At 37.7% G+C, this 288,358-nt stretch overlaps 1 protein-coding gene across 1 annotated transcript; it reads left to right on the top strand.

Annotated features, from left to right (window-relative positions):
- The first annotated feature begins 48,671 nt into the window (after window positions 1–48,671).
- Window positions 48,672–280,181, top strand: FBN2 (fibrillin 2). The gene is made up of 65 exons (XM_065873429.1): window positions 48,672–48,925; window positions 49,732–49,814; window positions 55,314–55,412; window positions 58,336–58,431; window positions 66,568–66,663; window positions 111,990–112,187; window positions 133,242–133,367; window positions 160,313–160,438; window positions 171,105–171,257; window positions 172,739–172,972; window positions 173,895–174,032; window positions 177,873–177,992; window positions 179,639–179,764; window positions 180,595–180,717; window positions 182,378–182,500; window positions 187,762–187,914; window positions 190,352–190,405; window positions 191,986–192,111; window positions 194,034–194,159; window positions 198,881–199,000; window positions 204,851–204,988; window positions 205,581–205,631; window positions 206,413–206,538; window positions 209,169–209,396; window positions 210,227–210,352; window positions 214,715–214,843; window positions 215,619–215,744; window positions 218,021–218,146; window positions 218,599–218,721; window positions 218,881–219,006; window positions 219,333–219,458; window positions 220,551–220,673; window positions 222,972–223,094; window positions 224,674–224,799; window positions 230,249–230,371; window positions 231,232–231,354; window positions 233,721–233,882; window positions 234,611–234,679; window positions 235,132–235,257; window positions 236,462–236,587; window positions 237,196–237,348; window positions 241,923–241,991; window positions 242,877–243,002; window positions 243,184–243,309; window positions 245,128–245,253; window positions 247,062–247,178; window positions 248,697–248,825; window positions 249,238–249,357; window positions 252,172–252,297; window positions 252,955–253,107; window positions 253,903–253,968; window positions 254,283–254,408; window positions 254,990–255,109; window positions 256,011–256,133; window positions 256,567–256,698; window positions 261,620–261,745; window positions 263,059–263,265; window positions 264,215–264,340; window positions 265,936–266,058; window positions 267,409–267,525; window positions 268,147–268,275; window positions 269,990–270,109; window positions 274,584–274,815; window positions 276,271–276,442; window positions 278,289–280,181. Exons 1-65 carry the CDS (start codon window positions 48,672–48,674, stop codon window positions 278,661–278,663), a joined length of 8,739 nt encoding a protein of 2,912 aa, XP_065729501.1. The 3' UTR covers window positions 278,664–280,181.
- Window positions 280,182–288,358: the final 8,177 nt, after the last annotated feature.

Here is a 288,358-nt window from a genome sequence, read left to right as displayed (position 1 = left end):
AATACCAGATTGGTATCAAATGTGAGAGTGCAGTTGCATTTGATGTTTATGCATTTTGATACCATTAGTGCATTAAAAGACACTGTGGTTTGCCCCATCTGAGGGAAGTTAACAATTCGCACAGAAGTTTCATATTACACATCTTCAGCTGATCACTCTTAGGGGACTCAGTAAGTGCTGGAGTTTTTATAGAAGATCTGAGCTGCCTGGAGTTGAACATAAAGAGACTTTTCAAAGACTACTACCATATTTGGTCCTTTTTAAAAGAAAAGACAATGATAATCACTCAGATTTCATTGTTCTGTCCAGCCTAACTGGAAAAAAAATAATAGTTGATTCTCTATTTCAGGCATTGTCTCGACAAAGGAGTGAGGGTTGTTAATCTTGTGTGAAGTAATATTGTATGACAGTTTCACATTCCCACACAGAGTGACAAAACTGTCATGCCAATGATAAGATACAGAGTCTTCACAGTGTTTGTTCTACAACATTGTAAAACTGGTGTTTTAACCATAGAAAAATTTCAATACCAGAAAAACAAATCCTTTTACCTTTCCTTTGAGTATCTGATAAGTTATGCCATTTCTTTCACTCTTGGGTAGCACTAAAGAAAAACACACAGGATCTATGATTTTTCATGTTGTATTGGTACATGCTACTCACTCTGAGATCTAAGGAAGGCTTCTACTACATTTTACTTTCAGTACTGCAGCCCCTGGGCATTAGCCACAATCTCACCATTTTCCCTGATTACTCAGAACTGGGATATCAATGAAAAAGAATATTTATTCAAAGTCCACTATTGTAAATCCATCGTAATATCTGGAGCAAACATCATTTTATTGACTACATAAGTCCAGACTGATGTAATGAGCTGTGAAACCCATGGCAGGCAACATGGCACAGCAGAAGGAGCAAAACCTCATGGTACTTTGGCTTCAATTCTATTCAAGATCATTCTTTCTTTTTTTTTTTTAAGATTTTTTTATGTGGACCATTTTTAAAGTTTTTATTGAGTTTGTTACAATATTGCTTCTGTTTTACGTTTTGTTTTTTTAGCCATGAGGCATGTGGGATCTTAGCTCCCTGACCAGGGATGGAACCCGCACCTCCTGCATTGGAAGGTGAAGTCTTAACCACTGGACCGCCAAGGAAGTCCCCAAGATCATTATTTCTTAGCTGTGTGAAAAAGGAGGTTTATTGCCGATTAGTAGTCATTTTACCCATCCATTGTATTTCCAATTTCCCAAAGCTAAGGGTAAAGTTTCAACCATTTATCACTATCCTCAAGCTCATCATTCTTCCCCCACTTTTTGACTCTCAACACATTACAAAGCCCTTAATAACTGAAAAAGATAAAATAGATGCACTAGGAATGACCTTAAAACATTTTTAGTGAGCCTCCAATTGTGCCTGCATCTTTTCCATATGCATCTCATAGTAGAGTATATGTGTACATGGAGGTAAGTGGCAGAGTACTGGGTTCAGAGCTCCCTGGAATATTAGTTTTTACTGAAATGTTTAGAGAAATAAAAGATCTAAATTACTAAACTTGTAAAAGTTGCACAAACACATGCAAGTAATATCAGCAAAGTGTGGCTTTTCCATGGTGGCCAATCTTATGTTTCTTTCTGAGAACCTGAAGAGTAGAAAGTTTTCATTAGTAGCATTTAATTAAATAATCTGGTTTATAATACTTAATAAAATTTAAATTATTGTAATTGATACAATTTTTTACATTTAAAACCATGTGAGAAATGTAACTTAATTTTTCTATAATATATATCCTCTGAGATAAACATATAATCCCAACTAGTCTTCAACCATCATAATTGGGTTTTTGATAAAAATAGGAATGGGAAGATCTCTGGGCTGCCAAGTTCAGATAGTGGCTGAAGTACAGTATACATCTTTATCATCAGGGGTAAACTCAAAATAGTTAATGAGCAATAGAGCACAGGCACCAAGAATCAAAATGGATACTGGCCACTACAAAGTTCCGGTGTGTACTGGTCAAATGTCATCCCTGGTTTTCATATCAAAAACAGAGTCAACATGATCATGCTAGTTCCAAGAATGCCTGACCCACAGAGACCTCTAGCTGAAGTGTGTTAATCATGGAACCATAGAAGTAATAAGTAGTAAGATTTTACTAGATCTGTATAATCAAAAATATTCTAGAGACCAAATTAAGCTACCCACACTACAGAGTCATGGCCTCTGAGCCCATTTTCCAAACTTAGAGGCCCTTGAATAAAGTCAAAATCACACATGTTAAGGAAGGATTTACTGTAACACCATACATAGGTTCTCTGGTCCTTCCTCCCAGTCTTCCCCAAAGAAATTTAAGATACTCTGCTCTGTGAAAAAGCAAGGAAGGGAATCACCAAAACCTTTTAGGTAGTATTGGATACTGAGCTAATCTTAGTTCCAGAAACCCATTAAATCATCATGGTCTGACAGAGTAAGGCTAATAGGATAAGTACCAAAATGGAGTACTTGCCCAAGGCCAGTGGAACAACAAACCCATCCAATGATTATTTTCTTAGCTTATTGGTGTATATTTGAATGGACATCTTTGGCCACTGACAGAATCCCTACACTAGCTCACTGACCCACAGGGTAAAGATTTATAGTAGGAAGGGCCAAATGCAAGACATCAGTGTTCCTCCATCCAGGGTCTAATATACTAATTTCCATAATACATGCACATTTCAGGCATTTAACCCAATAGCAGTGGATTTCTTGCTCATTTGACAGTCAAGTATGGGTGTTCCTGGATGGTGGCATTCATTCACATAGTGACTCAGAGATTCAGCACTTTTGCCTCTTAAATCTCTGCCATTCCCTAGAACATTGTTATCCTCTGCATCTACATGACAGCAGGGAAGATGTAAGACTGCAAAAGAAGCACAAGATTTCTTAAATACCTTCCCCTGAAAATGGTATTGATAGCTTACATTTCATTAGGTAGATCACAGTCACATGATCACACCTAACTAACTACAAAGGAAGCTGCTAGACATAACCTGGAAATAATTCCAGGAAGAATAAAAGAATAATTATTTCGGTGAATAGCAAGTAGTCTGCCACGTGGGAGAATTTCAGAGATTTCATGTCAAACATTTCAAAGATGAACTTCTTCTTAAACCCATATCAATAGATTTATTGGCAATTCCTTTTGATTGGATGACCAAGAATGAAATCTGGTTTCGTTTTCAGATGGTTCTCCAAGCTTTTCTCCAACAGCTAATATAATCTTCTATTGAATTATGGTCCTACTTACTTGTGGCCCTGGAAGACAGTGGAGAAAGACAATCCTTCCAATGGGCAGTCTTTTGAATTGCACCTCTTCTTATAACATAAGAAGAGTTTCTTATAATATAAGAAGAGTTTCTTATAACATAACAAAAGAAGAGTTTCTACACTGATGCATAGACACTGGCCAATAGTTTGCCTGAATGGAGCTCTCAGAATAGACCAGGGCTAATAATATTTATGTCCCATGTGACTGTTCACCAGAAGGTCACCACTGTTTAAAAGGTGTTTAGAAAAATAACAACCACCACAACAACGCATACAAAGGATTGCGAAGGGAAGACATAAAGAGCTGGAAAAGCCTTATGGCTAGCTGCAGAAACAAGGATGATCGATAATCCAGAGATTCCAGACTTGAACCTGAATGCACTAAATGGTTATCATTTGGTTAGTCTGCTCTACAGCGCTGAGAGCATCTTCTGTCGGAGATAGATCCATTATGTCAGCTGAAGGGATTTTTAAATATTTACATGCGGAGGAAAATATGTCCGTGTGTGTGGGTGTGTGTGTGTCTGTGTACACGTACTGGTAGGGTATTGATAAAATCTGGTGGGCATCTGTTGTTTTTCCTATATCAAGCACTTTCCTCATTTTTATAGTTAAAAAACCTACTTTGGGAAACTGTCTCCCATTCAAAGTAGTCACTGAAGTATAGGAATAAACCAGTCCATGGCTATTAGATATCTCTCCTTGGAATTTGAATCTGATGCAGAGATAGACAAGAATTAAGCAGACAGGAACAGTCGGACAAATAAAAAGATGGTCCTGGATTGCTGGCTACTGGGATGCCCAGCAGCGCTCACCGTTACCGTCTCAGACTGGTTGTTTAGAACATTCTTTGATGAAATAACTGAAACAATTTTTTTCCAATAAATTATGTTTTTGCTTCAGTGTTTAGAATTGAATTATTTTCTTGCAATCAGATATAACAGGTATAATCTTGTCAACCTATAGAAGTAAACTGCAATTTTTTTATTGTGCTCTCACAAACAAGGTCTTATGTGAAATCTAAATACACCTATTCTTCCTGTAATGGCCTTAACTTATTCCTAAAAATAATACCACTAAGTGAAAAGTTGTTAAATATAAAAACATGCAATGTGTCCATACCAATCTAATATATCCAACATTTTTCTCAGATAATATATCAACTGAATAATAAAAACATGTTTATAAAAATAATCAATTTACCGTGTCCCCAGTCGGCGCCGGCTTCCTGCGATGTGCCTTGAAATGAAATTGGGTCCTGGTGCCAGTCCAGTCAGCCTTGAGAATCCTGTGCCGGCTGTTCCTGCTTCTGGAGAGGACGAAGCCACGGAGTCTGCTGAGATACACCAGAAATACATCTACACGTGGAACAACTCCTACAGAACACCTACTGAACGCTGGCAAAAGACCTCAGACCTCCCAAAAGGCAAGAAACCCCCCCACGTACCTGGGTAGGGCAAAAGAAAAAAGAATATACAGAGACAAAAGAATAGGGACGGGCCCTGCATCTCTGGGAGGGAGCTGTGAAGGAGGAAATGTTTCCACACCCTATGAAGCCCCTTCACGGGCGGAGACTGCGGGTGGCAGAGGAGGGAGCTTTGAGGCCGCGGAGGAGAGCATAGCTACAGGGGTGCAGAGGCCAAAGCGGAGGGATTCCCGCACAGAGGTTCAGGGCCGACCAGCACTCACCAGCCTGAGAGGCTTGTCTGCTCACCCGCCGGGGCGGGCGGGGCTGGGAGTTGAAGCTCAGGCTTCAACTTTGGTCGGAGCTCCGGGAGAGGACTGGGATTGGCGGTGTGAACACAGCCTGCAGGGGGTTAGTGCGCCACGGCTGGCCGGGAGGGAGTCCGGGGAAAAGTCTGGAGCTGCCGAAGAGGCAAGAGACTTTTTCTTCCCTCTTTGTTTCCTGGTGCGCGAGAAGATGGGATTAAGAGCGCTGCTTAAAGGAGCTCCAGAGACGGGCGCGAGCCGCAGCTAAAAGCGCGGACCCCAGAGACGGGCATGAGACGCTAAGGCGGCTGCTGCCGCCACCAAGAAGCTTGTGTGCGAGCACAGGTCACTATCCACACCCCCTTTCCGGGGAACTTGTCCAGCCCGCCACTGCCAGTGTCCCAGGATCCAGGAACTACTTTGCCGGAGAACGCACGCACGGCGCCCTCAGGCTGGTGCAACGTCACGCCGGCCTCTGCAGCCGCAGGCCCGCCCCACATTCCGTGCCCCTCCCACCCCCGGCCTGAGTGAGCCAGAGGCCCCGAATCAGCGGCTCCTTTAACACCATCCTGTCTGAGCAAAGAACAGATGCCCTCCGGTGACCTACACACAGAGGAGGGGCCAACTCCAAAGCTGAGCCTCTGGGAGCTGTGACAACAAAAAAGAGAAAGGGAAATCTCTCCCAGCAGCCTCAGAAGCAGTAGAATAAAGCTCCACAATCAACTTGATGTCTGTGGAATACATGAATAGACAAGGAATCATCCCAAATTGAGGAGGTGGACTTTGAGAGCAAGATTTATGCTGTATAGCTTTGCTTCCACAATTTGTCCTAGGGTTCTTTCCGTCCGTTTTTTTTGTTTGTTTTGTTATTTCCTTTTTTTCTTAATAATTATTACTTTATTTTAATAACTTTATTATATTTTATCTTATTTTATTTTACTTTATCTTCTTTCTTTCTTTTTTCCTTCCTTCCCTCCTTCCTCCCTCCCTCCTTTCTTTCTTCCTTTCTTTCTGTCTTTCTTTCTTTCTTTCTACTTCTACTAATTCTTTCTTTCTACTTTTTCTCCCTTTTTTTCTGAGCCGTGTGGATGAAAGGCTCTTGGTACTGCAGCCAGGAATCAGTGCTGTGCCTCTGAGGTGGGAGGGCCAACTTCAGAACACTGGTCAACAAGAGACCTCCCAGCTCCACATAATACCAAACGGTGAATATCTCCCAGAGATCTCCATCTCAACACCAGCACCCAGCTTCACTCAACGACCAGCAAGCTACAGTGCTGGACATCCTATGCCGAACAACTAGTAAGACAGGAACACTACCCCACCCATTAGCAGAGATGCTGACTAAAATCATAAGTCCACAGACACCCCAAAACACACAACCAGACGGGGACCTGCCCACCAGAAAGACAACATCCAGCCTCATCCACCAGAACACAGGCACTAGTCCCCTCCAACAGGAAGCCTACACAACCCACTGAAACAACCTTAGCCACTGGGGACAGACACCAAAAAAAACGGGAACTACGAACCTGCAGACTGCAAAAAGGAGACCCCAAACACAGTAAGATAAGCAAAATGAGAAGACAGAAAAACACACAGCAGATGAAGGAGCAAGATAAAAACCCACCAGACCTAACAAATGAAGAGGAAATAGGCAGTCTATCTGAAAAAGAATTCAGAATAATGATAGTAAAGATGATCCAAAATCTTGGAAATAGAATGGACAAAATGCAAGAAACATTTAACAAGGACCTAGAAGAACTAAAGATGAAACAAACAATGATGAACAACAAAATAAATGAAATTAAAAATACTCTAGATGGGATCAATAGCAGAATAACTGAGGCAGAAGAACAGATAAGTGACCTGGAAGATAAAATAGTGGAAATAACTACTGCAGAGCAGAATAAAGAAAAAAGAATGAAAAGAACTGAGGACAGTCTCAGAGACCTCTGGGACAACATGAAACGCACCAACATTTGAATTATAGGGGTTGCCGAAGAAGAGAAAAAGAAAGGGACTGAGAAGATATTTGAAGAGATTATAGTTGAAAACTTCCTTAATATGGGAAAGGAAATAGTTAATCAAGTCCAGGAAGCACAGAGAGTCCCATACAGGATAAATCCAAGGAGAAATATGCCAAGACACATATTAATCAAACTGCCAAAAATTAAATACAAAGAAAACATATTAAAAGCAGCAAGGGAAAAACAACAAATAACACACAAGGGAATCCCCATAAGGTTAACAGCTGATCTTTCAGCAGAAACTCTGCAAACCAGAAGGGAGTGGGAGGACATATTTAAAGTGATGAAGGAGAAAAACCTGCAACCAAGATTACTCTACCCAGCAAGGATCTCATTCAGATTTGATGAAGAAATTAAAACCTTTACAGACAAGCAAAAGCTGAGAGAGTTCAGCACCTCCAAACCAGCTTTAAAACAACTGCTAAAGGAACTTCTCTAGGCAAGAAACACAAGAGAAGGAAAAGACCTACAATAACGAACCCACACAATTTTGAAAATGGGAATAGGAACATACATATCGATAATTACCTTAAATGTAAATGGATTTAATGCTCCCACCAAAAGACACAGATTGGCTGAATGGATACAGAAACAAGACCCATATATTTGCTGTCTACAAGAGATCCACTTCAGACCTAGATACACATACAGACTGAAAGTAAGGGGATGGAAAAAGATATTTCATGCAAATGGAAACCAAAACAAAGCTGGAGTAGCAATTCTCATATCAGACAAAATAGACTTTAAAATAAAGACTATTAGAAGACACAAATAAGGACACTACATAATGATCAAGGGATCGATCCAAGAAGAAGATATAACAATTGTAAATATTTATGCACCCAACATAGGAGCACCTCAATACATAAGGCAAATACTAACAGCCATAAAAGGGGAAATCGACAGTAACACATTCATAGTAGGGGACTTTAACACCCCAGTTTCACCAATGGACAGATCATCCAAATAAATAAGGAAACACAAGCTTTAAATGATACATTAGACAAAATGCATTTAATTGATATTTATAGGACATCCATCCAAAACAACAGAACACACATTTTTCTCAAGTGCTCATGGAACATTCTCCAGGATAGATCATATCTTGGGTCATAAGTCAAGCCTTGGTAAATTTAAGAAAATTGAAATCGTATCAATTATCTTTTCTGACCAGAATGATATGAGACTAGATATCAATCACAGGAAGAGATCTGTAAAAAATACAAACACATGGAGGCTAAACAATACACGACTTAATAACGAAGTGATCACTGAAGAAATCAAAGAGGAAATTTAAAAATACCTAGAAAGAAATGACAATGGAGACACGATGACCCAAAATCTATGGGATGCAGCAAAAGCAGTTCTAAGAGGGAAGTTTATAGCAATACAATCCTACCTTAAGAAACAGGAAACATTTTGAATAAAGAACCTAACCTTGCACCTAAAGCAATTAGAGAAAGAAGAACAAAAAACCCCCAAAGTTAGCAGAAGGAAAGAAATCATAATAATCAGATCAGAAATAAATGAAAAAGAAATGAAGGAAACAATAGCAAAGATCAATAAAACTAAAAGCTGGTTCTGTGAGAAGATAAACAAAATAGATAAACCATTAGCCAGACTCATCAAGAAAAACAGGGAGAAGACTCAAATCAATAGAATTAGAAATGAAAAAGGAGAAGTAACAACTGACACTGCAGAAATACAAAGTATCATGAGAGATTACTACAAGCAACTCTATGCCAATAACATGGACAACCTGGAAGAAATGGACAAATTCTTAGAAAGGCACAACGTGCAAAGACTGAATCAGGAAGAAATAGAAAATATGAACAGACCAATCACAAGCACTGAAATTGAAACTGTGATTAAAAATCTATCAACAAACAAAAGCCCAGGACCAGATGGCTTCACAGGCAAATTCTATCAAACATTTAGAGAAGAGCTAACACCTATCCTTCTCAAACTCTTCCAAAATATAGCAGAGGGAGGAACACTCCCAAATTCCTTCTACGAGGCCACCATCACCTTGATACCAAAACCAGACAAGGATGTCACAAAGAAAGAAAACTACAAGCCAATATCACTGATGAACATAGATACAAAAATCCTCAACAAAATACTCGCAAACAGAATCGAACAGCACGTTAAAAGATTCATACACCATGATCAAGTGGGGTTTATTCCAGGAATGCAAGGATTCTTCAATATACACAAAACAATCAATGTGATAAGCCATGTTAAAAGATTGAAGGAGAAAAACCATATGATCATCTCAATAGATGCAGAGAAAGCTTTTGACAAAATTCAACACCCATTTATGATAAAAACCCTGCAGAAAGTAGGCATAGAGGGAACTTTCCTCAACATAATAAAGGCCATATATGACAAACCCACAGCCAACAGCGTCCTCAATGGTGAAAAACTGAAAGCATTTCCACTAAGATCAGGAACAAGACAAGGCTGCCCACTCTCACCACTCTTATTCAACATAGTTTTGGAAGTTTTAGCCACAGCAATCAGAGAAGAAAAGGAAATAAAAGGAATCCAAGTCAGAAAAGAAGAAGTAAAGCTGTCACTGTTTGCAGATGACATGGTACTACACATAGAGAATCCTAAAGATGCTACCAGAAAACTACTAGACCTAATCAATGAATTTGGTAAAGTAGCAAGATACACAATTAACGCACAGAAATCTCTGGCATTCCTATACACTAATGATGAAAAATCTGAAAGTGAAATCAAGAAAACACTCCCATTTACCATTGTAGCAAAAAGAATAAAATATCTAGGAATAAACCTACCTAAGGAGACAAAAGATCTGTATGCAGAAAATTATAAGACCCTGATGAAAGAAATTAAAGATGATACATATAGGTGGAGAGATATACCATGTTCTTGGATTGGAAGAATCAGCATTGTGAAAATGACTCTACTACCCAAAGCAATCTACAGAGTCAATGCAATCCCTATCAAACTACCACTGGCATTTTTCACAGAACTAGAACAAAAAATTCCACAATTTGTATGGAAACACAAAAGACCCCGAATAGCCAAAGCAATCCTGAAAGGGAAAAACGAAGCTGGAGGAATCAGGCTCCCTGACTTCAGACTATACTACAAAGCTACAGTAATCAAGACAGTATGGTACTGGCACAAAACCAGAAAGATAGATCAATGGAACAGGATAGAAAGTCCAGAGATAAACCCACACACATATGGTCACCTTATCTTTGATAAAGGAGGCAGGATGTACAGTGGAGAAAGGACAGCCTCTTCAATAAATGGTGCTGGGAAAACTGGACAGCTACATGTAAAAGTATGAGATTAGATCACTCCCTAACACCATACACAAAAATAAGCTCAAAATGGATTAAAGACCTAAATGTAAGGCCAGAAACTATCAAACTCTTAGAGGAAAACATAGGCAGAACACTCTATGACATAAATCACAGCAAGATCCTTTTTGACCCACCTCCTAGAGAAATGGAAATAAAAACAAAAATAAACAAATGGGACCTAATGAAACTTCAAAGCTTTTGCACAGCAAAGGAAACCATAAACAAGACCAAAAGACAACCCTCAGAATGGGAGAAAATATTTGCAAATGAAGCAACTGACAAAGGATTAATCTCCAAAATTTACAAGCAGCTCATGCAACTCAATAAAAAAAAAAACAACCCAATCCAGAAATGGGCAGAAGACCTAAATAGACATTTCTCCAAAGAAGATATACAGACTGCCAACAAACACATGAAAGGATGCTCAACTTCATTAATCATTAGAGAAGTGCAAATCAAAACTACAATGAGATATCATCTCACACCAGTCAGAATGGCCATCATCAAAAAATCTAGAAACAATAAATGCTGGAGAGGGTGTGGACAAAAGGGAACCCTCTTGCACTGGTGGTGGGAAAGTAAATTGATACAGCCACTGTGGAGAAAAGTATGGAGGTTCCTTAAAAAACTACCAATAGAAGTACCATATGACCCAGCAATCCCACTACTGGGCATATACCCTGAGAAAACCAAAATTCAAAAAGAGTCATGTACCAAAATGTTCATTGCAGCTCTATTTACAATAGCCCAGAGATGGAAACAACCTAAGTGTCCAGCATCAGATGAATGGATAAAGAAGATGTGGCACATATATACAATGGAATATTACTCAGCCATAAAAAGAAACGAAATTGAGCTATTTGTAATGAGGTGTATAGACCTAGAGTCTGTCATACAGAGTGAAGTAAGTCAGAAAGAGAAAGACAAATACCGTATGCTAACACATATATATGGAATTTAAGGGAAAAAAATGTCATGAAGAACCTAAGGGTAAGACAGGAATAAAGACACAGACCTACTAGAGAATGGACTTGAGGACATGGGGAGGTGGAAGGGTAAGCTGTGACAAAGCGAGAGAGAGGCATGGACATATATACACTACCAAACGTAAGGTTGATAGCTAGTGGGAAGCAGCTGCATAGCACAGGGAGATCAGCTAGGTGTTTTGTGACTGCCTGGAGGGGTGGGATAGGGAGGGTTGGAGGGAGGGAGATGCAAGAGGGAAGAGATATGGGAACATATGTATATGTATAACTGATTCACTGTGTTATAAAACAGAAACTAACACACCATTGTAAAGCAATTATACTCCAATAAAGATGTAAAAAAAATAATAATCAATTTAACAGTGAATAAATACTGTTTGTACATATAAAGTAATGTAATGTGTTTTATTATATTCTCCAAGAAGGAAGATTGATGATGGCTGAGGAAGAGGGGTGAAATATCATCCTTCAAAAGGTAAAGTCACGGGCTTCCCTGGTGGCGCAGTGGTTGGGAGTCCGCCTGCCGATGCAGGGGACACGGGTTCGTGCCCCGGTCCGGGAAGGTCCCACATGCCGTGGAGCGGCTGGGCCCGTGAGCCATGGCCGCTGAGCCTGCGCGTCCGGAGCCTGTGCTCCGCAAGGCCGCAGCAGTGAGAGGCCCGCATACCGCAAAAAAAAAAAAAAAAAAAAAAAAAAAAAAAGGTAAAGTCACTTGTTTGAATATTGGGCAAGCATTTAATGTTAGCATCATATGACTTGACAATTCTCTTTCCTGTGAGGCTTTAATCCTAAAACAACTATCTGATATGAAAGGCTTTGACGTAAATGGAAAAGACTGGAATCTTTGGGTAGAAAAATATGTGCTTCCAAACATGAGATAATTGTATACATGCACAAGAATGAAGAGTAGCAGAAGAGGACACATCTGAATTCCTCTTACTTGGCATCCATAGGCAAAGCACAACATTAAGGTTCATCCAAATGTAGCATGCATTTCAAATTCGTTTCAAGTAATATTCTTTAACTAGAAACTGTTGTATAAAATAAATGTGTAAGTGTGCCATTGTTTGAAATAATAATGCTGAAATATAACTTTGCATAGTATGTTTATTTAGTGGATTTTAGGAGAAAAAGTCATTATACTGGAAAAAAAGGAGTCATTATCTAAAAAGTGGTATAAGTTTTCAAGAGCTGTTAAGGGAAAAAGTGATTTGTGAAGTTAAACTGCATACAGAACCAATAAAAGCTGAATTGGGATGGTGGTAGTGAGTTATGACCCTTTCTCTCCTCTCAGTTGCCACCTCCAGACAACCACTTCCAAAGTTTTGACCAACTTACCTTCTCAGTCATATAATCTGTAAATTCTTTCCCAGTTCCCGTCATCCACCATCTGAACTACACTATTTGCTGATTCATGAATATGCTATGAATGTTCAGGCCTTCAAGCAATTGTTTATGTTCCTCCCTTTCAGTAAACACCTTCACTTTCTCCTCAAAGTTTAAAAAAATCCTACTTCTTTTTCAATTCCCAGCATATATGTCACTGTCCCTAAGCCCCACCTAAAGCAAAAAGAAATGCTTTATTATGTATATTCTCATAGCATATGATTATACTTCCATTCCAGTATTTATCAAATTTCATTATAATTAGTTGTTTATGTGGCTAATTCCTTTCTAAGTTCTCCAGAGCAAGGAATTCTGCCTAATTTGTTTTTGTTTGCCCTGTATCTAGCACAGTGTGTTGTTCATCAGAAGATGATCAATAAAGACATGTTGAATCCTTGGTAAGTAGAACAAAGGGAGAGAGTTTTAAGAAATATTTGGTGGTTATACCCATTCAAAAAATAGGCAGAAGAACTAAATAGATATTTCTTCAAAGAAGATATACAGATGTCCAAAAAGCACATGAAAAGATTCTTAACATTACTAATTATTAGAGAAATGCAAATCAAAACTACCATGAGGTACAGACTCACACCAGTCAGAATGCCATCATGAAAAAGTCTACAAATAACAAATTTTGGAGAGGATGTGGAGAAAAGGGAACTCTCCCATACTGTTAGTGGGAATGTAAATTGGTGTGGCCACTATGGAAAACAGTATGGAGGTTCTTCAAAAAACTCTAAATAGAATTGCCATAGGATCCAACAGTACCACTCCTGGGCATGTATCCAGAGAAAACTCTAACTTGAAAAGATACATGCACCCCAATGTTCATAGCGGCACCATTTACAAGAGTCTAGACATGGAACAACCTAAATGTCCATCTAGGACATGTCTAGATGAATGGATAAAAAAGATGTGGTACAGATATAAAATGGAATACTACTCAGCCATAAAAAAGAATGAAATAATGCCATTTGCAGCAACATGGATGGACCTAGAGATTATCATACTAAGTGAAGTAAGTCAGAAAGAGAAAGACAAATACTATATGATATCACTTATATGTGGAATCTAAAATATGCCACAAATGAACTTATCTGTGAAACAGAAACAGACTCACAGACATAGAGAACAGACTTATGGTTGGCAAGGGGTGTGTGTGGGAGGAATGGACTGGGAGTTTGGGGTTAGCACATGCAAACTAGTACATATAGAATCCATCAACAACATGGTCCTACTGTATAGCAAAGGGAACTATATTCAATATCCTAAACCATAATGGAAAAGAATATAAAAAATAATGTGTATATATATGTATAACTAAATCACTTTGCTGTACAGCAGAAATTAACACAACATTATAAATTATCTCTACTTCAATAAAATAAATTTTTTCTAAGAAAAGAAATATTGGTGGTTGTAGTGAAAGATGAATAGAATTGAAGGTCCGAGTAGTGGTAAAGTTCATGGTTTGAGGATGCTCTCTACTCAAAGTTGTAACAGTTAAGATTACCTATAAAAGAGAAAAATTTGAAAGATAGCCATGTTCAAAAAAGTATAATAGAACCAAAATAAAATAAAGCAAAACAAAACTTGAAGTGGTAAGTGTAGCTGAAGGCATAGACCTCCTGGGCTTTGAGTGATCAACAAGTACAGACGACCAGTTCAGATCATGCAGAGTAGTTCCCCTTCTCACGAGGACAGGACCGGGGCCTAAAACATGCATTTAGTGATGGTGTAAATATAAATTGGTACAGTAACTCTAAAAATAGTAAAATGCTCATACCTTGTAACCCAGCAGTTTCATTTCTGTGTTTGTAACCTAGAAAACCTTGCATACATGCAGAGACTTTTCCAAGGCAGTGAAATGTACATGTTCAGGATCAAGACTTTTGGGCTCAAATTCTGCCTCTGTTGCCTTTAGCTATGTACCATGGACAATTACTTAACCTTTCTGTACCGGGATTTTCTCAACTCAGAAATAGAAATAATAAAAATACCCACCTCTTGGGGATTGTTGTGAGGATAAAAATGTTTTAAACACTTGTGTAACTCTTAGAATAATGCCTAGCACATAGTAAGGACACAAATCTTAGCCGTAATCTTAAGTATGGCAGTTTTGGTTCTGTTTAAAAAAAAGACAACATGTCCCAAATGCAGTCACTTATGCTAAGCCCCACATCACCAAACCAAGACTTAGTTATAGTTTCAGCTCTCTGAGAAACAGAATCTTAAACCAGTCCATCAGGAACACCTGATCAGCCCTAGGTAGGTAATCTGCCTGATAGGCCCCTGCCATCCCCTAAGGAAAGTAACTATGCAATTAACCAGCCTGCTTTTTTTTGCCTCATATAACTTCCAAGTTCCTGCTCCCTTCTGCCTATAAAAGTCTTTCAGTTTGTACATCTCTTCACAGTGCCTTTTATATCTGTTAGATTGGATGCTGCTAGACTCAAACTGATTTTTGCTCAAATAAACTCTTAAAAAGTTTTGGGTACCTCAGTTTCTCTTTTAACTGTTTGGGTGTCAGAAGAGGGAACTGAAAGAGATCCCAAAGGGCCCTCAGGAGCACCGAGCAAACAGAGGTACCTGTTGAGCCCCTTGAACTCGCTGCTTTCTTGCAGACTCCGGAGGTCGTGTGGAAGTCCTTCTCGGATTCTAGCTTCGCAGCTTTGTGTTATTTTATGAGCTTTCAGACTTTGAGTATTTCTTTTTCCAGACTAGGTCCAGAAACCAGCTTGAGTCCGACTGGGTCTGACTTAGAAACCAGACTGGGTCTGAGGACGGACCGGGTCTTGCTTGGAAATCGGACCAGGTGTGGGAACAGATTGGGCCTGACTTAAGCTGAACTGGGTCCAGCTGTTAGGCCTCAGGTGAATAAACTTTTGTTTTTAAGCTGAATAAGCAGGTTAACCTTACCAAAGATAATCTTGAATTATAGTGGCCACAGTGGAGAACTTTTTCTCTAAGGTACCACATAAATGAATAAGGTTATCTAAGTTAAAAGTTCTCCACTGTGGCCACTATAATTCGACACTCACCATAAAGTGTGGAGGGAAAATTATTTTTCCTCCTCTTCAGTTTCTGGTGACCAGGATGAGGCCCACTGCGACACTCTGCTCACTCTAGAGCCGGCAGATGGGATCCTGGGAAAACTGGTGGAGGCTGGAAAAAGGTGAGAATTCTTATCAAAGGCAGCTCTCCCAGATCTGTGTCTGTGGTGCCTGGTCAAAAGAGGAAGGTAAAATTTCACATTGTCCCTTCCTTTCAAATTTGCAGGCAAAAAAAAAAATTTTTTTTTAAGAATTAGATCTTTGAATTGTGACTTGTGAATTTGCTATTGGGTACCTATTTATTGTCGATCTCCGTGTTGTCTAATCTCCAAATATTTGGGGGTCTTCCAGCTAATTTTTTCTTACTGAATTTAATATAATTCTATTGCAATCTGAAAAAAATCTCGGAATAATTTCTATTCTTTTAAATTTGTTAAGGTATGTTTTCTGACCCAGAATATGGTCTATCTTGATGAGTGTTCTATGCAAGATTGAGAAAAGTGTGTATTTTGTTGTTGGGTGATGTGTTCTATAAATGTCAATCAGATCCAGGCAATAAATGATGCTTTTTAGTTCAACTGCATCCTTCCTGATTCTTTAGCTGCTGGAAAGAAAAAGTGTGTGGAAATCTCCAACTATAATGTGGATTTGTCTGTATCTCCTTGCAGTTCTGTCAGTTTTGCCTGTTTTGATTCTCTGGGGCCCTTGTCACATGACAGTAAGATGAGGGAAATTGAAGTGTTCTGTAATCTTATGATAATATCTCATTCCTTGAATGGGTGTAGGTCCTTGGGTTGTAATCTTCAAAAATTTTTCGTAGCCTTTTTTTTTTTTCCCATGAGATTAGACAGGAGAACTAGAGAGAGCTGGTTTGGCTAACTGCCCTTCCCCAGGTCAGATAAGATCTGATAAAGTCCTTTCCTGTGGATAGTAGGCCTTTGCTACAGAGGACACTGTGGGCATATTTCCAAATGGCTACTTTTCTCCTCCTCCTGCCAGAAACATGAGAGGATTTTTCTTAGATCTTCACCTTGAGAACAGGGTAGGGTCCCTGGAGGTAATAAACACAAAAGTATTGGGTCCCCCCCAAGACTGGGTCCTCCTGAGTTTCTCTCTCTCAAGCTAGTTCATACTTGGCCTCCACCAATTCATCAAAATGTTCCATGCAAGTTTGAGAAAAATGTGAATTGTGCTGTTCTTGGGCAATGTATCTATAAAGGTCAGTTAGATTAAGATGCATTACCACTTAAGTGTTCTTACCAGTTTATGGCTCCAGTGGCGTCTGTTCCAGATAGTAAGCTGATTGTGACTGTGAATTTCTGTATTCACCTTGACTTTCCAGATTTCCCAGTGGCAGTGTGTCCTGTGACCCCAATTTTCCAATGGATCCAAGTCATTGGTTTTCACTTTGTTCAGCATTTTTCTTCTTTGAGAATAGGAGTACCAGCTCCCAAGCTCTTTATATGGTCAGAGCTGAAATGCATTGCCTCTATGTATTTTTTAAAGCCGAGTCAGTTACTTTGAGGTGAACTCACCTGTGACTCAGTCAGATTATTGAGGATTGTCTTCTATTTCCTCTGGGTACAATGGACTTGTGCAAATGATGGGGTAGACCTGAGGCCTTGAGTCCCTCAGTCAGAAGGACCTGGTGGAGCTGTTGGATTTTTAAGCTGGGTGGTTAAGAAAAATTGGTGAAGATGAAAATATGGGATGATGTTTTAGGGATGAGAGCCCTCACAGGTGGGTCCAAGGACATACTTCACATACTTCACAGGTCTGATGAGATCTGAAGAAAATTCGTACATTAGTGAACGCATGATTGTTATCGCCCAGAGGCTATCATCTCCCAAGAAATATACTTTGTTGCCCTTGAGGAGATGAACAAGTGATCAAAACTACCCAGTTGCAGCTGCCTCTTCCTGTTTTCAGGACTTCCCTAAAGGAAACCTACACTTTGTGAAACAGATTAATGGGCTTCCTAGTCTCCTGAGTAGCTCTCCTTAATGTCCTGTCCTATCCTGCTTCTCCTTGACCCTCATAATGAGAAAATGGGAAGTAAGGGACCCCCGGGCACACTAAGAAGATTTCCCTGTGAACTTTCTGGTTTGGAAAATGAACCACCTGGAAAGACACATAAAGAGGAGCTAGACTAGGTTGGGAACTTATCCTGCATCTTTCCCACACTTTCAATCAGCACCCAAAGTATGCTGTTTATGCCTCTCCACCCCTCACAATTCCTCCCCCAAATTCTGAGTTTATAGATATCAGAGATGGTGGCTTTTTAAAACTCACACCTGCTCATAGAAGGAGAGACTAAATAAGGGAAGGTGTCAGAAAGAAACACTCTCCCAGGACTCATGTGAGGCATCTGCAAAACAAGTACCAGATGCGTGAGTGTCAGTTATTGTCATGACAAAATAGCAAATAATACCATACTGGATCTCCTGAACCTCAACAATTGTTGATTATACTGACAGGAGGAAAGACAAGGGAAGAAAAGCACTGCAAACTTTTACACCATCACTCAAAAATTAGAATACCCAGGTACATATTACAGTATGTTTTATGCAATAAAAAAATGTACAGAATAACACATTTTCTTGAGTCTAAGATGTAACACCCAATTTAAAAATGACTTTTATGGGAAAAAACCAAACCCTAGAGCCCCTACCCTATTAACCACACATATCTATTGTGGAATGCCTCCTGGCATTAAACATGTTAAAATGTTTAAATGTGAGCATCTTATGTTTGTGGAAACACAGTATTTTATGGACTCTACTAAGTTACATCATTCTGAAATAAAACATAACAATGAGGGTCTCAGCTTCCTTTGATGTAAATGGGTCAGCTTAATGAAACTGAAAAATATTTATACAAACGAAATTTTGACTTATCCATTACCCTAACATTAATAATTCATTAAAAAGTTCTCTGAAAGTAAGTTACAACATTGCACATGAAAAGAGTATAGATGCTTCTAGAGGTGAACTTACGAACACTAACAGGTATTAAGGCAGTAAGTATAGGAGATACCAAAAAAACACAATTAATAACACCATCTGGTAAATCAGTCTCAGGAATAATGCACTCCGGACATACTTGAAAAATTAGTCCTTAGACAAAGACATACAAAATCTTCACGGTTCATGGGGAAAAGGGTAAGGACGTTTATAAATTGAACATGTTCGCCTAGATTGATTTATTGTTTCATAAAGCATTTGACACATATACAACAGGAGAATGAATTCTTAAGTATTTAGATTAGTTTTTCACACACAATCAAATAAATTGGCAAAAATATAGAGACATCTGTACTGATGATGAAAAAGCAATGGCAGGAAGGAACACAGGAGCAGTGGAAAAGCTGTTGCCATAGCATGTGCAGACTCACTGTGTTTCATCAACAAGCACTGGGTTGTTAAGAAAATGTAACATCATTGGAAATAGTTGTAAATAATAAAGATAGACTGTCAATATACTCAGATACAGTATCTATGTAACAGAATTTTCAGAGTGTAGTATCATGATGACATAGGCAGTAAAATCAGACTCAATGACAGAGTCTTTACGAAGCGTCCTCCTTTGCTGTCTACCCCAGTATATGGTGAAATGGCTCCCTCCTTTAAAGCACATCTTGGGTTTGCAAGGGTGCCGTTTTTCTGCAGTAGGGTGGTAGGTGGCTAGGTTCTTAGTGCAGCTAGGAAGGAAAGCCACACAGCCTTCCTAGCAATGAGACACCTTTCCTCGGACTTTAGTCCATGTAGTTTCAGCAGGGCTACCCCTCCCCTGTCTGTTTCTGGCTGGCATTGTGGCATCTGAGCACCACAGGCCTTCATGCCTGCTCAGCTCTCCTGTCTCCACATGGTGAACAGGAAAGTCAAGAAGGAAAAATCAAAAGAAAGGAAGTAGTTTGCTTCTGGAAAGGGGCATGTTATCAATACTTCCCCTGGTTTCTCCTGTCAGAAGCAGGCACTAGTGGGAATCAAGAACCTCTCAATCGATTTATTCATTCATGCATTTGTTTATTTCAGGCCACAAAATTGGGCACCTAGTCAGTGCAATGCACTATTTTAGGTACTGAGAGGCATCTGTGAAAGCACCCTAATCACAAGCCCAAGAACCTCTACAGCTCATGAGCCCCAACTTAATGCGTTGACTTAATTTTACCAGTAATAGGAAAAGAGTTCCAGAATTTATTATTATATTTTCTTTAAGTCAAAATGGAGAACAATTCACTGTTATTTCTTAAGCAAAACACTGCTGGCTAAATATCTCTCAAATATGAGTAACCAAATTCAACTGAATTTTGTTAGCTAAACCTCATGTGGAACCTGACTTAAACTCATAAAACCCTTCATCAAACACACACACCTAATTCCATGAAGCACTGGTAAGTAAGGTTGATTTTTACTGACATTTTCATGGGGAGATAGGGTAGTGGTTTAAATCCCACACCATATAGCAAGGCTTTCTAATCATCCTCTTCAAAGATCGGTTCTGAATGCCTTCCATTTCCCCTTCAGATTCTATCTCCCTGTTCTGTGCCTTAGAAAGTGGACCTCTGTTGACTATATCATTGGGCTTCCTTGCTGTGTGGCCAATGGGGAGTTTCAGCAAGAAGTAAGAACAGAGTAAGAGACTGAGATCCCCCAGTCTGGGTGTTGCCTTTATCCCACATCCTAAGATGGAAGGTTTTACCCCTTGATAGGCAGACATTTTATCATGGGGCTCACAGACTCCAGGTTCTGATAATTGGTACTTCCCTTCGGATCTGGGAATGATAATAATGTTTTTTTTTTTTAATTAATGCAGGGATTCTGCACTGGCCCTTATGGTTTTCCTACATACTGCATACATCTCAATCAATAGTCCCTTAATTAAACTCGCTTCAAATTACCCTAATTTGAATGTGCCATCTGTTTTCTGCCAGTACCACCAGCCAATCCAATATCCCCATTTCCCCCAAAGCTCTACTGTCTAAGGTACATGTCGCGTGTCTGTATCTTTCTCAGCCTCTCTCATTCCTCCCTGATATATCTTCCTCCAGACAGTGCTGCATGTGCTGATCCCATTCTGCACACACACACAAAATGCTCATCTAGAAGTTTTAGCAAAATGAAACCTGGTTATTAGCTTAAAGAACAACCATTTTCTCTACCTCAAAACCTGTTCTGGGAAGATCCACTGTATTTTACTACAGTTTCCTGCTGGTTAGAAAGACTGCCATATTTCCTTGTGGCACCTAGAGTCACCCATTCATGGTCCATTCACCCACCAATCCACCCGGTTCTTTTAGAGTGTAGGACTGTTTCTGAATCTCTCTTTACTCTGCTGGGTTCACCAAAGCATTTAGAAATATAAAACTGGGGCAAGTTCTACACCTGCAACGCAGATACATTCAATAGCATCCACATTCAAGGAGGAGGAGAAAAGCAGAGTTTTGAGTCAGGTTCCCTTCTCCATTTCTCCTACATGAAGCCTCCCCTATGTTTCCAACTCACATCTATAAGCAGCATCAAGGGAACCCCTTCCAATTCCTGTAAATGTAGAAGATTTGTGCACTCTGCCATAAAATGTATTGCACCCTCACTCTAACTTTTTGAAATGTGAGAACCTTTCAAACTCCCAAAGTCCAGAGAAGACTTCAGTTTGATTGTGAACATGTCCTATTCATATGAGGCTCTTCTAGATAGATCAGTTTATGCTTCAAGGGCTCGACAATAGCAAATCAGGGGTGTGATCTCTGGCAGGGGCCATGGACTGGCTGTGAGGAAGCAGCCAGGCCAAGTTTTGGGCCAGCATCTTGCTCTGCGTGAGGTTCAGATGCTGAGTCGTACACCCAGGAACTCCGGCTTCCCTGAGTCAGCCAAGTAGCTACTGACAAAACTGTGTTGGCTGGCAAGGTCTATCTGGGGTTTATAAGCAGTGCTTAGACACCAGTGACCCCCGCACTAACCTGCTCTAGCTGATGAGTTTTGAAACTGTGTTGCCCACCATGTTTTTACAAGGCTTGTTGTCAGTGTCTCTCAAATTTAAACGTAAGTGCCAAGCAACTTTGTTTCCTGTTGACAAGCTCTCACAGACTGAGCAACAGAATCAAGTCTCTCTCCCAGGCCTTGCTGAATTATCTTTAGACATTATGGTACAAGCACAGTCCCTAATGTGGGTCCTAAAACTGGATCAGTTCTCCTCTTACAAGACTTGCTATCTACATGTCCCTGAAATGTTTTAACCTTGACTCAGAGTCATCTGCCCTCCTTGGCTCTACACTCCTTGAAAACTCTTCTAGTAACTAATTGCAAGAGGCTTCTATTCATGGTTCCATAGCTAGCCTGATGGTTTTCCCCATAGCAGAGTATTTTAACAGAGGATGCCTGGTCTCAGTTGCCTCTAGATATTGGTTGATTAATGAATGATTATTAGGAAATCGCCATATCTTTTCACCAGAGAACTATTGGAATGTAAGTCTTCAAGATTAAATTCAGAGACTCAGGTGCTATTCCTGCCACTTACTAGCCAAGTGATTTCTAACCAGTCTTTCTGAGCCTCGGTTTACTCTTCAGAAAATTAGAGCACTGGACTAAATCACGGAAGATAAACAGTTTTCCTCCCGTGTGCCAATTTCTGTTTGAATAGTAATGGCTAACCATAGTGCTGTATTGAAAAAGATTCAATAGTCAAGTTCAGGCTCTGTGGGAAAGAAGGTTATGAGAGGTGAAGGGTCAGGACTCATACTATGTATTTGCCTCTCCCGGACTAGCTGATTTCGAATTCCCCTATTCAAAGCAAAATCATGACAGACATTAAAGATTTCTTCAGTGCCTGACCAGGAGCCGCTGGTCCATCTGTAGATGGGCCTATTAGCTAATAAGCCATTTTGGATGCATTGGCCTGGAGAATATAGAAATGCCAGTCAAGGATTCCAGGTAGTGCAGTGAGTGCCGTCTTAGTCACTGTGTAATTCCTTCTGGGAGGTCTATATCCCTGTTAATATCGTGAAGTATAATCACATCAATTCTCCAAAGGTAAACATGTCCACATGACAACTATATTATTTGTCATGTTAGAAATGGATGTGAATTTTCTCAATAAACTGTTTCCCTCAATCACTCTTTAAAAATACAAATTACACTTTTATATGCTGAAATATGGGGGCTGATATCTGCAAAAGAATTCTGTGTAGGTTTCAAATAAAATTAATTTCCAAAATACACAAACAGCTTATACAGCTCAATATCAAAAAAACAAAACATGGGCAGAAGACCTAAATAGATATTTCTCCAAAGAAGATATACAGGTAACCAGCAGGCACATGAAAAGATGCTCAACATTGCTAATTATTAGAGAAATGCAAATCAAAACCACAATGAGGTATCATCGCACACCAGTCAGAATGGCTATCATCAAAAGGTCTATAAATAATAAATTCTGGAGAGGATGTGGAGAAAAGGAAACCCTCCTACACTGTTGGTGGGAATGTAAATTGATGCTGCCACTATGGAGAACAGTATGGAGGTTTCTTAAAAAGACTAAAAATAGAGCTACCATATGATCCTGCAATCCCACTCCTGGGCATATATCCAGAGAAAACTCTAACTCGAAAAGATACATGCCCCCCAGTGTTCATAGCAGCACTATTTACAATAGCCAAGACATGGAAGCAACCTAAATGTCCATTGACAGATGAATGGATAAAGAAGATATACATGTAGAGGAATATTACTCAGCCATAAAAAAGAATGAAATAATGCCATTTGCAGCAACATGAATGGACCTAGAGATTATCATACTAAGTGAAGTCAAAGACAAATATCATATGATGTCACTTAAATATAGAATCTAGAAACAATGATACAAATGAACTTATTTAGAAAACAGAAATAAACTCACAGACATAGAAAACCAACTTATGGTTACCAAAGGGGAAAGGGGGTGAAGGAGGGGTAAATTAGGAGTTTGGGATTAATAGATACACACTACAGTATATAAAATAAGAAAACAACAAGGACCTACTGTATAGCACAGGGAACTATTTTCAATATCTTGTAATAACCATTAATGGAAAAGAATCTGAAAAAGAATATATATATATATATGTATAACTGAATCACTAAAAAAATACAAATTCCACTTTTATACTTTGAAATATGGGGACTGATATCCACAAAAGAATTGTAAGTAAGTTTTAAACACACTTGTTCTTTTATGTTTACAGTAAAATGTTAAGCCCAAAGTGACTACTTCTTAATTTTGGTCTTTTTATTTTTTCTGTTAGTAAAGCATATGTACAATATGCGAAATATTTTACCCTAGGCTGTAAAGGGGAAGGGTGTAACTAACATTTCCTTTCCAGTCTGAAAATTTACAGGAATGCGCTAGCACATCTGTATGGAATTAGCAGAGCTGATTCTATAGATTCATGTGACCCACCAGTTCTAGTTTCTGTGCTTCTGAGATCAGCCTTTTTTTTTTCCCCCTTTTAATAAAAATATGACTTGTCTACATTATGGGTAACATAATTAAACTAGGATAATACAAAGTTGCTTAAATATAAACTCCAAACCATCAAGTTGCATCATATGTTTGCATTCACTTGTAAAATATGGTCTCCTGAGATATCTTTCATTGGGCTAAACACCAAAACAAGCAAATGGAAAAACTGAAAAATAAAAAGACAGCATTATGGGATTTCAAGGTTGACAAATTAAGCGTTCCTATGTAATAAAATGATTTCATCTTGGAATCTTCTTTTGCTATTTAATTTATGGACTCTGTGTGATCCAAGATTACATTTCACAAAAGTGTAAATACATTTAAGACAGAGTACACGTGCTTCATTAATCATGCTATCAGACATTCAGTCCTAAACCGTAGGCATTTTTTACGTGGCTCCACTGGGAAATCACTCATGGTGTTAATATTTTTGACTCCTAAGGGCTTGTTTACTTCAATTTTTTACTTTTTTTTAAAATTAGAGTTCCAATTTATTAGAGAAGCTTATTTGTCTATATAAGCCATTGAAAAGACATACAACTTAGAAACAGTGACAGAATATAGTGCATAATATCAGAAGCCTGGAGAAAGATGCTCGATTGTTTTTTAATACCAAGCCATAGGTCCAAAATGACAGGAGAGCTCTCTTTCATCGATTAAAAAAATACGATTACATAAGCACACATATAAGAAGCAAACTACAAGCCAGTACAAACTAATTACAGTTCTGTGGAAGAGTTTTATGTCTAAGTCTTTAGAGTAGTCAAAATATTTTCTAGAGGAATTAGTAAAGGTAGTGTAGAGTGGATACATTTTAAAATGCAGTTTGTTAGAGATGAAAGAAAAGTTATATTCTATGTAAAGTGACACATGCAGAAGTTTGGAGACAATAACATAAGTGTAAAGATCCATGTTAGTAATCAATGATGATGATAATAACTATGATTGGACAATAACATGTAGGACTAGAGAGAAATCTCACTTTTTTCACAGAAGTAGAAAATCCAGGCCAAGGGTATTACCAAATATGAGATAGGGTAGTTGATATCTTGGAATACACTCTAAGAAGTTTGGATTTTATTTTAGAAGCTGTAAAGAGGGGGGATATTGTGTCTGAGTTGGGTGTGAGAAAGGTGATTTGTGCAGTCTGGTTCTATATAAAAATGTGTCTATATAAAGAGGGATTTACTATGGCATGATGGTTGCTAAGAAGGCTAAGTAGTATCTAGTTTGGGGGGAAAGTGAGTTTGAAACAAGGTCATAAAAATGGAGTGTTAAGAAACTGGGAACTCTGCAAAGCAAAATTCAGGCTAGAGAGAGAAAAAGTAGAGAAACACTAAGATGGTAACCCTAGGAAAACCCATAATGGTCTGTTGTTATGTTAATTCCAAGGTCATCTTAAAAAATCATTACATGAAAGAAGGTAAAAATATTTCAATACCACTTTTGAATGAAAAAAATAAATCTAGTGTAACACCAAAGGTAGCCAAGTCTATGTTGTTCTTCTGAAACACTAAGAGAATTAAACTTTTAAAAGTCTTCAGTAAAACTTTAAAAATATCATCTTAGTGATAAAGTCACTAAAAAGATATTAATATAAGTATAAGGAAAATTATAGGAAAAAATTTTACTTGCTTTATATATTGAGAAAGGGATTTAAAGCGGACTTTTGAGAAGTATCTTAAGAATGAACATCCTTTAACACAGTAGCTTAAATTACTCTTCAATGATCAGGGAGCCATTCTGTATTTGAACATGAAAATCTTATTTATAAAGGGTTTCCTCATCCAAGAATCTTAGATGTGCTATTTCAATTGGCTTCAAAAATTCACTCCATGAATTGCCTAATATAGTTTAAAGATGGGAAATCTGAAACTGCCAGACTCTACTTTCATAAGAAACTTTCACTATTCCAGAGGGATGAAGAGAAGGAGGACAGAAGTAAAAGAAAATGGGAGTGTGTAAAAGAAATTCAGACAAATCCATAATTAATTCAAAAAATTTAAAAATTAAACATGTAAGTCTATTAGCAACTTAATAACACTTGCATCTATTTTCATTTTTCCTAGGGAAATTACTCTTAATTGAATTAAGAAATTCCTTTGGTTGATGGGGAGGAAAAAGCAAAAACTTGCTTATTCACTGTTCTTTTTAAAGTGGAAAATAGAGGGCTTCCCTGGTGGCGCAGTGGTTGAGAGTCCGCCTGCCGGTGCAGGGTACACGGGTTCGAGCCCTGTGCTGGGGGGATTCCACATGCCGCAGAGCGGCTGGGCCCGTGGGCCACAAGTACTGAGCCTGTGCGTCTGGAGCCTGTGCTCCGCAACGGGAGGCCGCAATGGTGAGAGGCCCGCGCACCGCGATGAAGAGTGGTCCCCACTTGCCACAACTAGAGAAAGCCCTCGCACAGAAACGAAGGCCCAACACAGCAAAAATAAATGGATGAATAAATAAATTTAAAGTGGATAATAGAGTTTTTATTGACTATATTTACATGGTTTCAGAAAAAATTAAATCAATTTCCTGCATATTGTGCCAATATAATAGCCAAAAACGATTTTGGAAAAGGCATACAAAAGTAAAAATAATATAAAAGTGAGTGCAGTAATTTAAAATTTTTGTTTAGATAAATGGTTTGGTTTCTTAAATAAATTAGATGACTTAGAAAGTGGAAAATGAGCATTTTCAAGATGAATATTTCAGTTATATAAGTTAAAGCCATAGTATATGCCAATATTAACATATCCCTAAGAATCTTATCCTTGTTTCTACACCAGGAAGAGTCTCAAACAGAGATTTCATGTGTTCCCTTTTAAAGTTTTAAAAATAAAAATTCAATGGGTAAATATTTAGAGAGTAATAATGACTAGATTTAATGAAAGGATTTAAATTCTGGTTGGAAGGTTATTCCATATTAGGAAGTCTCTTTGTATAATATTTATCAAACTGATAAAATTTAAAATATTATGTCTTTTGATTCACTGATTGCAGCTTATTTTAAAAGTATTCAATAAAAAATAGAAATCTTTCTTTACATAATAAAGAGTATCAGCCAATTTTAGTATTTTATTTAATGGTGAAAAAATAGAAGTAATCTTATTAAACTTAATTTTGCATTAGTATCACTAATTAATAGCAAAACTTTGATAGCTGATATATATCATTCTCGTGATTAATACCATTTTAATAATGTATGAAAGAAAAAATTTTTAATTTATTTTTTAGAAATAAAAGCACAGTAGTACTTTTTTGGCAATATCAACAGAAACTAAATGTAAATTTTATTCTACAATGCCAGGACTTTTTATAAATAATTAGGATTTATAAAATTACTTATATGTAATTTAGAATGATTTCATTTAATATACACAAATTGATAATATACATATCAAAAAGAAAATATTTTTAGAAGTTGTTTTCACAATAACACCAAAATAAAAACTACAGTAGTGCCCCTTATCCACAGGGGATACATTCTAAGACACCCTGTAGATGCCTGAAACCTCAGATAGCGTCAATCCTATACATACTATTGTTTTTTCCTATACATACATACCGATGATAAAGTTTAGGCACAGTAAGATACTAACAACAATAATAAAATAGAACAATTATAACAATACACTACTAAAAGTTATGTGCTCTCTCTCAAAATATCTTACTGTACTGTAACTCACCCTTCTTCTTGCGATGATGTGAGATGATAAAATGCCTACGTGATGAGATGAAGTGAAGTGAATGACGTAAGCATTGTGACTTAGCATTAGACTTGTACTCACCTTCTGTTGTCAAGGAAGGAAGATCATCTGCTTCCAGCGATTTCTTTTTCCTTCTTCAGAATTGCACGGATAGAAAACTCCTTCTTACCGGAGATCTTAGCAACCTCAGCATTCGAAGCTTTTTCTTTTCTTATTAAGTTGAGAACTTTCACCTTTTCACTTCAAGGAAGCACTTTACGATTTTCCCTTGGCATAGTGGAATTGCCAGCATCACTACTCTGGCACTTTGGGGCCGTTATTAAGTGAAATAAGGGTTACTTGAACACAAGCACGGAAATAGTAGATCTGATGACCGCGTGGTAGTAAGTGACCAACGGGTGGGATATGCTGGCGGAAGGGATAGTTCTCATCCGGGGCGGAGCAGAGCAGGATGGAGTGAGGTTTCATCATGCCGCTCAGAACAGCACGAAATATAAAACTTATAAATTGTTTCTGGAATTTACCATTTACTATTTTGGACTGAGGTTGCCTGCAGGTAAGTGAAACTGAATCCAAGAATAAGGGGGACTACGGTACCTGGCAAAAATCTTGCAAGGAAGTACATGTGAAAGATATTATAAACCTTTTATGAGCAATAAAGAATAACAACGAGTAAAGACATATCCCTCATTCTTGAATGAGAAGAATAAATTTTATAAATATGCCCCTTCTTCTAAAATTATTTACTGGATTAATACAACTTCTATAGAAGTCAATGCAGTTCTCAAGTTCATCTAGAATGATAGATAGAGCGAATGCAAAAGGATGTTTACACTGTGGAGTCACCCAGCATTCATTTCCTCCTTATCGTGTTCTTGTGTTCACTTCTTCCACAAATGGCCTATGTCCTCAAGGGAAGCTCACCTAGCTCAGGCCAGCGATGGCCCAAGATTGGCTTAAACCAATCAGCTACTCCCATTTGCTCACCAGACACGGTGTATCAAGAAAGGTCCTATGACCTAGTTTAGAAGGATGCATATTTTACTGGAAGCTTCAGAGAAAAAAAACTGCTTCTCTTAATTAGAAGTTACTTGAGACACTCTCACTTCACTCCCTGTTAGGCAGAGGCCATCCCCTAGAACACTGCCTGACACCAAGTTGACTTTCAAAAAGTTAACTTGCTAATTAGAACACTGCAGCCCTCCTAGTGAAGCTGCACAGGGGGAGAAAAAGTGACACACAGAGGAGGGCAAAACCAAGAAAAATAATAAAGGAGTGAAAAATCTTTGTAAGCAATGCCTTTAAGCCCTCCACAGTGGATGTCTGTCATTTGTGACTGCCCAATATATTTTGAACTCCTTCTCTAGATTTTAATAGTTTCCTACATTGTGAGTCTTGCCTTGCCAATGGAGAAACCACCATCTGTCTCAATTTCCTTTGCCTCAGTCATTGAGAACCATGACTTCACCTCTGTAACCAAACATACCCAAAGGAGGACTGAAGAGGAAAAGAATTGCATGAGGAAATGGGCAGAGGGTGGAGGCATCTCTCAGTGGCTGGCAGCAGAATTAGTGTGTTCAGTGCCCAAGGTCGTCAGGGCAGGAGAACAGTGGAAGAAGCATGGTTCTGAAGGGGACAGTGGTGGTGGCAGTAGCAGAAAAACCAAACACAAACAAACACAGCTCTAGAGAATGATTCTGGGCATTCTTCCTGGAGCCTCAGCCTCTTCCTCCAGTTCTTCCAATGATTTTGTATGCTTTCTCATATCCTTTATAATAAGCATCTTATTGATAAAACAAGCACAGTGAATTCTGTTGTCTACAGCTAAGAGCCATTACCACCACACAGCCTTACTTCTGTGTACTTTTATTTTTTAATCTGCTTTGGGTTGGAATTTCTACTAGTCACAACTTAATTCATTCCAAGGTAGCAATGACAACTTGGAAAAATGAAGATTAAGGAAAACTAGAATTAGTTCTGGGATATTAAACATATTCTTAGTATATGAAGATATCACCTAGGGAGGGAATGTATTCAGAGAAAGTCAACTGCCAGGTCTGTTTCGAGGCCTGGTGCCGGGACTGAAATTAGTAACTGGTAAGGTGGGAGGACATGGAGAATGCAGTGTTATAGGATAAAAGTAAGGAGCAGTTTTCAAGAAAGAGGGAGTGATCAATTATTTCAACGGTTGGGACTGAGTAAAGTAAAATTATTAAACGAGTAGGAGTAAAAGGAACACAGAATCATACCCACTGGATTTGATAAGTTAGTATTCATTTGGCAACACTGAAAAGGAGTAGTTTCTATACAGTGGTACCAAAAAAAACCCCTTAATTGGCCCGGGTTTAGGAACTAATAGGGTGCCCCTGATGTAGCTGTAGCTTCAGCAAAGCTGAAGTCCCATCCCCTCCTCCTGACTCACCACAGTTCCCTCTAACGAGGAGCAAGTGGATTAGGAAGCAGCACTGGAGCTGTGACCTCTAAGGAAAGACGCTTGTGGAACCCAATTAAAATTACCCTAACCAACAGCAACGTCAAATCCCCGGAGAAACTCTGTGCTGACTTGTTTAGATACGCAAAGGAAAACGACCTCAAAATTAAGAGACCAGATGGGATGCCTACCAACACTCAGGATCACTACAAGAAAAATTCCTTGTGGTGAAACGTTCTAAGAGTTGGGATTCTTTTCCAGATCACAGTTCTCAAGTGACTCACTGACTTGAACAGTCCTTCAGAGACCTCCATCTGTACTGAGTCAAGAGTAGAGATCGAGGTCACCGTTGCAGATGCTTAAATCAACTATTTTAATAAATTGGTTATCAGTTGCTAAATAAATACATAGAGATGAAGAAGCAGGGACAGCAGTGAAGAATGGAAAAGAAGTATAATATCTAGAATGAGGCGCAGAGACAAAGCAGACTTTTTTTTTAAGATGAGGGATAATTTAAGAATGGTGGAATGCTGGTGCTGAACAGAGGGACAAGCTAGAAGAGTGAAGTTTTTCGTGAGCCTGGAGGAGAAGGGTTCCAAAGCGTTAAAGGAGGAGTTGGCCTCTGAGTGAAAAATGGACACTTTTTCCAGTAGAGGTAGAAGTGAGGCAAAGAAGTTCAGATGCAGTTAGCTGAGGAGATTTGGTAGTGAAAAAATGAAGGGGTTCTCATCTTATTTGTTTTATCACCTCAACGAAGCATAAGTGAGATCATCAGCTGATGGAAAAATGTGGAGAGGTGCAGAAGGTTTAAGAGAGTGCAGAAAGCATTAAATATTTGTATTGAAAGTAGGAAAATGAACTGATATAGATATAAAACATTTTCATCATTGCAGATAGTTCTCTTGTATTGCACTATTTCAGAGAAGTATTCCATTCTTTGGAAGCCGATACAAGATGTAGAGTTTAATCAAGATTAAGTTTTTGCTAGGTTAGAGGCAAAGGAGTTGAGGGTATTTGCATGGAAGATCCATGGAATGTAGACTGGCTAAGGAAAGAAGTGAAATAAAAGAGAGTACAGAGAAAAGTATAAAGGGGGGATAACGGATCAGTAATTTCAATGATGTTGAACTATTGCATTGGGGCATTAGAGTAAGCGAGCTGGCATAGCAAGTGAAGATAAGAGAATAATAGCAAGTTTAAAACAATTATTTCAACGATGGTAATAGTTACTGGTAATATTGTTTAATGTGTGACCATGGGACTGAGTACCTGAGGTTGGATGTAATGTTCATTGAAAATAAGGAAGTCCAGAACCTGGGAGACTAGAGTATTGAATACATTATTGACATGGATGTTGTTCCATGAGAATTATGACAGTAGTAGAACAGGACAAGAAGAGATTAATCTAGGAGTTCAAGACTTCAATAAATGACAAGGAATGATGAAGAATTGGAAGAGGACAATGAGGAAAAGCAGGGGAAGATAAGGTCCAATGGTAAGAGCATCAAAGGAACTGGGGACTCTGAAAATAGAAGGAGAGATGTTTTGATAGCAGCGGCGAGGAACAAGGAGGGCATTTACTTGCACACTGCCCCTTTTTTTCCATGAGGTTTGAAAAGAAATTATCTTCCTCTAAAGAAGGTTGCAAGGGAATTGGTGTCAGTGAGAGCCCCCAGGCTTCTGATAAAGCTAAAGGAATTAAAACAGTGTAGTATTGTTATAAAAGTAGACAGGGTAATGAGACAGAATACATAAAAGGAAGTAGGCCCTAATACATATAAAAATATATTATAAAACACCACAAATCATTAAAAAGGGGTGTTGTATTTAATAATTAGTGCTGGGCATTCAGCTCACCAAATATCAGAAAATATAAGAAAATCAAAACAATAATCAAGTTTCTTTTTTTTTTCTTCAAATTTCTATTTAGGGAAGTGCTTTCTAAGTTTTGAAGACTGTAGCAGAAAAAAATTTTAATTGACAGATTTTAAAACTTTTGTAAATAAAAAAGAAAACACAATTATAAAGTAAAAGATAACAGTCAAACAGGGAAAATGTTTTCAACAAATACTGAACAAGGAAAGGGATTATCACTAATGCATAGACACTTTCTTTACAGGAAGATCAAAAATAAGAATTTGCTCTCATCCCTCCCTTGACCTGACTGAAAAAAAATGCAAAAAGGAATAAACTCACAACAGTGAAAAGAACAGGAAGAGAAGCTTACCCATGGAGGAGAGCTTTTGATAAATTTAAATAGAGAATCTCCAGAAGGTACAGTGTTTGACTACTAGGTATTTCAGAAAAGGGAAACAGAAAAGATGGAGGAAGTAAATAATCAAATAACTGAAGAATACCATCATTCTCGAGGTCAAAGGGGTCCATGATATACTCAGCATAATAAATGAACAAAAGACCCCTCCTATAAAGTTTCTGAACCTCAAATAAGAATAAAGATTACCACATTTTCTAGAAAGAAAGGAACAACAAAAATCCAATTCACTTGCAAAGGCAGGAGAATTGGACTGGCATTAATCCTTTTCAGCACCCTGACTGACAGAAAACAATGGAGCAGTAAAAATGAGGGGAAGAGGCAGACAAATGAGACATCTTGCCAAGAAATAATACCAACAAATTATAGGTCAGAATAAATATGTTTTCAGGACTTCAGGACAACTTGTTATTTAAATTTGTGTGTGGTTGTTTTCTTTTGGCTGAATATTATTCAACCTACGTCATTTGGGGAGAGTATTCCCTATTGTGTGCAGTATTGGTGGGGCACAGTTCTATCCCTTCAACTGCAAAAGACAAATAGGTATGTCTTCCCCCAGAGGCCATGTGGGCCAGTGCTTAAACTCAGCCACTGGACACTCATTTCCAGAACTCTGAATCAGAAGTGAATGATGTAAAGGTGAAGGGGATGATATAAATCCTTAAGGGTAGCTGCAATAATACCTAGTGGTGACCGAAGGCCTATTCCTGCTAAAATATAGTGGTTATACTTCCTTCTTGAGTCTGCTTGTATCTTGAGCCCCTCTGAATAATTCTTATCACATTTGTGAGCTATCCAAGTTCCTTCTAAAAGATTCCTTCCTGCTTAGGATAGTCAGCTTCTTCAGCTTGCGACTAAGAATTTTAGCTTATTTTCTATTTTACCATTTTCCAGGTAACAGATCATCAGGAATCAGTATGGAAATCTGGCCCAGTGGGAGCTGAAGGCAAATAGTTAATCATCATACTGCTCATTTGTTATCTACTACCACTTGAGGTCAAGGCTTTGGTGAAACTCATTACCAGGGCAAATGAACAGTATAAAGAGCATGAGGAATTCAAAGGTTACTAAATGGTGTGCCTACTTCTGAAGGCCTCAAAAGTATTAAAGGAAGGAATATGTACATCAAATCCCTAAGTTCTCAGTCAAAACCAAAAGTGGAACCTAAGAAGTGTCTATAATTTTGCTAAAATAATCTTATTTCTTAAAGCCAAAGGACTATCAAACCCAAAGACCAAACTTGGGATCTGACCATGAAGATTGCTGATACACAATGTCAATTAAATTCATCACCTAGTTATGTCTTGATAAAGATACATGTTCTACAGACATTGAATTCAGTCTTCAATTTTGAGGGGATAGATACGGTTCTAACTGCTTGCTGTGCTGGTAAACAAAGATATGGACTCTCAACAGTGGTCCTCATTAAATAAAACTGAAATGCCAGAAATTCCTTGGTATTACAGGAGAGAATTCAGACTTCAAGATACAGGAGAGCTAACGTGTATTTATCAAGTGTGTCCTGCCCACCCCACACTATGTCCCCTGAAAGATCCCAGAAAGTACTCCCTTTACCAAAGGCTTGTGTCCTGTTAGGTGAGAAGAACACCACCACCTAAGGAATGAAGAAATGGTAAATATTTGAGTCAGTACTCAAAAATCATCTTTACTGCTATATGCTAAGTGTCTCAGAGTCAGGATTTCACCAGAGAAACAGAATCAGTAGGATAGAGATATATTGTAAGGAACTGGTTTATGTGATTGTAGGGACTGGCTAGTTATGTCTGAAACTCTCAGGGAAAGCTGTTAGGAAGGGTAAACTGGAAACTCTTGGGCAGAAGCTGAAGATGCAACCCACAAATGGAATTTCTTCCTCCTCAGGGAAACTTCAATTCTGCTCCTCAGCCCTTTAAATTGACTGGATCAGGCCAATCCAGATTATCAAGGATAATCTTTACTTAAACTGACTATAGGTGTTAATTAAGTCTACAAAATATCAATATAATACCTTCACAGCAACATACGGATTAGTGTTTGCTTGAATAACTGAGTACTATAACCTAGCCAAATTGATACATAAAACTGGAAAATTATATTACTATGAGAAATTAATGAAGAACCAAATAAATAGATGTTCCATGCCCATGGAGTGTTAGACTCAGTAAAAACTCAATATTGATGAAATTCCATTCTCCAAACTTGATCTACAAATTCAGTGCAATCTCAGTCAAAATCCAAGCAGACATTTCTGTAGAACTTGACAAACTGATTTAGCTTGGGTTAGGTAATGATTTCTTAGCTAGCTGTCACTCTCCATGAAAATAAAAAAGAAAAGATAGACATATTTCATCAAAATATAAGTATTCTGCTCATCGAAAGACACCATTAATAAAACATATCTGAGCCTCAGTTTGGGAGAAAGTATTTGCAATACCTATATCTGATAAAGCACTTGTATCTAGAATATATAAACAATTCCTACAATTCAACAATAAAAAGTAAAACAACGAATAAAAAATCAGCAAAAAACTTGAACAGGCATTTCATAGAGGAAGAAATAAAACTGGTTAATAAGCACATGAAAAAGTGCTTAACATCAATCATTAGTCACCTGGGAAATGCAAATTAAGATCACAGTGATATATACCGCAAAATCATTAAAACGGAAAAGGTGAAACAACCAGTAACACCAAATGCTGTTGAGCATATGGAGTAGTCAAAACTTTCATATATTGCTGGAGGCAGTGTAGAATGGTATAACCAGTTTAGAAATTATTCTAGTAGTTTCTCATAAAGTTAAAAGTGCACCTACTCTAAGACCCAGAAACTCCACGTTAGTCCTTTACTCAAGAGAAATGAAAACATGTAGACATAGGAAGGTGTGTACAATAATGTCTGTAGTAGGTTTCTTTGTAGTCACTCCAAACTGGAAACAACCTAAGTGCCCATCGTCAGCAGAATGGATAAACAAATCAGAATATAAACAGGCAATGGAGTACTCTTCACTAATAAAAAGGAACAAACCACTGAAACATGTTACAACACGGAAAATCTTCAAAAATTTTATGCTGAGTTGAAAAAAGCCAGATATAAATGAGTACCTACTGTATGATTCAATATACATGAAGTTCTACAGTAGGCAGACTAACCTATGGTGAAACAAAACCCATACACCAATTGCCTCTGGGATGGAGGAGTGAGGTGGGGATTAACTGCAAAATTACAAAAGGAATCTTTCTTGGGTGATAAAAATGTTCTATATTTTAATAGAGGGGGTCACAGGGTATGTGCAATTGTCACAACTCATCAGACTTTACACTTAAAATGTGTGCATTTTGGGCTTCTCTGGTGGCGCAGTGGTTGAGAGTCCGCCTGCCGATGCAGGGGACACGGGTTCGTGCCCCGGTCTGGGAAGATCCCACATGCCGCGGAGCGGCTGGGCCCGTGAGCCATGGCCGCTGAGCCTGCGCGTCCGGAGCCTGTCCTCCGCAACGGGAGAGGCCACAACAGTGAGAGGCCCGCGTAACGCATAAAAAAAAAAAAAAAAAAAAAAAAAAAAAAAAAAAAAAAAAAAAAATGTGTGCATTTCACAGTGTGTAAGAAAAAGAAAAAAGTGCCTCTGCGGAGTAAGGTTTGTGTAAAGCCGCAGTGAAGCTGAGTTCAGTTGCTTCTTATCACAATATTTTTGCATGATTTGATTTGTTACCATTTGTTTACATTACTTTGATTAAAATGTATTTAAAGTACTCATACAGATTTTTCCAGTTAAGATGGTAGAATGAAAATGTCTAAAACTCTCCTTTTCCCTAAACCTAGTGATATAATAACAAATTAGGAGCAAACCAGCCAAAATGCCTCAATATCAATTAAAAGAAAGGACTGAGCTTCATGCCATACAATCCAAAATGAGCAACCCAAAATGTTGGGGGAGTAGGGAGAGAAAGAGAGAGAGAAAAGAAAGAGGTTTACTTGAATCCTGGTGGTTCATTGTAGTAAAACAAATTACTATAACTAGCATGAAACACCCAACACACTCACTAACACACACAGTAGGCAAGAAATGTTAATGAAAAGCTGCTTTTTAAAAAATTGTACTAAGACTCTCATACACAGAGAAAGGCGAACCAACACACAAAACTTGTACCTGCACAAGCTAAAATATGGGAAGATTTAAGTGTCCTCGTGGGGGCAGGAAACTAAGAAGAAATGCATCAACTGCCTTTAGCTGTGAGTCTTGAAATGTTGCCTTTTAGCTGGGTACATTACTGCCTTGAATAAAGTGAGTGGTCTGGAAATAAGAAAATAGGGAAGGATGGATACTGAGTAGGCTGCTACTAATTTATGCCACACACGACCGTCTTATCTAGACAAAAGCAAAATTGAAGAAATAGAAAAAATTTCCCTAGAAAGGTTCTGTGTTGAGGAAGAACATAATGAAAATATGAAACTTGATAGAAGCAGAGAACCTTAGAGATGACAAACAAAAGCTGAAGGAGAATGAAAACTGCAGACCTAAGAAATAAATACAGAAGCAAAACCAAACTAAACAGAAAAAAAAAGTCTAAATTTAGCAAATTAGACTTGGCCTATAACAAAATTACTAACAAAGAAAAAAGGTTTGAGATAACCACGATGAACATAGAGGAAAAGAAGGAGATTAAAGTAAGTGGACAGCAAGGCAGAGGACCTGAATAGACATTTTTTTCCATTTACATTTTTTTCCATTTACAGATGGCCAACAGATACATGGAAAGATGCTCAATATCACTAATCATCAGGGAAATGCAAATCAAAACCACAGTGAGATGCCACCTCACACCTATCAGAATGGCTAACACCAAAAAGACATCAAACAACAAGTGTTGGCAAGGATATGGAAAAAAGGGAACCCTTGTACACTGTTGGTGGGATTGTAAACTATTAAAAGGAACCCTTGTACACTGTTGGTGGGATTGTAAACTAGTGCAGCCACTATGGAAAACAGTACAGAAGTTCCTCAAAAAATTAAAAATTGAACTGTCATATGATCCAGCAATTTCACTTCTGGGTATTGGCCCAAAGAAAACAAAAATACTAATTCAAAAAGATATATGCACCCCAATGTTCACTGCAGCATTTTTTTAGAATAGCCAAGATATGGAAGCAACCTAAGTGTACATCAATGGAAGAATGGATAAAGAAGATGTGGTATACATACATACAAACATACATACATACATAATAGAATATTACTCAGCCATTAAAAATGAATTCTTGCCATTTGTGACAACATGGATGGACCTAAAGGGTATTATGCTAAGTGAAATAAGTGAGACACAGAAAGACATCTTTCCATATGATTTCACTTATAGTGGAATCTAAAAAGCAAAACAAACAAAACAAAACAAAAACAGACTCATAGATACATAGAACAAATGGGTGGTTGTCAGGGGGCTCAGGGGTGGGAGGGTGGGCAGTAAAGGTGAAGGGGATTAAGAGCTACAAACCTCCAGTTATAAAATAAATAAGCCAAGGAGATGTAATATACAGCATAAGGAATATGGTCAATAACATTGTAATAACTTTGTATAGGGATAGATGTTTACTATATTATCATAACAAACATTTCATGATGTATGTAAATAACTATGTAGTACAACTGACACTAACATAATATTGTCCACCAACTATGTTCAATAATAATAAAAACGTAAATGGACAATAGACCAAAACAAAAATAATATTTGTCATTGAAGTCGGGAAACCAACACGCAGAATGGAAAAGATAATCAAAGACAGAGAAAAATAAAATTTTCTAGAAAATAGTAAGAATTGAATCTGTAGAAAAATATTATATCACATTGCAAGAAAAAAATAATAAATGATGATATATTCTGAAACATGTATTAGGTAAGTTCACAAAACTTCAAAAGTAATGCAAGCATTTTCCAGGGAGAAAAATCAGGCTGAATGTGAGGTGGAAGTGGGAGGGGAGGATCAGGCTGGCCACATACTGATCTAAAACCAGATTAAATGCCATTAAAAAATGCATCAATAACCTACAAAGAGCTAATGAAAGGGTTACGTGATGCCAAAATGGTATGCTTTATGCCAAGCTGAGTAATTATCCAAATATACAGTCAATAGGTAGACATTCTCAGACAGTAGGCAGATAGCTTTAAAACCAAGCAAACAAATCATGAAATATATATTTGTGAATCTTGAGAAAAGATGACAACATCAAAATATTCTACCCAAGTAAGAAACGACAGGAGAAATCATAGCAAATATGTGATTAATTTAAATATATAACAATGACTAGGGAGTCCCCTGGCAGTCCAGTGGTTAGGACTCAGTGCTTTCACTGCCATGGCCCAGGTGCAGTCCCTGATCGGGGAACTAAGATCCCATAAGTCACGTTATGCAGGCAAAAGAAAAAAAAAAAAAGACTATTATAGGATGCATGATTGGGGAGAGAAAGGTTAAACTGGCATAAGTTGTAAAAATAATAAAACTGGGGGAAAGAAAATGTATCCATTTCTCATATCTCTTGGTCATAAATCAATAAACATAGCAAAGTGAACAAACTGACAAGTAGTAGTATAAGTATATTATTTATATGTTAGAAAGGGAATCATCAGAACTAAAATAACAGTACAATTGACAAAAGCAGAAAGTGAGAAAGAGAAAAGAGTTAGGAGAAAGTGCAGTGTGCTAATTATCTAAAATTTCACAGGGAACATCAACAAATGCTGCCTAAACTTGCTATACCAAGAGATAGTGGTTAGATAAAATATATAAACTTACAAATGTTTCACTGGCAATATCTAAAAAGAGGATATAATCCTTCCAAATTATGACAAGGAAAGTACACACTGCATACATTTAACCCAAGTAACAGAAAGAAAATCCATGCACAAGAAGGCAAAAGACAAGGGAAGCATTTGAAACAAAACTAAAACATAAAATTAGATGAAAAAATTAAAACAAAATATATTTGTTTTCACATCGAATGTAAAAAGGATATATTCACACAAAGATTATCAGATTTGATTTTTAAAAATACCAAACAATCTGTTGAATACACAAGAAGCATCCAGAGCTAAAAGATTCAGATTATATGGGAAAACAAGACACGATAGGCAAATATGTAGTAACAAAAAATATCTTCATTGAAAATATCAGTATCACCAAGACTAAATCCAAAACAAATGTTAGATAAGGTAGAGGTCCATTTTATAGGTATGAGGTATACAGTTCACAATGAGAATGGAGCTGCCACAAATGTGTACATTTATAATAAGAGATGAAAACAAAAACTGCAGGAAAACAAGAAGTGGATAGAAACACAGTATTAGCAGCAGATTTTAACTTGTTCCTGTAGGCTTACGACAGACCAACTACACATCAAAATAAACATACAGAGAATTTTAATAATATAATTATACTCCAGCTAACAGATACGCCTCAAACTCTACAACATGAAAGATATATACCTTCTTTTCATGGAAAATTTAACATTTCTTTCCATGGAAAATTTACAAAACCAGTGCTATATAAAGAACACAGATCATTTCCAAATATATACACAAATACATGAAGAAGAGACCATGATCCATGAACACACTACAATAAAACTAAAAATTAATAATCATAAATAGAAAAATATCTAGCCACAGAAAAGTCTGTGCCTTTCTCTTAAATACTTCAAATTCAGAATGAAAAATGAAGAATATTTATAAAATACAGATTATGAATACATCCTATATCAAAAAATTTAGGGATTATCTGAAGTTGAGCACTCATAGTTTTATACATTTAAGCAATTAAAAAGGAATCTAAACAAATAAGCATTGGACTAATATATCTGAATAAAAACTACAAAATTAAATTATGCAGTTTTTCAAGGAAAACATAAGAAATAAGATAATAATGATTAAAGCAGAAATTTCTTATTTAAGAAACAGAAAATCAGGAAAACTGATAAAACCTAGAGTGTAGATAAAGTTTTGGTTATTAGGGGAAGGGAGAAAACAGAGAAAAGGGCAGTTGAAAAAGGCTCTCAGGAACAAGTATGTAGCATTTAAAAAAATCTTTTCATTATGAAAACCTTCAAATATATACAAAATTAGAGACAGAAATATAATAAACACCCATGTATCCAATAACCACACCATCTTGATTACCGTAGCTTTTATAGTAAGTCTTGAAGTTGGGTAGTGTCAATCCTCTGACTATTCTTCAATATTGTGTACGATATTATGAGTATTTTGCTTCTTCATATAATCTTTAGAATCAGTTTGTCAATATCTACAAAATAACTTGGTGGTATTTTAATTGGCATTGTGTCGGACCTGTAAATCAAGTTGAGAAGAACTGACATCTTAACAGTATTGAGTCTTTTCATCCATGAACAAGGAATATCTCTCCACTTATTTAAATCTTCTTTTCTTTCTTCAGAGTTGTGTAGTTACCCTCATATAGATCTTGTACATATTTTGTTAGATGTATATCTAATATTTTTGCCAATAATTTATTGATATACAGGAAAGCAACCAACTTGTCTATATTGACCTTATATCCTGCAAACTTACTATAACTATGTATTAGTTCCAGGAGTTTTTTGTTGATTCTTCAGAATTTTCTAGATAGACAATTATGTCATCTGCAAATAAGGACTGTTTTATTTCTTCCTTCCCAATTTGTATAACTTTTATTTCCTTCTCTTCTCTTATCCCAGTACAATATTGAACAGGAGTGGTGAGAGGTGACATCCCCTCTCTGCTGGAGACAACTCCTTTTTGTTTCCTTCATCTGACATCTTGATTTCCCTTTCTTTCCTGAAAAATATTGTCACTGGGGATAGAACTCTGCATTGACAGTTCTTTTCTTTCAGCACTCGAGAAATGTATGCCACTTCCTTCTGGCCTCCATGGTTTCTGATGAGAAACTTGCTGTCATTTGAATTGTTTTCCCCTACCAGTAAGGTGTCATTTCTCTTGCTGCTTTCTTTGTCTTTGATTTTCATGAGTCTGACTATGAGAAATCTTGATGTGGATTCTTTTGTGTTTATACTGTTTGAGATTTATTCAGCTTCTTGAATCTGTATGTTTATGTCTTTTGCTAAATTTGGCAAATATTCAACCATTATTTCTTCAAGTAGTTTCTTAGCAGCTCTACACTCCTCTTCCAGATTCTGATGACAAAATGTTAAATATTTTTGTTACAGTCTCACAGATCCCTGAAACTCTGGTTGTTTGTTTTTTCAATCTAGTTTCTCATTTTGTTTGGGTAATTTCTATTATTCCACCTTCAAGTTCATTGATTCTTTCCTCTGTCCTCTCCATTTTGCTGTTAACCTATTTATTAAGCTTTTAAATTTTAATTATTGAATTTTTCACTTACAAAATTTCCATTTAGTTCTTCATTATATCTTCTATTTCTTTGTTGAGGCTTTCTTTTTTTTCTTTTTTTTTTTCTTTTGTTTCAAGCATGTTCACAAATGCTCTTTGAAACATTTTTATCATGTCTGCTTTAAAGCCATGGTCGGAAAATTCTAACACGTGCATCATCTCAGCACTGGTGAGTACTACTTTTCTTTTCTCATTTACATTGAGATTTTCCTGGTTCTTGGTATGAGGAGTAATTTTCAATTGAATCCTGGACATTTTGGGTGTTATGATACTTTGGATCTTATTTAAGTCATCTGTTTCAGCAGCCTTTTCTGATACCGCACGGGGTTGGGGGTGAAGAGAGAAGGGTGCTGCCTCATTACTATTAGATGGCAGGAGAAGTCCATGTTCTGCCTCTGTTGATGCAATTGAGATGTGAGGAGCACTTTGTAATTGCTGGGCAGGGGTGGGAGTACGAGCTCCCCACTAAATTTCTGCTATACCACCCTGGCTGGGAGGGAGAGACATGCTTTATTATTGCTCCCCATGTGGCTCTCCTTGGCTTTCCATGGGGATGGGCAATGATAAGGGTCCTGACTCTCTACTAGGACTCCTCTGATACCATCCCAGCAGACAGGGGCACTTCATTACTGTTAGGTGGGAGTGGAAGTCCAGGTTCTCCATTGGCACTGTGGGGGCAGCAGGGGGATGGAGTGGCCCACTATTTGGCCTTCTCTGACACTACTCTGGGGAAGGACACCTTGTTACAGCCTGGCAAGGATGAAAGTTTAAAGTCTTCACTTGGCCTTTGCTGGTTGGGGGTGACCACATTTTTTTTTTCTGTGATGTTTGGCTGGTTATAGAGCAGTTATCATCTACAAGTTTTCTGGCTGGCTAGTATGCCCCTGTCCTGTCCTGTAGCTAGAGAATTCAGGGTTTTTTTGGAGGCTTTTTTTTTGGTCTGTGCCAGTTGGCATTTCCAGGTTGTCACCTACTCCAGCACCCAGTCCACAACGTATGAAGCAAAAAAACAAAAACAAAAACCAAAAAAACCCAAGGAATTCACTTCCATGTTGTGACTCAGGTCCCTGGCAAGTCTGCCATCTTCTCTCCACTGATCAGAGTCTTCTTACTCTTTTTTTCTGTACATAATGTCCAGGATGTTCAGCTAAGTATACTTAGCAAGAGGAATAGAGGAAAGTACATCTACTCCATCTTTTTAGAACCCTGCCTGTGTTTTTCCTGTGGTATTTTATGTCAAATCCCAGGCATCATATCATTTCACCCATAAAGAATTTAGTCAGTATTAGAAAATATTATTAAAAAATATAGCCACGATACCATTTTCACACTCCCTAAAATTGAAAATAAATCTTTACTAGCTAATAATCAGCTTTCACCCCCACCCCCACATACTGCCTCAAAATTTTGTTTTACACCTGTGTTCAAATAACAATCTCAGATAAGGTACAAACATTGCATGGGACTGTTGGATCAAAAGAGCTCCCCGGGCTTCCCTGGTGGCGCAGTGGTTGGGAGTCCGCCTGCCGATGCAGGGGACGCGGGTTCGTGCCCCGGTCTGGGAGGATCCCACGTGCCGCGGAGCGGCTGGGCCCGTGAGCCATGGCCGCTGGGCCTGCGCGTCCGGAGCCTGTCCTCCGCAGCGGGAGAGGCCACAGCAGTGAGAGGCCCGCGTAACGCATAAAAAAAAAAAAAAAAAAAAAAAAAAAAGAGCTCCCCTCCCTTTTCTATACTCACGTCATTTATTTGAAAAACTTTGGTCCTGTGGTATCTCCCACATTCTAGATCTGGTTGACTGTATTCTTGAGGTATCATTTAATGTGTTTTACTACTCTCCATAGTTCCTAGAAACTGAAATTTTATATTATTAAATATAAAGTTATGATTACATTTAGGTTCATTTTTTTTTGACAAACATATTTCACAGGCAGTTCTGTGTGCCTCTAGTTGTACCACTTAAGAAGACACATAATGTCTGATTATCCTATTTATTAGAAGTTAGCAATAATCACTAGGTTCTGGGGGTAACAGCTTGAATCATTCATTAAAAAGGTCCCCATTGACTGTTCACCTAATAATGCAAGGGTTCTCAAATAAATTGCTATTTTGGACCAGATAATACTTTGTTATGGGGGATTGTCCTATGCATTGTAGGATACTTAGTAGGATCCCTGGTACCCTCAACACTCTTGCCCCATACACACCATCTTATTGTGACAATAAAAAATGTCTCCAGATGTTGCCAAATGTCCTCCAGAGAGAAGATGGCCCCCAATCAAGAATCCTTGACTTTACAGTTTTAGCAGCCATTAATAACTCTTGCCTGCATCCATTATTTCATTAGAGTTTGCAAAGTTGAGATTTTTAAAAATTCTATCATTCCTGTGTTTACAACTGTAATTTTTTAAAGAAATACTTTCTCTGAGTCTATCCAGCAAAGGCAAAATAAATGTTTGATTATTTTATTTATCAATGTTTCTATAATAAGCTGTGCCCTAACAATCTCCAAAGTGACTAATTAATTTTTGTTTAAAGTATCATTTGTAATTCTTGAATATTTACACATTTCATATATTTCAGTCCTTTGCAGTCATTTTTCTTTGTGATGTTCGGGTTTTCCCATCTTTCGTCAGTGGAATCTTTTTCAAGTTAGGTCCTGTTTCCTTTTGACATGACCCTAAATTGTTTGATAATTTCCTTGCTTTCAAATATGACAAAATAGATAATCCAGACTCATTTTACATAGTTCCTGCCCCAGACCTGAAGTCAGCCACCTACCCAAAGGAGCCCTCATTCCTTTTATTGGGAAATGGTATTTAGGATCCACAATCTGAGCACAGTGGGTTTTCATTGCTATTGGGCTGTCACTACTTTCAGGTCTTTTCAATGCGTAGGACCAGGAAATACATATTTTTTAATGAAAAATGTAAGTTCTGATTACATCTTGGCATTTTAATTCAATTTAACTTGCAGTGTTTTTACTTTCATTTTATATTTAATCTTTCTCTTATGCTGAAATCATGATTTCTAATATCTATCTCCCTCTTTCTCTCTCCCCCTTCCCAATCTCTCTCTCTCACATTACCGCCATGGAATGCAATTTCAGACTTCTTGTTCATTTCATCCTTAGGTTACATCCTACTAAAGATGTACAGTCCAAATATTGTGTTTAAATGTCACTTTAAATAATAATTCTCTCCATTTATGCCACTAATGTGATAAACAGGTTCATCTGTTTTAGTTTCTTTTCAATTTTTAGGCATAGCTCTTTTAAATTTAACTTTGTTTTTAACTATATAAGATATACACATGGCTCCAAAGTTAGAACTATAAAACAAGGCATGTTTGGAAAGGTAGAGGTTCCATCATTATCTATTCCTTCACATCCTCTTCCTTCTCTAAGATAACTATTTTTATTAGATATGGTTTATACTTCTGTTTTTTAAAAGTGTACGCACACAGACACACACACACATGCATGTGCATGTTTGCCCCCCCAAAGGTAGCATACCGTATACAATATCCTGCACCTTACATTAAAATTTTTATTGTTGTAAAATATACACAACATGAAGCTTATCATTTTAGCCATATTTAAGTATACAATTCAGTGGCATTAAGTACATTCAAAATATTGTGCAATCATTATCACATTATTAATTTTCAGAACATTTTCATCATCTTAAATGGAAACTCTATACCCATTAAACAATGATTCCTCATTCCCTTCTCCCACCTCAGCCCTTGGTAACCTTTATTCTTCTTTTTGTCTCAATAGATTTACCTAGTCTATCTGCAGTTTGGTTTTTTTGTTTGTTTGTTTTTCTTTTTCATTGAATTGTATATTCTAGAGATCACTCATAGGAGTATAGAGAGATCCTCATTGACTTATTACAGCTGTATAGTATTCTACCAAATGGATTAAACCATATTTAACCAGTTTCTTGTGGATGGGAACTTTGTATTTCTAATCTTTTGCCATTATAAACAGTGCTGCAATGAACAGAATACGGCATTCATCATTTCATTTTTTGCCTGTTTTATCTTTTAAATACATTTCTAAATGTGGAATTGGTGAGTCTAAGGATAAATGCCTATGTAATTTTAGAGCATTTGGATTTGATACGATAGACAGAAATGAACCACAAAACTATTTAAGTATTAAATAAAAACCCATTTAATGGGGCTAAATGTTTAAAAAGTACGATTAAAACACTGCTTTAACCCAGGGGATACTTTATTTAGCTCTTTTAATTAAAATGATTTTGTTTGAAGGACAGGACATGACAAATACCTCTCTTGCTGTCTTTAGTTTCTTTGGATTTGAACAGATTGGTGTCCCACATGAAATTATGTTGCTTCTACTTTTCCTTATGAGAATACTGTTAAGAAGGAATACTACCTTAAAAGTCTTTGCCTAACTACATTGGGGAAAAAAGGAGGGAGCTACGCCAATTCTCAGAGAATTTTGGCTGCCAAATAGCACATCTGGGCAAATTGGGCCAGGAAAAAATCTTTAGGTATATAAATCTTTAAAGTAAGTTTCTCTAGGCCTGAATAATCCAGACATTGGTGTCTCATACTATATCCTAAACCATGATTGGATGTCCAGTCCCATATTTCAGGGGTGTTAGATTTTTAATTATGAAATGCTGAGAGACAATTAGGGCTTCACAGAAATCTCATGAAGTCAGGGCCACAAAGGAAGACCCCAAAGTCGGGTGAGCACAGAGGCTACTCTCGGATCCAGAGGGCATGTGGCCAGCCAGTGGATGCACCAATTGCTAACGTTTAACCATTAATCAGAAGTCTAAGACAGGAACCAGGGATATGCCCCAAGATCCATTTACCCACCATGCGCGTCACCCCCCCCCCAAACACACTTCTGGGGATCTAACTCTTCTCTGGCTGCGAACTCATGCAGAGTCCTGGCAGGGCTCACCCCGAAGCACACCCCCTGTACGGACTCCCCAGGACCGCGGCGCCTGCAAGCTGCCAAGGCTCCCCGCGGCTACGTGAGCTCGGTCTTGGAGGTGGAGGGCGCATTTCAATCCGGAAACGCCCAGCCCCTCTGCGGGTTCCGCAGACTGACGCCGCTCTCGATGGGGAGGTGGTGGTAGGAGGGCGATTGGGAGGGCCCGGCCTCCTCGGATGGAGGTTGCAGCCAACTCCCGCGGGAGTCTCTAGTCCTGCTTGACTGAGAATCCCGCATCCCCGGGTCTGGGTCTGGGTCCCTGCAGGAGGACCCGTTCTCATCCTCAACTTTGTGGCCTCTGCCGGGTGGGGAAGTTCAGCTGCGGGTCTAGCCAAGCCAGGCACGTTTAGAGACCCTCGTCCCTGGTCCGTGGCCCAGCGAGGGCGGAGGGGGAGGGGAAGGGGCTGCAGTCGCCTTTCCCAAATCTGCTCCCTAACTGCCCCCTCCCCCGTCGTCTGCTCGCTTTGTACAGACAGTCAAAACAGAGCTAGCGGCCAATTGAGGGGGACGGGAAGCAAAGTCGACTAGCGCCTCGCCCCCTCCTCCAGGCCCCCCGCCCTCCCTCCCCTTTCCCACTTCTCTCCTCGCCCTAACCTCGCCCCCATCCCCCGCTCATTTCCTCTCGTACCCAAGCTCGCCAATCCCTCTTTCCAAGCCCCTTTTCCAAACCCTGGCCTTCCTCTCCGGATCGCCCCCCTTCTCCCCAATCTGAGTCCTTTCCCCTCCCTTCACCCTACCCCTTTCCTTCCTCTTCCCCTCCCCCAGCCCCTGGCTCCCCTCGTTCCTCCCCACCCCATCGCCCCCTTACTCTTTCTCCGCCCACTCTGAGCCGGCCCCTCGGTCAGGGCTGCGCCCCACGTGTGGACGGCTGCGCTCCAGCCCCCACTGACAGCCGCCGCCCGCCGGCCCGCCCAGCGCCCCGCCGGGCCTCAAAACCCCCGCGCCGCGCCCTCGCCCGCCGCATCTTCCCCGGCGTCCAGCCTCCCGGCCTCCCTCTCACCGGCGTCTCGCCCCGGTCCCGCGCACCTCCGTCCTGCTCTTCGGCCGCCGCCGGCGCGTCGCTGCCCAGTGGAACTCCGGGCGAGCCGGGAGAAGACCCTCCTTTTCTTTGGGGGGCGACTTTTGTTTGCTTTCCGGCTTCTTTCTGGTGACTTTTGCAGCTTTCCAAGATCTGTACCCGGAGCGCACGGGAATCCGCCGAGTCGCTGCGTGCAGGCCTTTTTTTTCTTTTGAGGTCCGCTTTCTTTGTAACTTTACGCCGCGGCTGCTCGGGTTACTTTTGTAATTTCCCGCCCCCGCCTGCTGGCGGTCCCGGAGTCGCTCGGGGCAGCGGCCCGGGGGATGCAACGTGGACCGCGCGGGGCTGCCGGCCGCTCCGCCGCCGCGCCTCGCCGCCCGCTGCTCTAGAGCTCGCGCCTCGCCGGCAGTCAGCGGGCCAGCGCTCGGTCCTGGGCTCCCACTAGAGCAGGGAGCCCGAGCTCAAGGGAGTCTCCGGAGCCGACGAAGGGCTTGTTAGACCTGACTTTTTTCGGGCCGCGTAGATTTTGTCTTCGAGCGCTCCGTCTCCGCGGACCAGGGTCCGCGCGCTCTTAGCGCGCGCGATGGGGAGACGACGGCGGCTGTGTCTCCAGCCCTACTTCGTGTGGCTGGGCTGCGTGGCGCTCTGGGCGCAGGGCACGGCCGGCCAGCCCCAGCCCCCGCCGCCCAAGCCGCCCCGGCCCCAGTCGCCGCCGCAACAGGTCAGGCCCGCAGCGGCGGGCTCTGAAGGCGGGTTCGCAGTGCCCGAGTACCGGGAGGAGGGTGTTGCGGCGGCCAGCCGCGTCCGCAGGCGAGGACAGCAGGACGTGCTCCGAGGGTAGGTGGGCAGGCGGTACGGGGGGAAACCTCGGCTTGGCAGCTTTCCATCCCACCCCCTCCCAAAACCCAGTTCTGGCGGCTAGAGCCGAGGCCCCTTCCACCAGTAGACCCCGAAGACTCCCAGAAGCGCCTCCCCCTTTTCCTCAGCAGTTCGGCCGGCAAAAAAAAAAAAACCTCCCTCGGGGGGTTGGGCAGCGGGTGGGTCGGAGGCCCCCGGGTGCGGATCGCGGAGCGCCTGCAGAGCCCGCCGTGCGGGAACAAGTTCCTGGCGGAAGGCGCGCTTGAGGCCGCCCCGCGCCGGGGCTGGTCAAGCCTGCCTGCTCCCCACCGTCGGGGGCGCAACTCCCGAGCCTTTTGTTTGAGGACGTGTGCGGGGCTTACAGCTCACTCTAATCATCAAGCCGAGCGCTCCACCTTCCGACTCGCCATCCTTGACATGTCGGGGCCAAAGTAACAGTTGATCAAGGAGGGATGGATTTGGGGACAAGGGCAAGGATTTTTGAAACGGAGTGTTCCCTTTGTTCTCTGCATCCGGAGGCTAGAATAGTAGCAAATTATATGTTTCCCTGTTTCTTTTCGCTCCTTAAAAAGGTAGCAACGGAGGGCGGATGAAAGGCAATGTTTAGACATTTCAGACCCTCCTCATTCCAGTGTCTAGCTCATTCGCTTCCACGTCTGAGCCCCAAGCCCCAAGAATTTGACGTGTAGTTTTGGTCTGTTGGTTGTCCCATAAATGTTACGAAAACTGCTAATGTATTACCGCACCCCTCTCTAAGTGTGCGTTACTTCACTTGTCTATCGCAGGCCCAACGTATGCGGATCCAGGTTCCACTCCTACTGCTGCCCGGGATGGAAGACGCTCCCTGGAGGAAACCAATGCATTGTCCGTGAGTGCTAGGCTGGGATCGCAGTTTGGGGCAGCACGCTCGGCCCCCTCTCAGGGCCGACCTCTTGCATTCAGTAGTTTGGACACACATTTGCGTTTAGAATCCGGTGGCCACATAGCAGTAATAATTAGGACGCGCGGCCCCATTTGAATGGTGGGGAAGAAGCAGCCAGTTTGCCTCGGTTTAGACTTCACTTGTAGACTCTGTTGAAGGGCAATAATAATAAAGGTTTCAAAGATACTTGGAAGTTTTATCTTTCTATGTCTATTAATACAAACTGAAGGGGGAGTACAGCAATTCCCCAGATAACCCACACCACTTTTTCCTGAAGGAGAGCAGATAAGACCACAATGTGATTATGTAAATTATCTGCCTTTTGACTCTGCAGGAGGTTTAGGCCTTCTGAAGATCAAGCTTTCTTAGGCCTCCGTACAAAACCGCTTTATTATCTCTGGTTTCATCTCAACAGTCACCTAACATAGATATGAAAGGATCACTCTCAGAGATTTAGAGTTGATCCAGGTTAACGAAAATTTTAAAAGAGAGAACTCTTCCAAATGGCTTGACTTTTTTTTTTTAATTTTTGGAAGACATTTAGGAAATTTAGGATTTCCAGATCCCAGATCTCATAGTGTACAGTAGATTTCCAAAGTGTGAGTCTTAGAACTTCAAAAGTTTTGCATATCTGACCTTTTGATTATTTTATTCAGTTTCCAAAGTGTATACCCAGCTCTCAAAGTTTTAATTGGAGAAGTCATTAGTTATCATTATCAGCCTCACAGTGGTGGACTATGAGATGTCTTACTTCACATGCCTGTGAATTTGTGAGTTGAAGTGTGACTGGCCTTTTCTTGTGTATTTATATAGCACAGCCACATTTGCCTTGTTGGGAGGACAGCCAGGTGTCATAGCATATTTATTTAGAGACAGTCTTGAATTTAGATTGACCTCAATATTCTCCAGGGAAAAGATAATTATGCCACATGAAGAGAGAAAAAGGGCAAGCCACACTAGCCAAGGGATAATAAGGATGTAGTGGCATCTCTGACTCTATATTTATTGGTTTTGTGGGTTTGAGATAGACACTTGATGTTATTTCTGTGCAGTTTTTAAAAAGGCATGGTATCTCAAGTGTTGTGAATACTAGCTTCTTATTATTTCTACCCTAAAAATCCCACAGTATCCAGTAATGAGGCAAAAACAGGAAGCAACAACTGTGTTCTTTAGGGTGATTCATAAATATTTTAAATAAACCTTTTGATTATAAGCCTTTACTTTTATTAAAAAGAATGGAAGGGTATTGGATATTTTTCCCTCCAGCACATAAGTCATATACATGAGGCGTGTGTAGAGGGTGCATTTACTTTTTCAGACCAGTAGGGTGTTACCGTGCCTGCTTTAAACTTACATGGTTCCTAGAATTCTGAAACAGCTAAGTCACTCACCACACACCTGCCATACTAGCTTGGGAGTGACTTAGGCACTGCGGAAAGTCTGACTCACTAAATGTAATGAATGTGACTGTCATTATTGAGTTGGAGAGTAGCCGAGGAGAAGGGATTGGTTTATGGTACGTGTTGAAAATCTGTAAAGTCAGATTTTATTGGATCAGTGTGGAATGGGAATTCCAGAGAACAGAGCCTTCCAGAATATTTGCAGTAGGAAAAAAAATGTATACGTATATATATGGCCCTCTGAGTGTCAGCTTTAAATATATTTTTGCTCTTTGAGTAACAGTGTGCTCTTTACATGTTTAGAAAATCAGCTTTGGAAATCTCAAAGTAACAGTGAATATTGTAGCCCTCATTTCTGATACTCCAAGTATTTGGGTGCTTATGAAATACACTGGAATGTACATGTATCATAAATCTATACAAAGCATAAACTTTGAAATGATCTTTATATCTCCAAGAAACATTTACAGTACTTGTGTCAAGAGATAGCTACAAAAATATTTATTAGCACATTTAAAAGGTAATTCAAATACCCAAGACTATAAAATAGTGCACAAAAGAGAGGGGGACTGTAATGCGTTTATATTCTCTTGCATGGGTCTCATCTAAATTTTACCTTAATATTTTGCATTAAATTCACTAGTTCAATTAGTCTGACATTTAAAACTGTAGTATATGGAGGTAATAACTAAATTGAAACCATCATAAAGTCAAAATTAAGAATTTTCATTCCATGAAATTCTGCCATTTGCAGCAATGTGGATGGACCTAGAGAAAATTATGCTTAGTGAAATAAGTCAGACAGAGAAAGAAAAAAAGTATGATATCACTTATATGTGGAATCTAAAAAATAATATAAATGAATGTATGTGCAAAACAGAAACAGACTCATAGATACAGAAAACTAGTGGTTACAAAGGGGAGAAGTGGGGAAGGGACAAATTAGGGGTATGGGATTAACAGATACAAACTACTATGTGTAAAATAGGTAAGCAACAAGGATATATTGTATAGCACAGGGAATTTTAACCATTATATTGTAATAACATAATGGAGTATAATCTGCAAAAACACTGAATCACTGTGCTATACACCTGAAACTAATATTGTAAATCAACTAGACTTCAATAAAAAAAGAATTTTCATTCCATGACTTTCTTATGATAACAAATTATTTATTATATTTATTGAATTTCCATCATTTAGCAAAAGAAAGCTCTGAGGAAACTTACAAAAAGAGAATAAGTGAAATACAAATAGAAAAGGAGGACCAAAGATTAATTTCCTTATACATCAACATTTTTTCTTTACAGAGAGATATTAAAATGATCAACTCTTAGAATTTTAATCTGGTTGGCCTTGACCAGGCTTCATGAGAAGATATTAAAATAAAAATATACTTCTCAAACTACTGGAAACTTAATGCATTTTGATTTGAGTCTGCGTCTTGTTATTGTTCTTAATTGTGGCCTGCAAAAATCACTGAGGTACTTCCAAACTTCCAAATATTTGTTTCCAAAAGGATGAAATTGACTTTCTCACTCTCCATTTGTTTTTTTAAAATCTTGTTAGAACATGAAGCAATGGAAAAGTTTGCTTATTAATTTTTTTGTTGTGAAATTATTCTATGAAGAGCATTTTGATCAGTGAATAACAGTGGGAAGGGGTTGGCCCAGAATCATAGCATTTGAGACCCGAAGAGACATCAGAACATTCCAGTATAATCCTTTTGTTTTATTTTACCAATGAGAAAACTAAACCCAGAGAAGCTGTGGTTTTTTTTCCAAGCTTGCAGTGGGTCAATGGCAGAGCGGGAACTCAACCTCAGACCTCTTGCATACCATTCATTTACTCTCCACTGTGCCATGCATCTTCTCCCAGCATCACTGAAATCCCAACACCCAGGTCCTCTCTCCTTTCCCCTCTGGTATTTCTGGGCCTCATCGTTTTTGTAATTGGGGGAGGGACAGATATTTAGATGAGGTGTACTATAGTTTGAGATGAGTGTGAAGAGAAAGAGCCTAAGCATTCTTGCTTCTCATGGGTTCACGGATATACAGGGTACACCTGTGGCCATGACAGGGATCTGTCTGAGGATAAGTAGTCTCCAGCCCATCAGACCTTCTTTGGGTTTAGGACCTGGGAAGGGGCACTTTGTATATAACGTAAGCCTAGACTAAATGTCTACCTACTGAGGGTAAGGGGGCTTTGAGATAAAACAATGTTTTAGTAAACATTTTTCATTGGAAAGTTATTGGTGATCAGAAAATCTAGCACATTTTAAGAATTAATAGTCAACTCCATGGCAGAAGCCATGTTCTTGCCTAAAATTGTTTTTTATCTTCACACTATATGACATTTTCGTTTATAGGGAGTGGTAATAGAGATGCTGGCCATATTATGTGGGTGTCAAAAGGCAATCCGGAGAAGAAAAACATTTATTGAGTTAGTTCATTTCTATAGAACACACCCTTTACATTACGTATTGAGGGGCTCAGATCTCTTTGAAAGTTGTGAGACCCCCTCCCTAGTGAAAGATACATACACACATTTACATACATATTTACAGCTAGTTTCAGGGCGTTCCCAGACTCTCCTCTTCCTGTCTTCATGCATCCACTCATGGAGCATTAAAGCACTTGCCTGTGTGCACAGAGAGAATTCACTTGTGGGTATAGAGATAAATCTTTCAGCTCCTAAATGAACTGACTCTAAATATGGGAGAGACTTCCCATTTGAAGGCACTGGACTACCGATTTTGAGGATCTGTGGTATGTGCTGTGTCAGTGAGCCTAACATTCTTTGCTCTGATGACCCTCATACCTTGGAGGTCATAGCTGCAGGAGGCTTTGACTTTCCCTCCATCAAAATGTCGCAGCAGCTTTTCTGAGCAGCGGGAATAGGCTAGGTTGTGGAGGTAAAATGGGAGAAGAAAGGCTGGAGGAAGGAGAGAGAGAATTATTAAGGGGAACAAAGATTGATGATGGGGCAGGTCAGATACCAGCCGGGAAGGAATGTGCATGGAACCCCTGGGGCTTGGCCAAGTCGTTAGAGCGTGGAGCCTCCAGCTCAGCCAATTTCACATTCTCTGTCTCCTGTGAAGGTCCTTTACAGAGTTGGCTGTACTTTCTGAAGGTATGCAGGACCTCTAGGTTTCCTCAACCCTCCCAGCTTCCTAGGACCAAGACTGTCTTCTCACGGTGAATTCTGATTATAAACTCTTTCCCTTGAATGGAAAAGATGACCTGTGTTGATAAGAGTTGAATGATTAGGATTATGGAACTTGAAGTAGCTTCATTTGTGTGAACATTATCATAAGGATACTTAAGAGACTTATTCACTTGTCTACAATGGGTAATTTTGTTGTATATCTGAAATTAGGCATTATATATCACATATTTAAAAACATTTTTTAACATTTTTATTAGCGTATAATAGCTTTACAATGTTGTGTTAGTTTCTGCTGTATAACAAAGTGAATCAGCTATACGTATACATATATCCCCATATCCCCTCCCTCTTGCATCTCCGTCCCACCCTCCCTATCCCACCTCTCTAGGTGGTCACAAAGCACCAAGCTGATCTCCCTGTGCTATGTGGCTGCTTCCCACTAGCTATCTATTTTACATTTGGTAGCGTATATATGTCCATGCCACTCTCTCACTTCGTCCCAGCTTACCCTTCCCCCACCTCGTGTCCTCAAGTTCATTCTCTATGTCTGCATCTTTATTCCTGTCCTGCCTCTAGGTTCGTTAGAACATTTTTTTTTTTAGATTCCATATATATATATGTTAGCATATGGTATTTGTTTGTCTCTTTCTGACTACCTCATTCTGTATGACAGACTCTAGGTCCATCCACCTCATTACAAATAACTCAATTTCGTTTCTTTTTATGGCTGAGTAATATTCCATTGTATATAATATATCACGTATTTTATATCTTAGTTTTTCAGGTTTATTGTTTTTAACTATAGTTTTCTTATTTTGTAAACTATGGTTTATTACCTAATTGTTCGTTCGTTTCCCTGTTGTGCTCTCTACAGCAATTTGTAGAAATAGTTGTGGAGATGGATTTTGTTCCCGCCCTAACATGTGTACTTGTTCCAGTGGCCAAATATCACCAACCTGTGGATCAAAATCAAGTATGTTTTTAATGTGTGACCTTATTTACTGCATTATCTGTAAGCTTTTGAGTAAATACTAAATGTCCTTTTCAATGAGGATATAGACCCATGATAATTTTCCTAACTAGGTCAGTACTAATCTTTGGAGTAAAAATCTTTGGTGGCTTAGTTGTTGCCACCAACAACTAAGGGGTAATGGGAGAGTGATTTTCATTAAGAAAAATGATTTCATACTGGTCCAGAAGCTATGTGTCTATTCAGTAAAAGAGCCTGGATTTAGTGGAGAAGTAATTCTTTGCGAGTAATAGCTATAACTTAACTGGGTTTTTACCATGTTGCAGGTACTGTTTTAAGTGTTTAACTATATCATTTTATTTAATTCTCACATGAATATTATGAGATACTATTATTACCCCATTGACAGAGAAGGAGAATGAGGCACATAAGTTTAACTCGCCCAAAGTAACATGGATTTGAAGCCAGGGATTCTGATGCCTAAGCCTGTAGTCTCAAACCCTCAGCTCTGTTTATTGCCTTTGCTTAACTCCTGTGGCTCATATCCTGTTTTGTGGGTTAACTAAAGGGGAAGGATAAGAGGATTGAGATGACAACAACTATTTATTGTGTACTGACCAGATGTTTTACATATATTAGTTATTTTGCTGTACACATACAGACTCCCAACAGCTCTGTAAGATCACAATAACAGTGGGCTAAGATTGTGTTTTTCATGACCTAAGTAGAAATTGATGGGTCTTTAGGTCCAAGACTAATCTTTTAGGCCAGTGTTTAAGGTGATATTTTATAGCAAGATGGAAGCAGATATTATTTATTTAATTGCTCAATAATTAAATAAATCTTTGTCTGCCTCAAACTAGTGTGAAGTTGTTATATTTTTAACACTTCTCTCTACAAATTTTCCCTAAGAAAAGGTAATAGATAATTTATCTGATTGAGGAATATAAGATTCAAGATTCATATAACAAATGTCATTGTCTGATGATGAAACTTCTGATTAATGCTCTAGTTTCGTTTTCTGTGAAAATAATCTGTCATTTTCCCGACCTTTGGAAACCTGTTATTTAGAATTCATCGAGACTTTCTTGACCACCCTGATTAGCAAACTTCTTCTACTACTTTCCTGAACCTCCCTTGTCTGACTGCCTGGACGATACCATTCCCCATATCTTCATTATCCTGTTCTCTTAGTTTTCTCAACTACACCCTCAGCAAAAAACCCAAACCTGGAGAAATTTTTTACAGTTCAGTTTCTTAATTCCTCTACCTGGGCAGCTGAACAATCACTGGCTGACCCTCAGTTTATGGTATGTAGTTTAATAGGGGATCCCTGAATTCATTTGGCCTTGAGTAATACTGGCTGCCTTTCCATTAGGAAATTTTCTCTCCTTTCCAGTCCTCAAGATGCTCCAGCTCCACAAAGCATTTAGCACCATTAATCAGTATCTTCTTGAAATGCTCTCTTTTCCCTTCACTTGTAAAATATTAATGGCTCACAATACTCCTTTTCTTGATTATTATTTCTTAGTCTCCTTTCTGTATCTTCTTTACTAGCCTTACAGTCACAGCTAGGTATTCCCAAGAGTTCTGTCCTCCCTGGGTGAACTCGTTTACATATATGTCTTCAGTTACTACCAATGTGTTGCTAACTCATAATGATTATCTCTAGAGTAGATCCCTCCACTGAGCTTCATATTCACATGTTCCATTTCCTATTGGACATCTCCACTTGAATGGATAGTAGGCATCTGAAACTGTGGCATGAAACTCTCGATTCATTGTTGACCACAGTCTACTTCTTCCACAGTTTCCTTGGCCCCAGCAAATGGCAATGAGCTCAGTGCCCTGATGTCATAATGGACTTGGCATCCACTGTCACGGAGCTTACATCCCTGTAGGGAGACAGACAAAACACAAGTAAACAAACACCACAGAGTCATTATAGATAGTGGTAAGTTCTCGGAAGGAAACTTTGCTGTGAAGGAGAACAGCCTGGAGCCAAGGGGGAACCTAGTTACAGGAGCCAGACAAGACCACTCTGACGAGACGTGATATTGGAGCTGAGTTCTGAAGGACGAGAATGAGCCAGGCATGAGAAGAGCCAGGGAGGGACCCTCACAGGGAGAGGAAGTAGCAAATCAAAAGACCTTTCCTCCACTTGAGAAACTGTGAAAGGTTCATGTGATTACAAAGAGGAAGATTGGGAAGAGAAGGTCTTAGAGAAGCAGGCACATCCAGGGAGATAATACACAGCCTCCTTGGTCATGGAAGGGTTGCATTATATCCCAAATGCAACAGGGAATCATCGAAAGGGTTTCAATAAGAAAATGAAGCAATGCCATTTATATTATTAAAAGATTACTGTAGCTGCTCTGCAGAGAAAGAATTTGAAGAGGGTAAGAGTAGAAGCTAGGGAACCTATCAGGAGGTTACTGCAACAGTCCAGGTGAGAGATGAGGGTAGCTGAGCCACACAGTATCAATGGCGACAGAAAGGAGAAGATGGATTTGAGATGTATTTTCCAGTGGAACCTGCAGACCTTGTTAAAACACTTGATGTGAGAGAAAGAGAAGCAGTTGCTTAAGCACTGGGTGATGGCAGTGCCAGGCCTCAGCCACCGTATTCTGAATGGATACATGAGTGCTTCCTGCATCCTGGAACTTACTCTTCTAGTCACCTTATATTTCCTTCTTTTAACATTGAAAGTGTAATAGATTTTAAATATATACTAAATAACATATGTTGTAACAGATATGCTTGTGTGCATACTTACTACAAATAAATAAAGGTATGCTTGGGTCATAACACTTACTTCCATAGAATACATTTGTCATTAATTGGGTATTTAGTATAGTTTTATAACTCTCACAGATACTATAATTCTGGTGATTGATAATTTTATGTTTTTTGTTGTTCTTTGCAGTTCAACAGTGCAGCGTTAGGTGCATGAATGGTGGGACCTGTGCAGAGGACCATTGCCAGTGCCAGAAAGGATATATTGGAACTTACTGTGGACAACGTAAGCAACATTGGGATAGACTCGATTTATTAGAAATAATTTGATTGAGTGGGCGTTTGGTACTGAGTCGTAACTTAAGGTCTTGTAAAGGATGTTAAAATCCTTTAAAAATATTTTGATGTAGAAAAGACATACCTTATAGCTGAATACCTAATGTTTTCCAGTTCTTTAAAAATTTTTGTTTTAGAGTATTGATGTTGTTGAATATTACTAGGGCTTTATCAAATTGGACATATATCACAGGTAAATATTTACTTGATTTTCTTTCATCTGGTTCCATAAAGCATGGATACCTGTCTGAAAAAAATGGTAACGTTCGCTGTGATCTCTCTCTGTTTTTAGGATATCCCAAATTTAACCCTAGCAGAGCCAATCTTATAAATTGTCCTTTGCTCAAATATATTTTATTATTTAATACCACAGTACAGGGCTGTGAGATGATTTTTTAAAAATTATGTCATTGTGAAAGAGGGAGCTTTAATCCAGCAAAGCTCTTCACTCACTGGAGAATATCCTATTATAATCAAAAACAACCTTTTAGCAAGAATGTAAGGATGATAGCTCTTGTATTTTGACTTATCACTGGGCAATACTTTAGGTTAGTGCTTCCCAAACTGTGGGACTCTTACAGGAATCCCCATATTTTTAAGTATGGATGAGTAGAAGGACATGATATTAACGAAAGTTGAATCATAAATAGTAAGAAAGTCCCTTTTCACTCCGTTTGCATTTCATCAGGTGCAGCGTCTAGGTTTGCTGCTAATCATCAAGGCCTCCCTAAGAATTGTTCATTAACCATTTTAACATAGCAAGACCACGTCTTAGATGTGCAAGAATATCTGGCTTGTTTTAAACTAAACTTATTCTGGTTTTGTTGCACTTTAAAAAACTTCTGAAATTATTGTAAAATATATATAATATAAAATTTACCATTTTAACTACTAAGTGTATATTCAGTGGCATTAAGTACATTCACATTGTCGTGCAACTGTTGCCAGCATCCATCCACAGAACATTTTTTGTTTTGCAAGACTGAAACTCTGTACCCATTAAATGCTATCTCCCCATTTCCCCTCACCCCACCTCCTGGCAAGCACCATTCTACTTTCTGTCTCTGTGAATTTGACAGCTCTAGGTACCACATATAAGTGGAATCATATAGTATTTGTCCTTTTGTGGCTGGCTTCTTTCACTTAGCATAATGTGTTCGTGGTTCATTTATGTTGTAGCTTGTGTCAGAATTTTCTTCCTTTTTAAGGCTGAATAATATTCCATTTTGTGTATATGTCATATTCTTCTTTTATCTATTTGTCCATTGATGGACACTTGAGATACTTCCACCTTTGGTTACAAATAACACTGTGGTGAACCTGGGTGGATAAACATCCATTCAAGTCCCTGCTTCAGGTCTTTTGGATATATACCCACAACTGGAATCCAGGGATCATATGGTAATTCTATTTTACATTTTTTGAAGACCTACCCTTCATACTGTTTTTAATAGTGGCTACACCGTTTTATATTTTACTACAGGTGGGAACCAGCAGTGCACAAGGGTTCCAATTTCTCCACATCCTCACTAACAATTGTTATTTCTGTTTTCTTGATGGTAGCAATCTTAATGGATACAAAGTATCTCCTTGTGGCTGTTGATGTTATTTTTGAGGTTGCCTTCAGGTTTGGATAATTTTAGCTTTCTGTTTATAAGTGCTATAAAGTTTTCTTTTAAAATAATTTAAAATAAACAGGTGAATTGATTTAAAGAAAAATATTCTCTTAAGGTTAGGAGTCGACAAACATTTTCTGTAAAGGCCAGATAGTAAATATTTTACACTTTGTGATCCGTGTCACTATTCAACTCTGCCATTGTAGTGCAAAAGCAACCATATGCAAATAAAAAAGCTTGGCTGTGTTTCAGCAAAACTTTCTGGACACTGAAATTTGAATTTCATATAATTTCCACGTGTCACAAAAATATTATTCTTCTTTTGATTTTTCAACCACATAAAATTGTAAAAACCCTTCTTAACTCACGGACAGCACAAAAACTGGCAGTGAGCCAGATCTGTCCTGTGGCCCATAGTTTGCAGACCCCTTGTGTAGGTGATTCTCAGGTATGGAAAAAGCTGTTAAGCTAGCCTGAGATTGAGCCTGGGAAATGGAATCTTAAGGAATTTGAGAGAACACCGTGCACTGAGGCCAGTTTTTTGCAAGAATAGAAGATGCCAATGTAATAACTTTTTTTAGGCTAGGGTTGACCAGGTGAGAGCAGGAAACAGCTGGACAACAGTGGATCAGAGATTGTAACAAAATTTCTTTTTTCATAAATGATTTTTTCCTGTATTTTTTCATACATTCAAGCATTTTCCAAATTTTATACAATGGACTCCAGATTGTAACTATTTAAAAAAGTCTATTATGAACACCATGTTTATTTATTTATTTATTTTTATTGGAGTACAGTTGCTTTATAATGTTGTGTTAGCCTCCACTGCACACCAAAATGAATCATCCATACACAGACAGATATCCCCTCCCTTTTGGACTTCCCTCCCATTTAGGTTACCACAGTGCATTAGGTAGAGTTCCCTGTGCTATACAGCATTTCCCATAATTTGTCTATTTTATTTATAACAAAGCAGATTTATACCTTTTTTTACACCTACAAAAACGTTAGGAGATCTGATTGTATCCCTATTTTATAGAATTCAATAGCCAGAGAAGAAACACTGTTATGCTTCTTGAAACTCAGCCTTTTACTCCTCAGGGAGAAAAATCATAATTCCTTTAGAATTGCAGGGGAAGAGCCTTGCCTCAACTGGTCTTTCAGAGTATTTCGTCAAACCTATCCTAAATCTAGCCACTTTTGCCTGAATTCAGCTGCTGTACCTGGCTGGGGTATGTGTGTTTATGTATGTATTTTCCTGAAAGTTCTACAGAAAGAGCTCTTGTAGGTATGTCTGTTCCCTGCTTTTCACACAGAAATGGGAAATGAGGTGACGGAAAGTAGTTTCCCATCCTGTAGGAGGTGCTTTTATGTTCTTCTGCCCCTGTGGCAAGCCATATTGATGTCACCACACTTTTCAGTCAGGGGAAAGTGAAAAAGCACTGGGCCAGAAGCCCATCATACATCTGAAAATTTGTCCTCTAGATATCTCATGGGACGGAACTATCCTTGCCTAACATTTACTCACGGGTTCAAGAAAGTTATATAACTTAAAAAATTCATTAGTCCCAGCACATAAGAAGGTGATGGTATGATAACTAGTACATGTCAGCTCAAGAAATGGTTTAAGGAAGATGCTTTCTAAGTTGTCGTATATAGAGAGAGTATTACTGGGAGTAAAGAGGCGGGTGTAACAGTATCAACTTGTAAACCCAAAAAAATCCTGGAAATGTTTTTTAAAATGAGGATTATAAAAACATTAAAATTGCTTAGCTGCTTTCCCAGAAATGTAGAAAATGTTCTTTAGAAAGCACTCTTTCATTTCCTTCAGCAATGTTTATTGAATAACTACTGCCCCACATTGTGCAAGGTGCTGGGAGTACATCAGTGACCAGCAAGATGATGCCCAACTTCTTAGAGCTTATCTTGTGGTAGGGAAGACAGGTAACAAGTAGGTGAAAAGTGAAATGCCTAATACAAATTTAGGGAATGAGAAGTTCTAGAACAATAAATGAGAGTAAGGGGGAGAGAGTCTGGGTCAGAATAAGCAGTTCTCTGCTATTTTTTAACTGGGGAATCTCTGAGAAGGTGACTTTGAACACAGACCTGAGTCTGTGCTTTTAAGTCTATGGGAAAAGTGTTCTAGACAGTGGGAAAAGCAAATACAAAGGACCTGTGGTGGGAACAGATTACATACATTTTGGAAACAAGAGGAAGACTTATGTGGCTGAAGTGAGGGAAAGAAATAATGGCAGGGGATGAGTTCAGAGACAAAGGCGTAGGGCCTCATAAACCAAGGAAAGAAATTTGGACTATCCCCTAAATATTATGGGAACCCATTGGTGCAGTTTGAGCAGTGGAGTGATACAATCCGATTAACATTTAAAAAAAAATCACTCTGGCTGCTGTGTTGAAACTGGATTGTAGAAATGGCAAGAGAGAAAATGAAAGGGCCAGTTAGGCTAGTGCAGTGGTGCTGGTAAATGCTCTAGTAACTGAGGATGTGATAAGTGTTTGGATTAAGCTTGCATTGGAGGTAGAATCTATGGAAGGAAGTGTGTACTGATGGAATGGGTGTAGTGAATGAGACTAAAAGAAAAAGCAAAGATCCATAATGACAGCTAGAAGGTTTGGGTTGAGCTCTGGGCTGAATGGTGATGCCATTTCCTGATATTCCAAAGACTGAGTGGGGAGTGGGTTGGACTGGGGTCAGGTGGGGCTAAGATCATGGGATATCAAGAGTTCTCTTTTGGATTTGATAGTTAAAGAAGTTTGTTAGACTTCCAAGTGAAAAAATCTATGAACTCAGCTCTTAGGAGAGAGGTCAGAGATAGAGATATGACTTCTGGAGCATATAGATTGAATTTTTATATGGTTAATCTTTTAATTGTAGGCCTAGACAAAGATCACTAGGAAGTTGGTGCAGGTAGTGAAGAGAAGAGGGCTGAAGCCAGAGCCTTGATTGCTGCCCAACATTTTGAGGTGGAGAAGAGAAAGGAGAAGCCAGCAAAGAGTGAGGAAAAGTAGACAGTGAGACAGGAGGAAAACTGGGAGAGCATGGTAACCTGGAAGACAAAGGAAAAAGGTAGTGCCTGTAGTAGAGATTTATATTATCTCATGTAGAAAAATAGGCTTTTGTTTCTTTCCTCTTTGTAACATTTTAACCTGGTTTAGCATCTGTTTTTATCCCATACGTTTGTGTAGAAGTAACTACCATAATTTCAGATTTGACTTATGTCCAAGTGTTTGTACCTATATTGAGTGGTACAGGAGTCTGTCTAGTAATAACAGACACTTGTCATATTACCTAGCACAGAGTAGGTGCTCAGTAAATATCTACTGAATAAAAATATTCAGGCTTTGGCAGTCATGATCAGGGTTCTATATCACAGGCTGACCAGCTTGAAACAGGCTTTGCTTCTCCCTTCTCCCCAGATCATGGCAGGCAGTTAAGAAACCAGCTCATATTTCTTTCCATAGTCGTCTTCTTCCTTGCCTTTTGCTTTGTCCCACACTAGGTGTAAGCAATTATTTTTTTCTTCCTGAGTGGTCAGCATTCTTTCCATGTTGGAAATTTAGGCTTATACAAGTTTCTTTCCAACTACAGTTGAAAGGTAAATTTGTTGCCATTATGTCTTGTTACTTTATAAAATAACTTTTATCCTAATTTATTCAAAAGAAGGAAATTACCTCTTTTTTTTCCTTTTGGTCCACCTTTATATCTGCATTGCCTGCTTCTTTTCTTTGGCTATTGCTCTTCAGGGTAAACATTGGTTGCTGTAGAACAAGTCTTGTTTTTCATACAGATCCTTTGCAGTACAAAAAAGAAGGGGACTTAAGATTGTAGAACACTTTAATGTGTAGCCACTGTGAACTTTGCTTTTTACACCATTTTATTTAATCCTCAAACTCCTCTGGGGTAGGGACTATTAACTCTACTTTATAGGCTGAGAATCGGAAGGATGACGTGATTGGGATATGCTGAGCACAGCAGAACTCCTCATCTGTTCCCTGCGTTGTACCGCCTCCCAAAAAGGTGGGAAGAATCCTGCGAGATTTTGACATATTTTGGGAGCTTTTGAGAATCTGCAGTACATCAAATACTACAGTAAATGAGGGGGATACAAAGGCAAACTCCCTATGGTCCCTCTCCTGGAAGAGCTCTCTCTCAGGTGAGAGTAGGAATAGAAGCAAATGGCTGTATCGGCTAGTCTCATCCTTCTTGTTCAGAGGAACCCTTGGTACTTCCTTAAATTATTGAAGTCACCGAAGATCTTTTGTTTAAATGGGTTATACCTGCTGATATTTACTGTATTAAAAATTAAAATTGAGAAATTTAAAAAATTATTTCATTTGAAGTAACAAGAAACCATGTTGCACGTTAACATAATTTTTTATGGATAATAACTGCGTTTTCCACACCAAAAAAAAATTTAGTGAGAAGAGAGGCATTGTTAGTCTAACCTGTGTAGCTTAGCCTGGATTTCATGTGTACTGGGCGAGCTCTCTCCAGGAGGTGCTCCAGGCTTATCCAGCCCTCTTCCCCTCACTGGCATTTGGAAGCTCTGTCTTGGAAAACCCTGAGAGAAGCCCTCCCTCCGCCTCCCCAGGGATAGATCCTGAGTGTCAGTCATGGATGCATTTTCCCGTTCACATCATAAGGGTTAGCATATGTATAATGACAGAACATGTCTGGGACAGTGACTTTCATTTACATTTCTTACACCTTGATAATATTTAAAGAAAATTCCTTTCATATTAATTAATTACCTTAGGTGAGTGTTACCCATTTGCAGTATACCTTTAGCAATCAAAATACTCAAATCCTTACGGCTGTTTCTGTGAAATTATACCCTACCGAGAGTTCTCTTGACAGATTTTTGTTCCTTCCACATTCCTGTCCACCTCCATCTTTCTCATGCTTCTCACGACCTTTATTTCGCGTCTTTTATCCTGTGTATTTATCGATCTAACTTACTGCCCAACTGTTTTTCCAAGGCAGTGATGAATTGGACTTTCTAGTAAAACTCAGCTTGGGACAAGTGAAGGAGCGGAAGGTGTGGTTCTTAGGGAGACGTTCCTGTGTAGACATACAAAGAATTCTGCTTTGGAGCGAAGCCTGATGCAGACAAAGAATTTTAAGACCATTGGCACACTGATGCTTTAAGATGAAGGTGTCTTGTTTCAAAGTTTGCTTTGGTATTGCTTCTATGAGCAGAAGAGAAACCATTCTGTGTGCTCTGGATGATGGTAGGTAATCCAGCTGCAAGTTCCTGGTAAGGAAATAGCAACCCTCTTGCATCTTTAGATATTGCTTTATTTATTGAGCTTCCCATTCCCGATATGGCCGTCACTTGAAGCGCACGTAAAGGTGCTCTGCCTCGTCACTGCCCTTTCGTGTCTTAAGCCCTGTTTTGGAGGCACAGGTCATAGAATGTAATCCTCTTCTACTTCTGTGAGGACAGAGTGTTAATCTGTTCAACAGGTGGGTAGGTTATGACACAGCTTGTAGTATTGGTATTTTCTCTTGCAGGAGATGAGATTCTTGAATTCAGCTGTCCTCATTATGTTTCACAGGAACACTTATTTTTCAAGTAATCTGAAGGGTGATTTTTTTAGGACACTTCCTTGTCTTGGGTCCTGGCTGCTGAGTTGCTCCCCTTGGGAGGTGCAGTGGGGAGAGAGGGTGGGGAGAGAGTTCAGATTCCTTTCTGACTCATTGGCTCCCTCTGGGCCACCTGACTTCCGAATTCTGGTCTCCCTATCGCAAGTCCAGAGTAGGGAAAGTGTGTGCTGCAGGTGTTTGTCATCATTACTTACACATTTTGAACTGTGGGTTAATTTCATAAGAAAGGACCTTCCGTGTTGACACAGTGAGGTTTTCCCCTTTCTTTCTTTCTATAAGTTGACACGTTAATTACTTCTCTTGGTATTTTATTGCTGAATTGATAGTATTTTCCCCCATTTTTCATGTTAGCTTTGCCTTTTATTTATTTATTCTGCCTTCATTTTTGGCTTCCTTTTCTTTGTTTTTTTCTTTTTTATTGCCATATCCTCTTTATTTTTTCATATTGCATTTTCCTCTGCTTCTTTTTCTCCCTCTCTCTGCTCTCTAAAGTCTACAATCCTTTTCCTTCATATTTTAGTCACGTTTTACCTATGAAAATAGATTATAGTGTTAATAGAACTGAAATAGAGGATCAAATCATTATATTCTGACTGTATGGGCATTAGAGCCAGCCAATCCTTGTGATTCTGATTTAAAAAAAACTTTTACCAAATGCTTGCTTAACAATGTGATTTACATGAATTGTGTAGGTTTTGGTCTCAATATACACTGAAATATATTTACTTAAATGCATGATGTGACGTGTTTTAGAGGTAAGATCCATTATTGCTACATTTCTACACTACTACATTGTACTTGGACATTTACTGTACAGTGAGCTTCTTGTTGTGTTTGTGTGCAGCCGTCTGTGAAAATGGATGTCAGAATGGTGGACGTTGTATTGGACCCAACCGCTGTGCTTGTGTTTATGGATTCACTGGTCCACAGTGTGAAAGAGGTAAGAAGAGAAAACAGAACCTCCCTTTGGAGAAGTTTATCTTGTTGTAAATGTGTAATTTTTTATCACCCGATGAAAAAATCTTCTAACGAAATAATATTTTCATTCTTCTTTGATTATGTCTATAACTTGCATGGTCAGATTTTGAGATATAGCTAATAGCAGCTGAAGTGTCTCAGTTTTTTCCACCAGAGTGAACTCAGTTCAGGAGGCCAACTCTGGAACTCCAGCTCTAGAGTAATTCTGAGTGAGTAACTGATGGCAGATCCTAATAATTTGGAGTTAATTCAAATTAGGAGTCACTGTTGGCAGTGCAGCCTCTGTTAAAAAACAATGTAGCATGTTCTTGGCTGCAAAACCAACAAAACTATGAAATAAATAGCCCTAACCAACAAGGAAATATATTACATTGCATACAAAAATTCCAGAGTCACTGGGCTTCAGGTAGGACATGATCAAGGCTTTCATTCTGTTGTTCTACTTCTCTTGGCCTTGCCTTCCTTTGTCAGTTTTGCCCTACCCTCCAGTTCTTTATGGTTGTAAAATGACTGCCAGCAGTAACTAAGGGAACATGCTTTCTTGTTCACATCTAGAGAGAGAAAACCTCTCCTTTAACCATGGGCCAATACTAGCCTTCAGAGATACTCCATACGCTGATTGGATTAAGCTTGAGTTTTTGAACCAGTCCCTGGTAAGAGGAATGGTATTAATATGTTCCATGTAGACTTACCAGGACCTGCCTTTGGAGCAGGAGATGATGAAAGCCTCTCAAAGTCATCTATCTGAAAAGGAGAGTTTGGTATCAACCCAGTAGAAGTTGTGTTGGGCAGGAGGAAGGGGGTAGGGGAATGGGTACTGGGTAGGCATCCAGCATTGTCCACCTTATCCATGTAAATGGTCGGTCAAGCCAATATGAAAACAATTTACCATAATTTAAATAGCAGTTAAATTCGTGACCTGTAGACTACTGAAAATCCCCAGTGTTGATGCAACAAGTGAACTATTAATAATGTTCTGATAGCAAAAGGGCATATCAAAGAAGGTAAATTTTATAAAATGGGATAACTGTTTAGCACTGAACCATAAAAGTAAAATAAGCTTAAACTAAAATCAATATTACATAATCATTCATAATTACATACATACTCAATTGATTTTCCCAGGGCTTTCATAGCATCTAAAGTTGTATAGTGCTTTCTTTGTTGTGAAACTTTGAGTATATGAAGCTATGTCATTGAAATGTTACAGATAAGTAGTGGTGATGGTTTATATATGTGTAGAGGCTTTGAATTGCAAAGAAACCTTGTGTTTTTAAAATTATATCCATTACTCTGACAAAAACTTAATCCTGGTATTCAGGTTGAAGTTTGAGAAGAAGCTGAGAAATTAGAATTATATGGTGAAGTTTGAAAAGTAAGATGTATGTGGCCTTTTAACATACACTTGTATGTATATGTACATTAAGATATTTACATTATTCCTAAGGTAATAGAGATTTCTTGGGACCGAAGTACATTCCACAAATGACAGAGTTTATAGTTACACTTAGGACAAATTTAAATGTCTTCACCAGATGCTTTTATTTTGGGAAGAAAAATTAATTGTGAAATGTTAGCATAAAATGATAAGTTGTTGAGAATGGAATAAAACAAATTTCTGAGATGATAAGTTTATTTAAACACCATAGAATGGAAAATAGTTAAATTTATAATTTCAAACATAGTTATAATTGGTGGAGATGATGTTCATTTTTCTGGAGATCATGTAAACTTTGTAGCACTTTTATCTTGAGCAGATTTCAAATTCAATTCCTAATTGGCAAAGGAATTGTGTAGTTTCGAGAAAGAGGCTTCCAGGCATTACATCGTTCTTCTGCAACAGTTACTCATTCATTGGGTTTGTTAGTCCTTACTAAATTTATGGAAATTCAATAAAGACTTAACATATATTTTACACGTACAGTAGCATGTTTTCAGAAGAATTACAAAATTCATTAGTTAATGCATTGGCCTGAAGGATTTTTTTTTTAAAACATGGGTTTGTTTCTTAAAAATCTTTTTAAGTACTAACCTTCAGATGAAAGTTCTAAAACTTTGTTTCTTCCAAAGAAGAAATTAGCAATTTCCACTCTTAGATTGCAACTCTGAACTTTAAAGCTTTTGAAAGATATTTTCAATTGAATTTTTAATGTGTAATAGCTAACCCACTGAAAGTGGAGTTCACAATCTTTCTCAAGAAACATTGTCTGCTTAGCTACAAAAGGAATAATTTATTTATGTTGACATTAGTGAATAGGCCCACGTGCCCAGTTTACATTTACGGTTCATATTGTCTTTTTCAATGATTGAATTTTCAAAATATATGTTCTTTGTTCTCCTAGAAAGAACTCTTTTGTAAAATTAGGGATACTTTTCATTCTTAATGTAGAACACATATAATTTCTGTTTAAGTTGGTCTCTTGGGATCAGTAGTGTGATAAACATGGCAGCTTTTTCTGCTATCTGGGCTTCTGGCAGACTGGTTTCCGGACTGGAGACAGAGACTGAATGGTAACCAATGGCTGGCATGATTGTGGTATTTAACTTGAGTCTTGGTGCTGGGTAAGCTGAGCCTTTTTGGAGTTCTTTCCTCATTCTTGCTGATATGTACAATGACCTTTTATACTTAGCATTGAAGAAAGAGTTCTTGTGGTCCCATGCTGATTGTAAAATGCAGACAGCTTAGCTATGTCCAAGGCACATGACAATATTCATGATTTTTGCTTCTCTCTCCATAAAGATGACATTTGAAATAAGATAAATATTGCACTTAATATAAACCTGAAAATACATAGACATGCATTCATCATTATATATCAACACTTGGTGTTTTTTCTCTAACACTTAAAATATACCTTATTATTTATCAGTAGAAACTTGGAGGGGGCAGGCAGGCAAGAAATGAAATTACCTGAGGGATTTCTGGACTAAGTACAGTGATTACTTATTATAAACTCCAGTGTCCTGGAGACTTTCGCTTTCCAGTGCAGGGGATGCAGGTTCGATCCCTGGTTCAGGGAACTCAGATCCCACATGCCGTGGAGCAAGTAAGCGTACGCGCTGTAGAGCCCTCGTACCACAACGAAAGAAACCACGTGTCGCAACTAAGACCCGATGCTGCCAAATAAATAAATAAATATTTTAAAAAACAAAACAAAACATGGCCTGCCCCAGGTCCCTGTTTCAACTTCTATACCTTAAATGGTTGTTGAAATCGTATTTTGTAATGGAATTTTCCTTGATGCTTATATAGAGACCATCTGTTAGAAATATATCCTAGGGCTTCCCTGGTGGCGCAGTGGTTGAGAGTCTGCCTGCCGATGCAGGGGACACGGGTTCGTGCCCCGGTCCAAGAAGATCCCACATGCTGCGGAGTGGCTAGGCCTGTGAGCCATGGCCGCTGAGCCTGTGCGTCCGGAGCCTGTGCTCCGCAACGGGAAAGGCCACAACAGTGAGAGGCCCGCGTACCGCAAAAAAAAAAAAAACAAACAAGAAATATATCCTAGACCCTTTTAAATTACGCATAAATTACTACTACAAATTGTTAAACAATTGTTTTTTAACAGTTTGTAGTAGTAAACATGTAAACATGACTTACTTTTAAAAAGTGTGTAAATTTGGTAAAATTTCAAATACCCTTATGCTTAGTGATATTTCCTTTAAAATGTATATCTTTCAGTAAATGGTACCTTAAAAAGGAGGATAGGAAATTTACTTTTTAACCTACTGATGTTTTAAAGAAAAGTTCCTTTTGTTAATCTGAATCTGCCTCAGAAAAAAAAGTGAGATCAAGTTGCAAATGTTAAAGTTTATAAAATCTAAAGTATCACGCCTTTATGTGAAATGTACAATGGACGGATTTCCCTTCAGGATAACTTTCATAAAATCATCCAGTTAACGCATGAACTCAGTGTTGTAACTCAGCTTCTGCTCGAATACTTCCAGTCACAGGGTGTGCGCTAGCTCCCTCCATCGTGAGACGGAATTCCGTTGTCAGAGTCCTGGCTGTTTAAACTCTGCGTTATTATGCTCCTGCCTAAGCGGGCATTTAACAGATGTATAGTGCCTCTCTTACTGTCTAATTCAGGGGGAAAGTGATGATGGTGACTTCTCTAAAGGCATCCGTTATAACTTACTGCTCAGGATTGTGTGATGGCACCTTGAAGTCTTGAATTATTCTGTACGTTTTTGTTCATCCACTCACATTTCAGTTGGTAAAGTAACTGTGACTGTTATTAAACCTACTCAGACCTTATCCAGATTCTCCAAGAACGAGAGTGGAGATTGGCAAATTAGGGTTTTCCAGAATTCTGGGGATTATGTAGACCAGACCAAACTTTGTGCAGAAATAAGTTATACATTTATTAATCAACATTAATTCCATGCTCTTGGAATTTATTATAAAGTATGCAGGGTGGGTTTGTTCAGCCTATGGACATTCAAGTAGCATAGTAAATTAATAATGTGACCAGGAATACAGGGGAGTGTGGTGAGAGAACAGACTGGAATTCTGCAGAATTCTGTATGCAGTGGATTTGATACTTGCAAGAAACGAATAGGCAGTACTTTTAGAAAAAATTCCTCCCATTGTAATCTTCTTATCTAAAGGTAACGTGTGTTTGTTATAAGGTAATTTAGAAAATAAGACAAGGAAAAACAAGAAATGCAATTATTTATGATTTTTCTCCAGTCAGAATTAATTACTTTTAAGATTTGGGTTATACTTTGAGTCCTTTGTTCTACCACACATATGTTGCTTACAAAGAATGGGATGTTTCCATTCTTACTGGACTCAACTGTAAGAATATTTCATGTTCTGTAACATGAAATGTACTTATATCCTGCTTCTTCTTTTAGGTTATGACCAACATTGTATTAGATTATGGATTATAATAGTTACACTGCATGTTGTAATAATGAGGGCTAGGTATCTACATTCTAAACAACTGTATGATATTTGTAAAGTTATTTTCTCTGCCTCACAGATGAGGAAGTTTTGCCCACTTCAAACTTATGGTAGCATTGGGGGTATTAGAACAGGAGGAGGATCTCCAACAATCTGATTTCAGACCTTAAATTCAATTATGGTGATATAGCTGTCTGCTGTAATTACATTTTTTATTAATTAACATTTAACATTTAAGGTCATTTTCAGGTTCTCTTGTGGTTTTATTGGTTTGTTTCTTAGCAAAGCTCTGATAAAAATCTATGTAGATAAATCTATATCTTTGATTTTATTCTTAGAATATATCCTAGAAATGTAATTACTGAGTCATTGAATATGTGAAAATTTAAAGCTTTTCATATGTTCTGTTCATTTCCCTCCAAAAAGGCTTTTTATGATTTATTTCTTTGGTATTATGTTTTAAAAGTCTTCCCCATTTCCAAATATAAATATCTATAGTTTTTTCCTAGGAATTTCCTAAAATTCCTATTGGAATTTTATTCTTTTACCTTTTTAACCACAAGTTAGAACATACAGGATGGTAACTAAAATAAATTTATTTATAAATATTTATTTATTTATCACATATCTATTGAGTACTTATTTAGTATTAGGCCAAGTATGTGGAGTTCAATTTACAAACAATATATACTCCCTGTTAATGAGAAGCAAATTATCTGTTTAAAGACTAGAGTTAGTCATCTGCTTAAACACTAAAATAAAATACAACATAGTAAATACTCTAATAGGAGTAGTAAAAAATTTATGTGAGAGCTCAGAAATGGTTCCTGATTAAGGGAGAATTACAGAAGTTTTCCTGCAATTAATCTGAATGAAAAGAACTAACTCATTATAATGGGAAAAACAGTATTGGACTAATTCCTGTGTTGATATTACACGATATAGCATGATGGAATCTTGTACTGAATAACATTATTTAAACTCCCCAATTAATTACCAGTTACCACAGTTACTGAGCTGATGTTGGTTTATAGAAATAAGAGGTCTCCCTTTTTCTTGCACTCAGAAGATTTAGTGAGAATGAAATTACAAGGAACAGAGAGAAAACATTACCAGCCGCAGATGTCAAACTCACACGCTCCTGCACACTCACACACACACACACACAGTTCTGCACTCCTGAAATCGTTAAGAACGTTTTATAACCTTGCACTCTCTAAGCTAAACTTAGCCTTAAATGGGCATCAGAGAAATACCAGAAGATCTGTGGGAACTGAACTTTTTGGCAGTAGCTCAGATGACATCCTTATCTTGAATGCCATTAAGAACACAAGGGAAGGAAAATGAGAGAGAAAAAAAGCAGGCAGTGGAAAGTGGAAGGGAAAGAAAAGAAGAACGGAATGAAGAATGATAGCAAAGGGAGATGGAAAGCTAAAACTCAGAGTGGAGATGCTGGGCTGTATAAAGGACGGCTCTAAGTTTTGGAGAAAATCAGTTCATTGATTAATCTGATCTGGGAGAGACCAAGCTTCCATTTCTCACTCTTCGATTTAAGCCTGTGCTCTTTTGATCTATGCAGTAAGATTGAATGTGTTGGCAGCCTGTTAGACCCTGATGCTTTATTTCTAAAACTCCTTTGAGTTAAGCCAGTGAGTATTTTCATTTATTCCAGCTCTAAGTTTCCTTATTTATGTATATCTTTGTTTGCTTTTGGTTTGTCTACCTAGAGGCAGAGGAACCTGCAATACAAAATAAAAATATTCAAATATTTTATATTTGTGTAGCTCCATAAATACTTTCCTGTTTTCCTATTTCAGCATCAGGTCCAAAGACATTAGAGTTTTAGCTGGTATGGAAACTAGGTGAAGCTACCACACACACACGAATTAAGTATAATGAAAGGTTATTACATAGGATTTAGCCAGAAGCAATAAATAACAAAATGTGCATGGGTGGGGAGAGGGGTTTATATTATATCATTGTATATTTCAAAAAAAAAAAAAATTCCCCAATACTAAAAATTCTTAAATAACACCTGTCTCCACGGGTTTCAGATACAGGATTCTGGATCTGCAATTACCTTATAGAGTTGTTGGGAAGATTAAAAGCAATACTGTGTTAATAAGCTCCTAACACATAATAGACAGAGCACCTGGCACATGGTAGGCATCTACTGAGTGATATTTGCTGTGTTTTAGGAACACAGGGTATAGCCAGAATCAAACCTTAATATTAAGACCTGTGTGACCTTGGAAATGTGATTGCCATCTCTGATCTGTGTTTCTGAATATATAATAGGTGTCTACTGTGTCAACCTTGAATAATTTTTGAGACGTAATGATACAATACTTGGCACCCAATAAATGATCATTATTGATGCTAATCTCTTTTAACTGAACTCCCCAGTTATCAAAAAGATAACAGCGGAATATTCAAAAATGGAATTTCAGATACGGAATAAAGGGATTTTGTCAACCGTTTAAATCACACACATAAAGTTTAATGCTGCTTTTATTGAGAATGTAAGGGCTCAGAATAAATAGCATGTTTTAAGAATGGCTCGCATTCTTGGTATGAGAATTAAATGAAAGATAAAGTGCCTAGACAGTGTCTGGCACAGAGTAAGTGCTCAATAAATAATAAGCTATAATTATGAAAAATAAAGCCAAGATATGATATGCTCTCCTACACAAAATTGTGTTTATGGATGAGGAAGATTGTTCCAGCATCACTCGGAATGTCTTAGGTCAGAGTGCATCCGTTGTGAACAATGTAATTTTTGTGTGGATTTTTTGTGATAATACAGGTCAAATGAAAAATACTATATATCATCATCACTGCCTTGCCTGTTGTGCAGTTGAATCTTTTTTTTGACATGTTTCTACTGTAAGTACCAGTGTTGCTATTAGTAATTACTCACTATTTAACTGGTCTCTAGTCTCCCCCTTCTCTATGCACAAAGTCTTGTTCCAAGCATTTCACAGTGTAACTAACATATAGTAGTTTATTTCACTCAAGGTACTTGTAATCAATGGGCTAGTGTATTGCTAAATCTAATAAGAGTAGGTCAGAGGGGTCTGCAGACTGTCCAGAGAACAGTTTCTCTGTGAAGCTTTCCTTGACCACCACCTGCCTCCCTGCCTTACCTTACCTTTGGTGCAAAAATTAGGCATGCTCTGCTTTTTTACTATACCTGCCATATATCCCATTCCTTTAGAATAGCTCTCTTCATCATTGCATTGTGACTGCTTACTTTTTTGGCTGTGAGCCTTTTAAGAGCAGATATTTTTATCTTAAGTTGCCTTGTGTTCCCTCTGCTCCACACAGTGCAGTATATAAAAGGCAGGCCGTGTATGTGACTACATAAACATAGCGGTTCCAAGTAGAAAAAATAGAATGAAAAAAGTACAGACGTAGTTGAGGTTCTTGAGTGTTCATGGATGCTTATTCATCAGTGTGGATCTAAGATACAGTGAAAGGGAAGAGTAGAAAATGAGGCTGGAAAAATAAACTTGGACTTTAATACCCAAAGTCTGGAATGCCAAAGTCAAGAGGCTGCCCTCTATGCAGTAGGCTCTGGGGAGAGGGATTATGAAGGACTTCTAATCTTGAAAGGAGTTCCCTATAAAGGTCAATCTGGAGTGGTAAACAAAAAGAAATGGAGGGTGGAGAGACTGAAGGCAAAGACCTCATTCAGGAGAATTCATTGCACGTCAGGTAGATAATAGCAATGAATCTATTACGTTTGTATGTATAGTGTTTTCAGTCAGATTATGATTTATCTCTGCGTAAATTAAAGTAGTATTAATTTGAAATGGAAAATTATGTAATGCTGGGGATGATGATAAGTTTTTTAGAGAAATTAATACTTATAGCAACCCAAAAATATCAGTTTTTAACGTCAAATTACAAATGAGAAAACTGAGGCACAAGGAGGTAAAACAATTTGCTGAAATTCACTCAGCTAATAAATGGAGAAAGTAGGATTGGAACACAGTGGCATAACCTCAAAACTCACACACTTAATTACAACTTTATTTCGAGTGAAACACAAAATTGCAAAAGTAATGTATTTCTACACTTTAGAAATATATTGTATCAATTGTTAAGTATGAGAGTGATAAATAGGTACACACTTCCAATAGAATGAAAGAGATGGCTTGCTATTTTTATGTTCTTTTGTTATCTGGCTTAGGGAAATCTTTTTGGTGTATAAATTTCTGATTATACCTCTGCATGCTTATACCTAGAGTTTCTTTATGTGTAAGATCTGGTAAAATATTTATTCAAAACTCATAATACTTAAAACAAATTTGAGACTTCTATTTCCAGCCAAGATGGCCTAACAGGAACCAGATTAACCCTCCTGCCTGAGAAGAACTGAAAAACAGAATAAATATATGAAACAATGGGTTTCAAGATATTGGATCTCAAGTAACAACAGAAAGTGATCCCTGAAAGGACTCTGCTAGATTTTCCCAGGTTGCTGCTTGAGAGTTTTTTCAGGCTGTGCTGTGGGCAGAGAGAACCCAGGCATAGCCTGACAGATTCTTTAAGCTGCATGCAAAGTATCTTCTTAGTTCACAATGGAATTAAATCAGAAAGCAGTAACAGAAAGATCTCTGGAAAATACCCAAACATTCAGAAACTGCGTAACTCATTTCTGGTATCCATGGATCAAAGAAGAAATCAAAAGGGAAATTGGAAAGCATTTTGAACTGAATGAATGAAAACAGTATATCAGAATTTGTGAGATGCCATTGAAGGAATACTTGGAGGGAATTTTATAGCTCTAAAGGTCTATATTAGAAGAAGAGAGGTCTCAAATCAGGGACCTCAGCTTCTTCATTAAAAAATTAAAAGAACAAATTAAACCAAAATAAGCAGAAGAAAAGAAGTAAGTTCAGAGTAAAAATAAATGAAGTAGGAAACAGAAAAAGTGAGAAAATCATTGAAACCAAAAGCTGGTTCACTGAAAAGATTAATAAAATTGATAAGCCACTATCCACACTGACAGGGAAAAAGCGAAGACACAGATTATCAATATCAAGAATGAGAGAGGTAACACCGCTCCAGATTTTACTGATAAGTGAATAATGAGGCAATACGATGAACAGCTTTAAGCTAATAAAAATGAAGTGGGTAATTTCTTGAAAGATGTAAATCACCAAAGTTCACTCAAGAAGAAATAACATAAATATCCGTATATCAATTAAAGAAATTGAACCTGTAGTTAAAAAGCTTCTTATAAAGAAAAATCCTGACTCAGATAGCTTCATTGGTAAATTCTGCTGAACATTTAAGAAGGAAATAATGCCAACCCTGTAAAAATTTTTCTAGAAAAAAAATAGGAGTTAAAATTTCCCAAATCATTCTGTGAGGCCAGATTACTTTGAAACCAAAACGGGTGAAAGGCATTTCAAGAAAAGAAAAGAGCTTGCAAATATTTTTCATGATACAAAATTTCTGAATTTCAGCAAACTGCACCAACAATATATTGAAAGAGTGTTTATAATAACCAACTGTTTTATCCCAGAATAAAGAATCAGTGTAAGTCACCGTATTAACAAATTTTTAAAAATCACATGATTATCTAAATAGAGGCAGACAAACATTTGACAAAATCCAGAATCCATTCCTGAAACTGTCAACAAACTAGAGAGTAAGAGGTCTCCCTCGATGTGATAAAGGGGCAGTTCCAAAAAAGGTGTAGCTAACGTTATACTTAATGATGCATAATTATTTTCTATTTCCTTGATTATTCTTTTTTCCCTATAATAGAGTATTCTTGTTTTCTTAATCTGCTCTGTGCCTTAAAAAAAATTATAGTATGTTAGAAAGTTCGTGTCCCATTTCTTTTTGTCTTATGCTTGCTTAAAATGGGCAGCTCTGTCCAGAATTTCTATTTCCACTAACTTGGTAAAAGTGAATTTTCCTTTTCTCCCTTCCAAAATTGCCTAAGAGTTATCTTCCTGTCCTTGCTCCTGTTCGAGAGCCAGGGATTCAAGTACTTGGTGTTCTGAGCCCAGAAGAGGAGAGGAAGATCTCAGCTGGGGTTTGGGCAGCTTTGATGAAAGGACCTGTGCTCTGCACTTTCTGAGGATATTCTTTGTATGACTTGTGCTAGGATCACTCTGTACGGTCATAGGAATATTCTCTTTTCAAAGGGGATATCCCTGAAATTTGAGTGATTTCTCCCATTTCAGCTATAGTCCCTGGTGTACCTTTGATTTCAGAGAATCGTGCTCGGTGCTGATTTCACCCATTTGCCCCATCATTCTCCAGCAGTAGTTCCTCCTCACTATTGTCATCATAAGGGACTTCAGTCCAGCCTCCTGCTCCCTGAGAATCTTTTTTCCATATTGTCCATGGGTCTCCTCTTCTCCTGTTGAGTACTCGGGATGATTGACCCTGTGTGGCGGGGATCGTCCTGTCTTCACTGTCTGGTTTCCTCCCATCTGGTAGAAATCACAAGGGCTGGTTCCTCTCTGTTTTTCTGCTTTCTGATGAGCTATTATGTTGGTTGGTAGGGACTTTTACTCCTCCAAACTTTCCCTAATTTCTCCATAAGCTGAACCCACACTAGCTCTCCAGGGAGAATTAGTGAGACTTCATGGGATATTGATGAATCATTCTCATTCCCTGTATTATTTGGAGGAGCAGTCTCCTATTTCATTCCTTGGCTGCCATTTTCAAATATTATAGCAGGAGTTTGTGCTTATTTCCTACTTTAGGTGCTGAGAGTGAAATTTTTTGCTAGATTTTACCTTTTTTGTTGCTGTTTATATGAGCAGTGGGAAAGGGAGATTCTATGATATGGTTTCAATCTCCTGTGTTTGCCAGGAAGTTGATATAACATTTACAAGTTTTTGATCTGAAATCGATCTAAAGTCACACGGAAAGCCAGGTTATAGGGGTTTCTGATAGAAGATGATATGATTTGTGATATTGCAGTTGACATTTACAAGTAAGATTGTGGTGGCTTATTAAGTACACATTATTGTACCAAGAAACACTGGTTCTATGGGTGCCTCATCTTCTGTAGATTAAAGACTGTGTTTCCCATGACCATACTTAATGTCATGGTTTAATGCATGCAAAATTCTTCCATATGGACAAAGCTGAATGTGAATGTCTTAATCTGACTTAGAAATAGCATACAAGGCACATTCCAAATTTTGAACATGACTGTTTTCATCTTAAGAAAAAAGAAATAAGTTCTGATTGTCACAGAGAGATTTTAATTAGAATTTGACAGATTAACTGTGCTCTTTTTTTTTGTTTTTTTTGCGGTACACGGGCCTGTCACTGTTGTGGCCTCTCCCGTTGCGGAGCACAGGCTCCGGACGCACGAGCAGGCTCAGCGTCCATGGCTCACGGGTCTAGCCGCTCCGCGGCATGTGGGATCTTCGCGGACCGGGACATGAACCCGTGTCCCCTGCATCGGCAGGCGGACTCTCAACCACTGCGCCACCAGGGAACCCCTTAACTGTGCTCTTAAGCAAGTCAATTCATGAATAATTTCTTGTTTGAAATGTGAGGACACTGGGCTAGATCACTGTTTAACTATCTTTGTTGGTAATAAGAATCACCTGGAGTTTTTTTGTTCCAAAATATTGATTCCTACGCCTATACCTTGGAGACTCAAATTTAGTGCTCCAAATTCAATGAATTTCAACCATCGTGGCATATTAACATTTCCAGGGAGGATTTAAAATCCTGACACCCAGGCTTCATCCAGATCAATTACATTAAGAATCTTGAACAATGGGACCCACACCCAAGCATCAGCATTTATTTCTTAAAGCTCCCAAAGTAATTCCACTGTAAGGCGAAGTTTGTAGAACACTGGTCTAGCATGAGGTAGTTACAGAATAACCCAGAATATTCTTATGACAAGTCTGAGAAATCATTTATAAAAATATAGTCAAGATTTTATCAACAACTCAGTTTTTGCATTTAGAGCCCCAAATGAAGCCACTCTGAATAAAACTTACTATCGGGTTATTTTGAACAGATTTATAATGTTTTAACAATATTAGAATAGGCTTTCCCTCTCTCTGATGTGGCAAAATTGGATTTGAAAAGAGTCAACTTTATCTTAAAGTTTTCTCCATTTCACAAATTTTTAAATCTCAGTGACCTCAGTAAGATGTTAACACTCCCTGCAGGGGGCAAGATTGAGTCAACAATGTTTAAAATGGCTTCAATTATAATATTTATAATCTTGGCTTGGTTACTGTGTGGTAAACTAAAAAATAAACCCAATATACCTTAAAAATCACAAGTAGAAAATGGAAACCATTTTCTAGGTCTTTTTTAAGGAAAATCTCACTTGTTTGAAGCAACCTTATGACATCGTATCTTGCTTAAACTCTGTAGCTTATTCAATGATAGCATTATAGTTTTGTAGATCATAGTGAGATTATAGTAGTGTAGATTATACTGAGATGTACAAAGAGACACATCACCTACTTTTTGTATTATACGTTATAATATTTCCTCTTTTAAAAATAATTACTGGCATTTATAAGTATTTATTTCTCACTACACAACTGTGTACTTCCTGTTGCTTATGACTGTGCAAAACTAAGAAAGTATAGTTTATTGTCCCTGTATTTGAGTGGGAGACAAGGAACTTGATCTCTTACTTGTAATTGTAAAGGATGATTTGTGAAGGAGGTGGTATCTGAAATGCTGTTGGATAAACAGACAGTTTGGAGGGCTTGACTAGGGCCGGGGAATACCAGGCAACATTTTTTCAGGCACAGGGCACTTCAGGAAAAAACCTAGAGCCGGAACCAGACAAGATGAAAGAGCAGCTGAGCAGATAATGGCCAAGGAGCTGAGGGGGTGAGGAAAGGACTTTAGGGAATCCCAGTTCAATCTACAACTCTGCGGCAAGATGTTTGAAGGGTTTTTGCTTATCTGTTAGGTATGATCACAAGTGTAGGATTTTGCAAACATCCTGGCCAAATCCTCCAGTAATTTCAGGGTCCTTGTGGGGCCGTGCAGGAGCCATTTTGGTTATCCTCAGATTGCTGTGGATTTGTGAGGTGACCTCTTCCTGGAGTCCCAAAAGAAGGCCGATGTATTGTGCCCTCTGCATTCCCCTCACTGTACCTAACACACTGTCCCCGCCCTGGACTTCTCATGCTGTGCTTTTCCAGCCTGCCTCTGACAGTACTCCTCAGCACAGAGGGGTCAGCCTTTCCTTTTGCTTTTCCTTCCTAACAGGACTTTCTTAGGTCTTATCCTCTTCCTTAGATGCTAGCTGCATGGCCAGTTTGGTGCTGATGAATGCTGGAAAGGTAGAGATTGGCCTAGGAGTAAGGAGCTCTGCATTATAGGTTAGTCCACAAGGTATACTCCAATATATAAAGAACTTGGTACATTGCTTGGTATAGATGCCTAAAAATACTTTCTGTTATTTAATTACTAGAATTATGAAACATATACATCCAATCATTCAATTAAAAGCTTTTAGGAGATTGTGTTACTTATTGTAAATATCACATTATAACCCTGTTTGCTAGCCCAAAGACATAATAATGAACTAGAAAACATATCTCTTTCTCTGAACACTGTACTGCAAGAAATTTGCAGTAATAAATGCAGAATTCTAGATTACTGTGCTTTGAATTATGTTGTCTGGGGACTGCAGTGACCTTGTTCTGTACAGAGTGGCTCTGGATGTCACAGACTATCTTATTGCCTGTTAGGATGACACTAAAGCAAAAGCTTGAACACAGTAGTTACTTAACTAGTAAGCATAGTAGTTCCTGACTCAGGGCATTTATGAGAAGTTTGGAGTGAACTATCTGTCCCTCTGCTTTATTCCTCATTCATTTTGGATTAGATTTATGGTGATTACCAAACCAAATCTAGGAAATTCCACTCACAGTTCCAAGGAAATCTGGCCTACAAATCTCTGAGAATCTGGAATTTCTTGAGTGTCTTCATCCATAACACATGCATACATGTCATATGTTAAGTTTTTGTGTATGGTGTTTGGTGTTCTAGGTGTTGACGTCAGGCTGCCCTAGAAATCCTTCCCATCAGGCTGATTATCAGCGTAAGATAAAGCAAGGAATCTCCTTCCCTACCTTACTCCCATTTGTTGAAGACATTTAGGAAAGGGTATCCCAAAATGTATTAAAATAATTGCTTAATTTGTTCTTGTTTCTCCTTTATTTTATGGATATCTTTTTATTTACTTATATCTTCTTTAATTCTAACAATGCTTTGTAGTTTTGAAGTATGATTTTTATACTTCTTGTGTCAAATTTTGTTAAATTTATTCCTAAGTATTTTATTTTTTGAGGCTATTGTAAATGGATTTGTTTTCTTAATTTCACTTTTTAATTTTTCATTGCTAGTGTATAGAAATACAGTTGATTTTTGTGTAATGATCTTGTATTCTGCAACCTTGAGGAACATATTAATTTTTTAGTGGATAATTTAGAATTTTATATATACATGAGATCTTGTCATCTACAAATGGAGATAGTTTTATGTCTTTCTTTCTAATGTGCATTCCTTTTATTTCCTTTTCTTGCCTAATTGCCCTGACTAGAACCTCCACTATAGTGCTGAATAGAATTGGTAAGAGCAGACACCCTTGTCCTATTCCTGATGTTAAGGAAAAAGAAAGCAACCAGTCTTTCACCCTTAAGTATGATGTAGCTGCGGGTTTTTTGTAGATGGCCTGCAACAGGTTACCTGTTGTCATAAAAGGTTGAGGAAGTTCCCTTGCATTCCTGCCTTTTGAAGTGTCTTATGAGAGTCAAGGAAACAAAGACACACTTATTCAAGAAGACCTATTAAATCTAGGTAAAAACAACAAGAGTCTGTGTCACTTGAGCCATGACTTGCTTCCTCCTTCCCCACCCCTCAGTGCAGTGTAATAGAAGCTCCAATCCAAGCAGGTATGGCCCATGAAATGGGGCTCCCTCTTCCTCTCAGTTCTCAGTCAAGAACTATTATATCTATACAGAAGGGGCAGCTGCCAGTATTTACAGTGTATATAGTAATGTGTATACACTGTATAGAGTATATAGTAAATAAGGTAGGAGGATAAGAAAGGGAGGACTCTCTCTCAACTCTGAATTCTAGCCATTAAGTTTTATGGTGGGAAATCCAGGCAGAGAGAGCATGAAGTACAAAGACACAAGATGAAAAGGAAGGGCATGTTTGGGAAGAGAAAATTGGCCCACCACGGCTAGAGTGGAGTGTAATTTGGGGATGGGAGGTTGAGGAGTTTATCAGTTATGAAGGAAAAAGGTAATAATGATAACAATAACAGCTAACATTTCAGGAACTGGGTAAACACTTGACATGCATCATGTCATTGAAACCTCACAACTCCTCTAAAGAGTAGTATCCTCACTTACAGCCTAAGGTTCAGAAACATTAATGGCGTGCAGTCATACAAAAAGGGCCTTCTATGTCAAGTTAAGAAACGTGGACTTTATCATATACTAACAGGAAGCCAGCAAAAATATTTTGTTTGGTTGGTACTTTAGGAAATTTTAACTTAGACGTGGAAGAAAATAAACTCTGAAGGCAAATGACACTGAAAGAAAGATGGCTGCTGAAATGGTCTAGGAGAGAGAAGGGGGCCTGAACTAAGTAATCAGAGTTGTACTGAAGGGGAGGCTATGCATTCCAGTGACATTTCCTAAGCAGAATGGACAAGACTTAGTGACAGATCTGGGGCTGGAGTGAGAAGTGTCAAGAATTACTGTAAGGGTTTTAGCTTGGATGACTGTGTGAATGCTGATGACCTTATCTGATGTGATGATCACAGAGAGAAAACCAGAGTTCTAGGAAATGACAGCAGGTTCAGGGTAAGGCATGTCATACCTAAGACACCCATGGGACAGTCAGACAACTTTGTCCAGTAAACATTAGCAAAAATGGTCTGATTTCAGAAGAATAGGTGAAAAGTAAAGCCTAAGGATGGAGTAACATTGCTGAAAGGAAGGAACTAGTCCAAGAAAAGAATCAGAGAGGGAATAACAATATTTACTGGATAAAGTTGCTTTCTTTAAAAAGTGTCCAGAAAGGAAGAAAGTTGATGAATTAGAAAATAAAATAGTAAAAAGACAAATTTCTCTACATAGAATGCACGAGAATGGCAGCATGAAGAGCTCTGTTAATCTGGTCCCCAACATTATTTTTATTTTTTATTTTTGCAGTACATGGGCCTCTCACTGTTGTGGTGTCTCCCATTGCGGAGCACAGGCTCTGGACGTGCAGGCTCAGTGGCCATGGCCCACGGGCCCAGCCGCCCTGCGGCATGTGGGATCTTCCCGGACCGGGGCATGAACCCGCGTCCCCTGCATCGGCAGGCGGACTCTCTACCACTGTGCCACCAGGGAAGCCCCCCAACATTATTTTTTAACAACCGTAACTGTTAAAAAATATTTTCAAAAACAGCCGTTTTAAGTCTCTGAGTATTTCTGAGTTTGATTAAATGAGATGGGGGGAAAACGACTGTTATTTAGGCATGAATCACAATACCTTTAACTGGTATTAGGAAAGGAGAAACTTCATTCAAATTCAAATTCTTCAGAGAATTTGTAGGTCATAGATCAAAATTCAAAGTGATCATGGTGTTTATTAGAAGGGATTGTGACAAGGAGAGAATGGCTCAAAAGAATATTTCTAAAACCTTGGCATCAATGCCCTCAATAGAATTTAATTAGTATCATTTAATTAGAATCAGGTTGAGGAAAAAAATGCTCATCATTCAGAGATTGGTTTTTTAACTTTATAACTGGTGGCAAAATTTCTTTATTCATCTAGGTGGGCTTTTTCTTGATTTGTTATTGTTGCTGCATTTTCCCCACTGTGTTTGTTTAACATTAGAAAATTACCCCCTTCGGATAGTGGAACTATTTTGGAAGAAATAATTTTGGCTCTGTTAAAGAGTAAGAAGATTGTCTATGACATAAATGCCAGTATTCTGCCAAAATCATTAGGCTTGTGGCTTGTACTTGGCTCTGGTAGCATTGTGACATGGTAGCTGTAGCAGTCTTCCCTTGCTCCAGTTCCTGTGTGGACAGAATGGGATTATTCCCTAAGCTCTGTTACCACCCGATCTTGCAAGGAAGCATGCCAGCAGTGCTTTTACCAATAACCTGCTTTTGTTCTCAGTAAATTGTAGAATCTCAAGGTCTCACTGCTTGGAGCAGAGTTTCAGTGTCCTGAGAACATTTGATTGCATTGCAGAAAAATCAAGTGTCTTCTTAAGAAAATTCCAAGTATATTTTAGAAAGTGACCTTTTTAAAGGTTATTCAAACTTGTAAAAGTCAGTTTTAAAACTACGACACCCATTTATGATAAAAAATCTCCAGAAGGTAGGCATAGAGGGAACTTACCTCAACATAATAAAGGCCATATATGACAAACCCACAGCCAACATTGTTCTCAGTGGTGAAAAACTGAAAGCATTTCCACTAAGATCAGGAACAAGACAAGGTTGCCCACTCTCACCACTCTTATTCAACATAGTTTTGGAAGTTTTAGCCACAGCAATCAGAGAAGAAAAGGAAATAAAAGGAATCCAAATCGGAAAAGAAGAAGTAAAGCTGTCACTGTTTGCAGATGACATGATACTATACATAGAGAATCCTAAAGATGCTACCAGGAAACTACTAGAGCTAATCAATGAATTTGGTAAAGTAGCAGGATGCAAAATTAATGCACAGAAATCTCTGGCATTCCTATACACTAATGATGAAAAATCTGAAAGAGAAATTAAGGAAATACTCCCATTTACCATTGCAACAAAAAGAATAAAATACTTAGGAATCAACCTACCTAAGGAGACAAAAGACCTGTATGCAGAAAACTGCAGGACACTGATGAAAGAAATTAAAGATGATACAAACAGATGGAGAGATATACCATGTTCTTGGATTGGAAGAATCAACATTGTGAAAATGACTCTACTACCCAAAGCAATCTACAGATTCAATGCAATCCCTATCCAACTACCAATGGCATTTTTCACAGAACTAGAACAAAATATTTCACAATTTGTATAGAAACACAAAAGACCCCGAATAGCCAAAGCAATCCTGAAAGGGAAAAACGAAGCTGGAGGAATCAGGCACCCTGACTTCAGACTATTCTACAAAGCTACATTGATCACGACATATGGTACTGGCACAAAAACAGAAAGATAGATCAATGCAACAGGATAGAAAGCCCAGAGATAAACCCACACACATATGGTCACCTTACCTTTGATAAAGGCGGCAAGAGTATACAATGGAGAAAAGACAGCCTCTTCAATAAATGGTGCTGGGAAAACTGGACAGCTACATGTAAAAGAATGAAATTAGAACACTCCCTAACACCATACACAAAAATAAGCTCAAAATGGATTAAAGACCTAAATGTAAGGCCAGAAACTATCAAACTCTTAGAGGAAAACATAGGCAGAACACTCTATGACATAAATCACAGCAAGATCCTTTATGACCCACCTCCTAGAGAAATGGAAATTAAAACAAAAATAAACAAGTGGGATCTAATGAAACTTAAAAGCTTTTGCACAGCAAAGGAAACCATAAACAAGATGAAAGGACAGCCCTCAGAATGGGAGAAAATATTTGCAAATGAAGCAACTGACAAAGGATTAATCTCCAAAATATACAAGCAGCTCATGCAGCTCAATATCAAAAAAACAAACAACCCAATCTAAAAATGGGCAGAAGACCTAAATAGACATTTCTCCAAAGAAGATATACAGATTGCCAACAAACACATGAAAGGGTGCTCAACATCACTAATCATTACAGAAATGCAAATCAAAACTACAATGAGATATCATCTCACACCAGTCAGAATGGCCATCATCAAAAAATCTAGAAACAATAAAAGCTGGAGAGGGTGTGGAGAAAAGGGAACCCCCTTGGACTGTTGGTGGGAATGTAAATTGATACAGACACTATGGAGAACAGTATGGAAGTTCCTTAAAAAACTAAAAATAGAACTACCATATGACCCAGAAATCCCACTACTGAACATATACCCTGAGAAAACCATAATTCAAGAAAAGTCATGTACCACAATGTTCATTGCAGCTCTATTTACGATAGCCAGGACATGGAAGCAACCTAAGTGTCCATGGACAGATGAATGGATAAAGGAGATGTGGCACATAGATACAATGGAATATTACTCAGCCATAAAAAGAAATGAAATTGAGTTATTTGTAGTGAGGTGGATGGACCTAGAGACTGTCATATAGAGTGAAGTAAGTCAGAAAGAGAAAAACAAATGCCGTATGGTAACACATATATATGGAATCTAAAAAAAAAAAAAAAAAGGTTCTGAAGAACTTGGGGCAGGACAGGAATAAAGACACAAACGTAGAGAATGGAGTTGGGGACACAGGGAGGGGTAAGGGTAAGCTGGGACAAAGTGAGAGTGGCATGGACATATATACACTACCAAATGTAAAACAGATAGCTAGTGGGAAGAGGCTGCATAGTACAGGGAGGTCAGCTCTGTGCTTTGTGACCACCTAGAGGGGTGGGATAGGGAGGGTGGGAGGGAGATGCAAGAGGGAGGAGATATGGGGATATATGTATATGTATAGCTGATTCACTTTGTTATACAGCAGAAACTAACACACCATTGTAAAGCAATTATACTCCAATAAAGGTGTTAAAAAAAACTAGTACAGACTCTGTATCCTTTCAAAAAAAAAGGCCTTTCCTTTTTTTTTGAAGACCATTTTCTCCTTTTCTTAACTCAAAATTTATAATGGGAGTTTATCTCTATCTCATATTACCATTTTCTTTGGATGTAGGGTGTTATCCTCATCAGTTAAACATTTGAAGAAATTACATATGGTGAAGGTTTTTCTGAGTATTGGATCAAATCTATTTCCAAATCAATATGGAAATAGATCAGCAAAAACTCAGGAGCACTCTGTACTTGGAAGGAAAAAGTGCATTCCAAGATTTCTGCATTAGTGCTTAAGGAATTGATGAGTAACCTGTTTGTTTTTCATAAAAGCCAGTAATCAGTGAAGTAGAAAAGTTGCTATTTATTTTTCATATGCTTGTTGCTGTTAATGTAAACTTGCATATCTGGATATAGATGGGTGAACTTAAAAATGATGCGTGTCCCCTGGCTACATAAACCCATGTGATTTTTTTTTAAACATCTTTATTGGAGTATAATTGCTTTACAAGGGTGTGTTAGTTTCTGCTTTATAACAAAGTGAATCAGTTATACATATACATATGTTCCCATATCTTCTACCTCTTGCGTCTCCCTCCCACCCTCCCTATCCCATCCCTCTAGGTCGACACAAAACACCGAGCTGATCTTGTGTTCTGCGGCTGCTTCCCACTAGCTGTCTATTTTACATTTGGTAGTGTATATTTAAGCTGGGATGAAGTGAGAGAGTGGCAAGGACATGTATACACAACCCATGTGATTGCACTGCATTATTCTCTGTACTTCATGTCTCCATGTGGGCACTAGCATTGATATCTCCACTTCACAGTATATACAATATCTGCAAGTATGAAGGAATAAACTCTGGTTTTCCAGTTTCTGTTTAAGAGAATAAGTTGTGGAATTTGAAGGAAATGTTGGGAGATTTTTATTATTCTCTTATTTTGTTTCTTTTTGCATTTGCTGAGGTTTCCATGATTAATCCCAACCTTGTTGGTTTTGTCTTCAGTAGAAATGCCAGTGAAAGTTCTCCTGACCAATACTTATTTCTTTTTCACAAACCTTTCTCACCATCAATACAGCTAACATATGTTGAAATAAAGTTGATATGAAATTGGTCAGCTTTCCTTTTTAATACTTGATCTGGGTATGGCTCATCTCAAATTGTCAACATTATAAAATTACTTTTTTTATATGATTTATTTTTTCTGTTTGTAGAAATAATGCATGTTTATCATACAGTGCTTGGGCAATGCTGACCATTAACGGAAAATTATTGGAGTCATGTTTAAATAATGTTATGATAAATAGCTATTTTTTAATAAGCACCTACTATGTAGAAAGACTCTTCCCATGTATTTTTTCAATAAATTAGTGTCAGGAAGCTAGTAAATGTTGGCACTGAGATTGAACCCAGGTCTTTCTGACTCTAATGTGTATTCTCTTTGCTATACTGCTAGTCTGTATACTATATCGTTCTCCTGGTCATGCATTATAACTAATAACACACACACACATTTATTGTTTTTTATGCTGCTGTATTGCTTTGGACATAGTACCTACCCTCATAGAACCTTTGTTTCCTCAAGTGTCTATTGAGTATAGGATTAAGTTTGCTACTATTTTTATTATTAAGAACCGTAATTATTTTCCTTTTAAAAATGAATTCATCTGTTATTTATCAATCATGATTACAAGGCATAGATACAAACACATTTACTAGAAAGCCAGAGTTTTTAACTTCATTATGGTATTAGAGAGATGCATTGCCTGAGAGCATTAAACATTTCTTATGTAGTATAAAAAGAAAAAAAATGTTTTAAATGGAAGAATATGAAAACAAGAGTATAGAAGCATTTAAAATCCAAATCAGGGGAAAATATAGCTAAATGTATGAGAACAAATATTCCAAATAAAATTTTATCAAGTGTTTCATGGGCTATCTTGGTCAAATACTTATTAATGAGTACAAATCCAGCTAAATTGCCACAGGTGTAATTGCCATTATTGACTCTGATCTAGCATGATTGTATAGAAATGTTCATTTTTACCATATTTAGTCTAAACTTGCTTCCTATCAGTGGCATCTTGCCTTGTCTGAAGCTAGACCTTGAAATGTTACTGAGTTGAGACCTCCAGGCATGTTAAAATCTCCCAGAAAATTTATGATAGATTGCAGCTTACCGACAATCCATGCTTGATAGTCACTGGCAAAAGTATGGCAGCTGACAAAGACTGTTAGTACAGCAACCATTTTTACCTTACATCCTGGCAGTTGAATGAGAAGATTTAGGGCTTCAGTGGATGCCAGCCTAAAATTCATTTTTGTAGTAGATTCTTGAGTCTGAGTTTATTGAAGCATGAACTCCTAAGGTTTTATCCTGGCAACAAAAGATATGTGGAAAATGAAATGGTCATAAATATGACTGAAACGTTTATTAAATTTCTAGCAGGAGAGTAAGGGCTCCAGCAGAGTATATGTGTTCTTTACAACTTCAATAAAATGTCATCCTTGTAACTTTTATGACTTTTTAATATGTTGGTTAAGTTTAAGTCTACACTCTGTTTACATGAACTGCATCTGAGTTTAACTGGAATTATTATTATTATTATTTTTGATAAATCAAGAAGTCTTCTCTAATTGATGTTGTCTTAATTGGAGCAGTGGTGTCCCAAAGGTAAAATAGCTTGTAAGTAATAGGATATGCAAATTCAGAACTTTCATATGTGTTGTGAGAAGTTCTTGTGCATTTTAACCTTTGTTGTCATTGGAATTTCTTGCCCAAGCATGTTAACTGTGTATCAAAATTTGTAAAGTACATAACATATTATTTTAAATAAAATAAAGTGAAACATTTATTCATTTAGGAAATATTTACTAAGAAGATATCATCTACTAGTCACTGTGCTAGGTACTAGGGAAACCACTATAACCAAGACATTTAAAATCCCTTTTGTATGGTGCTTACAGTCTGTTTGGAAAATTTAAAACAAACAAAAAAATACACTTAAAAATATATTGTGATAAATGTTCTGAAGGAAACAAAATGTTTCCTGAGATAACGGATTAAAGCAATTTCAATGATCGTGTAAGAAATTCCACTCTTTAGAGATGCCATTTAATTTGAGACCTTGGATTAGTCAGGATGGCCTAGGTTATGCTACTGTAACAACCTTAAAGTCTCTGTGGTTTGTTTACTTAGTAAACAAAGGTTAATTTCTTTTCACCCTATGTAACCAAGCGTCCAGTATGAGGTATCAGGGGAACTTTGTTTATCATAGTTACTCAGGGATTCAGAGTGAAGGAGACTCTGTCTCAACACGTCTCCATGGTCACCAAAGCAAAGAAGGAAGATATGATGACTTGAAGACTGGCCCTTAAAGGCTTTTGCCTGAAAGTGACATCTGTTATATGATTGGCCAGAAAAGGTCACATGACATGGCAACACCTAATTTTTTAAAATACAGATATATACAGTTTTCTATGTGCCTGAAAAGAGAGAAAAATTGGATTTTGATGAGCAGTACTAGTGACTTGCACAGGCCTTAAGGATGAAAAGGAACTAGCCATTTTAAGAACTGAAGGAATAAAGTTCTTGGAAAAGGAGATTGCATGGGAAAAAGCCCTGAAATAAGAAAGAGGTGAGTGTTTTGAAGATAAAAGAACAACGGAAGTGGAGTATTGTGAACAATAAATTTTTTAAAATAAGTTTATTTATTTTTGGCTGTGTTGGGTCTTCGTTTCTGTGCGAGGGCTTTCTCTAGTTGCGGCGAGTGGGGGCCACTCTTCATCGCGGTGCGCGGGCCTCTCACTATCATGGCCTCCCTTGTTGCGGACCACAGGCTCCAGATGCGCAGGCTCAGTAGTTGTGGCTCACGGGCCCAGTTGCTCTGTGGCATGTGGGATCCTCCCAGACCAGGGCTCAAACCCGTGTCCCCTGCATAGGCAGGCAGATTCTCAACCACTGCACCACAACAATAATTTTTTATAAGATTAAATATTGTTTAGGAGAGTCATTGTTTTGAATAATTATCTGTCTTCCATTAAAAATACTAATGTGGTAATAGTGACCAATTATTTTTCCACTTAGGAAATATTTTTCCTAATTGTTTATCATTTACTTTAACTTTTTCATTCATTGTCAGCAGGGTTATCTTGAGATTGTGAAAGTTTTTCCTATTGTACTCCATTTATGGTAGGTGTACAGTTGTGTGGAATAAAAAGTCATGATATGCTAATTTTTCTTAAGAAGACTTGCATTTGATGTTATGTCTTCTGGGTTTATAAGGACAACTGTGTTTTTCTCTTCTATGGTTTGCCTTGTCTCTGATAGCCCTCAGAAGAGAAGTCTAAGTATTAAAATTGTAGGGTAAAAGAATATAGGGCAGATAACATAACATTCTAACCCTAAAGTTATTTTTATATATGGGCATTAGTGAGATATGTCTGATCTCTTGCAGTTAAATAAACTCTGAGAAATGCCTCTAAATAAATTCTGTACTTAAATGATAAGTTTGATTTAGCCCTGGAAATTGGACATAATTCTGTCTAATCACTCAGGAATGCTCTGTTCTTAATTAAGTGATCTTTTTAAGTGTAATACTATGGAAAAATTTTAAAGTCTGGAATATAACAAAAGACATTTCAAGAAATCTTCCATGTGCATACCACCAAATGAAAAGAAAACTAACTTAAAAAACATTGCTTCAAATCACTTCTTGCTCTTTCTCCCTCTCTTTCATAAAAGAAATACATCTTTACAGGTAAATTGAAATCCCCTTTGTTCTTTTTTTCCTCTCTCCTGCTTTTCCAGAGGTAATCACTGTCATAATTTATAGTGTATTTACTCCATTCACTTTATACATTTACTACATTTAGTGTTTCCACAAATTATATATATATATATATCATTGTTTTACATTTTTAATGAACATAAATGCTATCAGACTCCATGTATCCTTTAACTTACTTTCATTGAACATTGTTGTTGAGATCTTCCCATGTTAATACATACAGAACTAGTTTATTCATTTAAACTATTCTGCAGTATTCCATTTGTATAACTGTAAAGCAGTTTACTTATTCATTCTTTCACTGATAAACATTTAGATTCTTTCTCATTTTTCCTAATTAAAAAGTGCTACGATGAACTTCTTTTAAAGTGTTTCCTTGTGCATGTATGTAAGAGTTTCTCTTGACTAAACAAGATTGGATGTATGCATCTTCAACTTGTCACGCATTGTTAGACTTCTCTCCACAACAGTTCACTTGACCATGAACATGGTCCTTTCTTAGCCAGAGTTGTCTTATCCAGTATTATCCAATACTTTGTGTTGTCAAGCTAAGAAGCTGGGCTGCGTGGACTACCACTCACTAGCTTATTGACCCAAACTCTCTGTACCTCACTTTGCTCTTCTGGAAAATGAGGGTAATAATAGCCATACCTTGTAAAGTTTTCATGAGGACTAAACAACACAAAATATGCAAGAGGCTTGGAACAGTGCTTGCCACATTTTTTGCCCTGTCTGCTGTGTGTCCAATTATACCTCATTTTAATTTTGTTTCTCTCAGGATGTTTGCATATCTTTTCATTATTTATCAACCATTTGTATTCTCTTCTGTGGGTTGTTTATTACTATTTTTCTCTATCTTTCTAGAGGTGTTCATCTTTACTTTTTGATTTGCATGCATTCTTCATATATTCTGGATATTAATTCTTTGTTTATGGCATATAGATATATATATGTACATGTACATATGTCATACCTACATAAACCATAAACAGAATTAATGTCTATATATGTCTATATATATATATGTCTATATATATATATATATTTATATTTATTTATTTATTTTTATATTTATATGGCTCAGCTATCTGCTCTTAGACTGTTGTCTGCTTTTGAATTTTTGGTTATGGTGATTTTTCTTATATAGAATATTTTAGTTTTAACTAATTCTCTTTTACTAATTTCTTTTATGATTTCTACTTAAAAGTATCTAATATGTAGGTATACTAAAATATTTAATATTCTGTATCTGCTTCATGCTTAAGTTATAGTAACTTTAAAGGACCTAGAATACATACATAAAGAGAGAGAATATGAACAAGCATGAATGTGCTCAAGTATAGATAATACAACGGCATGAAAAAAGCTGTAATCCTATGAAAATACAAAAATAAAAATTGAACGAAGTTTTACATTAAACAATTAGTTTTTCTCGCACCCCTCCGCCTTGCCCATTCCATATGCAGTTCAGTTTCTGGGAATATATTAGACAGCCCAATCACTCACAGGCTTCCATCACATATATGGTGGAAATGTTACTCATAGCAGTCAAGTCATACACAGCAGAAGGATTGAAATGCTGTTAAGTAGCCTCTACTGGCAACCAGATTCATCTACTCTATAAAAAGAATTATATTATTGAAGAAAATTACTGTACACTTAAAATTTTTTCCGGCTATTATCAGTTAAAATAAAATGTTTTAAGAACCATCGATTCATACAAAATAGTAATATCTTCTGAGGTCTTTTCCCCCAGGCAACTTATTTTTCAATGCTTGGGAAACTTTTATGGGTTCAAAGTCATTATACTTTATGTATCCCACAGACTTACCTGTCTTGGGTTGTTCATTAAAATTTTAACATAGAATTAGTAAAAATTCAGAACTTGGAAACAGGCAGACTTTAAGTCTGCTGCCCCAAAGGTAACAGATTGCTTAGGGACTGTGAGTCTCTTCCAAGATAAGTTAAAGAGTTAGCCGGTCCCAGGTAGTTTTTCCAAAAGGCTGGATCTCATTTTCAGCTGGTATTCCTTCTCTCCATAACTTGTTGGATGTCACCTTTCATAAAGTACTTTTTATTCTTGTCAACCCTAAATCAGTGCAGCCTGTCTAATTTCTTGTTCATGTCTTTTAAAAACCTCTTAGCTGTTTCCACACCTTGGCAAGTTATTATGAATTAGACAAGAGCAGGTTTTCACATTATAATGATTTTGAAGAATCTTTACTAAAACAAGCATGTGTACCTTTTAAGGGTTAAGCATCATTTAAATATCTTAATTATTAATATTTGCAGGTGACATGGGAATGATTAAAAATTTGGAGCTCCAGGGCATATTATTAATATAGCAATGTTCTAAAATTCTAATCAGAACAGGGACGTCCCTGCAAAGAATGATAGCGGCCCATGAACTTCACATCCTACCTACAAGAGTACAGATGGAAAAAATTATGTGGAGTCTTAAATTTTAGTTAACATATTTAACTTTATTTAATATTTTCCACGATGAATAGCGTGCTACCTGAAACAGTTAGAGGTCTTAACTGCAAAACACAAAAACCAAATTTGGCTCATTTAATTAAAAATAATAGTAAATTGTATGTAATGGAAAGGGTAGATATAGAATCTATGGGCAGTCTAGAGAAGGAAACTTGGAGACTAGGTAAGAGCCAAGGGGAGCTGACAGCAGAAAAATCAGCTGAGGTCTTGGCCGGTTAGTACCTAGTTAGTCCTTTGATGCCTCCCCTGTCCTCCTGCTGAGACAGATTTCTGAATATGTACCTTTGCATCATTTCTCCCACCAAAACTCACACAATAGAGCTTTCTCCTAAACGGGAAATAGGTTTGGAGGCAGAAAGAGCCAAATATGTTCACATTTTCCCTACATAGCTCATCATATCTTTTGACCGTGATTTTCATGAACTCTATAAATCCATCTCATCTATTCAAATTTATGAGGAATTAAAATAGAGCCCTTTTGTTAAACAGTTTAGTTGCCCTCAAAATGTATGATTAATTAAGGAAACCCTATGGGGTTTATTACTTCCTGTCTATATATTATGACAAACATTCTGTAATGACCCAGGAATTAGAACAACTTGCTTACTGAGTAGAAATCTGATAAGCACAATGCTTATATTATATACCAAAAAAGATAATATGAAATGTGTGAGTACTCGAGGAAGATGTTTTTTTCTAGTAGGAAATTTCAAGTTTGATTTCCTTTACTAATTAGCGACAGAAGATATAAATAGATAATATAAAATAAGAATCATAATCTTCTAATTTTTGAAGTCAATCAGAGACACATACTTAACCTAGCAAACATCTGGTTGGAAATTCTAAAATTTACTTAAGTGTCAGGACGTGTTTCTGTATCTGGAATGTTAGCGAAGTTTGGAAACATGTGGACATTTAGCTGGGGTTTTCTTTGATCTTCATCATTAGGCAGTCAGAGCCTCTCCCATAAGCTCAGATGCTGACAATCTCATTGTATTCTGTGCCATGATTCCTCCCTACTGAGGGCCTGCTCTCAGTGGCACAAGGCATAGTCTCCTGGCAAGGAGATAGAGGCTGCAGGTAGAAATGGATAATCTGAAAACCAGATAATGTCATGGCTAATCACAAATTGATGATGGTGCTTTTGTTGCCAGGCTGGAGCAGTACTGCTGGAATAATGGCTAGGAGTCAGGAATCAAAAGGGGTGCTTTCTTTTACAGACCACATTAATGGATAAACGTTGTGCTGTTATATTTGTCCATTGTACTTTCTGGCGAGGTAAAAAGGGAGATTATTTTTCACTGAGTAAAATTCTGTGGGTCTGGTATTTCTCTTTGCAAAATAATTTATTTCTGGCTGCACAGTATTAATTTTCAGGCTGTGAAACCTGGCTTTGATTCCAAACAGATCTTTGGGAAAGAGGGAACTTTAATAGAGAAAATAACTCCGTGAGGAAGTATATTATTTCTTGGAAGGATCCTGCTATCCATACAAGTGGTTTCTACCAGCTTTCACATCCAGGAAAATTGTATCCATATATAATTATGAGGAACAAAGGTGGATGGAGGCTTTTCTGCTTCCCTCATCCTTCACCTTGCAATGTCACTGTATTGACCGTAATGAAATAAAGCATAGAAAAGTGTGCTGTAAACTAGAGAGTGCTCTAAACTTGTTTATTAATAGCCACAATAGCCACAGTCATGAGAACAGCCACCAGCAGCTGCGCATTTATTAAAAGCCAGGCACTGTGTTAAGTACTGGAAGTTTTTATCTCATGACAGGCTGACATCCACATCATAAGCTCTAAGTAAAATTCTCTTGTTATACTCATTTTTACAAATAAGGAAACTGAGTTAAAGTAACTTACTCAAGGCTATAGGTGAGTAATTTGTGAAGCATAGGTGAATGGTTGTGAATCCAGAGCTGTCTGACTGCAATCCTGTGCTCTTAATTAGTGTGTTAAGTGCTTCTATATGCATACAATGCTAGAGCCCCAAAATATGACAGTTCACCATTGAAGGTTTCAAGGTAGAAGATAAACTGCTTGAAAACCTCAATACTGTGTGGAGTAAGTGTACACACTTTATCTCATTATCATCAGTTGCTTTGAAAAGAAATGTGAGAAAGCTAATCGTGTGACTCTTTATCACATCTTTTTTTTCTTTCCTGGTTCAGCCACTTACTATCTTTGTGACCTTGGGCCAGTTACCTAACTTCACTGTACCTCGGTTTGCTCATCCCTAAAATGGGCATAATAATAGTACCTAAGTCATGGTGTTGTTTTGATGGTCAGAACAGTAAAAAGTATATAATGTATTTATAGTAGTTATACAGTACTTTATACCTCTGTTCATATCACTATTTATATGTGTATTTCCTCACATTGCTGACAACATCCTACACAGGAATGTGGGACTGTGTGCTTTCCACTGATTATGGGACATCAGATTTTAGGCTTTTAGAAGAATAGATGTGATCTTTGATGTATAGAACAATAATGCAAGGAAACAGAACCTCTGAACTATGATCACTTATAAATATTTCAGTATTATTAGCAGTTTAGGCAATAGTTTGGCAACTGCTAAGAAAGTTTGAATGCTACAATCATGTCATAAGTTTCTAAAGTTCTCCATGATATTTATAGTAGTAGTGATGTCATCTGGAGGAAAGCCAATTACACAAAAGATACCGTTTTATTAAATCTATTCCAGGCAGTCATGTTTGAGAATACGACAAAGGACTCATCTTTTGATAAGGTTAGATAAGTGTTTGCCAAAGTGCATTTATTTCATCCCACTCTAGTTTATTTTTGGCAGTGTTGAGTCTTCGTTGCTACGTGTGGGCTTTCTCTAGTTACAGTGAGCTGGGGGCTACTCTTTGTTGCGGTGCGCGGGCTTCTCATTGCGGTGGCTTCTCTTGTTGCCGAGCACGGGCTCTAGGCACACGGGCTTCAGTAGTTGTGGCTCGTGGGCTCTAGAGCGCAGGCTCAGTAGTTGTGGCGCGTGGGCTTTGTTGCTCCGCGGCATGTGGGATCTTCCCGGACCAGGGCTCGAACCCGTGTCCCCTGCATTGGCAGGCAGATTCTTAACCACTGCACCACCCAGGAAGCCCCCCACTCTAGTCTCGAGGAATGCTGTTGAATGAAAATATTTTATGAGCAAATAAATTTTGAACACTGCCTGTTATACCCTCCTCTTGGCAGTTAATAATGCACATAAGTACACTGAGGGCTCCTGAAAATCATGTAGTTTCACACTCACCTGCACATACACACATTTTTCCTTTATTTAAATCAAATATATTTGATCACAGAATTTTTTTTTTTTTTTTTTTCAGTACGCGGGCCTCTCACTGTTGTGGTCTTTCCCATTGCGGAGCACAGGCTCTGGATGCGCAGGCTCAGTGGCCATGGCTCATGGGCCGAGCCGCTCCGCGGCATGTGGGATCTTCCCAGACCGGGGCACAAACCCGTGTCCCCTGCATCGGCAGGTGGACTCTCAACCACTGCGCCACCAGGGAAGCCCCAGAATTCTTTTTTGACAAAATCCTCCAAATGTTCTGTGGAACTGGTGTTCCATTGACCACATCTTGGGAATTATTGAGTTAGACCATATTTCTGGATCTCAACTCAGTGGGTGTATTTTGTCATGAAAAGCCCTTGACACCCCAGATTCCATCAGCTGTAAGCCTCTAATTTGATGTTGAATACTGCAGGAGAATGAATCAGGAGGCTCAAGCTGTTACATCAAATCCTTTTGACTTGGGGCTAGTTGCCAAAACTTTCTGGACTTTATTTCCTCATCTCTTCATCACATGATCAGATAATCTGTAAGGGTGTTCTATCTTTAAAAGTTGTTATTGAAAATAATTAAAATTTAAATAATGCTATACAGTTCTCAAAATACTTTTCTATGCCTCCTCTAGAATGGTCTGGAAACCTTTTGGGAAGCTGGCAGCAAAGCCCAGCACCTAATAGTGCAGATTATTTTGGAAGTTTGCAGTGCAGTGTTTCGCCTTCTATAGATACTGTGTGTGGCTTCTTGGGCATTTGACCAGCAATGTCTACAGTTCCAGCACTGCAGCCTGTCTTAGCATTGAAGGGATACTTCTTCGTAGTCCACCTTCTCAGAGAACAGAAGAGAAGCTGCTGGTATGACTTGAAGTTGGTTGGGTCATCATGCCATAGAGTGCCTGCTGAAAGAGAATTTCCATAGCTGAGAAGTACTTGCTCACTGAGAGTAGTGGAAAGGCTAAATCCAGTTGGACATGCAGCCATCTGAGACATGGTGGCTCTCTTTGGAGGCATATCAAAGTGTCCAGGGAAGTATTTGGTAAGCTGGACTTCCCTTATGAGCTAAATTAAAGGATTACAGTCTTAAAACCAGGGGAAAAAAATAAATGTCTACAGTAAAGAGCATTTAATGCAGAGTGAGAACCACTGAACAAACACAGGACACTGCCCCCCTGCGATGATGCCACTGAGAGGTAGCAGATTGTGGTGCTTGAGGACATGGGTTTGGGGGTCAGATACATTTGACATTTAAATTCTGGCTTTGTTATGCACTGTCTTGTGACTCTGGGCAATTTTATTTAATTTTTATTTTATTTTCTTTAACCTGTCTGAGCCTACTGTCATCATCTGTATAGAAAAGCTATTTATGCCAACCAAATAAAGTTATTGTACAGATAACTTTAAATGATGGGCATAATGTACTGCACAAACTTCATGGTAGGCACTGAAAAAGGATGGGAATGATTTATAGCTTCAAACATAACCTTAAAGAACTGTTGCCTCAACGCCAAAGGCTGTCTCATTCTCTGTTTCCTCATGGTGTTGGGAGACAGCTACTCCTGTGTGCATCAGTAGAACCTTCTGGGATGATGGAAATGTTCTTTGTGCTGCCAGTATGGTAGCCACTAACCGCATGTGGCTCTTAAGCGCTTGACATGTGGCTAGTGTGACTGAATGTTTGTTTTATTTAATTTAAATATAAAGTTTAAATTTAGAGAGCCACATGTGGCTAGTGGCTACTGTTTTGGACAGCACAGTTACAGATTATAACAAACCACATTGGTATGAAATTTATAACTGCTAAAGTTTCTTTCTCTAAAGTACTTTTTCATGTCACAGATTCTGCAGTTTAAAAAGTTGGTTGTGATCCCTTTAAGAAAAAAAAAACACAAGGTATTCTTTTCTGGTGAATGTCATCAGCCCCATTACTTAAAATCCTCCTATGCAAGGAGCTGATTCAGACTTTCACACTGTGGAAGAGAAAATATTCAGTGTAACTCCCCGAGGTTGTATTGAATTTCACTGAAATGATGGTGTGCTTATGACCAAGTATTTGATCACCTTAATCAATGTCCCATAAAAATAAAAAAAAATCACGTTCTTTGTTTATATGGTACAAAATTGTAAGTCCACCTATGGAGGCAAGCTTTTTGATTGTATCCCTATTTATTTTTTGTCTATTCTGTCAGATTTGAAAAGATTCCTCATAACTTTACGCTTGTTTTACTGAAACTTTGCTATTGATATTTCATTATAGTTTTAGTGTATAAATCTTATATCCTCTTAATGAATTGTAATTTTCAACCTTAAGTAAATATGCTTTTTTGGACTCAGATATTGCTTTTTGTGCCTGAATTCCATTCTATTTGATACTGATTATTACTACTTCAGCTTTATATCATTTATGTTTTCCCTGGTTTTTCTTTGTCCTGTTTTCTACTCTTTGTATCATTTCATTTTGATGGTTTTCTTATAGACAGAATAGAGCTAAATTTTCTTATTTTAATAAGATCTACAAATGATTTTTTGTTTGATTAAAAACTAAGCATGTTTGTGTTTATTGAGATTTCAGTATATTTGGTTTATTTCCATCATTTTACTTTATGTATAAAAGTCATTATATTTTGTAGTTTTCCTTTTTTCCCCTTTGCTATCATTTTTGGCTTAATCACTTACATTTCACCCTTCTGCTTCCACTACCCTTCTTCCTTAATTAAGAAATTCTATATTCTTTAAACTAGTGATTACTGTTGTATGGAAACATCTGTTCCTCTCTTACAACAGTTCTGTGGCATAGAAATTAAAAAATACCTATTCCTGGGGCTTCCCGGGTGGCGCAGTGGTTGAGAGTCCACCTGCCGATGCAGGAGACACGGGTTCGTGCCCCGGTCCGGGAAGATCCCACATGCCGCGGAGCGGCTGGGCCCGTGAGCCATGGCCGCTGAGCCTGTGCGTCCGGAGCCTGTGCTCCGCAATGGGAGGGGCCACAACAGTGAGAGGCCCACGTACCACAAAAAAAACACAAAAAACAAACAAACAAACAAACAAAAACCCTATTCCTCTCATTCCTAGACATTTTACTTGTTCACATCTCCCAGTCCCAAGTTGAGATCTTAGGAATAATTTATTTCCAAGTTCTCATTATGGCAAGTACCTCTCCTATTCCCCAATTCCAGACATTATTATTGTAGGCTACTGTCTTACCATATAGTTCTTTTGTTTCAAGAATCCTTTCTCAAAAATTATAAATTAATAACCTGTAAATGTTGTTTCACTGTATTTTAACTCTCTATACTACAAATGGGAAGACTAATGCTAGGCTAGTCCATCTTCTTTGTAGATAGCCTGTTCTTTCTTCCTAGAGATGGAAAGATTTTTTTTTCCTTTTAGTCTTAAGGTTCAGATATTCAGAGATTTCGTGAGGCTTTTTTTAATATATCTTTTTTTCCCATTATTCTTGTCTAGGACTCTATGAGCAATTTATTTTTATTTTTTAAATTTTTATTGGAGTATAGTTGCTTTACAGTGTTAGTTTCTGCTGTACGACAAAGTGAATCAGCTGTACGTATACATATATTCCCTCTTATTTGGATTTCCTTCCCATTTAGGTCACCATAGATCATTGAATAGAGTTCCCTGTGCTATACAGTAGGTTCTCATTAGTTATCTATTTTATATATAGTAGTGTGTATATGTCAATCCAATTCCAAATTCATCCCACCCCCACTTCCCCCTGGTATCCATATGTCCATTCTCTATGTCTGTGTCTCTATTTCTGCTTTGCAAATAAGTTAATTTGTATCCTTTTTCTAGATTCCACATATAAGGGATATTATACAATATTTGTTTTTCTCTTTCTGACTTACTTTACCCTGTGACCAAAAGATGTAAAGCTACTTTTCACTTAAGCTTAGGAATTCTTTTTTTCCTATTATTTCTTTATTTTCTACTGTTTTTTTTTTAATCTTTTTTTGGAATTCATATTATTTACATTCTTGTCTTCAATCTCTGTCTTCCAAGTCTCATCTTTTACTTATTATATTAATTTCTTAGACATTTTGCTCTGTGCTGTAAGCTATTTCTTCTGTCTGATCTTCTAGACAACTAATTTAGCTTGAGACAGTGACCGCTTGTTTTTCTGCTCTTCGGTTGAGTCTGAATATTGAAAGGGTTTACTTTCTTGAACCAAAAAAAGACTTTAGTCTTTTAATATGTGTTTGTCTATTCATGAAGCAAATTCCCTTAATACCTATACCAGTCAAGCTACCTGGGTTTCTCCAGCGGTTACAAACTTGCAGGCTGTGTAAGATATAGTCCTTTTTTATTTTACTGAGCTGCAATTTTAGTACTGTAACCTTCCTGCTGAGAGGTCACAGGGGCATATTTTGCTCTTGAGCCTCTCCTGGTCCTGATGTACGAGGAACAGGTATAGGCTCCAACCAGAGAGCCAGGAATGAATCACTTTACCAGTGTAGACCACCACCCATGCTGGACCACCCCTGCCAGCAGGGTCTGGGGACTCTTTGCTGTTCTTCATGTGGCTAGTCCCAGAGGAAGGGCCTCCCCCTTTGCAAGTCAAATGGATCTAATGATAGATGCTACCTGTGTCCTTTCAGAAGGCCTTATGACCTATGGTCTTTTTTGCTCTTCAGCATTTCCCTAAAACTCCCAAATAGTTAAAACCCCATTAAATGGATCACATGGCATTTGCTCTCTTCTCAGGAGAAATCCCAGCCCCGCCCTGGCTGGTTAAATGTTATACTGGAAGTTCTATGTCAGGGCAGAATCATAGAGAAGGGCTTTGGTTTTCCAGTCATATACTGCGACATGTTTCCTGGGAAAGCTGTGATTTATGACGTTTGGTTGACTCAGTGCATGTATATAGCTGCCTACATGGCTCAGGAGGAGTTGATTTAGGCAGAAATTTCAGAAAGAAAACAGTACAGGGCTTCCCTGGTGGCGCAGCGGTTGAGAGTCCGCCTGCCGATGCAGGGGACGTGGGTTCGTGCCCCAGTCTGGGAAGATCCCACATGCCGCGGAGCAGCTAAGCCACTGCCGCTGAGCCTGCGCGTCCGGAGCCTGTGCTCCGCAACGGGAGAGGCCACAATAGTGGGAGGCCCGCGTACCACAAAAAAAAAAAAAAAAAAAAAGAAAACAGTACATTGCATCCATATTATTACATAAAGACTCTGTCATCAAACTGTGCCTAATATTTTATTCACTGCTGCTTTAATCCAGTCTTGTGACCTTATTGTATTTGGTGCAAGGGATGTATAAGGTCTGTTCAAACACTGGTTTCCATTGATTCTGTTTCTGAGTTTATTGATAATGGATAAATGTTTGTGAGCCCATATTACTTTTCCCTGAAATTATTCAGGCTTACTTAATTATACTATAGGTTTTTCTTAGCTACCATAAAATTTGGTACTTTGTTGATTTGACTTGCATATTATCCATCTTCTGTGTTAATCATTTATGTCTGTGGTTCCCTTATTAACTCATGACAACATATTTTTGTCTTTTTAACTTTCTTTTTCAGAAGTGACAATATCTTTCTGCTTAAATAATCTTACTAGTTTATAATCTTAAGCAATTTTTGTCATCCTTAAAGTAAGTTAATTGGCTTTGCTCTTGGGAGAGTGCACTTTAAGTTCATAGGCCATGAGTTTTAGGACCACATCTCTGATGGCCCTCATCCTTATGAAACGTGACATCAAAGATAGCAATTTTGTTTGCATCACTGGCCAGTACCTAATTATCTTTCCTGCCTCTTCATTCTTCAAGTGCTCTTTGATGTCAGCAGTAGCCTTGTGCTTTGAAGGACTGTATGTAGAGGGTGGTGAAAGGGGTCCTTATTTGCTGAGTCCACATTCCACTGAAATATTAAATAACGATATTATGTTAGAAACAAAATGCAATGCAACTGTGGTAATTAAAATAGTTACTCATCTATTTGCAGAAGCAAAGTCTTTAATGTTTCTCTCAGTGTAAGAGAGAGAATTTGTCCCTAACATAATCTGGCTAGATGGAGACTCATCTTTGGGAGAAATCAGAAACAAAGCAAGACCAGGCTTGCTCATTGGGAATTAGGAGATTGTACATTGGATGGGAGGAGGCATTTGTGGAGTGGTGACAATATTCATTTAAATGCTAAAGGACTTTGATCTGTTAGGAGAAGGCAAAGCTACCAAAAGCTGAGACTGTGGATGTTCACTCTCGGGGTCTCATGAATGCCGTCGTGCATGGTGCAGTGCTTTGGTATGAAGTGGATGGCCAAGTCCAATGTCAGCTTCACTTTTTTTTTAAATTAATTTTAATTGGAGTATCGTTGCTTTACAGTGTTGTGTTGGTTTCTACTGTATAACAAAATGAATCAGCTATACGTATACCTATATCCCCTCTTTTTTGGATTTCCTTCCCATTTAGGTCACCACAGTGTATTAAGTAGAGTTCCCTGTGCTATACAGTAGGTTCTCATTAGTTGTCTATTTTATACATAGTATCAGTAATGTATATGTGTCAATCCCAATCTCCCAATTCCTCCCATTCCCCTCTCCTTTCCCCCTTGGTATCCATACATTTCTTTTTACCAGCTCTTTGATTCTTCACATATAACTTAATGTCTAATTTTTAGTTTTTTCATGTGTAAAAATGACAAAAATACTTTGTTAGCACATCAAAATAAAGTGAGATAGTTTATAGAAAGGGTCATTATAAAGTGCCTGCCACAGAGTTAATTTTCTTCTCTTGATTGTCAATAAGTAGGGACAATGAGTCAGGGAAACAATGAGATACCATTTTTCACTCATTAAATTAATAAAAATTAAACCGTTTGCTTCTACTCAGTGTTGGAAGGAGTGTGAGGAAATAATAGTGTAAATTGGTACCACCTATTCAGAGAGCAATTCCGTAATATTTTTCAAACTGGCTACTTGACCCACCAATTCCAGACCTCGGAACTGACCTTACAGAAAATCTGCCAAGCTATGCAGTGAAGAAGACCCATGCAGCACTGTGTGCACTTGTGCTCAGTTGTAAACAGCATAAATATCCATCCCAAAGCAGGTGAGCAGTGTGGAAGGGGGATGTTTCAGTGCCCTCAGTGGTGACTCTGTATATGAAAAAGACTCAAAGTTTATTTGTTTTGGTGTTAAAAATTCAGGTTTGCTTTTTTAAGTATACTTTCAAAACCCTGGTCATTCTGGGAGCTTTTTTTTTTTTTTTTTGCGGTACGCGGGACTCTCACTGATGTGGCCTCTCCCGTTGCGGAGCACAGGCTCCGGACGCGCAGGCTCAGCGGCAGTGGCTTAGCTGCTCCGCGGCATGTGGGATCTTCCCGCACCGGGGCACGAACCCGTGTCCCCTGCATCGGCAGGCGGACTCTCAACCACTGCGTCACCAGGGAAGCCCCGGGAGCTTTTTAAAAATATTTTTTAATTGTGTAAAATACACGTAATGGGAAACTTACCATCTTAACCATTTTTAAGTGTACATTTCAGTGACATTAAATACATGCACATTGTTGTGCTACCATCACCACCATCCATCCACAGAACTTTTTTGTCTTACAAAACTGAAACTAAACCCATTAAACACTTAACTCCCCATCTACCCTCCAGCCTCTGACGAGCACCATTCTACTTTCTGTCTCTATGAATGTGACTACTGTAGACATTTCATGAAAGTGGAATCATTCAGTATTTTTCCTTTTGTCGCTGGTTTGCTTTACTCAGAATAATGTCCTTAAGGTTCACCCATGTTGTAGCATGTGTCAGAATTTCCTTCCTTTTTAAGACTGAATAGTATTCCATTGTATGTATTTCGTTTATTCATTAATCAGTCAATGGACACATGGGTTGTGTCCACCTCTTGACTATTGTGAATAATGGTGCTGTGTACATGGTTGTCCATATATCTCTTCAGATCCCTGCTTTCAGTTCTTTAGCGTATATTCCTTGAGCTTTCAAATTCAGCGTATAAATATCACTCATCTACTAATAAGTTTAGCAGATTTTAGTAGTCACTTTAAGAGGTCTTTAAATAGTATTTGGTCCCATTTTCATATGTAGCTAATGAAACACCTCCCTACCTTTTAAACTGCTTTAATATATTAAGTACACCTAATATCTCCCTTAAGTACTTCAGTTGTGCAACTTAAAAACCTTTGTAAGTACTCAAGTTACTCTCATAAACCTAATTAAAATCTAAATGTCTAAGTACACAAACTTACAAATTTATAAAAATCTGAAGTTCACTTAAATGATCCTGTTGTGTGTATAAGTACAGTCACATTTTAACATAAAAATCACAACTCTAAATAAGTTACATAATTATTTCTTTTAAACTGTGGTTACAAGGCAATCTAATGGAATGGGCAAGATGCTATTAAACATTACAGGTACATAATTTTTGCACAAGTTCCTAAAAGCAAAAATATTAAATTAATGGCTTTGATTCTCTTAAACATTTCTGTACTTAATTCTAAAATTTCCTGAGGATGACAGATGTTTTTCCATCATGGAAGATAATCGCTATCTTATTTCACTTTACTTAACTCTGAATATTTAGACCCGGAATGAATTCTGGACCAGCAGACATTTAGGCAAATTTTATTGAGACTAAGGAAACTATAATTAGAGTGGTTGCCTTCTCTGCATGCTCCAGTTATATCTGTGATCAGATATTTCGGCTGGCAGACTGACTAGATAGATTCTCAATTAGAACCATAATGGAATGCACTAAACCTTATTTGTAATTGCTATGTCAAAAACTCCATTACTCAAAGGAGGCTGTCATATGGCCAGGATCATTAGACTTAGATTATACACATTCCATAGTTCTTCATTGTACTCACTCATGTCTGCCGCTCCCACACAAGACGATCACTTGATTGCATGTTGTATTTCTTTGGTTCCTGAGAATGGAAAGAATGGAAATGCCTTCTTGCTTAAGTCCAAAGACTGTGCAGCTTGATGGGAAATCTCACATATTTTCATACACCTTCTGGGATCAGGCAATTATTTGTGTACTAAAGTGGGGATGAATGGAATTTTGGATATCTTTATGGGATTATTTGATTGCACAACTCCAGGGGATGTCATTTACATTACAGTAGTTATGGGTAGCTTTCCTAAATTATGGAGTGTACATCTGTGCAGTTGTGAACCTTAACTGCATTCTGCGGACAGTTAAATAAATACTACTACAGCCACATGGACAGCTGATGTATTGCTATCACTGTGACTAATATCCCGCCTCATGTGGGGCTTCTTGGGGACACCTAGTCTATTGATCTTACTGCTTTCTCCCACTTCTTAATCTGTAAATCCATTCCTTTTTTCACTTCCCAGCTCATCCAGCTTAGATTCCGTAGTCTATAATTTCAAAATATGTCTAACAACACCTTACACCCCCTTGCCATTCTGAATTTTTTTCTTCTCTGACAGACAAAACCCTAATCCTAGATGAATGCTTATCTCTGAGTGAGCTTCTCAGCTGCCTAGAGCTGTTGGAAAAAGTCACAAAACAGACACATGGGTCCCATTATAAGTTCATCTTATTCTTCCACCATAGAGAGGTGCTGTTGTCACCTGGGAATCTGCTGGATTCTCAGGTCAGCTCCCTCTCTTGGTATCTGCAGTGTCCATCTCAGTTAGCCTCCGAGATCTGACACCCCAGCTAACCTCTGCCAAAGACCTACTGTCCCACCTCCTGTTTTACAAAGAAAAGAGAAGGTATCTGAGAGGACATTGCTCATTTTCCTCTACTATATAAACATGCCTACATCTCTGTGCAGCCTGCCATTCCTCCCTTGGGTTACAAGAACAGTGCTTTTCTTCTCCTGTCTAAGGATAACTCCACACAAATTCTGGTTTCATTCTCAGCCTGACTCCTTAGGGGTCTTATACTAGAAATTATTATTCTCTATGGTAATCAGAAACCCTCCCTTTCAACTAGGTCATTCCCATTGACTTTTAGTAATCCTCATCTCTTCCACAAAACAAAACAAAAAGAATAAATAAGCAAAAAAAATAAATGAATAAATAAATAAATAATTTCTCCCTCAATCCCAAATCCCCAGCAGACCTGTTTTTGTCTTTACCTTCTGGAAACCTCTGCAAAGGTTGTCTGGTTGTCCATATGACAATAATGCTCATCTTTGGTTAGCTATCACTGTTTAGCATCTCTAGTTATATTAAGAGGACTTGTGAAATATAGCAAAATTCCCAACTATATTCAATTGTATTTATTTAAAGTAAAATGGTAACATAGGCTATAATAATAAAGATAGAAACTAGAAAATATTAGCATGGCTGTGGAGGAATTGGAATTCTCACTGATTACTGGTAGGAATATAAAACCATGAAGTCATTTTGGAAAACAGTTTGACAGTTTCTTTAAAAGTTAAACATGTGCTCACTGTACGGCCCAGCAAAAGGCCACTGGTTGGTTATCAGATGTGGTATAATCATATAGTGGAATATTATTCAGCAGTAAAAAGGATTGAAGTACTGACCCATGCCATAGCATGGATGATCCTCAAGAACGTTATGCTAACCAAAAGAAGCCAGACAAGAAAGATCACATATCATATGATTCCATTTCTATGAAATTGTCCAGAAAAGGCAGATTTATAGTGACAGAAAGATTAGTGGTTGATGGGGGCTGGGAATGAGCACAAGGAATCTTTTTGGGGTGATGCAAATGTCCTAAAGTTGGATTGTGGTGATGGTTGCACAATTCAATAAAATTTATGAAAAATCATTGAATTGTACATTTAAAACAGATGAATAGTAATACCTTATAGTTTATACATTTAAATAGTTATATACCGAATAGTTTATACATTTAAAACAGATGTATAAGTTACACCTTAATGAATTTAAGTTTTTGATGAGTTTGCTAATTGTACCAATTGCTTAATGTGAATAAAAGTGAAATTATATAAAGCCAATTAATATACTGTATTGCAGTTAGATATTTGAAAATCAAAATAGCAACATTTGTGTTTCACAGGATAATTCTTAACAAAATTTTCTTGGTCATATAGTAATGAGGAAAATATCGGTTTCCAACCCACTGGTTCCAGCATACCAAGTGATAGGCAGTTTACTCCTTTAACGCACTGCAAGTGTGTCCTTACCTATGAATGGTCAGCATGGGGTACAATAATATTTTACCTGAAGTGAAAACTTGATGAGTGTATGGCCAATCATAACATTTAATTAAGGTCTCTTAGTACTCTTTGACCATAATTAAAATGCTAGTAATGTCTGGGACAGAATGTTTTTGAATCTGATCAGGAAATTTAAATCTCTTTTCAGTATCTAATATTTGTTCACATTTTACATGTGAGTAATTCTGGAATAAATAGGTTACATTGTAAGTTTAAATTTTAAGGTAATCACTTGCCAACCAGAAAGCAAAGTGTAACCATGTAAGAAAATAGATTCTGAAGCACAGTCTTAATGAAGGGAAATACAGGCAGAAGAAATAAGGAATGGTAAACTCTGTTCCTGGGAAAGGGAGTCTGGGGTTGGCTTAATTAGGGCCTTTAACATGCAAGGTCGTTTGCAGGGACAAACAGCTATCCTTGTCAAGATAGTCCTCTTCTCCAAGAAGATCAGACTAAGAGGACCTAATTTTAAGAAGGTGCTGTAGTTAGAAGGAAGGCATTTCCTGACAAACTGGTTTACTTAAGAATGAGATTATGAGAGAGGCTATGCAGGCTTCTCTCTGGGAATCCTAAAAGGGTACAGAATGTGAACGTAGGTATATATGCATGAATCTATGAAAAAAAAAACAGAAAAAGAGACTTGGTGAAAAGTGGGCTTTTCCCTACTTGTTCAGAACGTGATACAATTTATCGTAAGTCTAATATTTATTTAAAATGGCAAAATAACGTGTTGCCTGAAGGACAATAGAGTGGGTTTGAAAAATTTATGACCTGGCAATTTGTGGTATGGGAAGCATGCTTCTTTACAAGGTTGACATATCTACATGTATAATACAAAGATTGTCTTCTTCAAAAACGCGATTTGCAGCCAGCACATCTGTTCTTGTGTAATGGATTAAAATGAGCTATTTTTGTTGAAGTTCAGTTGCAGAGTAACAGAATGTTAAGCCAGCTTGCTAAAAAAGTTACCTATTTTAGATTTTTTCCCTTTATATTGAACTTTTAAAATGTTCTTGTATCTGACAAAGCCTCATTCTTCATTAAGAAACAGAAATTTTATGTGGCTCTAAGGTGTATTTTTGTCATACTGTAGCATTTAGATGATATCTAAGTTGTTCTTGTTTAGCATTTTGAATGTTAAATTATATCCAAGTTTGATATTTCCCAGTAACAGTTTTTCATAAAAATCTTACCAACATTATTGACTGTTCTTCCATGGAATGTAACATTGTTTCGTTCTTACAAAAATCTGAAATAAACTTGTTCTGGCTTTCCCCTTCAAATGGAATTATGTCATTCGCATTAAGGCTTATCAGGAAATCCTGACTATCCTCTTACATTCCCAAGAGTTAATAAACTGTATGCATACAAATCTCTGTAAATGGGGGAAAAACTTTTTCACATATTTCTGTTGTAATTTTATAACAAATGTTAATCATTTAATTGGTCAGTCTTCGGGAAACTGACCTTTCTCTGATTTTCTGTGTCTTTCAAAACACAAGCAACAAATTAAAAATCCATTAATAATTCAGTTCTGCTTAAAATAATATACATATACCAATCATCTTTTTTTTTTTCTTTTTTTTTTGCGGTACGCGGGCCTCTCACTGTTGTGGCCTCTCCCTTTGCGGAGCACAGGCTCCACATGCGCAGGCTCAGCGTCCATGGCTCACGGGCCCAGCCGCTCCGCGGCATGTGGGATCTTCCCGCACCGGGGCACGAACCCGCGTCCCCTGCATCGGCAGGCGGACTCTCAACCACTGCGCCACCAGGGAAGCCCCCGATCATCTTAAAGAGTCATTTAAGTAAATTATAGCAGGAAGAGAGAGATATAATAGAAATGCGCAGCTTTCAAGTTGCTTGTAGTCTGGATCTGTCCTTCTTAAACTTTAAGGTGTGTATGGCTCTCCTAAATATCTTGTTAAATGCATATTCTAAGTCAGTGTGTCTGGTATGAGGCCTCAGTCTGCATTTCTAACCAGCTCCTGAGTGATGCATATGTTGCTGGTCCATGAACCACTTTGTGACCCAAGGGTCATAATAGCTGTCCTTAATATTCATAGAAGAGTCTGCGTGTAGATCATAAGTGACACACATTTGCTAACGTTTTTATCATCATCATAACCGAGCTGGACAATTGTACAATCATCTTCTAGAGAATAGAGATCATATAATATTAACTTGGAAAGAATCCATGACCATGGGCCTTATTAGTACTGTGTTCCAAGCTGAGCTACACATAGAACTAAACAGACTGACAAGGAAACAGAAATCAATTGTTAGAACTAAATGATTATAGACATTCTGGACTGCCCAAATATAGATGTGATATGGAAGGGTATATCTTCATTGGTTCTGTTTTGATTTTCTGAACTCTTGACCACCTAGTGAAAGAAGAAATTTTTCTAGGTAAAGAGGAGCCATTAAAGCAGGTGCCATCAGGGCACAGGTGACGCACACCAGTGAGTGAAGAGGGCTGGGTGGCTGTGGCGGTGCTGTCATAGAGGGGACACCCTTCACTCCACTACTGCCATGCAACATATCAGGCCTAGCATGGGCAGAACTTCCAACTTTTTAAGATAAGCCAGAAATATAAATTTCATGTGAAATTTCCCCATTTAAAAATGTTGGATACTCATTTAAATTCTTTTAAAACATTAGGCGGCCAAGAAAACACATCTGTGTCCCAGACACAACCCTTGAGCCATCTATTTACAGTGTCTAGGGTAGAATACATTGAATTCTTGTAATGCACTTCTCAATATTGAAAAATTAAGAATTTTCAAAATCAAACACATTGGCCTTTTGTTGTGCAATGTTTTCATCAGAAGAGTCTCTGTTTTATGTATTTGGAGGTCCTGGTGTAAGATTGGTGTGTGATCATAAAACCTGTCTTTCTGTCTTCTTTCACATTCCAGATTACAGGACAGGCCCATGTTTCACTCAGGTCAACAACCAGATGTGCCAAGGGCAGCTGACAGGCATTGTCTGCACAAAGACTCTGTGCTGTGCCACCATTGGACGGGCCTGGGGCCACCCCTGTGAGATGTGTCCCGCCCAGCCTCAGCCCTGCCGGCGGGGCTTCATCCCCAACATCCGCACTGGAGCTTGCCAAGGTGAGTTAGCCTTCAGCCTGTGTGCACAGAGTCACCCATGTGTCTGGGCTCTTTTCAGTGCTCTTGGAGAATCTGGCACTGTGGATGGGAACCTTTAACCCAATACTGTTTCCAAGAGAAGCCCCATCAGCAAGCCTGACTAGAGATGGCTTACCTTCTAGCCACCTAATAAATACTTTTCAATTGACCAAAAAAGAGAAGAGACATATGAAAAGTATGAAAAACTGGGGAAAAAATTTAAAATACAATTAAAAATATTCAATACCGTCAGGATAAGCCATTCCATGTCTTCATCCAGATGGTGCTACACACTCCCTGCTACAGCCCCTCAAACTTTGCATATGTAAATACCCAGGTGACACATTTTTTCTGTCTTTCCAATCTCATTCAACATATAAGAACCTGAACCCAGGTGACAGGGAGAAGTGAGCCGTCTGGTATTGTTATTAATAGTGTCTTCAGAGACAAAGTATTAACTCCATCCATGACTGTAGTTATTTCTGAGCTTATAACCAGTTGGTTACAATCTTGTCTCCAGGCAATCTTCCTAACCACATATCAGGGCTAGATTGGGGCCCTGAGGATGCTACAACCATAAACTTTAAACCAAATAGCTGGAAATTGTTAAATACTTAACTGGATAATTACTTTTCAGCCACCATGATTCTTAGCCTTTTTTGGCAACTTCTCTGACATCATATGGATTAAACACGTTTTTAGAGCTTGGAACAGAGTGCCATAATGAGCTTTCAAATGGTAGCAGGGTCACAGGAAACTGGAAAGTACTTTTGTATTATTCACAGAAATGATGTTACTCATACTTATGAGAGTTAGGTTTTTTTGTTCTAATTAAATCATGTACAAAGTTAGATGTGAAATCTTTCAAACTGATGTTAGTAACCAGTGTCAGAGGTAGAGAGGTTACCTATCCAGCCCATGTAAATGGTATATTGCAGAAAACCAGGCCAGTGCCCTAAAACCCAAATGAAAATTTTTGTGTGGGGAGCCTGTATATAACCGCAATCCATTGAATAATAAAATCTGAGTGCTCTGTGTAATTTGGTAAGTGTATCTCCAATAGTGGCCTCCAAAGATTTGTGTTAGTTTTGTAGTTTTATAAAAGGTAGTTTAAAAAATGATCCGTATCTAAACTCTTTTCAAATCAAAACTACCGGGATACCCAGGAGATGACCATATAACCCAGCAGATTCACAACTTTATGTTTACTTGCATGTAAAAGCCTTGTCAGCTGTGGACGTAGAATGGTTTTGTGAGTATTTTGTCTCTTGGATTAATACCAACCACAACAAATATGAAGTTTGGGTTAAATGTCATTTTTAATCTGTTGTTTACTATGGATAATAACATTCTAAATCATTGATACGATTATCGGTATGATTCTATAGAGTTCCTGATAAAGCAAGTTTTTTCTATAAAAGATACACTATACTATATAGTATATAGTATTTACCATACTACATAGAATTCCTAGGTTAGGTATAGATTACTGTATAATTTATGTAATTTAATGGATTACTATTAAAGATAAAACGCTGTATAGATCTACTAGATTAATACTGACTAGATTTACCAGAGTAATAATTTTTGTTTATTCTCTAGCACTTATCACCTTCTAACGCACTTGCTTATGGTCTTTATTGCTTTTACTGTCCCCCAGATAGAATGTAAGCTCCATTTGGGCAGAAATCTGTTTTATTCATTAATGTCTCTGAGGCATTCTAACATGCAGTAGATACTCAGTAAATATCTTTTGAATTAATAAATGGAATTGATATTAAAATACTTCCAAAAACCACTGTTTCGTAGAAATAGTCCAGGTTGAGAAAAGCCCTCAATTTCAACCAAAACATCGCAAATTATTGACTCTCCTCATCTTCTATATTTGTACTTAGGCTTCTTTACCTTGATATTTTGTCAGAGAGGCCTAGTTTTTCTGAACACAATTACAAAAAGTGTGTGATCTGATCTCAAACTTCCTGAATGTCCTTCAGGATTGAGTAATGTCTGAAGGCTTATTTGTTTGAATTTGTTTATGTAGTAGAGATAAGTTTTGGGCTCCATTTGCCCAAGAGTATAATGGATTAATACAGCTACAGGAGCAAAATGAAATTTGCCACATTGTTAAAAGGTCTGGAAAAGTTGAAAAAGTTCTGCTTTACTTCAAAATCATGGCATCGTCAGAAAGTTCTCAATTAAACACTAATCCTCAGTTCAGGCTATTTTAAGACTCCATCTTACTGTGATTTCATTTTTTCCTTTAAATTCCTAGACTGTTTCCCAAATACTCTGCCAAATTAATTTGGAAGATAATAGGGTGTAAAAATATAAGATAATAAAACATGGTACACACATGTCAGACTTTTTTTTAATAATAGTGATCATTTTTATAGTGTAACTGAAAATTTTTGTGGAGTTAAAAATAAATTTCAGCTGTGTAGATGATAGCCAGTTTAATATTGGTTTTAAAACATGGTTTATATTAGCCAAGGGAGGACATTTCTGAAGTTCTAAATATAAAATTATCCTGTAGCTGATGCAATTAGTGAATTATTTATCTATGGCTTAGGAGGGGATGAAATAAGGTCTTGTAGTAAACCAAATAAATGTGGAAAATGAGGGCCAACAGAAAATTAAGATGATGCTTTAAAAAAACTAAGCTGTGGGACTTCCCTGGTGGCGCAGTGGTTGAGAGTCCGACGGCCGATGCAGGGGACGCGGGTTCGTGCTCCGGTCCGGGAAGATCCCACATGCCACGGAGCAGCTAGGCCCGTGAGCCATGGCCGCTGAGCCTGCGCCTCCGGAGCCTGTGCTCTGCAACGGGAGAGGCCACAACAGTGAGAGGCCCGCGTACCGCAAAAAAAAAAAAAACAACAAGAACTAAGCTGTGAGGAAACTAGTAAATTTTTTTACTTTTCACTGTTGCTGTCATGACTTTCTGTACTCAAATAAGCAGTGTCAGAAAAGTATACCTTCCTAGGGTACTATGAGGTCAATCATAATGATTCTTGACTTCTTTCATATATAGAGCATTTCAGTTCTAGCCCTTATGCCTAAGTCTAATCTACATTTAGTCTTGTACATTCTTCATTTTATTAAACATTGAAGGACTAAAGTTGGCTCACATAAGCCTTAAAATTTAAGCTAGCATAAAAATGAGTGAATTAAAGGTAATAAAAGTGGCATTAAGCTCTTTTCCAAGAATATCCACAAACTTTAAATATATATGTCATAAACTGTCATGTGCGTATGTTGTATTATTTTTTTACAAATAGGTTCTTCTTTTTAAATCTTTACTATCTTACACATTCACTCTAATTAGAAGGGTATTTTATTTAAGAATAGTACTTGACTTTGGGTCTTTTAGATTTTCAAATATATTAAAAATTTTTTTTAATATATTAACATTTGTATAATTATTAATTTATGTTGCTTGATTTTTAGAAATTAGGCTTTTAAACTACTCCAGATGTTTCAAAACTGGAAGTATGGCAGAAGAAATTTGCTTATTTAAATCCATCTTTTGCTTTATTATAGACAATAGTAATAGACTGATGCTGGGCCTCTGCTCCATTCCAAGCAGTGTGAGAGGCATGGAAATTGTGACATACGTGACAGAGTCAGGACCTAGCTAGGACACAAGACAGGGACTTAAATAAAGAAAGAGCAGTATAGACCCTGAGTCAGTCCCTGCAAAACAAGTATTCGTGCCTGTTCTTGTCAAATGGGATTAATATTCAGAAATATTTAGTCCTTCAATCAGACTGCACATGAATCATGTAGAGAAGTTGAATCTTATCTGAAACCAGGCAGGCATGGCTAGTTCCTCAGGTGTATCCTGAGAGGAAGATGCTGTCAGTGGAATGTTATTTGCAGGCCTTCTGTATAGCACAAAATGAAAAGGAGATTTGGTTCATCTGATTAGTATAAATTATTAAACACAAATTTATCTTGGCTGTCTGCATTGACCAAGTTAACCAGATCGTTGCAAAGTTTAACTGTAGTTCACACTATGTGAACACAAGCCGTTTCTAAACAATCCAAAAAATTTACCTAAAACATAGTCGATTATAGAAACTCGTATTGAAAATAGCAGGATATTGCCCTTCTTCTAACTCAACAAAAACTAACAAGAAAAGGAATAATAGAGAACAAGCCTTCTAAAATAAAACTCTGCAACCCCCAGTTCAGAGCAGTGATGGACACATGGAGGTTGTTGGGAAGTCATGGGGACAGGGAAAATCTTCTGTGTGTTTGCCATGAGCATTAGCGCCCTGAAAGGCTGTTGAGTGGATGTGGACGGTCTCTTGAAGAGGAGGAGTATATCCCATAAGAGAGGGATTCTACTGCAGGCCCTCGGAGTAACTGAAGGCATATGGAAAGAGAGTCTTTGGTGGCAAGCCATTTCTAATATCCTCTAGCCAGCCTTCCAACCCAGAGATGCTCCTTTAGGTAAAGGAGGGGGAAGGAAAAGAGGATATGGGAGCCACTAGTGAGCAGCTTGCAGAGTCTGTATCTGAAAGGGCAGAAGGTGGGAGCTACACCACTACCTGAAAGTTTAAAATTAATACCCAGGAGGAAAAGAAAGTGGAGAGAGTTTGGTAAGAAGCTGCATGAATCTCTACAGAAGTTCTCAAATCAACCTGTTTCTTCTTGGCTTTCTCCACTTTTGCTTCAGCAGGAAATGCCCCATTTAAAGGTGAGTACTAAAGAGAAAAGGCTTACATATAAAAGCTGAAAAAAGAGAGAAATAACATAAGGAAAAGGCAGAGGAACATGCTTCATGGAAGAATTACCTAAATAAACACAAAGTTCATATACTCTTTTATCTCAAGGAAGTGAAAAATAATATGGTTCTTCTCTTAACAGGTGCTCAAAGAAGCACTGTTAAGAGTTCAGAAAAGACAATCAGAGATAGTGCATTGGTAGCACTCAAGAAACTGAAGAAGGATTTGAAACTTTACCTAATGAAAGGCAAATGTTACACATATACATACAAACATACATAAGACTGAAAAAATTCAATCACAAAGGTTAACCTTGAGGAAATCACAAATCAAAATGTCTGACGACAATAAATAATGATTGTAAAGAAGCAGAAAGGTAGTGAAGTCAGCAGAAAGGTTGTAAAGAAAGCTGAAGAAAGGAACTGAAAAAAAGCATAAAGATAATATAGAAACATTTTCTAAAAGAGATAAAAGCTTCAGTTTGCAGATTGGAAGGCACAAAAGTTCAATAAGAGAGAGAAGATAAGGAAAATTTTGTGGGCATAATAAGACAGAATAAGCAAATATCTTTGTTAAAGGGAATATCTTAACTGGTCTCAAACTTCTGTAGAGCAACTCATAGACCAGAAAACAGTGTGGCAGTGTCTACAGACTTCTGTCCTTGATTTACACATATGTAAATAAAAGTCCTTTAGTTGCTCTGTAAAGAATCAACTCTAGGGGGGCCAGAGTGGAAGCAAAAAATAACAGAAGTTTCCTGCAGCAGTGCAGGTGATATATCATGGAGGTTGAGACCAGAATAGAGGCAGAGGGCCAAGATTTGAGATATATCTGGGAAGTAAGCACTTGTTACTGATGGAATGAAATGAGACAAGTGAGAGGATGCCGAGTTTATCTCTTAGGTTTCTGACTTTGACATCGGGATAAACAATGATGACATTTGTTGAGATAAGGAAGATTGAGACAGAACCATGGTCTGTTTGTTTTTAGTTTGGAGTCCTACAGGTAGTAAGTTACCAATATTTGCTTGTTGGGATGATCATTTATTCAACATTGGAATTTTGTGAATACATGAATAGGTATTCTGGCCGAATCAAACCACATTGAACGGTTGCCAAGATACCCTGTATGTCTTAGGCTCCAGTCAGAGACAGACCTATTCTTCAATTGTTGTACTTAAAGATTGGCATTTGTTTTTGTAGAAGCAGAAGTACTATGTATGAATATATGTGGAGTGTAGAATAAGAACTTACATTTTAAAAATGTGTCTAATTTGGGAACAGGCCAAGTTAAAAAATCATGCACTATTAATACAGTAATAGGAATTGGTCCTTAGTTCCCACAGATATAAATTAAATGAACCATTTTTATATGCCTGTAACACTGGCACATATTTTTTCACAGTTTAATGTCAACTAAAAATAATATACCATCTAATACTAATTTATATAATAAAATCAGTTTAATCTCTTAGGGCAAGTTTATTTGAAGAAGTTGGAGAAGAAATGAGTTCATAAACTAGAATTACTATTGCTTTGTTACATTATTTATAACCTTAATAGACACAGACTGAAGGGATTATATAAGGTTTAAGTTTCAAAAGATTCAATATTATTCTGTAAAATCCTTGCATGTGATTTGAAGTTATCCAGCATTTAAAGAAATAGTAAGTTTGTGCCTGAGTTGAAGGGAGGAACAGAAACCCATCTGTATAACTTGGACAGTGGAAAACTAATCAGACGTTAGTAGTTCCTTATGCTAGCACTTGGAAGATGCAGAAACTCTTGTATAATTTGGAGGTCTGAGGCTTGCTTCTTTTGATTTTATAGGGAGCACTCATCTGTGCTTCTAGGTTCATGTTGATTATTTCTATAAGATTTATTTAAAGTTTTCTTTTTTATTTTAGTGATTAACTTGATCTACCCAAAAGAAATTAATTCTGTATAGCTGCTCACTCTAGGATATTTCAAAAATAAAAGTTTTATTTCTTTTTTTCTAGGAAAGTACTTTTTAGGCAGTTACAAAATACACCCTGTAAAGTCAGATTGCTTTTTCCTTTGAAAAATTACTGAATCTACTAAATATGTAGTCAAAGCTTTTATGAATAGTATTGAGGGATTTATAGGTTTGGCCTCATATTTTAGCTTATACCGAGATATTCTTTCTCTGATTTATCTGCCAGGAAAAGAGGTTTCTAGGTATGTTTTATACCACACTGTAATGAGGGTGGAAATTTTGTACATTTTTAAAATAATACAGCTCGAAATGTAAATTAAACTGTTCAGGATATAAACCTCCTGTCATGTATTTCATTCCAGTTGCTTTTTGTTTGGATCAGCTATCCTTCAATAAGACAATGATATGTACTTTAATTTCAGGATAAAAATACTTTGGACTATTGTAATTAGTTTTATAGACAGATAGTTAAAGTGCCGAAGAAATAATAAGGATGCTAAGCTCTTTTGTAGACTTAAATTCCCTAATTTACACACTAAGATACACCAAACGTGTGGGCTTACCAAAAAAATAATAGGATAAATATATACTGACATAGAAATATATCCACAAAATATTTTAATGGAAAAAAAACAAGATGCAGAACAACACATACAGTGTGATCTTATTCTTGTGAAATAAATGGACCACCACTCTGAATGTGTGTGTGAATAAGTCTAAAAGAACAGACTACTCACTTATATCAATGGCTATCTCTTTAATTTTCTATTTTCTGCATCTTTAATGTTTATTACAATGAGTATATGTTATTATGTAATTAAAGATGTAATACTAATAAATCTGTTATGTTGGCCTGTCAATTTGACTAGGTAATGTAAGTTTGCATAAGCTTATATATTATATTTCCTTTTATATACAGTGTTCATCATAAAAATATACTAAGTTACCTTTTACACAAAGAGAAATAAGGCAAGTTTACATAGATATAAAATGAAAGATTCAGAAACTCTAAATAAAAGAATTTTTCCCAATCTCCTATAATATATTAGCTCTAGTTTTTTTGTACAGGCCCTTTATCAGGTTGAGTACATTCCCTTGTATTTCTGGTTTACCAAGATTTTTAAAACAATGAATGAATGTTGAACTTTGTCATTGCTTTTTTCACATCTATGATATACTCATGTTTTCTTTTCCTTAATCTGTTAATATGATGAATTGATTTATGCTTGAATGTTGATACAACCTAGTTCCTGGGATAAACTCCACTTAGTTATGACGTATTAACTTTTTAATATATTGCTAAAGTTGATTTGCTAATAATTTTTGTGTGCCTATCCCAAAAAGATATTCTTCTCGTTTTCCTTCTTTTTTTTTTTTTTAACATCTTTATTGGGATATAATTGATTTACAATGGTGTGTTAGTTTCTGCTTTATAACAAAGTGAATCAGTTATACATATACATATGTTCCCATATCTCTTCCCTCTTGCGTCTCCCTCCCTCCCACCCTCCCTATCCCACCCCTCCAGGTGGTCACAAAGCACCGAGCCGATATCCCTGTGCCATGTGGCTGCTTCCCACTAGCTATCTACCTTACGTTTGGTAGTGTATATATGTCCATACCTCTCTCTCGCTTTGTCACAGCTTACCCTTCCCCCTCCCCATGTCCTCAAGTCCATTCTCTAGTAGGTCTGTGTCTTTATTCCTGTCTTACCCCTAGATTCTTCATGACATTTTTTTTTCTTAAATTCCATATATATGTGTTAGCATACGGTATTTGTCTTTCTCTTTCTGACTTACTTCACTCTGTATGACAGACTCTAGGTCCATCCATCTCATTACAAATAGCTCAATTTCGTTTCTTTTTATGGCTGAGTAATATTCCGTTGTATATATGTGCCACATCTTCTTTATCCATTCATCCGATGATGGGCACTTAGGTTGTTTCCATCTCCGGGCTATTGAAAATAGAGCTGCAATGAACATTTTGGTACATGACTCTTTTTGAATTTTGGTTTTCTCAGGATATATGCCCAGTAGTGGGATTGCTGGGTCATATGGTAGTTCTATTGGTAGTTTTCTAAGAAACCTGCATACTGTTCTCCATAGTGGCTGAACCAATTCACATTCCCACCAGCAGTGCAAGAGTGTTCCCTTTTCTCCACACCCTCTCCAGCATTTATTGTTTTTAGATTTTTTCATGATGGCCATTCTGACTGGTATGAGATGATATCTCATTGTAGTTTTGATTTGCATTTCTCTTATGATTAATGATGTTGAGCATTCTTTCATGTGTTTGTTGGCAGTCTGTATATCTTCTTTGGAGAAATGTCTATTTAAGTCTTCTGCCCATTTTTGGATTGGGTTGTTTGTTATTGAGCTGCATGAGCTGCTTGTAAATTTTGGAGTTTAATCCTTTGTCAGTTGCTTCATTTGCAAATATTTTCTCCCATTCTGAGGGTTGTCTTTTGGTCTTGTTTATGGTTTCCTTTGCTGTGCAAAAGCTTTGAAGTTTCATTAGATCCCATTTGTTTATTTTTGTTTTTATTTCCATTTCTCTAGGAGGTGGGTCAAAAAACAGCTTGTTGTGATTTATGTCATAGAGTGTTCTGCCTATGTTTTCCTCTAAGAGTTTGATAGTTTCTGGCCTTACATTTAGGTCTTTAATCCATTTTGAGCTTACTTTTGTGTATGGTGTTAGGGAGTGATCTAATCTCATACTTTTACATGTACCTGTCCAGTTTTCCCAGCACCATTTATTGAAGAGGCTGTCCTTTCTCCACTGTACATTCCTGCCTCCTTTATCAAAGATAAGGTGACCATATGTGCGTGGGTTTATCTCTGGGCTTTCTATCCTGTTGCATTGATCTATCTTTATGTTTCTGTGCCAGTACCATACTGTCTTGATTACTGTAGCTTTGTAGTATAGTCTGAAGTCAGGGAGCCTGATTGCTCCAGCTCCGTTGTTCGTTCTCAAGATTGCTTTGGCTATTCGGGGTCTTTTGTGTTTCCATACAAATTGTGAAATTTTTTGTTCTAGTTCTGTGAAAAATGCCAGTGGTAGTTTGATAGGGATTGCATTGAATCTATAGATTGCTTTGGGTAGTAGAGTCATTTTCACAATGTTGATTCTTCCCATCCGAGAACATGGCATATCTCTCTATCTATTTGTATCATCTTTAATTTCTTTCATCAGTGTCTTATAATTTTCTGCATACAGGTCTTTCGTCTCCTTAGGTAGGTTTATTCTTAGATATTTTATTCTTTTTGTTGCAATGGTAAATGGGAGTGTTTTCTTGATTTCACTTTCAGATTTTTCATCATTAGTATATAGGAATGCCAGAGATTTCTGTGAATTAATTTTGTATCCTGCTAATTTACCAAGTTCATTGATTAGCTCTAGTAGTTTTCTGGTAGCATCTTTAGGATTCTCTATGTATAGTATCATGTCATCTGCAAACAGTGACAGCTTTACTTCTTCTTTTCCGATTTGGATTCCTTTTATTTCCTTTTCTTCTCTGATTGCTGTGGCTAAAACTTCCAAAACTATGTTGAATAAGAGTGGTGAGAGTGGGCAACCTTGTCTTGTTCCTGATCTTAGTGGAAATGCTTTCAGTTTTTCACCATTGAGGATGATGTTTGCTGTGGGCTTGTCATATATAGCCTTTATTATGTTGAGGAAAGTTCTCTCTATGCCTACTTTCTGCAGGGTTTTTATCATAAATGGGTGTTGAATTTTGTCGAAAGCTTTCTCTGCATCTATTGAGATGATCATATGGTTTTTCTCCTTCAATTTGTTAATATGGTTTATCACATTGATAGATTTGCATATATTGAAGAATCCTTGCATTCCTGGAATAAACCCCACTTGATCATGGTGTATGATCATTTTAATGTGCTGTTGGATTCTGTTTGCTAGTATTTTGTTGAGGATTGTTGCATCTATGTTCATCAGTGATATTGGCCTGTAGTTTTCTTTCTTTGTGACATCCTTGTCTGGTTTTGGTATCAAGGTGTTGGTGGCCTCGTAGAAGGTATTTGGGAGTGTTCCTCCCTCTGCTATATTTTGGAAGAGTTCGAGAAGGATAGGTGTTAGCTCTTCTCTAAACGTTTGATAGAATCCACCTGTGAAGCCATCTGGTCCTGGGCTTTTGTTTGTTGGAAGATTTTTAATCAGTTTCAATTTCAGTGCTTGTGATTGGTCTGTTCATATTTTCTATTTCTTCCTGATTCAGTCTTGGCAGGTTGTGCATTTCTAACAATTTGTCCATTTCTTCCAGATTGTCCATTTTATTGGCATAGAGTTGCTTGTAGTAATCTTTCATGATTTTTTTTTATTTCTGCAGTGTCAGTTGTTACTTCTCCTTTTTCATTTCTAATTCTATTGATTTGAGTCTTCTCCCTTTTTTTCTTGATGAGTGTGGCTAGTGGTTTATCTATTTTGTTTATCTTCTCAAAGAACCACCTTTTAGTTTTATTGATCTTTGCTATCATTTCCTTCATTTCTTTTTTATTTATTTCTGATCTGATTTTTATGATTTCTTTCCTTCTGCTAGCTTTGGGGTTTCTTTTTTTCTTCTTTCTCTGATTGCTTGAGGTGCAAGGTTAGATTGTTTATTCGAGATGTTTCCTGCTTTTTAAGGTGGGCTTGTATTGCTATAAACTTCCCCCTTAGAATTGCTTTTGCTGCATCCCATAGGTTTTGGGTCATTGTGTCTCCATTGTCATTTGTTTCTAGGTATTTTTTAATTTCCTCTTTGATTTCTTCAGAGATCACTTCATTATTAAGTAGTGTATTGTTTAGCCTCCATGTGTTTGTATTTTTTACAGATCTTTTCCTGTAATTGATATCTAGTCTCATGGCGTTGTGGTCAGAAAAGATACTTGATATAATTTCAATTTTCTTAAATTTACCAAGGCTTGATTTGTGACCCAAGATATGATCTATCCTGGAGAATGTTCAATGAGCACTTGAGAAAAACGTGTATTCTGTTGTTTTTGGATGGAGTGTCCTATAAATATCAATTAAGTCCATCTTGTTTAATGTATCATTTAAAGCTTGTGTTTCCTTATTTATTTTCATTTTGGATGATCTGTCCATGGGTGAAAGTGGGGTGTTAAAGTCCCCTACTATGAATGTGTTACTGTCGATCTCCCCTTTTATGGCTGTTAGTATTTGCCTTATGTATTGAGGTGCTCCTATGTTGGGTGCATAAATATTTACAATTGTTATATCTTCTTCTTGGATCGATCCCTTGATCATTATGTAGTGTCCTTCTTTGTCTCTTTTAATAGTCCTTATTTTAAAGTCTATTTTGTCTGATATGAGAATTGCTACTCCAGCTTTCTTTTGGTTTCCATTTGCATGGAATATCTTTTTCCATCCCCTTACTTTCAGTCTGTATGTGTCTGTAGGTCTGAAGTGGGTCTCTTGTAGACAGCATATATAAGGGTCTTGTTTTTGTATCCATTCAGCCAATCTGTGTCTTTTGGTGGGAGCATTTAGTCCATTTACATTTAAGGTAATTAGCGATATGTATGTTCCTATTCCCATTTTCTATATTGTTTTGGGTTCGTTATTATAGTTCTTTTCCTTTTCTTGTGTTTCTTGCCTACAGAAGTTCCTTTAGCATTTGTTGTAAAGCTGGTTTGGTGGTGCTGAACTCTCACTCTTTGCTTGTCTGTAAAGGTTTTAATTTCTCCATCAAATCTGAATGAGATCCTTGCTGGGTAGAGTAGTCTTGGTTGCAGGTTTTTCTCCTTCATCACTTTCAGTATGTCCTGCCACTCCCTTCTGGCTTGTAGGATTTCTGCTGAGAGATCCGCTCTTAACCTTATGGGGATTCCCTTGTGTGTTATTTGTTGTTTTTCCCTTGCTGCTTTTAATATGCTTTCTTTGTATTTAATTTTTGACAGTTTGATTAATATGTGTCTTGGCGTATTACTCCTTGTATTTATCCTGTATGGGACTCTCTGTGCTTCCTGGACTTGACTGACTATTTCCTTTCCCATATTAGGGAAGTTTTCAACCATAATCTCTTCAAATATTTTCTCAGTCCCTTTCTTTTTGTCTTCTCCTTCTGGGACCCCTATAATTCGAATGTTGGTGCATTTAATGTTGTCCCAGAGGTCTCTGAGACTGTCCTCAGTTCTTTTCATTCTTTTTTCTTTATTCTGCTCTGCAGTAGTTATTTCCACTATTCTATCTTCCAGGTCACTTATCCGTTCTTCTGCCTCAGTTATTTTGCTATTGATCCCATCTAGAGTACTTTTAATTTCATTTATTGCGTCGTTCATCGTTGCTTGTTTCATCTTTATTTCTTCTAGGTCCTTGTTAACGGTTTCTTGCATTTGTTCCATTCTACTTCCAAGATTTTGGATCATCCTTACTATCATTATTCTGAATTCTTTTTCAGGTAGACTGCCTATTTCCTCTTCATTTATTAGGTCTGGTGGGTTTTTATCTTGCTCCTTCATCTGCTGTGTGTATTTCTGTCTTCTCATTTTGCTTATCTTACTGTGTTTGGGGTCTTCTTTTTGCAGGCTGCAGGTTCGTAGTTCCCGTTGTTTTTGGTGTCTGTCTCCAGTGGCTAAGGTTGTTTCAGTGAGTTGTGTAGGCTTCCTGGTAGAGGGGACTAGTGCCTGTGTTATGGTTGATGAGGCTGGATCTTGTCTCTCTAGTGGGCAGGTTCACGTCTGGTGGTGTGTTTTGGGGTGTCTATGGCCTTATTATGATTTTAGGCAGCCTCTCTGCTAATGGGTGGGGTTGTGTTCCTGTTTTGCTAGTTGTTTGCTATAGGTTGTCCAGCACTGTAGCTTGCTGGTCGTTGAGTGAAGCTGGGTGCTGGTGTTAAGATGGAGGTCTCTGGGAGATTTCCGCCATTTAATATTATGTGGATCTGGGAGGTCTCTTGTTGACCAGTGTCCTGAAGTTGGCTCTCCTACCTCAGAGGCAGAGCCCTGACTCCTGGCTGGAGCACCAAGAGCCTTTCATCCACACGGCTCAGAATAAAAGGGCGAAAAAGTAGAGAGAATTAGTAGAAGTATGAGGAAAGAAAGAAGGAAAGGAAGAAAGGAAGAAAGAAGCAGAGAAGGAAAGGAGGGAGGGAGGGAGGGAGCAAGGAAGGAAGGAAGGAGGGAAAGAAGAAAAAAGACAGAAAGAAAGGAGATACAGTAAAAATAAAATAAAGTATAATATAGTTATTGAATTAAAAAATATTTAGAAAAAAATGGACGGATAGAACCTTAGGACAAATGTTGGAAGCAAAGCTATACAGAGAAAATCTTACACAGAAGCATACACATACACCTTCACAAAAAGAGGTAAAGGGGGAAAAATCATAAATCTTGCTCTCAGAGACCACCTCCTCAATTTGGGGTAATTCATTGTCTAAAGGAGGGAAGGAAGGAAGGAAAGAAAAAAGAAAGAACGAAGGTAAAGTATAATAAAGTTATTACAATTATTAAGAAAAAAAAATTTTTTTTAAAAAACCGTGGACGGATAGAGCCCTAGGACAAATGGTGGAAGCAAGAGTATACAGAGAAGATCTCACACAGAAGCATACACGTACACATTCACAAAAAGAGGAAAAGGGAAAAAAATCTTAGATCTCGCTCCTAAATTCCACCTCTTCAATTTGGGATCATTCCTTGTCTATTCAGGTATTCCACAGATGCAGGGTATATCAAGTTGATTGTGGAGCTTTAATCCGCTGCTCCTGAGGCTGCTGGGAGAGATTTCCCTTTGTCTTCTTTCTTCTCACAGCTCATAGGAGCTCAGCTTTGGATTTGGCCCTGCCTCTGCGTGTAGGTCGCTGGAGGGCGTCTGTTTTTTGCTCAGACAGGACGGGGTTAAAGGAGCCGCTGATTCGGGGGCTCCGGCTCACTCGTGCCCGGGGTGGGGGGGGGGAAGGAGGGGCACTGCGTGCGGGGCGGGCCTGCGGCTTCAGAGGCCGGCGTGACGTTGCACCAGCCTGAGGCCAGCCGTGCGTTCTCCCGGGAAAGTTGTCCCTGGATCCCGGGAACCTGGTAGTGGCGGGCTGCACAGGCTCCGCAGAAGAGGGGTGTGGAGAGTGACCTGTGCTCGCACAGAGGCCCCTTGGTGGTGGCAGCAGCAGCCTTAGCGTCTCCCGCTCGTCTCTGGGGTCCGCGCTTTTAGCTGGGGCTCGCGCCCGTCTCTGGGGTTCGCGCTTTTAGCCGCGGCTCGCGCCCGTCTCTGGGGTTTGTGCTTTTAGCCGAGGCTCGCGCCCGTCTCTGGAGTTCCTTTAAGCAGCGCTCTTAAACCCGTCTCCTCGCCCACCAGAAAACACAGAGGGAAGAAAAAGTCTCTTGCCTCTTCGGCCGGTGCAGGCTTTTCCCCGAACTCCCTTCCGGCTAGTCGTGGTGCACTAACCCCTTCAGGCTATGTTCAAGCCGCCAACCCCAGTCCTCTCCTTGCGCTCCGTCCAAAACCGAAACCCAAGCCTCAGCTGACAGCTCCGCCCGCCCCAGCGGGTGAGCAGACAAGCCTCTCGGGCTGGTGAGTGCCAGTCGGCACCGATCCTCTGTGCTGGAATCTCCCCGCTTTGCCCTCCGCACCCGTTGCTGTGCACTACTCCGCAGTTCCGAAGCTCCCCCCTCCGCCTCCCGCAGTCTCCGCCTGCGGAGGGGCTTCCTAGTGTGTGGAAACTTTTCCTCCTTCACAGCTCCCTCCCACTGGTGCAGGTGCCGTCCTTATTCTTTTGTCTCTGGTTTTTTTTTTTTTTTCCTTTTGCCCTATCCAGGTACGTGGGGAGTTTCTTGCCTTTTGGGAGGTCTGAGGTCTTCTGCCAGTCTTCAGTAGGTGTTCTGTAGGAGTTGTTTCACGTGTAGATGTATTTCTGGTGTATCCGTGGGGAGGAAGGCGATCGCGTCTTACTCTTCCGCCATCTTCTGCTATTGGCTGTTGGAAGATTTTTAATCACAGTTTCAATTTCAGTGCTTGTGATTGGTCTGTTCATATTTTCTATTTCTTCCTGATTCAGTCTTGGCAGGTTGTGCATTTCTAACAATTTGTCCGTTTCTTCCAGGTTGTCCATTTTATTGGCATAGAGTTGCTTGTAGTAATCTCTCATGATCTTCTTTATTTCTGCAGTGTCAGTTGTTACTTCTTTTTCATTTCTAATTCTATTGATTTGAATCTTCTCCCTTTTTTTCTTGATGAGTCTGGCTAATGGTTTATCTATTTTGATTATCTTCTTAAAGAACCAGCTTTTAGTTTTATTGATCTTTGCTATTGTTTCCTTCATTTCTTTTTCATTTATTTCTGATCTGATTTTTTATGATTTCTTTCCTTCTGTTAAGTTTGGGGGTTTTTTGTTCTTCTAATTGCTTGCGGTGCAAGATTAGGTTGTTTATTTGAGATGTTTCCTGCTTCTTAAGGTGGAATTGTATTGCTATAAACTTCTCTCTTAGAACTGCTTTTGCTGCATCCCATAGGTTTTGGGTCGTTGTGTCTCCATTGTCATTTGTTTCTAGGTATTTTTTAATTTCCTCTTTGATTTCTTCAGTGATCACTTCGTTATTAAGTATCGCATTGTTTAGCCTCCATGTGTTTGTGTTTTTTACAGATCTTTTCCTGTAATTGATATCTAGTCTCATGGTGTTGTGGTCGGAAAAGATACTTGATACAATTTCAATTTTCATAAATTTACCAAGGCTTGATTTGTGACCCAAGATATGATCTATCCTGCAGAATGTTCCATGAACACTTGAGAAAAATGTGTATTCTATTGTTTTTGGATGGAGTGTCCTATAAATATCAATTAAGTCCATCTTGTTTAATGTATCATTTAAAGCTTGTGTTCCCTTATTTATTTTCATTTTGGATGATCTGTTCATTGGTGAAACTGGGGTGTTAAAGTCCCCTACTATGAATGTGTTACTGTCGATTTCCCCTTTTATGGCTGTTAGTATTTGCCTTATGTATTGAGGTGCTCCTATGTTGGGTGCATAAATATTTACAATTGTTATATCTTCTTCTTGGATCGATCCCTTGATCATTATGTAGTGTCCTTCTTTGTCTCTTCTAATAGTCTTTATTTTAAAGTCTATTTTGTCTGATATGAGAATTGCTACTCCAGCTTTCTTTTGGTTTCCATTTGCATGGAATATCTTTTTCCATCCCCTTACTTTCAGTCTGTATGTGTCTGTAGGTCTGAAGTGGGTCTCTTGTAGACAGCATATATATGGGTCTTGTTTTTGTATCCATTCAGCCAATCGGTGTCTTTTGGTGGGAGCATTTAGTCCATTTACATTTAAGATAATTATCAATATGTATGTTCCTATTCCCATTTTATTAATTGTTTTGGGTTCGTTATTATAGGTCTTTTCCTTCTCTTGTGTTTCTTGCCTAGAGAAGTTCCTTTAGCATTTGTTGTAAAGCTGGTTTGGTGGTGCTGAACTCTCTCAGCTTTTGCTTGTCTGTAAAGGTTTTAATTTCTCCATCAAATCTGAATGAGATCCTTGCTGGGTAGAGTAGTCTTGGTTGCAGGTTTTTCTCCTTCATCTCTTTCAGTATGTCCTGCCACTCCCTTCTGGCTTGCAGAGTTTCTGCTGAGAGATCAGCTGTTAACCTTATGGGGATTCCCTTGTGTGTTATTTGTTGTTTCTCCTTTGCTGATTTTAATATGCTTTCTTTGTATTTAATTTTTGACAGTTTGATTAATATGTGTCTTGGCGTATTACTCCTTGTATTTATCCTGTATGGGACTCTCTGTGCTTCCTGGACTTGATTAACTATTTCCTTTCCCATATTAGGGAAGTTTTCAACCATAATCTCTTCAAATATCTTCTCAGTCCCTTTCTTTTCCTCTTCTTCTTCTGCAACCCCTATAATTCGAATGTTGGTGCGATTAATGTTGTCCCAGAGGTCTCTGAGACTGTCTCAGTTCTTTTCATTCTTATTTCTTTATTCTGCTCTGCAGTAGTTATTTCCACTATTCTATCTTCCAGGTCACTTATCCGTTCTTCTGCCTCAGTTATTCTGCTATTGATCCCATCTAGAATCTTTTTCATTTCATTTATTGTGTTGTTCATCATTGTTTGTTTCATCTTTAGTTCTTCTAGGTCCTTGTTAAATGTTTCTTGCATCTTGTCCATTCTATTTCCAAGATTTTGGATCATCTTTACTGTCATTATTCTGAATTTTTTTTCAGGTAGACTGCCTATTTCCTCTTCATTTGTTATGTCTGGTGCATTTTTATCTTGCTACTTCATCTGCTGTGTGTTTTTCTGTCTTCTTATTTTGCTTATCTTACTGTGTTTGGGGGTCTCCTTTTTGCAGGCTGCAGGTTCGTAGTTCCCGTTGTTTTTGGTGTCTGTCCCCAGTGGCTAAGGTTGGTTCAGTGGGTTGTGTAGGCTTCCTGGTGGAGGGGACTAGTGCCTGTGTTCTGGTGGATGAGGCTGGGTCTTGTCTCTCTAGTGGGCAGGTCCACGTCTGGTGGTGTGTTTTGGGGTGTCTGTGGACTTATTTTGATTTTAGGCAGCCTCTCTGCTAATGGGTGGGGTTGTGTTCCTTTTTTGCTAGTTGTTTCACATAGGATGTCCAGCACTGTAGCTTGCTGGTCGTTGAGTGAAGCTGGGTGCTGGTGTTGAGATGGAGATCTCTGGGAGATTTTTGCCGTTTGATATTATGTGGATCTGGGAGGTCTCTTGTGGACCAGTGTCCTGAAGTTGGCTCTCCCACCTCAGAGGCACAGCACTGACTCCTGGCTGCAGCACCAAGAGCCTTTCATCCACACGGCTCAGAATAAACGGGAGAAAAAGTAGAGAGAAATTATTAGTAGAAGTAGGAAGAAAGAAAGAAAGGAGGGAAGGAAGGAAGGAAGAAAGAAAGAAAAGAAAAGAAGGAAAGAAGGAGAGAAATGAGGAAGGGAGGAAGGAAGGAAGGAGGGAAGGAAGAAAGAACGAAAGATACAGTAAAATAAAATAAAGTATAATAAAGTTATTAAATTAAAAAATAATTATTTGGAAAAAAAAAGGGACAGCTAGAACCTTAGGACAAATGGTGGAAGCAAAGCTATATAGACAAAATCTCACACAGAAGCATACACATACACTCTCACAAAAAGAGGTAAAGGGCAAAAAATCATAAATCTTGCTCTCAAAGTCCACCTCCTCAATTTGGGATGATTCTTTGTCTAAAGGACAGAAGGAAGGAAGGAAAGAAAGAAAAGGAAAGAAAGAAGATAAAGTATAATAAAGTTATTAAAATTAATTATTAAAAAAAACGGATAGAACCCTAGGACAAATGGAGGAAGCAAAGCTATTCAGACAAAATCTCACACAGAAGCATACACATACACACTCACAACAAGAGGAAAAGGGGAAAAAATCATAGATCTTGCTCTCGAAGTCCACCTCCTCAATTTGGGATGATTCCTTGTCTATTCATGTATTCCACAGATGCAGGGTACATCAAGTTGATTGTGGAGCTTTAATCTGCTGCTTCTGAGGCTACTAGGAGAGATTTCCCTTTCTCTTCTTTGTTCTCACAGCTCACAGGGGCTCAGCTTTGGATTTGGCCTCGACTGTGCGTGTAGGTCGTTGGAGTGCGTCTGTTCTTCGCTCAGACAGGACGGGGTTAAAGGAGCCGCTGATTCGGGGGCTCTGGCGCACTCAGGCCGGGGGGAGGGAGGGGCACGGCGTGCGGGGCGGGCCTGCGGCGGCAGAGGCTGGCGTGACGTTGCACCCGCCTGAGGCCCGTCGTGCGTTTGCCCCAGGAAGTTGTCCCTGGATCCTGGGAACCTGGCAGTGGCGGGCTGCACAGGCTCCCCGGAAGAGGGGTGTGGATAGTGACCTGTGCTCGCACACAGGCCCCTTTGGGGTGGCAGCAGCAGCCTTAGCCCCGTCTCTGGGGCCTGCGCTTTTAGCCGAGGCTCGCGCCCGTCTGTGGAGTCCGCGCGTTTAGCTGCGGCTCGCACCCGTCTCTGGGGTCCGCCATTTTAGCCGCGGCTCGCTCCCGTCTCTGGGGTTTGCGCTTTTAGCCGTGGCTCGCGCCCGTCTCTGGGGTTCGCGCTTTTAGCCGCGGCTCCCCGTCTCGGGTCCGCGTTTTTAGCCGCGGCTCGCGCCTGTCTCTGGAGTTCCTTTAAGCAGCGCTCTTAAACTCCTCTCCTCGCGCACCAGGAAACAAAGAGGGAAGAAAAAGTCTCTTGCCTCTTCGGCAGCTCCAGACCTTTTCCCAGACTCCCTCCCGGCTAGCCGTGGTGCACTAACCCCTTCAGGCTGTGTTCACGCCGCCAACCCCAGTCCTGTCCCGGCGCTCCGACCAAAGCCCGAGCCTCAGCTCGCAGCCCCGCCCGCCCCGGCGGGTGAGCAGACAAGCCTCTTAGGGCTGGTGAGTGCCGGTCGGCCCTGATTCTCTGTGCGGGAATCTCCCCGCTTTCCCCTCCATACCCCTGTTGCTGTGCTCTCCTCCGCAGCTCCAAAGCTTCCCACTCTGCCACCCGCAGTCTCCGCCCGCGAAGGGTCTTCCTAGCGTGTGGAAACCGTTCCTCCTTCACAGCTCCCTCCCACTAGTGCAGGTGCCGTCCCTATTCTTTTGTCTCTGTTTTTTCTTTTGCCTTACCCAGGTACGTGGGGAGTTTCTTGCCTTTTGGGAGGTCTGAGGTCTTCTGCCAGCATTCAGTAGGTGTTCTGTAGGAGTTGCTCCACGAGTAGATGTATTTCTGGTGTATCTGTGGGGAGGAAGGTGATCTCCGCGTCTTACTCTTCCGCCATCTTCCCCTCCGCCCCTCGTTTTCCTTCTTATGATGTTTTTGTCTGGCTTTGGTTTCAGGGTGATGCCAGCGCAATAAAATGGGTTGGGCAGTGTCTTCTCTTTTCTGTATGAATTTGTGTACAACTGGTATTGTTTCTTTCTTAAATATTTGAAGGAATTTAACAGCAAAGCCACTAGACCTGAAGTTTTCTTTGGGCAAAGATTTTAAACTATGAATTAAATTACTTTAATAGGTGTACGTCTAGTCATATTATCTGTTTGTTCACCTGAGGTGGTGAGAAGTTGGAGGATGCTGAGTGCCCATCACCGGGAGAGTAAACACACTAAGTGTTCTGCAGCAAATCAAAGCAAGGGATTGGTAGCCCACATAACAATATGGATGGTTTGTAGAAACAAAATTCTAAAAGAAAAAATCAAGAAACAAAATGAGATCTTTAACATATACGATTTATGTAAGTTAAAATGCATGCATGCAAAAGGATCCTGACTCCTCACACCTCATTCTCTTGCGAACAAGCGAATATCTTCTGTGCATTCAAGAAATATGTATGTACAAATAGACATAGATATTCTGAAAATCAATGATATCTATATTGAAAATACTTTCTTCTTACAGACGTTGACGAATGCCAGGCTATTCCTGGGATATGCCAGGGAGGAAACTGCATCAATACAGTGGGCTCTTTTGAATGCAAATGTCCTGCTGGTCACAAGCAGAGTGAAACTACTCAGAAATGTGAAGGTAAGGGTCTCTATTTTGAGGGACATGTCTAATTGTTGACTCTGAATCCAAGAAAAACATGACTTCATTTTGAGTTTTGAAGGATTTAATCACAATTGTAATTATTTATTTTAATATGAAAGTGAAGGAATAACCTTAGAGTAGTTTTGTATTAGTTTGTGCAATTAATGGGTTTGATTTGGAAAAAGAGCCAATGATCATTTTACATTTGTTATCTCAGTTTGTTTTAGTAAGAGTCGGAGTAATCCAGCCATTTATATTTTTTCCTTAATGAAATAGTTTTCTATTTCACTTATGAAATTATATCAAACATTAAAATTGGGTACAGACTAGTTCCTAGGAACAAGGAGAGTGTTTGATTATACGTGAGAAGGCACAGCCGCCGATTGATGAGAGTGGTTGTGACATTTCCATTAATCATCCAACAATGTATTACTTCTTAGTTGAAATGGAATGAGCCTTTTCTACAGCACGTTTCATAAAAACAACATATAGAACCAAGACACAGTTTGGCGAAAGTCAGTGCCACTCTATTCGCACTTGTCTATGTTCTTTAGGAAAGGGGGCTATTGATGTAATGTAGGCGCCACCTGGAGCCCTGAATCCAGTCGTCTCTTTCCTTATTTCCTGCCCAGGCAGCCAAATCCATTTAACCAAAGCCGAGAAAAAATTATGTGATTTAATGTTTGGGATTGGTGGGGAATAGTATGATTGGAAGAAGTGGTGATTAGAATTTGAAAGCTAAGGATTTTATGAAGCCTTTACTTTGTGTCTAAGTCATATTTATTTGAATAGGTCTTAAAAGTATTATCAATTTTCTTTGGGTTATAGTGTCTCTTTATGTAAAAGATCAAGTGGTGTTTCCTTACATAAAATTATTTAGTGTAATTGGTGGCATAATATATCTGAAAAGACTATAAACTGTTGCTACACTCAGTTACAGGTTTTGAATTATAGTCAGTTTACATATAGTTTATGTAGTATCAATGCAAAAGTGTTGCCATAAGTTTAAAGCTACTGTTTGTTCTAAATAAAAATATGATAGCAATTACTTTTGACCAACTGTCAAAGGTAAGATTTTAATTTTTTATGTGGATTACAATGAATGTGAAATATAGAAGTACTAAAAGATTTAGTTTCAAATGATGCCCTCCCTATTTCTATTATAGCACATTTTATATTTCTGTTCATATGGCAATGAAATTCTCCAAAGAAATCTTTTTCAGTCTGTAAGTTACTAGATCTGTTCAGAAATAAGAAAGGTAACTCTAGAGCTTTGAATATGTCATTAGGGGAGTGGTGGTAGCATTAACAAGAAACTGCCAAGTCACGTTAATAACTTTGAAAATTTGTGTTATTGATTTTTTTGTATGTGTATTTGTTTATTGACCATCTCACTTCAACACTTGAGTAAGATCGTTGAGGACAAAAACTCTGTCTTGGTTCATGTTATATCAAAGAGCCTGAAACAGTTCCTGATATATCATAAGCTATATTGATTCATTGGGAACAGGCTAGATAATAAGTTAAGTTCTTTTACTTGGGTTGAATGTTCAAAAGAAAAGAAAATATGGGGCCAGAGTTGAAATTGTTTTTGGAAAGAGGCCAGTGATCTTCATGATGGGAATTTTTCCTTCATCTGACTTTTTTTTTCACTTTCTTAATAATCTTATTTTACTTTGGTTGCAATTCAAAGACCAAGAGCACGAACATTAAGTGCAGTTTAGCATTTTTAGATTTTTGTGTCATTGTCCCTCTTTGGTCACCTGCAGGAAATGCTTTTGAGGTCAGGGACCTTCACTCTCTATTTAAAAGGAAGAACTATCTTCTGCCTGTTCATTGGGATATCTTCTTAACTAAAATCTTATCCTAAAAGACTTGTTCTGCTGGAAGTTTGAACATATATAGTTTATACTAAAATGAAAAAAAAATGGTGAAGGAGCATTCATCTCTTAATTTAATGTTTGAAACCTGTGACTCTGTATCTATCATTGAGGCCTGTTTTGTTTCACATCATTAGTCGGGTGGATTCTTTTTTCTCACGTTCAGTTATAGGCTACTGTCCGAGCAGTTAATCTGAGTCCAAAGCAGAAAGGAATATATGTTTCTCTCTCTCTGTTTGTCTGTAAAAGAATCAGTTATTTTCCCCCATCACTAAGTTAGTATCCCAGATTCAATAAAACCTCTCATGTCTACAAAAGTCATATCTTATTTCTCCTGGGCCAGATTGCCTACAAAACCTTTTCCTAATTCTGTCATACAGTGGGCAAAATTATTCTTTGGTGGAATAAACTATTTATTCACATCCAGAAAGAAAGTTGTTTCAGTTATTTACTCTTTTCAAAGATTCATTCATCTAAATGTCTGTTTAATTTAAATGAAGAAGAAAAGCAGAATATATCAATATAATGTGAAATGGTGTATCAGAAGACTGTCCACAATTTTCTTTTTTATAATAAAATATGTTATTTTGAATTTCAGTCCACTTGGATAAAGCACAAGTAGGTACCAGATGTCCTTACATGATCCCTCCTCCCAGACTATACCTTCTCTGACATTCCTTGAGCTAGTTATTCTTTCCTGGCTTAAAAGGAAGGCAGGAAAATAGCATCACTGTAGTGGAAAGTTTCCCTTCTGTGGCCCTTTACATGTCAAATAGTTGTTTGCAATTTATTCTGAAGGGTCTTCAGCTTTGCTCCATTGCCACAGTATTTAGTTGTTTGGGATTTGTGACAACAAATGTATTTATTTATGCTCATGAAACTTATGAAAGTTGTTGGCACAGTATCGTTAGCTGCTGTTCCAACTCTGATAAACCGTGGAAAATAAACGTCTGTGCTAAACTGAAAGGTACTTACTTTTACTCATATTACCAAAAGTGTATTAACTTTAAAATAAATAATAAATAAATTGATTGACTATTTCTCCCAAAGAAAACTACATATTAAAAATTGAGATTCAAGTAAGGGGACTGTAAACATTGGAAAACGTTTTAGGTCATTAATTTAAAAAACACAGAACTAGCTTTTAAATCTTCTTAAGAAATTTGCAACACTGTAGTTAAAACATAAATCCCCTCTCCCTTAAATAAGAAAGCCCACGCTGTTAAACTCAAATCTACTTTCTGCTCTCATAACAAATAAGGTATTCCTCTATCACAACACTTTTTATTGTGCATTATTAGTAATTTTTTGTCTGAGTCTGCCTGCAGGTAATTTGTGCCAAAATAACATATTAATAAAAGCTAATATTTATGGAGCACTTAATTTATTCTCGACTATACTTAAACCACTTTACATGGGTTTTCTTATTAAATCATAATACAGTGCTGTGAGGTTGGTTACTATTATTAACCCACTTTACAGAAGAAGAGACTGAGGCACAGAGAGTCTGAGTGACTTTTGCAAGGTTTAATGGCTAGGAAACCATGGAGCCAGGGGTCCAACCTGCTAGATTCATTCCAGAGCTTTCACTCTCAGCAAGCTCTGTTGAGCAAGCAAAGGTGGGTGACCGGGCAGCACACACTCCAACTCATGGACTGTATTTACAGGGGGAAACTCATGGAGACAGCAGAAGCAACAGGGGTACCTGTTTGCTCATTGCATTCTGTGGTCATGCCCTGCAATCCAGCAAGGCCAGAGTTAGACCCATTTTGGTGATCCTGGTACTGGCTGTGGAGATTTTGTTATATTTTCTATTTATTAAAATGAAAGTTTATTATGTACCACTGTCCTAAAATAATCCATTCTTTATGACTTTAGAATTGAAATTGCAGGGGAAGGAGAACAACAGTAGGGAAAAGTGGAACCGAACTAATTCTGTCTTTATTCACAGAAGGGAGTCAATAGCAGAGGTCTAGAGAAATTAATAGTAAAAGAGGAAGAGATCAGGATGTTAATACAATGAAGCTGATTATAATTTGCTTTTGGCAAAAATATAAGTATTATTTTAAAGGGTGTATGTGGTAGTTGTATTGTGAAGAAACATGTTCTTAAATCATCTTTAAACAAAAAGCAGCAAAAATCCTGGTCATCAACTGCAAATGAGCTTCATGGCCCAGTGAAATCACAGCTGATGTAGGAGTCAAAACACAGGCTGCTCCTTTGCAAATAGGTAGGTTAGGACTTTTAAAGTAGGAAACAGGTCAATCTAGCTCTACTTTATGGTGATTGCACTTGTCTATTTCAGGATTTCTTTTCTCTCTACACACACATATACACACATCTACCTACATATCTATGCTCCCTCTCTCTCTCAGTTGCACAGAATTTTATTCATCACAGTATTTGTTTCATGGCATAATCTCATTATTATTCCACACAAACCCTGCTTTCTTTTTTTCTTTGATTCCCTATCTAAAAGTGTGGAGCAATTTCAGAGGCTTCCACTTGGCCTTCCTCACTATAATAGCTCTTGCCCTATAGGCCAAGTGCTGTCTGTGCCAGTTGTGCCAACTAATAGGTGTGTTCCGACTAATTAGACATTTGAGGTCTTGGGAAGTGAATACTGGCTGGGTCCGTGCACCCAGTGGACCCACTGTGACCTGAACCTGGTCCAGAGCTTCATTCATTGCCTGGCTCTTCTGTATCCTCATACTAATGTGGGACCATGATGCCATCTTCAGGTGTCAGTGTCATTTCAGACCCTGTGTCCAAGGGTCCTCTCAATGTTTGGGTGTCATAGCCTGCTTTTTTTAGTTGCTTTACATAATGTAATAAGCACCCATGAAACTACCAAAAATAAAAGCCAGGGCCAGGATAATAACCTGTATCGATCATGGTGCTCCCTCAACCACACTTTGTATCTGGATTCTACATTTTTCTGGCTTTTTTTAGATGGTTGTATTACACCTATAGATATTTCACTTATTATTGTTAATTATTATTTCAGTTTTTAAAATTTTACAAAAAGATTTTGATCTGTGTGGAGCTTTTATTATAATGAAATGGTTCATCTATATAGTTGCATGTTGTTCTAGTTCATTCTTTAGAATAGGATATAATATTCCATTATGTGGCTTTATCTTAGTGTGTTTATCCACTTTCTCACTGATGGGCATCGTTTTCTGGTTCTTCCTGTTGTGAGTAGTGGTCAGTATACTTGCAGACACACATACGCTGATTTTCCGGAGGGATATCTACCTCTCTTTTTGATCCCTTCATTTCCCAAAGGGTGACTCATTCACATTTCCACTAGGATTGATGTCTGTGTAGGCAGCTTAGGTCACAAGGCTTAGCATGCTGAGCCTTGTTTCCACCTACTGTTGTTTGATGCCTGATTGGGGAACAAAGAGCCTGACACTCTGCAGTTAGGGTGCCTCCCCCCTCATCCCAGGCCTGTGTGCTGCCTTTCAGAGAAGCATCTGCTGAGCGATCAATGAGCCCACTCTGGCTCACAGGGCTAGACTCCCATCTTCTAAATTACTCCTTAGGTCTTTTCCTTGAGGCTGTGAGCTCATGATACAGATTAAGAAATCATACAGGAGAAGCAAAGATACTGCAAACATTTCCATATCTTGTTAGTTTTTGTTTTGCACATGTTACAATTTATTTATATTTTCCCAAAGCATTAAGCATTACCTACTCTTTTTTTTTTAATTGAGGTATATACTTCACTTAGAATATTAAATTAGTTTCAGGTATACAGCATAGTGATTCAATATTTTTATAGGTTATACTCCACTTAAAGTTATTGCAAAATAATGGCTATATTTCCCTGTGCTCTACAATATATCCTTGTTGCTTATCTATTTTATACATAGTAGTTTGTGTACCATACACCTATCTTGCCCCTCCCACTTTCCCTCTCTCCACTGATATTCACTGGTTTGTTTTCTATATCTGTGAGTCTGCTTCTGTTTTGCATATACATTCATTTGTTTTATTTTTTAGATTCAACATATAAGTGATAACACACAATATTTGTCTTTCTCTGACTAATTTCAGAAAACATAATTCTCTCTATTTCCATCCATGTTGTTGCGAATGGTAAATTTTCATTTTTTATGGCTGAGTAATATTCCATTATATCTGCTTTATCCATTGTATGTTGATGGACACTTGGGTTGTTTCCGTATCTTGGCTTTTGAAGCATCACCTCATCTGAAGCATAGCATTTTCCTGGCAACAGCCTTCAATATTCAGTCTCATTTTTAAGGTATATTAATAGAAGGGATGGAGCCTATAATAGCCCAAAAGCCTCCTTGAGAACAGGATTAAATTCTGGGCAAGGCCAGCATACTGGCAAAGATTGCTAAAGCTCATCTTCCTAAGTTAACCTGATCTTAGTCCCCAGCCTCCTTCATCCCAGTTCCCCATACCCTCTCCCCTGGAAACAAAGTTATTAATTTTATAACACAGGGACAATAATGGAAACTTTATTTAAATGGAACTACTAGCTCTGAGAATCAAAGCCTGGCTCAACTTGCCATTGCTTCCTGTGTGTGCTAAGCAAAAATGACATCCAGCAAGTTCCCTGTGTTTTCATCTCTCTCTCTCTTTCTCCCCGCCCCCCCCATAGAAGGTAGACAGTGACTTGTAATCAAATGAATTGATAGTAAAAGTTCTTTGCACTAAGGAATCTGCTTTTCATGATGCATTTATCTTGGGAGGCAGAGCCTTGAGTGGCTTAGAAATTTTTTGCATATATATTAAGAGTTAAAATCTAAAATGGAAATCTGAAGCATTTATGCTTTCATAACCATTTGGGAAGGGCATATGGGCCAGGTTAGCAGTGGGGTTTTCAATTTTGACTTTAGAAGCCCCCCATGTGTCTCATGAATGGAAATGTCACATCCAAGAAAGTGAGGCCAGCAGGCAAGAATGATAGGAAGTCCAGAGGAGCAGCCAAACAGCAGCCTGGGGCTGACATTTGAGGCAAAATCAGCACATATCACTTTCTAGGGTATTTATCAGAAGTTGCCAGTCTAAACTCTTTCAGCTTCTTCCCACAAATGACTTCTGCTATTAAAATGCATCTATTAAGTAACTTGGGCACTACTTTGGCAGTCTTAGGCAACTCACAGCAATATTTCATACTGAGTTACTGAAGTGACATCTCTCCCTTAATTTAAACCTAAATGAAATGGTTTTCATGGAAAGTTGCACACATAGTTTTCCACGAAAGCCTGAAGGAGAAAGAGTTCTTTATTTACGGCATTATGGGTAGCATCATCATTGCAGACATGAAGTCTGTGAAAAATACATATTCCAAAAGAAAATTATTTAACAAAAAGATATTCTTTAGCTTGTGATCTAGGTTTTGAATCAAAATTAGAAATATTCAGGTCACATTTTAACTTTTTTTTAATGTGATTTTTTTAACATCTTTATTGGAGTATAATTGCTTTACAATTTAACTTTCTTTTACAAGAAATTTATTTTTTAAAGTTTTCATTCCAAGAACAAGAGGAAAATTGTAGAGAGAAATGACAATTTAAGTTTCAAGTACAATTCAGGAAATAAATATGGAGAGAGAAGAGAGCATAGGAGCAAATAGTACAAGATTTGGGGCCCAAATGTCAGGGTCTGTGCTTCAGCAGCATGTGGGGACTGTGTGATCTCAAGCAAATTAATGCCTTTATCTTTACAGTAGAGATAATAATGGTCTTTTCTATATAAGGTTTTTATGAGTATTATATAAGATAAAGAAAGCATTTGGCCTTTTTTAGGTCTTTGTTAAAGATGGCAAGGATATATAGCATAGACAATTTAATTATAAAAGATTCAATAAACCATGTGATTTGAGATCTTAAAAAAATAATTGTAAAAGAGTTCTAATATAACGTTTCAGTTATTACTTGTAGTACAGTTTCCTATAAATAAACTCTTTTAATCTTAAACAAAACAAAACAAAATTGACCTACTGGAGCATATATTTGCCTACTCTGACCAAAGTATTAACAAACAATGAAATGGACTCAAACCCATCATCATGATGAAGGAACGTGGAACTGGGGATTTAAGATTATCCATTAATTCCTGACGTCTCACCCTGTTTTTACTACTCTAGCCCCAGTTTCACCCAAATTACAGAAATGGATATTTGAGACCCAGGGGACTTTTATTTATTTAGCATAACACAATGGTCAGGAAATTGTATTTTAGTGGATTCAGGGAAATTTTCCCAAATGGTAGAACCAGTGTTTCCCCAGTGCCATTGTATATTTAAATCCCTTTTTAAAAAAATATGAAAAAAAGCATGGTAAAGTAATTTACATGATTCTTGCAGTTCACTTTCTGCTGAAGATCACTGGAAAAATTGAGAGCCTGCAAAAAACCGTTCTCAGAGATGCAAAAGTAGGTGTGTGTTAGTGATAGAAAAATCTATTCTACCCTGGAATGAAAGGATCAGGTGAACATTTTGAACTTTGACATTAGAAAAAAAAGATATAAACTCAAATATACTCCCTCATTTATTCATTTTACTAAGTCATTGCTGTTTTATAGTAGAAATGTAAAGGCAATAATGCAGGCCAAAATAAACAAAATAAAATGCTGGTTTTATAATATGCTCAATATGTAAATTTAGCTTCTACTGAAAGAGAGAGAGAGAGAGAGAGAAAGAGAGAGAGAGAGAGAGAGAGAGAGAGGGAGGGAAAGAAAAGCTATCTCACAAATTACCATGGCTCAGTGCCTGAAGGAAATTAGTCTACTCTAAAGAAATGTCCTGTGAGGTCAGGTAAAAATGTAACAAAATTTGAAATATAATACCTTGATCCATGACTGCATTTTTTACAAGTGTTGTCAGTTACTGACCTTGTGTATACTACATTCACCACCTAGGCATGGAAAAATGTATGAAGGACTGGTGAAAATTTTTAGGAGCTGCTAATTAATTTTAGAGCTTCCATTTTAGTCAAGATATAAATAAACAAAGCTGTGATAATGCTTAAGCTGTGTTTCTTTCATAGTCCCAAATTAGGAATCTCTCTTTTTATTAAATATAATCCTTTCATATTTCAGTGTAAAGTGTTTCTCATCTATACTCTGCCTTTGCTAGATTTTAGTACAATTAATTATATTTAAGGATAATATAAATGATTTTGAAAATTTTAACTATAGTCCCCTGCTGTATTGGTCAAAAGGTCAAGTAAATTGTTTCTCCAAGTACCTGTTGTTTTACTTACTTCCAGAAGACAACTATTTTAAGCAGCTCTTATTTCAAGGACACAGAATTTAAAATAAACAAACAAATGAATAAATTTAGTTATAGTATGTGCAAGTTTCTTTCAGTGTCATCATATGGATATTATATGAGTTACTGTGTTTTCTGTGTAAGCTTTGGTTTTCCTGATGGACGGTGGTTTCATAGTTCACATGTTAACACGTCTTTTTCAGTTTAACTATGAAAGCTGTCTGAGGTATATTTTTGTGTCAGTCCAGCAGCAGTGCACATAGGACAAATGCAGGGCAAAGTTGCGGGTTTGTACAGTCTAGCGTGGCTGAATTCTGGTGATTGGCAGAAGACAATTTGGACAATGTTTACTAACAGCTGTACACCATCATACTAAATTTAGTACAGCTTGATTTAACTAGCTGTAGCTGATGCTAATCTGAAGCATAAACATATTTTTCAGCTTTAGGTTTCAACTTCCAAATTCTTGGAAATGCTACCAGGAGTATGTGACTATAAATCAAAATTTCCCTTCTCTAATTTGTGATAGAATATCATAAGAGTTCATATCACATAGAAGTAAACAGCTTTTCATTTTGTTCTTATATGTATTAGGGATTATGGTGAGGACTTTCTTATCCAGCAAAATCAGTACTATTTGCTAGTTAATAAAAAATGAAAAGAGAAGATAAAAAAAGTGATACATCCTTTAACATTTCAGTTTAACTTAAAACTTTGTGTTGACCTTCGTTTTCCAATCTTCTGTTACAGGGAGTGGGCCTTCTTTTTGAGAGTGGTTTCCCAAGTGACCTCAGGAACTTTCATTGTCTCATAAACCTCCCCCAAATGCTTATGATTTCCAGTTTCATTTCTTTAAATTAAAGTAAACTCAAGGCACTCTTGAGTACAGAGTCCTTCTAGATCACGGGTTGACAAACTTTTTCTGTAAAGGGCCAGATAATAAATATTTTTGGAGATGGAAGTCACCTTTTATTGCTGATATGCAACTCTACCACCCTAATGCAAAATCAGCCATAGACATTAAATACATAAATGAATGAGTGTGGCTGTGTTTTAACAAAACTTTCATTACAAAGACAGGCAATAGGCTGCAGTTTGCCAACCTCTGTTCTTGATTATCATGGTTATCACTATTCTTGCCCTATTTCAAATTGTCTTCCCTTTACCTAATTTTATAGCTATTTTCTTAGTGACTGGTTAGATGATTTTAGGTGGGTCATGGACAAACAAATTTTATTTTAATAGTTATAATCCATTAAAATGTCTTAAGGAAAAAGACATAACTAATACATCAGAACTATGTGTTTATGAATGCTATTCCTGAAAGTATTACTCATTATAACAAAGTTCAAATTAAAATTTTTTGTAGAGACTTTATTTTTTAGAGCGGTTTTAGGCTCATAGCAAAATTGAGAAGAAAGTATAGAGATTTCTCCTATAGTCCTTGACTCAGCACTGGAGAGCCTCCCCCATTTTCAACATCCCCCACCAGAGTGGTACCTTTGTTACATTGATGAATGTATATGGATGCATCATAATCACCGAAAGCCTATAGTTTACCTTAGGGTTCACTCTTGGTATTGCACATTGGATTTGGACAAATGAAAACTGACATGTATCCATCATTACAGTATCATAAAGACTATTTTCAGTGCCCTAAAAATCCTCTTATTTAAATTTTTTAAATGAGTATGCATATAGAAATATATTAAGTAAAAAGTAATATAAGTGATTCAAGGATATAGCAGTTGGTATGGAGATGTGATTTTTAATGACTAGAATTTTAGAAATGACATTGTAAGATTTATTATTATCATCATTATAGTTATTGTTATTATTATCACAAAGCTGTTTTACTTCTGAAAATGTGTTCTCCAAACTGAAACTCAGGGTCACCATTATGTTTGCCAGAGAGTTCCAAAAGGAAAGGAATGGGCTGCTAATAAGATCATAAAAAATTTAGCTCTGTTATCCTTCTTTCTAGGTCTATCTTTCTTATCTCCAATTGTTGTCTCCTCTTCTTCCCACCCTTTCTTATAGTATTGCTCTTTTTCTATTCTTCTCTGCTGTCACCTAGACTGTAATTAGAAACCTGGTCATTCCTGAAATTAGAAGAAAATTTCTGTTGACATCATTAACATCATTCCAGGTCATTCTACTCTTAAGCATCTACCTGTATGTGGTCTATGAATCAATGCAGCACTCAAAAAGAAGGGATGTGTATGCTACCGCAGTTAGTATTTTATTTTTAAAATAAAAATTTTCAAACAAAAATATGAGCAAACTTTTTCTAAAACTACTGCTATATGCTTATACATAGATAGGTTCTGTTTTAACATGAAGGCATATAAGAAAATGCTTTCAATAATGCTGGGAAAAAATATCAAAGGTTCCTTTCTTGTTTTGCTGGGTTCTAAGCACAACAAATTGGAAGCCATTGAAGATATTTTGTAATAGAAAACATTTGAAGTTTGCTAAAAATTTCTCATCTAATACTTTAGTAAATACATATTGTGAATGTTTAGTTGTTGGCTTAGAAAATTAATTCTTCATAACAAACTTATAGAATACAGATAATCACCAATTAGATTATCATAACTTTTCCTACCACATGGAATATTTTTCCCTTAATTTACCATATGATAGAAAAAATATTTTTTATAGTTAACTAACAAAAACAGGAAGTATAGCATTCTGGCATTTGTTTGAAACTTGATTTTACATTAAAAATATTCCCTATAGCTTCAAGATAGAAGATTGTTCACGTTGATGTTTCTTTTTCCAAAAAGTATGATGTTGCATTTTATATAAATCCTGTGTACTAGTGTGGACACTCTATTTGTAGTGACTAGTTAATCGGGTATTAATATTTCTATCTGGAATCAAGAAAGTATGTGGATCTCATGGTAAAATATATTCTAGGACATGCTCCTCTTTAAACACTTAATTAAAATTTGATTGTGTTTTTCTTTTAGGAATATTGCTATATTATATGTAACTACTGTCTTTATCATTTGCATAACTTGTGAACAATGGAGTGAGATGAGGGAGAAAAGAAAGGGGAAGATTGTTCTGCCTTCATTGGTTCATCCCTCACCTCTGGGCTGTGTAAAAAGAGAGAATCCTTAAAGAAGTTGAAGGGTAGTGAGGATCTTTTTTGGAAAGTGTTGCCCATGAACTAGAGTGTAGGAGGGGGAACAAAAGAAGTGGAGCCCAACCCAGATCTGAAGAGTCTCTGCTCTGCATTTCCAGAGTTTGAAAGGCAAAAGATACATGAATTTCCCGCCTCCCAAGTGAGGACCCCACAGAAAGGAGATGGGTTGGGTGTTCTTGAAAAGAGCTCTTGCCACATGGATTCCTGTAGGGTGGGTGATCCTAGCCTGGGGATAAACTGTCAGAAAACTGGGGCTGATGAGAGACTTACAAGTGGTCAGATAGAGGAGGTATCCCTGGGCTCAGCGGTGAGAAGTGAGAGACCTCAGCATTGAGAGGTTTCCCAAAATATCAGTAAAAGTATTAGGCTTTGTAGCCACCATGCCTAGAGGGCACTGATGCCAGAATCATTCATTCAGAAAAATATTTATTGAGTTCCTAGCACGCTACTAGACCCTGGGGAAAGAGTAGTGAACAAGCAGATAAAAATCCTTTCTCTCATGCAGGTTACATTGTAAAAACAAGGGACAAACAGTAAACAAGTAAAAATCTGTCTGTCAGATGTGAAAAAGCCATCAGAAAATCAAAGCTGGGTGAGAATGAGGGTGTGAAGGAGGTGAGGGGAAAACCATGGCTGTGTGAGGAGGTAGATGCCTGACAGGGACCAGCAAGTGCAGTGGCTCTGAAGCAGGGGCATGCCTGAGGGTTGGAGAGAATGTTGAAGAGGCCAGTGTGACTGGAGCACAGGGGTAAGGAGGACCGTAACTAGGAAGTGACAGGTTTAGAGATGCAGTCTGGTGCCAGATTTTGTGGGGTTTTGCAGGCCCAGGTAAGTACTTTGGACTTCAGTTTGAGTTCTCAAAATGAGAGTCAATGGAGAGTTCTGAGCAGAGGAGTGAAATATTCTGACCTCCATTTAAAAAGATTTGCTCTGGCTGCTGGGTGGTTAAAAAGATGATAAGGGAACATGTGGATGCAGGGAGAGCAATTAAAAAGCTATTGCAGTAGTGTGAGTTTTGATGATAGCTTAGACCAGGAGTTTATTGGTAAACGTGATGAGAAATGGTTGAATTTCATGTATTTTGAAGGTTGAACCAACAGAATTTGTTGAGGATCACTTGTGAGCTGGGGAAACAAAAGAATTGAGTAGTTCCAAGGTTTTCGGAAGGGAGGTCACACAGTTCCCATTAACTGAGATGGAGAACATCTGTGGGGGGTACATAGTTGGGTGGGGGGGTAGATACCATGACCTCAGCTTTAGATGGTTAATTTGAGACACCTATTAGACATTCAGGTAGCCATTTGTAGTTGCATATATGGGTTAAGGTCCAGAGCAAGGTTGAGGCTCACAATATAAATTTGGGAGTCTTCAGCTTGTAGCTGATGTTTAAAGCCACGAGAATAGATAGATCATAAAGGGAGCATTTTGATAGAGAAGAGTCCAAGGGCTGAGCCCTAGAACATTTCAACACTTAGAGGTCCAGGAGATGAGAAAGAACCAGCAAAGGAGACTGAGAAGGAAAAATCTGTGAGATAACATCTCCACCAACCAAGTAAAATCTTTGTTACCAGTACCTGTCCTCTCTCCTCCCCACTACAGCATTGAAAGAACTCATAATAGCTGCTGTCTTGGGAGGGAGGAATAGGAAAATAGGAAAAAAGACAACCACATCTCCACTGCTGAAGGCTTCTAAGCTTCCGCAGGCTCAAACTGGGAAGAAGAAAAGCTTTAACTGGATGAGAAATTAGAACTATGTGGTTTGTTGCATTTGAGCAGACATTTTGTTCATCTAAAAAGGGTAGGAAAACCTAAGGGAGCTGCCTGAAATTTCCTAGGATCAAGAAAGAACTGGTCAAAAGAAAATGTGCAAAATGGCAGTGGGAGAAATAAAAAGTTACTTTCTGCTTGCACCCTTACGGTTTCAAATACTCATTACCACATATTTTCTCAGTTTATTTGAAAACATTTCAACTTCATGACTTATAGTTGTAAGTCTACAGGCAAACATTTAACTTTTGCATAAGTCATCAGACAGATCCTGTGAGTAATTTAAAGAAAAGTGAATTTCAAACATGAAGGTCTTTCAGAATCTCAGTGAAGACCCCTGAGGTGCTTCAGTGTCCTTGAGAATTGTCCAGATTACTTCCTGTGGATAAGCAACAATTCTCTCTTGTACTGTAAAGCAGTCATTCAATATGTTGTGCAAATGTGTCTGTGCTCTGTCAGCCCAGAGTGTGACCCCAGTGAGGTCCAATCAGTCTTGGTGAGTTTTCCCAGTCAGCCATTTTGAATTTGCCACTTGGACACAGAATGCTAGTGGATGAGTTGTTGGATTTATGCAACTCCATCACCTCCTTGAGCAAATCAGATTGTGTGCTCTACAGGCTGAGTGAGCCTTAGGAGTGACCCCTGCATACTTACACCTACACAATCCAATCTGTGCACAAACACAGATATGTCTGTGCAGTTCAGTGTATGCACAGTTACATATTGAATTTAAACTGGATGTATATGAATGAAATCTATCAGGGGAATAAGGAAATCAGCCAAACCCAGGAAAATACAACTGTAACAATTCGAAGATTAACTTTTTTTATAAGAATTGCATATAGTATGTGTCTTAGTAACTGGGCATACCATTTTTGTTGAATTTATTTCCTTTTATGGCGATAAGTATGAAAAGCACAGAGGCTAATGAATATTTATATAATAATTCTATAATGGAAGGTAGGACACATTTTCACTTAATGCCATTTATTTAGAAAGTACAAAATAAATGCCTTGATGCATCATCAAATTATTGATGAAAGATCAAGATTTCTTAAATTAAGATTCCTACTACATTATGCCAAAAATACATTTAAAAATCCCAAGGGTTTTATGATTATGTCTTAATGTACTGATGTTTAAAAGGAAAAATGGGAACAGAAAATATTAAATGCTTGCATCTTTGCCAAGTCCAAATGGTTATAGTGAATTTAACTTTGGAATTTCCTGACTTTTATGTTGTTAAAATTGTAGGTTTTACTCGACATTAAAAGAGCCTTTCAATTTAATTTTTCTATATTAAAATTTTTAAGATAATTATGGAGGGCAGAGAAAATTGGAAGAAAGAAAGATTTTAGAAGACGTGGTTTAAACAGTTCATCACTCAATTGTTAGAAATATTCTTTTACAGAAGCTCAGTGTCATCCTTTTAAGCCTTTAGTATTTTGCAGCCTGTAAATAATTTGGTCTTATTTGTCTTGGACTAACAAAAGGTAACAAAATATTGCCACCCTGAGTAAATAAAAAAAAAAAAGAAAAAATAGGAAGAAAAGGAAAAACCATGGCTGGTAAATAGCTACACTTCCCAAGAGATATCATTTGGGGATGCAGACCAAAAATTTAAACTCATATTGTTTGACTATGTTATCAGAAATTTTCATGTATTTTGAAATACAAATAGCTCTCCAATTGTTGTTGCAGTCTTAAAAACACTATGATAGAATTGCCTCTTGCTGCCATTACTTCATGCCTGAGTTACTCCAAATTAGTATTTAGAAAGATGCACTCTTGATTTCAGGCCAAAAAGGAACCATGCATTACATTGCTACAGTCGTAGAAGAAAATGCTATTATTTTGCCTAAGCGGACAAAAAACCTTTTAATTTAAAAGGTTCCTTTACTGCCTATTAATGTTATCACAGAGTATTTTAAATATACTTCCCGATAACTAGAGGAAAAGGGACAAAAAAGGTATATATAATCATACTATAGTAAAACCCTGAAATAACACAAAAATGTTGATATTACATAGTAGATAACAAGCTTTAATCCTCCATACATTGGATGTACAGTGGATTGTGGTGTTTTCCATGATCCTAAAAAAATACCCTTTCCTTTCCGTCTTTCCCTTGAGCCACTGCCCTCTCTTTTTCTTCCTTTCACATCACACTTAGGGATTATCTACAGTCATTCTTTGTTTCTTCTGACTTACTTTAGAACCCATTGTAACCTAGAGAATATCCCTACCAGTCAAGTGAAACTAATTTCAGCCAGCTCACTAGGTGGACTTTCCCCATTTCTTATGTTACCTGACATTCCTGCCCACCGCCCCCGCCAAAAAAAAACCCCAACAACAACATCTATACGCAGTTGGCTCCCAGAAACGGAACCCAGATCTCTCCCGAGCTTCCCACCTTTGTATGCAGCTGCGTACCAGACATGTATGCTTTGGATGCCCCCAAGTTATCTCAAACTCTCTGTGTGTACCTTTACCAGCATTTCTCAAGTCCCTTGTCTCAGTGATTGGCCCAACTATCCACTTTCTAGCCCAAGACATAAATCTGGATAGCACTCTTAATACCTCTCTTTCCTGATAAAACCATTTTATCACCAAGAATTTGGATGGATTCCACATCTTAAATATATTTTGAATCCATCCGCTTCACTCTGCCTTTATCACCATGGTCTCTTTTCTGGATTATTGAGACAGCTTTCTTTGAGGTCTCCCTATCTCCTACTTGTTCTTCTCAATCTTTTTTCCACATTGCAGCCACGATGGTTTTTCTAGAACAAAGCTTTGGTCATATCCCTCCTTAGTCTCCTGTTCTCGAGACAGAGATTCTGCATGTCATCCTCTGCTTACATCTCTAGGCTTGTTTCTTTCTCTGCAGTCTGTGATTCAGACACATTAACTTTTACTTGTTCTTCAAGTCGTGCTCTTTGTTGCCTTGTCTTTGTGCTCTCTTCTCTTTGCTTGGATAACAATACTCTGTTTCATTTTTGTAGCCTGTTTTAGATCTATTTGCCTGTTATGTTTCAGTTTAACTGTCACTTTCCTGTGTAAGTCTCTCCTGACCCGTTTCTCCTCTGCATTCCCTTGTCACCCTGCACTACTCCTGCTTTAGTGTTTATCACACCATATTGTCATCAGGGATAATTCTGATCTCCTGCCCATCACAGCCAGCTTCTGGGGAAGGAGTCCAGCAAACCCCTGGTTTCAGCTGTAGTTACAGGTTAGCAATTCTATTTCTGGTCCAAGGAAATTTTCATCTTCTATTTTGAAACCAGCTGGCTCTTTTTTTTTGTCTTTTTTGTATATTATCTGTCATTGTTCCGTGTTTGGAGCAGAAGGGGAGTACCAACAAATCCTGACTAGAAGTTAAAGTCTGCATGATTAATAAGCTGTCCAGGTGATTCTTATGCACATTAAAGTTTTGTAACATCTGTGATCTATTTTATTCTATAGACTGAAGCTATTTGACATGAATTTATTCAACCTCAGATTCCCTTTATTACTACATCCTCATTTTCCATTTTCTCTGCCTTTGATGAAGTGTCTTCCCATCTTTCCAGAGTAGAATGTTCTAGCTCCATGCTTAATTCCATCACCTTTCTAGACTCCTTTTAACTCTTGCCGTTAATAAATTCATTTTCTAGCTTGCATCTCTTCTCTTTCCTAACTCTTTACCCTTTTTTTTTTTTTTTTTTTTTTTTTTTGCGGTACGCGGACCTCTCACCGTTGTGGCCTCTCCCACTGCGGAGCACAGGCTCTGGACGCGCAGGCTCAGCGGCCATGGCTCACCGGCCCAGCCACTCCGCAGCATGTGGGATCCTCCAGGACTGGGGCACGAACCCGTGTCCCCTGCATCGGCAGGCGGACTCTCAACCACTGCGCCACCAGGGAAACCCCTGACTCTTACTCTTTACCTACAATCAAGGCCATCCTAAACCACATTAACACAAAAGCTCTCTCCTCCATCTCTTTGGTCACATCTCACTATACCATTTTTTTCTGACTTTCTTCACTACAGTCGCCTAAAAGCTTAGTTTGTACCAGCAATCTTAAGTTCCTTAGCACCTGTTTCTTATCCTTTCATAAAATTACCTTTATTCTCTTGAATCCCTCATAGCATTCGCTATTCTTGATTACCCTGTTTCTTCTTAAATATGATTCCTTGGTGTATTAGTTTCCTATTGCTGCTGTAACATATTGCTATAAACACAGTGGCTTAAAACAACACGATTTATTATCTTACATTCTGGAGATCAGAAGTTTAAAATGGATCTCACTGGGCTGAAATCAAGGTGGTGACAGGACTGCATTTCTTCTGGAGTTCCTAGAGGGGAATCCATTGTCTTGACTTTTCCAGCTTCTGGAAGCTGACCTCATACCTTGGCTAGTGGCCTCCATTCTCTTCAACAGTGTGACATCTTCAAACCTCTCACTGAATCTGACATTTCTGCCACCCTCTTCTGTTCAAATGGACCTTTGATTATGTTGCAGCCAGGACGAGATAACCCACAGTCCTCTCCCCATTGCAGGACCAATCAATTAATAGTCTTAATTCCCCTTTGTCATGTAAACTAACATATTCACAGGTCTCCAGGATTGGGGCTCTGATGTCATTGGTGGGCTATTATTCTACCTACCACACTTGACTTGATTAAAATTAAATAGCCTTTCAATAATTCTGGTGACCTTTTTACTTTTTCTTTATTCTTGATTTTCTTCCTTCAAGTGAATATACCTCCTTTGTAACTATCTTTAACACCCTCTCTTATGTTCTCTTCTCTTTCCTTTATATTCTCATCTCACTGATTATATGAGTTCGTAGTTCCCGTTGTTTTTGCTGTCTGCCCTTGGTGGCTATGGTTGGTTCAGTGGGTTGTGTAGGATTCCTGGTGGAGGGGACTAGTGCCTGTGTTCTGGTGGATGAGGCTGGATCTTGTCTTTCGGGTGGGTAGGGCCGTGTACGGTGGTGTGTTTTGGGGTGTCTGTGACTTTATTATGATTTTAGGCAGCCTGTCTGCTAATGGGTGGGGTTGTGTTCCTGTCTTACTAGTTGTTTGGCATAGGGTGTCCAGTACTGAAGCTTGCTGGTCGTTGAGTGGAGCTGGGTCTTTGTGTTGAGATGGAGATCTCTGGGAGAGCTTTCGCCGTTTGATATTATGTGGAGCCGGGAGGTCTCTGCTGGACCAAAGTCCTGAACTCGGCTCTCCCACCTCAGAGGCACAGGCCTGACACCCGGCTGGGGCACCAAGACCTTGTCATTCACATGGCTTTTGGGAAGTCTGAGGTCTTCTGCCAGCATTCAGTAGGTGTTCTGTAGAAGTTGTTCCACATGTAGATGTATTTCTGATATATTTGTGGGGAGGAAGGTGATCTCCACGTCTTACTCCTCTGCCATCTTGAAGGTCTCCCTTTCATTTATTCTTTCTTCTCCTAGTCCCACCCTCATTAACTGGAGCTTAGACCATATCTGCCTCTGACCCCATTTTTACCCTAGCACTGTTCTTCTTTATCAACACTGGCACAAAGCATTGCCAAAAGTAATAATCCTTTTTTTTTTTTTCTTTTTGGCTGTGCTGGGTCTTTGTTGTGGCATGTGGGCTCTTCATTGTGGCACACAGGCTTCTCTAGTTGCGGCATACAGGCTCTCTAGTTGTGGTGCGCAGGCTCAGTAGCTGCAGTATGCAGGCTAGTTGCCCCACAGCATGTAGGATCTTAGTTCCCCAATCAGGAATCAAACCCACATCTCCTGCATTGGAAGACAGATTCTTAACCACTGGACCACCAAGGAAGTCCTCCAAAAGTAATATTCTTATTCCCTTTCTCCTGCTTAGTGATTCAGTTGCTCCTCGTTGCTACAGAGCAAGAAAAGATTCCTGAGAATGTCATTCTAACCTTCTAGTTGTATCTTCTACTCCTTATAAATACCCGCAGCTCATGGGAAAGTCTTCATTCCTCGTCCATAGTTTTTGGCTTATACTTTTTCCCATCTTCTCTGCCTGTTTAAATTCTGCCCCATTCTTTAGGGTCTTTTATCAACTACTATGTCCTCCAAGAACTTTTCCTGTTTCTCATAATTAAATTGAAGTAGCATATTGTTAATCTTATATGGTGGAATCAATCATATCATGCCTTGTTTTAAATTTACCTACTTAATAAATTATAAATTCATGATGGTTAGAGATTATGTATGGCTGATACATGTTATATGACAAAGGACTTTAATCAGCAATTACTTAGTGAGTTCATGAATGAATGGTAGATGCTGAATTTAAATCTATTTATTTGATTTAAAGAGAGAAAATTGAGTTTTATGAAGAATTAATAGCATTTTCATTAACATTTCTTATGGACATAGATGCAAATATCTTCAAGAAAACATGAGCACACTAAATCCAGCCACATATAAAAATGATTATACATCATTATCAATTAGGATTTATCCCAGGAACGCAAGTTGGTTCAGCATCTGAAAATCAAGTAATGTAATGTATCATATAAGTAGAATAAAGGACAAAAGCCATATGATCATCTCAATATATGCAGGAAAAGTATTTGAAAAAAATCTGACACCCTTTCATGATAAAAATGATCAATAAATTAGGAATAGAAGGGTACATTCTCAACCTGATAAAGGACATATATAAAAAACTATAGCTAACATCATACTAACTGGCAAAAGAATCAGTGCTTCCCTGAAGATCAGGAATAAAATAGATGTTCACTCTCACAACTTCTATTCAACATTGTGGTAGAGGTTCTAGCCAGGGCAGTTAGGAAAGAAAAGGAAATAAAAAGTATCCAGGTTGGAAAGGAAGAAAAACTATTTGCAGATGACACACATTCAGTGGATAAGGGATCAACTAAAATGAGTAAGGTATCCACTAAAGTGGAGAAGATATCCTCTAAAAAGCTATATTTAGACCCAGTAAACAGTTCAGCAAGGTTGCTGCTATAGAATATCAACATATAAAAATTAATTGTATTTCCATACATTATCAGTGAACATTCTGAAAATGAAACTAAGAAAAGTATTCCACATCCAATAGGACTAAAAGAATAAATGCTTATGAACAAATTTAACAAAGGAAGTGAAAGACTTGTACACTTAAAACTATAAAACCTTGTTGAAAGGAGTTAAAGAAGATCTAAATGAAAGGAAAGATATCCTGTTTGCAGATTGGAAGACTAAATATTAAGATGACAGTACTCCTCAAATTGATGTATAGATGCAACACAGTCCCCGTCAAAATCCCAACTGGCTTTTTTGCAGAAATTGACAATCTGATCCTAAGGTTCATATGGAAATTTATATGCAAATCATGTATCAGATATGGGACATACATAAAGAACTCTTACAACTCAATTTTAAAAAGACAAATAACTTAATTAAAAACTGGCAAAGTAATTGAATAGATATTACTCCAAAGAAGACATATAAAAGCAATCAATAAGCACGTTAAAGTGTGCTCAACGTTATTAGTCATTAGGGAAATGCAAACCAAGAGTATAATGTGATACCACTTCACATCCTTAAAATAGAAAAGGTAATAATGAGTGTTGGCAGGATGTGGAGAAATTGGAATCCTCATACATTGCAAGTGAGCATGTTAAATATTACAGCTGCTTTGGAAAACAATTTGGCAGTTCCTTAATAAGTTAAATATAGAGTTATCATATGACTCAGCCATTTTACTTCTAGTTGTGCATACCATGTGAGATGAAATCATATGTCCAGAGAAAAGTAGTACTCAAATGTTCATAGCAGCTTTACTCGTAATAGCCAAAAATTGAAAACAATTCAAATATCTATCAACTGATGAATGGATAACTAAAATGTGGTATATCCATACAATAGAATATTATTCAGCAATTAAAGGAATGAAGTTTTGACATTTGCAGCAACATGGTTGAACTTTGAAAACATCATGCTAAGTGAAAGAAGCCAGTCATGAAAGACCTTATATTTTATGGTTCCTTTATATGAAATGTCCAGAATAGGCAAATATATAGATACAGGTTAGCTGTTATAAGTCATAAATCTATTAGTTATGGATTAGCTATTGCCTAGGGCTTAGAGGGAGGTAGGGAGAGTGACTGCTAATGGGGTGGAATTACTTTGGCAGGAATGAAATTGCTCTAAAATTAAATTGTAGTGACAGTTGTACAACCCTGTAAATACCAAAAATTGTTGAATTTTGTACTTTAGGTGGATGACTATATTACCGTGCAATTATTATATTTTGATAAAGCTCTTTATAAAGATACAGTGAAATTCTGAGTGCAATTGATATACATTATCCTTTCAATATCTGAAAAAGGTAAAGCAAACATTACTTTTCCATTACAACTTATTTTATCATTTTGAAAATGCCTGTTGTCCCTATAAAAGCTTGAAATAGCAACTTATTGTATTTAAAATTTAGCCATAAGTTTTCCTAGTTTCAAATAGTATATTAATAAAAATTCAGTGTACATAGAAGAGAAATAATATTTACTTTTTTTCTATACCAAAAGCAAAGTTATATGGAATATGCCAAATACATGTGGTTCCTTGGCATGGGATGGAAAGAAAATATTCTATGAGCACTTTTTTTAAACAAAATTTCTTATTTTATTTGTTCTAAGTTCTCTGTAACATAATTGTTACATGGACTGCTTTTATGTATGACATGTAAATATTGGAATTGACAGAATCTCTAGGGCAATGTTCTTAGAATTCAGTGATATCTGAGATCACACTTAGCACTACTTACCAAATTATTCATTATATTCTGCTTAGAGTAAGAGTTACAGTGAATGTTGTAAATGTTGGTTGACAAATATGAGGTTATGTGGTTTGGCAGTCAGAAATCTGTCAGATGGTTTTGCTTAGATCTACTTTCCTTTAAAAAAAAAAAACCAAAAAAACCCTGTATTCCACTTCTTCAAATTACCAAACACTTTCCAGTCCTTCTTTTTCTTTACCCTCCCATGGCACCCTTAAAGCTCCGTCTTTTTTGACAGAGTTCTTCCTTGCTATCCCGTCATCATACTCTTGCTTTTACCTTCCCTGATTCTTCCTCCCAGTCTCCTGTACTGGCTTCTCTTCCTTTGACTTTCCCTTGGATAGTGGTGATTCTCAGAGTTCCCTCCTTAAATTCAGTTCTTTTCATTTATGTGTCTTCTTTGGAAATCTCATTTATCGCTACAACTTCAAAAGCAATCTGCAGAGTCGATGATAAACCACAAATATACATCTTTACCCCTTACTTTTTTTTACTGAGTTTCAAATTTTTAGGTGAAGAGTTGGAATTTCTGCCTATTTCTCTTCAACATGTCTTGTTCAAAATGTCCCAAACTCAACCAAACCTCAAAATGTGTTCTTCCCTCTGTATCCCATTTCCTGTTAATAGCACTGCCATTAGCTCCCTTCTCAATCAAGCCAGAAGTCTGAGATATTTATCTAGTGGCAAAGTCCTGTTGAATTCTCCCTCTAGAATCTCTTGAATATGAGTTCTCTCCCTCATCATAAAGCTTACTTCAGGCTCTCATCATTTATCACTGGACTATTTATTGTCTATCTACATTAAACACAAGGATTATCTTTCTGAAATATTGATTTGCTTATGAAATGTTCTTGTTTAATTTAAACCTCTTCATAGACACCTTAAATCATTTCAGGAAAAAAGCCAAAGTTCTTGGGAAAGCTCTCATATGGGTTCAGGATTCAGCATATGGCTGACTAGCTAAGCTTATCTTCATCAGTTTCCCAACCGTGTTGGTACACTTTCCATTGTTCAGCTATGCTGTATTTTCAGTTGTATTCACCCATACTGTTTTTGGCTTTTATTTTTGTTTTCATTGTTTCTTATTAGTCTAAAGCTAACTGTATTCCACTTGCAGCAGTAATTAGTTCAGGACTCCAGGCCTAAGTCAATGAGCACATTTTCCTGGCTAGAGGAATCATTCAAAAGAGTTAGCATGTGACTCAGTTCGGGATATTAGGAGAAAAGGGAAGATTTGCTGGGTGCTCCTGGGAAAAAGTTCTCCTCCTCTTAGAAGAGAACCGCTGGAAGAGACACCCTCTCTTCTCCACTAGATGTCCCAGTCAAAGATCTAGCCTAGGACTGCTATAACCATTTTGCTTCCATCAGGGAAGTCAGCCTTAAGGATGACATCAAAGCACAGAGGAGAGATAGGTGAGTAGATGTCAGAGAAGCCGAGCAAGAGACATTGCCTTAAAACAACCCTAAAATCCTTGCCACTTCTGGACTGCCAGATATGCAAGCTATTAAATTTCTGGTTTATGTCAGTTTGGATCAGTTTTTCTATTGCAGACCAAAGCCTCCAAACTAATAAATAAACGTTTTTTAAAAAGTTCAAGGGGAGATGGACAGAAGCATATTAGGTATGCAGAACGTGAATGAAGTGAATTCCCATTAAGACTGCCTTTTCCTGTGAATAGACTTGTCCCTATTAGGCTTACTTGTTTGTACCTACCTAGGCAATGTATGTTTTGTATTTGTGAAGATACTACTTCCAAATCTGATTGTGACGTATGGTCTTGAAAAACTATTATTACAAAAGAGCTAAATGCATGCATCCTTCTTAACATAAATGTCAATGCTAAATTTAAATTGATGAATAAATATTGGATACATCGAAAGGCAGGGTTTTTTGATCAGTAAAAAAACAAAACACCAAATTTTTTAATTATTAAAATTTGAGGGGGAGCCTAGCCCAAAAATAAATGAAAAATATTCCTATTGTTCATATAGAATTCTTAAATACTTTACTGAGAACCTTTTACATATAATTATTTGGAAGCTAACTTTTCAAGGTTCTTACTTAATTCTAAGGAGAATTGTGAAACATGGAGTTTTTGTAAAATAAAATATTTAGCACAAAACCCACAAATTTAATATCATTCCATGTGTTCTTCTATGTTCCAGGGTTATTTTTCTCCACTTAAAAAAGAAAAATGTCAAACATCTTTCAGTTTCTACTCTTTTTGTTGTCAGGAGGCTATTTGGAAGTAGAGCACAAAGAAGTTTTTTATTATGAAAGGAAATGGCTGAAAATAAGAGTAAATGCTTAAATTAAGGACTAAATGAAGATTCCTAATTTTTAAGAATTTGGATCAATCCTGGGCTCCATAAGTGCCTTGACTGTTGTCATAACTTTGGATATAAGAGGATCAGAAGGAAAGTTTTGGTCCTTCACTTTTGTAGTGCTTGCTGCTTTACTGTGTGCTATTCTCTTTTTCTTTTTGTCTTCCTTATCTAGAAGTGATTATCAGTTTATTTGGTGATTAGAGTATAGCTGTTCTAGTTTCCTTTCTCTTCTGAATCCACATTCGGTTTTATTAAGATGCCCTACACTAAGATAGCAACACAGGATGCAGCAGACCCTAATTTTGCACATATGGTTTCATTTTGTTGGATTAAATCTGATGGTAACTCTTTCACCACATTATATGTTTGCTTCTCATGTAACCAATTCATGTTAGAATTCTGAGCTCTCTAGGGGAATTGGTAGATTATGATTTGTACCACTGTGCCTTCAGTGGCTAACTGTTAAGCCTCTAATGAAGATATTATTTCAGAAAAGTCTGAATCTGGTAACTTTTTTATTAAGAACTTTCCAAGAAGACACAGGCATATAGTTATTTCATGATACAGCTTGTAGGCAAGAATGACTTGTCAGTAAACGGCGGGAAAAAAGAATGAATAGAGCAATAGAGGAATTTAAGAAAGGCATTGTCAACCATTCTTTAACTGTGGGGTTTAAAATTTATTTCCTTGTATTTACAATTAGCATATAATTTTCCTTTGCTTTTCATTGATACACTTAAACATATATGTGTGTGTGTATATATATATATCCATCTAAAAAAACTAGAACAAAACTAAAAGCTCAGGTTTACTTTTCAGTAATCATCTATGCTTATGGCTTTTATAATTGTTCCCTGTATTCACTGATCTTTGCTAGCTCTGTTCCTTAAAAAGGACAGCTAACTCCGAGGCCTCTGTGGCTGGATTCTCCTCACAATGGCTCATTTCCTTTTAAATGTATTAACAAGTAGCTTCCAGTGTACGTAATTGTAGCTTTGTTGACTTTCCACCTCTCTCTGCTTATTGAACTAAAAGAAAAGTACATTAAAGCTTATATAAATGGCCAGGTTTTCTGGTTTGGGGACAGTTTAAAAGAAAGCAGACCTTTCATTAATGTGAAAGGGAGTAGACTAGTCCTAACATTGAGTAAACTGAATGGATAAGTGCAGGGAGGCACAATAGGAAAACTGGACACTTCCCAAAGCCACCCAAGTTTGCCCTTTGCCATTTTACTGTATTATTTTAGGTTTGAACTTAATTTCCAGCATGTCAAATATACCGATATTCACATTTAAGTACAAAAACGTATCCTGAAGCCAAATAGAAAAAGAAAAGTGCTTGCCACCCTCCATTGGTTCAAATAATTAATGTGAAAATTAGCTATACATTTTTAAATGTAGTTATTTCATATTTTAAAATATCATCCATGCACGTGTTTTTTTTAAAGTCTCTAGTAGGATAATTCTCTAATTGATGTAGAATGGAAACTAAAACATTTACATCTTTACTTATTTCCAATTTAGATTGCATTTGGGGGAAAAAAAAGGATATAGAGTTTTGCTTTAGTTGGCCTTGTTTTACTGCCATGGGAGTTTACTTTCATCTCAGTTCCCATAGATATGTGTGAGAAATTCTTTAGGGCCTGAAACAAGAGTATCTTCAGGGTTATATGATCTGACCTAATCAACCATGAGTGCTCTCATACTCTTTTTTAAAAATCCCTTTTAAAAGCTAATTATAATGAAGGCCTTTCTCAGTCATCTTCTCCTTCTTCCCCTGATTAGACGTTGATGAGTGCAGCATCATTCCTGGGATATGTGAAACTGGCGAATGTTCCAACACCGTGGGAAGCTATTTTTGCGTTTGTCCACGTGGATATGTAACCTCAACAGATGGCTCTCGGTGCATCGGTAAGCCTTGTAGTTTTGAAGGCACAATACACTGCTTCTTTCTAATGACAGAACAGCCCAAACAGGTACGGAGATGGCAACGATTATAAAACGACTGGGAAAATGCTGGAAGAGTTGTTTAAAATAAACGGTACCACTATTGAGGGACTGATCGACCAGGTGCTCTTTGCAAAAACTTCAGTTTCAGAAGTCATCTGGGTTTGCTTTATGTTGTCAAAGCCATTTCTGAAATGAAGAAAGATTTCCTCAAGACACTGCTCTTGCCAAGTGTTACAGACACAAAGGCATGAGAAAGATTTTTTTAAAGTCTACTTTGGGAGACAAAATGTAGTAATTAAGTGTTCTGTCATTGCTATGAATCATGAATGTAGTGTCTTATTTACTTAGCATGTGTTTATTCTAGTGAAAATAGTTATTACAAAAAAGAAATCGATACCTTTAATTTTGTTTTAAGCATATTTTAATTAAAGGCATATATATTTTCATGTTCTCTTTTGTTTAGAAAGATAAAACAGTCATGTGTAGGTTGTCTATTTTTGAACAAGCCTTAGACTTTAAGAGCACTAAAGATTCATACAGTACAGGAATTAGGGAAATTAAAGCAGCACCCAAAGATGGGAGTTGCTTAGTTTGCTGGAGGATGACCGTCTGGGCAATGACCGTCTCCCATCCCCACTGGGAGGGTGTGTGAGCAACTAACTTCCAGGAACATTGTAAATCCAAAGGATGTCCAAGTGAACTGGGTTGAAGAGAGGAAATAACAGAGGGTTCAGGATGTAAGCTAGAAGTCCTAGGCCACCAGTAAAAAGTCTTGAATTCACTGGATAAAATGTGTTGATATGCCAAACACTATGCTATGGCCGTGCAACAGCAAACATGAGAAATGGAGATCCTGCCTTCAGAATACTATGGTGTCATCGTAAATAGTAATAGAAAAGTAGCAGTAGCAGTCAAAGAAGCAGCTATGGTAGTGGTAGTAAAATTGACAGCTGCCATTTATGAAATACATACCACGTGTAAGGCACTGGACACCTGTATCACCTTATTATCACATAGTGGTGGGGCCTTGGGTAAGCTACTGACCTGTCTATACTTCAGTTTCTTCTAGTAAATGTTCAATAAAATATTTCTTATTACTTCTGTTATTATCATTAGGGGAAGGAGGAGGTATAGGAGAATGAAGATGTACTCCTTAAAGTAGCCCTGTGTGATAGGCATAATTATTCTGATTTATAGATGAAGGAATTGAGGTTTAGAGAGGTAAAGTGACTTACATGATGTTCCAGGGCTGCCAAATGGAGCCACGATTTGAATCCAGATCTCTCTGCACCTGTGTTACTATGGTTCTACACTGTCTCCTGGTTCTACACTGTCTCCTTATCTGCTTTAAGGTGACAGAGACCCTGTGCCTAGATATCAAGGTCTCCAGCATGAGTGGTTTCTCTACCACCACGCTGACAGTCTGCTTTGAAAAGTACAATGTCCATTTGGAGCCTCCCTTTCCCGTTGGAGTATTATGAGATTTGAATGACAATTATTTGTTCTTCACGAATGAATCCGAGTTCTATCTTACACTAGGTAAAACATTATAGAGGCGTTAAGTCTATAAAACTGAGCAAATTAACTGTTTTTAGGGTCAGTGTTACCAGTTGGCTCACTGCATAGTAAGTCTGATTCATTTAACATAGTTTAACAGAATTGAATATTAGTAGAACTACCTATACTTGGCTTAATTTTCTTAAACTGTATAGGAAAAGAATGTGCATATACATACACATATATATGCAGTCATCAGCTTGAAATAGGCATGAACTCAACTCTGTTGGAAAAATGTCAGTTTGGGAGTCATTGTTGAACATCACTGGCTGGATGCCATAGACCTTGACTTAAGGAAACTTATATTCTAGAAATGGCTAGAAGAAATGTGGCTGGAGACATAAGTGAGGTTATCACCATGAAGTTCTGAAAACGCCAAATAAGATGTATGTATTTTATTTGGTAGACAATGTGGAGTAATTGAAGGCCTTTGGGAATGAATTGTACAACTAGACCAACTAGTAAGAAGAAAGAATTTGCCATAACAAATTGTTAGTGTTTTATATCAGATTTCTAAGTTGTTTCTTTCTCCCTCATTTCTTAAGTTTCTAAGTCTTTCTTTAGTCAACACATGCTCATTTTTTTGCATTGAAAAGGAAGCATATTTTTCATCATATTCAGATGATCAAGATGCCCAGTGATTTTCTGAGGTTGTTTTCTTCAATGTCAGATATTTGGTTTACCATTAAATCATGGTAAACTCTATCTCTTGCTTCTTTATATAAAGTTCTCAGCCTTTACTGGACTTTCAAAGCCCTTTAGAGCCTGACCCAGCCTGTATTCAGGACTCGTCTCTAACCACTTATACCTCACACTCACGTTTCTCTTATTGCAGTACATGAGCACACTGCCCACAGTACTTCCTCTGCCTGAAGCATCTTGATTTCCCCCTTCTATGCTTGTTAAAACCCACCTCATCCTTTAAGTACCCACTTAGATATCACATTTCTTTATAGCCATCCCTGCTTAGCCCACATTTTCTTGTCAGGCAAAATCAATCCGCCCTTCCTATAATATTTTTTATTTCCTTCATTTCTGGGTTTATCACAGTGTCACAGGTATTTGTGCTTTACTCATTGGCCAGACTCTGAGCTCCGTTAGGTCCTGCCTTATGCAGCTTTCTGTCCCCTGTGCCTTATGTAGTCCCTTCCTTAGAAGTTTGGGCTCAGTAAGTCTTTTCTGAATGAATAGGCAAACCAGCAAATGAATGAATGAGATGACATTGAATGTAAGAATTTAATGTTGGTAATAACTGCTTTGCATCATTTGGCATTCTGCTGGACATGATATGACGGCACTGAGTTACAGTCCCCAATGCTCAGAAGGTGAGAAAGCCTGCTTGAGCTCCAGAGACCTGAGGCACAGTGAGTTCTTTGCTAACCATGAGTTCCCATTCATTTCAGTATCAATATCCTGACCCAGGAATAGAGGAAAGCCCCTAAGGAGGGGAGAATGACGTTCCAAAATTGCAAAACCAATGTTAAAATTAAGTAATAAGCAGCTTAAAAATTTTTTGAATAACTATGTTTCATTTGGAATAAGTATGTGTTTTCCACATATGAAAAAAATAAATCTAGCATTTTAATATGTAAGAGATCTTTGGTTTTGATTTTTAAAAATTTGAGTCTGTATTTTCTTAGATGGAATTTATTTATGATTGAATTATATATGTCATAAATATTTCCATGCTGTTTATTTTGTAACCACATGTATGCTAACAATAATGAGTTGGATGAACTCAAAGCTTTTTCTTAAGTAAGAAACTGCATGTTATCTGCACCTTTATTTTAAGAGTGGCACATGCTGAATGCTGCCCTAATCCCTTATTCTAGTTAATCAAAACATCTTGAATCTATACAACATTATAAAGCATCAATAAACTGCCTTTTTCTTTCATGTGTAGGAAATAGCTTTATATGGCAGGAGAGTTTAGCGGGGCATTTTAATTATAAATGAGGATAGTTTTCCCATTTCATTTTATGCTAAATATAAAAATCAAATCTTAATTTGATTTTATCTCCTGTTTTCCATCAAGTTTTAAAAAATATACTGGAAACAGCTCTCCTTTTTAACAAAGAGTACTAACATATGTCATTTCGAAAAAGAGTCCACCCATACCTAATATTTTTTTTCTTAGAAGCATTCTTAATAGCACAACTTAATGACCCTTATATCATTTAGTAATTCAATGTCATTATAATATTCATGGCATTATTAATACCTAATTTCCACGTTGCAGTAGAGGCAAGAAGAGTGACTGGCAGTCAGCAAGTCAGTAATGATTGACAAGCAGCCGTGAGCAAATTCTGTATGCAGGTTAATGTGCCAGCTACTGTCGTGCACACAGAACTAGCAGGGACCCTATTTGGGGGACTGGAAAGTGATAGTCAGCAGCAAGTGAAGTTCAGAAAATGAAAGTAAGCATTTAGAAGTCCTTAAGGTAATATGATGTTGCCACAATATCCTTGTGCATTTCCTTGAGCTTTACAAAAGTTTCAGTGCACAGTATTGCCATGGAGTATTCTTGAGAAAACAAAACCTGAAAACATAATGTGAAAAGTAGTAACGTAAGAGAAAGTTTGAGGCAGTGGGTCGTTAATTGCTAAATAATTTCTTAGCCAATAAGTGCTGTAAGTCCAAAAGAAAGTCCTGATTATTATAGTTAAAATTCTCAAGGAAGTGAGCACTGATAGAGACTTTGAAAGATGGATGACAGCTAAACAAAGGAATAAGACTGCACTGAGCGAAGAGAAAGGTGTCAGCAGCCGTACAGATGCTGAAAGTGAGGGGGCTTGGAGACAGTGAGGAGAGCTTGTCTGGGAAAGAGAGCTGAGTGAGAAAGTAGTTGGAGACAAAACAGGAAAGATGGGTTAAGATGAAGACTCTTGTTGAGGCTCGTTAACTGCCATGGTAAGAAGTTGCAGGTTGATCCTGAGGATGCTGGAGCCCATCAAGAATTTTGAGCAGCACAGAGACAAAAGACAATGAGGGAAGACTGTTTAAGCGAAATGAGGAAGATCTTCTGACAGTGATGGTCAGGATATGCTGTCCTTGTGCAGCACTCTGTGTGATGATGGGTGTTGATTACATGTGTGTGCGTGCGTTTGCAACAAATGCTTGAAGGATAAACCAAAACTCCTAAAAATGTTTAACTAATGGAGGAAGGGAGACAGGGATGAAACAGTATACTGTATAGTGTTCGAGTTTTAACCCCAAAATCATATAAAAGGCGACTGGTGGAACAGGGGTAGTAATTTTAACTAGAAAGAATGTCCTAGAAAGAGGAGGTTAGACAATGAGGAAGACAAACTTCACTATTTTAAAGGAAGAAGTAAATCTAGGAGCCACAGTCGTTCTCTTTCTTTCATTGTTCCTAGTTCTAGTTGGTCTTGTATGATAGAAACACAAAAGCAACATGAAAGTGTTTTAGGAATAGCAAGACTCTGCAGAATTAATCAAGTGGAACTCAGGTTGGCGCCAGACTCTCAGCGAGACAAGTGCTGGTCTCCAGTATGAGGGGCTGATGTCTGAGACAATGGTTTCTATGTACTGAACACCTACTATCGCTAGTCTTCTGACCTGAGCTAACCTCATCAGGGTTTTCTGGCTGACCCCTTCATTTTTAATAAGCAAAGCTCATTCAACAGGAGACGTATTTTTTTTCAAGGTAAGCCCCACCTCCATCTTTTACCAAGTTTTCATCAGATTGTATAATTAACTGTTAGTTCACGTAAATCAAGTTTAGACTAAATGTCAAGCCATGAAACAAACTCTGATAAGAGTACCATTATTTTGTTTCAAGATAGGTTTATATTTTAATCAGAGGAGACGGATTGCTTCCTCTTCCTCAGTGTGGGTTTAAATAAGACTTGATGTAAATCTTCTGGGAGTGTAGCGAGGGTGATAGGAGATTATTAGAGGACTAGACATGTTTTGTTACTTATGACATATCAATTCTACAGTTAAGTATATACCAGGCATTAGAAGGATTTGTCCTAATGCTGTAATAAATATGCTTCTTCTGCCTTTTTCCCTAATAATTCCCTATTTCAAGGGATGATGTGCCTAGACAACTCTTAGTTAGTTCTATAGGGTGCCCCTTTTAATTCTTCCATATGGCACACTTCCAACACAGTACTTTCTAAGCACCATGCAATTCAGATATGCAAAGGAAAGGACCTAACTTTCAGCCACTGTCTTCCTTTTGAAATGTATTTTTGGAGAGACCTGAATTGTGAGACATCACACTACATGTGTCTGTATCTCATCCTGATCTGTTTTTGATGCAAAGGATTGGAAGTAGATTGTTTACCTCCTTGATGTTATTAGAAGAGACTAATTATAGAATTTATGGAAAAAAGTTATGATTTACTTTCGAATCTTCTCTTTCTGCCCCTCCACCTTCTCAACAATGCCATGGTTTCCTCCAACACATCTTATAAGACTGAGTAGAGGTTTCCAAACTGTGTAGGACAGAAGTTAATTATGTTTATTGAATTTGAAGACCCCCTCTTTAATATCAAAAATGTTTTCAGATCCACACATGACGATAACCCAATACCTTTGAGAAAATACATAATGAAAAAAACTACTGGATGTTCAGTAATAATTTTAAATGAATTTGTATTTTATTAGTCACAATGGAATCTCCATCAGTAGGAACCATAGTAGTGCCTGTATATTATGAGGCATTTTCATTTGCATTGCAGTGTCCAGTGTAAGTATAAATTTGTGGAGCCCTCACAATAACATTGCAGACTCCCAAAATCTGAGACTGGTACAGATTCCTGATGAGCCCCTACTCATTTTTTTTACATATCACCTTATTTTCAGTATGGTATTGTATTTGACACGAGTTGTTTAGAAGTGTAAGGAGTTTACCTGGTTTGCAAATCTTCCATGTTGGCTTGAAAAAGTTTTGTGTTTTCTCCAGTTGTTGGATAGATATGAGATCAAACTTGTTAACTGTACTGTTCAAATTTTCTCTTGAGCTGCTAGATTTTATCTACTGTGTCTATCAGTTACTGAAAGAGTTGTATAAATGTTCCACCTTGGTAGTAGATTTCTCAGTTTCTCCATGTGGCCCTTTAAGCTTTTGTTTTATGTATTTTGATGCTATGTTATAAGGTGATGAATGTTTAAAAGTATTATATTTTCCTGGTGAATTGAACCATTTTTTGATGTATATTGATTCTCTAAAGTTTTTTTTCTTTTCTTCTTGGTCTGTTTCTAAATATTTTCCCTTGGTTCATTTTATTTCATATTATTTGGCGTCACATTTTGTGAGTTGGAGAGGAAGGTTTAAATATATGCCATTTGGATATGTTTCCTGTCAATCTTTTGTTTCCTTTTGTCTTAAATGTGCTTCTTTAAACAGCCTAAATCTAAATTTTGGGGGGCATAGTCTTAAAATCTTTGTCTTTTAAATTGAGATTTAAATTTATTTGTGTTTATTACAGTAACTGATATATTTGTTTTTATTTCTATTATCTTCTTTTTTGCTTCCCATTTATCTTGCTTTTTTGTTACTTTCTCTTTCTTGCTTTCTTTTGGATTTATTCAGGCTTCCTGCCCTCCATTCTTCCACACCCCATTCTTTTTCCTCTATTGTTTAGAAATACGTAGTTTATTTCTTTGGTTTTAGTGGTTATCCTAGCTGTTTGAAGATGCATATGTGACTTAAAGCCTAGAATTAATCTGTATTTTTACCCACATCTAAATAATAAAAGAATATTAGAATGGTTAGACTTTGATCTCCCCCTTCCAATTTAAAAAATTCTTGTCAATTGTCACTCCCTTGTTTGCAACAAATTAATCATTATTATTATTGTTTGATATTTTAGTACTTGTCCATGTATCTAAAAATATTTTCCCTGTTTATTCCTTCATACATTTCAAACCTTCCATTGGAATTATTTTCCTTTTTACCTAAAACACCTATTCTAAAATTTCCTTTAGCAAGAAACTTTTGGTAGAAAATTGTCTCTGTTTGTGTTTTCCTGAAAATGAACTTAATTTCCCTTTGGTTTCTTGGGGTACAGAATTTTAGGTTGACAGTTATCACAGCAGACAGAAGATACTATTCCATTGTGTTCTAGCATCCACTGGTGCTATTAAGAAGTCAGTGATTGACTTAAATATCATTCCTTAGCCGATAATCTGTCTTTTCTTCCTAGCTGTTTTTAAGATCTTCACCTTTTCTTGGTTGTTCTTCAGTTTCACAGTGATATGGATAGCTGTGGATTTCTTTTTATTTTTCCTGCTTTGGATTTATTGGACTTCCTAGATCTGAGGTTGTCTTGCAACATCATTAGCAAGTTGTAAACTAGTATTTGTTGACTATTGCCTTCCCACAACTGTCTGCGTATGACACTTTCTAGTACTCTTATTAGATGCAAATTACCTTTTCACCCTCACCTGCATACTTCTTAACTTCTTCTCAACATTTTCCATCTCTGACTCTCTGAACAACACTGAAATAATATATTCAGCTATATCTTCCTGCTCAGTAATTCTCTTTTCATCTATGTGCAATACACTGCTTAATATAGTCACTAAGCATTTTATTTCAGTTATGATCATTTCATTTATAGAAGTTTCATTAAAGTCTTTTACGTCTTTTCTTTCATTGTTTATGGGCTTGTTTTTACTGTTCCCATTTTTAGATTTTTAATTGCCTTAAACAGATTAAAGATTATTTCATTATTAATTAATATTTAATGAATCATCATTAATTAAAAACAATGATTTTCAGAATTGGTTTGACCATTCCAGTATCTGAAACCTGCTGTTTATTCAGCTAGTTTTTGTTCATTGAGCCTTGTCTCTCTGTGCGTTATTTACTTACTTATTTAGTTACTTTGCTGTTAGCTACTCCTTTTTTCCTAGAACTTTATCTATGGGAATTCTTTGAGACCTATGTCAGTATTAAGTCCTCAATTGTACTGATTTTTGCGAGTTACTTGGAATATCCCTACCTGGAGACCTCTTTATGTTATATTCTTCCTTTGAAGTTTTTCAGGACACAAACTTAATGTTTTGACATCAGAGCTGTCTGTGTAAAAAGAGCTTTTGGTTTCAGATTTTTAGGAAGAATCTTTTTTTCCCTCCACCCAGCACTGAGGTATAAACAGGCAAGTCTCTTAGCTGCCTTCCTCTACATTAGCCACATAACAAGGATATAGCTGTTTGGGACTCCTACTTTATGAGGGAGTTTCCTATTACATTTTGCATTAACGAGGTGAATCTGGGCTTTTATATCTTAGGCTCTAACCCCTTGTGAAATTATCAGAGTTGAAAATCAAAATCTCCAGAGTTTTGCAGAAACCCTAAAGCGAAAGCTAGGTGTGATCTTACCTTCTAAGATTCCTGTCTTCACTTCATTTTGAGACTCTGTTTTTTTCCTTCTTTGATGTCAGCAAGATGATGTATATTTTAAAATAATTTCTCATATTTTATCCAGGGTGTTTCAATTGGGAGAGACACTCAGGGTAGCTAATACACCATTCTCCTGGAAACAGAACATATATTGTTTTATTTAATTCTCCCATCAGCCCTGTTCCATAAAGAAGAAAAGATATGTAACAGAGTCAACAGTAATAATATTTTGATGTAAACCTAGGTATCCTGACTCAAAGCCATGACTCTTCTTCTTTTTTTTTTTTTCCCAAGTCTTATGGTACAGCCTCCTCCTTACAGAGCCTTGAAGAGATCAATACAGTCAATCTACCATGTAGCCCTGAATGTGTTTTGTAACAGTGATTACTGTAAAGAGCTTAGGACTTTCTTATCTTAATTTACATCCTATTCTTGAGGAGTGTAGCAATCAAGTAAATCTAGGAATATGATACTGTGGGTTCCTGGAATGAATATCCTAAAAACTATTTTCCTGGATCATTCTTGGGAGTAGAAACCTCTCTGTGAAATTATTCCCAGTGACAGCCTATCCAAGCCCAGCTTGTAACGTTTATGAAATGTCTGCAGTGCCTTTAAGTATGCACGCATACATCACATTTAGTACTTTGCTCTTGGGCATACTGGGTTTCTTTTGGGAAATGGAAGGCATTCTGATTCTTACATGGAGTACCTTCAAACCAATTCTTTAACAATAGCGTAGAAGCAACCTGAGGTATACTTTGGACCATTCGAGGAAATAATATATTTATTTTAAACTCAATATCTAGTGTAAAAAATTTAGGCCTTCCCTATTAATAGCATTATTTGTAATTAATGGTTTCATCTTCATCAGTGACATGCAGCTCCTGTTTGTTGTGGTACATCTTTCTTCTTGTCACAGACAAAACTTCTTGGAAGCATCTGGATAAAAGTTAAACAATATATAGTGAAACTAGACTTACATTTTTTTGACTCTCTGAATAAAATCTGAAAGTCCTTCCCTCATGGTCTGTAGGGCTGTGCATGCTCTTGCCTTCTGTATGCCTCTGAGCTCAGGGTCTTCCACCCCCATTATGCCTGCTCTTCTCCAGTCACATGGGTTCCTCATTTTTCACATATGTCAAGCACATCTCCTTCTTTCTCTTTGAACTGCCCTTCTTTCAGGTACCTGTGTGGCTCATGCTCTCATCTTATTAAAGTCTCTTCTCAGATGTCTCAAAGGAGCTGTTCTGCTCAACCTTTCTAAAATAGCACCTGCGTCAGGTGCTATTACTGGGTAACAAATAACCACAAAACTCTCAGTAGCGAACAGCAGTACATGTCTGCAGGTTGGCTGGGTGACTAATTGACCAGTCTAGGCTGAGTCTGGGTTGTCGCTTTCCTTCAAGCTCTGGGTCTGTCTGGGTGTGGCTTCTCACTGCAGTGTTGGCTCATATCTGCTTCACGTCTTTCATTTTTGTATGCCTGGGATATGGCATGGCATAGGTGCTCAGTGAATATTTGCTTGGTAAATAAGTAAAGGAATGAATAAATGTGATAGAAATTAAACGAATGAGTAGATATAATAGAAATTAAGTAAAATAATTCCCTTCGCTTAGCATCTCCTAACGTGAAATAATTGATGTGAACTCCAGGTAATTCTGTCATGTCTTCTATTTAATTTTCATATGTTCAGATCAGAGAACAGGCACATGTTTCTCCGGCCTGGTGAATGGTCGCTGTGCACAAGAGCTTCCGGGCAGAATGACAAAAATGCAATGCTGCTGTGAGCCCGGCCGCTGCTGGGGTGTTGGAACCATTCCTGAAGCCTGTCCCATCAGAGGCTCTGGTGAGCTGCTGGCTGCTAGTTCCTCAGGACAGACAGTGTTAGGAAAATTAGTAACAATAATGTACTTTAGTGTTTCCCTTAAAGACAAGTCATGTTTGCATTCCTATTAGTGTCTTCAATATGACTTGGGTGTTTTTTGTGAGGGTTAGGGTGGCATTGGTTATTGGGATCAGTTTTTATTATATCCATTTTGTTAATATTAGAAAAACTCCTAAAAACTGATCATTACTTGACTTTAAGCAAGAATTTTTAATAATTATCTGGAATGTCAGTATTTCAGTTCAGTTTTAAAACCTCCTAATCTTCTATTTGAAGCTTGAATAACAAATTTTGGCCTTCACTTATACTTTATTTCAGGAATGCCCTTAGCTTATAGTGTCCCATTCCTTAAAGATATGTCCTCTCTTTTCTAATGACCTTAAAAATTAAGAATACAAGGGTAGGAGGATACCTCTCATTCACTTTGCTATATTAACTGCTGTATACCTGAAGCTATACTGGGAAATTAAGATGAATGAGAAGTAGTTCCTCTTGTTAATATAATATGCATAGTACAGTACAATTAGTGTTTATCACATAAAGGTATGTTGATAATATGTTGTTATCTTCATGTTATATTATAAATACTATGAAAAATAATAACACTTTTTGAAATATGCTTATAAAGATATGTATGTCTGTGTACTATTATGGAGAAAAAAATTAAGGCACATTCTTCCTAAATCTCTAAGCCATGAAATTCCAAAATTGAATAGTAAAAATTTTTAAAAAGCAGAGTTAATGCATAGTATATAATTTTGGAAACTCATCGTTCCGCTAGTAGTATATGATAGTAATGTCAATACTCAAACAATTGCTTGAGCTAAATAGTTTTCACTTCTTCTTATATAGTGCCCTAATTCTGAGTTAAGGAAATAAGGCAATCACTATATTCTTGCTTCTTTTCCCTCAGCTTTGATACTTGGACAGATAATGAGCAGATTTAAAAGTTTACTAAATACTGTCTTCTGTTAAAAATCCACATTAGAAAAAAATTATTCTGAAGCCATATTAATCCCTTAAAGAGAAGAGAAGAGGTAGGAAAAATGTGTAGGTACAATACTGATGGAGATTTAAGTAAAACCAAACATACAGAATGAATTACTTAAAGGTTTAATTTTCATCCATTCAAGTAAATTTCTTGCATTTACAGTTATATCTGGAATTTTATGAGTTGCACTTAGGGACATAAAATCAAAATGTGTAGATAATTGTTTGGTTATGCAGCTCAGTTAAAATATGGTATACATATTTTAATTTTTTCTGAAACATCTGTATCTTTTTCTGCCACTGCTAGCATTGAAAATGTTTATTAAGATAATAACTTACTTATTCATATCATCAAGTGAGGATAACCTAAAATGATTATTACAGTACACAAATTGCCTTTATTATGCAGAAATCCATTCAGTTGTGGTTAACTGAACTTTCTTCTCTTTTAGAGGAATATCGCAGACTTTGCATGGATGGACTTCCAATAGGAGGGATTCCAGGGAGTGCTGGTTCCAGACCTGGAGGCACTGGGGGGAGTGGCTTTGCTCCAAGTGGCAATGGCAATGGCTATGGCCCAGGAGGGACAGGCTTCATTCCCATTCCTGGAGGCAATGGCTTTTCTCCTGGCGTTGGGGGAGCCGGTGTAGGGGCTGGGGGACAGGGGCCCATCATCACTGGACTAAGTGAGTGTTCACTTTGTGCATAGACTCTTTGGTTTTCCACCTTAAATAATTTTATAATATCTAACTTTTTTTCCAAAGTATGTTTGTGTCTGTGTGTGTGTGCAGAAACTTATTTCAAGGTCTAAAACATAATATAGTAAAACAGAATCTTAGGAAAGTATTATTTTTATGCTCCATAAACTTTCTAAATTGGAGAAAAGAATGAGTGACCCAGGTTCTCTTTGAAAATAGAGATGAGAGCGTGATAATATTCCAAGTCCAGATGACACCATTAAAGATCACGTGTTTTGGTTCCAGTGTATTTCATTTGGCTGCTTGCAGCTGCCCTGATCATACAACCTTTGAATTGTTTTCCAGAACCATTTCTCAACTGAGATAAACTGAATAAATCTTGCTCTGTGCCTATACAAATATTATAATGAAATATCTTTCTTTTCTTCGCCCTTTTTTGTTGAATAACTTAAGAAATTGAGAACTGCCAGAATTGGCATTGGTGTGCTTGACATTTCAGTTCATTCTTTTTAAAATAACTGCTCTTGCTAATAATATTTAATGATGTCCTACAGTGTTATGTTTATTCTTTTTGGCATATTGCCTATTTACTATATCTGAATATTCAACTACAAAAAAAAAGAAATGGAAAGTATTCAAATGTACAGTAGAACATTCCTGAAATTTTAAAAAGACACCATTATGGGCAAAGTTTCCAGATGTATATTAACAAGTGCAAGTTACAGCCATGTGTCTCAAGAATAGTTTTTAGATTCTCAACGTTAAAGTTTTAATAAAATATAGAATAATTTGGGCTTTTGATATGTACACCTAAATAATATACTATTATATATCCTCTTAAAAATCGACTTTAAGAAAAGCAATCCATGTTGGAATGATGAAATATCATTTGTGTTCTAATTTTCCTTAGCTATTCTGAACCAGACAATAGATATATGTAAGCACCATGCTAATCTCTGTTTAAACGGACGCTGCATACCTACTGTTTCTAGCTACCGATGTGAATGCAACATGGGTTACAAGCAGGATGCAAATGGGGATTGCATAGGTAAGCTCATGCTTCTTTAATTCTTAGTTTTCTAATAGCTTTTAGACTACAGGAACGAGTTGGGCTGAATATGATTTTTAAAAAGTCTTTTGAAGTAAAGCTAATTTCCAAATGGGCTCTCCTGTGTGCATGCTCTTCCATGTGCTCCCTTAACCTACTGCTGAGCTGGACCACTTCAAGACTCCCCTTCCCTTTCTGGTCCTAAATGTTGTGATTTCTGTCTCTGCTTCCCCCTTTCCTTCCTTCTTAGCCGAACAACACTGGATATACGGTGGCATCATTAACATGCAAGAGAAGGTGGAGATTGGGAGGAAGCGGTTGATGAGTCTCTTTTTGAGCATGTTGAGTTTTAGGTGTCTCTGGTACTTAATTATAGAGGTCTCAAGCTAAGAGGAGTGTTCAGGACTAGAGTTAGAGATTTAGTAGTCAGTAACATAGAGGTGTTTATTAGAACCATGAGGGTGAATATTGTCAGCCGGGCTGAACAACAGGAAGAGTAAAAAGATAACAGGAGTAGTGCAGCTGGAACCCTGTGTACCAGCAACATTAGTAATGTTGGAGAGCTGGCAAAATAATCTGAAAATACATGTCACTGAAGCCTTGAAACGGTATGCTTTCAAGAGAAAAGGAGTGTCAAGTGTTAAGTGCAGCAAAAAAATCAAATACAGTGAGGACAAAACCACTGTTGTATTTGGCAATGAAGAGAGTTTTGATGATCTTTTAAGGGTAGTTTTAGGACCATGGGGATTGAACCATTTTGAGGTTATTCTTTTATTTATTCCTCTTATTAGCAAATAATCATGTATGTGTTTTGTAATTAGCATAACCCTAAATACCAGATTTGGGTTCAGGTCTTCTGTTATAAAATATAGATGAGAGGCCAGGAACAGAGACAGGTAGTATCACAATTTTCCCAAGTAAAATTGAAAACATCTAAGTGCACTATGACTATGAAAAAAATGAAAGCCAAATATAGTGCTTTGGAAAAATCAGTCATTCTAAACTGTGTACAGAGACACAAGATCAGAATGATTAAATAAAGCTTAGCCCAGGGTCCCTATATACAGGTGCACAGGTTTTGCACCGCCCAACTGTAGAGGGTACCATTCACATAATCTAAATAAATAGCACACCCCAGGGTTGTGCAGGGTATAACCATATACATCCGTCCTGCCTTAGCACATACTACTTGGTGCTTGTTTAAGTGATAGACCACGTGGTTATTTTTGGAACACCAGGACATACTGATATATTTATTCTACTTATATGACTTAAGAATGATTTTACTGCCAGAAAATATGATTATAAGTATACAACATACAAAACATCCCCTCTTTCACATACATAAGCAGTTACAATCTATCAAACTGAAATTTGATTGACTATTTTTGTTTTGCTATTAATATTTGCTCTTCATGTATCACTGCATGATTCATCAACCAACAAATAAAAATAGGCCATAAGCTTAATATTTTCTGTAAAAATTATCCAAAGACCTCCATTTAGTTCATGTTAGCACCCAGGTGAGTTTTTAACTCAAATCATTCTATTTTGGAATAGTAAGAAATAATTTGTTTCTGTTGAGCAAAGGTAATCTTACAGCCCTTGAAAATTAAAAGTGTTTTCTAAGTTGGAATATAAAGTACTTTTCAAGGGTAGACATTTCTTACCACAGTAGTATCTGAGAATTTAACCATTTTGATAATCAGTGTTTCTCAATTACTTCATTTATTTTAGGAGTTTAAAATCCTTATGAATTTTGCTTAAAAATATTCAGTCCTCAGTGAAAACAGAGGAAGGAATCAAAGTGTACAGACTGTAATATTTAAATTCTGTTCCTCTATACAAGGCAAAACAAAGGTGATCATTTGGAGGTAATAGGCATTGAGACTCAGAGTAAAGGAAAAGCATGAAATATACATTTCAGAATGTGGCAGTGGTCTTTTGTGATTAGCCTAAAACTTAAAATCTTAAAATAATCCTGGGAAACAAAACAAACAAAAAAACAAATGGGATTTTAAAATCACATGGAATTGTGAAGTCACTAATAGTTCTTGGTGACTGTTTGCACTTCCGAAGAAGAAATAAATAAGTGAACTACTATATCTTCTCCGTGTGCTGTAACCTTGGTGAGGTCCCTAAGGGGCTAAGGAAACAGAAATGAATCAGGGCTGTAAATGGCAAAATAACTGGCAGAACTGTCATAGCAATGAGGGACCTTGGGAACAGGTTCTCAAGGGGAGAAAAAGGTCCTGAAAAGTGACCCTGCTTCCCAGAAGGTTTACCTAAAAAGAGGGGGTTGGGTGCATGGTCTCTCATGTTCTTCACTAGAACAGAGCTTTACAATGATGCTTCTAGAATGGTACATCTATGACACCTTTCTAATCGTTGCATTTCGATGTTGGGTACACAGAGAATTTAAGGGATCTTCAGCATTGCCTAGTGAAGGTAATGTTGCCAGTTGGACAGACCATTAGTTATGCTTGATATGCTTGTTAATGCTCTAAGCTCTGTCTTTTCTCATATTGCTTCATTCCTTTGGCTCAGTGAATTGATTTTATCAACCAAAAGCGCAAATGTGAGTCTTAATGGGCTGAAGGCATCTTTGGATGAATTGAAAAAGTATTTAATCTTGTTTTCCTTTGTCGTTTTTATTTGCTATGAGATTCTTTTTTTCCTCCTTTACCAGAGAGGGTTTAATTGCATTCAGCCTGAGTGTATATATCAGTGAAGCTGGTGAGTTTGGTAGAGTACAGTTCCTCTTTTGAGAACATCTGTGAAAGGAGTAATCTGTCTATTAAAATGGTAAACCTGTGAATTGACTTTATTGTTGTATTCTCCAATTTAGCTGAAATTGTATATGTTAATGGCTTCTCATGTATATGAAATGGCAAGTCACTATGCGTGACTAAAAACCAGTCAGCCAGGTTTTTAATTCTCCAGCATTCAAAATAATAATTAGTGGGCATTGCTGAAAGAAGATGAATTAAACTTTTTCTAACACTGGCAAACTTGATTTCTCTGGGATTTGACTAATCTTCACTGTCTAGTCAGTTGTTTGGTTGTGCAGTCCTTGAATTCTGTGATGGGTTTGCATTTAATCAAGGCTTAGAGAACCTGAAGGAAAGCAGTGATGTTTCTCACACTTGGGACCAGAACTAGTATTTGCATAAAACTCGGTTTCATACAAAAAAAATGCCTGTGCCAATTTTAAGATCCTAAAGAAACCAGAAGCTACTGAATGTAATAGACTTTGTTTTACTTAATTTCCATTTTTTTACCCCATCCTTTGTTTTTTACTTCAAAATATTATCCAAGCCTTGATGCATAGTTACATATATATAGTTGAGTTCACAAAAAAGTTAACAAAAAATTCCATAATTTGTCTCTTTTTTAAAACTAGTAGAAGTGTCAACACGTAATATAAATGTATATCTTTAAAAATCTTTAATTATCTTCTAACTCTGTACTAAGCTTTAAAGAGGCTATTAACTTGCCCAGATTACTTAGATAATGAGCATTTTCTAGCGTATTGGAACTCGTGGCTGTGTCTTTCCCAAGTCCATGGTTTTAATCATTGTGCATTACTCAAATTGAAAAGTTTTTATTTCTTGATTAAAGCAAATTCCCTTGTACTCTCCAATAGGTGTTATTTTTGTAAATCTCCAGACTGGCCTCTGTAGTTGAAGAAAGGAATTTTTATTCATTTATAAATACTCTGATATTTAGACTATTACCACTGACTGGCCTTCTCTCAAATTTGGGAGGCCTAAATGTACTTTAAACAAACATTTCTAGAAATGGAGTGAAGTCTATAATGGTTTCTTTTGCTACTCACAGATGTTGATGAATGCACATCGAATCCCTGCACTAATGGAGATTGTGTTAACACACCTGGATCCTATTATTGTAAATGTCATGCTGGATTCCAGAGGACTCCCACCAAGCAAGCATGCATTGGTAAGGCAGTTTGCTTTCACATATGATGATGTTCCATGAAATATAGTGACCCAGGCTGTTGGGGTTAAAAGTGAATATTAAAATAAGACATGGAATGAAATAAATGCTGTTACATTATTATAGATTTACTTTATGCTACCCTCAAAGTGCTCTCTTCAAACATAAACACTTTTTGCATGTGTAACACAGGCAATGTGGTATCTGGCTTCACAAAAAAAATTCGGTTTCTCTTCCTTCCCTAGATCACAGCTTCCTTTCTCCAAGTAACATCAGTAGCATTACTGCTCTCTGATTAACGGAGCTTACGATTTAGTCGTTTTCAACTTCTGTTTCTTTGAACCTCACATATAGTCGGACACCAAATCTAACCTGCTCTTTAGTCACAGTTTCCTTGCTATGCCCACCATCCTCGTCCAAACCTCTCCCTCACTACTGATTCATCCCAGAATTCTTTTAGCAGATGACTCTGCTTGTCTTCTTTTTCATTTCCTATTCATCCCCTGGCAGTTACTTGAATCACTTTATTCCAGCAATTTTTTTTTTTTTTTAAACTGCAGGTCTCGGTGCCTTGTTCTTATTAATTAATTTATTTATTTTTGCTGTGTTGGGTCTTCGTTTCTGTGCGAGGGCTTTCTCTAGTTGTGGCAAGCGGGGTCCACTCTTCATCGCGGTGCGCGGACCTCTCACTATCGTGGCCTCTCTTGTTGTGGAGCACAGGCTCCAGACGCGCAGGCTCAGTAGTTGTGGCTCACGGGCCCAGTTGCTCCGCAGCACGTAGGATCCTCCCAGACCAGGGCTCGAACCCATGTCCCCTGCATTAGCAGGCAGACTCTCAACCACTGCGCCACCAGGGAAGCCCTATTCCAGCAATTTTTGTCATGTAGCTCTTAATCCAGATATTCTGCAGTTACTTCACTCTTACTCAACTCCTTGCTGACTTCTTTAAAATTAATTTTTATTGGAGTATAGTTGATTTACAATGCTATGTTAGTTTCTGCTGTACAGCAAATCAGTGAATCAGTTATATATATACATATATCCACTCTTTTTTTAGATTCTTTTCCCATGTAGGTCATTACACATTATTGAGTAGAGTTCCTTGTGCTATACAGTAGGTTCTTACTACTTATCTATTTTATATATAGTAGTGTGTATATGTCAATCCCAATCTCCCAATTTATGCCTCCCCCTGCTTTCCCCCTTGGTAACCATCAGTTTGTTTTCTACACCTGTGACTCTGTTTCTGTTTTGTAAATAAGTTCATTTGTGCCGTATATTTTTTTGGAACCCACATATAAGCGATATCACTTGCTCTGACTTTTAGGTCTTCAACCACTATGTCAGAAGCAGCTGCACCGGTAATTCCAGCTGCACCGTCCACCCTCTCCTACATTCACTGCACATCCATTTCATTTTTCTCTTTCTTTCCCTCTTCAGCTATTATAAGTGAGGGCTATAAAATTGCATAAACCTACGTATCCAAGAAAAAAGCTGGTGAGAAATGAAAATTTTGCTGAAGAAGCAACATGATCTTGAATATTACATGTAAAAATAAACTAGATATTTAAAATTACATTTATTGTTTTATTGTCTTTATCTATAATTATTTTAAAAGACTAATATTTGGCTATTGTTAATTTTCCCAGACATTGATGAATGCATCCAGAATGGGGTTCTTTGTAAGAATGGTCGATGTGTGAACACAGATGGAAGTTTCCAGTGCATTTGCAATGCTGGCTTTGAATTAACTACAGATGGAAAAAACTGTGTTGGTATGGAAATTGCCTGCTCCCTTGCAAAATATTTTTTAAAGGATATACATTTTTATTTATATATTCTATTTTCATGAAAGCTCACACAACACATATGTGAGCGTTGTTCAGATGACTTAGGTAAAATATAAATACATTTAACATAAGACTATTAAAGTGAAGGGACAGGTTTTTGGGAAATGTCATAACAAATGAATAATTTACTACTTCTGGAAATTTTCTGTGTGGCATATGTTTAATTGTAAGTAGCAGTTGTTCTTTGTAATTATTAGCACCTACTGTATTTTGAATGTCGGGGTTATAACACTGACAAAATAGAAAAGGCCCACCTCCAATCTGGGGAAGCATAAAAATGTTTGACATATGTGATAATCAAACCTCTAAATTTTGGTCCTGGTGATGTCTAACAGTGTAGTAAATATCAGTACTCCACAGAAATATTCTATTTGCACAGCAACGTGTATTTCACCAACTAATGAAAGTCCAGATCATTTCACTTGCAGTGAGGTTGTCATTGCTTTATTCTCTCATACAATATAAACATCCCCTGAAATCATATTAACTTTTTTGGTAATCAAAATAAAACACTACTCATGTGGTTTTAATAGAAACTAAGCACAAAGTTTCCTTAATTCTTTTTCTTTATGTCCCTTACACTAAAGGCCCTTCATGTTTTTACACTATTTGCCCTCAGTCAGTTGGCATTCATAAGAAAAAAAATCCATGACCACATGGCTCATTTATGCAGTAGAATATGACTAGTGATTGTAGAAAGAGGGGGAACTGGTTTCCTCAAGGCCAGTGGTGTAAGTCACATTCTCCTTCGGCAGATCATGATGAATGTACAACTACCAACATGTGTTTGAATGGGATGTGTATTAATGAAGATGGCAGCTTCAAGTGCATCTGCAAACCAGGATTTGTCTTGGCTCCAAATGGGCGTTACTGCACTGGTATGTATGGCTTTGAGATAGGAAAGTAACCATGATTGAAACCATCTTTTTTATTTGACTCAATCATGCAAGAATTACTTCAGTTTCTTTATGTGGATTTTGTATTATTCACATCTCTTACTAATTCAGTACGGCAGGTGTCTGGAGTTTCCTAGAAAAACATACATTGTGGTTTATGGAACACTAATATCTTTACAAAAATAATAATGGCATAGGAAGAATTAAGGGAATGACAGATTGGTTCTAGCAAGTCTGGAAAAGACAATATAGAAATAATTTCTGTCTACTCTTTGCCTCAATAAAAAAGAGGAAGAAAAAAATCTTGTGTTCGCAGAACTAGATTTTCCACTGTCATTCATTACTGGTTTTGCATTATATCTTTTCCATAAGCTAATCCACGGATCATTTGTTACTATATCATTACCTAAAAATCTTACATTGATTTCATGTAGAAGTAATTTGAATATTCCTAGCAATTGTTTTGTTTATAAAACCCTTTTGAAGGCCAAGCTCTAGCGATAACTTTAGGAAGCAAAATATATGACTCTTGGAAATAAATAAGACTGTATTATGTTTATACTCACAATTGGAATTTAGTAAGATGGAACAAATTTTGCAGTTTTTACTTAAAAACAAGTTATTTACAGTTTTCTTCTTTTAGACAAAATTAACTCCATGAATGCTTTCTGCCTTCAATTATACAAACTTATCTGAATACCAAATAATACTCATAACCAATCCCTGTAATTTCAGTGAAATTCTGGAGACAGTAGAGAGTGAAAAATCAAGACTCATTCTTGTATTTCTGAATAAAAGTAGTTTCTCGACTATTCAGGAAAGGGGAGTTCAGTATTACATAGAAATATTGTAGCTTTGCTGATTGATCTCATGCATGGGATGTCATCTCAAGTTTAGCTGACTTGGATTAATCACAGGGTATGAGATTAGCATTCCGTTCCAGTGTGTAGCATGACATTACAGCATGTAACATTTTAGCAGTTTTTAAGAAGCTTAAGTACACATATAAAGATCACCTAAATTTCACCAGTTCCTGCTTTATTGAACTTTCTGTTAATTTTTTAATTACAAATGCTGTAATCCATAAATTTTGAAATGCTCATGATTTGGCAGCCCCGTGTTTGGAAGGCTGTTTCCCTTTTGGGGGGAAACCATTTAATGGTGGGTTACAGTTCATAAATTCAAGCAATTGAATTGAAAATTACAAGGGAGACCCCAAATTATTTTGTTATTATGAACTAATTGAATTAAAATTAAAACAGCATCTTAGTTAGAATTTTATGTGTGTGTAGCTAAAAGTTAAATACAAACACTGACCTCAGTCTGAAGAATTTGTTTCACTTAACTAATTTGAGTTAAACATCTTTAATATTAAGCTGAATTGCCAAATAAATAATGAAAAATGAATTTGTGAGACTCTTCTAAGTGGTAAAATGAGGCAACTTTCACTCAGTCTTTCTGAAAAATACGTTTGAAAGAATTGCATTTGTGTATAAGATTTGTTGTCACATCTGTGTGTTCTTCCACAAATTATAAAATTGAAAACAAAGTGTTGATAATGTAGAGTGGTGGCAACAGGTGAACTCTGTAGGAAAGTTAAATTTACCCAGTAATGGCCCGGCTTGTGTTTCCTTCTGGGCAGATATTGATGAGTGCCAGACCCCAGGAATCTGCATGAATGGGCATTGCATCAACAATGAAGGGTCGTTCCGCTGTGACTGTCCCCCAGGCCTGGCTGTGGGTGTGGATGGACGCGTGTGTGTTGGTAAGTGAAACATTCTGTAATGGCCCCACTGACCAAATGATCTTTGAAAAAGGGATAAAGATATATCCATACAATGGAATCATATTCAGCCATAAAAATGAATGAAGTAGTGACACATACGAAAGCATGGATGAACTTGAAAACATTACGCTAAGTGAAAGAAGCCACACATAAAAGGCCACATAGTATACGACTCCAAATGAAATGTTTGTGAAGGTCAAATCTGTGGAGACAGAGCAGATTAGTGGTTGCTTAGAGCAGGAGAGGGTGAGGGTGGTGGGAGAAGGGGGTGATCACCAAAGGCATTTCTGAGGTGGTGAAATGTTCTGAAATCAGCTAGGATGATGATCAACTCTGGGAATATGCTAAAAACTATTGAATTGTACACTTTAAATATGTGAATTCTTTGTATGTGAATTATATATTAATAAAGTGGTTTAAAAGAAATGGACAAAGAGCCCGGCTAGCTCCCTTCAGAAGCCTCTGATGAGATGCAAGTCAGAAATGCTGGAGAAGGAAAAAAAAATTGTCCTTTACCAGCATTCTTTATAGTGTTAGATAACCACATCTCTAAATACAATGGATTTATATTTTATAATTAATAACAAATAAGACTTGAAATGGGTACTGTAGTTGTATCTAAATAAATTCTTGTTTTTATCCCAAGAAAATCTATTTATTTATTTATTTTTCCATCTGAGTTTAAAAAATTTTTTTAAATTTTATTTTTGTACAATTTTAAAGGTTACTTTCCATTTACAGTTATTACAAAATATTGGCTATATTCCCCATGTTGTACAATATATCCTTGAGCCTATCTTATACCCAGCAGTTTGTAGCTCCCACTCCTCTACCCCTATATTGCCTGCTCCCCCTGCCCCGCCCCCGGTAACCACTAGTTTGTTCTCTGTATCTGTGAGTCTGCTTTTTTTCCCAAACAAAATTTTAAATCTAAATAATTTATACAAGAGAACTTTGACGTATATCAAAAGCTAGAAATGTTTCTAAATAGTTATTCTTCATCACTGTGTAACTAATGATAGAAACCTGGGAAGAGTATGAGAGAGAATGTATATTTTATTTGAAACCATTCAAAATTCCTCTTGGATACTTTTGAGTTACCAGGCATCAGCTTTAAAGAGGCAGGCAAAATGAAAATGTCATTGGCATTTCGAAACCCACTCAACGTGTCCTAATGATAGCAAGAGCAGAGTGAGTGTGTTGTAAAAATACATTGAATGCCGTATTCTCTCCAAAGCACTTTCATGAAACTTCTAGGGTGAATTAGCCATTGTGCACCATCTGTTTTCAGGTCACATAGTAAAAGGCAGACATACTCACTGGTTTAAAAGTATATTTGAGAGAAATGAAAGTCTTTCTCAGACATAGTTGGTTTTACTTTATTCTTACCTATGGGAATCAAAACATTTGGATTCTGAAGGTTAAAAAAAAAAAGAGGCAACAGCAGATGGAAGTAATCTGACCACTTAAAGTTTCATCCACTCTATCCAATCTAGGATTTATTTCAGCTTACAAGATTGTCAGCACTTCGTTCAGGGCTATTTCAAATACAGTAACTAGAAGAATGTAGCTCCTTGCTGCTTAGAGAGCTAAAATATTTTCAGTTGCTTTTTTCCTTTATCTAAATGATTTTGCTGAAACCTATGGTGAGTACACAACCAGTTTTAGAGGGAGAAATAATTTCTCTTTTAAGCAACCGAGATATGAGTAGTTGTTAGGAATTCAGTGTTCAAACACAAATATTCTTTCTCTTGTCCACATACAGAAAAGGCATTAGAAATTTTTGGGAAACGCTCTCCAGTTTTTCACAATTGTGGTTACTTAAACTTTTTAGAATAAAAACACTATTTGTTCTGTGTGTAAAATTATATATTACTGTTCCCTTAACATGCTAGATATTTTTTCTTCATGTCTTCTGCCTTTTGAAATGCTTTCAGTTGCATTGATTGTTGAGGTTAGAAATGAATCATTACTATGGATTATTATTAGAGTTAGCACTTTAATTCTAGATTTTGTTTGTTCATTTTTGTTTCCCTAGAGAGTGCGATGTGGGTTTTTATTTTCAGAAAATTAAATTACTATTGTAACTAGTATGTTGAACAAGCATGACTCACAGACAGGATATGAACAAAGGCAACTGTATTTTGTTTTTTTCAATCCTTTAAAAATATATTTTTAATTATTCAATGGGAGCAGTTTATCCAATAAGTAAGGAAGAAAACTCAGGCAGCCCCTTACTTTACTATTTTTAGATAGCAAAAATTTATATGACTACATTAGGTAATGAAAATAATCTCAATTTAGCAATTAGAATGTCCAGCATCATATAATAGTTAATATTCGAACTTGATTTGAAGTTATGACTTCCCTCCCGAGCTCAGACCTTCGTGAGGAAGACATTTCTGACTCCACGCTCAAGTGCAGGAGGAAAGGTGAGAAGGCAGAAGCAGTGACAGTGTCCTAGGGTGGCTTCAAGACTTCTGGGCTTCACACGAGTTTAAAGCCAATTTCTTCCTCGTGGGTGATTTCATGATTATGTCAGGGGCGTTGGCCTGCCCTTCCCAAGATGCAGACACTGCATTTTTCTCCTGGTGGCCACTCCTGGCTCAACGTCTTGTCTTTCTGCAGTCCACTTCAGACAGAGATCTAATGGTGTCTCATCACCCTCCACGTAGTCGTTTTAGGAACCTCACTTAGTGTGGCCCATGTCTCATCCATAGGACGTGCCACCCTTTGCCCTCTGAACCGAGTGAACAGAGGTTCTACAGTGGGAATAGCAGCCACTCTCCTCTGTGTGTTACGTGTCCCTGACAGAGTTGGGTGCAAAGCTCTTCAAGTTGCTCCCTGTGAAGCTCTGCTCTCTTGACCAGGGGTGAGGATGGAAGCATGCCCAACTTGTAATCTGGCTCTTCCAAAAAAATCCTCCTCAAAAACTCTCAATTGCTATTCTCTAAATTGTATCCTTGGTATTGGGAGGGGTTTAAGGACCTGGCAACCAATTTTCCATCTCTACTTCCTTCAGGATGGAGTCTCAAAATTCACCTTGTTATATGATATTTAGCACCATGGGATTTCAGCTTAAATTTCCTTTTTAGCATCCTGTTACGTTAGTATTTCAATATCTTCATGAACCCTGTTTGACAGTTCTGTCAGGTAAAAGGTTAATTTTTTTCTTTACCCTAGTTCTGCTATTTACTAGCTGTGAGGCCTTAGGCAAGACACATTACCTCTCTGTGCCTCCTTTGCTCACTAGTTGTTTTTGAAGATTAAATATGTTAACGTTAGACGTATTTGTGTAAAGCTTGAATGATGTCTGGCACATAAAACATGCCCAATAAGTTAACTACTACAATTATTACTGTTCTGTTAAATCGGAATAGTGATGTTACATCAAAAATAGTCTTAGAGTTGCTGCTTTAAGCTATAAAGAAAAGTTGATACTAAAGAATGTAAAATACAGCTAGCATCTTGTGTCCATACCAATTTTACCTTTGGTAAAGATAAAGTATGATAGTTCCATGAAAAAATCCTTCAGCAATTCCAAGTTTTAAGAAAGAAAAGACATGGAGAAATTTGATAACATATGGAACAGGTATAGCTTAGGATGAAGTCGAGTCACCCACCAAAATATTCATGTGAGCATGTTCTGATCGTGCTGCTGGTATCAGTACCTCTAATCCTGTCCACTGGGAACAGTGGCTTGGTTACATTGAAGAGAATAATGTGAACTAAGGTTCCAGTGTGGGGTCTTTGAAAAGGAGAAAGTCAACTGTCTTCATTAAAAATAGAAGTGAGTACCATAGGCTTTTTATCAACTTGCTTCTAAAAATTGTTCCTGGCTTATGTTCTTAACATGAAAACGGAAATAACTTTGACCATTCTATGATGCCTTTTGAGATAAGTGGTACCATCCTAAGAACTCACAAAAATCTTATTGAAAATCATGAACTATGTGGTATTTGTGCATACTTGTCATTGTGTTGAGTCCTATTCTTATGTGTAACTCAGAGCTGACTGCCAAACCAGGCCATAGCAGAAGCAGAAAGGGACAGCACGTCCCCTTCCCAGGGTTGGAGTGGTAAAATCTTATGACCTTCTTCTATCTGAGCATACACAGATCTCATTGTTTAATGCGGCCACACATCTCATTGTTTTAACGGGAAACATCACCACATTGTAAGACATAGGTGACTCACTTTGCATAACAAGCAGATAAAGTTATTTCCAACAAGTTATGAATAATCATAGATATTTATAATAATGGTTATCTCTTTGATGGAATTGCCATATCAATAGACTGCTTCAAAGCTCTACTGCTTCTCTGGCCTGTATGATGATCTGAGTTTTTTTATAGTTCACCATTTACCATCTCATAAAGTTGTATTATATTTTATGAGAATTTAGAATGAGAGAACTAAGCAGGATACACTTCTTTGGGGTGTAACAGGACATAGTAGAAAGAGGAAAAGTTTTGGAGGTCACACAAGCCTGAGTCTGAATTCCAGGTCAGACAGTGGATAGTCTACAGCTTTGAGGTACTTATATAACCGCTCTGAACCTCAGCCTCCTCATCTATAAAAAGTGGGTAATGATCACTATCCTATGGAGTTGTTGGCCTGAATGTTCAACAAGATAATGTCTGTAAAGCAACAAGCACAATGCCACAGATACATAATGATAGTTACTGAATATTATTTGTGTAACTGGATTTATTGAGAGTCTGCAATGATTAAAACACAGTCACAACAGTAAATTGGGGGTTGAAGAGAAAGGTCACCTAACTCAGAAATTTAAGTAAGAAAGTTCATGACCAAACAGTATCATCTCAAGGTAGTTTAACTGCACTGCACTTCATTGTTCATAAGAACTTCTAAAATAGAAATAATATTAAATGTAGTCAGTGATTAGAGCTCTAAGTCTTGTTTATAACTGTGGAAATATACCTGGCTCAGTGACAGGCCCGTGAGGAAAAGTGGGATAATTGATGCTTGTGTAGCACATAAAACTTCTTGGAGAAAAAAAAAAATTGTTGATAATGCATTTATTCTTTTCCTCTCTCAACAAACGTTTGTTGATTTCTTAACACTATGAGATGCTAAAGATACAAAGAAAAAGAAAAGTGGCAGATGCCTTCTAGAAGCTTCCCATATAGTGACCACTTAAGTTACAAGAAGCCTTCAGTTTTGAAATCTCTTTGTCTCTATCACTGTCTCAAATCATTGTTCTTCTGTCTCCTTTAGATACTCACATGCGCAGTACATGCTATGGTGGAATCAAGAAGGGAGTGTGTGTCCGTCCTTTTCCTGGTGCAGTGACCAAGTCTGAATGCTGCTGTGCCAATCCAGACTATGGTTTTGGAGAGCCCTGCCAGCCATGCCCTGCTAAAAATTCAGGTAGTCACCTTCGCCAGTTTCACACCTGATAAAGAATCTAGAAATGTCACATTAGATATTTGGCCAAAGAGTACCTCAGCTCTGAAGTGTTTTGTCTTTATTTTTAATGGAAGAAAAGAAATCCAAATCTGTGTTGACATATGAAGCATATAATAAAGAGATCTATCTTGTTTTTACTTATGATCTCTAGGCAGAGAACACACGGTGAATTTTATGATTATTTATTTATTTTATGATCCAATTATGACTGTTACAATGGATTCTTTACGTGAATAGGTTAGCCTCAAAATCTTCCATCCCTTCTGTCATTCTGAAGATAAATAGCATAAAATTTACGTATCACTTTCAAGGTTATAATAAGTTCATGAGAACCTGGTTTTATTTATTTATTTTTAATCTTTACACAGAATGGTCTTAGGCTACAGTCTATCAGAAGTTCCAGTCTATCAGGAATATCAGTAGTTCCAGAAAGTCATAAATTTATTTCTGAATGTTGTCATGAATTATAGGCACATTAAACAGTTTAATTCTTTGACTATTCTATGACTTGTTTATTCATATTTTTATGAAAACTGTATTGAATAGATGTAAGTACAGTAGGGTATCAGAAATAAACACAATCTCTTTTCCTTTAAAGTTGGGAATAGTTGAAAATATAGGTAGGCAAACATATAAATTACAGTTTGGTATGATTGCTGCCTTAAAAGGGACATAAAGAATTGGGAGAGCACAAAGGAAGGAGCAGTTAGTTGCCTGGGGAGGCTGGGAAAGACTGCACAGAGGGGTGGAGGCTTACTTAGGTCTTGAAAAAAGGAATAAGAACTTCCTAGGTAGAAGATGGAAGAAATGAATTCCAGCAAAGGAAGTGGCTTGTAATTCTGTTAAAAATCCTAAATGGACTGTTCAAACCTTAGCAAAATGGTGAGAGTCCCTCGGGAAGAATTACTGAGTATGACATTTTTTAAAAAGAGGAGTTAATGAAGGAAGTCTTCCCCTAAAATGTTAAGTGAATTATGCATATTATGAAAGAAGTGCAAAAATTGATAACAAGACTAGGTAAAAAGATTAGTGACTAATAAAATGAGTTCTGAATATAAGTGGAAATATAGGACACAATAAAGATAGCATTGAGATCAGTGAGAACAAATTAAACTAAGTAATTAATATTGTTGATAAATATTGGAAAAAATATGGAGTTAGCTCCCTACATTAAATGTTACAAAATAAATTTTTTGTAGAAGATACAAACTTTTTGTTATCTTGTAATGATAAAGGACTCTCAAAACAGACCCCAAAGACTAAAATACACATATAAAGTAGAAAAATATTTTATTTAATTTATAAAGAATTTACATTAATCAATAAGGAAAGTTGAAATCCTCTATAGAAAAAAGTACAGTGTACATAGACAACTTCACAAAGCAGAAAGGCAAATGGTAGAGTGCCATATAAAAATTAAAAGAAATCTATCTAAAATTAAAAGAAAAGTTTAAAAAGGTGTCATTTTTGTTTATTAGATTGGTAAAATACAAATGATTGATTTTCCCCAGTGTTGGGGAGGATATACAGAAATGCGTACTCTCTTACATTGGTGTTATAAGGGTAACCTGGGATATTTAGGGAGAGGGGGACTATCAAAAACCTTAAAAGAGACATAAACTTTGAGCAGTTTTACTTCCAAGAGATTAACCTAGTGATAGAATTGAACTTTGTATTTTTTTTATTATAATTGCAGAAAGTTGAACAAACCTAATTTCATCAATAAGAGATTGATTGAATTAGTGTGGTAGATCCACATAACTGAGAAAAGATGTTAAATCGTCTTATTATAAATAGGCTATTACATGAAATGTCTATTGTAGAGTACAGAGGGTCCAAGCCTGCTCCCCACTTACAAACTCTGTGACCTGAGCATGTTACTTCCCATCTCTATCCAAGCTCTCTTGGGATTAAAAGAGGAAAAATAACAGTATCTAGTTTGTGGTATTGGGAGGATTAAATAAATTATTAGATGGAAAATGCTAGAACAACACCAGGCACATCACGTGGTAAATGCTATTTATTACGTGTTTTCTATTATTTTATTATTGAGAGGAGAACAAAATCTGAAAAGCAATCTCTGTTGTACAATTTAGATATTTTTAAAGTTTACATAAGTAGAAAATATTTGTAATGTTTATTACAATATATTATATATTATATATATATTACAATATATTAATGAAATTCAGGGTGATAATCACAGTTATTTTTATTTACTTTTTTATGCTTACCTGTGATTTTGGAATTCTTAAAATAATTTTGTGCTAGAAAATGGTCCTTTTCATTTTAAGTTGTTGCAGGTAATTCTTAATGATAGTTTTGGAGTTATGTAAGTGACTTGTGTATGGAACAGAATTTAGAGTTTTTGATTTCTCTATTTGTTTTTATCTTACAGCTGAATTCCACGGTCTTTGTAGTAGTGGAGTAGGTATCACTGTGGATGGAAGAGGTAGCTCTATTCAATTCTCAATCTTATAATAATTATATAGTTTTATAGCTTTATTATTATAATATTATAGATAAGATGTATTTACTATTATAAAAATGTATCAGTATAAAGTAATAAATTATCTCCTAGAACAATGGTTATAAGCTAGATGGTATCAATAAGTATGTAGATGTACATTTTTCATAGTAGATAAATATTTATCTGTTAAATATGCATTGTTTAAAATGTCACTAACAAACTACAACCATGATTTTACGGATACCGTCACTTAAGAAGAAGCTAGAGCTTGTAAAAAAAAAAAAAAGAAAAACAAGACAATTTAAAGAAAAATGTTAAATAATGGTGCTGACATGGTTTAACCAAAAACAATCTGTAAGAGATATTTGATATGGATTTTTAAGAGATATTTGAGATATACTGCCCTAAAAATAAATTGACTACTTATGACTAAGAATACTAAAATGTTTCTGTCCAACCAAAGAAGTACAAGGATTCATTAAAGTTTTCTTTTTTAGAATTTAGCACTATGATTAACAAAATTACAATATAGAACTTGAACATTAAGTACATATGTGTTTATAAAGTTATTTTATATGTTAATAGTGTCCTTTGTTTTTTTAAAATAAAATTGTAGGGTGCTATTAATCTTTAGTTTACATATATATTCTAATACTTTCATGTTTGAGGAGACTTTAGACAAATTATAGATTAATTGACAGTAAATATCACATTTTTTTGCAAAGAACATCAGAAACCAGAGTAAAGGAGCAAACTTTTACAATGATGTTTCTCCCAAAAATTAAATTAAAAGACTAACATTTCTGGAGTATTTAAGGCTTCCCAAATTCTAGAACACAGTAGTTAGGATTAAAATTTGAGCATAGTTACCAAAATTTTATTTTATGCTGACTCCGTTTTTTTATTCCCTTTCAATATGGCCTCCCCAACAGAGCCATTGCAACTAGATGGTCGCTCATACAGGCACATCATTCCTCAAGTCCCACGGCCCATGGGTGACAGAGCGTAGTCATGTTCATGGCTTGTTGTAAAACATTGTGTTCTCAAGCATCCACATTTGAACTGTCCTCTCCATTAATTTCAACTTATCAACAATGAGTAACATTTAATAAGTATCATATTACTTAGTTGACTATAAAAAATGATAATAAAATAGAAATATTCCAGGCCTTCAAGACCATAAAATTATACAGACACCCTAATAAATCTTTGCCTTTTAATTAGATGGTTATAATACCTATCAAGTTGACTTTTCCTTTGGGTTTTGAGCCAACAGTCTATAAATTTCTTTATTAATTTTATCATAAATGCCAGCACATTACATGGCTTAATGCTTTGAATTTCTGCCGGTTCCCTTCATTTTTCTTTTGACTTACCAGGAAGTGTCCCGTATCTCTCTATTTTATTCTCACTCCTTATTTTCATTTCGTTTCCCTTTCTGAATGGCAAATTGGGGGTTTGCAGGGTTAGACACTACGTATTTTGAGTGATCTTTACTAGACATACATGTATCAACAGACAGTAAGTGGCTGTGAGCATTAAACTCTGAACATTTAATGCAGATATCAATGAGTGTGCTCTGGATCCTGATATATGTGCCAATGGAATTTGTGAAAATTTACGTGGTAGTTACCGTTGTAATTGCAACAGTGGCTATGAGCCAGATGCCTCTGGAAGAAACTGTATTGGTAAGTTATTTGTTTTATTATACAAGAGCCTTTTGTATAGTTTAATCCCATGGATTATAGGAGAAATCAAACTACAAATAAATGAGTAAAACTAGAGATCTTACAGTTTTTCTTGTTTCCTTTTTAGTGCAGAGAAAGAAAAATATGGGAATCAAACAAATGCTGTTACATAGTAACAAACTTTTTAATGGCACAATTTAGTATTTAAATTATTTTTTTCCCAAGTGAATGGATACAGAGTCAGTTATCGGCCTGTTATATCTGCATATATCTTAATCCTATAATTTTTCACTAGGAAGTGGGATTCAAAAATTAATGAGGCAGTGTGGATAATAATAAGTTAAGAAAATTAAATATTACAGGTCGACTTATAAAGAATCAGTTGCTGCAACATATCCAGACATGATAACTGAGATGGGTGTTTCCTTTTGTAATTTATAAGGGAATGTTTGAAAAAACTCAAGTATGTAGTTCGAATGTTCTAGAATTTGTGAAGAATCTAGATTTTCCCGTGGAGCACTTGAGTTCACTTTTATAAAACGAATGTTATTCCATCCATTATTATATATAATAATTTTTACATCTAACCACTGATGACTCTTACATCCAAGTCTTGATGGTTATGATTAGAAAGAAATACATTTTTCTATGTTTATGGCTCTGGGTTTTATTACTGATTTATGTTATTATATATCCATTTCACCTTGGGTTGAAGACATACATACAGATGGATATATAAAGCTATATTAAATATCATGTACTTATAACAGATTTTGATATCTGTTGGGAAGGGCACCAGCCAGAGATTGTTGAACATTTATAAAAATATGCAAGCCAGCTAGTTTTTATTCCCCAGAAGCAAAGTTCTTTCCAGCATAGTGTCCAAGTACAGTTGAGCACATGAGTACCCTACTGAAAACAGGGAGATTCAGTGAGCATTCACACATTGAACATGGTTCATGGCACTACTCAACTCTTTAAAGTAGGTATGTGCATAATTTTGATAAAATTAAAACTAGATTTTAAAAATAAAAATGAAGCCGAATTCCAGTTTTAGTTTGCTGGGGCTGCCCTAACAAAGTATACAAAACGGGGTTGCTGAAAACAACGGAAATTGATTGTTACAGTTTGGGAAGTCAGAAGTCCAAAATCAAGGTGTCAACAGGACCACACTCTCTCTAATGGCTCTAGGGGAGAATCTTTCCTTTCCTCTTCTAGTCTCTGGTGTTTGCTGGCCATCTTTAGCATTCCTAGGCTTTTAGATGTGTCACTCTAGCCACACATCCATCTTTCCCCTGTGTGTCTTCACATCAGCTTCCCTCTGTATGTGTCTGTCCCTATGTCAAAATTTGCCCTTTTTCATATGGACTCCAGTCGTTGGTGTCCATACCTATATTGGAATACAACTTACCTAAAGGATCTTATTTTAACTTGATTACTCTGTAACAATCCTATTTCTAAATAAGGTCACATTCTGAGGTACTGTGGATTAGGCATTCAAAATATTTTTTGAGAGACCCATTTCAACCCGTAGCATGGACTAATGGATAAATAAATAGTGATTCAGCCACTTGATTAAATGTACAATCATGAGGGAGATTATGGTGATGCTTAAAATATAATACCGCTGTGGGGCAGTAAGTAAATGAAGAACAAAGTAGTAATGTGCCTTTTCCAAATCATTACACACCTCCCAGGAACTTCAAAAGCACCTTAAAAGTAGCCACAAGAATAAGAATGTTCCATATGAGTAAAACCAAATATATTTTGCTTAGGATCAGGAATGTGTTTTGGATACGAAGAGACTGACTGAGTCAAGGTATGGGGTGAGGAAAAAAACAAACAACAAAAATAAAACATTTTGATCACTGTGCTGTTTGTTTCACTGTGTGTGTGTCCTGTCTTCTAACGGTTGCTTCCAGACATTGATGAGTGCCTGGTAAACAGACTGCTCTGTGACAATGGCCTATGCCGAAACACACCTGGGAGCTACAGCTGCACCTGCCCACCTGGCTATGTGTTCAGGACTGAGACAGAGACGTGTGAAGGTAAGAGCCATCTTCCTTCGTTGTGAACAGTAAGCACCTCAATATGCGTGAACCACAAGTACGTTATGAAGCAATAGAGAAGAAAGAATGTTGTTTGAATATGTTTAAAATTTTATAATCTCTTTCAGCTAATCTGCCAGTTTTAGAAATAGCATGCGCCTAACCCAGTTTATAAAACCATCAGTTTTGTCCCATTCAGATGAAATATCACCAAACATTTTGAATTTAATGGGAAAAAAAAGTGAAAGGAGCCAGTTTGTTTTACTTGCTAATAAAATGTCAGATTTTTGTTTGTTTTTCCCTTTTTAAAACTACTGTGACACATTAGCCTGGGGGAACCTGCACTGTAATGGCAAAGTCAGCTCTTAGGCATTTTATTTATGAAATGATTGATAGACCTCAGGGGTTGGCCCAGAAAATATTTGGGGCTTGAGTAAAAATGGTCGCCTTAATTAAATTTATAGTCCAAGAAAATTGTTCTTTGCATTTGAAAATTTTGAAGTTATAATTTGGGCTTAAAGATCGTGAATCACTGTTTAAAAACGTCTTCCTTTTCTTTTAAGCTCATTTTTCTTCAGTGGGAGTTACATGAATGAGTTAAATGCTTAGGAAAGGCCTCATTTTCAGTAGATACCAGCTAAGCAATGAGTGCCTTCAATTATGTTTTTGTTTCTTGATCAAAGTACTGTGTATTTCAGAATACTCTGTGGTATGACTACTAGTCATTGTTCCTTTTAAGTCTCACTGTGTGGGCCTACAGAAGTGTCCCATGACATTCTCAAATCCAATAACTACTTCCGAATAGTAACCTTTTCAAAAAAAAAATTTCATCTTTAGTTATTTGGAGTAGCCCTTTTTTATCTGTTAAAGTATTTGTTTCCTAGTGACTTCATAGCCAAGAAAACTGCAATAGTAATATTATGCAAAAAGATGTTAACATTCTCTTCATCTTATTGTTTAACTTCAAAGCATTCTTATGAACAGAAACAAGTTAGGACTCAAACAAGATGCCAGAACACAAAGGACTTAGCTGAAGTCAATGAAATGCAATCACAAAATGCAATTCTCAGTTTAGATTGAATTTGAGGGACCACTGAAAAGCAGTAATTAACCTGAAGAAAGAAAAAAAGGGAAGAAAAAAGAAAACCTCGGCATAAAATGCAGTTTTTCTGAACTTAGTTCTGATAACTGTTGAGTTCCCCTCCTATCCACCACCTGTGGCAGGAGCTGCTCAAAGAAAAGCGCACTTTCCATTCCCAGCTAAAGTACTTGAAGACTCATCCTGTCCATAGATGAGCAGAGACGACGGGGGCACACTTAAGAATTTTGAATATTTTCACATAATATGTGTTTAGCCTAAGCTTCTTAAATGTATTCAACCAGAGTCTTTATTTTCTAGCACCCACTCCCCATAACACCTCTTATCCTTCAAAATTGCCATGAGAAACTTTGTAGAAGAAAACAAATTCTAGCCATATTTCCTCCATGAGTTTTTTGGAGGGTGGGAGAAGGGATTTCAAGAATTGTGTTTCTTTCCATTTTGTTTTTATTCCCTACTTTCTACACTTCCTTCTCACTGCCCTTTATCAGTTTTATCTATTGTCTCTTGGAAGATAAGTTTCTGTTAAATGTCAGGAAGCTCTGAAAGCAAGAATAACTAAGGGTATCATCTTGATTTAACTGGGAAGCTGATGATTATTAGGACTGGTTTCCCTGTCCATAACGACAGAACCCTTTGGTGCTCTTGTGAGGGAGACACATAACGGGGAACTAAATGGTTGGTGTCTGATTCAGTTTGGTCACTTTGGTTTGCATACCAAATCATCAATATTTATAGCATATTTCTTCCATTTTAACGAGTAAGATGAAGTTGAAGGGTACTGAGAGGTAAAATACCAAAGGGTAAATAAAAGGGATTCGCCTACTTACGTGAAAAAGTGAAGAGTAGGAGCTAATGGTGTTTAATAGTATGACATTGGATGATTACATAAATATTAAGGCATATTAATACCAAATCAGGCAACAGTGATGGTTAGAAAACATGGTCTTTACTTATTTTGTCCAAAGGATAATTGTTTCTGATAAACCTGAGCCTTTTCTTTAATACGAAATATGTTTTATTATCTGTCGTTTATAAGAAAGAAGTTCATATTATGTAAATAAAAGAGAAATGATAGAGAAATATTTTGGTTCTAGCCTTATGACATTTGTGGAAATAAAATTGATTTATGGTGAGAAATCCAACCAAATAACTGTTATTTCTACACTTTCTTCCCACTATTAAGTTATTTGCATTTTATTAAGTGTTTTGCAAAAAAGAAATAGACCTGCAGGCAACGGATATCTTTTTCCCTTGGGTGTCCTCCTTATTTCCAGCCTTGCATTCACACAATAAATTTGTCTGCCTGAAGCAGTTCTCTGCATGCTATTCTTTCTAAACTAATTTCCAAAGACTAGGCAGGGAATTATCAGTATCAGCCAATTCACTGCCGATTCTAGCTTTCTCTATATATATTTGCTAGATTCACTAATTTTGCTTGTCATTCTTGTTTTCAACAGGCTATTTTAAATACGTAATAAATAGCAGTGATCAAGTTTCTCTGATATTTCAAACTGAAGTTACAAAAATTTATTTTACTTTTTTGTTTGAGCTCTGAGAGTCTGTGAAAGTTAAAATTTTTATAGCAAGCACTGTGGTTTAGATTGTGTTTCCAGTGACATAACTAGTTAAATGTAAACCAGATGTGCTTTGAAGTTTATTTCCAGGAATGTACAGTGAACTGTTTCAGTTCCTGGTTCCACGACATTTATAACATAAAAACATTGTATTTAAAGAAAAATTAAACAGTTTATATTTGTAGCTGTCATGGCATGTGTTTATAGTTTTTGAGTTCATAATTGCTTAATATAAAATAGGGATTTTGAAAGTATATGATACTGACATTTTTCTTCTGGGGAGCTTCTTACAAATAAAATTAGTAGGTAGTATATCATCTGTCTTCAGATTAGGTATCTGCTGCTTTTTTGGCTGATTTCTTTTTTACATTGTGTTTTTATTGAAAGAATTTTAGTACTCTGGAATAGATGTTTTCATTCCAAATCTGTGCTATATTTATAAAACCTGCTCTTGTATTTTTCTTTTAAGAGGCCTTCTTGCTACAAATGACCTGAAAGAAAGATGCATTTATATTTCTTCACACAATTTCTACTTGAAGAATTCATTTTATACCTGGGTTCTTCTTCAGTAGTTTTGAAATAGCAAAGAAGGAACATAACTGTTTTCCGCATGGATTTTTAAATTTGCATTTCAAGTCCATAGACTTGAAAATCAGCAAGCCCTGCCTTTTCAGAACCAGTTTAGTTTGTATTTGACTTGAGATGTTCAAGAGTAAACATTACAATCTTCTAGTCATTTATTTGCATGTTTTCCTTGGTATATATAGTATTCATGTTTAATTCAAAGAGGTGTTTAGAAAAAAATAAGTATTATGGTGAACTCGGAAACTGTAGTGTTCAAAAAAAAAATCTTGAGGTATGTTGACCTGTTTCGGATAGTTAACCAAATACAGAAAGAAATCCATGTCTCTCTTCCTTAAATTGAGTGGTTTAATTTATATTGAAGGTCAGTCTTTGATATTGTTTCTAAACACTTTAGCTAAATCTTGTATTTATTTTTAATTAACTCATGTTAAGCTATTTAACTTTATTGGCTTGACATTTTGTTTAGTCACCACTTGAGAACATAGGCATACTCTAATTCTGACCGTCATACTTCTGACCATCAACAGGAGTTGTTTAGATTATGGTATATGATTTGATTTAGGACTCAGATCAAATTAATGATGGTAAAGGTCTATTTAAAACAATTAAAAGATTTTTTTCTCTTTTTAATTTTAGCACAATCAGTTGTGCTTTAAAAATGTCTCACACCAGGGGGCTTCCCTGGTGGCGCAGTGGTTGAGAGTCCGCCTGCCGATGCAGGGGACACGGGTTCGTGCCCCGGTCCGGGAAGATCCCACATGCCGCGGAAGCGGCTGGGCCTGTGAGCCATGGCTGCTGAGCCTGTGCGTCCGGAGCCTGTGCCCCGCAACGGCAGAGGCCACAACAGTGAGAGGCCCACAAAAATGTCTCACACCAAACATGGAAATGTGAACGGGAAGGTGGATAAGGGCTAGAGGAGAATGCTGTACCCAGTATTAAAGTTTCATCCCTTATTCCCTGATTTGTATCCAGAAATTTGGAATTAAAGCCAGCAGTGTGATATGTTGTCTCTACTACAGGCTTTTTAAATTCTTCCAAAACCTCTCGGAGCCACAAATGACAGAAACAGTCACTTTTGTGCACAGCACACATTGCACCCAGGAATATGTTGCTTTCCGTGGAATCAGAATTCAGATTTCCCACAGGAAAATTACATCTTATTATGGGAGAAAATGAATCCAATTTATGTAAAGTTGTAGTGAAACAGTGAAGCTTTAGATGCTAAACCCTTTCAAAATAGGCTGATTCCTATAGTCCTACTGAGTCCCCGGCCGTGCACATGTGTATTCACACGGTAAAATGCACTTCTCCTTTCCCCATTCACTTTATGCCTCATAGAACCATATTAAAATTACAAGAGCCAAGCTTACCAGACATTCTGGCATAGCATGGCTTGTTGGAGTAATATTTTCCAGAAACACATGGCAGCTCTAACAGAATCTTTTCCTTCTGGATTGTAGATATAAATGAATGTGAAAGCAACCCATGTGTCAATGGGGCCTGCAGGAACAACCTTGGATCTTTCCATTGTGAATGTTCTCCTGGCAGCAAACTCAGCTCTACAGGATTGATCTGTATTGGTAAGATTCATACATGGTGCTGATGTTTCAGTTTCACTACAAAGATAAGCAGAGACCTCAGGACTTCTGTGGATAAAAACAGAACACAATCACAGGAAGCTAATAATTAGGAGTTACTTCAGTTGTTTTCTCTTGTTATCAAGATAGGAGTACAACATGATAGCATAAACTGGACAGGCTCTTATATTTTGTTAGATTCTGGGAAGCGTTCCTTTCTTATAAGTATATATATTATGCTATACGTTATAAGCATTTCCATACCACACACATATTTATATTCATTCCCCAGGAATGCCTTAGGCATCAATACAATCAAATCCTTACTGCATACATTTTATAAACAACCTTCAATGGTAAACAGAAATGTGATCGCATTTGGACTCAGTTAACAAGAATTTGAAGAGTTTAAACTTTAAACAAATAGAAAGAATTTATTGTTTTTTTTCATTTCTCCCATCAATCATAAATTTATGAGCTCCAAGGAAGAGAAGATAACTGTTTTCTTGCTTTGGGAAATCTCTAAGAGAGAAAGATTCCAAAACTTCCAAGACATCTTTCAATGTATCTCAAAACATATAAGGTCAGTTTTTGACGATAGGAGATATATAAAATGAAATAGTCTGATCTATCACTATAAGCAACCGTTTAGCATATGTAAGGGAAAAAAACGATCCCAGTCATTCTTTCCTGCTTCTAGTGTCTATGGCTACACTGGCTAGGTATACATACTTCATATTATTACCTAGTATCCACCTTTAAAGGGCACTAAATATGTATTTCCAAGTAGTTAGGGAGATGTTTCAGTTTTACATAGTGCCAAATAAATTGGCTGTTTTTGTTTGTTATTTATTCAATATCAATTTTCAATTTAGTATTTTCCAAAGACAATAGTATTTTCAGTATTATGTCTGATGCTAGCAATATTTAGCTGGATGCTTAGAGTACCTGTTTGTCACAGGAGAACTGACCAAGTCCAAAGTTTCAATGAAAACCTTCCCTTTGGAAATGCCAACTCTTCATCTCCCAGTGAGGTACAGCTGGTGAAATTTGAGCCTTGCTCAGCTCTCCATACTAGGAAATAGACTGCCATCTGCCTAGGGCGTTACTTTTTTTTCTCACAGAATTCCTGGTTTGCGGGGAGGACGTGTGGGTTGGATCTGGTAAGGCAGAAATATTTTTGCTAAGCCACAGTTTCCAACTGAGATAGACTCGTTTTATTATGCAAAGGAAATGAACTCAGCATTAGTCAATTAATGTCTCAGAAAACTAACTCTGTATGCCACTTGGGCATCAAAGATATCTTAGTTTTTGCTTTGTCATAAACATGTCTATGATTTTGGCCTTTACCCTTATAGTTATTAATGAAAAGGAACAAAGACTTTCTATTTCCAAGTCATTATGTTGTACAACTAAACACCACCATATTTTTCTCAGCCAACGTGTTACGTGTTTTCATTCATTGTGATCATATTTGAATATCCCAGCTTAAAGCTGCTCAGAAAGAAATTTACTTAATATTTTAAAATTTTAGACATCATTTTTTCTTCTTTTTTTATTAAAAACAGAATTCTAGTTTTAAAAAGGGAGTTAATAGTAAAATATACTTAGGAAATATTATGAATGTACTTTTTAATAGGACTGTCAAATGGCTTTAATCAGTAATTAGCCTGCAAGCTGTTCTTGGTAGGGGCCAAATCTCTAAATTTAGAACTGGATAAAAATTCCCTGATATAATTAAAACTTTAAAATTGTCAGAATGTACATGAATTAGTTAGATACAAAGAATATTTAGGGATTTAGAAGATATTATGCAAACTTCCTAAGTATAAACCAATCTTGAACTGTTCTATAAACTGCTTGAAGAGACTGCTGTATGCTGGTTGAAATGATTAAATATAATAGAACAATAAATTTGGTTAATCTTTCCTGCATTACACTGTTCACATCTGATAGCTCTGCATAATCTAGTCCAATCTCCCTCATCTTTGGCTTGGATCTGCATTCTGGGCATGGACACGACAGGCGCAATGCTCCTCATCTTAGCCTATTAGCAGCGTTTAGTACCGTTCATCACTCATCCCTTCTCAAGAATTTTTTCATTTATGGCCTCCTCTTCTTTTCCTTTCACTTTTCTGGCCCGTTTTCTCAGTTTCCTTTGTTAAATCTTTCATATTCTCCTGTTTTCCAATTTGAAATGTCTCACAGGTCAGTCCTTGGACCTCTTTGCTTCTCTGTCTTACACTCATGCTTAGATGGCCTCTACATTGACTCACATTTCTCTCTCCATCTTTAATCTGTCTGCTAATTTCAGACTTGTATTTCTAATTATCTGCACAGTGTCTCCATTTGGGTGTCTAGTTGACATTTCAGACTTAGCAAATTTCTATCTTTCAGCTTAAATCTGTGTCTCCTAGAATCATTTCTGCCTTGTCAAATGGTAACTCCATTCTTGTAATTGCCAGCCTCTAAAATCCTGGAGTCATCCTTGATGCCTTTCTCTCAAACTGCACATTTAATCCATCAGTAAATCCTATTGATTGTACTTAAAGTTTATCCATATTTCAACCACTTCTCACCACCAAGATCAACAACCCCCAGTCCAAGCCACCATTATTTCTCTTCTTGATTTTTACTGTAGCCTCTAGCTTATCTGCTTTCCCTGCTTTATTTTTTTCAGAGATCTTAACCAACCTCTGACTATATAACTACGTCTATATTGTGACTCTGTGTGTGTGTGTGTGTGTGTGTGTGTGTGTGTGTGTGTGTGTAGGTATATAGGTACACACACAAAAGAAAAAACAGTCAGGAGATAGAGATGGATTGTATATGTGTGTGTATGGATGGATTTGGGGACTTTTCAGTGTTGATACAATACCAGCCTACAGAAGCAGAGTAAAGCCTCTGAAATCATACAACGCAGGTTTGAATCTTGATGCTGACACTCTCCTAGCTGGGTGACCTTACTTGGGTAAATTAGTTGACCCCTGTGCCTCAGTTTTCTCATCTGAAAGTTGTTCACACCTTATAGGGTTGTTTTAATGGGTAAATAAACTAATACATAGAAAGCCTTTAACAGTGCTTGTTGCTACCTCAATAAATATTAGCAAATATTATTAGAATATATCTTACTTAAAATGACTACAGCCAAAGTGATAGATCAGTAATTAACCCAGTCCTTAAAAGACCATTTCAATACACAGTAGCCTTACACAAGCATCTCAGTTTCCTCTGTGCTATGGGATGTACAGGTTTAAGCATCTAAAAAACCTGTAATTTGAGACCTGATACAAATGCATTTGAGCAAATCTTTTTCATTTGCATACAGTTTTTATCCAAACTGAATCTCAAAGCAGAAAAAACCAAACGGACTGCCTATTTCTTCCCCACAGCCTTGCCCCATAACTTTTTGTATTCAGTCAAGGACAGAATTGTTTTGTTTTATCCTCTGACCCAGAGGGCTTGGGTTGTAGGTAAAGTGCTCTTACCCACTACCTTGTTCTATAGGGAATCAGATTACAACATCTCCCTTCATGGGCCTGCCAGTTTCACTGCAATTCCCTTTCTGTGTTTCTGGTTGCTTTTTTGTTTTTTTGGGTTTTTTTGCGGTACGCGGGCCTCTCACTGTTGTGGCCTCTCCCGTTGCGGAGCACAGGCTCTGGACACGCAGGCTCAGCGGCCATGGCTCACGGGCCCAGCTGCTCCGCGGCATGTGGGATCTTCCTGGACCGGGACACGAACCCACCGTGTCCCCTGCATTGGCAGGCAGACTCTCAACCACTGCACCACCAGGGAAGCCCTGTATTTTTTTTTATTGTTGATTTTAGCAGTTTAACTTTATTTGACCTTATTATTAGATGAGTTTTAAAGTAAATACTGTAGTTTACATTTAGGTCTGTGATGCATTTTGAGTTAATTTTGGTGAAGGGTGTAATGTCTATGTTTATATTAATTTATTATGACCTTAGGTTTGCTAATGACTTGGATACAACACCAAGAGCATGAGTCATGAAAGAAGTAATTAATAAATCAGGCTTCATTAAATTAAAAACTTCTGCTCTGCAAAAGATATGGTCAAGAGAATAAGAAGCCAAGCCGCAAACTGGAAGAAAATATTTGCAAAAGACATATCCGATAAAAAGACTGTTATCTGAAATATAAAGAGCTCTTAAAACTCAACAATAAGAAAACTAACAACCTAATTAGAAAATAAGCTAAAGATCTTAACAGATACTTCACCAAAGAAGATATACAGATGGCAAATAAGCATATGAAAAAATGCCCACATAATATTTCAGTAGCGAAATGCAAGTTAAAACAATGAGACACCACTACACACCTACTAGAATGGTGAAAATCCAAAACACTGAGAACACCAAATAACTTATTCATTGTTGGTGGGAATGCAAAATGGTACAGCCACATTGGAGACAGTTTGGATGTTTCTTATAAAACTAAACATACTCTTACCATACACCCCAGCAATTGCACTCATTAGTATTTATTCAAATGACCTGAAATTTATGTCCACCCAAAAACCTGTACACGATATTGATATTCATAGCAGTATAGAGTCATTGACTGTAAAAAATGTACCACTCTGATGTGGGATATTGATAGTGGGGAAGGCTGTGTGTGTGAGGGGGCAGGGAGTATATGGGAACTCTGTACTTTATGCTCAATTTTGCTGTGAACCTAAAACTGCTCTAAAAAAGTCTATTTTAAAAAATGAAAAAAATATAAATACTGTAGGAATAGCCTTTTTCTTTATTGTTTTCCAAGATTGTGACCACACTACGCTATTAAGCTTTATTAAATTGTTTTACACATCACCTGCAGAGGGATCACCTCAGGAGCTTGTCAAATGCAGACTCCTGGGCCACACACCTGGAAACTTATGAGTCTGCATTTTAACAAGAAGCTTGGTAATGTTATGCACAGTAAACTGAGAGCCACAGTACTGCAAGGAAAACTTCACATATGATTTATTTTACTCAGTTAATACTTGCCATGTCAACTTTGGATTCCTCTTCTCTGCTTCAAAATTGGTTTTTTAATGGGCATTTAAGGAAGAACTTAAATCTGATGTAGAAACATAGTATAAAAAGTTAGGAGTAGTTGCCTCTGGATGGTTGGATTACAGGTGATTTTTATATTTTCTCTGCTATTTCTTCAAGTAGTTTATCATAAACATGTGTTACGTTTTGAACTAGAGATAAGGCTATACATATGTATTATAGAAAGATGCCTGAAAGAAAATACATCAAATATTAGCCTTGGTGTGTCTTAATGGTGGTTTTATGAGTGATGTTTATTTTTTTTATCTTTAAGATTTCTTTTATTCAAATTATTCATCAAATAATTATCTTCGGTTGGAGAGACACTGGCTTCTCTCCAACAGAACGGAAATTGTGTGTGGTTTATTTGGTGGGGAATTAAGAGAGAAGGAGATTATTTGGAGAATGTTATTTGATAAAATCTTAAATATCAAAGTATCTGCCATAAAGAATAAGTCTTATGAATATTTTTCATACAAGTAATGATCTTATAACAGTAATGCCCTGTATTTGCGAATCCCAGTACGAAATCGTGGGCAGTAGCAGCTGCTCCTAGAATACCCATAGATATAATTGTATTAATTATCATATCGTGTGAAATATATACAGTACCATATTTAATTTTCATGTATGTAATATGCTATAGTTAAATGCATGTACGTGTAAATGTCTATAAAAAAGTTTTTTAAATAAGGTTTTGTTTTTTAATACTATTAAATAATGCCTTTGGTGTATAGAACTGAGTTCTGTTTTCTTCAGAGATGAGAGCTCCCCACTATTTCCTATTCCTTTTCAGACAGCCTGAAAGGGACGTGTTGGCTCAACATCCAGGACAGCCGCTGTGAGGTGAACATTAATGGAGCCACTCTGAAATCCGAATGCTGCGCCACCCTCGGGGCTGCCTGGGGGAGCCCCTGTGAGCGGTGTGAACTAGGTAGGAGCCTGGCCAGCGGGCTTCTGGGCTTCGCATCGGAAAGCTTCTTCGTCAATAGGCATCTCTTTCTCTGTATATTTCCACCATGAGGCAGACCATAAGATCATTACCCTCCCCAACATGTTGTCTTTTCTCGTAAAATGTATTCACTTCTTGAAATATGTATTTGGTTTATCCTTTTACTATAAGCAGACCTTCTGAATAGTTTGGATAAGGAAGGGAATCAACTAGAATTTAGCTACTGGGTGACTATCTGTATCCTCCAATATTCTTATTTGCATGTGTCCCAGTAGAGCATGATGTCTCTTTTCTCTAAATCTTTTGTTTACTTGTGATTTGGTTGACAGTGTGAAAGCAAAAGGAAATTGTAGGAAAAATTATGAGAATCTCAATATGGGTCAACACCAATGGAGTTACCACAGCATGTCATGTGCTCCACTGAATTGAACAGAGGGCAGCTGGAGTCCTTTGCCTCTAAAGCCCAGATTGTGGTTTTTATTTAGTTCAATTTAGATTCCATTATACTGTTTCTTGAGCTTAAGACAGTTGTGTTTTTTGTAATGAAGTAAAAATGTGTCCTTTGTTCTCACAGATACAGCTTGCCCAAGAGGGTTTGCCAGGATTAAAGGTGTTACTTGTGAAGGTGGGTGCGTTCTTGAATGACATTGTTAAGTCTTTAGAGCAGTATTTAAAATTAACATTCACTGGGGCTTCCCTGGTGGTGCAGAGGTTGAGGATCTTCCTGCTAATGCAGGGGACACAGGTTCGAGCCCTGGTCTGGGAAGATCGCACATGCCGCGGAGCAACTAGGCCCGTGAGCCACAACTACTGAGCCTGCACGTCTGGAGCCTGTGCTCCGCAACAAGAGAGGCCGCGATAGTGAGAGGCCCGCAATGAAGAGAGGCCGCACAGCAATGAAGACCCAACACGGCCAAAAAAATAAATAAATAAACAAATGTGGGGTTTAAAAAGAAAAAGAATTTAAAATTAATTAAAAAAAATTAACATTCACTCACACTTTGGAGATATTTATCACTTTCAAAAACCTTGGAATTTCAATAAAAATACTAGATGTAGTCAACAAATGTTTTAGAATAATATTCTTAGGAAACAGCTTAGAATTTCCCATTTCTCCTCTTTATGCTGTTGGGTGAATTTTTGTGAGGACATCACTAGCCTTTAAGGCACAGAACAGCTGGCAAAGGTGTATGTCTGGGATGTGTTTTATGGACGGGCAAGACTGTGGTAGTTTTCACAGCTGGTACCCAGGAAACCCGGTGGCTTCGTTGTGGAATATTTCTGCTTAACTCAAGTAATAATCTGCGTTGTATTGCAGAATGAATATGCTATACAGGAAGTAAGACTACACCTGCTTTTTCTACTTGTAACGTCTTTTTCTCTCTGCTTGCTTCATTTCCCTGCAGACATTAATGAGTGTGAGGTGTTTCCTGGCGTTTGCCCAAATGGACGCTGTGTTAACAGCAAAGGATCTTTTCATTGTGAGTGCCCTGAAGGCCTTACGTTGGATGGAACTGGCCGTGTGTGTTTGGGTAAGTCCATGCTGTCTTGTGTTTTATGCGTGAAACCAAGCATGAATTTTCTTATTTTTTTGGAGAGTGGCCTGACCAAAACTATTTGGTCTATAGCTGGAAAACTTGCTTTAAGTGAGATATTTGGGGGAAACTCACCAGAGGATATTTTTCAAGTGAATGAATTTAAATGAAATGGTTTCTGTATAATACAGAAAGTTAGTATACTCTCAAATTTATCTCAAAAATTCATCTTCCCCTACTGAAACTCTGTACCTATTAAACACTAACACCCCATTTATCCCTCTCCTGGCCCCTGGCATCCATGCTTCTACTTTCTGTCTCTATGAATTTGACTACTCTAAGTGCCTCATAGGAAAGGAATCATATGATATTTGTCCTCCTGTGACTGGCTTGTTTCACTTAGTGTGGTGTCTTAAAGGTTCATCCATGTTGTAGCATGTATCAGTATTTCTCTCCTTTCTCAGGCTGAGTGGTGTTCCATTGTATGTATGTACCACATTTTATTTGTCTACTCATCTGTCGATGGATGCTTGGGTTTCAGCTGTTGTGAATAATGCTTCTATGAGCGTGGGCCGTACAAATATATTTTCAAGTCCCTACTTTCACACACACACAAAAATTATAAGTTCTTTGATCAGATATTTTAGGCTGTTTAGTCTTTCACACTGAGTCAATGGAAGAAGAGAACTATGTATATTTTGAACATTGAAAAAAATGGGAGACTCACGTTTGAAGTTTAACATTTACCAGCCCATTGCAGCTATGCTCCTTGACAAGACAGTGGGGAAAGTCATGGCAAAGTTTGGATGTGGCTTCTGTGTGAAAATATTGACTGATCCTACCCTTTCCTTTACCATCTTCAGAATTTAAATTTTCTTAATGCTTTATTTTCTAAAGATTTTAAATAAGGAAGCTTTTTCTGTCAGCATTGTATTATAGAAATGCCTAGCTGACTTTATTTTTTATCAGTGTTATTCTTGACTAAACTTAAGTTTCATGATTGAAAGAGAAACTTCTATTGATTCTGTGTTGTCTCTGAACAATTTTTTATTTACTTAAGGGATTTTTTTCCCAATATCTTATGAAACAGTAAGTTTTTAGTTTGTAAAATAACTTTACATAGGCTTGTATTTGAAATTTAAGCTTGTAGACAAAGTGTGAGCAATGGTAGTATTATATTCCAAGATCTTCAAGGTATTTAAATAGGTATTCTAAAATTATATATTAACTAAGTATTAAAAAAATTATATATTAAAAATTATTCCAAAACTCTATAATAAATATTTTTAAATTATTCTATTCAAAGATCTTTAAAGTATTTTAAAAACAGGGATTTTTTAAAATTAGTAGTAGGAAAAAAGTTTGCAACAGCATACAGTTTAGTTATTATAATTAACACAAATTTTATTTTAAACTAAGTTTTGACAGCATATTTAAATTTGGATACAAAGTATGACTGTAAAATCATTTGGAAAAAAAATCATATGGAATTGTTTAGAAATTATAATATCCAAAGTCCAATTGTAAAGAAAACTTCTTTCTGGAGTTTTATTCTTAAATTATCTCCAAAGTTTAGAAAAATGTAAAGTATCTTTTGAAGATGACAAAGTAATAGTATCAGTATGGTCCAATAACTAATGAAATCAAATTGCCTTCAGTAACTAAATGATGCTATATATGAATTTATATCATTGATTTTAAGTTATCACTCAGCAAAATAAATTCTCAGTAATATCACTCAAAATCATTCCTTTGTAATATTCTAAGAGGATATATCGGATTCTTCATCCTTGTACTTTGTTAAATGCTTTTTTTTTTAACATCTTTATCGTTAAATGCTTTTTGTCACTACTTAAATTTTGCTACAATAACTTACCATGGCTGTGAATGTGAGAAGGTTTCAAGAGATTGGCATATGAAAATGGAAAATATTCTGAGAACAAAAGAGATAAACTGCTCTGATAGAAGTTGATCTAAATCAGGAGTTCCAAACTCAGATGCTTGCAGGGGCCAAGAAGTTAACATAAATGAGTGAGGTGGTAATAAGGAGTAGTGGAGACTGCAACAAACTGTAAAGCACATGTACTATCCAAAGGTTTCCAAAATTAATATTAAAATCAAAACATTCATAGGCCATATGTTGACAATGTTTTGATTCCTGATGTAAATATTGATATGAAACTCAGTAGTAAAGGCACAGGATTACTCTACCAGGCTCTTATAACTTTTTACATATGTAATTCAAATGCTTTTTTCCCCCCACTAATCACAGAATTGCTCATATTTCAGTGGCCCTAAAATATGCTAAAGTTATTTATTCTTTCTGATGTCAGTGATACAAAAAAAAGGATCATAGCTGATGATAAGAAGGAATCTTATCCCAAGGGAACCTTTTCTTCCTGAAGGTGTCAGGTGAGATTAGGTAACACTGAAGGAGAACCCACCTGTTCTCTCTTTAAATGACTGTCATTATGGTATCCATTTCAGGAGGTCAGGGACTCTGTCTCCTGCTCATTAGTGTGTCTCCAGGGCCTGGCCTCATCCCAGGGCCTAAGCAGGTGTTTGGTATGTGAATGTTCAGTGCATCTTACAGCTTAATCTCAAACTGTGGTTCCCTCACCCTGTAGATATCCGCATGGAGCAGTGTTACTTGAAGTGGGATGAGGATGAATGCGTCCATCCTGTTCCTGGGAAGTTCCGCATGGATGCCTGCTGCTGTGCAGTCGGAGCGGCTTGGGGCACTGAGTGTGAGGAGTGCCCCAAACCTGGCACCACGGAGTACGAGACCCTGTGCCCCCGGGGGCCTGGCTTTGCTAACAGAGGGGACGTTCTTACTGGGAGGCCATTTTACAAAGGTAACTGTCAGCAGCGCATTTGGTCCCTCTGCACTAAAGCTCACCTTCCGCATTCTCTGAAGATTGATTTTGCCTTAAACATTTGATTTCCCACTTTATTTTCTTTGTTAAACAAAACATGCAACCAGCCTTATGGCCCAGGAGTATAAATCACCTGTACAAGTTGGTGTTGAAGTGAAGATACTAAAAAAGGCAGCTAATCTCACTTTTCTTACAGCCTTCTACTGTACTGCTGCTTTCCTCAGCACAGCCTGATGAGATGCAGCCCTGATGTTGCAAAAAGTTCTCTATCTCCCCTAAACTTTACAAAACAAATGGTCAGAAATAAAAGGATCAGAACTGTTCAGTAAAAATACAGGATCTTTTTCACAGTTGGCACTTCCTGTGTGGCATCAATGTAATCATTGAAAAATTTGATATCCCACATTTTTACTTGAGTACATTCTTTTCCATCACGTTAGATTTTTAACTGAAAATGATGGACCTACCCTTTTATTTTTTAACATCTTTATTGGAGTATAATTGCTTGACAATGGTGTGTTAGTTTCTGCTGTATAACAAAGTGAATCAGCTATACGTATACATATATCCCCATATCCCCTCCCTCTTGAGCCTCCCTCCCACCCTCCCTATCCCACCCCTCTAGGTGGTCACAGAGCACCGAGCTGGTCTCCCTGTGCTATGCAGCTGCTTCCCACTAGCTATCTGTTTTACATTTGGTAGTGTATATATGTCCATGCCATGCTCTCACTTCATCCCAGCTTAAGGGTAAGCTGGACCTACTCTTTTATATCAACCGGCTCTACATTCCAGCTCTGTTCTGCCTGTAGATATCAATGAATGCAAAGCATTCCCTGGGATGTGCACGTATGGAAAGTGCAGGAATACAATTGGAAGTTTCAAGTGCCGTTGCAATAGTGGCTTTGCTCTAGACTTGGAGGAAAGAAACTGCACAGGTGAGACTATTCTTCTGTTGTACTGGGTAAACCTTGGCTCTCTTTCTTTTGCTATTGGGAAGTATTGCCTTTAAAAGCCCATCTTCTCACTAGGAACATGTACATTGTTCTTTTTATTTCCTTTTCCCGATGCCTGAACCACTTCTCCAGCAAACTTGTGAGAGAGCTGCAAAAGAGCATGAAAATAATATCTGTGCTACCTACAAGAACAATATAACAATAGGATTTTCAGAATATATGAGTACTAAAGAATATAGCCATTAAATCAACACTTGTATAAACTTGACATTCTGTTACAAATTTTAAGGTTTGTAATAGAGAAGTTGTAACTTATTTTCCTCCTCTGTGGGCAGTTTTCTTAATATTATGCTTCAGTCACAATCCATATCCATACCCTTATCCTTTTCTCTAAGAAAATACACAAAATTCCAAGTTTTTCTGTTAGGTAATATAACAAATTATTCCAAACACTTGAAGTATGTCTCCAAGGTCTTGTTTTCAGAACTCTCGTTTTACATATTCTCTTTGGAATTTTCCCTTTTCTCCTGCCCCCACTACGCGTTCCTGATCTCCATTGAAGTGTCTCTCTTGACTTCTTCCTAGCTTCGTACTCCATAGGATCCTAGTGATTCACTCCTGGCCCTACCCAGCCTAGACTCTCCCCTAAGCATTTCACAACTATCCATCTGGTCTTGTGGAGTTCTGCCATCTCGTCTTTCTGCCGTGCCTTCCATGCCGATCCCCAACTCCTAACCCCCTCACCACTGTTTTCTCCACTCGGGGCTGCTGCACTTGGTGGGGAGAGCCTGAGAAAAGGTGACCGAGGTCCCTGCATTCGCCCTCAACCAGGCCTTTGCTGCTGCTGAGCGATACTTGTATTCACCTCTTTACGTCCCTTAATAAATTTCTCTTAGCGGCACTTCTAAACCTCTTCTGGCTTACACACCCTCTCGTATCGCTATTCATTCCTTTTCTTCTTTATTGAAGTCAAACCTGATTGCCAGGACCCTTCTCACACACCCTCTTCTCTGGTATAATATGTCCTTTTCCAGCCCTACTCTCTCCTCCATTTCCAGAGAAGGAAATGTGATGTTCTTCTGCAATTTTCCAGCGAAACTCTCTGCTTTCACTCTCCTTCCCTCTTTCTTCTCCAGGCCCTTCTTAGCAGAGTTCACTCCTCTCTCTCTGGCATCTCCCCCTCTTTACTGGTTTCTTTCCCTAGACCTGTAAACAAGTGCAGAGCATCTCCTCAGCCCTCCTTTTCCCTCAAGCTACCATGCTCTTTTCCTACTTTCACCTCTCATTCCTCTCTTTTAAGTAACCATTTGCTTTGTAGCCCCTGAATGCTGACCTCCCTCCTTCAGGCACATATATATATACTCTTGCAAAACACCTTTGCCAAGTTCAAAAAAATCTTTCTCTCAGTGCATATTTTCCTTGACCTCTGGCCAACCCCCTCCTTGATTTTCTTCTCTCTTAGCTTCCATGGTATTTCCCATCTGAGTTGTCCTATCATGACTATGATGTTCCATCTCTAATCTTCCCAGATTCTTCTTGTCTTTGGCATTTTCCATCCCTTGGGCATTTTCCAAAGTCCTCTGCTTTCTGAACATTCTGCCTCTCAGAATTGCATCTACCATCACGCCTTTTTGGATGGCCTCTGTTGAGCTGACTCCTAGGTGCCATCTCTAGCTCTCTAGTCCTCCTGAGTTCCACTCCTGCATTTCTAACTTCCATCTGGACAGTTTCTCTTTGTTTTCGTCTCCCTTTGTCCCATCCCCCTTCCTCTGCCTAGGGACTTCCTTGGATACATTAATAGTATCATTTCACTCAGGATTGAAGCCTCAGACTTAATTTTGACACCTCTCTTCCATCAAAATGGTTATTTCAAGTACTTGTACTATTTCTTCTACATTATTGCTGCTGTAGGTTCAGCTCCTCAGGAAACAGATTGAGCAGAGATTAGCAGGCACGAAGGTTATTAAGGATTGGTCTTGGGAGCGGGGCGAAAGGAAGCAGAAGTGGGCTGTGATGCAGTCCCAACGTGGTCCTCAGCCCACCTGCCCCGGGAGCTCTGCATCTGGGAAGCACATCACAGTTGTCTTGAGTTAGGGCAGAGGGGCTAGGTGTTTATGTACCTGCATGATGAATCTTTGCATACATCTGCCCCAAGAAGGGATGTGACTGTGAGGAAGGTCCGCTTAGCTGAGGTGCTTCCTGAAGACAGTTCTCACCTCAGGACTTTCTGCCAGCCGCAGTCCCAACAGCTGAGGGCAAGGACGCGTGAGTCCTTCCTTCTTGAAGGGGAACCTGGGCAACACATCGCAGTCTCTACTACACTGCAGATTCCTCCAGCATCTCCCACCCCAGTAAGTTTCCAGTTAGATCCTTCAGTTTCACAACCACCAGGTTTTTCATCCTAAAGCAGGGCTTGGATTGCATAACTTCCCGCAAAACAACTTCTATTGACTTAGATGATCCTAGACGTAGATAAAGAAGCTTTTCCAGTTCTGACTGCCCTGTTTTTGGTGTGAAATTAGCCAAGTCACTTAATGGCTCTGAAACTCAACTCGTTTATACTGTATAAGAGAAGTTTGTTGACAGCACTGCGGTGTTGTGGGATGCAATGTGAAAGGACAGTGGGACACGGTTGGCTGCCCTTCTTCACAGCATGTAAGGCCCATCTTCTGCTCCCCACGCTGGCGCCCTCAGTAACCGTACCCATCTTACATGTACTTGCACCCATTATCAGCCTCTCTATAACTTGATGTTCTCTGAAATGCATTAGTTTTCTTCATCTGTGCATTTTATCTCTTGCCCTTCTATTTATTCTACATCTTTAAAGTTAGAATTTCTATGCCATCTTCCAGGATCAGTTCAAAAGCCACTTCCTCCAAAATGCTAATTCTTAACAGCAAATAGCTTTCATATATACTGCCCTCTTTATGAGACAAGAAATGTTCTCAGCACTTCAGAAACATTGGTTCGCTTACTCCTATGAGGCAGGTGCTACTACATGCCCCATTTTACAGATAAAGAAACTAAGGCACAGAGAAATTAAGTGACTTTCCCAAGCCCCTACACCCAGAAGATGACAGAAGTGGGATTTGTGCCCAGTCATCTGGTTCCAGAGTTCATAATCTACACTATGCAGCTCCCACCACATCACATCAGCCAAAATCTGTCCCTCCTCTGCCATTGAACTTATTCTGTGTTCTTCATATGGCTCTCATCACCAGTTCCTAGATACTGATAGATAAAAATTAAGAGAATTAGTGTGCATATTATTACCTGCTTAATTGAATCAATCAATTTTGTTGAGACTTTTGTTTAAAAGAAAGTACCTGCATTTTTTCAGTATGTCCTGCATTTGGGAAAAAATCACTAGAAAGAAAACAAAAGCTGGGAGAAAGCAGGGGCTGAGACTACCCCCCCTACCCCCCGCAAGAGAACGTGTGCAAATTAGCCATTTATAAATCCTGTGATAGAAAAACTTAAAAATTTAAATTCACGAGAATAAACAGATGCTGGCAAAAACATTTTTCCCACTCTGACAAAAATATTTAAGCAAGTCATGTTTTCTTAATCTTATTTTACAGACATACTGCTCTATGGAAAATCTTGATTTCAGGAATGGGAGATTTCTCAGAGAATCCTATTTTTGAGAGTCTAAGTGCTGCTATTAAAGATTCTTATTTACTGTAGTATGTAAAAATTGACAAACGCAAATGCCCATCATTATCGTTTGTTTTTAATTTTAAAATTAAATCAGTAGGCTCTTCCGTCTGAATATGACGCAGAAACACAGTTGGGGCATATTCCACGGCCCTGCCATATAGGCGCGTTCTCCGGCTCAGGGTTCAGTGGTCGCGTCTGCCTCTGAGGCTGTCTCTGTAGCCGGCTAGCCACCCCTGCTCAGAGGCAGCAGCCCTCTCACGCCCGCACCAAGGGCGGACGTGGGCTAATGCAGCAGAACCAGTGTGGGCTTTGCGTTTTGCATGGGACTCCATCCATATGGCCACTGCTTCCTCGTTTGCCACCTGCCTTGGTCGGCTCATATCCCAGTTGCTTGGTTCATCCTTCTGTTATCATTTCTAAGCCACAAAGAGAAATCCACAATTCCAGAATTCTTACGGACAAAAAGGGCCCCCCTGCCCATTGGCTGTGACAGTTTTGGCAGTTGGGGAAAGGAATATGCCTGCAGCCCTGTCCCCCTCGAGGTGACCTCCTGAAAATGCATCCTTCTACGCCTCGCCCCTGCTTCCTCCAGCACTTTTGCTCGGAAGGCCAAACCTCTCTGTTTGCTAACACCTTCTCATCTCACTGTGGTTTTCTGAATTTCTTTTAAACCCTGTGAACTAGACATTGACGAGTGCAGGATTTCTCCTGACCTCTGTGGGAGTGGGATCTGTGTCAACACGCCGGGCAGCTTTGAGTGTGAGTGCTTCGAAGGCTACGAGAGCGGGTTCATGATGATGAAGAACTGCATGGGTAAGCTGCTCGGATCTGCAAACCGGTGTAGCACAGACTCCTTAGTGCGACCTTGGCCTGTCTCAGAGCTGTGAACAGCGTGCTTGGCAAGGAGCTGTGGTGAGAGAGAGAACAGATCTAAGTGTCAGACAGGAAATCCGCTCCTCGATAGCTCTTGGGGAGCCCCAGCCCCTCGGTGCCTTAATGGCAGTGAGATATTGAGACTGGGTTCTGCTTATTTATAGAATCTGAAGTCACCACAGACTAACTGCTGAGGAGGGAGTCACTGAAAATGTATGGTAGTGGGTGGTGACCCCCAAATTTATATTGTCATGCGAATCCCATGTCCTTTTCCTTACTTGGGTGTTATTACACACACTCTTGGCATTGCCCACCTTTTAGCCCATCGTTTGATTTTTAGCAACTTATAGGACTCAGCTCATGGGATACAGAAAGTGATCAGTCTAAGAGTTTTCTTTCACTATAATTAGAGATAGAGACATATGGTGTCTGGAGTTTAGAGTGATATAAAGCGAATATTGTTTATTTTTACCTCTCATGAGCCTGCTCATTTCATACAAGTAAAAGCCTTGATAGCTCACTATCTTTTCAGAGTAGAACTTTAACCTTTTATCTACTGATCATAAAGTGAGGAGAGCGTTATCCCATCTCTTATTAACCCATGTCTCACGTTTGAGTCACAATGACCTCAGATAATGAATCTTTCTCCCATGCTGTGTGCATGAACGTTTTTTCCTCAGAGTTCTTTAATGGCTCTCACGTTTTTACCTTTCAGACATTGACGAATGTGAACGTAACCCTCTCCTTTGTAGGGGTGGCACCTGTGTGAACACTGAGGGCAGCTTTCAGTGTGACTGCCCACTGGGACATGAGCTGTCACCGTCACGTGAGGACTGTGTGGGTGAGTTTGTCTCCTCAGCACATAAAACCCTCCCAGTTCAACTGGTAAATATCATAAAGATCAGAGGTCATTCTCATGAACTGGTTGTTTTGGGCCTGTGAAATCTAACAGATTAAAATTTGGGAATTCAGAGTCTGTACATTTGGATTCAGGCTGTGTCTTTAGAAGATGCTTACCCCAGTTCCCCTCGTTTTCGTTACAAGCGCACTGGAAAGAACCCTGTGGGAGGGAACCTGTGTCAGGCCTTGTAGTTCCCTCCTCCGGGTCGGCTGGGATGGGACAGCTGCTCCCCTTGGAAGGGCTGCTCCCTGATAGTTTGCCTGTGTGCACACCTGTGCACAAGAATGCACTCGGTGCCCCGTGTCAGTCGTCACAGGGTCTGCTCACCTGTGTGTGAGCTCACGCTCCAACCCCCTCCTCACAGAAGCACTGAGGCCTCTTTACCGGCCCTGAGCTCGGGGATGGGGGGCGGAGGATGTAGGTGCGACCACGGCTGGTCTTGAAGAAGCGTTCCATAGGCTTTAAAGCTTTGATTTAGCCAGGAAATGTTTTCCTCACAGTAAGTCTTTCTTGAAAGTGTAAGCAAATAAAACAGTTTAAAATAGACAGATCCCACACCCCCAAATAAAAACATAGCTTGAGCACACCTCCCGACTACTCATGTATTTATTTATAACCCCATATTTATATCGCTATGCTAATGATTAGGTGAATCTTAAATCACAGACCATTTTATTTATTTTTTAAGTTTTTTTATTCAATGAAAGATTCTTTAAATTCTTTCGTGCTTTACAATTCTCAGAAGTTTTGCATTCATGTTTTTGTGTAATCCCATAATAACCCTTTTTTTTTTTAAACCCCTACCCCTATCTTGCCCCTCCACCGTTTCCTCTCCCCACTGGTAACCACTAGTTTGTTCTTTGTATCTGTGAGTCTGCTTCTTTTTTCGAACAGACATTTTTAAAAGGTGAAGGTTTTAAATATTTTTAATTCCACTTTAATAGTTCAAAAAGCTTTTTCACACAGATAATTACAGAATATTTATTCATGGTTGTGATACCAGTGATCCAGAGATCTGTTTCTAAGTTCAGTTTATTTTGCTAATTAATTTTCATGGTTTTTTTTTTTTTTTTTGTGGTATGCGGCCCTCTCACTGCTGTGGCCTCTCCCGTTGCGGAGCACAGGCTCCGGACGTGCAGGCTCAGCGGCCATGGCTCACGGGCCCAGCCGCTCCGTGGCATGTGGGATCTTCCTGGACCGGGGCACGAACCCGTGTCCTCTGCATCGACAGGAGGACTCTCAACCACTTCGCCACCAGGGAAGCCCTTCATGGGTTTTATAGCTGAAAAAAAAGTTCCCCTCAATGATATAATGTACATTATAAAATATGTATTTTTGCATGTTCAATAAAATAAATATTTCATGATTATAAACATAAATCTGCCACATTGTCTTCTTAGTAATTTTGAGAATTTGGGGTGAATTTCTTGTTATATCTGATTTTTACCTTAGATTGTGTTTGACGAGTAACTTGTGTGAGGAAGTGTCACTCTACCATTTTCTTGCTCTTCTCTTTTTGCATTATTAGTACTAGTTTCTTCCACAGATCTTTGCAGGCATTTTCTTTAAGGCATCTGCCCGTCTTACAAGGGTTAGTTTACTTAAAAACAGGCAATATAATCTGTAATCCACCTATCCAGGCCCTGTAAACACAATGCCATGAAAAGTTAAAAACTGAGGGCCCTACTTTCAGCCCCTCTGTTTTTGGAACCAGCTGTCTTCCCTCAGGAACCTTCATGTTATTTAGACAACACGTAACCATCCAATTAAGACCAGCCAAGGGTGCCAGTGTAAATTCATAGATTAAGTATTAACAAGCTTTATTTCTGGCATGTGCTAGGTGGATGTGGTCTAATGTGGTACTCACTAGCCACACGTGGCTATTTTAATTTTATCAAAATTAAATAACGTTAAAAATTCAGTTCCTTAGTCACAGTATCCATGTTTCAAGCACTCAGTAACAGCTACATATTGGACAGCACAGATATGTAACAGTTCCATCAATGTAAAAAGTTCCACCGGAGAGCACTGTTGCAGATAGAACTAAGAGAAATATAGATTCTGGCGTTTTCTTTGAATTGCTGCAAGAGACCGTCTTACTTCCCCCTGAAGTAAATAAAGCCCTTTGGAGACCATTGCTCTGATGCTGCATGTTCTTGATAGTTTAAGTGGTGTTGTGATTTCATAAAACACTAACTCTGTGTATCTTTTTATAGATATTAATGAATGCTCCCTGAGTGACAATCTCTGTAGAAATGGAAAATGTGTAAACATGATTGGAACTTATCAGTGCTCCTGCAATGCTGGGTACCAGGCCACGCCAGACCGGCAGGGCTGTACAGGTAAGGGTAGGCCAGGCAGGTCTGGAAGTTGTATTTCTCAAGTCAGTCGAGGAATGCTTCTGGCACGGAATATATAATGACACCGATGGGAGTCCTTTGTCCTAAAAACAAATCTAAGAATGGGGGCAGATGCCATGGTTTGGTGTTTGCAGAGGAACCTTTGGTTTTATAATAAGAAACATCCTATATTTCTCTATATATATATATTTCATCCTATATGGTATATCTGAGTTCTTTAATCTTAGGTTACTGGAGCTGAATGTCAAATGAAATGCTGTCTAAAAGGAAGTGAGAGGAACTAAGAAAGGCTAATGTTACAATGATCAATCAACATGAAAAATCCAAAGTCACTGGAGCATTGTCTGTTTAAGAAGAAGTAGAAAAACTCTCTTTTTTTTTTTTTTTTTAAGGAAGTATCTCTGACAAGTAACGTGGTGGCAATGTTTTTACAGATATTGACGAATGTATGATAATGAACGGAGGATGTGACACCCAGTGCACTAATGCAGAAGGAAGCTATGAATGTAGCTGCAGTGAAGGTTATGCCCTGATGCCAGATGGGAGGTCGTGTGCAGGTACAGGAAGGAAAATACACAGACTTTGTACATCTGGTTAATCTTATCTTACATATCTTACATATCTTACATATTTTGTGTGGAACTGGATGGAAAAAAATGCATGAGCTTAATAAAGTCATCCTTGTTTTTCATTTGATTTTGATTTTGTATCATCAGATATTGATGAATGTGAAAATAATCCTGATATCTGTGATGGTGGGCAGTGTACCAACATTCCTGGAGAGTATCGCTGTCTGTGTTATGATGGCTTCATGGCTTCAATGGACATGAAAACATGCATTGGTGGGTACCATAAGAACAGGATAAATATTTATGTACAGTGTGCACACACACACACACACGCGCGCACCTAAGAAGAAAAGGCTTTTTTGGTTATTTTTAAAATTCAAACCATTGTATTAGAAGATATGAAAGCCAAAAAGGAAGAATTATTTGAAAAAAAAATCCTTAAAGACAATATATTTATCTGTAATACTGTGTCTTGCAAATACATTATATTTTAAACGTTATTTGTATATCTCATTGGTATGCTATTCAGTTTAAAAGATAGCTTTTGAATTACTGGAATAAACAAGTATTAACCAAGGTGTTGAAAATCAATTTCCTAGACGTGAATGAATGTGACTTAAATTCAAACATCTGCATGTTTGGGGAATGTGAGAACACCAAGGGATCCTTCATTTGCCACTGTCAACTGGGTTATTCAGTAAAGAAGGGGACCACGGGATGCACAGGTAGGTCTCAAGCTTGTATCCCCTGTGTTTCAACTTCTTATATTTCAGAGGTTAACCTTCAACATCATTTGTTCCCTGGAATTTCTTGTACTTTCACCCACACCAGGTTGTGACAGTTATGTGATGAGTAACTGGCCCAGAGCATGTGTGATGCGTTTGTCTCTTCTCTGTGGTAGATGAGCACGGTCTCAGCTACCAAGCCGCAGACCTGGCTGCGTGCTTGGTCACGGAGTGGGAGAATGGGTGTGGAATCTGGCCCCCATGGTTCTGATGTGCTCCTGGTAGCTCTTGGGGCAGCGTTCACTTTCTCCTGCCCAAACAGGAGATATACGTAAGGAAGAAGCACCAAAAGACCTGGAGGAATCCCAGGTGTTTGCTGAGTTTTACAGTTCTTTTAAACTAACAAAAATTAATCTAAAACTTATATTTAGACTCTTTTCCTTCCTTTCTTTCCCCATCTTTTTCTCTGCTCTTCCCTCCTCTCTTTCCATTTGCTTTTGCCTTCTCTTCTCCCTGCCCAAATTTCCTCTCTTCGCTTTTTTTCTTTGTTCACCCCATTCATTTTATCTCTTATGCCTGTTCTCTACTAAATAGTTTTAGTCTTTTGAAGGGCGGATGGGGGTTGAGCTCCCAGGGTCAGTACTTTGGGCCAAATGTCCATCATTGCTCAAGGCTTTAGTGTGGTATTTTGCTCAAGCCAGGTGGTGGGTGACTTAGACTGCAACCTAGGCCTTAAGCTGACACCTCCAGGAAAGAGCAAGTAATGAAAGAAGAACTCTGCATGTTCATATGTATGTGTACCACATACACAGTCACTATATACATAATACTGATAAAAGCATCTGGTCATTTTCCAGAAAACATTTCCAGTGATTATTTTTATATATTCTGGCTGGCAATTTCTTTCAGGGAAGGCCTTGTTTGATTTGGATCATGAACTTCCAAATCCTGTTGGAGTCTAAACATATTAAAAATAAAAGTGACGTTAATGTTTTCTCTGTGTTTACTTTAAAATTTTGCCTATACAGAAATCTCTTGGAAGTAGAATTAACTAGGTTGTATCTTATCTTCATATTAACTACGGTTTCTCAGATGTGGATGAGTGTGAAATTGGTGCCCACAACTGTGACATGCATGCCTCATGTCTAAACGTCCCAGGAAGCTTCAAATGTAGCTGCAGAGAAGGCTGGGTTGGAAATGGCATCAAATGTATTGGTGAGTATTTTGCAAATGTAAATAACCTTCGCTAAGACACAAAATCCCTAGAGGCTCTTCTTTGCACAGTTGTTAACCTACATACTTAAGTAGGAACATGGCTCTTAGTTTCATTTATTCTCTTGAAAATTAAAGGCTGTCTTTCGTTGCAAGATAATTCTTGCCTAAGAGTTTCCTTTAACTTTGGTATAAATGATCAAATTACAACAGTATGCCTTGGCATCTGCTTTTTAATGTGGTGTTGTTCAGTAAAAAATATTTGATGTGCAGCCAGAAATCCAAACAGCTGTAGGATGAAACATGACTAATATATTTTTCCAGTTTTTTCATAGAGTAACAGTGAGATTTAAAACACAGTGAAATAAATGAAGGGAATGAAATGATTTTTTTCAGATAACCTAGGTCTATAGTAAGTGGTCAATACCAGCTTCTTAATAGAAAATAGAATTCTTCTTCCAGAGAAATCTAAATGTCTTGGATTCCAAGGAGCCAGATTAGAAGGAGAATGTGAAGGCAGTTGCCATTCTCCAAGTTTTATAGTTCTTGACCAGAGTCTAATAAGTCCTTTATAGCTGTGAGGCAAGGAACTGGATTTTACCCTTGATGTCATTCATAGTGCTGCTTGGTACGTTCAGTGTTTTATGTGCCTCAACAATAAGACATGTTGCAACTCGTAAAAAGTATCCAGGTCTATTTAAAATACATATTAAAGCAAGCAAAACCGACCTCCCCATGATTATTCATTAAAACCTGATAAGCCTGCAGCAAGAATTAAAGGATAATTTTAAGATCTCTTATTAATAATATTAGTTAATTTGAATGTACTTTCTTACCTACTCAATTGTTTTATACTTGTCAGATGTTTATGAGCTGACTCCAGAATTTGAGTTAACATAGTTTTTAAATAACTTTGCTAGGGAAGGTTCTCTCACGGTGTCACTAAGTCCACTAGCTACCCACTTGAGTCCAGCCATTTCTCTATCATTAATCTCACAACTTTTCAGCTATATCCCCATTCCCAGTTTTCTAGTCCCATTTGTTTACTGTTTTTCCCTCCTCTAGCCTCCCTTTTTTTGTGCTTCTTGTCCATCTATCACTCTGGCCAGCTATCGAAAAATAGCCTGCCACTAATACCAAAGATTTAACCATGTCCAGGCACCTCTACTCCAAAATGGCATCCAAATCCCTCCACTCCTTTCCATCTCCATCCCCCTGCTCTCATCACAACCGTTCTCTCTCTCAATCTGCCCCCCACCCCAGCCCTTTCTCTCTGTTAGCTGCTGAAAGAACCTCCTCATATGTTGACTTACTCCCTCTCTGGTCCTCCCGCAATCCATTCTCCACATTGCAGCCAGGTAGATTTTTTTAAACCATGGATCTAATTTCTTCACAATTGTCATCTTAATCCATTGAATTTAGGATAAACTTCAGCTTCCTTCACATGGTTTATAAGACCCTATGGCATCTTCCCACTATCTCTCCAGCTTCACTTTCCTTCATCCTTGGTCTCCTACATTGTGCTTTGTCACTCTAACCTCCTTTAATTTTTGTCACATCAGAGCTCTTTTCCTTCTCAGTGTTTTCATACGTGCTGTTCCCTCTGCAAGGAAGACCCATCCCTACTTCTGTTCGCAGGTCAACTCTTGCTCATCCTTCAGATGTGAAGTTAACTGAAAATGACTTCCTCAGTGGAGCTTTCCTAATTCCTGCAATCCAAATTACACACCCTTCTTATTTCCTTATACCTTGTAACTTTTCTTCATGGTACATGTATGACAGTATTTAATTTAATTGAATTCTCTGTGTTTAACATCTGTCTTTTCCATTAGACTAGGGGTTCCATGAGGTCAAGAATCATATCTTGGTTTCCTCATCTATAAAATGAACTTGAAAATTCTATGGTAATTTTCCTGCTCTGAAATTCAGTATTATCTTGAAAATTGACCCCTTTTTTAGTGATAAGGTAGCCAATGATAAAATTCACCCTCGGTAGAAATCAGAAGGAAATCTAGGCCTGGTTTTCTTTTAAACATTATAATTCTAGTTGATTAGACAGCTCACAAAATGCTTGAACTAATTATTTTTGCCCAGGTTTGTAGCATGAACATTTTGGATTATAGGTCTGAGGTCTTAGAAAATTATATAGAACTGCAACTTGACCAGTAAACTAAAATACATTCCATTTGGCCAGTTTGGGGCCAGTTTACATTTAAATTAAGACAAATGAAAATCTTCCTGGGTGTTTAAATACTCCATTTTCATTTCTGAACTTTATTGCTATGTTCTCTTGACATGCAGATCTGGACGAATGTTCTAATGGAACCCACCAGTGCAGCATAAATGCTCAGTGTGTCAATACCCCAGGCTCCTACCGCTGTGCCTGCTCCGAAGGGTTCACTGGAGATGGATTTACCTGCTCAGGTGGGTGAGGTCCTGATTTTCATGCAACACTCTGTATGTTTTCATCATCATCAGAAGACTGTAGTTAAAGGAGGCTGAAATCACTACCTCTGTTTTTACACTTGACTTAAGGTGAATATGTATCTTTTGCTTACATTAAACACAAAAACCTGGAAATTTTTTAAAATAATGGCATTTATTACTATCATGTACTCTTAGTGACTGTCATTTCCTTTTATTCATTAATTAATATAATGGTCAAAAATACAGGCTCTGAGTCAGACCATCTGGATCCAGATCTTGCCTGTGCTGCTTACTGGCCATATAGACTTAAGTGAATGACTTAACCTGTGTGTCCTTAGTTTCTCCATTTTGAAATGGACATGGTGGTAATAATAATAATAAGTACTATTTCCCTTTTTCTTTTATATCATTGAATGAATGACATGTTGGGAAAACTATATAGCTTCTTAAAATAAAATCTATGACCTACCCAATCACTGCTATTTATTATGTTTATCAGAATCTCAGTTTATCACATGGTATTGAAAGGATTAAATGGAATAATACAAGTAAAGAGCTTAGAAACATGCATCATAAGAGCTTAATGAATGTGAGTAAATTCACTCTGCATTCCTTGAGGATAAAACATCCACTTATTATATTCACGTAAAAGACTAGATCATCTTGCTGGACATAAAGAATGATACTTTTAAGCTTGAGAGATAGGTGTTTCTCAGTTGAATTTCAGTGCACACTTTAAACCCCAAATTAAAAGATAGTTTTTTCTAATTAGTGACATCAAAAACACAGACTTACAGTTTTCTAATGCCTCTTTAAGAAAACATGTTTATTCAGTTGTAAAGCTTCCTTACTTTTAAACCTCGGGTACTGCATCTTTCTTAGCATGTCTCTGCACCGTGGTGTGAGGGCAGGGGCATGGCTTTGGTATCAGACACAGCTGGACCTAGACCCTGGCTCAGCCGCAGATTAGATCACTGTGACTCCCAGGCATCAGTCACCTCCTCTTAGCCTCGGCTTCTTCCTCTTGTAAACCTCACAGGGTTGGTGAACTAAGTGAAAACATGAACGTCAGGCAGCTAGCACACTCCTTGGCAAATGTTAGGCCCTAAATATAAGAATATTTTAATGAGATTGTAATGGCATGAAAGAAACTTTTCTCACTCCCTTAGAGTGTCCCTTACTTGCTTAAAAATACTTGAACTAGTGAAAAAGTTGTTCATTTTAATACTGTAATGTTTTCAAATGAATTAACACCATTTTAAGATTAATTCCAATGTTCTTGGTTATATCTAAATGATGTTGGTGTAACACAGATGCATCAAATTAGCATTAAAGAGAACTGAGACAGATGTGAGAGACACCTCGTTCCTCCTGTTTATCATAATGGAATTGAATGTTAGGGCATAAACAGCTCTGCTATCAAGTTGTATACCCTTATTTAGGTGTATATGGATAATTGTTGTTTGATGTTAATGAGCACTAACTCAAGCCAGTGAGACTGGTTTAGTTATAGAGCAAAGAAAAAAATGTCATGAGATTTAGAACTTAATAGAGATGTAATCTGCTCCTTCAACAGATGTTGATGAGTGTGCAGAAAACATAAATCTCTGTGAGAATGGACAGTGCCTCAACGTCCCAGGTGCATATCGCTGCGAGTGTGAGATGGGCTTCACTCCAGCCTCAGACAGCAGATCCTGCCAAGGTGGGTCACCAGGATTCCAACTCATTTCCAAGTTGGATCAACTACAACAAATGAAACCACAAAAAGGGCTGAACAGGCTCCACCTGGAAGCAGAATACACAGCACATGCTGCACACATAAAAGTCATTTGTTTAAGCATGGATTATTTTGCCGAATGAATAATGATGAAGGTGGCTTTCATCTCTTATGAAGTTTTCCTGGCCAGGAGCCAAGAGTTGGAACTTTGGCTTATTTGTTTTTTTTTTTTTTTAACTATTTCTTTTTTTATCACTAAATGAATGAAATGTGGATAAACTGGTCAGCTTTTAAAATATATTGTGTACCTCAATCACTGCTATTTAATGTGTTTATCAAAATCTAAGTAGCTCATTTTTGGCATTACCTTTATGCTTTAGTCAACTGTCTGTATGTCTGGGACTGGAAGTCCTCTTCAGGGACTCATCAAGAACTACACCTTTTGCTTAATAGTCATGTCTCCTGCCTCTAAGTTATGACATCACCCCCTTTCCTAGAAATGGGACTTTGTGACTAGTGTGATACCTTTCCAAGAAAAAGAATTTGGATTTTCTTTTACATTAGAGACTCAATTCACATTACATAGAGTTTGGGCCATCATTGTGTTCATAAAAGTACATGAAAATGTAAATAAAGGAGAAGGATTGAAAACAATTCATATGCCATAAGGTTTTAACAAAATTAGTGATTCATAGAAAACCTTAAAAAAAAACTCAGGCTAACTGCTAGCAAAGATTATAAAATGAAACCAGATTACAGGCTTTCCCTACATGAGTATCTAATCAAATGAACAGAAATAGTAAATGCCAGCGTGGGCGCGCGCACACACACACACACACACACACACACACACACACACACACATTTCACCAGCATCAACCAAACAAAAATTATGCAATCTGGGGTAGCTTGGAGTAGAACCTGACTCTGCCCCACCACCAGAAGTGTCACTGAAGAAAGAAAGTGTGCCTAAAAGATCATGGCAATTTCCATAAATATCTACCAATTTGGAGAGAATCAGAATGAGAGAATGAATAGCAGGCTCTGGGAAGATGGTATTAGAAACTGAAAGTATTCATGCTTCTACTCTGACCTGCTAGGTTGGGCAGAACCTAAACCATTTTATACAAGGCAGCTGTAGAATGAGCTTTATTTTTTTCCTAGTCCTGGTTCCTTCTAAGCTTTGAAGTCAATTGGTAGAAACTGTGAGTCAATGTGTTTATGGAATTACATGATTTATTACCCACGTCAGCTTGACAAGAATTGGTGGGAAAAGGGACAAGTTAGCAATAGCCAGACACTTTTGCCAACATAAAATTTCAAAATTAATCCTTTATACATAAGACAGCATTTCCCTTTCATAATTCTGTTCCATTATTTGTGGCCTAGGGTCTTCCAGAACTTCTCGCAGAACCTCCCTCAAGGTGATGCTAAATAGTTTCTGTTTACTGTACTTCCTTCTCATGTTGGCTTTCCCAAAATATGTTGTTTCCATGGAGAGAAATCCCAGTTGCCAGGGCACCTGAGAGTGGCACACATGTAGTTCACCCTTTGCTCCATTTAACCAGATGCCAACTTTTGAGATCCCAAAAATGCAATTCCATGGTTCTGCCTGTTTCTCTATGGTTTTGTCTTCTCTCTTTCTATGAGATCTGGCACATTTAGACACTTTATCCTGAATTTATTACTTTAATTCCTTGATATTTTCCCATCTTATTATAAATTGATGCCCCTTTGAATTGATCCTCTAAACAACATTTTCCACTCAGCATCTACCTCTAATCATAAATTCTCAGAATTTCTATAGAGTTTAAAAAACTGCTGGAGTTGGCCATTTCCCAGTATTCTTCACCAAAATGGGAAGGTACAGAACCTGCAAGAACCTCCTCAGGGACAGGTTAGGACTCCATCAGATGGAGTAAACCCAGATACAGAGCATTTAGTATGATTTCCGAAGAGAGAGCAGGGGCCAGGTTCACCAACAAAGAGCACACAGAGCCCAGTGGAGGTCCTCCCATCCGTATTTCTCCTCTTCCCCCACCTTATGAAACTCTGGGCCACAGAATAGAAGCTATAATGAAAACCGTACCCCAAGCTGTCTTCCAAAGAAAGCCCAAATCAAAAAAGAAGGGAGGATGTCGAGAAGCTCCATCTAAACTGTATCTCAGAGTACAGTTGACACTTGAATAACATGGGGGCTAGGGACACTTACCATCAGCATGGGGGGAAATCTGTGTATAACTTGTAGTCGGCCCTCAGTGTTCACAGTTCTCTGCATTCGCGGTTCCATGTCCACACATTTAACCAACTGCAGATAGTGTAGTTGTACTACATACACTGTGGTATTTACTATTGAAAAAAATCCATGTATAAGTAGACCCGCACAGTTCAAATGTATGTTGTTCAAGCATCAACTGTATATAAAACTCTTGAAAGAGCTGACCAAGTAATGTGTAAACAAACTGAAACAACAGCAACTGTGCAGGTGTTCTATGGAAACAACAACAACAAAAAAAGCATACAAAAAGCAGATAATCAATCCAGAGTAGAGGAAAACTACTCAAGGAACAAGAGCAAATTTCGCATAGGTATATTGTACCTCAGATAACCTTAATAAAAACATATGATTGAACAAGTTCAAAGTGATTATAAAAACAGAAAAGAAAGACAAAAAGAGATATTGCAGAGTTAAGGGAAACAAAAAACGTGGGCCAGTGTAGCAAAATAAGAGAACAATTAAATAGACACAGCAAAGAACAGAGGAGATGAAAATGTAATTAGTACCATAGAGAATGGAGGTGAGATAATCACAGTGAAAAAAAAGGGGGGAGAGGATAAATTAACACTATTAGAGAAAAGACAAAGACCATAAACTTAAGTATAATGGGTGTTTCTGAAGTGAAGAGTCCCTAAAAATTGAATAGAAAAAAAGTATTAAACAACCAAACATTTTCCTGAAATAGAAGGAACTGAATATACAGAAAGAAGTAAATCATTTTTATTTAACCTAATTGAATTTGTCAACTTAAGTAATAGAGATTCTTCAAACTGCAGATAGAAAAGGCAAGGCATGAACAAAAAAAACATTCAGTACCAACACACATTAGAATGCTGCCCTCACAGTTATAAGGACACATGTGACAAGAAAGCTATACCTCAGAGTTAATTAATTATAAAGACAATAGACAGGGCTTCCCTGGTGGTGCAGTGGTTAAGAATCCTCCTGCCAGTGCAGGGGACACGGGTTCGAGCCCTGGTCCGGGAAGATTTCGCATGCCAAGGAGCAACTCAGCCAGTTGCGCCAGTAACGGATCCTGTACTCTAGAGCCCACGCGCCACAACTGCTGAAGCCCGCGCGCCACAACTGCTGAAGCCCTCGCGCCTAGAGCCCATGCTTTGCAACAAGAGAGGCCACCGCAATGAGAAGCCTACACACCACAACGAAGAGTAACCCCTGCTCACTGCAACTAGAGAAAGCCTGCGCACAGCAATGAAGACCCAACACAGTCAAAAATAAATAAATAAAATAAATAAATTTATTAAAAAAAAAAAAGACAATAGACATATCCTGACAAGTGAAATAATTCAGAAAGAAACCACCTGTGGGATCTCCCTTCTTGTCTTGGGCAAAACGAAAACAAAAACAAAACCAAAAAAGACACACAACTTATCAGCAATGAAAAACAGCCAATCAAGAAGTAAATGGAGAAGTGACAATAAAAACATTATTGATTCCTTTAAAGAATTAGTACTAAATACTGTAGAGATTATGGTAAATGCCATGAACATTTAAAAAGTGAAAATAATATGAATAACAAAAATGAGTTGGAAGCATATATGGATGCTAATTGTTAATCATCATTGTATAGAATCCATTAATACTGTCTTAAAATTGTGTTTGAATTTTAACATAAAACCAAAAGATGATACAGTTTTAGTGTTTTCATCAATTCTTACCATTAGAAAGCATTTTAGAAGATACTGAGATAATGAAAAATTGATCTGATGCCTGGAAATTGTTTCAGCTTTACTCTCTGTGAATATGCACTGAGAAATATCAATGTTTGGAATGGTGTTCATCCAATTACAATGATAATTCTGGATAGAAGCATTTTTGAGTGATTTTTGTTCTTGCTATCTTATTTTCTGTGTTTCCTATCTTTTCTGTTTCCTATCACCACTTTTCTGTATTGTTCAATTTTCTGAATATGCATCAATTTTATAAAAACAAGGCAGTATTCTCTTAAAATACCTTATTCCACGCAACTTTTATGTTATTTAAATGGAAGTTATTTCTAATAAAGTTCACTTAAAAGTAAAATGCATATGCAGAAGGCTGATAATACAATTCCACTGCAATTTATAGATTAACACAACTCAATTATAAACTAACTTAATGAGTCTTTACTGATTTATATAAAAAGAATAACTTTGTTTATTGCCCCAACACAAGTAAAGACAACTTTACACATCAATTGAACTTCTAGACACAATTTGAATTATACTTTAAATATAAGATAGTTGCAATGCTTTATTTTGACAATCATAAATGACCAAAAGACCCGTTTATACTTAAGATATAACTGTCTCAAGACAGCATTTTAGAATGACTTGTCTAGTCTAGCCTAAAATGGCATGCCTGGTCTGCATTCTCAGGATATGAGGTAATTTGTGTACAAAAATGTCCATCCTCTTCCTATGTGTAGAAATACAGATTACTTCTACAGCTGTACAGGCACACTATGCCTTCATTTTCATACAAATGAGGAGTAATAACTTCTTGTTTATTTTGAGTTAAAGCTTCATGGAAGACTTTCATAAACTGAATTTATGATTTCAGTCCAGTAGAGATATCTTAATGAGATTTGGAGGAATGTGGGGCAATGGATGATCTTATTACACACTACTGGGAAAAAACTTCTTTCCCTATTTATAACTGACTTTATTATAACAGATCAGATTACATAACAAGAAAGAAGTTTAAAAAATTAAACTTAAATAATTTAAAAGATATATTTAAAATATTTATGTTGTATATTTTGTATGTTGTAGATGTTTATAAAACATCTGCTGTTTTCACTTAATTATTATAATCTTTGAATTTGTTTTTATCTTTAATTTTTTACAATCTTATTCCTTTAACACGTTCATATTTAATTTCTAAAAGGTTTTTATGCCCTAGGCCAATTTTTTTCTGAAGTATTTTACAGGTCAAGACAGTAAAATACTGTCAATAAAATAAGATAATATTCTTTCATATTTCTGACCCATATAAACATTAGTTGCTTGCCATTTATGTGACATCTCTGGTCAAAGAAAAAGAAAATTTTTTGCTGCATAAAAACATCTGAGGAGATAGAATAATTTATTAATGTCATACAGTAAATCTAAATGTCCTTGTAATCAAGAGATTACTATTTTTTTTAATCTCCAGATATCGATGAATGCTCCTTCCAAAATATTTGTGTCTTTGGAACATGTAATAATTTGCCTGGTATGTTTCATTGTATCTGTGATGATGGTTACGAATTGGACAGAACCGGAGGGAACTGTACAGGTATGGCCAGTTAAGGGCTTAATTGTGTTCTTATTAGTAGAAATGAACATTTTGTGCTAGATATAGAAGTTCCTCAAATTTCTGCTTAGCCTGCTATGCCTTGGGCTATGCATTTTTTTGAAAAAAAATTACATTCTGATACATTTATTGTTTTATTATTTTTAATTAATTTTTATTGGAGTATGGTTGCTTTACAATGTTGTGTTAGCCTCCACTACACAACAAAATGAATCAGCCATACACATACAGATATCCCCTCCCTTTTGGACTTCCCTCCCATTTAGGTTACCACAGTGCATTAGGTAGAGCTCCCTGTGCTATACAGTATGTTCCCATCAGTTGTCTATTTTATACATAGTGTCAATAATGTATATGTGTCAATCCCAGTCTCCCAATTCCTCACACCCCACCCCTTTCCCCCTTGGCTGATACATTTATTTTTAACTATTGAATTGATCCATTGTAATATAAACAACTTAATATTAAATATCCAACACGAAATTAGTAAAGTATTTCTTTGTATGTATTTGTGATGTCCACATATATGTACAAATATATAATACATATGTTTAAGTTTAATTAAACAAACAGTGATAAAATGTTTTTCTTCAGAATTGCAACGTTTCATTATAATTTATTTATTAAGGATATTAAATGATATCATCATGAATACTGTGTGACTGATCTATGGAAACTGCTTTAGGTGTATACAAGTATTTCATTTTTATTTCATTGTTTTGAGTCCCTCCTAAAGATTTTTAGTCTACTGACTTGCAAAATTTCCACCAAATTCTTTGGAACAGCAGTATGCACAAGGAAAGTAAAGATGTTAATGTGGGCATTTTAAATGTTTTTCCTAGATATTGATGAATGTGCAGATCCAATAAACTGTGTGAACGGCCTATGTGTCAACACTCCTGGTCGCTATGAGTGTAACTGTCCACCCGATTTCCAGCTGAACCCCACCGGTGTGGGTTGTGTTGGTAAGCAAAAGCTATATGAAACAAATGAATAGAAGTACATAGAGTTAAATACTCATACTCTCTTGTGATGACCATTTACTACAATTAACTTGAGAACAAAATAGTAGTCCTTTACCTGAAGGAACTCTAGATTACCAAAATATATGGTCACTTTTATCCTGCTTATCTTCCAAGTCATATTTTGAAACAGGAATTTTTAAGACATCTGCTCCCACCACCTCCTCTCACAGACTTGAGAACCAGGGCCCTAAAGGTGCAGTCATTTGTTCAAGGTCTCAGTGCTTGCACATGGCAGAGCTGAAGCAGTGTCCCGAGTTGCCTGGCTCCCTGTCCAGTACATTGGCCAGGACAGATGGGTTTGAAATGTGGAATCAGTTTTACAAAATGAATATGTTTCAGGTTTATGCATGACAACTAACAGGCAAGCAGTTAATGGCATTTATAGGACCATTTCAGGTATATATTTTTTCAAAACCAAGAAAATACAGAATAAAATTTGAGTTAGCTATGATTAAATTCCCATTAAAATTTCTAGTAAGGTTGTTTGTGCCTTTTTCTTCTGCAGATTATTTTCAAAATGACTTACAAATATAAAAAATTAAAAAGGTTCACTGGATGCATATGGCAGATAACAAGGACTGTTTTTCCTGATACCAAAGGCTAAGAATATGCAAACTCTGTGAACCAGCAGCTCCTCTCTGGGCTTTAGATATCAAATAAAGTAACTTACAGGCCCATACGGAAACATAAGGAAAAATATTCAGTGCCTCATTATTTGCAATGGCAAGAATTTAGAAGCCATATTTGGAGAGTGGATAGATTGAAAAAGAATTGCAGTTGAATACTGTGGAGTTGACGGATTGGATGTTATAAAGATGGAATGAGGTATACGACAAAATACCATTTATAGAAATTTAAAATATGCACACGAAAACAAAAATACTAATTTTGCAGGAGCAGAGACCAAAAGAATAATATTAAACACATTCATATGGTTGAGTAGGGGATGAGGAATGAGAATGGAGAGCAGGGATAAAAGAGAGAGAATGGGAGGGAAGGAGGAAGGAAGGAGGAATGAATACAGCCTAGTAAGAGCAGAACCATGAGTTAACACCTCTGTCTGCACCCGAGTCAGTAACAAAAACAAAACCAAAAAAAAAAAAAAAGAGAAAAATAAAATAATATAAAGCTGCCCAAGTGATTAAATGTGCAGCCGGAGATGAAAACTACTTGGTAGACTGTAATAAGGACTTTGGATTTTACTCTGATTGATGTGGGACACCACTGGGAGTGGCCTGGGCTAAGGTAATGCTTCTGAAGGATGACTCTGGCTATGGTGGGGAAAACAGACTATAGTTGGGTCCAGAGATGAGTTAGGAAACAATTGCAATAGTCCAGATGAGGGATGATGGTGGCTTGAGCTCAGGTTGTAGTGATTTAGAAGCAGTGGTAAGTCATCAGAGTCCAGATATATTTTGCAAGTAGTGTTGACAGACCTTATTACTGGATTGAATAAGGCATGATAGTAAGGATTCAAAGTTTGACTGCAAGGTATAGGGCCTGAGCAATTAAAAAATTGGAGTTTCCATTTATTGAAAATGCAGAAGCCTGGGAGAGGATTGGAGCAGGTTTTGTATGTGGAGGAAAGAGTATCAAGTGTTTGATTTTAGACGTGTTAACTCTAAAATACCTTAGCTATCTAAGAGGAGAAATCAAATACTAGGCACATGGCAGAAAGATCTGAGTTCAGGGGAGAGGTGAAAGATGGAACCACAAATTTGATAGTATTTAAAGTCATGGAACTAATGAGGTGATCTAGATGGTAATTATGGATAGAGACAAGACAAAGGCTGAGATTCATTGATCTCTTAAGTAGCCTCCCCAAAGTTGTTACAGACTGGCTTTCCCAAAACCTGCAAAACTCAATGTGCAAATTGAAACTAAACTGTGGGAGAATGGAGATTATGGGGAGGAGAGGAAGGAGATGGAGTTATCAATATTTCAGTGATAAGATACGTTGCTTTAAATTAACATATTGGATTTCACTCCCTTTATTGATAAACTCATGCTATAGATTGATTATAGGAAACATTTTTTGCAATCATATTATTAAAGGTCCAGAATGTCCCAGATGAGTAATTGCTTACTATCTTGTTTAGTCCATGATCTATATGGATGTGTAGATGTAGGAAAGTGTAATTTATTTAATTCCTGCAACTCAGTCTTGAAAAAGTTTAAAGCAAGAGATTATTCTGTTCTGGGGATTAATGTACAGAATTTGAATTTCATCATTTGAGTGACCATTCTCCAAAACAGGCATTCTTACTCTGATAAGGACAATTTTAAGTTCCTGTGTTGCCCTGCAGACAATCGAGTGGGCAACTGTTACCTGAAGTTCGGTCCTCGGGGCGACGGGAGTCTCTCCTGCAACACTGAGATTGGGGTGGGCGTCAGCCGCTCCTCCTGTTGCTGCTCTCTGGGGAAGGCCTGGGGGAACCCCTGCGAGACCTGCCCCCCTGTCAATAGCAGTGAGTATGGAACGGAAGAAGAGGAAAGAAACACTGGTAGCTGAGCACTAGCTACCATTTTCTTCTGGTGCTAGGGGGTGAGGGAGGTAGTGAGGGTCAAAACTTTGAATCTGGACTACTTTCAATGATTGTGCTGAAACCAGCCAAGAGTGTGTCATATAAAAGGAATCTGAATTCCTCTCTTCTTACTGTTTTTCTTGATAATGCTAAAAAGAAAAAACAGTTTTTAACCACAATCCAATATGAATGATGATAATATCAGTTCTCCCTGGTGTCACAGATAAAGACCATACCTGGTTCTTTTCCACAGTTGTTTTAGTTCAGGTTCATAGATGAGTTGTATTCCTCAAGTCCAGTCATATTATGTCTTAAATTGAAATGTATGTCCTGATATGAACATAGGTGAAACTTTTGAATTGTTGAGTCTTTTAGTTTTTATTTACTAGCCAAAAGGGTTGTGATATAAATTATCTGAAAATAATCTTTTTCTTTAATTAAAAGCAAATGGGTTTTGTTATTCTACTTTGTATATAATTTATGAAGTAATCATCTTATTTCAAGTAAAATGTAATGTACTTTTTAAAGATAATGTATTTGAAAAGGCACTAAGGAAAATATAGATACACCCCTTAGGATATGCGCTTTGAGCCTGGCAGTTGTTAAGTGCTAATTCACTGTCAGCCTCTTGTACACAGGTATCAAATTTCTTTTTTTCCATTGTTTTGCAGCTGAATATTACACTTTGTGTCCTGGAGGTGAAGGCTTCAGACCTAACCCCATCACAATCATCTTAGAAGGTGAGCATACCTCTAATTGTCACCAGATTTAAACAAGGTAAAGAATTTACTTTAGAGCAAATCTGGTAGAAAAGTTAGTGTGGAACAGTCCCAACAAGATTATTTTGCAAAATTACAGATGGACAATTACCAGTCTGATGAATAACCATTTGTAAATCAGAAAGATTTGACCCATTGCAGTGACCTGATGTGTGATTGTTCTGCAGAGAAACTCTTTTTATAATTATCCCCAACTTTAATCATCCTCAGCTTGCTGTAATTACTCTTCTCAGATTATAGCAAAGTTCCGTGACAAAGCCAAGAAAATTCATGGTCAGAATAAACCTCTCATCTAAGTGTGCATTCACTTGGATGTGTGGAAGTCTGCAGGTCTTACAGTATCACACATTTGAAAGCTCTCATAGTAACTCTTATCTTTCATGATGGTATCTGAGCTGTCTCCCCTTTTGCAGATATTGATGAATGCCAGGAGTTACCAGGTCTCTGCCAGGGTGGAAACTGTATCAACACTTTCGGGAGCTTCCAGTGTGAGTGCCCTCAAGGCTACTACCTCAGTGAGGAAACCCGCATCTGTGAAGGTGAGATAAATTTATACCTAAAAATTATTAGTGCTATTTAAAACAAAATTACTGGTCAGGCCTGGAGAAAAAGGGTCCATCTTCAAATTTTATCAAAGGATATGTTGAGACTGGTTCATAGCTTTTTTCTTTTCCTATCAGTGCTGCTAAGTTGTATGATGATAGATAAATTAATTTACAGATTATTTGCCACAACTTACCATTATTTTTCTCTGAGTAAATGGGTTGGTAATAAGTGGGGGAAGCTGGAATAATATGAAAATATTCAGTATCAAAATAAGTTATTAGTTCAAATACCAATAAGTTCTATTTTATATAGAAAAATAGGTAAGTTTGAAATGCAACCATTAGGCTAATATTTTCAGTAACTTTTAAATGTTGGACAACATAGTATGAAGCAGTTCAAAGGTTATGCAGATGCCTTTATTGGTTCCATCCCCAACTTCTCACATGGCGGTGTAATCATCCTTTTAGAGGTCTGTCTCCCCACTAAACTGGGAGCTTCTTGAAGCAAGATCCACATCTATTTCATCTTTATAGCTACAAGTTCTAGCTTACAGTAGAATCTCAGTATTTATTTATGGAATGAATGAATGAATGCTTCTAAAAAATGAACCTTAAACATGTAATGTAATTGTTTCCATTATAACCTTTCTTTTGGAACATGTTAGATAAATGCATCTGGAAGAAATATGATTTAATAAGGAGAATTACCCAGCAGCTGTGCTACTTCTAGAATCTCTGAATGGGTGCTAATTTGAAAGGAAAGGCTTTTTAATTTTAAAGAAAAAGGCTTTTCTAACTGCATTCAGTTTAAAATTGACACTAATATTTGGTTTTCAATGACATGAGAGGAAAGTAGCTTTAAAGCAATTCCATTTGACGAATATGAAATTTCAATTAAAAAGTATAGGTGCCATTTAAGTTATTTTTTGCCACTTTGGAATAGCTTATTTTGATCATCTTTATTTTTGAATGTTAGGTTTTTATTCTTCAGAAGAAGGACATGTTTTATATCATGTAAATGCATATTTGGGGGCAGTTCCTATGTAATTGCTTTAAATTCTAAATTTTATAAAAATAAGATAAATTCTATAAAAACATGAATTTGGGGAATCAACCATATGCTTTGTTCAGTAGTTTAAGTGATATAAATTCATGGGGAAAATATTTACTAATTAATGGACATTCTTGCATCCTCTAGATATTGATGAGTGTTTTGCACATCCTGGTGTGTGTGGACCTGGGACTTGCTACAACACCCTGGGAAATTACACCTGCATTTGCCCACCTGAATACATGCAGGTCAATGGAGGCCACAACTGTATGGGTAGGTAAAGGTCTCTGAGATTGATTAGGTCACAGTTGCTGGCTTCCTGGCCAACAGTTATCTCCCAGATACTTACATCTCAGAATTATTATTCAGAAAGTTTGGAAGTTAAATCGTTATGAATAGTGAAGTATTTCAAAGTCTTATAAACTTCTGGGTCTGTACCATATTTTTGAACTTTGACTACATAATTGCATGTTACAAAGCATGAGTCAGGTAGAAAATTTCATCAAATATTGTAAATATATATTCTTGAATAATTTTTATTTTCCATTCATGTAAAGTGAACATTATTTTATGAATAAGAGAACATTTAAAATTTAACATGTAATCCTTTTTAAATTAAATAAATGCATTTGAATAGAGAAGTATCTGTTAACTTTGTCCCCCTAAGAAAATTGTAAATGAAACCCCTTATTTAAAAACAGGAAAGATGCTTATCTAAAAATGATTTGTGTTCAGCTTAAGGAATTATTTTAAGATACCTCCAAACGACCGTGAAAATTTTCAGAGTTAATTGAGGAAGTTTGGTGTGTCCAGGTGTGTGGGGTTTGCTATTAGCTGCTTGCTGATAGGATTGGTTGGCTTACTTGTTTTTCTCTATGTAGACATGAGAAAAAGCTTCTGCTACCGAAGCTATAATGGAACCACTTGTGAGAATGAGTTGCCTTTTAATGTGACAAAGAGGATGTGCTGCTGCACATACAATGTGGGCAAAGCCTGGAACAAACCTTGTGAACCATGCCCAACGCCAGGAACGGGTAAGCACACAGCTCCTGCTTCTGCTGAAGGCCGAGTCAGTGACACAGGTATACATGTAACAGTAGAGGAAAAGCAAAAAGTACTAAAAGTACGGAAAGCAGACACACTCCGTTCTGAAAATATCCAAGAGCTCATATGGCTCGGTTTCTGAAGCAGCCCTCCTTGGGATTCAAACACTAATTCCTGAGATGTCTGTTGAGTAGGAGTCTGGATCCTGAAAATAAGCCGCATTGCTGAAATTAAAATTTATAATGCTAGCCCATTTAAACTTATTATCTTAAAACGTGCTGCTTACTTATTCTTTTATTCATAAAACAAGTATTTATTGAGAAACTATTGTGTGTCATTGTGCTATATTTAGAAGGTGTCATTTTGATTTAAAAATTTGTGGTCATTTATAAAGTCCAGCAAGCTCAGTGAGTATCTTTTTAGTTCGACCTTGGAAAATATGCAAAAAATGGATTTGATGAGCAAACTTAACATAAAAGCAATGTAGTGTCAAAGTTTTCCTTATGCATCATTTCCCTCAAACTTACCTGAAATTTTTAGGCAGAAAAGAGAACTGGTCTTTACACAGTAAAATTTTTTTTGAAGCACAGATTCTTTTGAAAGAAAAACTGAACGATAATAGAGACAAGAGCAAAAACGTTGTCTTAAAATTGTTGCCCACTCAGGTTCCTTTATGACCTGAGAAGGGATCACTCTTAATAGTTGTAGATACTAAGAGATGAACCAATAGGACAAATAGGAAACAATGGTTATGCATTTGTTACCAAATACAGTATTACTTAGGGTATATTTATTAAAATGTTTCATTTAACATGATGAAATTAAGGAGAGGCATGGTGAAAAGTGACATATGGGGCCTTTCTCAGTGGCTTAAATTCAGTGGGCAAATGAATTTTCTCTTTTTTTCTTTTTTTTAATTGAAGTATAATTAATATACAATATTATTTTCAGGATTACAACATAGTGATTTGACATTTATATACATTACGGATTGATCTCCACAATAAGTCTAGTAACCATATGTCCCCATACAAAGTTATTGCAATTTTATTGACCATTCCTTATGGATACATTACTTTCCTGTGACTTATTTATTTTATAGCTGGAAATCTGACCCTCTTAATCCCTCACATCTATTTTGCCCAACCCCCAACTCCCTTCCCCTTTGGTGACCACCAGTTTTTCTTTATAACTATGATTCTGTTTCTGTTTTGTTTCATTCGTTTGTTTTGTTTTTTAGATTCCACATATAAGTGAAGTCATACATTGCTTGTCTTTCTTGGTCTCACTTATTTCACTTAGCAAAATGCCCTCTAGATTCATCTATGTTGTTGAAAGTGGCAAGATTTCATTCATTATTATGGCTGAGTAATATTCCATTGTGTATATATATATGTGTGTGTGTGTATATATACATACAGTATATCACATCTTGTTTATCACTTCATCCATCAGTGGATACTTAGGTTGCTTCCATATCTTGGCTATTGTAAATAATGCTGCAGAGAACATAAAAATGTATACAATTTTTTGAGTTAGCGTTTTGTTTTCTTCCCATAAATACTCAGAGGTGGAATTGCTGAATTGTATGGCAGTTTTATTTTTAATTTTTTGAGAAACCTCCATACTGTTTTCCATAGTGGCTGCACTAATTTACATTCCCACCAACAGTACACAAGGGTTCCCTTTTCTCCTCATCCTCACCAGCACTTGTTATTTGTGGTCTTTTTTTTTTTTTTTTTTTTTTGCGGTACGCGGGCCTCTCACTGTTGTGGCCTCTCGCATTGTGGAGCACAGGCTCCGGATGCGCAGGCTCAGCGGCCATGCCTCACGGGCCCAGCCGCTCCGCGGCATGTGAGATCCTCCCAGACGGGGGCACAAACCCGTGTCCCCTGCATCGGCAGGCAGACTCTCAACCACTGCACCACCAGGGAAGCCCTATTTGTAGTCTTTTTGATAATAGCCATTCTGACAGGTGTGAGGTGATATCTCATTGTGGTTTTGACTTGCCTTCCCCTGATGATCACTGACATAGAGCATCTTTTCTTGTGTCTGTTGGCCATCTGTATGTCTTCCTTGGAAAAATGTCTATTCAAGTCCTCTGCCCATTTTTAACTAGATTGTTTGTATTTTTTATATTGAGTTGTGACCATTCTTTGTATATTTCAATATTAACCCCTTATTGGATATATCATTTGCAAATATCTTCTCCCATTCAGTAGATTGCCTTTTCATTTTGTAGATGATTTCCTTCACTGTGCAAAAGGTTTTTCGTTTGATGTAGTCCCATTTGTTTATTTTTGCTTTTCTTTCCCTTGACTGAGGGCTTTTCTTTCCCTTGCCTGAGGAGACAGATTCAAAAAAATATTGCTAAGACCAGTGTCAAAGAGCATACTGCTTATGTTTTCTACTAGGAGTTTATGGTTTCCAGTCTTACATTTAAGTCTCTAATTTATTCTGAGTTTATTTTTTTATATGGTGTAAGAAAGTGGCCAGTTTCAATCTTTTGCAAGTGTCTATACAGTTTTCCCAGCACCATTTATTGAAGAGACTGTGTTTCCCCCACTGTATAATCTGGGCTCCTGTGTCATAAATTAAGTGATCACATAAGTGTGGGTTTACTTCTGGACTCTCTATTCTGTTCCATTGATTTATGTGTTTGTTTTCGTACCAGCACCATTTTGTTTTTTTGTTTTTGTTTTTTTTTGCCATATGCAGGCCCCTCACTGCTGTGGCCTCTCCCATTGCGGAGTACAGGCTCCGGACACACAGGCTCAGTGGCCATGGCTCACAGGCCCAGCCACTCGGCGGCACATGGGATCCTCCCAGACTGGAGCATGAACCCATGCCCCTTGCATTGGCAGGCAGACTCTCAACCACTGCACCACCAGGGAAGCCCAGCACCATACTGTTTTGATGACTGTAGCTTTGTAGTATAGTTTGAAATCAGGGATCTTAATACCTCCAGCTCTGTCCTTTCTTAATACATTATTGACTGGGGGATTTTTGCAGAAACTAATGCCTGTGGCTGTAATACATCTCCAGTCAAAAATGTGTTAAGATTGCTTTGGCACAAGTGGATTTTCTTAGCTCTATCTTGCCCTAGTTTTATTCCAAATAAACCAAATAGGAACATTTTTATAATTCTGTAATTTGAAAACTTCACCAGTTAGAAATTGAAAATCATTGGTTTGGGGAATAAAATATTACTTTTTTAGGTGAGAGGAAGTAAAGGGCTTAGGTTTGATAGACTGGTCTGTATTTAAATCACAGCTCTGCCATGATTATTTATCCTTTCTGAAACATTCCTCGTATGCTAAATAAGGATAATAAAGGAATTAAATATTACTTTTTAGGTGAGAGGAAGTAAAGGGCTTAGGTTTGATAGACTGGTCTGTATTTAAATCACAGCTCTGCCATGATTATTTATCCTTTCTGAAACTGATTCCTCGTATGCTAAATAAGGATAATAAATCAGTGGTGACAGTGACTAATTGATATGGTTATAAGAACGATCATTTATTTATTTATTTTTGGTTGTGCTGGGTCTTAGTTGCAACAGCTGGGCTTCTTAGTTGCAGCTCACAGGCTCCTTAGTTGTGGCATGCCAACTGTTAGTTGCCGCATGCATATGGGATCTAGCTCCCTGACCAGGGATCGAACCCAGGCCCCCCGCACTGGGAGCATGGAGTCTTAACCACTGCACCACCAGGGAAGTCCCTATAGTGATGATTAAATGAGATGATGTATACAAATTACGGTTCGCATATTGCCATGCAGTTAGAAGCCATTAAATTGAGCATCTGTGATGTGCCTTTCTATATGCTTGGTGAATATTGGTGGATGAAACAGACAAAGTCCCTCCCCAGATAGCACTTGGCGTATAGTCTGCAGTATGTGTTTACTTGATACTGTTTTCAAGAGGTTTATTCATGTGTGTAGCAATGGGCGTTAGAAGAAATATGCTTCTTAAAAATTAGACTTTTAGTTTGGTGAATTATGTGGAGTGCCTCTCATAGTCTCTATTTTATTCCACGATGCATTGTTTTTTCACATTTCACATTCCAACAAATAGACATTTATGTTAAAAAAAGACATAATTCATGTCTCATTCATTACTCATTGTTAACATGTTTCACCACTACAGAATTATTTTTGCATGCTATGCCTTTGTGCAATTCTAATCCCTTTTTAAATTTGTACACTAACCTGGTTTATCAATCTATGTAAATCGGGTCATTTTTAAAGCCCTCCATATCCAAATAAAAAGAATTTAAATGCCTAAAGTAGATGTTTTGAATCTCATGATTTACTTCTAATATCAGAGCAGTAAAAAGTTAATGATGATAATAATAAGAATAGCAATAATAATAATGATAAAGTGTGCCTAGATTCACTTCTTGCAGAAGCTGGCATTGTTATCAAATAAATATAATTGAAATTAAAATGTCTCATTGTGAATAATATAAAATATATCTGTCAGTAAAAGTAATACTATGTAAAATGTTATTTTGAAGGAGTTTGAGAATTTTAAGAGTGCATTTTCTTTGTTTATATTTTAAAGCTGACTTTAAAACTATATGTGGAAATATTCCTGGATTCACCTTTGACATTCACACTGGAAAAGCTGTTGGTGAGTTTTTACTAAATTATGTTTATTTTAATACATGTAGCATTTTGTAAAAATTTGTTCAATGTTTTTAAAGTACCATAAAAGATAATAATCTGTATTTGGATCTAATATAGTTAGACAAGAAAGAAATAACATGTTTACAGCCTCTAACCAAGTTTTAACAGTGGGATTAGTCCATCAACATAGTCTGGTGATTGAGTTATGATAGTTATGTGACTATCTCAAGATTTCGTACATATCAAGCTGAAACTTTAGTTTTCCTCTTCATGAATATTGTATTACATGACTCTAAATAATCCACTTTATTTTAACCTTTACCATCTGTTTTTTCATAAGTATACGTTTAAGTTTTGGGTGTATTTTTACAGTATTCCTTTCTCCCAATCTACTTATGAATTTGCAGAATTATTAATTATATAAATCACTTCCTCCTGAATGTACTTTCTGTTGCACAATCTACTTTTCTTCTGCAAAGATTAAATAAACAATATAATTTTAAGTGTCCATTATCAATTCATGTATAACAAAGGACATAAAATTAAAAAAACATAGCTGGCTTTATCAGATGGCTGATAGCAATCTGGGGAGCCTGACATGTAACTTAAGAGGAAGCTTGATTCCCTAGGAAATTCATTTGCTATATTGACACTAATATCACTTGGTATATTTGATCAGCTGCTTCATTTTTTTCATCACTGTTCAAAGGATATAATATCTTATGGTCTATATGCTTTTATAAACCACAAAATCATTCATACTTGTATAGAATTGATTTTTGTGACACTGTGTGTTTTCACTCCAGTGTACACATAGTATTATTCAAGGTTTTATGGTGAATACATTAAGCAGAACCCTGTATATTTGATCACATCTGTTCAATTGCAGACATTGATGAATGTAAAGAGATTCCAGGCATTTGTGCAAATGGCGTGTGTATTAACCAGATTGGCAGTTTCCGTTGTGAATGCCCTACGGGATTCAGCTACAATGACCTGCTCCTGGTCTGTGAAGGTAATCTGAATGATGTGTGACCTTATCCAAAAAAGTTTGGCAGACATAACTGGTTTTTAGACAGTTTTCTGATTTTTACTGTTTCTTCTGTAGCATTTGGGAGTTGATCACCAAATTGGTTAAGTGAATATAATACTGATGCAATAATGAAGTTTTAAAAACGGAATTGTTGCTCTTTCAGATATTGATGAGTGCAGCAACGGTGATAACCTCTGCCAGCGAAATGCCGACTGCATCAATAGTCCCGGCAGCTACCGCTGTGAGTGCGCTGCAGGTTTCAAACTTTCACCCAACGGAGCCTGTGTAGGTAAGAAAGAGAATGACTTGTTCTTTGATACTGAGCACAGTGTTCTTTACACTTCCTGCACTGAAAAACTGTCCATGCTTTCCTATCAAAAAAGGTATTTTCTTTGTCTGGTTTTGGTATCAGGATGATGGTGGCCTCGTAGAATAAGATGGGGTGTGTTCCTCCCTCTGCAATTTTTTGGAAGAGTTTGAGAAGGTTAGGTGTTAACTCTTCTCTAAATGTTTGATAGAATCCGCCTGTGAAGCCATCTGGTCCTGGACTTTTGTTTGTTGGAAGATTTTTTTTTTTTTTTTTTTGTGGTACACGGGCCTCTCACTGTTGTGGCCTCTCCCATTGCGGAGCACAGGCTCCAGATGCACAGGCTCAGTGGCCATGGCTCACAGGCCCAGCCACTCCACAGCATGTGGGATCTTCCCGGACTGGGGCATGAACCTGTGTCCCCTGCATCGGCAGGCGGACTCTCAACCACTGCACCACCAGGGAAGCCCTGTTGGAAGATTTTTAATCACAGTTTCAATTTCAGTGCTTGTGATTGGTCTGTTCATATTTTCTGTTTCTTCCTGGTTCAGTCTTGGAGGGTTGTACCTTTCTAAGAATTTTTCCATTTCTTCCAGGTTGTCCATTTTATTGGCATATAGTTGCTTGTAGTATTCTCTCATGATCCTTTGTATTTCTGCTGTGTCAGTTGTAACTTCTCCTTTTTCATTTCTAATTTTATTGATTTGAGTCCTTTCCCTTTTTTTCTCAATGAGTCTGGCTAAAGGTTTATCAATTTTATCTTCTCAAGGAATCAGCTTTTAGTTTCATTAATCTTTGCTATTGTTTTCTTCATTTCTATTTCATTTATTTCTGCTTTGATCTTTATTATTTCTTTCCTTCTACTAACTTTGGGTTTTGTTTGTCCTTCTTTTTCTAGTTGCTTTACGTGTAAGGTTAGGTTGTTTATTTGAGATTTTTCTTGTTTATTGAGGTAAGATTGTATTGCTATAAACTTCTCTCTTAGAACTGGTTTTGCTGCCTCCCATAGGTTTTGGATCATTGTGTTTTCATTGTCATTTGTTTCTAGGTATTTTTTTATTTCCTCTTTGAGTTTTTCAGTGATTGCTTGGTTACTTTTATTAGGACATGTATGTGGAATCTAGAAAATGGTATAGATGAACCTATTTGCAAAGTAGAAATAGAGGCACAGACATAGAGACCAAGGCGGGAAGGGAGGATAGAATGGATTGGGAGATTGGGATCGACATATATACAGTACTATGTACAAAATAGATAAGTAATGAGAACAGACTGTATAGCACAGGGAACTCTACTCAATGCTCTGTGGTGACCTAAATGGGAAGGAAATCCAAGGAAGAGGGGATATATGTATACATGTGGCTGATTCACTTTGCTGTACAGCAGAAACTAATACAACACTGTAAAACAATTATACTCCACTTAAAAAAAGATAATTTGGAAAGATTTTCTAAGTAAATCTTTTCATTCATATTGAACCTATTTCACCATATCTTTTAGATTCTTTTGTTAGGAAAAGAAGAGGTCTCTCAATGGATTTTCCTGGAATTGGACCTAAAATAAAATAATGTCCTTGAGATACCAATCAGCATGTAAAAATTGCATGATTTAAAATTTTTTGAAAAGAGGTTTGGATACTTTTAAAGCCTTGCTTATTTTGATTCAGCTGTTGTTATGGTTCATTTTCAGACTGTCTGTAATAATTAATAGCAGATTATAGAAACAGTGCCTGTGGAAAAAAATGAAGGAATCTTAATAAAGATCAGATATGTATAACATGTGTTTTATTTTTTGTGCTAGATCGCAACGAATGTTTAGAAATTCCTAATGTTTGCAGTCATGGCCTGTGTGTGGATTTACAAGGAAGTTACCAGTGTATCTGCCACAACGGCTTTAAGGCTTCTCAGGACCAGACGATGTGCATGGGTAAGAAGGAGGACATTAGTTTCAGGGGGTGACGTGGAGCTGAGACTCCAGAAGAGATTACAGTTCGGTCACTCGCCACAGTAACTACCAAGTCTCTGTCAGAAACAGTCTTACAAAAAATGAGCTATGTGAAACTGTTTATGGTTTTATTCAATGTAAAAATTGCAAGCAGGACACACCACAATATGTTCTTGGGTTCAGTGTTTACGGCCTTTTTCCCTAGGTGACTTTCACATGCTTATTAACCTGAGCTCTGGGACACTCAGGGTTACGTAGAGATCACCACGGTACCAGCTGCCCATTTACCCCTCTCTATTCCCACTCAAGAAAGCCTTTTGGAATGCAGGAATACAAGGGAGTAGTAGCAGAGTGACAGTTTTGAAATGAATATATAAACACACACATACGTACATATGCTTCTTTCACCCGAACCATTGAATACATGAGATTTATCTACTTGTTTTGCTTTTTAACTCTTATAAACAATTTTTAGAAGCAAAGATAGCGGAACTTTGAAAAGCCCCAGTAGCTAATGTACAGTTAGTTAAGCAATAATTGTGTTCAGTAAGTACTTGCTGAGCTGATGATTAATAACATTTCAAAAGCAGATGGGCTGGACACCTTGGAACTCAGCTTAACTACTTAAAGCTGATGTCGGCCACTGGCTCATCTCCACTGAAGCACTTTGCGCTTGAAGGAGGAAAATTAAATTTAAAAGTTGGCTATTTATAATTATCATGTTCTCAGTTTAGAAAAAGCTAAAGTGCATCTACTCTTTTGGTATTTAAGATACTATCTTTGTGAATCGTAAGGTCAGATTTCAGTACAGCAGAACGGCAGAACTAGTTTCCTTTATGGCGTATCCATAACGTGAGGACCACCTGGAGAACGTCTCCATTCTTGCAGTGCCTCCTAAGAGCTCCCCTGCAGACATTTCCCATGGTCCTAGGAAAAATTCTCTAGGGAGTGCTTGTGCAAAGGACACACGGAGGATGCGGCCCTACTTGCATGAACTTTCTGAGATTGCTTGCTTATATATGCTTCTCCTGGCTGTTCTCTCTGAGAGGGAGGATATGATTTGCTAAGAAAAACCCCTGAGATATATGGTTCAGAAATTCATATGGTGAAAATCTGTCCTTGGTCCTAACAATTCATCCATGATGAAAGTCAGCTAGACTCCTTGGTAATACCTCTCTTAAACAAAGCTTCCTTCCTAAGGAACAGTAATACCCTCTTTTTTTTTTTTCAGCATCCTGGAATTCATAGTCTAGCGTCTCCTCTCTTATATGCCATGACCTTTCAATATTAATTCCATTTTTTCAAAGGCTAATAATAATTGAACTCTAATAGACTTCTTCAATTTAGATTCCACTAATTCATAAAATTTAGGAAATCACAGTTTACCTTTGTTGTGCTGATCACATTAAGATATGAAAATTTCTGGGGGAGCATTTATAATGCTTAATAGAACAAATTGTTCTAGTGTTTCAAAAGATTGATTTCCTTACAACTGACAAGCGAACCTATTCATTAAAACCTCTCACTAAGGAGATAGTTGCTGGCTTATTAGTCCAGTTCTTTTCTGAGTCGTATATGTTCCTGTAAGTCATTAAGTGGCACTTTTTCCTATAATTTTCTACTTCTGAGTTAGCTCTACCTCATACTTACTTTCCTTAAATAAATGTGGGTTCTTAGTATTGAATGAGGAAAATCTAAGTAAGCCAGTAGTTTAAAAAAATCTAAAAGTTTAATAGGCTACGTTTTTCTAGTAAAAAATTGAATTCCTTTGAGCCAGTGTTTCTTTGTAGATGTTGATGAATGTGAGCGGCATCCGTGTGGAAATGGAACTTGTAAAAACACCGTTGGATCCTATAACTGTCTCTGCTACCCAGGCTTTGAACTCACTCATAATAATGATTGCCTGGGTAAGTACTCAGTCCTTTATTGCTTCTCTTTCATTTCTACGCAATATCCTGAAACACAGAATAAAGCCAAAGAATAAATATGTTTATTATTCAAATTGTGCATGTGTGCAAAAGATATGTAATATCATTAACTAATTTCTGGTTAACTGAAGTCACACTCGTGGCTTAAATAATCACAAGACAATCTGCTGGGTTGAATACTATGTCAATCAACTAATCGATTCAAGGGAAAGGCCATGCAGATGATAGTAAATATATTGGGACTGACTTATGGTTTGGGGTTATTTTTACCCCTTAGATGAGATCAAAGTTAGACCTGTTATGGTTTCAGTGCTATTATTTCATATTTCATAAAATCCATTCTTGATTTACATTCAAACACTGACAATCTACAACTGAAAACCCTGTTGTGTTTTGAAATTTTATTTTCCGTCAGCTTTTGAAGCAAGGGATGCCTTTTCCTACAGAAAGAGTGCGTGGTGTCTAGGTTTCCAAATCAGCCCTCAGAAACCTATTTCATCTCTGTGAACAACTGTAAACTTTCAGTGGAAAATAAAACTGTCTTCTCTACATGGCACAGAATTTTAGCCTTTGCCTCTAACAGACAGTGATTGAAATAAAAATTGAAAGTGACTGAAGGAGGAGGAGGGGGTCCTGTAGTTGCTGGAGAAGATAGTAAAAGATATGACAACAAACACTGACAATATTTCATTTACCATGTGCCAGACACTATACTGGTGCTTTACTACATAACATCTCTTAATTCACATTATCCTGTAAGGTATGTGAAAGTAACTCAGGCCTTCTACCTTAATGGAACCATCACAGCTCAAACCCACCTCCTAATTTAATCCAATATATATTCCTCTCAGCATTCTTTATTTTATAAAATTCTGCAACGGTGAAAAAATTTAGAGCTAACTAGACACTTTATTGAACCACCTTCTTGTCTGTAGTTTCTCAGACCCTTTGTACAGCCAGGGAGAATAAAAGATACAAATATGGCTCTGATCAAAGTATAATCTGCAAACAAACTAAAAAATTACTCAAACGGGATCAACCCTAAGCTTAACTGAAAACCTACCACTTAAGAACTTCTTTTTCCAATTGACAGAAAAACGTGTCAGCAATTCTAGAGTGTTTTTCATATAATTGATTTTTCTGTATTTTTGATATGCTTCGTTATTTGTCCTTTGAATATAGTCAGCTTACCTCCAGGTAAAGTTACTTGCAAACTGGGCAGTCCAGTTAAATCCGTGTATCCTCTTACCTCCAGGATGAGAACTGTATTTCAATTGGAAAGCATGGAAAGCTTCACCTTAAGCCTACAGGAGAGATCTGTGTGACCTTACTAGTCACCTGATCCTTATGATATGAGCCATTTTTCTCTGTGTTGATGAGGAATTGTAATGTAGGGTTTTGTAAATGTCTACCAATGAATATGTTTTTAAGTTGCAACTTGTGACAGAATATGTGTTAAGAGCTCTCTCTGAAAAGCTAACTCCTGTTTGCTTACAGATGTAGATGAGTGCAGTTCCTTTTTTGGTCAGGTGTGCAGAAATGGACGGTGTTTTAATGAAATTGGCTCCTTCAAGTGTTTATGTAATGAAGGCTATGAACTTACTCCAGATGGCAAGAACTGTATAGGTATGTACATAATAAACAGTCTTTATGTTGTTTTGTTTTGTAAAATAATGATGTGATTCCCCCACACACCAGCTTCGGGACACATTTGCATTTCATTTGGTCATCTGATTACATGACCAAGATAAATTTCATGGGAAATTTTGGTAAAAGGTATAAGCCAACAGTTGGGAATGACTCGTATGCAGTGTTTTTATTGGGATAGAGCTTCAGGCTATCCGTGTCTCAATAAACGTAGACAAAGGAAAATTAGCCTCTTGCCAAATGAGTAATACTCAATATGTCAAAAGTCTCTAAGGGCATATTTGCCCAGAGTGATGTGGTAGATCAGAAAGCCTGAGTTGAATTCATGTTAATATCCTTTGGCAACAATCGTCTCATCTTTAAATCCTTTTTTTTGTGTTTCTCTTTAAAGATACTAATGAGTGTGTTGCCCTTCCTGGCTCTTGCTCTCCTGGCACCTGTCAGAATTTGGAGGGATCCTTCAGATGCATCTGTCCCCCAGGGTATGAAGTAAAAAGCGAGAATTGCATTGGTAAGGCTAACGTTTATTTTGAGTCCGTGAGCTGTTTAGTATAATAAGACCTGGTATAGACTCTGTGGAAATATATTAAATCCAAACCACTGTAAGCATGCTGACCCAAGGAATTAAACATATAGCTACCTACATCTGTTTTATTGAAACATCAGAAATGATTTGAAGGTGCAGTGGTGGGAATAAAGAATTTAAGGATGTGGGATTTTTCATTAACAGAAATCTCATACTAGTCAAAGAATTTTCAGTGCATTCTAAGCTTTTTTCCAAATGTCAACAGAGACTTTCTACTGAATTTAAAGAGTGTCTACAAAAATTGTAATCTTTGGCAACCAATTTTAAAACAGCTATTAAAGGTGTCTGGAGTTCTAGAAATGTGAAGCAGAAAATCTTGACAATGCTGTTGAAACATTTTTTTCCGTGGGAAGGCCACATGTCAAAACAGAAAATATTAATCCATTTGTCAGAACAGATGTTTTTCTGCAGAAACTCTCCCAGTGTACAAGAACACTGTAACCACATCAAAAGTGGGTCCCAGAATTGCCTGGTGGACATGATGAAGACCGACCTTTTTACAGTTACTTTATTTCACTTTTGTACAAATTATTTTTAACAGTTTTGTTGAAATTCAGAAGCACCAGCATCTTAGTGTGGTTCTTCTAACGTGAAATGATTGTTAAGAGTTTTTTTGCCTTTGAGTTACCCAGTTTCTTAAAAAAATTCTAAGTAGCTCTACTGTTCACACTCAAGGGACTTATATAGATGGAACTGAAGGAAACAGTTCACTTAGTTAAATTTAATTTCTTTTCAGACCATATAATTACAAATAATAGGTATCCCTAGTCATTCCAATTTGGTGTTTATATCTTGTCCCTTTTTTGTCTGATTTGTATAGTTCCTTGTAAGATTGTCTAGTGTTTTTAATACTTAAAAATAATCAATAATAATACTAGAAGCATCTTAGCAAAAACTTTCTTGAAAAGTTTAAGATCCTTTCTTTCATTTTCTTTGTTTATATTTAATCTCAATTCTTCAACATCCCTGTGATTCATCTCTTTATGGAGCAAGGACAGCAGCAGTGTGTCAGCCATAAGGAGGAAATAGAAATGCATATGTCTCTTTGTATCAGAAAGACTTAGCTACCTTTTTTCTTAGTGAAAAAAATCTATGATTCACTTACATATTTTTAAACCTCAGGAGTATTTCTTTATCCACTGATAAACAACATCACTATTTCACATGTCGAAAGAATGGGTTTTTAACTAACTTACTTCACTGTAAGAATATTTCCTTCATCCTATCAATAGAATCTCTTCTACCAATTTTCCTAGGTGACATGCTTTCTAACGTGACTATATGTACACTCACTCACACACACACACACACACACACACACACACACACATATAAATCCATCCTGACATTCAGTGGACATTACAGTGGACACAGCATCTTTTAGGTGCTGGAAACGCAAAAAGGAAGTTTTTTTCCTACAGGTAACTTACTGCCTAAGAGAAAAGACATATTTCATAAGAAACCCCATTTTGTAAAGATATCCTTACAATTCAGCATGACGGACACTGTACTGGGGTCTGTTCAGGATGTGGGATCACAGTAGGAGGCTGTGAATAATGATGGTGGTGGTGAGAGGATGGCATGTCAGGAAGCCTGTCACAAAGGATTGGTGACATTTGAGGTGTCTCTGAAATGTTGGATAGAAATTTACTAATCAAAGAAGGAAATGGAACAGAGAGGCATTTTGAAAAGAGGGGCAGCACAGACGTGGTAAGGGGCATCGATTGGCCAGCTCAGAAGATTGCACTCAGTGTTGCAGGCAGTATGGAGCACTGCAGGTTGCTTTAGAAACAATGTGGTATGACTCACTCATTAAAATTCTGCAAATACAAATTGAGAATGTAGAATGTGCCAGACACTGTGCTAGACTAAGCTGAGGGTACAGCAGTGATCCAGACACACAGACACATCACATAAGAGACACATCACATAAGTCCTCATGGAGCTTATGTTCTAATGTGCCTGAAATTGTGTAATGTTTATTCATTTAGTTAAAACAACCCATTAAATAAGCACTTCCAATGAAAAAAGGCCAAACATTGCTGGTAAGGAATCCTTGTATATTTTAAGGAACCATTCTGGGGTCAGGTGGAAATGATAAAATTCTCAACACATGTCTGAGTTCCCCTAGTTCCACAGGCACAGATTTTCAAAATAGGTGTGTGTTTTAGAAAACCAGCCCTGGTGGCAGTGTGAAGAGGAGAGAAGGAGATGCAGCAGTCCAGCTGGGAGATTTGCAATAATCCAGGCGGCAAATGATGTTGAGTTTGAATGTAGAGAGGAGATAGAAATTACAGGCCACATGCTGCTTGCATGTGAAAGTTGAAAGGTCAGGGAGAGGAATAAATGTGATTCCAGGTCCCCAGTGTGGATTGCTGAGAGGGGCATCATAGAAGGGGACCATTGCTGAGGATGCGATGCCTGTGAGACATTGAAGTGGTCCTGTCAGGTAGGCAGGTGGATGTAAAAACACCCCCAGGGGTCAAGTCTGGAGAGCTAGAGACCGACTTGGGAGTCTGGGGCTATGGTTGATTGAAACTGGATGTAATCTTTGACTTTTGAGGCAGTAACACTTTATTTTTTAAAGATAAGTTAAACGTATACATAATACAATGTATTGTTTCATATTAAATATCCAATGGCTAGTGGACTGTTAGGGTGTGGACAAATTATTTATTTTCAAATATTGAACAATGTTTTGATTTGATTCAATCAATAAATTATCCTGCTCTTCTGCAGATATAAATGAATGTGATGAAGATCCCAACATCTGTCTTTTCGGTTCCTGCACCAATACTCCTGGGGGCTTCCAGTGCATCTGTCCCCCTGGTTTTGTATTGTCTGATAATGGACGGAGATGCTTCGGTAAGTTTTGAAATGGCTTCTCTGTCATAATTGGCCCTTAAACTTCAAAGCTAGACAGTAAGCCATGATTCAGTGTTTGTCACTAAAAATATATGTCTCTGGCAAATACATCATCTGTAAGTTTAAAATGTAGGTCTCAGATGTATATGCACTGGACAATTTTTAAGGCACTTTGAATCATTGGCTCTGTTTCTACATTTTAAAAAAACTTCATACTAAAAGAAAAATTGTTTTCTTGTTTCATCATTTTCATTCTGTTGTTGGCATAGATGTTTTGTACATTGGTGAGGAGTTGCTTCTGATATGATGTAACTTACTGAAAATTACCTAGATTGATTTTGTTAGGCTATAATGTAACAGTGGGGGAAAAAAAGACATGGAAATTATTTTAATATTGAGCATAATTTTTCACATTTTCTAAGCACATTATTAAAATATTGTAAATAATTAAATATAATTTTACAGAGCGGTCAGTTTAAACTGGCAAGTGTTATCAGCAATTGAGGATTTCCAGACCTATCTTTTAACTGCTAATCTAATCTGCATCACGTGTTCAGCCCATGAGAAATGTTCTGTTGGAAACAGAGTTATGTACAAATTATTCCATCTTTTAAAATGACCAGTAAGGAGATCTGTGATGTTTGCTTTCTTGATTAGATACTCGCCAGAGCTTCTGTTTCACAAACTTTGAAAATGGAAAGTGTTCCGTACCCAAAGCTTTCAATACCACAAAGGCGAAATGCTGCTGTAGTAAGATGCCAGGAGAGGGATGGGGGGACCCCTGTGAGCTGTGCCCCAAAGATGATGAAGGTAAGAGCAACAACTACATAAAATGCCACTTTGCACTAGTTTGGGACTGTCTGGCGGAACCCAGTTGGACTATGTAATTTATGAATATTTTGAGGATGAAATTATCCCCTCACTTATAAACTTTAATGGTTCAGTGAGCAACCTAGTCTCAGGAACTTTTGTATTCAACATGTGTACATGCAGGGAGTTACCACGTTATTTCATTTCTCCCACCAAGGCTAGTATTACTTGTTTTGAAAGGAATGAATTTGAGAGGTGCAGGGCAAGAGATCCAAGGAGGGGATGAAAATTATATTCTAGATTGCTGCGGGAGTCCCACATGGGTATTGTATCCCACGCTGTGGCTCCCAGCCTCTTATGAGAAGTTCTGAGAAGCTGAGTCAGCACAATAGCCATTTGCAGGAATAGACCAAGAACCTCACAGATCTAGTTAGCACAGCTGAAGGGTACAATTGTTCCAGCAGTCTTGGAACTGGCCTGGTCTGTAGGCCAGAGGTAGCTTCTGTGTGTAATGGGCAGAGAGGCTCTTTGGCTGACCAACATTAAACAAGCAAGCAGACAGAAGCAGACACCCTCCATAGGTGGTACTCTGGGAGGAGCTGGACAAGCTCAGGTGACCTTCTCTAAATATGCTCAGCATTGCTTTTGCAATAAATTATAAAAATAGAAAGACTCTTACTAAAAACAGCCTTGTAGAGGAGAAGTAAGCCTAATTTCATGTATTATCAGTAATCAGTTAAGTTCTCTGATAGTTGAGACTCTTTGTTAAGGGGTAATTTGTGTTTTTCTCTGTAGTGGCATTCCAGGATTTGTGTCCCTATGGCCATGGAACTGTTCCTAGTCTTCATGATACCCGTGAAGGTGTGGTTTGATATATTTTATTTTTATAGTCTTACATAAGTAAATTTTTGTACATTTATTTTATAATCATGCTGATTTTACTGTATAACATAGTATATTGCATTTAATGCACAAATACAATATTTATTATATAGTTATCATATGCACTATATTTATCATAAGACTATGTTGTAACATGTGAAATACATTATATATTTCTCTGATAAAAGAATTGTTTATATGTTTTAAAATTTTTAAGCCTCTTTTGAATAGATATATACAGTTTGGGCATATCTTTTTCTGTAAGAGAGTTCATGGGTGATTCTGTATTTTAGATGTCAATGAATGTCTTGAGAGCCCTGGCATTTGTTCAAATGGTCAGTGTATCAACACAGATGGGTCTTTTCGCTGTGAATGTCCAATGGGTTACAACCTTGATTACACTGGAGTACGCTGTGTGGGTAAGTGCTGACTCCACATTTCACACTTTGAAAGTTCTGTTTTCTTTCTTATATTCAGCAAAAGGTCTCTCAGGCACCATGGGTGGCAGCGGGATTTACAAAGCCAGGATAAGTAGCTAGTAACTGCTCTTTCTTCTCCCATTCTACATTTTCCAGTAGACCTGGTTTATGTGAAGATGGGGAGAGTTGCCCAACCTCTGCCTTCAACCAAATATACAAACTCTGATGTGTCTAGAGATTTACAATTGCCAAAACCACTAACTGGGAAAGAGATCCATTTTACTTTATGACTTTCCACTTCTGCTCTGGTGGCAGAAGACCACATCCCTCCCTGGGTTTGTGTTTTTTTTTAGGGCAAGCCACGGCTGTCTGAAGGCTCAGATCATTGCACACTTGATCTCTCGGGGTTCTCTGCCCTGCATAAAAGCCAGCCAGCCAAGGCCAAGGGGGGTTGCAAGAGTCATGTGTGCCCTGCACAGATCTGGGACATGTGTGAGGGCCAGATGGATATTCATGGGCATACTCCTATAAAACTAAACCTTCTCCAGATTTTGTGGCACTTTCTTATTCTTCTTTTTCAGATACCGATGAATGTTCAATTGGCAATCCCTGTGGAAATGGGACGTGCACCAATGTTATTGGGAGTTTTGAATGCAACTGCAACGAAGGCTTTGAGCCAGGGCCCATGATGAATTGTGAAGGCAAGTGATACTTTTCTTTAGTATTATTTCTTCTTGATATAGAAAGTGTTTTTCATGTCTCAGCTTTTATTTATACTATTCTGACGTTCTATTGGTGATTATATTCATCACAAACATATTTTTCTTTATCTCAGTGAGCCTAGTTACAAAAGCTACTTTAAAGCCCTTGTCTGATAATTCCAGCATCTTGGTCCTCTCAGAGTTGGCGTCAGTTGCTTATCTTTTCCCTTGAGATTGGGTCACATTTTCCTGGTTCCTAAGTAATTTTGGATTATGCCCTGGATATTGTGAATGATGTCTTCTGGAATCAGTTATATTATTTTGAAGAATATTGACACTTTTGTCTTAGCAGGCAGTTAACTTGGATAAACATAAAAGTGGACTGTCAGGCCTATGGAAGACAATGGTTCAGATTTCAGTTCTGTTCTTTAAACCCTAGTGGCTAGCTTCTTTGATTTTGGCCTACACATGCATGGTTAAGTCAGCAACTTGGGCTGCGTTTGTGCAAAAAAATGAAAAAGGTATTTCTCTACCTGTGGTCCTCTCATTTCCGGGATTCCTCCTCATTCTTCAGCAGCCTTGGTTGCCCCAAGGCTCCCTTCCCTGAATCCTCCTGGACAGAAGCTCAGAAAGGTTCTACTGAAGATGTAGCTGCCAGGTGCTGCTGTCAGGACTGGTGCTATCCACAGGAAAAAAATATTTGAGAACCTATTCTTTGCCTGTTGTTTGCTGACTTTCAGTTTACCACTAAAAACCACTTGAGGTGTTGTTTTTGTATTTTTTTCAGAGTTTATAGTTGTTATTTGTTGGAGGATTAGTTAGGTGCAAATACATCAGTGTTTATTTGAGCAAGTAATTAGAACTCTAGGCTGAGCACATGCCTGCCTGTTTTCTTGATCAGATATCAATGAGTGTGCCCAGAACCCCCTGTTGTGTGCTTTCCGCTGCATGAACACCTTCGGGTCCTACGAATGCACATGCCCAATTGGCTATGCCCTCAGGGAAGACCAGAAGATGTGCAAAGGTAAGGCCACAGACGGGGGAGTAGTTAGCACTTTATTTGCCATGCTGGAAATATATTTTAATGAGTTTATGGTTCTCAGCTATCTTCTTCTAGAGCTTTAGAGAAATGTATCTGACAACATTTCTGGTAGATTTCCATATCTAGATAACAAGATACTTGATGGTCTGTCCAGTCAAGTCAAAAATAAGATGTCACACTCTTGAGCTCTTATTAAAGCAAAGATAGCCCTTTCCTGAACTTCTTATCTTTAGGACCAATGCTGAAATTTTATAAATCTAGAATACAGCCAACGGTTGAAAAAGACTGGGCTCCTCCTTTCTCTGTTACATAATAAGAGCCAGAAGACCAAAATAGTGACTTAAAAATACTAAACAATAGCCTGTTCCTGAAAATTTCTTACTTCTATGTTTTTCCTGTTAAAAATATTTTATAGACCTGGATGAATGTGCTGAAGGGCTACATGACTGTGAATCTAGGGGCATGATGTGTAAGAATCTGATTGGCACCTTCATGTGCATCTGCCCGCCTGGGATGACCCGAAGGCCTGATGGAGAAGGCTGTGTAGGTAAGGCTTTATGGGATGGTGTCTTTTTATTTAATACTTCTACTCCAAGACAGATTTACAGCGCTATTCCCAAATCATCCTAACTGCAAGCCAGCTATTTTCCAGCTGTTTCAAGGCTGTGCTATATAGCTAGATTTCTTCGATCTCAGGGTCCATGCTAATACAGTAGGTTCTGGATAATACAGTGGAGATGATGCTTGTCCTAGAATATATGCCCTCTTGTTTATCATAATTCTCTGTCTTGTAAATCTAAATCATTAAATTTAGAAGTGTGGAAAAAAACTCCTTGAAACAATGCTACTTACTTATGTAGCAAAATTAAAAGTATGAGTTAATATTCTCGCTTTTGTATCACTCCACGAATGAGGAGAGTAATGAGGCAGGTAATCTCCAGAACTCTGTTACAGGCTGGGTATTTCTGTGACTTAGCCATATTTTTTAATGTTTTTGGACCTCAGTTAATTCTTCTATAAAGGGAGGAGGTAGGGCTGGGGCTCTAACATCACCTCAGGAATTTGAAATGTTATGATTTTATGATGAGTACTGAAGTATCACACCGTGTAAGCTGGTCATGGCCACCCCATCCAGTATCTCAGCACTTATTCCCTAAAGTGTTGTCGCCTGAGGCACTGCAACCCACGACACAGTCTTCCTCCTTCTTGAGAATAAGTGTCTCCCCTTCTTTAATTAAGAATCTGCTGTGCTCCCTTTTTAACCTCCAATACCTGGAAAAATGTGGATATTTTTGGAGGAACATTTGAAGATTACTAATAATTTCTTATTTGGGAAAAAATAACATAATAATAGTATTTCTTAAAATAAATCTATTAGTGATTGCCTGGTGCTAAGAGTCAGAATGGAGAGTGGCTGTAAACGGTTGCTGGGGATCCTTTTGGGAAATGGAAACGTTTTAAAACTGGATTGTGGCAATGACTGTACGACTCCAGAATTTACTAAAAATCACTGAATTGTACACTTAAAAACGGAAATTTTATAGCCAGAAAATAATACCTCAGTAAAGTTGTTTTTAAAAATGAATCTACCATAAGAAAAGAAACATGAGGATGTCCACTAAATTTTGGTTGTAGTAACAACAACAACAACAACAAAAAAGAGTAGGAAACAACCTAAATGCCCATCACAGGACGACAGCTAAATAAATGTGGCATGGCAATGCTATGAAACCTTACAGAGCAGTTAAAAGGAATAAAATAGATATGTGTATGTACTGAAGTAAAAATAACTCTAAATATTTGGTTACAGAATAATATATACAATGTGTCATATTTTAAAGAAAATTGTAAATCATACAATATTTTTTCTGTAGGTACATATGCAAGCCAGTAAATACACAGGAAAAGATTTATTTATTTATTTTTAACCATTAATTCTTTATTTTTGTGTTTATATTGCAACATCATATTGGAATACAAAAGCTTTTCCCCAAGGCCAGCATGCTTTCTTCCACAACAAATTACACTCCAGGTTCTCACTATTGGTAACATATATTCAGTTACAAGATGTGCATGCAAAAGCAAAATATGATTTGTGTGACTTAAGGCATTGTGAATATTTAATAAATTTGGTGTAATGAATATTATTAGGAGAGAAAAATGATTTGAAAGTAGTAAGATTGATGACATAACACGAATCAAGAGGGATATAAGGTAATTATATCATTTTACTGTATTCAGCAACCAGAAAAATCTGAATTTTAGCTATCAAACTGGAAAAATATGGTGTATTATTTTCTCTGCAAATAGCCAAATAGATTAAAAATTAAAAGACTCTATTAGGTTCATTATACAATATGCAAACTGTAAAATATTATTAATCTTTTCTATCGTTATTAGGTTTCTGTGGCAACTTGGAAAATCTTACGCTCAAGAGAAATTTCCCAACATTTGTTTGCATTGTCAGGAAAATTTTTAAAAAAGAAAGAAAATAAATCTAAGATTTGTAGCAATCAGGTCTTTTTAGATGTGTTTCAGTTATACGTTTTGAATTACAAAAAACATAACATTAAAGCAGACAAGATCCAGATGGATGCTAAAATTAGTGGGCAAAAATTTAAGAGAAAAAGGATATAAACACCAATTCGTAAAAAAAGAATTACATCCAGGGACGCTATTAGAGGTTACTGGTCTGAAGTGAATTCAACTGTATGTGTCAATTTTAATTTTTTACAAAAGAGTGAATTCCTGAATTACATATGTAATATTAAATTAATTTTTAAATGTCTGCAACAACCCATCAGATTATAATTGGATTTCATAGTTTCTTTTAATCTAATAGATATTTCATTCGAAATCCACTACTTAATAAAGTTAAAATAGATCACCTTAGAGGTTTGGTTATGCAGTGGTTCTTTCAAAAACACTGTTTTTCTAAGATCTGAAAACACTGTTCTTACAAGATCTGAAAACCAAGTTAAACCTAGACTCCTAAGTCATGTTTATAGAGTAATATATGTTTCTCAAAGTGTATGAAAGGGTAGAAATAACATGTATGGAAGACACTGTTACAATTCTGACTTCTTCTTATGCATGAGATCTGTTGTAATTTTTTTTTTTTTTGGTTGCATTGGGTCTTTGTTGCTGCGTGCGAGCTTTCTCTAGTTGCGGCCAGTGGGAGCTACTCTTCGTTGCAGTGCGCGGGCTTCTCATTGCGGTGGCTTCTCTGTTGCAGAGCACAGGCTCTAGGCACGCAGGCTTCAGTAGTTGCAGCACGTGGGCTCAGTAGTTGCAGCGTGCAGGCTTCAGTAGTTGTGGCGCACAGGCTTAGTTGCTCTACGGCATGTGAGATCTTCCCAGACCAGGGATCGAACCCATGTTCCCTGCAATTGACAGGGGGATTCTTAACCACGGCATCACCAAGGAAGTCCCCATTGTAATTTCTTTTTGTCAAGTTATCTCAGGGATTCTCAGTGCCAAAGGTGTGAAAGCAAAAGTAATCCAAGACTTTAAGATACATCAAGTTATCTTTCAAGTATAAAAGCTGTACTATATATCATCAAACATGGCAGAACTCACTCAGTATATCCAACAAAAGCCCTTCTTGAAAAAAGTAATTCAAATCAGACAACTAAAATACTAATCAAAATAATGGTATCAACATTAGGGACAGGATGAGATCAAGAAGGTAGACCTTGAACCCTCAGATTCTAGAAATAAGAAACACTGTACAATTTTTTAAATCCATAACTCAGTTTAATACTTTTGCGTATACTTTAAAACTTATGCAATAAGTTTCCTAAAAGAAAAAATATATATCTTTAACAAGAAACATCACAGTGAGTTTCAGAACAATAAGAGCAAGTGAAAATCCTTAAAGCTTCCAAGAGAGCAAAACCAGATTCCCTACAAATGAACCTTAATACTGGGTAAAAGAAAACAGTGGGGCATCAGTATTTTCAAAACATTCGAAGGAGAAATAATTTTGAACTAAAATTTTATATCCAATCTAGTGATAAAGCAAACAAAAATATAGCATTGTCAGAAATGTGTTGTAGAATATTTATCACCCACGTACCCTCTCTGAAATGATTACCAAATTATATTCCAATATATTTTTTAAAGTTAATTCAAGAGGAAGTAGTAGTATACGTGAAGCAATGGTAAGCCAAGAAACCAGTAACGCTTATTATGTGGTTTAAATAGATGCTGGTGGTCAATAAAAACAAAAACATAACAAACCAAAATTTCTCGACCACATCAACATGGCAGGTGACACAGGGAGAGAAGAGAAAGAAGTCATACCAAGGTACTCGTTATGGTCAGAAGCTTTTGAAACAGATACCTCTTGATATTAATAGAAAAATGTTCATTAAAGTGTATGTTGAAGTTGTTTCATGGTTACCACTGGAAGAATAGAAGATTACAACTTCCAGACATGAGTTAGGGATGAGAGGAGGGCAGAGAAAACTAGACTGATCGAAGAAATATTGAGAGAAGGGGGCAATAGCATGGTAAATATAAAATAATATAAAATGGCAGGCAAGAGTCCAAACATATCAGTTTGGAAATAGTTCAAATTTCTGTTAAAAGGCAAATGTACTTTTAAAAATTCTTTTACAATGCAGCTTGGTGCTTTTTACAAGAAACGTACCAAATCAAAATGTGAGCTAGATTGAAAATAAAGGGGTAGGACAAGATATTCAAGGCAAATGCTAATAAAAAGCAAGCACATGCAAAATAAATATTAACAGATTGAAGATTGAAAAGTATAGACATGAAGGGAGCAATTAATCAGAAGGATTTAATTGTCATGAGTTCTCATGCTTCTGACAACATTGATTTGAAAAATACCTCAAACAAAATTTACAAAATATCAAATAAACACAATAAGTAAGTATATAGGGATTTTAATAAAACAATTTTGCTCTAATATATTTATTTATTTATCACCAATCAAAAGAGCAGTACGGCCTAAATTCCTTCTTCCATTAGCCGCCCTTAACACACTGCTCCACTCCTGTGATTTTACTCAAAGGCAGTCTAGGAACTTGTCCTTTATCCATGGCATAAGTGCCCTTTTACCCTACTCTCCACCTCTCCCTAACACCTACCCCCCCTCTCCCACCCTCAGCCTCTCTCTCATATCACATAAATTGGCATCCTCTTCCCCAAAGTTCTTTCTCTCCTTGTCAGTAATCCCTTTTGGAGGCCAATTTTCTTATTCTCCATCAAATATCACCTCTTCCCCGAAAAGAGGAAGAGGAAAAGAAAGAAAGGGAAAAAAACACTTTGTTAACCAAGAACCCGTCTTGGAAGGATGAGGTATATTTAAAAATAAATTAGTATTCTATCATATTAGTATTTTGGTGAGGAAGTTTTAAGTATGATATAACCCATTAGAAGATAAACTTGTAAATTACAATTTTATAGTCTACTCATGATTCACATTATTTGCTTTTCTAAAGATGAAAATGAATGCAGGACCAAGCCAGGAATCTGTGAAAATGGGCGTTGCGTTAACACTATTGGGAGCTATAGGTGCGAGTGTAATGAAGGCTTTCAGTCAAGCTCTTCAGGCACTGAATGCCTTGGTAAGTTGATAAACGAGTATATTTTACTTGGTAAATGAAACATCTGTTTTGTGACATCATCACAGAAGAGTTCTACATATGTATCCTTGTCTGCTAAACAGATTCCCCAATCTGAGTAATAATCCACATACCTCTTCTTTAAAGGTAGACATCTATTAAAATGACATATTTGTATATGTATGTGTTGTACCTACATCTATGCTTAATGTAAATAACCATCTTAAATGGTCTTTCCAAAATTAAGATTAATTAAGCTCTATGGAAAATGTGACGTTAGTAAAACTTACATCAGGGGATGATTTAATTCCAAAAGAAAATATTTGCTATGTAAGGTAAGCTTTGCTGTATTAATGATATTAAAGAATATGCCACATTTCAAAAATGCAGTGAAAGTTGATTTTTATTTTATGGTACAGGAAAATGTTTTACAAAATATTTTCTTTTGGAAAATATAAGTCTCAGACATTTTAATGATAACATGCATACATCATAAACCATTTTAGTTAATTATGAGCAGGTGTAAAAGTATGGAGTAGTACAATTTAAGGCAAACAGAGAACTAGCACTCATCACTGGATTTGGTGCAAAAATAGAACATTTCAACTACATCAGATTGTTCTCAAAATGCTGTCATCTGCTTCAAATCCTAGGAAATTATTAGTCAAGAAATTGGCTGTCTTAAATCTAGACCTTTTTGGAAATAGAAAAGATAACCTACAGAAAAAGTATTCTTTTCTGTTCATATTATTAACAGTTCATTAGGATGGTTCTTAAAACCACATAAAAGATCTCTTTGCCTACTTATATCATTGAAATCCCTTTATTTATAATTTAAAAACTACTTAATCCAATGTTTGAACAGTATTTTAGATGTCTAAAATACAGGAGATTAGATTGAATATGTACCAAAATTATAACATAGTCTAGAATTTGCTTTTCAAAAACAAATCCTGTTGCTCATTTGCTTATTAAAGGGAAATAATTTTCTTTGATTTTCCTTTTATCTGGATTCTACAGGAATGGTAGTTTACTATCACTTAGCTGCAGATGAAAAAAAAAGAAAAATCCCCAATCTATTTCTTAAATATAGTTTCACTTATTATTAAATTTAATAAACTGTGTTTAGTGAAAGAACACTCCATGAAATTAATCTCCAACAAAACTTTCTAATCATTGTCTTAAACATTGTCTTAAAAGAATATTTAGCTTTTAAGAAAGTATTTCTAAGGAGAACATTGATTGTCCTATTTAATTTGAAGACCAAGGTGTCAGTTCCTTGACATTGATGCCTATTAACTACATTCTCATTTCAGACAATCGACAGGGACTCTGCTTTGCAGAGGTATTGCAGACCATGTGTCAGATGGCATCCAGCAGCCGTAACCTTGTCACAAAGTCAGAATGCTGCTGCGATGGGGGGCGAGGCTGGGGTCACCAGTGTGAGCTCTGCCCACTTCCTGGAACTGCCCAGTACAAAAAGATATGTCCTCATGGCCCAGGATATACCACTGATGGAAGAGGTAAGGAGTTGAGGAAATTCATGCATATTATTAACACAGTGAACATTAAATCAGATTAATTTGAAGGAAGTAAAATAATAGCTAAAATATGTGTGCGTATGTTGTGGTTGTATATGCTTTTCGCTAATGCTTCAGAGACTTTGAAAGGTATAATCTTCATATTAAATCTAAAAGGCAGAATCTATTATTATTCCTATTTTAAAAGATAGAAACTGAAGCACAAAGCTTAAACGATAAATCATTTTCCCAAGATCACAGCCTTTTTAAGGGATGGACCAAGGAATGGAACATATCTGTCTAACCCCAAAGGCCATGGATAACTCCTGAACTATACTTGCTTCATTTAAATAAAGGTTACTTGTTTGTTTGTGTGTAACGCATTTGTTTGAGTGTACGCAGGGACTCATTCTGTTGGCAACATATTTACAAACCAGCAAGTCTCATAAATGATTAGTAGTTTCCATTTTTTTGGTACAATCAGTATACTAATGTCCTAAAAATATCATTTTCCTCTATTACTATACAGATTCTCGACCTTGTGCTTGATTACTTTGCTAATGAAACACTTTCTTCAGTCTAATACAAGTGTGAATTTAAAGCCAATCCATGGTATACTATCACAAATTCCAAATTAGTTGAACTTCAGAGGGGTAGCTTTCTAGATTCCCAAAAAATAATTCATACTTAGATTGCAGAACGAGTAGACTTCAGTGGGGCTTTAAACATAGCCTTCCTTTTGTTTACCTCTTCCTATCACTTCAGATTCTTTTTTTTCTCTCCCTTCCACGTTGCCACTGGACTGAATGATGAAAAGGTACACCAGCACAATTGCGATTGTTGGTTCTTAATGATCTGTCAATTCCTTAATTTCTCTTAGTTTCTAACCAGTTTTATTCTTGCATCTGTATTAAATTACATTTGTTTTTGCCTTGGGGTTTTTGGCGCACAGATATTGATGAATGCAAAGTTATGCCAAATCTCTGCACCAATGGTCAGTGCATCAATACCATGGGCTCCTTCCGGTGCTTCTGCAAGGTTGGCTACACCACAGACATCAGTGGAACCTCGTGTGTAGGTAAGGCGAGGCGAGGCGTCTCTGCATCTGGGTGGTTGTTTCCTACATGTCATTTACTGTCAGCAGAGTATCTTTATTATGGAGCTTTGGAATGTACATTTTGTTAAAAAATGCCATTCCTTTCAGCAGTGTGGTTCTTAATATCATAGGAGTTGTACAAGGCCTTGTCTAGTAATATGAGACACAGAATTGTTTAATTCATCAAAAAGTCTGTGCAATTAGGGAAACATAGAAATTATTAAAAATATATTTTCAACATTTTATGTTTAATTTAAAATGTATAAAGGCACGTTTGTTTGTCATTCTTTTAATGAAAGAATAGGACTTTTGATTGTGAAATTGTGTGTTTGCGTATGGAGAGAGTGCTTTTTGCTTGTCTCATTGTGGTTTTTTTGCATAAAATATACCAATTAAGCATCATCTAAAATTTCCAGTTGCAAAGCAGTCTCAGTACAGAGACCTTCTACATTTTTACAGTCTCTTTTTCTAATTTATTTTATTGTCTCATCGACACCATTCTGTGACAATTGGAGGGGGTTGGTAGCTTGCCTTTCTGAGTCTTTCCAAAGCATTTAGTTTTCATTAAAGAAAAAAAACTTTTCTCCTTCGTATTTCATCAACTTACATCAACTTGTTTTAATAACAAGCGTACCTGGCATGAAAAGGTTAAGAAAAACCAAACTAAATCTTAGTAAACATTCAACTCACTTGTTTGGGCAAGAGAGTGATAGAGACTAGGCTATCAATCATGAGCTTTTAGCATTCTGTGGGCTATCAATCAATGTGTTTTATGGGGGAAATGGAGGTGATTTGCTATCAGAGTCCTAGCAGAAAGAAGGTGGCATATTCAAATGAGGACAGTTTACAGAGACTTGTTTTTGACAAAGAGACAGTATATAAAGGTGTGGGTAGAGTGGGCAGAAACTGCAAGGGATAATAGTGAGTGCTGGGGCTGTACCACCTCTGGGCCAAAGATAGAGGGAAAGATTGAAACTTAGAAGAGGGAAGAAGTTTTGCCCAGAGACCTGCCTTGAGAGCATCTGTGACCTCTGATCCCATCTTGCGAGGAGGGAATTGAGGAATTAAGGACCAGCCTGAAGGCAGAGGGCAGGAGAGCCTGCTAATGGTGTCTGTGCAGTTCAGCTCCTGGGCCCGAAAACAGGGTGGACCAGGGTGAGGACTGCATCTGAAGGGGGAAGTGGGAGATTTCCAGCACAGTCTGTGATGCCAAAAGCTTCTTAGGGGAGTGTCAGCTAAGAGAGGTTGAGAAATCCTGCCACATCCACGTGTCAAAGGAAAGAAACTCTAGCCTTTAAGTTGATGATTCTCAAGCTGTAAACCAAAGTACACCAATCTAAAAAAATCTAGTGTGTTTTTTTGAACCCAGACAGTTGTTCCGGATATTATAATATTTGCCCAAGACACGCTCGACAGAGTAAACCGGTAAATTAATTTAGAGAAAATTGTTCTGTGCCTCATTTCTATTTTCCATTTTAAGTTGAAGAGGAAAAAGATGAAGCGAGAATATGGAGGGAGGAAAGGGACTGGTTTTCCCTTCTAACCAATAATTTAATCCTCACATCACTTTTGCTTAGATCTTGATGAATGTTCACAGTCCCCAAAACCCTGCAACTTCATCTGCAAGAACACGGAGGGGAGTTACCAGTGCTCCTGTCCTCGGGGCTATGTCCTACAGGAGGACGGAAAGACATGCAAAGGTGAGTGAAGAGTCTGCATTCTTCTGAAAAAAGAGTCCTCTCTTTTTCCAGATTCAAAGTCAGCTAATCAGGGATGATACTGTGTGTCTCACCTTCACTAAAGCACATCTTCCTAGTGACCATTTTATGATTCATAGAAAATTCTACCAAAGGACACATGCCAGGAGGCAGAGAGAATTAAAACCCGGGTTACAGTGGTTTGCTTCTTACAGCAAACCACCCAAACTGAAAAATAAATTAAATAATACAGAAAGCTATGGTGAAGGAAGAGCTTGAACAACTAAAATAATATTTATTTTGTTGCTTATCTGAGATTTCATTTCTCTAAACTATCTTTATTACACATTTACTGCAGAAGATTGAAAATGAATAGGTAAATTTAAATTTTTGCTTACATAGTTTTAGTAGTAATTATCAAACTAAATTAGATAATTAAAAGAGCTTCAATACTATACTCATATGTTCAATTTTATAGTAAACCTCATCGGTATGAAAATAATGGACTGAGGAAATTCCTAATTAAATTTTTGAAATACAGTTTATTCTCAAGAAGATGAAGTTTTACTTCCAAGAAATACCAGAAAACAAATAGAATAAAATAATAGGAAGCAATATTAGACCCTTGGCTCTACTTAGTGAACCGTTATGAGTCAATTTAATTTTGCACATTTATAGTTATTTTTATTTGAGTGCAACTGTGTGTGTGTGTTTTAAGCTTTAAAGTAGTTAGTCTTGTCTGCATCTTACATTGCTCTGTGAATTTATTTAAATGTGTTTTCCCATATTAAGTTCCAATCCAACCAAAATCAGATTTTGAGTTTTCTATCAGTATAGTTCAAATACTAGTTCCATTTATGACTAGAATTATAGATGCTGTGATTTTGCTTCTTCTGGTATTTATGATGGTGTTTTCATTTGGATCCTGAGAACCTGACTCAGTGTTTGTGTTAAGACCTTCATCAATTTTCAGATTCTGTTTTATTTTTGTTTAATCCCTTCTTTAATAGAAATAAGTGACCAGCCATGTACTAAACTGTGCATTAAATACAAGAATTATAACCTTTGGATATTAGTTTTGAGAACAGTTCATGAACACCACTATGATTCATCCTTTCAGTTTTTTATTTTAAGAAAACTTTGTGGTATGTATCACCTTATCCATCCTATCATTGTAGCTCATCATATTTATGCTGCTTAAGTATGTGAAAAGAAACCCCTTGCCATATGCATATGGATATGTACAAAGCTTCCAACAAAAATCTAGACAAAATACTCCTCGTGGCTTCCTGAGAAAGGAGGCAAAGCTAGATAACTCTGCTCCAATTTTCATAGGCTTCTCTTTCATTGCAGACCTTGATGAATGTCAAACCAAACAGCACAACTGCCAGTTCCTCTGTGTCAACACTCTGGGAGGTTTTACCTGTAAATGTCCACCTGGTTTCACACAGCATCACACTGCTTGTATTGGTAAGACAAAACTACAAAAGAGAAATTTTGCAAACTTTTAGTAGAAGCCTAAAACTGTACTTAAAAAATGGTAGAATAATGGCTCAGTATTTACATTAAAACCAATCCCTCATAATTACTGGTCTAAAAATGTTGTTAATAATAGATTTTTTTTCACTAGAACAATATCCAAAGGAAAAAATCCTATATAGTCCAAGCACATGCACACGAGGCGTATTCCAGGCAATGCCTTTATATTGCATTCTAAATATAACCATGTTTGTTCAGATAAAATATGAGTAAAGGCTCACTGTAATTTAGAACATGCTAATGAACATGCTGGGTTTTTTTTTTTTTTTTATGTTAGAAGGCACACAGGTTAAGAGACTTTGTCTGTACTATCGAAAACCGTGTCCTCAATTGACCCCAAAATATGCTCTAATTTCAAATCTCTTGAAATATATTTTTTCTGACCATTTTTGCCTTTAACTTGACCATGAATAATGGTATACATTTCCCGAAAATTCTGTTTTCACATCATGAAACTTAGGCTTTCATACTTCACTTTTTACTTCATGTAGTAAAATTTGAGTCATACAATAATTGGGAAGCTTGACGCTCTCCCACTTTGTGCTTTGCTAGACAACAATGAATGTGGGTCTCAGCCTTCACTTTGTGGAGCAAAAGGAATCTGTCAAAACACCCCTGGAAGTTTCAGCTGCGAATGCCAAAGAGGGTTCTCTCTTGATGCCACGGGACTGAACTGTGAAGGTGAGTTTATTTGCTCAAATATTCTTATTCTAATACAGCAAACTGTTTTCTTTTAACTTCCAAGCCACTCAATGAGCAGTTGAGATCATCTCAAAAGAAAAAAAATTAACAAAATAAAACCCAGAAATTGATGTTTTTGTTCATAAATTTTCATATATCATTTTGGGGGCAGAGGAAAACCTTAATGTGATGAAACAAAAATTCTGTGAGTACAAATTGGCTTCTAAAGTAACTGTTTACCTAATTACTGATCTAAAAAAGAATTGAACTGAAAAAGAATTCTGTACTTAATTTAGTTTACAGTGGTGTATGAGTATACCAGAAAAAAACTTGATGTCTGTTCCATGATACTTGAATGTGTAACTGTTACGTGTGAGACAAAGAACGAATTATAGAGAACCGAAAAAATGTACAGAAAGCTCTGGGGAAAACTGATGGCGATTTTATTTGGTCTGAGACTCCTGATTCACTCTCTTTTCTATAAAGGGCATTTCCTATAAAGTCTCTGTCACAATAGGTATTTCCTATTAAGTCCAAGGGAACATTTAAGTAGGAATAAAATAAGAATTTGCCTGTGGTCAATAAAATATTATATTGTTCTTCAGTATTTCTATTGCAAGTGCTAGCGTATGAGACAAATGTACTAGGATTGGTAGCTTTTACAAAATGCTCATGCCAGAGATTCTGAGAGCATATACATCCCCTTTATATTTTTATATACAATTGTAATTTATGTCTTTATTGATATTAGTCACCCTTTAATTAATTATTCTTAGAAATATATGATTTTGAATTCTAGAAATATATTCAAAATTGTTAATATTCTCTAAGAATTACTCAAAGTTTTTTAATATACTCTAAGAATTATAGGACTTCTATATGCATCTAATTTTCCGCCAAGAAAAATTCAGTTTAAAAATTTTCTATTTTAATATTTTGTATTCGAAGTCATTGAGACTTTGAAAGTATTCTGAACATACAGCTGCTTGCCATGTGTGGGTTTGGCTTGTAACCATCCACATAAGATATCATTTATTAATTATCCATATAAATTTGTTATGCATACATCAGACATGCCAATTTCATTTCACTTTTTATGGGTAGGTTTCAAAGCCTCAGTTGTCATTCCAGAAGAGTATGCATGTCTGAACAAAGAAATTATTCCATATGTGTCATAATACTATATCGTGTCTAAAAATAACATATTTAGAATACTTTAAATTTGCATCTAATTAATCTTGAATGGTAATAAAATTTTTTGTGTGCAAACCATTATACTTTTTAGGTATTTCTGTAGTGCTTGTATCTTCCCAAAAATGAGGATTATATGTCAATCACTTTTGAACCTACTGGAATATATAATGCAAAGATATTTATATCATTTACCAAATAAATCATACCGTATGTAGTTAATCCATCCAAAATGCACAACATTTGTGGTTGCTATGGTTGATTTGCTGACATTAAGTTGTTATTTAGAGCACTGACGTGGCATGGCTGGTGGATAGCATAAGAATGATGTGGTTTCTTATCTCAGAACTGTTCTCTGCACCACCACTGATTAATAACCATGTGACTTGGAAAAATCACAGCCCCTCAGTATGTCTTGTTTGTTTGTTCCTGCGATAATAGTTACCCCAGGCTGTGTTTGGAGTTCATTTAAGAATAGTAGAAGAAAGGTTACATAAAGATCTTGCCGGGATTGTTTTTGCAGATGTTGATGAATGTGATGGAAACCATAGGTGCCAGCATGGCTGCCAGAACATCCTGGGAGGCTACAGGTGTGGCTGCCCTCAAGGATATATTCAGCATTACCAGTGGAATCAGTGTGTCGGTGAGCACTCGCTTGTTACACAGCATCTGCTTTTCTCACCTTAAAGTATCTTTGAGTAAAAAGAACGAACAATAAAGACTGGCATTTCAGTGTAGCTTTAAACCCTAGAACTTAAAAACCAGTACTTAGGACTGATGCACGGGGATCCATTAAACTAGTCTCTGTACATGTGTGTATTTGAAAATATACATAATAAAAATATTAAGTACCTAAATAGTAACTCAACTAGAGCTTTCATAATTTTAATTTTCTGCTAGGTGTAATTCTAAGTTTCTGAAGATGGTGTCAAGAATCATCATCTTCACATGTTAAGGTCAGAGGGCTTTTATCGGTAATTTAGTATCTTTTGATTGGGGGTTGAAGGATTGCCCATCCATCGCCCTCATATAAATCTAAAGGGATTCAGATCAACTTAATGAGCACCATTCATCTGTGCTCTCCAGTCACATATTTAATGAAGAGGCTAAAGGATTTTAAGGTAGAAAAAGTACCTAGTTACAGCAAATTCTATTGAAAACTCCATACAAAAGTGTTTATAAAATAAAATCTGTAGGCACTCAGCTCCCTTTCTTGCACTTGATAGAGTCATGGAAATTCTCCTTTTAAGGAGAGATTGATCAAAGAGAACATTACCCTCTACTTGAATGGCTGGCTAACTTAGTTAGCATATGCCTAATTTCTTGGCTCCATTTGAATGCCCTTCATAGAGGCACCATCCAACACAGTGTGACATTAGATGCTGGCACAGCAGAACAGAAAGGGGAACAGTGGTCCTGCTGAGAAACAGTGGGGTACTTCCTGTTTCTCTGTAGTCATTTAAATTACCCCACGTGTATTTCAGATCTTTTACTGTGAGCAATCCACTAAATAAATTAACCTGATTTTATCCTTGGTGATCTTCTGAAAAGAAATTTCTAATGACAGTTTAGTGAATTGAGAAAATCAAGACAAATTTCAAAGGAGGGAAAGCAACTCTGAACGTCATCGCAAGTCTGCTGTGGCCTTGTGCCAGGTTAAAGACAGATGCTTAGCCACACCACAAATAGACACTCGTGGGGGAAATGCAAAAACCACCAATGATCTAGGAGTTAAGGACAGAGTTTGCAAGGATTATCAAAATGATGAGTTAGGCAGTCAATCAAAATAACTTCATAAGTTTAGTTTACTTCTTTTCTCTTCATAGAAAAAAGAATGTCGCAGAAGTTGTTATGCCCTGATTTATTGATTCATAAACAGAGATAAAGTATAGGCACACTCTTCAGAACATAGGGAATGGTACTTTTTTAGATAGCTATTAAAACAATATGAAACGATTTTATTGTGTTGTTTATAAAATATGAGGCCCAAGCCTCTATTTGGTTAACACCACGGACTTCTTGTTTAATTCTACAGAACTTAAAGCAAAAGAATGATCCTCTAATATTTCACACGTGTCAGCTTAACTAAAATTCTTGTTTTTAAAGTGATCATGAGTGGAAATAGGAACATGTATGGAGTATCCACTCAATTTCTACGTTTTTAAGTTTCCAGGAGTTTCTGTCTGTAAGCATTTAGTGCGAAAATAGCCACACAGGTTTTCACTGAATTTGGTCTAACTTAAAGTCAGGGCTATGTGATGTATCCCAGTTCTTCTTGCTGGGATCCTTGGAATAGGCACTTAAGCAAGGCAGTCACCCCAAAGCAGCTCACGCTGGAGTCTAGCCAGAGGCCAGTGTGCCTTCTAGTCAGGAGAGACCCCCATGGACAGAGGGATAAGTGGTTTCAAAGATGAGTTCAAAGCTAAAGATACATAAACAGATATCCCCAATTGCAAGAATTAATTTGTTAGCTTGCTCTGCTAAAATGGGCCTCTATAAGCAGCAGGCCCCTGGTAAGTAAGATGAAGCAGGGGTTTAATTTGAAAGATTCGAGATTCTTCTGTGCAGGGTTGAGCAGTCCAGGTGGTCTCTAGTAAAATTGCTGACTTTCTTGCCTTGAACCCACAGAACACAGTTGGAATTTTAACTCAAATATATGGCAGTAAGAGAATTAAACAACCCATTGGGAACTAATAAAAGCAACAAGTTAGCAAAATAACAAGCATTATAACAAAATGCAAATCGAAAGGCCACAAATCATTTTTATCTGTCACTATGGGTATGAAATATCTTCAGTTATTCATATGATTGAGGGGGGAATATAGTATGAAGTGTTTCAGACAGATTTAAGTGGGGTCCCCTTGTAAAAAGACAAAAATGTTAGTGCATCAGATAACTTAAGTAATATTAAATTGTAAACCTACAATGTTGTTAATACTACTACCAATTTAAGAAAAATGACAGTTCTTGTAAGTGTTAATAATGAAAAACGTTTTTAATTCAAATGAATACTTTCAGAAGTTTCCAGCCAGTTACCACAGAACATTTATAACATTCTGGTACGTGGACTGTACAGATTTAGGTAACATTCTCAAATATATGCAAGCATGACGATTATTCCAAATTGAAAATAAGGGAATATTATTAACATTTGCATATGGTTACTTCTAAGTATATGAAGCTTTGGGTTATGTGGTGTCAGCAACTTCTAGTTCCTTGTATGTCCTTTTCAAAATAACTTGAACATGGTTTAGCGAGGCTTGAGTCAGCTCAAAGTGGGTCTCAAACAGGAACATATTTTCAAAGTCAGATTACCTAAGCCTATAGAATTATGCTGTGATGTACGTTTATAGCATATAAACGTGAAGTCTATCCTGGTGCTTCCAGAAATTTTACCTACTTAGAAATGTTCGTGTCAGTGGTATGTTTAAAAGCAATTTATTCAACTAACTAGTTTTGCCTGGTAATTTTTCTACCTAACACAGTGTCGAATACTATATTCATAGCAGGATCATTTTGTTAAATTATAACCTAACTCACATTCTCCATTAGGAGAGAAACACCACATATAAATGTCAGATTTAATTATAAAAGCAGATGAGCCTTTGAGGCAGAATTCCAAGTCTTTCATATGTAGAAATAAAATAGTTATATTTATGTCATAGGTAGCCTGGTTATTAAGAATTTGTACATATTAGGTAATCGTAGCACATTTCATATCCAGTAATTAAGAATTCTACATTTGGCAGTTTGGTTTAATTCTGAAACTATAATCACGATACAGAAATGTGCCTAATAACATCAGCCCTCTCAATAACCTCTGCGCCATAGCTAATGAAGTTTAATTTCCTGTGTGAGAGGCCTCTTCACTGAGACTGTATCTGCATCTTCTGTAATCTCTCTGAGCTCCTGCAGATAAGCACTTTCCTGTAGCTGCTGTGTCCCAAGGGTACACCTAATTGCAAATGGGCCTGTTTCCCCACATGGGCTGAACCATAGACTTGTCAGGTATTAGGTAAACAGACACACTATGCTCCAGTGCAGTCATGAGAATTTGAAAGAATTCCACAGACCAAATGTGACTGGTGCCCAGGGTGACATTTGGATTATAATAAAGCCAACAGGGGTCAAGCCACAAAATAGGTATCAACCAGATAGTTAAGAGCAAAATTGTCGTCTCCAAAGTTAAAAGCACAATCAAGCTTTGAATTTGTAAAAATGATAAGAGCAGCTGAAAGTATCAACCTGTAATTATCTTGCTGTCAGGCATTTATGGTATAATGTGAGTCATTAAACTAGTAAAACCTATGTCAGCTGATGGCTTGGTGCAAACCCATGTCAGAAGGCAAAGTCTGCACTTGATGCATTCTCAAGTGTTAAAAATGTACAAGGTTATTGGTTCAGAATGTTCAATTAAATAATGTTTATTTCAGTTATTTTCATTTAAGGTATTTAAATTTTTTATCTGCTTTTCTTTCCATATATAGTGAAGGCTTTGGGAATTGCTGGGAGAATGGATAAAAATACAGATATAAATAGAGGCTTTTAAAAAATTGACATATAATTCACATACCATAAAATTCACCTTCTAAAATGTACAGTTCAGTGGTTTTTAGTATATTCTCACAGCAGTGTGCAAACGTCAACACCACAACATCTTCATCCCCCTAGAAAGAAACCCCATACCCATTAGAAGTCATTCTCCATTTCTTCCTCCCTGCAACTCCTGGCAATTAGCAATCTGCTTTGTCTCTGTGAATCTATCTGAAGTGTAGCCTTTTGAAGTAACCTTCTGATAATAGAATAGAAGAGTTCTTCAGTAGTCAAACTGCAAATATCTGTCCCCAGAGGCTGCCAGGGTATTCCAAAAAACCTAGTACAAACAGAATATAAAAGGGCGGGGCAAGGTTTTAAGTCATAATTTAGGGGGATTTGTTGGGTCTTGTTGTGTTTTTTTTAATTTCATAGGCTTTGCAAATCGACCATCAGGGTAAACATTTAAAAAATACGGTTCTAGAGCTATTTCCCCTGTAAAATCGTAGGTACTTTGAAACTCAGGCTCTTCTTTGCCCCACTGCCCCTACCCCTTGTAAGGGTCTCTTGCTTTATGTTCATAGATGAGAATGAGTGCTCCAATCCAAATGCCTGTGGCTCTGCTTCCTGCTACAACACCCTGGGGAGCTACAAGTGCGCCTGCCCCTCTGGGTTCTCCTTCGACCAGTTCTCCAGTGCCTGCCACGATGTGAACGAGTGCTCGTCTTCCAAGAACCCGTGCAATTACGGCTGCTCCAACACGGAAGGGGGCTACCTCTGCGGCTGCCCACCTGGCTACTACAGAGTGGGACAGGGGTAAGGCCCTCCACCTCCCCGCACACAGGAAGGCGAGCGTGGTCCAGCTCAGGCTGCCCTCCCTGTGTTCAGGCCGCCTGGCCACCCGGCACTGGGGTGGGGGGGAAGTTCATGGTGATTAAAAGCCCACAGGGGAAAAGCATTGATCAGGGCACTTAGGGAATGGGAGGAGGAAGCACATGGAAGAAGGCATGTGGATTACCTCCTTTGTGGTGAGCATAAGACTCAAATGTGTGTACAGGTATCACTCTCTTGCCTCTTAAAATGGCCTGAGTGGATTCAGTTGGATCCCTCAAGGCCAGAGACAAGCAGTTGTCTAAAAATGCTGTGGCTCACGTGTTGTCAGAGACACCTGAGTTAAGTACAAATGGAAATGGCTTCACCCCAGATTCTTCTGTGAATTTTGGCAGGTGCTAGCTCCATGCTCCCTGAGGAAGGAGTTGTTTCTCTCTTTGCTCATCTGGTTTTTTGTTGCACAGAGAGGATGCGCCTGGTTGGTGTGACACTGTCTCCTCAAGGCTGGGTTCCCTCCAGCTAGTCGCACTTTCCCAAGTGCAGCTGTCTCAAGTCCTATCAGCTGCAGATGAGGTTCTGGCCACCTGCATCCTTCCTTCAAGGAAGTCAGTGCTCAACAGCATAGAAGATAAGAGTTTAGGAGTCAGTCAGGGTCACCCTCCTCAGAAGGAGCAGTGTGTGAGTCAGACGCTGAGGGTCGTGGACTAGTATGTCCACTGTGGTTACATAATAATGCTTGAAACAAAAGTCGTGGTGTAGACAAGGGTCATTTAGAGCCAGCTCGCTGAGTCTTTCACTAACCAGAATTGGAGTTCAGAAATCTCAGTTGGTAAAGCAGAGAGCTTTGTTGTGAGCAGCAAACATAGGCTTCAGGCTTTTGAATCAAAAGAACTTCTGGGGCTTCCCTGGTGGCGCAGTGGTTGAGAGTCTGCCTGCCGATGCAGGGGACACGGGTTTGTGCCCTGGTCCGGGAAGATCCCACATGCCGTGAAGCGGCTAGGCCCATGAGGCATGGCCACTGAGCCTGCGCGTCCAGAGCCTGTGCTCCACAACGGGAGAGGCCACAACAGTGAGAGGCCCGCGTACTGCAAAAAAAAAAAAAAAAAAAAAAAAAGAACTTCTGGCACTCTCTTTGGAAATTCATACTTAATTTTTATCTTCCTGATTTAACTACACATAGTGCTTCAGTCTAATTAGGATAGAAAATTGGGGAAACTTGGGGCTCACTCTTAGAAGAATTTTGCTGTTCAGAATAAAGGAGAATCTCATGTATTAAGTGTTGAAGAAAAGAGTTACCAAGACTATTAGGTTTTTATATTTATGATCTTAGGGTTTGCTTTGTGGGTTTCTTATTTTGGAAAAATCTCTGCTCTACCTCTGGAAAACAGTAGTCAACATTATAATGAAGTCTAACATCACCTTGCATCCTATTGCAAATAGCCACTGTGTCTCAGGAATGGGATTTAACAAAGGGCAGTACCTGTCAATGGATGCAGAAGTGGATGAAGAGAACGCTCTGTCCCCGGAAGCATGCTATGAGTGCAAAATCAACGGCTACTCTAAGAAAGACAGCAGACAGAAGAGAAGTGTTTATGAACCCAAACCCACTGCTGTGAGTAACCTCACTTTGTTTTGTCACCAGATTTTATCCATATGGAGTCACGTATATTTTGCAGTAAACTTTTATGTAGGTTTCAGCCTCAGTGAAGCTAAAACTGTCATGAAATTTATTGGCTAAATTCATGGACACACTATGGCAGAGACAAGTAAATTAAAATTAGAGGCATTTTTAGCTCAAAACACAAGGACTGGGGGACTTTAAGATTCACAGTTTCAGATCATATGTTTTCATTTTTTTGATTTGTGCCAGAAGGCAATAATATGGCCTTCTAGGAAATAGCTATTTTGAAATGATTCAAAAACCAAAATTATTTTGAATCTGTCCAGTTCTGTTGTATACATATGTAGTGCACTGGGCTGATTTTAATTTTCAGTAGGTAAGCCAACTTGGTCTTATATTGTAATATTTATAAGACAGGTGTTCCTCCCATAAAGAGTTTATCTCCACATAACTTGTATTTTGTAAGGAGCTGAAGATCTGAACTGCCTGCTGCTGCTATGTCTTTGCTGTTCATAGTAGTTAGCCGAGTGGTTAAAGGGGCAGGCCACAGACTTCATGATTTTGAATATGTTCCCTGATCCTCCCTACTTACTACCCATGTTACATGGGCCATTTTACTTAACCTCTCTCTACCTCAATTTCTTCACCTGTGAAATGGGAATAAAAATAATTACCTCTGAAGGCTGACAAGAAGATTGAGTGATTACTGTGAAGCTCCTGGAATGGTGCCTGGCATAAGCATCGTACGTGTTCTCCGAATAGTACCCAGTATCTGGAGATGTTTTCCCCCAGTCATCAGGGAGAGTACCATCCTTGTCAGTTAGTGTTACTGCAGAATTCCCCATCAAAAAACCTAGTCTTCAACTCACTGGCTGTGTGAATTGGGCAATTTGTTTCAGTTTTCTGGGCCTCAGAAACTTATTTGTAAGACTAGATAGACTTCGCTAGCCAAAAAGTCTCTGGTTCTATTTTATAATAATAAATAGGCCAGCATTACATTTACCTTGCGGAGACTGAGGTGTCTAACTGATATTTAAGTATGGCAACTGAGATATTCATCAAGTATCCCAAACTACAAATCCAGAAATTCTGCTCATAAAACCTTCCCATCGTAGTTCTGGGGACAGGATTTTGTCTGCACACTGATGGGGGCACTTCTGCACCACTTTTCTCAAGTTTTTGGCAGGTGCCCACTCAATGCATTGATTTTTTTTTTTTTGCCTGTCTTACTGAAATATCATTCCTAAACCTCCCATACCGCTGACTGAGGGAGACTTGGTTCATCTGGGCCATGCCCCATTGGCTTTTTACCAAAGCTGGTTCAAACCTGAGCCCTGACGACTCTGCAGTTCCCTCCCTCTGCACTAACAGCTCCCAGCAAAGACACTCACTCACGGTTTGTGACCATAAAATCAACCTGGGCCTTCAGAGTGAAGAGCCCTCTGGGGACAGTCCCTGCTGTTAGATAACAGCTGCACTTCTCGTTTTAACTCCAGGAAAAAAAAAAAATTACAGTCATTTCCTAAATTGTCTCTTGTTTATTATTAATAAGCATGATATTCCATAAACTCAACAAAGAAAACTTGAAATGTGAGTGCTCCCCATAGGCCCAGACCTGAAACTTTACCTGGATAAGGCTGAGTGAGAAGTCGTAAAGATTTACAGGGCATACTCTGTGGAATTGACCTTTTCTCCCAGCTGACAGTAAGTTACAAGCAGAGTGCAGAGGGGCAGAGACACATCGTCCTTGTGGCTGCACCCCGACAACAGGCTCCTTTCGAGTCATCTACCTGTGCTGTCGAAGGTCTTCCCACATCGTTTCCTGCTCTTTCTCCAGGTTGAACAGATCAGCCTGGAGAGTGTCGACATGGACAGCCCCGTGAAAATGAAGTTCAACCTTTCCGGCCTTGGTTCTAAGGAGCACATCCTAGAACTCATGCCCGCCATTGAGCCACTCAACAACCACATCCGCTATGTCATCTCCCAAGGGAATGACGATGGCATCTTCCGCATCCACCAAAGGAATGGGCTCAGCTACTTGCACACGGCCAAGAGGAAGCTCGTGCCTGGCACATACACACTGGAAGTCACTAGCATCCCTCTCTACAAGAAAAAGGAGCTTAAGAAACTGGAAGACAGCAATGAGGACGACTACCTCCTAGGGGAGCTCGGGGAGGCTCTCAGAATGAGGCTGCAGATTCAACTCTATTAACCCCTTGCAGACTTTGTTCCAGGCTCAAATCCCTGCACAGCCAGCCTTCTGAAGCCTCTGAGAAATCAATGACTAATTTTAAAGAGGAAAAAAAAAGACTTTTATTTCTTTCCTCCCTGTTTCAGACTTTAGGATGTTGACCCTCACAGGGAGTGATAATTAGACTCTGGTGTGGCCAAAGATTTGAGTACAGAGGCAACCGTGGTTACTGTATTTTCTATATAACTTCACTTTAAAATATATTAAAAAAAAAAAAACCTAAATATTCAAGAGATCAGCATATGGCACTAAATGCACAAAAATAATGTGAGCTTTTTTTTTCCTGTTAGCAGTCTGTAACACTTTGGGTATTTTGCTATAGTTGCTAATTAAAAAAAATATAGATGTTTATTTATTTTTAATGCAGTAATATATGGAGAAATGAACAAACTATGTAAACAAAAAGGGAAACTCACTTGTTTTTCTTTAGATTTATAAATTTGAGCTATTTCTTTTAGAGGTGCTTTTTAAAAAATTCAGTAGATTCAAGAGGTGTTTCCGTTGGTTTTCTGCCAGTCATCCAACTGGTACACATCTGATTATTTTAAAGGAAGCCTCACAGAGCTGAACGGGCAGTGTAATCAATGTGTCATTAGATCCTTTATAAAGGAGATCACAGCCAGAGCAGCTCATTGTGATGATATTTCACATCACCAGACACACCAGGCAACAGAAGATGAAGCACACAACCACTGTAGCAAAATACCTTGACTGCTTGTGAGACCAGTAGCGTTGCAGGCCAAACCGTACTGTATTTCCTTCTCATAACCTCAAGGAAGCACATGTGCTACCCACAACACCTCATTCTTACCCAGGGCGTGCTGCATACTTGTGGTACTGTAGGCAGCTGAAGAACTGCTGTTCCTTCGGAAAGGAACACCTGGCGTTCTGTAGTGTTTGGTGCTGTCTTAGATTAATGGTGCATTTATTATGTTCAAGCTATTTCAGGATTGCCATATGTGCAAACAAATCATGCAGTACAGCCAAGGAATATATGTTGTTTTTTTTTTAAATCCAATTTTTTTAGAATTTTCATTAATACTGTAGTTATACACCATATGTCTCGTTTTATCATAGCCTATTGTGTATGAAAGATGTTTGTACAATGAATTGATGTTTAGTTTGCTTTAGTCATTTAAAAAGATATTGTACCAGGATGTGCTAATAAGAGTAAGTCCCCGCGTTCTTCTCAACCCAAGAACCTGTCCCTGGACCAGTGACCAAACCTCATATGTGAAATGGCCAAAGCACATGCAGGCTCTGGGTTGTTCCTCTCACACCTGTGCTGACCAAAGATTAGTCACCAGTTAGATCCAGTTTGGGACTTTGTTTTGTTTTCTAATAACTAAAAAAACAAACAGTGTAAATTTGTAATCAAGTGTTTATGAGGAAAAACTTATGGCTTTTGGTTTTGTTTGTTTTCGTAGGTCTGTGTATCAAATATGACACTTTTCTTGCAATAAAGCTTATTTTGGGGTAGCTTTCCGACTGAGAGTTTTATGGGACTACAACCCCTGTTTTGTTTGTGGGAGGGGCCGGGGGCTTTGCTTACAGGGACCTGTATGAAAGTACCAGAAGGAAAGCCAGGCACATTTACAAGAAAACAAGCGACTGCTGTCAAGTCTGTGACACAAAGTAGGCAGGAGTGTCCAACTGACAATTACAATGTAAGGTCATATCCAAATTGAAGGACATAGTCAAGGCAGTTGGTTGTTCACTTCTGCATAGACTCTAAGCCTCCAAGGACCCATCTTCCTAGAGACCTCAGAATCTCTTCACTTCATCCTCACCTGTGGTTTGGGTGCCATTGTGTTAAAGCACCCTAAGACACCTGTGAGGAAGTGAAACATTCTCTTAAAGAGTCTTCCTTCTTAGGGTTTTCCTGAACTTGAGTTTTTAGTCAAAAGTATGCAGCAGGCATACCCCGGTCCAAATGGCACCTTCACCAAAAATAACAGGAAGAGAGCTTCCTGTCTCTTGCGGTGTTGTACACTGTCCTCACAGGACAAGTGTATAGATAGGAGAAGTCGTTGAACAGGGACTCTCTTCTGATACACAGCTGAAATGAGAACAGACACGTCTCTGAAGTTAATTCCACACAAAGTTTGAGAATGTGTGTGCTGAAATTTTTCATCCAAGGAATAAGAAAACAAGGAAGTGTTATGACTGATCTTAATGCTGTTCTTAGCCAACCAGAAATTAGCTGCATGGAATAAGGGAAGTATTTGCCTTGAGGCATCCTTTAAAACTTAACATGCGTCTTCAGTTTCATCTGGCATCTGTTACTGGTACAGCGTGAGTGCTGTAATATGAAATTACCTGGAACCAAACTTGACTCTGAATGTTGAGCAACAGCACTCTTAGTTTAGCTTTAACCTGCTCTGGAGGAAGTTGAGAATCCACACCATTAGGTGCTTTACACAGAAGAGAAAAAAAAAAAAATCATTAGGTGCTTTACACAGAAGAATGTACTAGAAGGAAATGACTACTTCAAGATGCTCCTTCCAGGAAGAACCTTTTTGGGCACGTCTGATAGCTTTATTGCAACTCCGTTATTGTGAGCACTGACACAGCTGTGATTAGTTTGTGCCTCTGGTAACTAAATGCTAATGATAGATCCTGTACCATTTTGTCTTTCTCATTAACTGTCCCCTCAGAAATTACCTTGGCGAACTTACAGAAAACTTCACACAAGACTAAATTAATAATGTAAGCCCAGACATGTAAACCAAGTCCAGCAGGTACATGTAATAGTAAAATAATAAGCAATAATTTGGTCTTCAGCTGACATGAATTCCTTTTCCACTAGCATTTAGATTTGGAGCTTTTAAAAATTTAGGCCTGGGGCTTCCCTGGTGGCGAAGTGGTTGAGAGTCTGCCTGCCGATGCAGGGGACACGGGTTCGTGCCCCGGTCCGGGAAGATCCCACGTGCCACGGAGCGGCTGGGCCCGTGAGCCATGGCCGCTGAGCCTGCACGTCCGGAGCCTGTGCTCCGCAACGGGAGAGGCCACGGCAGTGAGAGGCCCGCGTACCGCAAAAAAAAAAAAAAAAAAAAAAATTTAGGCCCGTTTAGTACTTTTTATTTTGTTCCTTATTTGTGGTAGGTGAAGGTTGGTTACATTTGCACATGAACAGTGAAAATAATTTAAGGTAATATATAATGATTTTACTCTAAATTCTAACATCTCCCCTATTTCATTATCTAGGAGTATCAAACAGGATAATTCATAGATCCGTCCCTTCTAAGGTTTTGGTTTGCCTTCTTGGTTCAAGAATAAATGCTTATGGTAGAGAGTGGGGAACACAACTAAAATTTACAGAGCATCAGTTTGAGACCTACAGACCTTTTGGTTCATATCCTTGATGCTTCAAGGGAAATGAGTCAATTCATATGTTAAATTGGACCGTGAGGAATTGCCAATATTTGGCCATGTTTGACTTACAAAATGGTAATTTCACATGGTTCGATAGATAAGTAGTTCAGAAATATTCATGTTTCTCAAGAATAGGCTGGAAATCTGAAAATTTCCCTTCTCTTTGAAAGAATCAATTCTGTTCACTTCTTTCCATGCTGCTTGTGGCTCATTTGAACTTCTAATTTACAATAGTCCACAAGAGAATGAAAGTACATAATTTATTCAAACAGCCACTTTCTTTCATGCTCCAAAGACTTTGGAAAGAGTCTAAATCACACATCTTTGGGACCTTGAGGGGATTACTGGAAACTGTTTAAAGACAAAGACAAATCCATTGGGAAAGGTTAAATATAGCCCATGTTTTTTAAAAAAATAAAAGGGAAACTTTAGGAATCGTTACTTCTAAAGAGACAGGAAAGATGGTGATTCATTAACACCCCACAGGAAGTGAAGGTGACAGCTGTTTTGCAATCTCAGCCAAGCCTGCCTTTGATATCTAGCTTATGGTTCTATTTTATTTTATTTTTTTTTTAGCATGATAGCTTTCTCAAATAAATACAAAGCCATGGTTTTCTTGCTTAATAAGAAGTACGTGTTCCTGACCTTCGTTCTCTTTGAAGATCCATTTGATGTACAGAGCGAGAGTCCTGAAACACAATGAGCAGCTCACTGAATTCAGCATTTTAGCCACTGAGACGGTATCACTTTGCAGGTAAAAGAAAGAGATTTTCAGATCAGGCCGGCCTGAGTTTAGCAAGTGGAGGATAGGACAAGCTCACCGACTGCCTTGGATATGCTGCCCGCTCTGAGATCCTATCTGCCCCACTTTTGGATGGACAGGTGGGTAGAAGCCTCCTGGGTGTCCTGGTGTGATGTGCAAGGCACTTTATTCATGTCCAATTAGTTGTAAACGAAAGAGGAGTTAAAAGGAAGGACTCAATCCAACAAGCTACACAATGTCCCTGAGCCTTGGTCTCTTTCCTAGGATGATGCTTCCCTGCAGTGTGACTGAGAAAATAGAGTGAGATGGTCCGGGCAGCGCAGTCAGCGGAGGGCTGAGCACACAGCAAGCACGCAGTAACTGTCAGCTGTTCTTCTTCCTCTTCCTCCTCCCACCGTGCCTACAGCCACAATATGGGGTAGAATGCACCCCCATAGTCACACAAAACTCCTTCCCAAGTGTGGCCCTGAAATTACAACCTTCCCACTGAACTGTATGGGATAACTAGCACCCAGGACGTGTCTCCTAAGTGATCTGTACCTCTAGGGCGAAGTCCTGGTGTGGTCATGAGAGTTTACAATCTCCACTGTGTTCTTCACTTACTGGAGTCACCAGCTACAGCCCTGGAAGTTCAGGCCACCAGCACAGCCAGAGCCCTCCTAGCTACAGATGCCTAGGAAACCAAACCTGAAGGAGAACACAGACATCTAATAATCATTTTTAGAATGATGTAGTGCCATGGAAAGTCAGAGCTACAGAGGCCTTTGGAAACCTACCCATATGTACATGTGAGGAAACTGAGGCCCAGAGTCGTAACTGAGCTAATTGTACTGCTAGTTTCCACCTAGGTGAGACCAGAACCCTGGCTGCACGGTTGTAGTCTGGTATTACTCATACTTCCACTACATGGTCAGCCTACTTGGATCTCTTTTAAACCCTAAGGATATAGGCCAGTTCCCATGGTTTTGGCTCACATTGAATCCAAAAATGTTTTCCAAGCACGATTCAAGCACTGCTTTTTGTTTTGTCCACCCCACCCTCTGTGTAACTGCACCCAACCTCCAGTAGACCAGAGGTTTGTATACACACTAGAATGCCAAGATACTAGCTGCCACAGAGTAGACCCCACTTAAATCACGCACTGCTTTAAAAGCACGCTAGAGCTCTGACTTTCAAAGGGTTAAATATTTTATTTAAACCAGACCTTCAAAACATTAAAAAAACAAACCAAAAAAACCACATACACTTTTGTTTCAGTAAGAACACTTAAGGAAAGCACACTAGTTGCTTGTGTTGCTTAATTGTCATGTTTTTCCTTTTCCTGTGAGCCTAAGAAAGATATTACTAGATTAAGCTGGCTTACTTTTGAAAGAGCCAAGAACCAACAGCTCATATTAGTCACCCCCGTTAGGGCTGCAGATGAAATGTCAGGATGTAGTGTAGACATTTTCCAAAGGAAAACAGGAAAACGCTTTACACGATTTTGAGAGCAAACCGTAGGGAAAGTTAGCACTACTAGCCTTCCCCAGACAACTACTGCTACATGTGTGAGTTCCATTAATGAAATAGCAGTGAAGGCTGTGAATGGCCAATTCCTGAGAAACGTCAAAAAAGCAGCGCCTTGGCCTGCTCAAGCTGCCTAGGTTTCTGCTCCTGGGTTTACCGCCTTCCTTCCACACCCCAGCACCCCTGTACTGAGGGAACCCATTCATGCAGGGATGAAATTAGAGCCTCGGGCTTGTGCGTTCATGAATGTAAGGCCTGAGACAGAGTCTAAGACCCATGGTCATGTATCAGCACCTAGGAACTCAATGTGAGATGAATCTGTACCTTAGTCGTTCTGGTAATTCACAGAGCCAAGGCCCGAAAGTAGTCAATGAGTAAATGAAAGGAGGGAGAGGATTCTAAGACTCTCCATAGGATCTACCGCCTTGGGTAGTAGTGGATGGCCACAGAACACCACGGACCACCTGGGGAGCTGGGCCTCGTCCAAGGAATGGGTGGTTTCACAGTAATGATTTCACTGGACATCATCTGGACTGATTTCTGGGGGTCACTCTGGAGGCATCTTCCCTTCTCTCTGGAGGACTTTCTTGATTTATGCTGCTTTTCTGCACCTTCCTCATAGATCTAACCCAAGATGATAGTAGATTGAAAGCTCTTTGGGAAGGCTGACTATAATTTGGATTTGTCACATGAGGGGACACCCCCGTCCTAACCTGAACTGAAGCTACTGTTGCTTCTGTAGTGTCATGGGTGGGAGAAGAGGCCCAATAACTTCTTTTCGTAAGACACAGATTACACACCTCTTGTTTTTGAAGCAAACTGATTGTGTGAATATTTGTTGGGTAGTTATTACCCAGTCCTAAAAAGATTTTCCCTCCAAAAACCTACAGTCAATTCAGGGAAACAAGATAACCACATAAGATTATGAAGTGGTATGTGGTTAAGGGCCCAGACAAATGCCCCAGACTTTTTTTTTTAAGTCTTTATTGAATTTGTTACAATATTGCTTCTGTTTTATGTTTTGGTTTTTTGGCCGTGAGGCATGTGGGTGACATCTTAGCTCCCGGACCAGGGATTGAACCTGCACCCCCGGCACTGGAAGGCGAAGTCTCAACCACTGGACCACCTGGAAAGTCCCCCAGACTTTGCCTTGAAAAAGTAAGTGGCCATTGAAATGTAGAGCTACTGGAGATGGTCTTTTGGAGATGGTGAGAATTGAACTGGACCTTGTAGAATGAGGCAGATTTGGATACAAGGTAGAAAGTTGGAAGGATTTCCTCGAGTATAGAATAAGATGAACAAACCTTGGAAGTGATATTGTGGATGGCCTATTGGAACACAAAGAAAAGACAGGCTAATGGGTCTTGAATTATGGTACCATAGAGAACAAAAGAGAAGATCATTAGGTAGTATGGGGCTTAGACATGAGGAACCCTGAAGGACTTGCTGAGCCATTTGGACTTTATCCTTTAGTCAAGAGCTAGTGATGGTCATTGGTGTATGGATGAGAGTTGATGGAGAAGAGAGGACCTAGGACCAAGCCCTGGGAAATAGAATATGAGGAGCTTGTCAGAGCATCTGGGAGAAAGAGAAAGGAGAAGTGATAAAGACCAGAAGAGAGGAGTATCAAAGATACCTAGATAGGAAGGTATTTAAGAAAAGTATCGTGAAAATCTTTTGCTAACAAAATCAAATCTTCTATGCGGCTGCTTCCTGCTAGCTATCCGTTTTACATTTGGTAGTATTTATAAGTCCATGCCACTCTCTCACTTTGTCCCAGGGATAGGAAGGGTGGGAGGGAGACGCAAGAGGGAGGAGATATGGGGATATATGTATACGTATAGCTGATTCACTTTGTTATAAAGCAGAAACTAACACACCATTGTAAAGCAGTTATACTCCAATAAAGATGTTAAAAAGAAAATCAAATCTTCTCCTTTGCCACCCATATCTACTCACCACACCCTCCAATCTTCATCTCTTCCTTCACTTGAGTCACTTTGTTGCAAACAATGACAAAATAAATGGTTTGCATGATCCTTGTCCCACCTGTATATCTGAGACATAGCATGGCAGAGTGGGAAAAGGGTAGCCTTTGAGGCAAAAAAAGAACTGATCCTGGCTGCCACTCATTCACTGGGTGGTATTAGTCAAGTTATGTTAAGTTTTCTAAGTTTCCGTTTGTGGCACATCTGCATTTTTTGCCTTTCCAGCATCCCTTCCCGGTGCTTTGTGACAACATACCAACTTTACTTTGGGTAACTACCCAGCCACCATCGCATACAGTCATATTAGGACTTTAAGGGTTTCCACTTGCCCCCATTAGATTCTCTCTCCACGAAACTTGAGACTTGACCAGAATAATGCAAGAGCAGATAATAGCTCTTGCATTCATCCAAACAGTACCCCAATGACAGTGTGGGTCAGTTCCAGCAATCTAGATCCCAGGAACTATTCCCTTCTATCTTCTTTCTAAGCCTGATTCTTCAGTTTTCCCAAAATTCTCTGAGCTCTCCTTTCAATCAGTTACTTTAATTGTTAGAACAAGTTGTTGCTTTCATCTTAAGAATGCTAATATCTACCGTACTCCTAGGATTATTATGAGGATTAGAACTGTGGAACTCTCCAAGCATAGGACCTAGAGTACAACTGCTTTAATGATGTCAAGAAGAAGGAACTGAGTTTTTCTCAGTCCCACCTCTGGTGCCCTCTATTACCATGAATATCTAAGCCAATTTAGGTCTGCCGTTCACAAGAGCTTTGCCACTTTGATTCATTATTTCTTACATACTCCCCATCTTTCTGGTTTAGACAGGATGGAGTTGGGTTGGGCACACTGGACCCCATCCCAGGAGAGGGAAACCACAGCCAGGCCTCTTTGTTTCTGAAGCACACGTTGGCGTCTGCTCTGCCCAGGAGGTAAACTTTTACATTTCACAAAGGACCAAGGAAAACTGTAGTAAGAACCATTCATGATCCCCGAGGATTATGCCCAACGGCCCCAAGAAGCCTGGATATAGCCCAGCTAAGTAAAAGAGATAAATTAAATGCTGTCAGCCACTTTAATTGTTTCTTTCCATGCTGTTATCCTTTGCTTTTCCTGCAATATTCTGCTAAACTGTTCCATGGGCTGATTGAGGACATGCACGTAAAATGTTGTGACGAATAAATCATTACACAAGATGTTTTTGAAGGAATAAATGCATTTAGCCTAACAAAACTAATTCACATCTTAAAAAGCCAGCTTCTCCAAATGCCAGTTATGTCAGCTAACTCTTTCTCCAGCAACCTAGCGATTTAATTCTTCACCCTTGTCTGCTTGGTCCTGCTACACACAAATGGTTTTCAGAATAGAAAAAAAAAAAAAGCTTTCCAGTGTCTGTTCTAAATTTGGTTTCTATCTACTTGATGTCTCTACCTTTTCCTCATATTTGTTTAGAGCAAAAACAAAATAGAGGAATGATATCAACCAGGCCCCAAAGGTTTATATATCTGTAAGTTCCCTTTTGCTGTTGATAATAAAAGCAATTCTGTTTTATAGCATAGATCTTGTCCGCAAACTATAAACATCCACTTCCCTCACTTCTTCAAGTCTCTTTTGAGGGCTGATGAAGGAAGGGAAAGCCAGTGACGCGTGGGTATCTCTCCAGGGTGCTCTTAATAGCAGCCATTTCTGCCGCAAGGAATCTAATTGCCTGATTGCTTGATCCTCTTCAAAAGAGGAAACTGAAGTCATGCTGGAATCAGAAAAAGCCAAGATGAGGAGTTGTGTTGCTGAGCCCCTGGCCCTGACTCCATCCAATAGCTGTCCCCTGACAAATCCTCAAACAAATCATGCCTCCTATGTAACATACAAGCCTGAATATGAGGCAATCCTAAGTGTAAGCAAGCTCCCATTTTCCCAACTGAGACTATTAAAAAGGGAGAGAGAGAGTGCAGGGCCAAATTGAATCTATAAATGTTAGGAACTGTATAAATTAATAACGTTTACTTTCTGTTTCCAATTTAGTTA

Source organism: Phocoena phocoena, chromosome 3, assembly GCF_963924675.1.
Source record: "Phocoena phocoena chromosome 3, mPhoPho1.1, whole genome shotgun sequence".
In the NCBI taxonomy this organism is placed as follows: domain Eukaryota; kingdom Metazoa; phylum Chordata; class Mammalia; order Artiodactyla; family Phocoenidae; genus Phocoena; species Phocoena phocoena.
The sequence above is the reverse complement of the archived record's forward strand: the minus strand, read 5'-3'. Positions and strand labels throughout refer to the sequence as shown.

Coding starts and splice junctions, on each gene's coding strand:
- FBN2 (XM_065873429.1), top strand. CDS start 48,672: ATGGGGAGACGACGGCGGCTGTGTCTCCAGCCCTACTTCGTGTGGCTG. Junction 171,258..172,738: donor CTGTCCCATCAGAGGCTCTG/GTGAGCTGCTGG, acceptor CTTCTCTTTTAG/AGGAATATCGCAGACTTTGC. Junction 219,007..219,332: donor GGACATGAAAACATGCATTG/GTGGGTACCATA, acceptor TCAATTTCCTAG/ACGTGAATGAATGTGACTTA.